The 288,358-nt window shown below is 42.4% G+C and overlaps 3 protein-coding genes across 11 annotated transcripts; all 3 read left to right on the forward strand.

The window, feature by feature from the left end:
• The first annotated feature begins 6,817 nt into the window (after positions 1–6,817).
• Positions 6,818–115,169, forward strand: rusc2 (RUN and SH3 domain containing 2). 9 transcript variants are annotated; one of them, XM_080185399.1, is made up of 13 exons: positions 6,818–6,860; positions 21,895–21,995; positions 59,800–61,819; positions 71,801–72,595; positions 75,959–76,150; positions 78,306–78,449; positions 78,994–79,070; positions 82,329–82,503; positions 85,009–85,114; positions 96,127–96,173; positions 101,707–102,661; positions 110,420–110,584; positions 114,279–115,169. In XM_080185399.1, exons 3-13 carry the CDS (start codon positions 59,887–59,889, stop codon positions 114,457–114,459), a joined length of 4,770 nt encoding a protein of 1,589 aa, XP_080041525.1. In that variant the 5' UTR covers positions 6,818–6,860; positions 21,895–21,995; positions 59,800–59,886; the 3' UTR covers positions 114,460–115,169. The 9 variants fall into 9 exon arrangements, with proteins under 9 accessions (XP_080041525.1, XP_080041554.1, XP_080041570.1 ...); XM_080185428.1 differs by having other exon boundaries at positions 110,420–110,541; positions 114,281–115,169; XM_080185444.1 differs by having other exon boundaries at positions 110,420–110,541; positions 114,250–114,428.
• Positions 115,170–126,033: 10,864 nt separating this feature from the next.
• Positions 126,034–156,371, forward strand: LOC145340915 (threonine--tRNA ligase 1, cytoplasmic). The gene is made up of 19 exons (XM_080185484.1): positions 126,034–126,156; positions 127,639–127,719; positions 131,110–131,300; positions 131,944–132,067; positions 133,265–133,386; positions 133,462–133,579; positions 133,937–134,001; positions 135,547–135,625; positions 136,744–136,890; positions 138,518–138,616; positions 139,515–139,681; positions 141,271–141,433; positions 143,430–143,567; positions 143,662–143,739; positions 144,662–144,762; positions 146,554–146,658; positions 148,599–148,671; positions 153,244–153,358; positions 154,192–156,371. The coding sequence occupies exons 1-19, from the start codon at positions 126,103–126,105 to the stop codon at positions 154,338–154,340; spliced, it is 2,169 nt and encodes a 722-aa protein (XP_080041610.1). The 5' UTR covers positions 126,034–126,102; the 3' UTR covers positions 154,341–156,371.
• A 7,626-nt stretch (positions 156,372–163,997) lies between these two features.
• Positions 163,998–273,325, forward strand: LOC145349379 (NAD(P) transhydrogenase, mitochondrial-like). Its single transcript, XM_080197901.1, has 21 exons — positions 163,998–164,130; positions 167,120–167,349; positions 168,467–168,684; positions 171,225–171,312; positions 176,314–176,402; positions 183,415–183,602; positions 190,684–190,817; positions 196,073–196,264; positions 197,236–197,389; positions 207,770–207,931; positions 211,601–211,711; positions 214,865–215,010; positions 225,518–225,713; positions 229,040–229,273; positions 231,995–232,155; positions 233,382–233,561; positions 238,362–238,521; positions 249,764–249,845; positions 259,833–259,951; positions 266,366–266,481; positions 272,935–273,325. The coding sequence occupies exons 1-21, from the start codon at positions 163,998–164,000 to the stop codon at positions 273,085–273,087; spliced, it is 3,246 nt and encodes a 1,081-aa protein (XP_080054027.1). The 3' UTR covers positions 273,088–273,325.
• The last annotated feature ends 15,033 nt before the right edge of the window (positions 273,326–288,358 follow it).

Genomic DNA, 288,358 nt, shown 5'->3' on the forward strand with positions numbered 1-288,358 from the left:
TCTGCCCAAGTCTGCAATCTATCAATGTCCTACTTTATCATTTGACAATCCTTGTCACTATCTGCAATGCAGCCAATTTTTGTGTCATCTGCAAACTTACTTATCAGACCACCTACATTTTTCTTCAGATCATTTGTATATATTACAATCAACAAAGGTACCAGCACTGATCCCTGTGGAACATCACTTGTTACTGATCTCCATTCTGAAAAACACCATTCTATTGCTACTCTCTGTCTTCTATGACCAAGATGTGGAGATGCCAGCGTTGGACTGGGGTAAGCACAGTAAGAAGTCTCACAACACCAGTTTAAGTCCAACAGGTTTATTTGGTAGCACAAGCCACAAACTTCCAGAGCATTGCTCCTTCATCAAGTGATTGGGAGCTCTGTTCACAAACAGGGCTGATAAAGACTCAATTTACAAAATAATGGTTGGAATGCGAGTCTTTACAGGTAATCAAGTCGCAAAGGTACTGACAATATGAATGGAGAAACGTTTAAGCACAGGTTAAAGAGATGTGTATTGTCTCCAGCCAGGACACGACAGCGCAGTTTTTCGCTGTGGTGCATCAGAACTGTCGATTGATGAGTGGAGTGCCATATCCCATTCTTATGAGGGCACGATTCAGCATCTGGAGGTGTCTGTTGCAATCCTTCTCATCTGAGCAAATCCTGTGTATACAGCGGGCTTGTCCACAGGGGATGGCTACTTTAACGTGTTTAGGGTGGAAGCTGAAGAAGTGGAGCATTGTGAAGTTATCCGTGGGCTTGCGGTACAGTGAAGTGCCGAGGTGATCGTCCTTGATGGAGATGCGTGTGTCCAAGAATGTAACCGATTCCGGAGAGTAGTTCATGGTGAGTCTGATAGTGGGATGGAACTTGTTGATGGCATTATATAGTTGTTTCAGTGATTGCTCATCTTGAGTCCAAAGGAAGAAAATGTTATTGATGTACCTAGTGTATAGTATTGGTTGAATGTCCTGTGTGGTGAAGAGATGTGGTTTGAACCTGTGCATGAAGAGGTTGGCATATTGAGGTGCAAATTTGGTCCCCATGGCTGTTCCGTGTGTCTGGATGAAGAACTGGTTGTTGAAGGTGAAGACATTGTGGCATAGGATGGAGCGGATGACTTGTAAAATTGCATCTGGAGATTGGCAGTTGTCGGCATTGAGTATGAGGAAGTTGCAGCAATGCCATCATCACGAGGGATGCTGATTAGAGTGCCGAGACATCCAGTGTGACAAGGAGTGCTCCATGTTCAACTGTTCCACATGTGTTGAGTTTTTGTAGGAGATCCGTAGTGTCGTGACAAAAGCTGGGGGTTCTTTGTACAATGGGTTTCAGGATGCCCTTGACATAGCTGGAGGGGTTCTCGCACAGGGTCTCATTGCTCGATATGATGGAATGGCCATGTGTGTTGGCCTTGTGTATCTTCGGGAGGCAGTAGAGATCACCAATGCAGGGAATACGTGGGATGAGAGCACGGAGGGTGCTCTGAAAGTCCAGATCAAAGGTCTTGATCAGTCTGTTGAATTGATGGGTGTGTTCTTTGGTCAGATCTGTGGGTAACTGTAGTGTTCCTTGTTCAGTTGTTGGTACACTTCTTTGCAGTAATCTATTCAGTATGACAGTGGATCCTCTTTTGCTGGTTTGATGGCAATATTGCAGTTGGTATTGAGAGCGCAGGTGGCGTTGCATTGTGCTTGCGTAATGTTCGTAGTTGTCTTCTGAGTTTGGCTGATGAATCTGCCATTGACGCACCTCCTGACGGCTTGAGTATATATGTCGAGTTGAGGGCAGTGGCCTTTTGGAGGAGTCCAACTCGACTCTTTCCTCTTTGGTTGTTGCACCACGGATCTCTCTGTTGGCTGTTCCAGTTCATTGGCTGTCTCATTGTGTTCGCTGTTGGCCCCTTGGGGTTTGTGGAAGAATTCCCGCAGCCTCATTCGCCCGATGAATTCCTCTGTGTCCGCTGCGAGACTGATGGGGTCTGTTTTGGTGGTGGGGCAGAAATTGAGCCCTCGGGTGAGAACTTCGATTTCACCTGGTTGAGGTGTGTAGTCCAACAAGTTGACGATGAACTTCTCTGCAGTGATACTGTTTTCTACTGTGGTACCGGGGGAGGCTTGGTTGCTGCTGGTGGTGATGCCGAGTTTCTTAAGTTTCCTGTTCTTGATGTGAATGTAGATGGCATAGTTCCTTTGTCTCATCTGCTTGGCAGAGTTTCACAGCTGGTCTGCGTCTTGAGCGCAAGTTGAGAATATGGACTCTATCTCGGTTTCCAGGATGCAGCATTTGCTGGAAAGCTGGTGTATGAGGTGGTTGAGGAGTGTGAGAGAGGTATGATGACAAAGTCTTTCAGCATAGTCTGTGTTATAAGTTGACCTGAGTGGGTTCGTGATCTGTAGTCCTTTCGGTATCTTGTCTGCTTTCTTGCATCTTTGTAGAAACATGATCTGTGTTGATATGCGCAATCTTCTTGCAGATGCTGTCCACTAGGAGCCAGCAGTTTGTAGTGTCGATGGTAACCATGATGTGGAGATGCTGGCGTTGACCTCCTCAGAAGACAAACATGGGACCCAGTGGACAGAGTACCCTTCATTGTCCAGTACTTCCCTGGAGCGGAGAAGCTATGACATCTTCTCTGAAGCCTTCAACATGTCATCGATGAAGATGAACATTTCACCAAGGCCACCCCCACACCCCCCCTTCTTGCCTTCAAACAACCACACAACCTCTGCAAGGCATGGCAGATCATTGACAAAGATGCCATCATCTGTCGTGAGAACACTATCTACCAGGTACACGGTATATACCGGCCAACGTTGTCTACCTGATACACTGCAGGAAAGGATGCCTGAGGCATGGTACATTGGGAAGACCGTGCAGATGCTACGACAACAGATGAATGAGCACCGCTTGACAATCACCAGGTGGGAGTGTTCCCTTCTTGTTGGGGAACACTCCAGCAGTCACGAGCATTCAGCCTCTGATCTTCGGGTAATCTTTCTCTAAGGGGGCCTTCGCAACACACAATGCAGAATTGCTGAGCAGAAACTGATAGCCAACTTCCTCACACATGATAACGGCTTCAACCAGGATCTTAAATTCATGCCACACTACCTGTAATCCCTGTGACTTGCCTGGGCTTGCAAAATCTCACTAACTGTCCTGGCTGGAGACAATACACATCTCTTTAACCTGCGCTTAACCCTCACTCCATTCACATTGTCTGTACCTTTAAGACTTGATTTCCTGTAAAGACTGCATTCCAACCATTATTTTGTAAATTGAATTTGTGTCTTTATATGCCCTGTTTGTGAACAGAACTTCCACTCACCTGATGAAGGAGAAGCGCTCTGAAAGCTTGTGGCCTGTGCTACCAAATAAACCTGCTGGACTTTAACTTGGTGCTGTGAGACTTTTTACTGTTCTATGACCAAGCCAGTCCTGTATTCATCTAGCCAGCACACCCCAGATTCTATGAGACTTTACCTTTTGTACGAGCCTGTCATGAGGGACTTTGTCAAATGCCTTACTAAAGTCCATGTAGACAACACCCAGTACCTTCCTGTCATCAATCATTCTTGTCACCTCTCCAAAAAACTTAATCAAGTTGGTGAGACATGACCTTCCCTACACAAAAATATGCTGTCTGTCACTAACAAATCCAAATCCTAACTCTCAGAATCTCCTCCAAAATCTTCCCCACCACTGACATCAGGCTCACCGGTCTATAATTACCTGGTTTTGATTTTGATTTGATTTGATTTATTATTGTCACATGTATTAGGATACAGTATTGTTTCTTGCATGCTATACAGATAAAGCAGACCGTACTTAGAGAAGAAAAGGAGTGCACAATGTAGTGTTACACTAATAGGTAGGATGTAGAGAAAGATCAACTTACTATAAGATAGGTCCATTCAAAAGTCTGATGGCAACAGGGAAGAAGCTGTTCTTGAGTTGATTGGTACATGTCCTCAGACTATTGTATCTTTTTCCCGAAGGAACAAGGCGGAATAGGATATGTCTGGGATGCGTGGGGTCCTTTATTGTGCTGGCTATTTTTCCGAGGCAAAGGGAAGAGTAGGCAGAGTCAATGGATGGGAGGCTGGTTTGCATGATGGATTGAGTTGCATTCACAAACTGTTGTAGTTTCTTGGGGTCTTAAATGGAGCAGGAGCCATACCAAGCTGTCATACAACCAGAAAGAATGCTCTCTATGGTGCATCTGTAAGAGTTGTTGAAATTCGTAGTGGCCAACTTTCCTTAGCCTCCTGAGAAAGTAGAGGTATTGGTGGGCTTTCCTAACTGTAGCATTGGAATGGAGGGACCATGGCAGGTTGTTAGTGATTTGGACACTTAGAAACTTGAAGGTCTCGACCATTTCCACTTCGTTCCCATTGATGAATATAGGGGCATGTCTCCCACAATGCTTCCTATCTCTTTTTGTTTACATTGAGATTATTGTTGTTGCACCAGCTCACCAGATTCTCTATCTCTTTCCTGTTCTCCTTAACTCTGTTTCCCTTCTTAAACAAAGGAACAACATTGGCCATTCTCCAATCCTTTGAAGCCTCCTCTGCATCTGAAGAGGATTCAAAGATATCTGTTAATGCCACAGTATTTTGCTTACATAATAACTTAAAAGCTAGGAGCAGGAGTGGGCCATCTGGTCCCTCGAGCCTGCTCCGCCATTCAATAAGATCCTGGCTCATCTTTTCGTGGACTCAGCTCCACTCACCCACCCACCATAACCCTTAATTCCTTTACTGTTCAAAAATCTATCTATCTTTGCTTTAGAAACATTCAATGAGGTAACCTCAACTGCTTCACTGGGCAGGGAAGTCCACAGATTCACAACCCTTTGTGTGAAGAAGTTCCTCCTCAACTCAGTCCTAAATCTGCTCCCCTTTATTTTGAGGGTATGCCCCTGAGTTTTAGTTTCACCAGCCAGTGGAAACAATCTCCCTGCTTCTATTATATCTACTCTCTTCATAATTTTATGTTTCTATAAGATTCCCCCTCATTCTTCTAAATTCCACTGAGTATAGTCCCAGTCTACTCAGTCTCTCCTCATAAGCCAAACCTCTCAACTCTGGAATCAACCTAATGAATCACCTCCGCAGCCCCTCCAGGGCCAGTATATCCTTTCTCAATTAAAGAGACCAAAACAGTACAGGGCACTCCAGGCATGACCTCATAAGCACCTTATAGAGCTGCAACATAACTTCCCTACTTTTAAATACCATCCCTCTAGCAGTGAAGGACAAAATTTCATTTGCATTCTTAATTACCTGCTACACCCACAAACTATCTCTTTGCGATTCATGCATAAGGGCACCCAGGCCCCTCTGCACAGCAGAATGCTGCAATATTTCAGCATTTAAGTAATAGTCCATTTTCCTGGTATTCCTGCCAAAATGGATGACCTCACATTTACCAACGTTGTACTCCATCTGCCAGACCATTGCCCACTCACTTAAACTATCTCTTTCCCTCTGCAGACTTTCAGTGTTCTCTGCACACTCTGCAGTACCACTCAAATTAGTATTATCTGTGAACTTTGACACTGTACATTTGGACATCCAACTCCAAATCGTTGATGTAAAATTGTAAACAACCGCAGGCCCAACACTAATCCCTAAGGCACACCACTAGACACTGACAGCCAATCCGAAAAACATCCATTTACCCCCCCATTCTTTGCTTTCTCTTTGTTCATCAATGATCTATCCATGCTAATACATTATCCGTAACATTATGCACCTTTATCTTATGCAGCAGCCTTATGTCGACTTTGTCGAATGTTTTCTGGAAATCCAGGCTCACCGCATCCACCGTTCCCCATTGTCCACCATGTATGTAATGTACATTTGCATCTCTGTTCTGAGGTTTAGACTTGAAATGTTAGAACTGTGTCTCTGTCCACAGATGTTGGCAGACCTGCTGTGTATTTCCAGCACTTGCTATTTTTCCAGTACTATAGCTTTCTTTTATAAATTCACATTTAACTCCAAAATGAACAGCACTTGATAGTGTTGGTAAATACACTTTATTTGCTACATCAAAGGAAAGCAAGTGAGGATGGGGACTGGTTTTGGTTTGTTTGACTGGGTTTAGGAGTGGTGCTGAAGCAATGGTATGGGGATGGATTTGGAATGTGGGGTTGTGGGATGGGAGTTGCTCTGATCTGGGGATGGCCCTGCAATGTGAGGATGGCTCCTGCTATCTGCTGTTGGCTCAGTATGGGAGTGGTTCTGGGTGGGCATGTGGTTTTGGGAAGGCTTACTTTGCTGTTGGGTTGGGACCATCCTGATGTTGAGGTTTAGGGATGAGGTTGGCATGACGAAGACTCACTGTGGGAGCAGCTCTGGATATGGCTTTTGGGTTTAGGGATGGAGTTGGCTCAGTTTGGGGAAAGCTCACTATGGCGTTTGGAGATGGCTTACTGTGAGATTTGGGATTTGGGGGCACTTCAGTGTGGGGTTTAAATGATATGGAGGCAGCTCACTGTGGGATTTGGGATTGGCTCATGGGGTTTGGGATTGGCTCACTGTGGTGTTTGGGATTGGCTCACTGTGGGGTTTGGGATTGGCTCATGGGGTTTGGGATTGGCTCACTGTGGGGTTTGGGATTGGCTCATGGGGTTTGGGATTGGCTCACTGTGGGGTTTGGGATTGGCTGGCTCTGGGCATTGTGATTGGCTGGTTCTGGGCACTGTGATTGGCTCTTTGGGGTTGGGGGCGGGGCTGCAGCCCCAGCCGTTTTGATTGACACTTGGGGCGGGGTTGTTTTGACGTTTTTGCCGGGCTCGATCAGTCGGGGATCCGGAGCGGCTGCGGTGGGAGGCTGGTGAGTGGGAGTTGATAGAGCAGGCCGGGGGAGGTTGTCGCTGCTACTCTTCCCCACCTGTGACAACCTCCGGCCTCGGGTAGTGTCAGGCTTGTTTATTCGGATTGAGTGCAGTTCCTCCCGGGAGCGATGTATTTTTACTGTTAACCTGCGACGGGGCGACTTGGATCTTGTCGGGTCTCGGCTATCCGCACAGTTTGGGGAGTTTATGGTGACATTGAGTAGGAAGGGTTCAGCTGGCGTATTTCACCAATAGTTTGTGTGCCAATTCCATAATTTATCTTGGTTGACATATGGATCAAAGGGATTCGATCACATTTACAGGAGTGATTGATTACGGGTGAAAATGTGTTTAATTCCCCTTATGCTGATCTTGCTGTGACTTCCATCAACTGTTCGTGCGTTTTTGTTGTGTTCCATTTGTCAGTCTGCTGCTGCCCCTAGCAACGCACAGCTGTAATTTAATAAATTCCAGCAACAAGATCTGCTCTCATACCAAACAGGTCATCAATTTGCAGTAAAGCAATTTTTCGAAGTTTTTAAATGGTTTAACAAGTGGGGAACAACGTTTTTTAAAAAAACTTCCAAGGGACTAAAAGCAGAGCCAAAGCCTGGCGTTTGGTGGACAAGATCAGAAGGCACGAAGTGGGCCAGGTTTCTGCAGGGTCATTTTAACGGGGTGCTGAGTTCATCAGACCCCACACTGGCTATTGCCAGGGCTTTAACCTACAGCATAAGCCACAAATTGATGGAGTAGAGGTAAAAGACAAAGAAGGGCAGATAATGTTTGTTTCAGCTTCATGATTGGAAAATGTTTAAATCCTCTGCTTTTTAAAAGTTGAAAATGACAGGCTGAAGCTGTCAGTGAGAATTTAAAAAAAAACTGCTGGATTGCTGTGATTGACATCATCTGGTAGATCTTCAAAAAAAGGTCTATTCCAATAGAGTTATTTGTTGCTATTTCGTTAAGATATGTTATCATGGATGCTTGCCTGACTTGCCTGGAATGGTATAGTGGTAAAATGGTCACAGTGCCAGGGACCTGGGTTCAATTCTGGCCTTGGATCACTGTCTGTGTGGAGGTTGTATGTTCTCGCCATGTCTGCATGGGTTTCCTTCGGCTGCTCTGGTTTCCTCCTTCAGTTGAAAGATATGCAGGTTAGGTTGATGGGCTATAGTAAATAACCCATTAGCGTCAGAGGGATTAGCAGAGAAAAGAGGTGGGATTATGAGGATAGGCCCTGGGTGGGACTGTTGTCATTGCAGGCTCGATGGGCCAAATGGCCTCTTTCTGCAGTGTAGGGATTCTATGATACATGATTGAGTTTTAAAAGCTACAATTATCTCAGATATTCAGGGCTTGTGATCTGATTGATAATTAGAGAGGTAATTGAATGATTAGCTGCTTGATCTGGGTCTAGATTGAGCTTTGTTTATATAGGAGATTAACCACATGAAATGTAAAAAGCTTTAAATAAGTTCCTTTATATTAGAGATTTTTTCACTGTCAAGTGTGTAGGTGTGAGAGCTGTATTTGTTACGATGCTTTTTCATCTCCATATGGCTGCTGAGGTCAATCCATTGTGGATATTGAGGAAAGTAGGTTTGGAGGTGGCATTGCGATGTGAAGGGCTCGGGTGGATGGGGGGGTCATGAGTGGCCGTGGGAGTGGGTGGTTGGCGTGGAAGTGGCATGAGAGTATGTAGAATCATGGGGATGGGTTGGAGCATAAGTTTCGAGATGATGTGAGTATAAGATGCAAGGCTAGAGAACCTAACAGTTTCTAAAATTGTAGGGACCAAATCACTGAGAATCAAAGTAGAGCTTATAACTAGCTCACCTCAGCACTCAATCACTCCTGTGGTGCTAGGATCTTCTCCTGGGGTAAGTAGGCCTGACCCATTCCCCAGAGTGAAAATTGGATTTATAGCTGCCTTTAAATCAAGGCAGGTTTACCATGTCAGGAAATTCCCTGACTCAAGCTACCTGCCTTGGCTGTGGAAAATCTGGCCTGAAGAGTTTGATTAGCAGGCCGCTTCAGGATTCTGTGCTGGGGCATCATTGTTCATGTTGTATTTAAACAAGATGGAAATAGGGACAGAGTTTTTTTTTTGTTGAATGGGAGCAATGGAGCTGTAAATAATATAAAACAAGCAGACACGGGTGGCACAGTGGTTAGCACTGCTGCCTCACAGCACAAGGGACCCGCATTCAATTCTGGCCTCAGATCACTGTCTGTATGTGGAGTTTGCGTGTTGTTCCCATACCTGTGTGGGTTTCCTTCAGGTGCTTTGAATTCTTCCCACAATCCAAAAAATGTGCGGGTTAGGTGGATTGACCACGCTAAATTGTCCTTTAGTGTCAGGGGGATTAGTCAGGTAATATCTGGGGTATGGGAATAGGGCCTGGATGGGATTGTGGTTGGTTCAGACTTGCTGGGCCAAATGGCCTCCTTCTGCACTGTAGGGATTCTATGATTCTATTATACAAAAACATTGGATTTGAATAAATTGTCCTGGGGTGGTAATAAATACTGAGTGCCAGGAGTTATTTTATTGTAGATAAATACAAGATGATAATATCAGAAAAAGGAGAGATCAGTGGGACTATAGAGAGACAAATGTTGCTTATCAGAGTGCTCAACACTTAACAATCTCCTTGAGTCCTAAATTCTTTTGAGATATGTGCTCATCTAGCTCTTGAGCATTCCTGATTTTAATCATAGCACCATTGTGCCACACTGTCAACTGCCAAGGCCCTAACCTTGGGAATTCCCTCCCTACATCTCTGCTGCTTTACCATGCTTGCTTCCTGTAAGTCCCATCTTAAGACCCACTTTTTTGATTAAGCTTTTGGTCATCTGACCTAAGATCCCCTTGTGTGCCTTGGTGTCACTTTTTTTCTAATGCTTCTGTGAAGCATTAATCAGGTGTTTCATTGTGTTAAACAGGCTATAAGAATGGAACTTGTTGAATGATCTTGAAGGTGTAGTCAATGTTGCCTAAGAAGAGGTTAACAATGGTAGACACGGACACAATTCAGAGGAATAATGTCCATATCCATGTTGGAAAACTCTGCATCCCATACCTCACCTTCAAACTCTACTCATCCATTTCATTTTGCTTTATCTGACCTGTCATCGAAATCTCAACTTTAAAATTCCCATCCTTGCTTTTGTCTCCTCTCTTTATAACCACTTTCAGTTCTACACCTTTTGGAAAATCTGTATTGCACCAATTCTGGCCGTTTAACATTCCCTACTCACTTCTGTCCACAAGGTATGGCCATGTGTACAGCCATGTAGGTCATAACCTCTGATATTCTACTCCAAGTTCCTCCTTGTCTCCCTTATCTATTAAATCCTCTTTGACCAATCTTTCAATTACCCCTCCTAATGTTTTCTTCTATGGGTCAGTGTGATCTTTTGTCTAAAAATGCTCACATGAAGTACCCTGGAATTTTTTTTGATGTTAATGGTGCTGTGTTTATTATTGACAATTAAGGATTTTCCATATATTCCTAAGGGCTTATGGAAACAAAATGAGTGTATAGGGAACACGTACTGGTGATTTAGTATTAACATTTCATTACTTGATGTGTAATCAACTTGATATAAATTGTTATTTCACTGTGACAAAAATAGAAAATGCCACTATAGTTGACACGAGTTATTGTAGATAATCAGCATCTGAAGTTCCTGGAATATTAATCAGTCTTTCTGCTTCGCTGATGACAAGTGTTTGTGCATTTCCAATATTTTCTGTTATTTTGTTTGAGTTTAAGTTTTTTTTTCTGTTATCACTGAGTTTTTTTGATATTAAAGTTTGTTTATTTAAAAAATAAAGGACAGTACAGCACAGGAACAGGCCTTTCAGCCCACCAAGTCTGTGCAGATACTGTTGCCTCCCTAATCTAATATTTTCTCGCCTCTACGTGTTCAATATCCCTCTATTCCCTGCCTATTCATGGATCTATCTTGAACATCGTTAGAATCCACTTACACCACCTCTTCAGGCAGCACGTCCCAGACATTCGTCACCCTCTGTGTGAAAAACTTACACCTTGCATCTGTTTTAAACATTCCCCCTCTTACTTTCAGCAGTGCCCGAGTAATTGACCCTATGACCCTGAGAAAAAGACTTTGACTGTCGACTCTATCCAAACCCGTCATAATCTTGTAAACCTCTTCAGGTTCCCCTAACCTTCTGATGCTGCAATTAAAACAATTCAAGTTTGTTCAACCTTTCTTCATAGTCCATATTCTCCAAGCCAGGCAACATCCTGGTAAATCTCTTCTGCACCTTTCCCAAATGTATCAACATCCTACTGTTAGTGCGACAACCAGAATTGTACACAACACTCCAAAGGCAGCCTAACCAAAGTCTTATATAGCTGCAACATGATTTTCCAATGCTTATACTGAACCGAAGAAAGGCCAGCATGCCACATGCCTTCTTGACCATCTTGTCCACCTGAGTTGCCACCTTCTGGGAACTGTGAAGCTGCATATGTAGATCCCCCTGTATGCTAATATTTCTAAAGGCTCTACCATTTACTGTATACTTTCCTTCTGCAGTATACCTTCCAAATTGTATCACCTCACGTATGACTGGGTTAAATTCCATCTGCCATCTTTTAGCCCCGGTCTTCAGCTGACTTGTATCCTGCTCTATCCTCTGACAATCCACTCCCCTATCCCCTAATCCCTCAATTTTTGTATCATTTGCAAATTTGCTAATCAGACCACCTATATTTTCCTCCAAATCATTTACATATATTACAAACAGCAGAGGCCCCAGCACTGCTCCTCGTGGAACACCACTTGTCACAGACCTCCAGTTAGGAATGTACCCTTCCACTGCTACATTCTGCTTTCCATGTCCAAGACAGTTTTGTGTCCATCTTACTAGCTCACCTTGGATCCCATGTGACTTCACCTTCTGTATCAGCATGCCATGAGGAACCTTATTGAAGGCTTTACTGAAGCCCATGTATACTACATCCATTGCCCTGTCCTGGTCAATTTTTATTGTCATTTCCTTAAAGAACTTGATCAAGTTTGTGAGACATAATTTCCCCTTCACAAAGCCATGCTACCTATCGCTAATAAACTGATTCTTTTACAGATGTGAATATACCCAGTCCCTAAGAATCTTCTCCAATTATATAAAGCTCACAGGCCTGTATTTTCCCGGATTGTCCCTTCTACCCTTCTTAACAGAGGAACAATGTTAGCCACCCTCCAATCCTCTGGTATCTCACCTGTTGCTAAAGAGGATACAAAGATTTTGGCCAAGGTCTCAGCAATTTCTTCCCTCGCCTATCTGGCCCTGGGGTCTTGTCCACCAATACCTCCTCCCTTTATATCTCAACATGTCCTAGAATGTCAACACCCTCCTTTCTACACTCACGATCCACCATATTCTTCTCCTTTGCGAATATTGATGCAAAAGTACTTGTTAAGGACATTGTCCATTTCATCTGGCTCCACACACACATTCCCTCCAATGTCGACTGCACTAAACAATTCCCTCCACTAAAGAAACTTCATTTTTATAGCCTTAGTGTATTAAAATAAATTATTTACTTGCAATCTGAGATTTATCAGTAACGTGATCACAGCACTTCTTGTATAACCATCATAGTACTTCATCTATTATTTGAATACATATTGCTACAGTATTATTTTACTGCACATCTCGTGAAATGGCTGTGATGCAGAAATACCCATTCGGAGCCCTCCAGTCAATCAATCAATAATGTGGTTGAAAAAAGGATACAGTTTGATAAATTGAGAAAGGACTGCTTATGCTGTTTGTGCCAGAATTATAATCTGTTCCTAGAAACACTGCAATATTTAGTGTCAGTTGTGGCTTAGTTGCTAGTAGTCTCTCCTCTGAGTCAGAAGGTTGTCGGTTCAAATTCCACTCCAGGACCTGAAAACAAAGTACAAACACTCACACTCCATTGCAGTAATGAAGGAATGCTGTTCAGTCGAAAGTACTGTCTTAGGATTGTGAAATTAAATCAAGACGTTGTCTGTCTGCTCTGGTGGAGCTGAAAATTCCCATGACACTATTTCAAAGAAGAGCAGCGGAGTCAATCCTGATTTTCACAGAACATCCCAAAGCACTTTACAGCCAATGAAATGTAGTCAGCAATTAAAGGAAATATTTGCACACAGTGAGCTCCCACAGCAGCAATATCATAATGATCAGATAAACCCTTTTTGTATTTTTGATTTGGGGAGAAGTATTGTGTAGCACACCAAGGATAGCTAACTTGCTCTTCCAAAGTAATGCCATCAAATCTTTTATATCTATCCAAGTGGGCAGATGGGGCCTCAGCTTACCATCTCATCTGAAAGATGGCAGCTACAAATGCCCAGTACTCGTGGTACTGCACTAAAGTATCTTGATTTTTGTACTCAAGCCCTGGAGTGGGTCATGATCTCAGGACCTTGTGACTCTGAGACCTTGTTAAAATATTTGCTGAAAAGCCTCACCTCCTTATTTTGAGGAAAATGGGGGAAAAAAGTTTATAAAATTTAAGTTCAATTCATATGATTTCATAGTCAAGTTAAACTTGCAAATTTCATGAGCTATGTTGGCTGGGATCCATCGCAAAGTTTCCAATTTGGTTTCCTCTTCCCACATTCACAGATTGCATGCTGGAAAATATGCACTCATGTTTTCCCAGCTATTTCACTTCAGACGTTTCCAATGCCTGCTGTGAAATAGATAAACATGCCTTTTCTTTAACAGTGTTAGAGGGGAATTAGATGACATTCAGTTTTCCAAGATCCTCACAAACCACAAGGCCTAAGAAATAAAGAAAGGCATTTTTAAAACTTGTGCCAGTTGTTTACGTGGTATTGCACAGAAACAGGAGATTTGGTCCAATAGTTTTACTGAGGAAGCACTGGATAGCACTAATGAAATAGTTAAGGGAAAAACATGGAAATAGACCTGTGGTTGCTCTTTTTTTTGCCTTATTTGGATTTGGGTCTACACATGTATGGAGGAGGCACAGTCTGAAATTAGTTCTGATGTTTATGACTTGTGAAAATTTTAGAAGTAGTTTTATGACAATGCACAGAGGAGCCAAAAATCAGCATGGTACAATAAGAACGTAAGAACTAGGAGCAGGAGTAGGCCATCTGGCCCCTCAAGCCTGCTCTGCCATTCAATAAGATCATGGCTGATCTTTTTGTGAACTCAGCTCCACTTACCCACCCGCTTACCATAACCCTTAAATTTTTGAATGGTAAAGAAATTATCTATCCTTGCCTAAAAACATTCAATGAGGTAGCCTCAACTGTTTCACTGGGCAGGGAATTCCACAGATTCACAACCCTTTGGTTGAAGAAGTTCCTCCTCAACTCGGTCCTAAATCTGCTCCCCCTTATTTTGAGGCCATGCCCTCTAGTTCTAATTTCACCCACCAGTGGAAACAACTTCCCTGCTTCTATCTTATCTATTCCCCTCATAATTTTATATGTTTCTATAAGATCTCCCCTCATTCTTCTGAATTCCAATACATATAGCCCCAGTCTACTCAGTCTCTCCTCATAAGCCAACCCTCCCAACCTAGTGAATCTCCTCTGAACCCCCCCCCCAGTGCCAGTATATCCTTTTTTAAGTAAGGAGACCAAAACTGTACACAGTATTCCAGGTGTGGCCTCACCAGCATCTTATACAGTTGAAACATAACCTTGCTGTTTTTAAACTCCAACTCTCTAGCAATGAAGGATAAAATTCCATTTGTTGTCTTAATTACCTGCTGCAGCTGCAAATCAACTCCTTGAGATTTCTGCACAAGGACACCCAGGTCCCTCTGCACAGCAGCATGCTGCAATTTTTTACCATTTAAATAATGGTCCATTTTGCTGTTATTCCTACCAAAATGGATGACCTCACATTTACCACCTTTGTACTCCATCTGCCAGGCCCTCACCCACTCACTTAGACTATCTCTATCTCTTTGCAGACTTTCAGCATCCTCTACACTCTTTGCTCTGCCAATCATCTTAGTTTCAACTGTGAATTTTGACACGGTACATTTGGTCCACAACTCCAAATCATTTATGTAAATCGTAAACAATCATGGTCCCAACACTGATCCCTGAAGCACACCAGTAATCACTGATCGGCAACCAGAAAAACACCCATTTACCCCCACTCTTTGCTTTCTGTTAGTTAACAGTCTTTGTCCATGCTAATATATTACCTGTAACATCTTGCATCTTTATCTTATGCAGCAGTCTTTGGTGTGGCACCTTGTCAAAGGCCTTCTGGAAATCCAGGTACATCACATCCACAGTTTCTCCATTGTCCACTGCGCATGTAGTATTCTTAAAGAATTCCACCAAATTAGTCAACATGACCTGCCCTCCGTGAACCCCTGCTGCCAATGGGACAGTTTATATCCAGATGTCTTGCTATTTCTTCCTTGAGGATAGATTCAAGCATTTTCCTTAATACAGAATTTAAACTAACTAGCCTATAGTTACCTGCCTTTTGTCTACCTCCTTTTTTAAACAGTGGTGTCACATTTGCTGTTTTCCAATCTGCGGGAACCACCCTAGAGTCAAGTGAATTTTGGTAAATAATTACCACTAACGCATTTGCCATTTCCCCTGCCATCTCTTTTAGTACCCTGGGATGGATTCCATCAGGACTAGGAGACTTGTCTACCTTTAGCCCCATTAGCTTGCCCAACACTACTCTTTCTTAATAATGATAGTTCCTAGGTTCTCAACTGCATAGCCTTCCTGTCATCAATTTTTGGCATGTTATTTGTGTCTTCCACTGTGAAGACCAACACCTGTTCAATGCCTAAGCCATTTCCTCATTTCCAGTTATTACACCCCCTGACTTCTCATCCTCTAAAGGACCAATGTTTACTTTAGCCACTTTTTTGTTTTATGTATGTCGAAACGTTTGCTATCTGTTTTTATATTCTGGGCTAGTTTGCTCTCATAATCCATCTTATTTTCTTTCATAGCTTTTTTTTGTAGTTTTCTGTTGACCTTTAAAGATTTCCCAATCCTCTAGGTTTCCACTAATCTTTGCTACTTTGTATGCATTTTCTTTCAATTTGATACCTGCCTTTATTTCCTAAGATATCCATGGCAGATTATCTCTTTTTCTACAGTCCTTCCTTATCGCTGGTATATACTTTTGCTGAGCACTGTGGGGGGAAAAAAAAATCATTTTGCAAGTCCTCCACTGTTCCTCAATTGTCCAAACCTAGCATTTATTCTGGGATGGTGCCTGCTGGTGCGGGTGAGCTCAGGCAATTTCTGTTGTGCCTCCTTGTGCCAAGTCTGTGGAAACTTGGTAGCCCTCAGTGGTATTTCTCAGGCCATGTTTTCACTCCTTTAGCGTGGCTGGTTTGCACCCTGGTTGTTGGGCCTACATATGCCGTGACATACTATGAAAGGCTGTGCTCCTTTCCAGCCTCAGGAATAGTTAGCTGCTGGCTTAGGAAGCATCATAATATCCTTGTAACAGACCTTTGGTAAGTCTCATTTAAAATATTCCTAGTTTGATTCTTGATGTGGTTTAGTATTACAGAAGCCCTTGGATATATTCAGAGGATGACCAATGGTTGGTACTTGGATTATAAGTTCTTGGTTAGACATTACAGAATGGAGAATTGGATCTTTTTCTCCATAGAAAATTTTAAGGTTGGAATGTTAAAAAGGAGGTATTGGTGGTGAATGTCAGTAAGCACAGGGATGATGGGTGGTTTATAATCTGGGTAGAAGAGTTTTGGATGAGCATCAAAATTATGTAGGATGGAAAACTGGAAACCAGCTGGGAAGCATTGGAATGGACAAGTCTGTAAATAAGAGCAACACGGGTGGGAGTTAGCAGTGGATGAGCTGAAGCAGGTGCAGAGTTGGGTCATGTGATGAAGTTGCAAGTAAGTGATCTTGGGGTGATGAAGGATATCTAGGATTTGAAGCTCAATATGGGCCAAATATGAAACCAAGGTTACAAACAGTCTGAATCATAGAATCCCTACAGTACAAAAAGAGGCCATCTGGCCCATCGAGTCGGCACTGACCACAATCCCACCCAGGCCCTACCCCCATATCCCTACATATTTACCCACTAATCCCTCTAACCTATGCATCTCAGGATCTTAAGGGGCAATTTTAACATGGCCAATCAACCTAACCTGTACATCTTTGAATTGTGGGAGGAAACTGGAGCACCGGGAGGAAACCCACGCAGACATGAGGAGAATGTGCAAACTCCACATGGACAGTGACCCAAGACAGGAATCGAACCCAGGTCCCTGGAACTGTGAAGCAGCATGCTAACCACTATGCTACCTTGCCACCCAACTTTGGCTTCAGTCGGTTGCCAGCGAATGGAATGGAGTAAGTCACGAGGGAACTGACTCCGTCGAAGATTGCCACAGCTTTTGGGCCTCGCCGCACATTGCGATTGAATTTCTATCCATCCATGTAGTGTGACAAAATAAGATGGAGGCAACTCAAGAGTACCTCCATTAATATTAATTGCCTGATTATGTTATGTCACAACATAATGTTAGGCTGTAATAATTTCTCGTTTAAAATTAGTGTTATGCTGCGGGTCCACAGCAACTTCTAAATTACCTGCAGTTCATGTGGCCATGATTTTCTGGCTCACATGCGTTTCAAGTTTAGAAGCTCTGATATTGGATTAAAAATGCTGCATTTAATACACAAGTTGCTGTCAGTGCCCCATGCCAGACTAGTTATATCTAAGCAGTGGAGAGCTCTATTAGAGACTGACTGGAGCATTCAATTAACCTTCCTTTCGATTATGCACTTCGTTAATTTATCATTAATGGTGCAGCCACTCCTTTCCTATCTCTTTGTATCATCTGCAGAGAACAACTTAATTGTCACTGTACCATTCCTTCAATATGAGAAGTAGCAGTAGCGTATTGCTGAAGTCCCCCAGAAAATAAAATCATAAATTGTAATAGCACAATGATTGGCCTTGGCAAAGTGAGATGAAGGTTATGTAATTTGAAATGAGATGTATTTAAAGTGTTTTTAAAAATGTTGGGCATGAATTTCCAAGCTTTTTTCTTTGTAAGCCTTTGGGGCATTTGTAAACTTAAAGAAAGAAATAGGAGCAGGAGTAGGCCGTCTAGCCCTTCGAGCCTGCCCCGCCATTCAATAAGATCATGGCTGATCTGAAGTGGCTCAGTTCCACTTTCCCGTTTTCTCCCCATAACCCTTAATTCCCTTGCCTACCAAAAACCTATCTACCCGTGACTTAAATATATTTAGCAAGGTAGCCTCCATCACTTCAACGGGCAGAGAATTCCAGAGATTCACCACCCTTTGAGTGAAGAAGTTCCTCCTCAACTCCGTTCTAAACTGCCACCCCCCTTATCTTGAGGCTGTGTCCTCTAGTCCTGCTGTCCTTTCTGAGCAGGAAGAATCTCCCTACCTCTACCCTATCAATCCCCTTCATTATCTTATATGTCTCTGTAAGATCCCCCCTCATCCTTCTAAACTCCAATGAGTACAGACCCAGTCTATTTAGTCTCTCTTTATAGTCCAACCCCCTCATCTCCAGTATCAGCCTAGTGAACCTCCTCTGTACTCCCTCCAAGGCCAAAATATCCTTGCGCGAGTGTGGCTACCAAAACTGCACACAGTACTCCAGCTGCGGCCTCACCAGTGCCTTGTACAGTTGCAGCAAGACCTCCCTGCTTTTATATTCTATCCCCCTCGCTATAAAGGCCAGCATTCCATTCGCCTTCTTGATCACCTGCAAATTGGGTTTTTGCGACTCATGCACAAGGACCCCCAGGTCCCTCTGCACCGTAGCATGCTGCAGCTTTTCACCCTTTAAATAGTAATCCCTCCTACTATTATTTCTGCCTAAGTGGATAACCTCACACTTGCTAACATCGTACTCCATCTGCCAGGTCCTCGCCCACTCGCTCAGCCTATCTAGATCCCTCTGCAGACTTTCCACACCCTCCGCACAATTTGCTTTTCTACTCATCTTTGTGTCATCAGCAAATTCCAACACCCTACACTCAGCCCCCTCCTCCAGATCATCTGTATAAATGATAAATAGCTGAAGCCCCAGCACCGATCCCTGTGGCACTCCACTAGTTGCCAATCAGAATAGCACCCATTGATACCAACTCTCTGCCTCCTATTAGACAGCCAATCCTCTATCCACGCTAACACCTTACCCCCAACTCCATGCCCCCTAACCTTCTGAAGCAACCTTTTGTGCAGCACCTTATCAAACACCTTCTGAAAATCGAGAAACACCACATCCACCGGTTCCCCTCTGTCTACCGCACTAGTCACATCCTCATAGAATTCCAGTAAATTTGTCAAACACGACTTCCCCTTAACAAATCCGTGCTGCGTCTGGTCTATCAAACAATTCTTCTCTAGATGCCTCGCTATTTCTTCTTTGATGACGGATTCAAGCATTTTTCCAACAACAGATGTTAAACTAACCGGCCTATAATTCCCTGCCTTTTGCCTGCTACCTTTTTTAAACAGCGGCGTAACATTAGCCGTTTTCCAATCTTCCGGCACTTCCCCACACTTGCTCAATAAAATATTAAAATTAAAAAGTTGTGTTTCTCCACAACTGCTTCGTGCATTCCTCACAGATGGCCATGCCATTAACTGTATATCTGCTGTGCTCTTACATTCTTTCCCTAAATCTTTTCACCTATCTGTCTCTTTAACATGTTGCTTAAAACTTACTTCATTTATCCATCTGTCCCAATGTTCTTCCTTTGGCTCAGTCTCAATTTTTATCTGTGTATGCTCCTGTGAAATTCTTGGTGGTGTTGGGGTGGGTGTTATGTTAAGAGTTCTGTATAATTGCAAGTTCTTACGTACAAATCCACAATCCTCTCCTTGGCTGCCTACTCAAGTCAAAGCTAGTAGTGTGCAAGATTTATTTTGAAGTGAGCATTGCACACATCCAGTATATTGCTTCTTCCATCTCTGTCATTGCCTTAGAACAGCCTCACTCCACCACTTCTGAAACCACCACCTATTTGTTAATCACCTTGGACTGATTGGGTGCTATTCACTCAGCATTGTCCTTTAGCACTCTCTTTTCAGACCACCTGATAAATCTCTGTCTCTCTTCAAAGGCTTCATAAAACCCATCCCTTTGACTATCACTTTAATTTTTTCTCCCTCCCCTCATTCTAAAGTGTGTAACAGAATGTGTAAACTATAAAAGTTTAAACTCAGGTGTCTAGAGGCTAAGCGATTTTTGCAAGTGTCATAATTCTTCTAATATAATTCAGTGCCACTTTCTCCCTTACTGTATAATAATATGCAAAAATGTTTGTGGTAATGATAATGTTGTTTTACTTTTAATAGTTGACATCTTTTGAAACTTAGAGCAGGGGATGGAAGCTTGGAATATCTCTGTATTTGCGAGAGATATCTGCATGAAAGGTTTGAAAGCCAGCAATGTCAATAAGTTGCTTCTGAAAAAGGGAAGAATACTGAACTAAATTAATGTTTCAACTTTGTTAAATTTTTCCATGCAACAACTATCTGAAAACTGGCCTCTAAATTGTTTATTGCATATTTCAAACATTATCTAACATCTCACTGTTTTAATGATATAATATTGAGGAAAAATAGGATCAAAGAAACTAAAATCAAATTTCAGGTTGGCATTAGGTTTGTTTTTAAGAGTCAACCATAATTATGATGTATCACTAAGATGGTAAAATCTAACATTGCTAGAGTGAGATACTTTCCCTGCAGACCTACTTTTCATTGAATATTTCTGTCCTTTCCCTCTGCTTGTGATGTTTTGCGACCTGCAACTTTTGCAACATCATCTGAATAATTTTCAGGCTGTATAAATCATGTACTTTGCTCCCTTCACAGATAATTTGTTCCAATAGCTTTGAATGAGTTAAAGGTTAATATTAGAATTTGTTTTTAATCCTATACTTACTTTGTGGAAACATCACCTACATTTTAAAAATTATTAAGAATTATTACAAATAATTTCAATTTGAATAGAACAAAAACTTTGCTTCAACAGTTTACTGCTTTGTTTGAATATGCAATGTGGATTGGGTGCTTTTCTTAGTAACAGCAGGATAAAATTTAGCAGGATGAAGGATTTCCTAATGTCCTGCAGTCTGTTGCATATTATTCACTAAAAATTTCAGTATGTATCCTGGCTGTGCTGTAATTCATGTTGTATTGGTCAGTCCTTCCCATTCATTTGTACTTCCATGAATAATTTGTTTAATAACTGGAAATCTTGCATTTAATCATGTTGGTAATATGTTTCTTCTGAAGTAAAATTAAGGTTATGTAAAATATTTCTGTAGCTGTTGGCATCAACCACAAAAACCCTAATTAGTAAACATGATCATACACCCACTGCATTAATCCCTGTATTGAACTCCAAGCACTTCCTGAAATAAAGGCAAAGGAAAAGTAATGCTAAAAATAGTTAAGAGGAAACTGGATTTTATTTTTTGCAGCACAGGAAATCTTATTAATTATAAAGGAGAGCTAAAACATGAAACAAGCAAACCATAATGTGCAGCGTTTTTCAACCATTTAAATTTATTCTCTATTAGTTTTAAATAAAGCAAATAAATAGTGAATGAAAATATTGTGAGGGGACACAATGAACTAATGGCATTAAAAGAAGGAATGCATTTATTTGGCAACAATTTATTAGAAAATGTCATTTTGCCCAATTTTGTTGTCGCAAGTTAAGAAAATAACATTATAGTATCAGTGAAAATGACACTATCATTGTCATTGAACTCTGGATATTGCTATTACTGGAAAAGTTTGGAAGTATGATGGGTTGCCACTTGAGCACTCAAGATAAAAAGACTAATTACAGCTGCTGGAAACCTGCAATTTTAAAAGCAAACAAAATTCTAAAATGCCTAATGATTTCTTCAAAATAAATATGAAGAATGACTTAAACTAGTTCAATTCAATGCAGGCTGATATCTAAAGCTGTCTGTTTTTGCCTTTTAGATGCAACTGGCCTGCTCTATTACAACAATGTAGGGTTGGAATCCCTAGCTGGGAGATTGGAGGTTGAATCCCAGTCTAGATTTGATATCTGCATTGCAGAGGTGAGTTTACAGTGATATTTGAATCATCAGGTAGTTCCTTTTTTCATTGTTCCCACATGCCCGCCAACAGATTGCCCAAGTGATGGAAATCAAGCGATATTTACAGTTTGTATTTTTTTCAATCTCCTAAGGATAGCACAGGTGAAATCCTGAAACATTTTACATTATATACAATGAAGTAAATGTGGTGTTCACCTTGTGTCTTCAGTTTTCTTCTGGTTAAAATGCCCCCAGGTTCCAGGACAGCAATCAGCTCTCTGCAGAGGAGAACTACAGCTTCTAATATTGAATATGTCTTTTTTTTTGTCTAGCAAGTGGCATCTGAATTAAGTGAAATGAAACATAACTATCTTATTATACAGCTTATTTAGTTGAAAATAACATTGCAAGGTTTTTGGTTGAATTTAGGATGATATATTTTTTCTCATGTAGTCTGCATGAAATTGTAATCCTGGTTTTTCGTGGTCTAGCATTCTAGGAAATTGAGCTAGAATGCTAACCAGGTAATATACCAATATTACAGGCAATTGGCACAAAGAAGCAAAATGGTTTACCAAAATAAATCTAGATTGCCATTATGTTTTGTAAGAAATAATTCATTAAAAAATGAAATTAGTATTTCTTTTACTCCAAATGCTTTGGTCTAACTGTTTTAGACGTCAGCAGTAAATTAACATATGATTCACAATTCTTTTGAAAGTGGTACTTTAGATATAGGCTGGAATTTTACCACTCTGCCTGCCACAGAATCAAAGCAGTGAAAGGACGGACCATGGAAATGTCCATTGACCTCAGGCGGGATTTTACGGTTTCGGGTTGAGGGAGGCCATAAAATCCCACCTATGAAGTATTGTTATATAAAATCCATTATTGCAATATTGGCACAATGGTCCAAACAGCTTTGTAACAAAACAAGTATCACCAGTTATAAATGCATTTGTTGGTTTCTTAGTTTCGCATTGATTCTGAGTTCTATTTATTTAAATTCCAAATTCCTGTACTTGCCTTTAATGAGGAATGGAAATGCAACTATAGAATAAGTAATGTGTCTTAAGGAAGAAGACAGAGATTTAAATAGTCTGCAGGCCTCATCTGACTCCTAGCTTGACATGAAATGATAACAAAAGCCCCAGAGGACATCTAAGAAAGCAGGACATGGAGCTGAATTTTCCAGATGGTAGGAGCTCTGATATGGGCTAGGAGAATTTGCACAAAGATGTTTATGACTTATGACAAAGGAAATGTTAATGGCAGTGTTAGGGACTGTGGAAGGTAGTGATAGTGGTATAAAGGTAATGGATGGGCTTCTCCCAAAAATATTCTGCATCGAATTTGTGTTAAAGCCGGAATAAATTCCGCTGGTTTTTCAGGGGGACTTTCAAAATGAATCTCCCACACTCTGTGCGTCACAGAGTGCCCTAACATGAATCATGCTGAAAATCATTGGATGGGTCATATTCCTGCTGGAGGGGCCAGCAGCATAGTACTGAGCAGGCCACTGTGCATGCGCTGATCTGTCAGCACTGAGATTGGCACATATGCAGTAGACCCACACCGCCAGCCTACCAATTGCTGGCTGACCCCGCAATGCTATCCCTCTGATTTTCCTTTCCTCCCCCCACCTCTGAACATGTCCGGGTCGGCCCTACCCCGCCAAACCCAAGCTGACAATCCTTACCCTTGACCCTTCACTTCAGTGGGGTGGGGCCACCAGCCCCTGCTAGTGGAGAGCTGTTGTAAAACCTGCTGGAGTGAAACACGCCTGGCCAGGAGGGAGAGGCTTGCGGACCTGGAGCTAATGAGATTAAAATTATCATTTGATTAATTTATTCAGCTCCGTGCCGATTTCTGACGTGGTGCTGACGACGCCAGAAATCTGGCGGCCGGAAATGTGCGGAGGCCATGGCACCCAGCAGGAGGCTGGCTACACGGCTTCTGTGTATGGCTCCTTTTCATATCTAGAGCAGTGCAGCAGGCTGTGAGAATCGCCCCCAATATAGCAGAATAGGAGGACAAAGATCAGTACTCAATGAAAGCAAAACTTAAGGATAGGTGAGAGATGCTCCCGTGGTGTCATGATTGTCCTCTTTTCACCCTAAGGTTTGATTTATTTATTAGTGTCACAAGTAGGCTTACATTAACACTGCAATGAAGTTACTGTGAAAACACCCTATTTACCTGTTTGGGTGCACTGAGGCAGAACTTAGCATGGCCAGTGCACCTAACCAGCACATCTTTCAGATTGAGAGAGGAAATTGGAGTGCTGAGAAGAAACATAGAGAACATGCAGACTCCACACCGACGGTGACCTAAGCCGGGAATCGAATCCGGGTCCTTGGTGCTCTGAGTCAGTACTAACCACTGTGGCACTGTGCTACCTTGGATAGGGAGGAGGGAGGAAGTAAAATGGAAGGTGTTGCACCTTCTGATTGGATGGAAAGGTACCATGGGAAGATGATGAAGAGTTGGGGTGATCGGTGATGCAAGAATAGACTAGGGTTTCACAGAGGGAGTGATCTCTGTGGAATGCTGATGGGTAGAAGGGGGGATGGGGTGAGGGGAAGATGTGTTTTGTGATGGCATCATACTGGAGTTGGTAGAAATGGTGGAGGATGATCCTTTGAACGCAGAGGCAGGTGGAGTGAAAACGAAAGATGAAGGAGCTCCTATCATGGCCTTGGGAGGAAGAGATGAGGACAGAGATTGGGAGGTGAGTCAAACATGGTTGAATGCCTTGCCAACCACAACCTTGGTTGAGGGAAAAAATGCAAACATGTCAAAAGTGCTATTTTTGAAGGTGGCATCTTCAGCATAGATGTGGTGGAGGCTGAGAAACTGGGAGAATGAGATGGAGTCTTTACAAGAAGTGGGACACGAAGAGCTGTAGTTGAGGTGGCTGTGGGAATCAGTGGGTTTATAGTTAATATTGGTGGTCAGTCTATCACCAGAAATGGAGACAGAGGGGTCCAGGAAGGGAAGTGTAGGGGATAGACCATGTGAAGATGAGAGGTTTTGGATCAGAGCTTTATTAAAGGGTCAGTCTGTCCTTTAATAGAATCTAAATATATATTTCCTTTAAGAGTGGTTTGGGAGCAATCATGTTCTGTCTAAATGATTCCAGACCTGAAAAAAGAGAGGCTTTCAAAAATTTAGCTGGGAATTTGCACAATTTAAGCTTAATTTTGCAGCTAGTATTAATCCCTAGGTTAGAAAAAGACAGTTGTTAGTTGTACCCTTTGCACTTAACGCTTATCAACTAATTATGCAAACATAAACAGAAATGAGCAAAAATTGAGTTGGGAATGGCACAAATAAAACAAGGTTAAACAGTGTCTGTGATTTCCAATTTCTTGCTATCTCTGGCTCTGAGCTCCAATGATAGGTAGCTGCAGCCAAGGTGAAATGGAGATAGATAGCCTTAAGAAATAGGTGGGTAAGAGTCATCAGGACAAAAGGACTCTTGCTGCTTCTTATTCTCATTATTAAAAAAATACATTACAACTGTTGGAGCAATATATTAATTTAATGCTGGTGGTATTTGCTTTTGTAGAAACTCAAATAATTTTGATAGGCTGTAAGCTTGTCTCTCGGGATTCCTCTCTGTGAGCAGTACTGTCAACATTAGAAATGCTGGCAGGGAGTAATACTTGTAACAGCTTAGATTTCCAAAAGGAGGCCACTGCTCTGAGCTAACAATTGGGCTCCTGTTAATTTTGAACCCTGTGTAGGCTTCTCTGTAGAAAAGTAGTGAGGGTATTTTTGTGCAGCAGCTGTTCTCTGAAAGACACATATGGAAGATTTGAAAACCAAAGTGTGTTGCAGAGCCAGAATATTTGGCACGTATCTTTGCAGGAATTCAAGATCCTCACGCCCATCCTGTTTGTTGCTGACTCACTACTCATGTTTGAATGCACATAATTGTAAGCTTGCTGTAACCTAGAGGTTTCTATCCTCGCGAAGTACCAATTGAGAACACCTGATCACAACAGCAGCTTTGTGTTTGTCTGCCTTAACAGCAATGTACACTCAAATCAGTTTTATCATTGGATGCTAATAATGGTTTGTAAATAATGTTATTGTATCAGTCACAGGGATATCAAACCTGTAATTTACATATTAGAAGATATTTTCACATTGTGAATACTGAGGAATTTGGTTTGAAACCTAGATTTCTTTTGGCGAGACCGCATCTGGAGTGCTGTTTGCCGTTTTGGCCTCCACATTTAAAAAAGGATGTATTTGCATTGGCGGTGGCACAGTGAGGGTTCACTGCATTTGTCTTGGGGTTCAGGGGATTGTCCTATGATAAACTGATAAATTAGATGGAGTTTAGAAGTATGAGATCTCACTGATCTCATTACAACCTAAAGATGCTGAAAAATTATTTCTTTTGGTTGGGGTATCTAAACACAGGAACACAGTCTCAGGACAAGGAGCTGATCGTTTAAGGCTGAGATGGAGGGAAATTTCTTCACTGAAAGGATTGTGAATCTTTGAATTCTCTACCCTGGAGGGTTGTGGATGCTATATTATTTAATACATTTAAGACTGGGAATCAAAGAACGTGGGGAAAAGGTGGGAAACCCAAAATCAACCATGATCATACGTGGTATACTCCTGCTCCTATTTTTTAATGTTCTTATTTAATTAATATTTTACAGTGCAGCATTCCAGGCAGAGTCGTGAGCAGCTATTCTCATAGGCAGACACTTGGTAGCTACTCAGTGCAAAGGGAGATATACTGGAATAAAACAATTTGCATGATGGGATTTTAACTCCTGATACCTCAGGCATTAGTCCACTACCATAACCGTGGGGGTGTTGCATTTTTAATTGTTCCTGACATCACTTTGGATTTGAAAAGCCAACTTATGTTATCACTTCCTAAACTTGGCTGTACTGTGTTTCTGTTAATACCAGGGGAGTCCTGTTTCATCACACACCAGCCATACCTGCAACTTTTTTCCCTTAATTCTGTCCTCTGAGCTCTTCCTTTCTATGTGACTCAATACTTACTCCCATCCTTATATGCACTGTCCTCTGATGATATTACCCTTGAGGCCAGTTTCCATATATATGCTGATGACGTTTAGCCCTGACCTGCCCAGTAACAAATTACAAACGAGCCGCAATCTGTTCCAACTAGATACCATGCAAATTGAAGCCGTTGTATTCAACCTGCTTGTCCTTACCATTGACTGCATTCCCATTCTTAATTGTAACTCAGAATGATGATTGAATTGCTGAGGCTCCACTGCTGAAATATTACCTGACTTCAGTCCCTCCATTACATACTTTTTAAAGTGGTGTCCCATTTCCCCTTTGTAAGCTACAGGTTGTCAAAGTTGCTACCCATACCCGGTCTTCCTCAAATCCTTCTTTCCTGTTTTCAGCCACCTGCACTAGTCTCTAGTCCTCAATGTTTTATATGTTGAGTTTTTTTTCTGTCTTTATTGTTTTTTCTGTCTGTCTCTCCTCACCCTGGCTCTGTCACCACCTCCTACCTTGGATTCTCATTATATCCTTCAGTCTACTGACTCTGGTTTTTGTGCATCCCCGACTGTAACGCCCCACCTCTGATGAACCACATGATCATCTGGGTCCTATTCTTTGGTCCTTTCTCTGTAAATTTGTCTCTGATTGCTATCTCCCACCTTTAAAAAATTCTGAAATTTTAGCATTTCAATTGAAATTCCACTTCTCCTGGTGGTTCAGTGCAGATTTTTCTATGTATTCCTATTTTTCTTCTCTCTTCCCTCCCTCCCGTCCCCCACCCCGCTAATGGTCAAAGACATACATAAATTCAAGTATGCCTTTTGCTAAATTTTAAGTTGGTTTGTAACAATTTGACATTCAGACATAATGACACTTGAGATTGGAGATTCATATAAAGACGAGGCCTATTACTTAAAGTAAAAAGCAAAATAAAACAAAATGCTGGAAAATCTCAGCAGGTTTGACAGAGTCTGTGGGGAGAGAATTGAGCCAATGTTTCAATTCTAGATGACACTTTGTCACAAATTTTAATGAAGGATTATCTAGACTCGAAACATTGGCACCATTTTCCCCCTGCAGATGCTGTCAGACCTGCTGAGATTTTTCTATTAATTAAAGCATTTCTGTAAAGTTGCTTTTTGTAGAATCATGCCCTGGATATTTGTGGGGAGTTGGCAGGGGAAGCTATGAGCTGCCAGATAGCCCTGAAATCCTAGAATGGCAGTTGTCATACAAAACAAAATAACAATTTCTCAGTAAAACATTTGTACTCAGTTTACTGCCCAGCAGCCATATAGTTTGAGAAACTATCCATGCCCTGATGAGAAATAAATGGAAGGGAGGAGGAGAAGAAATGGTGGCATAGTGGTAATGTCATTGCACTAGTAATCCAGCAGTTCAAGCTAATGTTCTGGAGATGGGTTCAAATCTCTCCATGCCAGCTGTTGGGATTTAAATTCAATTTCTGAAATCTGGACTATAAAACAAAGTTAGTCTCAGTAATGGCAACCATGAAACTATCGCTATAAAAACCCATGTGGTTCACTAATATCCTTTAGGGAAGGAAATCTACTGTCCTCACTTTGTCTGGCCTACATGTGAAGTAATGATGATGAATGTTGACAGTTTCCAGAGCCACAGCAATGTGGTTGACTCATAACTCACCTTGCAAACTTAATTCAAGGGCAGTTATGGATGGGCAACAAAAGCTGGGTGCCAGTGACACCCACATGAAAGAATTTTAAAAAATAATGGGCAATGACAATGAGGGATGGCAAAGGAGATCACAGGCCTAGTGTCTGCAGAATGGATTGTGGGTTGATTGATCATTGGGACTGGAGGTAGGTGAGGGTAATGAAAATTTCTAACTATCATGGAGAAGTACCGTGGCACAGTGGTTAGCACTGCTGCCTCACGGCGCCAGAGACCCAGGTTCGACCCTTGGTTTGGGTCACTGTGCGTGGAGTTTGCACATTTTCGCTGTGTCTTTGTGGGTTTCCTCTGGGTGCTCTGGTTCTGCAGTCCAAGGTTGTGCAGGTTAGGTGAATTGGCCATGCTAAATTCTCCTCGGTGTACCCGAACAGGCACAGGAATGTGGTGACTAGAGGATTTTCACAGTAACTTCATCGCAGTGTGAATGTAAGCCTACTTGTGACAAATAAATAAAAGCTTAGAATTTAAACTTAACTGTGCTGCATTATTTAAACCACCATGTGGAAAGGGGAAAGCAATACCAGGGAGATTGCTAGATCTTGTGGGCAGCACAGTGATATAACTTTGCTGTGGACTGGAACATCCAGCCCATTACTCTTGTGTTAGAAGCAGAGTGGGGGCCAAGGCTGTCCCCGCATTCCTAGCCATAGCTGCAGCTAGAGGGCGGAGGAGAGATTAGCTGTAAATTGTTGCAATCCAGTCAGTAATTTTATTGTTTTTGAAAGGCTACAAAGAGCCTTTGTTTGTTTCTGTTTGATTCATTGTTGTCAAAATGACAGCATTTTACACATATACTCAGTTTTAAATTTTGCACTTGCCAAAAAGTAGAACACCAGTGCTGGATAATGAAAGACAATCTCACTTTTGCCAATCAGTTTTAGCTAGAAATCCCAACATTATTTATAACAGAAGCAGAGCAAAATATTGTACTTAGCCCTGCATGCTACTTAATCCCAGCTTCAAAGGCTTTATATTGTATTTTCCATATCCTAAGCTATCTACTCACGTGACTAATTTGGGTGAGACTAGTAAATTATGGATCACTTTGAACTGGAGACCATCACCCACAAGAGCACAACACAAGACTTTAGAGCAGGAGTAGGCCATTCTGCTCCACGAGCTTATTCTACTGTTCTATAAGATTGTCTGCTGCTCTATAACCTTTTGACAATTAAGAAATATATCTAACTTGGCCTTGGATATATTCAAAGACCCTGCTTTAATTGCTGTCTGGTGAAGAAATTTTCACAGTTTATTGATCCTCTGGAAGAAACAAAATCTCAGCTCAGTCTTAAATGGGAGACCCCTATTTTTAAAATGTGTCCCCTACTTCTAGACTCCCCACAAGGATAAACATCCTCTCAGCATCCACCCTGTCAAGTCCCCTAGGGATCTTTGTATGTTTCAGTAAGATCACCTCTCATGTTTTGTTAAATTCCAAAAAGAATTGACACACATTCCTCAACCTTTCCTCCAAAAGACAACCCCTTCACCCAGGATTCATGAAGTAAACCATCTCTGAACTGTTCAAAAAAATGGATTCTATGATTTTTCCCTGTGATAGATGTTAGGCATCACCTGAAGGAAGCCACATATGATTAAAGTTCCCACTTGTTTTTTTGAGTATCGTTAATTTTGTCGATGACAATAACATCGGTGTTATTGTAAGGTGTGTGGATGGAAGCTAACATTACAAAGAGATACAGATAGATTAAATGAATGGGAACAAGCTACATCAAATTGATTTCAATATAGGCAAATGTCGTCAATTTTTGGAGCTGAAAAGAATAGAGCAATATACTTTCTAAATTGTGAAAAGCTGGAACATGAACAAAGAACAACCCAGCACGGGAAACAGGCCCTTCGGCCCAACGAGCCCGCACCGCCGCATCACCCTACACCTATTCTACCCTGCATGTCTACGAATGGAACCCTACTCAGTCAGATTCAGGGAAGAAATAGTGTCAATTTGGTAAAAACCGATTTAGCCTAAGAGCACATCTTTGGGGTGTGGGAGGAAACCGGAGCGCCCGGAGGAAACCCATGCAACCACAGGGAGAATGCGCAAACTCCCACAGACACAGGCCCAAATCCATGTGTCTGCACAGCCAGCAGTGCTAGTCACTGAGCTGTTGCGGCGCCCGTCTACCGGTCCAGGATCAAGCACACACACCGACATGAAGTACTAGGCCACTCCTGGACTTCCAAGAGCAGCCCACGCACGACCCGCCGTGTGCATGCCCCTCGCTTGACACGAGGTGGACCTCCACCTGTGGAATAAAGACAAAAAATATTAATCATACAGCCTGCCCTTCCGGTGTCTCCCGAGGTTTAACCCTATTTAATAGCCCCTACCATATCCTTCCATTCTCGTTTCACTCATGTGCCTATCTAACTGCATCTTAAACGAGTCCAACGTTCCTGCCTCCACCACCCTACTCGGTAGTGCGTTCCAGACCCCCACAACTCTCTGCGTAAAGAACCTTCTTCTCACCTCCAAATTATACCTCTCCCCCCTCACCCTTAAATGATGACCTCTCGTGTTCGTACCCAGTTTAGGGAGCAGTCTCTCACTATTAACTCTATCTATTCCGTTTTTATAAATATATAAAAAGGAAGAGGCTGGCTAGGGTGAACGTTGGTCCTTTAGAGGATGAGAAAGGGGAGCTAGTGGTAGGGGATGGGGATATGGCTAAGGTCTTGAATAACTTTTTTGTTTCTGTCTTCACGGAGGAGGACGTGAATAATTTGCCGGGTGTTAGCGATGGAAAGGTGGTAGGACTGGAGGGTCTTAATGACATTACTGTTACTAGAGAGGTGGTGCTCGACAGACTGGAGGGGCTGATTGTGGACAAGTCCCCAGGACCGGATGGAATGCATCCGAGGGTTCTGAAAGAAATGGCGGAGGTTATAGTGGATGCCTTGGTGGTTATTTTCCAGATGTCGCTGGATTCCGGGGAAGTGCCGGAAGATTGGAAAACGGCTAATGTTACGCTGTTGTTTAAGAAGGGTGCCAGGCAAAAGGCGGGGAATTATAGGCCGGTTAGTTTAACGTCTGTGGTAGGTAAAATGTTAGAATCCGTCATTAAGGAGGAAATTGCGAGGCATCTTGAAGGGAATTGCTTGATAGGGCAGACGCAACACGGTTTCATTAAAGGGAAGTCGTGTCTGACAAATTTACTGGAGTTCTATGAGGATGTGTCTAGGGCAGTGGATAGAGGAGAGCCGGTGGATGTGGTCTTTCTGGATTTTCAGAAGGCGTTTGACAAGGTACCTCACAAGAGGTTATTGCAGAAGGTCAGGGGACATGGAGTTGGGGGTAGGGTGTTAGCGTGGATAGAGGATTGGTTGTCAAATAGGAGGCAGAGAGTGGGGGTTAATGGGTGCTATTCGGATTGGCGGTTGGTGACTAGTGGGGTGCCCCAGGGGTCGGTGCTGGGGCCTCAGCTATTTACCATTTATATAGATGATCTGGAGGAGGGAACCGAGTGCAGGGTGTCGAAATTTGCTGATGACACCAAGGCTGGGGGAAAGGCAAATTGTGCGGAGGGTGTGGAGAGTCTGCAGAAGGATCTAGATAGGCTGGGCGAATGGGCCAGGAAATGGCAAATGGAATTTAATGTTGGCAAGTGTGAGGTGGTCCACTTTGGTAGGAAGAATGGTAGGAAGGACTATTACTTACGTGGTGAAAAACTGCAGCAGGCGACGGTGCAGAGGGACCTCGGGGTCCTTGTGCATGAGTCGCAAAAACCCAGCTTGCAGGTGCAGCAGGTGGTCAGGAAGGCGAATGGGATGCTGGCCTTCATAGCGAGGGGGATTGAATATAAAAGTAGGGAGGTCTTGCTGCAGCTGTATAGGGCATTGGTGAGGCCGCAGCTGGAGTACTATGTGCAGTTTTGGGCGCCGCACCTGCGCAAGGATATTTTGGCCCTGGAGGGAGTGCAGAGGAGGTTTACTAGGCTGATACCGGAGTTGAGGGGATTGAGCTATGAGGAGAGGCTGAATAAACTAGGCTTGTACTCGTTAGAGTTTAGAAGAATGAGGGGAGATCTCATTGAGACGTATAAGATGATGAATGGGATGGATAGGATAGAGGTGGAGAGACTCTTCCCGCTCAAAAAAGACAGTAGGACTAGGGGGCACAGCCTCAAGATAAAGGGGAGGCGGTTTAGAACGGAGTTGAGGAGGAACTTCTTCACTCAAAGGGTGGTGAATCTCTGGAATTCTCTGCCCGTTGAAGTGGTGGAGGCTGCCTCGCTAAATATTTTTAAGAAGCGGGTTGATGGGTTCTTGATAAGAGAGGGGATTAAGGGTTATGGGGAGAGGGCGGGAAAGTGGAACTGAGCCACGACAGATCAGCCATGATCTTATTGAATGGCGGGGCAGGCTCGAAGGGCTAGATGGCCTACTCCTGCTCCTATTTCTTATGTTAGAACATAAGAACATAAGAAATAGGAGCAGGAGTAGGCCATCCAGCCCTTCGAGCCTGCCCCGCCATTCAATAAGATCATGGCTGATCTGTCGCTGCTCAGTTCCACTTTCCCGCCCTCTCCCCATAACCCTTAATCCCCTCTCCTATCAAAAACCCATCAACCCGCGTCTTAAAAATATTTAGCGAGGCAGCCTCCACCACTTCAACGGGCAGAGAATTCCAGAGATTCACCACCCTTTGAGTGAAGAAGTTCCTCCTCAACTCTGTTCTAAACCGCCCCCCTTTTATCTTGAGGCTGTGCCCCCTAGTCCTATTGTCTTTTTTGAGCGGGAAGAGTCTTTCCACCTCTATCCTATCCATCCCATTCATCATCTTATACGTTTCAATGAGATCTCCTCTCATTCTTCAAAACTCTAATGAGTACAAGCCCAGTTTATTCAGCCTCTCCTCATAGCTCAACCCTTTCAACTCTGGTATCAGCCTAGTAAACCTCCTCTGCACTCCCTCCAAGGCCAAAATATCTTTGCGCAGGTGCGGCGCCCAAAAATGCACACAGTACTCCAGTTGCGGCCTCACCAATGCCCTATACAGCTGCAGCAAGACCTCCCTACTTTTATATTCAATCCCCTTCGCTATGAAGGCCAGCATCCCATTCGCCTTCCTGACCACCTGCTGCACCTGCAAGCTGGGTTTTTGCGACTCATGCACAAGGACCCCGAGGTCCCTCTGCACCGTCGCCTGCTGCAGTTTTTCGCCTCGTAAGTAATAGTCCTTCCTACCAAAGTGGACCACCTCACACTTGCCAACATTAAATTCCATTTGCCATTTCCTGGCCCATTCGCCCAGCCTATCTAGATCCTTCTGCAGACTCTCCACACCCTCCGCACAATTTGCCTTTCCCCCAGCCTTGGTGTCATCAGCAAATTTCGACACCCTACACTCAGTTCCCTCCTCCAGATCATCTATATAAATGGTAAAAAGCTGAGGCCCCAGCACCGACCCCTGGGGCACTCCACTAGTCACCATCCGCCAATCCGAATAGCACCCGTTGACTCCCACTCTCTGCCTTATGTTCTTATGTATTCCCTTCAGTATCTTATATACTTCTATCATGTCCCCTCTCAATCTCCGTCTTTCCAAGGAGAATAGTCCCAGTTTCTTCAATCTCTCCTCATAACCCAGTCCCCCCATGCCAGGCAACATCCTGGTAAACCTCCTCTGCTCCCTTTCCAGAGACTCCACGTCCTTCCGGTAGTAAGGTGACCAGAACTGGACGCAGTACTCCAAATGCGGTCTAACCAACGTTCTGTACAACTGAAGCATTAGACGGCAGCTTTTATACTCTATGCCCCTTCCTATAAAGGCTAACATCCCATAAGCCTTCCTAACAACCTTCTCCACTTGTGACGCAACCTTCATGGATTTGTGAACCTGCACTCCCAGGTCCCTCTGTATGTCTATACTCCTAATCGGCCTACCTTTTATCACATAGCTCCTCTCTGCATTATTCTGTCCAAAATGCATCACCTCGCATTTGTCAGGATTAAATGCCATCTGCCCACTGCACCAACCTATCTATATCCTGTTGTATCACCTGACAATCCAGTTCCGTACCCACCAACCCTGCCATCTTGGTGTCATCAGCAAACTTGCTGGTCACACCACCTACGCCCTCTTCCAAGTCATTTATGTAGACTACAAAGAGGAGAGGTCCCAGTACTGAGCCCTGCGGCACACCACTGGTCACTGGCCTCCAGCCCGACAAGGTCCCCTCCACAACTACCCTCTGTCTCCTATTTCCCAGCCAGTTCTCAATCCACCTAGCTACCTGGCCTCGTATCCCATGTGCCTTAACCTTTTCTACCAGCCTACCGTGAGGGACTTTGTCAAACGCCTTACTGAAATCCATATAGATGACATCAACGGCTCTCCCATCGTCAACCGTTTTTGTCACCTCCTCAAAGAATTCCACCAGATTCGTAAGGCAAGACCTCCCTCTAACAAAGCCATGTTGCGTATCCCTAATCAGATCGCAACGCTCCAAATACTCATACATCCTACCCCTAAGTATTTTTTCCATTAACTTCCCTACCACCGACGTCAAACTCACCGGTCTGTAATTCCCAGGGTTATCCCTACTACCTTTTTTGAACAACGGGACCACATTTGCTACCCTCCAGTCTTCTGGGACCTCACCTGTGTCCAAAGAAGAGACAAAGATGTGCGCCAGAATTTCATCTTTCGCTATAAAGCTATTTCATCTTTCGCTATAAAGCTATAAAGACTGCTGATGCTACAATCAGTTTCATCTTCCAATTTGTGTAAAATCGAAGGTGGTTAATATCATCATAATGAAGGTAAAATACCAAATTACATCCAGAAATATTGAACATTAAATAAGAACTGTGAGTCTTTAAAAATGAACGTAAAAGCCAAAAGTGGCTGAATTGGTGGTGAGTGATACTCTGAGAGACAATGGAATCCCACTCTATTTCTAGACAAATATACTTCTAAAGCATATATAAACTAATAATCATCTCTAGTGGAGACAGTAGGAGATCACCAGAGGATGAGTATCATTTATCAAGGGATATACTGTACATAATGTCCAGTCGGATTTGTAGCTTTTGCCTTACAGGAATATACAAAAACTGGGATAAAAGCTAGTTGAAAAGTTGCCCCATGAATAGTGTTTGTGAGAGTGATCAAGGAAGAAGAACAGCAGCATCTCTGAAAAGGCTTCTTTCAGGCATATCTGTATCTCCCCTCTTTGTTATAATAAGCCAAGTCAGCAAAAATTGTAGCTGAAACAGAAACAGGGAAACTTCTCCGCCAATGTATAGAACACTGGAATCTTAAAACTGATTATTCATCTGCTGCTGGAGTCTCTAATTATAATAGCTGCAATGGCCAATCATCTACTCCTCACAAGTCGAGGACTGTTTCTTATACTTTTTTTAACTTGCTTACTTTGGACTCCATTCTTCCTTCTACTCTGTGTGAATGTATGTGTTTTATCATTTTCTTGCCTTCATTAGTTAATAATCTCACTCTATCTGTAATTCAAGAAAACCCAATTAATTTGGATCCTTTTAAAACATAAATATTGGGACAGGGAAAATGAAAAGGGATACTTTTTAAGTTAGTCCTGTTGTGACCAGTAGAGGGGGTTAAATAAAGAAAGGGAGCTAGTTCATCCCTCTTTATCTGGGAGGATACCATTTGGGGGTATCCCAGCTGGACAATAACAAATTGAAGAATCTTGTGCAGGTTAATAAATATGGGAAATCTCACCTGGGGACAGGTCGTAACATTAGTAAGTTTTATATCCCACCTTACTCTTAACATATAGATCCAATACTATTTATTCTTACGTTGGAAAAAGTAAGTCATTTAACTCAAGCCTGTCCTGTTATTCAGTGAGATTATTACCAATTTGCAACCTAACTCTCAACCAATCTTGGCCACCTATCCCTTAATGTCTTTTGGATAGCAAAAATCTCTGACTTAAATTTTCTAATTGATCTAGCATCAAGTGTCATTTGTGAAAGAGTGCTAAACTTATACCAGTCTTTGTAGGTGTATTTCCTGAGTTCAATATTCAAAGTTATGACTCTCTTTTTAGGTTATACCCACTAATCCTTGGTTCCCCAATCTGTGAAAATAGCTTCTTTCTATCATCTGATTCTTTTAATATTTTGAAAACTTGAATGAAACCATCACTTAACCTTCTAAATTCCAGGGAATACACCCCAGTTTATGCAATCTTTCCTCGTAATTTTATCATTGGAGTTTATGCATCATTCTGTACTCCGTACGAGGATAGTGTATCCTTATTGAGATGTCTTACCGGAATTGCCCACAGTTCTTCATGTGATCTAAACAAGGCTTTGTATTGCTGAAGCAATTCCTCCAGATATAAAGGCCACAATTCTATTAGCCTTTATGATTATTTTCTGTATCTGTCCATGACATTTCAAGGATCCATATACCTGAATCAAGTCTCTTTGTACCGCCACATTTTCTAGCTTTCACAATTTAGAAAGTACCCTATTCTTTTCAGCTCAAAAACTTTTCAAAGTGGACATTTGCCTATATTGAAATCCATTTGCCACCATTTCATTTAATCTATCTTTGTAATGTTATCTTCCATTCACACCCTTACAATGATACCTATCTTTTTGGCATCAACAAATTTAAGATGTGACTTGTTATTCTCTGTTTAATATCTTTTTCCGTGTCCTATTGACCAGTACTTTTTCTGCGAACATGATTACGCACATATCAGATGGGAAACTTCTCAACCTCATTAAAACTGAAAGCCAAGACAAAATTGTAGCATGTCCTAATAATTCTTGGCATTACACAGCAAAGCAAATGAAGCTGACTGTTCTTGGGAAAATATGCCAAGCATGTTTGTGCTAATCAAGCAAAAAAAGGCTTTGTTGGCTTGGGCATGTGCACAGTATGGAAGTGACCACATGCTCACTTCCCCAAGGATATGTTATCTGGGGAAGTAGCCAGTACCAAGAGTCCAGCAGGGTATCCAAAGTTCAATTCAACAATGCTGTCAAGAAGTGTGAAAGCCCCTAAGATCAATAGTGGATGAGAGAAATTCCAAATAATGATTGATACAAATAGCGACATCCGCTGTGGATTACCACAATGACATGTATTTTCAGAAGTGTCCAAGCAGATGCCAGCCCTGCAAATAAGATATCACAGAAATGATACTGCACCACTGGCAAAGGGCACCTTTGTGTGTGGCACTTGTGGCAGACTTTGCCTTTCCAGAATCGTCCAGCAGATGATTTCATCTGACCTCGCCAATGATTCTGAGGCTACATTCCCAGCATCTCTCACAGGTGGAAGGATGTCAACCAACCATCCTATCATTAGTCTTTGATAAATACATTGAATAGTTGAAACCTAATCACGATCCACGCAAGACACCTCTAGTCATAGGCAGATAATCTGATTATCAAGATATCATCCTTATTCTCTGTCACCTGCTGTTCAGCCAATTTTCTAACCAAGTCAATAAATTGTCTTCAAATACATGGATTTCAGCTTAAGCTAACATTTTCTTAGAAGGGTCTCCTCCACTATAGGTCTACAAAGTATTAAAAATTGACATTTCCAAAACTCTCATCACTGGGTTCAAGATTTTTTTGCCAGCAAGTGTTGGAATTCAAAAGATGTATTCAAAGTATTGTAAAATCTGTATGATTATCAGTAATACTGCTGTTTCAGGGCTCTGAACTGAAATTGCACTTGGTAAGCTAATCAATTTAATGATAAATCCGATTACTATAGTTTGATTATATGCATTTAGCTACTTGTACCAAGACGAGCATCAGCTGGATCATGTTGTGACCTAAGATTTCCAGATGTGCATTTAGATTATCGTGACCCTAATGTTGCAATTTTATGCCAATCTATTGGGAAGCACATAAATGTCTAGCCTTTAGCATTAATGTACTCTCTCTCTGCTTTAAATCATATCGAACCTACTGTTATTATTGAAATGAAATGCCCTGTGATGGTATTAATGGGTAACAACGTTTTTTTGATGATGCAGTAGATTTGGACTTTAACCTGTGGCATCGGGATTCAAATCAATTCCATACTGACTAGATAAGAGTATCCTTTTCCAAGTGAAAGGATGCTACTATATGGTTGATTAAAGATGTTTGGGATTTCTCGAGGCAATGCCATCAGCTCAACCATCTGCAGCTACTTCTTCAATGACCTTGCCTCTGTCATAAGTAACAGACATAACAACATCCTTAAGCCTAACCAGGCTGCGATGGGATATGCCGACTATGCATACAAATTGTCCTAATTACATTTACTTATGTTATTTTCATATATCTTCATCTCCTTTTGCTTATTCACAATTTAGTCTTGATTGTTGACAACTTTTGCTTCTGCCATTACTCCTGGAAATTGATTCAACAGCTCTTTCTTTCAGTGATGGGGTTTTCTTCTTAAAAGGTCCTGGTTGATGGCCCAATCTCATAAATTCAGAATTGGGATTATTCATTAGCATTCCTAGTGTTCATATTGATTCACACTCCTAAGAATTAAGTGCCACCTTAAAGACTGCCTGCCCTGGGACAGATCAGTCTGCGTCTGAGGACTTCAGCAAGCATTTGGCCCTTATTTGCATATGCACAGATTTTAGAACATAGAACATAGAACACTACAGCACAAACAGGCCCTTCGGCCCACGAGTTGCGCCGATCACATCATCACCCACCAACCTACAGACCTATCTATAACCCTCAATCTCATTAAACCCCATATACTCATCCAGAAGTCTTTTAAAAGACCCCAGCGAGTTCGCCTCCACCACCACTGACGGCAGCCGATTCCATTCACTCACCACCCTCTGAGTGAAAAACTTACCCCTAACATCACTTCTGAACCTCCCTCCCCGCACCTTAAATCTGTGTCCTCTCGTAGCGACCATTTCAAACCGGGGAAATAGCCTCTGAGAGTCCACCCTATCTATTTCTCTCAACATTTTGTAAACTTCTATCAGGTCGCCTCTCAACCTTCGTCTCTCCAGGGAAAAGAGTCCCAGCTCCCTCAACCTAACTTCATAAGGCATGCCTCCCAGTCCAGGCAACATCCTTGTAAATCTCCTCTGCACCCTTTCAATAGCTTCTACATCTTTCCTATAGTGAGGCGACCAGAACTGCGCACAATACTCCAAATGAGGCCTGACAAGGGTCTTATAAAGTTCCAGCATTACCTCCCGACTCCTAAACTCAATCCCTCGATTAATGAAGGCCAGTACACCATACGCCTTCTTGACCACCTCCTCCACCTGCGAGGCCGATTTAAGAGTCCTGTGGACCCGGACCCCAAGATCCTTCTGCTCCTCAACACTACTCAGACTTCTGCCCTTGATAGTGTACTTGTTCATCCCGTTGGTTCTGCCAAAATGGACGACTACGCATTTATCCGCGTTGAAGTCCATCTGCCACTTCTCCGCCCAGTCCTGCATCCTATCTATGTCCTGCTGCAGCTTTTGCCAACCTTCCAGATCATCCACAACACCACCGACCTTCGTGTCATCAGCGAACTTACTTACCCATCCCTCCACTTCCTCATCCAGGTCATTTATGAAAATGACAAACAACAAGGGTCCCAGAACAGATCCTTGAGGCACTCCGCTGGTGACTGACCTCCATTCAGAAAAAGCCCCATCCACAACCACTCTCTGCCTTCTGCAGGCAAGCCAGTTCTGGATCCACAAGGCCAAAGGCCCTTGGATCCCATGCCCTCTCACCTTCTCAAGAAGTCTTGCATGGGGGACCTTATCAAACGCCTTGCTGAAGTCCATGTACACTACGTCCACGGCACTTCCTTCGTCAATGTGTTCAGTCACATTATCGAAGAACTCAACTAGGCTTGTAAGGCACGACCTGCCCTTGACAAATCCATGCTGACTATTCCTGATCATGTCAAACCTCTCCAAATGTTCGTAAATCTTGTCCCTCAGAAGCCTCTCCATCAGCTTACCAACCACTGAGGTCAGACTCACCGGTCGGTAATTTCCCGGGCTATCTCTGTTCCCTTTCTTAAAAATAGGAACTACATCCGCAATCCTCCAATCCTCTGGAACCTCTCCCGTCTCCATTGACGACGCAAAGATCATCGCTAGGGGCTCTGCAATCTCTTCCCTCGCCTCCCACAGTATCCTGGGGTACATCCCATCTGGTCCCGGCGACTTATCTACCTTGATGGAATTCAAAAGTTCCAACACATCCTCCTCCTTAATATTCACGTACTCAATCCTTTCCATCTGCTGCACATCCATAACAAAATCTCCCAGATCGGCTTCCACCGTGAATACTGAGGCGAAGTACTCATTAAGCACCTCCACCATTTCTTCTGGTTCCACACAAACCTTTTCCCCCTCACCTTTTATAGGTCCTATCCCTTCTCTTCTTATCCTTTTACCTTTCACATATTTATAGAAGGCCTTGGGATTCTCCTTAATCTTACCCGCCAAGGTCTTCTCATGACCCCTTCTGGCTCTCCTAATTTCCCTTTTAAGTTCCCTCCTACAGTCCTTATACTCCTCAAGATCTTTAACATCTCCTAATTCCCTGAACCTCTTGTACACCTTCCTTTTCTTCCTGACTAGGTTCAACACATCCTTTGTGCACCACGGTTCCCTCGACCCACCAAAACCCCCTCGTCTCATCGGAACGTTGTCATTCAGAGCTCCAGACACACATTCCTTGAATATCTGCCACCTTCCTTCGGTACTTTTCCCTAAGAACGCCTCCTTCCAGTTTATTTGTCCAAGTAACTTCCTGACTTCTTCGTATCTCCCCTTACCCCAGACAAACACCTTCCTAGCCTGCCTGATCCTATCTCGTTCCAACGCAATTGTGAAGGAGATAGAATTATGGTCACCATATCCAAGATGCTCTCCTACCGAAAGATTCATCACCTGCCCTGGTTCATTTGCCAGTACCAGGTCAAGTACAGCCTCTCCCCTCATAGGCTTGTCCACATACTGCGTCAGGAAACCTTCCTGAACACACCTAACAAACTCCTCCCCATCTATACCCCCTACCCTAGGGATATTCCAGTCGATGTTTGGGAAATTGAAGTCTCCCATCACGACAACTCTGTTATTAAAACATCTCTCCAGAATCTGTTTCCCTATTTGCACTTCAACTTCCCTGTCACTATTGGGCGGCCTATAGATTACACCCAGCAAAGTTTTTGACCCTTTGCTGTTCCTAACTTCCACCCACAGAGATTCTGTAGACAATCCCTCCACGACATCCTCTTTCTCTGTAGCCATGACACTATCCCTGATCAACAGTGCCACGCCACCACCCCTTCTGCCACCCTCCCTGTCCTTCCTGAAGCACCTGAAGCCTGGCACCTGAAGTACCCAGTCCTGTCCCTGAGACATCCAAGTCTCCGTAATGGGCACCACATCACAATCCCAAACAGCTATCCACGCCCTAAGCTCATCTACCTTATTCACTATACTCCTTGCATTAAAATATATACACTTCAGCCCCTCAGTCTGGGCATTTTAATGCTTGTTTCTGAATTTGTTCACCGTTTCTCAACTTGGCTGGTACTACTTTCGGTTCATAATAGGAGCATGATTCCTGCCCATAATTTAAGGCTTAGGCAGATCCTTAGGAGGATCTTTACTGAGCAGTGGGAATTAAACAGTTAAATTACATGCATGAGGACTCCCAGATCTTTCTGTACCAAAACAGTCCAAAAAATCTCTCCATTTAAAAAGTAATTTGTCTTTGCATTTTTTTTCTACTAAATGGATAACCTTACAGTTATCCAAATAAAACTCCAAGTTTTGCCACAGGTACTTAGTTTACAAATGAATATGGATAGTTTTCTTATTTCATCTTCAGAACTTTCTGTCCCACCTATTTTAGTGTCATCTGCAAATTTGGCAATGGTGCCTACTATCCTTGCATCCAAGTCATTAACATAGAATGTAAATAATTCGGGCCTGTGACACCCCAGTAGTTACATATTGCCAACATGAAAAAGACCCATTTATCCCGACTCTCTGCTTTCTGTTGGTTAGCTAATCCTCTGTCCAAGTTAATAAATTACCCTTTAATTCCATGTGAACTAACCTTGCGTATTAACCTTTTGTATGGCTTCTTATTAGATGCCTTCTGGAATTCCAGATGTACCATATCTACAAGGTCACCATTATCCACCTTGCTTGTCACATCTTTGAAGAACTTCAGCAAATCAATTCAACTTGATTTGTCCTTCATCAAGCCATGCTGACTTTAATGCATTACAGTCTGACTTCCTAAATGTCCTGTTATTACTTTTGTAATGGATTCTAACAATTTCCTAACAATAGATGTTAAACAAAATGGCCTATAGTTTCCTACATTTTTGTGTGTCTCCCTTTTTGAATAAGAACGTCATATTAGCATATTCCAATCCATCAGAAACATTTCCATATCCATAGTATTTTGGAATATTGTTCAAACAATGCAATGAAGTTGAGGACCACAGGGATCAGTTTGAAGGAACAGCAAGGAAGAAAGGTAGAACTGTTTAGGAAAATATAAAACATATGATCAGTACTAAACAAGATGCTCCTTGTTTTGCCAGTGGCAAGTTTCAGAACTTCTAGACCATCTACAACCTGATTTCAGACATGCAGGTGGACAATACTATGTTGATTGTGAAATTGAGAATGGAAGAGAACATAAGAACATAAGAAATAGGAGCAGGAGTAGGCCATCCAGCCCCTCGAGCCTGCCCCGCCATTCAATAAGATCATGGCTGATCTGTCGTGGCTCAGTTCCACTTTCCCGCCCTCTCCCCATAACCCTTAATCCCCTCTCTTATCAAGAACCCATCAACCTGCTTCTTAAAAATGTTTAGCGAGGCAGCCTCCACCACTTCAACGGGCAGAGAATTCCAGAGATTCACCACCCTTTGAGTGAAGAAGTTCCTCCTCAACTCCGTTCTAAACTGCCTCCCCTTTATCTTGAGGCTGTGCCCCCTAGTCCTACTGTCTTTTTTGAGCGGGAAGAGTCTCTCCACCTCTATCCTATCCATCCCATTCATCATCTTATACGTCTCAATGAGATCTCCCCTCATTCTTCTAAACTCTAACGAGTACAAGCCTAGTTTATTCAGCCTCTCCTCATAGCTCAATCCCCTCAACTCCGGTATCAGCCTAGTAAACCTCCTCTGCACTCCCTCCAGGGCCAAAATATCCTTGCGCAGGTGCGGCGCCCAAAACTGCACACAGTACTCCAGCTGCGGCCTCACCAATGCCCTATACAGCTGCAGCAAGACCTCCCTACTTTTATATTCAATCCCCCTCAAAACTAAGGCATACCATATTGCAAAGGCCAGTGGCACACTGGAATATTGGGAAGCTTTTAAAGAGCAATGAAGGGTCACTAAAGAAGAAATAAGAGAAAAAGTAAGCTACAAAAGAAAACTAGCACATATCAGGCAAGATCAATATTCTAAGTGCCAAGTGAGCGTAAAAATAGGAAAAATTTGCACTTTTTTGAGCAAAAATCAAATCTTACCTCACTCTGGCAAAAACACAGGCAAAATTTGAAATCCACTAGTAGGGGAGTGGATGGGGCCTAAATCACCCGAAAGCCAGCTGATAGCAGCAGAGGGCACAATTGCGCATGCTCAGATCTAGAGCACAGAGACCTATCACTGCTTCTGCTGCTACAGCAGGCAGGTCTACATAGTTGAAACCTGACCCCCCCCCACCCCACTTACAGTGGGGCACCATGGCCAATCACCAGACCACCCCATCCCTCCTGGGAGTGAGATTGATCTTGCCAGATATGTGCTGGTTTTCTTTTGTAACTTACTTTTTCTCTTATTTCTTCTTCAGTGACCCTTCATTGCTTTTTAAAAGCTTCCCAATATTCCAGTGTGCCACTGGCCTTTGCAATATGGTATGCCTTAGTTTTTATCTTTTCTCTTCCAGCGCTACCATTCTTAATTTCACAATCAATATAGCATTGTCCACCTGCACGTCTGAAATCAGGTTGTAGATGATCTAGAAGTTCTGAAACTTGCCACTGGCAAGGCCAGGAGTATCTTGTTTAGTACTGATCATATGTTTTATATTTTCCTAAACAGTTCTAGCTTTCTTACTTGCTGTTCCTTCAAACTGATCCCCGTAGTCTGCAACTCTGAGGTCATGTGCCAACTGACTCAAACAGCTTCTTCCCTGCTGCCATCAGACTTTTGAATGGACCAACCTTGCATTAAGTTGATCTTTCTCTATGCCCTAGCTATGACTGTAAACCATGTTCTGCACTCTCTTGTTTCCCTCTCTGTGAACGGTATGCTTTGTCTGTATAGTGCGCAAGAAACAATACTTTTCACTTAATACTAATACATGTGACAATAGTAAATCAAATCAAAATTGAAAGCTAGTCTGTGTAATGGTAATCATGAAACCATTGTTGTTTTTTAAAAAAACCCATCCAGTTCACTAATGTCCTTTTTAGAAAAGGAAATCTGTCATCCTTACCTGCTCTGGCCTCCATGCGACTCCAGATCCACAGAAATATGGTTGACTCTTAACTGCCCTATGAAGTAAATGAAGGGGTGGCATAGTGATTAGCATTGCTGCCTCACAGCACCAGGGACCTGGGTTCGATTCTGGCTTGGGTCGCTATCTGTGGGATTTACACATTCTCCCTGTAGCTGTGTGGGTTTCTTCTGGGTCCTCCAGTTTCTTCCCACAGTTCCAAAAGTGTGCAGGTTAGGTGGATTGGCGTGCTAAATTGCCCCTTCAGTGTCAGGGGAACTAGCTAAGGTAAATGCATGGGGGTTATTGGGATAAGGGCCTGGGCAGAATTGTCATTGGTGCAGGCTCGATGGACCGAATGGCCTCCTCTGCACTGTAGGATTCTATGATTCTAAGTGACTTGGCAAGTCACACAATTCAAGGCCCATTCGGGATGATTCTTACCAGCAACACTCTCGTTCCATGAAAAAATAAAATACCAAATTTAGCTCATCACCAATTATTTTGTCTGTAAAAATACCACCCATAGGTGTCCCTAATGCACCCCTGATGTCTCCCCAAACATGAAGTGTCCCCCATAATTGCTTTCCCAACTCTTCCACAAACCTGGGATATGTACTTGGTGGTCACCCAGCATTTTTCTATAATAGAATTGTTGAGAATAATTTGCTTTGTAAAAATGTAAAGATGTAGCCATCAATTTATAAATTGTATTATAAAATGAAAACACACAATTTTGTTTTTTTTTTGGTTTAAAACTAATCTCAGTTATGCTGGTGAAAGGTCATGTGGCATCTCAGTGGCTTGTAATTGCCCCCCTCATATGATCTGAAGTTCTTGCTGCCATTGTATAAATGCAAAAAAATGATTTTCCGCTATTTAAATGAAGATTGTAAGCCACGTTAATGACTTGGTTAAATTGACAGATGGAGAAAATCATCCGAGGAAGTTACTTATATGCTAATATCATCAACAGTCATTTCCAGACTATATTCTCAATGATCCCTGAAGGAAATCAGCTTTTCATTTCTGCCTTTATTCTGTTAATGAGTTCCAATGTGGAAAATTTATTACTTTGCAAGTAGTAAATACACAAGGTGTGGAATGGTGCTCTAACTTTTAATAAGTGATTGGACAACATTTACTAAATAATCCTCCATGTGCTAAGAATTGTGCTGGCAACCAATTTTAAATTATCAGTTGGGGTCACAATATGGTGCATTTGAATGTACTGGGAGCTACATATATTAATACACAGGACCCTGTTCTTTGCAGACAGAAAGAACATGTAAGCACTCTTTATCTGTTACAGCTGAATAAAATAAGTAACAGCCATTTGCGGACTCGTTCCTCAAGACAGTGCCTTGAACAATCAGGGTCAAACTGCTTGGTTTAAATTTCAAACAGTGCTTGGCAGTTAACTGTCATTTACCTGTGCATTCTCCATGGCAAAGCCTTTGCGAATCAGAGTCCACTTGCCAACTGATCAGCACTTCCTTCTCCTGTAGTATAAATTGTTGCTTTCCTTTTATGTTGGTATTGCAAGATGAAAAGTTCCAACATGTCTCTGTTTTCAGCAATGTTAGAGTTCTGTACAACCAAATGACTCATACTGTAGTCTGCTAAAATACTTTTAAATTTTGTGTCTGACCCACAAAACATGCTTCTATAGTGGGTGGCACAGTGGTTAGCACAGCTGCCTCAGTGCCAGTGATCCAGGTTTGATTCCTGTATTGGGTTACTGTCTGTGCGGAGTCTGCACGTTCTCCCCATATCAGGGTCATTTTCCTCTAGACACTTCAGTTTCCCCTCACAATCTGAAAGACATGTTGGTTAGGTGCATTGACTATGTTAAATTCTCCCTCAGTACCCGAACAGGCGTCAGTGTGGCGACTAGGGGATTTTCAATGTAACTTTGTTGCAGTGTTAATGTAAGCCTACTTGTGACACTAATAAATAATCTTTAAACATATTTAATGTGTTTTTAACCTCTGCAAAATGGTGCACAACAGTCAGGCATGAGGCTGTTTGACTACAGGGTGCAAATTTATGACCTCAAATGTTGGATGCTGCTGGCTAATAAGAACATAAGAAATAGGAGCAGGAGTAGGCCATCCAGCCCTTCGAGCCTGCCCCGCCATTCAATAAGATCATGGCTGATCTGTCGTGTCTCAGTTCCACATTCCCGCCCTCTCCCCATAACCCTTAATCCCCTCGCTTATCAAAAACCCATCAACCCGCGTCTTAAAAATATTTAGCGAGGCAGCCTCCACCACTTCAATGGGCAGAGAATTCCAGAGATTCACCACCCTTTGAGTGAAGAAGTTCCTCCTCAACTCCATTCTAAACCATCCCCCCTTTATCTTGAGGCTGTGCCCTCTAGTCCTACTGTCCTTTCTGAGCGGGAAGAGCCTCTCCACCTCTATCCTATCCATCCCATTCATCATCTTATGAGATCAATTATCAATGAGATCTCCCCTCATTCTTCTAAACTCTAACGAGTACAAGCCTAGTTTATTCAGCCGCTCCTCATAGCTCAACCCCCTCAACTCCGGAATCAGCCTAGTAAACCTCCTCTGCACTCCCTCCAAGGCCAAAATATCCTTGCGTAAGTGCGGCGACCAAAACTGCGCACAGTACTCCAGCTGTGGCCTCACCAATGCCCTATACAGCTGCAGCAAGACCTCCCTACTTTTATATTCAATCCCCCTCGCTATGAAGGCCAGCATCCCATTAGCCTTCCTGACCACCTGCTGCATCTGCAAGCTGGGTTTTTGCGACTCATGCACAAAGACCCCGAGGTCCCTCTGCACCGTCGCCTGCTGCAGTTTTTCGCCCCGCAAGTAATAGTCCTTCCTACCATTATTCCTACCAAAGTGGACCACCTCGCACTTGCCAACATTAAATTCCATTTGCCATTTCCTGGCCCATTCTACAGCCTATCTAGATCCTTCTGCAGACTCTCCACACCCTCCGCACAATTTGCTAATATGGAAGAGGTAATGGGTATAACTTCCATGCACTCCCTAACAATCAACTGAGCCCCTGTCTTGACAAATATAAATATGTCACCTGTCTGACTGCTTGGTTAATGTACTGATGCAGAAAGGGGCAGAAAAAAAGTTACAAAATAAGGAACATACCACTTGATTAATTTGAGAGCGAAATGATTGACATATTTAAACAGCACAGAAAAAGATTTTCTGCTGAATGGCATTGTATCGTATGGAGCAACTTATTTTCTTGATAACCGATCCACAACTTTGAATTTATTTAAGCACTCATCAAATTTGCAACATTTTGACAGTAGTTGACCTGTTTATTGAAATTGTAATCAAACCGAAGCACAATTGTAAAGGTACATGAAAGGCATGGTTCGATTTATTATTTACCTGAAAAGACCCTTTTATATTAGATTGGAATGTTTTTGATGGTGATTCATTTTATTATGTTTTGGTACAGTGGTATACAGTCAGAGTAAAATATGCACTTGTTTTAGCTCGCCTTTCCCACGTTTGTCTGATTTCAGCTCTAAACTCAATTGGATTGCAGGGTCTCAGGCATTGATTGCAGTTGCAGAGCCTGAGTGGCTGTGATCATGCTAGTCTCAGTGATGACGTTAGATCTTTCTAGCAAGCAGCAGCACCAGCAGTGTGTTTGCGCAGTCCACTGCATTGCTATAGCTGCTGCTGAACAAATAACTGCTCTGCCATAAAATGGATATGTAAAAAAATTGATGTAAAATTTATAATACTGGAGGTCATAAAGCCAACAAGATTATTTTGTGTGAAAAATAAATGATGAAAGAGGAGGTAGCCTAGACAAAAGGTAAGGTAGGGTGGAGACCAAGCTCACATCTCCATAATGCATTTTTTTAATCCCTGAATTTTTTTTAACCTGGTAATGCTATTAAGATAACCTGTAATGCTATTGCTCTAATGTTATAATCACTGGGTTAAAATTAATGATATTACTGAAATGCCACAGAATATTCAACTGTATGGCTGCTTGGTTAGTAATGCAGAAGGTTTTTGTAAGGGAGCTGCTGTGCTGTATTTTTGGATGTCAGTGCTGTTCAACATAATACTGTCATGGCTGCTGTTTTCATTGCTAACAGAAGATATCGAGGAGATTTTAGTGCACCACAAGTCATCCTGGATATAATGTAGTCAGTGACTAATTCAGATGTGCTGTTTAAAGCTCAGTTTTAATGGCAGACGACCAACATTATATCATTCTTTTTTTCTGTCACTGCCTCAGAAAGAGGGAAAAAAACTGGAGGAAAGTATTGTGCTTTGATTTACAATGAGGAAACCAGAATGATTTGCCATTATCCTCTGGCCTGATGTTAGATAGCAGACAGTGATTTAAGGCAGTATGTGCCTTTAATGACGTGGGTGTTTTTGTGTTGAAGCTGCCACGCTGTATCTCTGGGTGGAGTGTATTTAAAATGGCAATTCATGCAAACATTTGTAATGGTGTAATAGACTGAGCAAGTCTCGATCGTTTTCTAATCTCAAGAAAGATCAAGAGATTATTGTTTTAGTATGAGTGGCATCAAATTTTTGCCACCTATCTTTATAATGTAGTTTCTATTGACATTAAAAAGAATGTAATGGTTATACTCTGCAGCAAAGCCAAGACAATGGAGATTCAAAGTTAAAGGCAATGTACAGACATAAACAGTATTTGTCATTGCTTATAGGATTGTAGGATGCTTGATTCGCAGTGGTTGCTGGCAATCTATACACCACGGATAATTGCAGACTGCTTTCATTATTACAATTTATGTGGTTTCAAATTAAATCTTTAGTTTTGAATGTTGAAAGTAGTAATGGGTAATTGCAGGGTTTAGTTAATTAAATCTTAAGTATTTCGTCTTATATAGTAGTGATATGAATGACCTATATTCAAGAATGCTGGCTTTATGTTGAGATTTTTGATCTGCCTTTTAATTAGCTTTTAATATTTGCTTAAATCATTCTATTAAATATCTAGGCATAAAATGTTGTGACTGAGAATGCATCTTGTTTACTGTTCCATTCATTTGTGAGATTTTATATCCATGGTACTGTTCTTGCATGGCTCCTTTTGTCCTGAAACAAAAATATACTTGCACTTTGCTAATTAGTTCACGCAGGCTGTTTACAAGGCTCATGGGAGGTGACTGGCAAGCACCAAACAGGAGAGGGAGACACGGGGAATGCACAACAAAGCATTTTTCCCCAATCTGGCAGCTGTGATGAGGCATAGAGAAAATGGAGCAGCTGAAACCCATTTGTGGAGGGTGGGGGTGGAGACATGAATTTGAACTGATCTCCCTGCTGAAGTAAGGAGTCTTATGGTTGTTGTTTCAATAAAATTCATCTTTTAAAATTGCAAACTGAAATGGGAGGGATGGAGAATTAATCAATTTTTTCCCATGAGATTTTGAAATGAATGTGGTGGGCATGCATATATGCTTACAAGCTATTAATGTAGACCACAAAACACATTCAGCAAATGTAAATTTTATACATGACTTACCATTACTCCCTCAGTTTTTGCAACTTTTGACTCATTCCCGTTTAGTCAATCTAGTATTTGGGGATTTAACAATGAATTAATTACTGTATTTGCAGCACATGAAATGTTACTGGCTGCAGATCTGCTATGCTTGGTATAGTGATTTCATAGATGTGTGCCATACACCACCATTTTAACTGGGCAGACAGTTGATGCCCTGTGGTATCGTTGAGGTTCAAAATACAATCACTGTCCCTCTATCTGTATCTTCAATTCTTTCACAGTCTACTTCCCAGGCCCTGTGTCTTTTTTTTTACACTTTCTATCGCTCTCTCTCTCTCTCTCTCTCTCTCTCTCCCTCTCCCTCTCCCTCCCTCTCCCTCTATGGATTTTGCAACCCAATTTTTGCCATCATAATTCTTTTATCATTGTAATAATAAATGAAAACACTGGACAATACTTAGCAGGTCAGGTAACATCTGTAGGGAGAGAAACAAAGTTGATGTTTCAGGTCAATGACCATCAGAATCAGCTGTTTCTTGGTGTCTATTTTTCTTTTTATCATCGTTGATGTGCCTGTTTCCCAATTTCCCTGTATGTTTCTTGGACATTTTTCTTTGCTGATGCAATTAACTGCTTAGTTTGTTAAATGGAAAGCTATGCTGCAAAATGGAAGTCAAATTGTCCACACTGGTTGGGGGCAGAGTGCTCGAAATGAGATTACATGGATGTGTGTGAGATAAGAGGGAGTTTGGGGCTCAAGGTAAGAGTGGAAAGATTTGTGGTTGACATTTAGGAGCTAGTGACACTAAGAGTGAATGGTTGACTCCTGGGAGGCCGCACTTATGTAATGATCAGAAAAGTCAATGGAAACAAGTTCAGTTTGGACGGGTTTCCAAAAACCAGGCCTGAGTTCACTATTTTAACCACTGCAGTGATTTGGGTTTCTTGATGTTGTAAGGTGTATCTTTGGCTTTATTTAGAATGATTTAATTCAGGAAATATGACGACCATTGTAAGAAATTGGAAAATAACTTTGATTTATTGTAATTGTAGGTTCTGGATTTTTTCCAAAATTGCCAGTTGAGTGATTTGGCTGGTTTTATTTTGGTTATGGTTTGTACCTATTAGCTATTGAATTTTCTATCTGTTTATATTTGAGCACACCAATAAAGTTAATTGAAGAGATGGTCAGTTGAAACATAAAGGTGCAATAGACAAGATGATAAACACAATAGCATGGTATTCTTATGACTTTTTATAGATCCTATAAATGTTCAATAAATTGATTATTCTCTATTTAATCTAATTAAAATTATTACATGTTATAAAGCTGTGAATAACTGGCACAGCTTTGGGTTGGTGATGCATCATTTAGGAAGTAACAGAAACCATCTTCTTATTTTGGCAAAACTGAAGAGGGGGATATACTTCCAACCAGCATTGTACCAGGGCTTTCAGGTGAGATATGACAATCCTATGAAGAGGATATGTCTCAACATACCAATATTGTATTTCATTTCTTTGACCAATTTTCAATCTGTATTAAACAGATGAAATGAAAACGATCTTTCCTTGTTAGCTGCAGGTGCCTTGTATAAATGATCTTCCACGTTCCCAATCAGTTTTATTGTGTTCCTGTACAATAGCACACTGTCCTGGAAACTGGGATGTGAGAGGATGAAAAGATCCACTTGGTAGTCCTCCACAGAGATTGTGATAAGGATGAGTATACAAAAGATCAGTTAGTAATAGAGAGCTGTAGGGCTGAAGGAGGCAATAACATTAGAAGTAAGGACACAAAGTTGAAAAAACAAGGAATGTATTGGGAGGATGGCTCCCTTTGCAGGATATTTTTTCTGCCAGGATTCTGAGGCGATTTCCCAGGGCTGAAACGGTCGCTACAAGAGGACGCAGGTTTAAGGTGCTGGGGAGTAGGTACAGAGGAAATGTCAAGGATAAGTTTTTCACTTAGAGAGTGGCAAATGAGTGGAATCGGCTGCCATCGGTGTGGTTGAGGTGAACTCGTTGGGGTCTTTTAAGAGACTTCTGGATGAGTACATAGGATTTAATGGGATTGAGAATTATAGATAGGCCTGGTAGGTAGGGATATGATCGGTGCAACTTGTGGGCCGAAGGGCCTGTTGGTGCTGTAGTGTTTTATGTTGTATGTTCTAACATACGTTATCAATCACCTGAATGCGATTACTGTCACTAGAGAGGTATTGCTTGATAGACTAACGGGACTGATGGTGGACAAGTCCCCAGGACCGGATGGAATGCATCCCAGGGTTCTGAAGGAAATGGCAGCGGTGATAGTGGATGCCTTAGTGATTATTTACCAAAATTCGCTGGATTCCGGGGAGGTGCCAGAAGATTGGAAAACGACTAATGTCACGCCGCTGTTTAAAAAAGATAGCAAACAAAAGGCAGGGAATTATAGGCTGGTTAGTTTAACGTCTGTTGTTGAAAAAAATGCTTGAATCCGTCATCAAAGAAGAAATAACGAGGCACTTGGAAAGGAATGGTTTGACAGAGCAGACACAGCACGGATTTGTTAAGGGGAAGTCGTGTTTGACGAATCTATTGGATTTCTATGAGGATGTGACTAGTGCGGTAGACAGAGGGGAACCGGTGGATGTGGTGTTTCTAAATCTTCAAAAGGCGTTTGATAAGGTGCCTCACAAAAGGTTGCTTCAGAAGGTTAGGGTACATGGAGTTGGGGGTAAAATGTTAGCGTGGATAGAGGATTGGTTGACTAATAGGCAGAGAGTTGTTATCAATGGGTGCTATTCTGATTGGCGGTTGGTGGCTAGTGGAGTGCTGCAGGGATCGGTGCTGGGGTCTCAGCTATTCGTCATTTATATAGATGATCTGGAGGAGGGGCTGAGTGTAGGGTGTTGAAATTTGCTGATGACACAAAGGTGAGTGGAAAAGCAAATTGTGCGGAGGGTGTGGAAAGTCTGCAGAGGGATCTGGATAGGCTGAGCGAGTGGGCGAGGACCTGGCAGCTGGAGTACAATGTTAGCAAGTGTGAGGTTATCCACTTTGGCAGAAATAATAGTAGGAGGGATTACTATTTAAAAGGCGAAAAGCTGCAGCATGCTACGGTGCAGAGGGACCTGGGGGTCCTTGTGCATGAGTCGCAAAAACCCAGTCTGCAGGTGCAGCAGGTGATCAAGAAGGTGAATGGAATGCTGGCCTTTATAGCGAGGGGGATAGAATATAAAAGCAGGGAGGTCTTGCTGCAACTGTACAGGGCACTGGTGAGGCCGCGGCTGGAGTACTGTGTGCAGTTTTGGTGGCCACGCTTGCGCAAGGATATTTTGGCCTTGGAGGGAGTGCAGAGGATGTTCACTAGGCTGATACCGGAGATGAGGGGGTTGGACTATGAAGAGAGACTAAATAGACTGGGTCTGTACTCGTTGGAGTTTAGAAGGATGAGGGGGGATCTTATAGAGACGTATAAGATAATGAAAGGGATGGATAGGGTAGAGATAGAGAGATTCTTCCTGCTTAGAAAGGATAGCAGGGCTAGAGGGCACAGCCTCAAGATAAGGGGGGAGCAGTTTAGATCAGAGTTGAGGAGGAACTTCTTCACTCAAAGGGTGGTGAATCTCTGGAATTCTCTGCCCGTTGAAGTGGTGGAGGCTACCTCGCTAAATATATTTAAGTCACGGGTAGATAGGTTTTTGACAGACAAGGGAATTAAGGGTTATGGGGAGAGAGCAGGAAAGTGGAACTGATCCACTTTCAGCCATGATCTTATTGAATGGTGGGGCAGGCTTGAAGGGCTAGATGGCCTACTCCTGCTCCTATTTCTTATGTTCTTATGTTCTAACAACTGAGTACCTTAAAATTGAGACACTCGGTGCCATTATTAATAATAATAAAATTAGGGTATTCATAATTATTGTAGAAATTGTATCTTAATTCAGCATTGCTTAGGTATTAGTGTATAATGCTGTATTCAGATGTTTAACTGCATAGTATTTTAGTTTTGGCAATGCGACAGCGCGGCATCAGTGGGGTTCAATTTGGCAAGACAAAACGCAGTACAGCATTACAGTAGTATAACCTTGGCTGTGTTCAAGTTAATAAAAGATCTCTCCTTCAGCCGTTGGTTTAAAGAAATACATTAGAGAATTAATTCAAAGCAGAATGCTTCTGTACACAAGGGAGCAAGTGGGCAGCTGGTGCAGAGGAAGCACTGCATTAGGAGAGCAGGTACTGCACCAATTTCTTTGTGGCCGGAAGATCTGTTTAGTGAGCTGATTTACTTGTACCCACTTCTTCCACATTCACTTTTGAAGCTTTAGATTTAATGCAAAATATTCATCTGTGCAATGAGCACAATTATGTATCAGATCTGCTTTTTTAAACATTTTGAATCTGCTTGTGCAAGAAAAGGTCTGTGTACTGTACACTGCCTCCTTTTAAGTGGTCTTTGATCAGCTATTTTTGCAAAGTTTGAGTATCTTTATAGATTTTCTATTTTTCTGAAATCTGTAATTAAATTTTCAAGTTCTTCTGCATTTTCAAGATGAAGTTTTTTTTAAAGCACCTCAAGTGTGATATTTGATGGTGGTTTTGAAACACAATGAATCACAGAATCCCTACAGTGCAGAAGGAGGCTGTTTGGCCCATCGAGTCTGCAACGACCACAATCTCATTAAGGCCCTATTCCCATAACTCCACATATTTACCCTGCTAATCCCTTGACACAAGGGTCAATTTAGCATGGCCAATCAACCTAACCCGCACACCTTTAGACTGAGGGAGGAGACCAGAGCACCCGGAGGAAACCACATAGACAGAGGAGAATTGTGCAAACTCCACTCAGTGACACGAGGCCGGAATTGAACCCTGGTCCCTGGCGCTGTGAGACAGCAGTGCTAACCACTGTGGCACCATGCTGCCTGTGAAATAAGAAATGTTGGGATATTAGCAAGTTAACACTTACAGATCTATGAATGCAGTTCTAACTGCCAGTGACCCATGCACAAGCTCAATGTGAGGAGGCTTCATCTGTTTTATGCATCCCAAAGATGGCAGGACACCATGCATGCCAGCTGTAAGCAGACCCTAGAGAAGAGAACAATTTTCAAGAATCTACAAGCTAAAATAAACCATTGCCAGCACATTGCCATATGTGCATGTGCTATAAAATGTAGTCTTTCCTCAGCGGCAAAAAAAAGCATAGGTATTTCTAGCAAGGCAATCTTAGAACATAGAGATGACGCCACCAAGATCACCTCTGGCCTTCATTGTTGTGCCTGTGACGGATTCTATACAAGACTTGATATGCAGTGTCACCAGTTACACGATTGCTATCAGGTACTGCAGTGATCAAAAGGTAGCTAATTAATTTGTCATTTTTTTTAAAGCTTATCCTTCTGTCTTTCATGGAATACCATTGACACACATGCCAATATCAAGTTTAATTAGAAATTGTTGTTGTACTTGTACTCGGTGTAATGTGAGTGTTAAAAACGTCAGCGGTGCCCATGGTGAAATAGCCTCGAAATTGATACTGCAAAGTATTTCCAAAGTGCAGAGGAATTACCATTGACTGCCATATGTCCAACCTGAAGGACTTGAAGATGTGAATGTGGTTAGATCGTTTGTATGGGTAGATTTTATGGGAGGACGGATTATCTATGGGTGTACAATCCCAGCTAAAAATTAATAGGCACCTTGCCAAAATGAAATCTGGCTGCCTTGATGTGATCATACGCTGGAGACAGCCATAATTGGATTAGATTGGGACAAATCCCACCCCTGAAAACTAACAGTTGATCTAATTAGCTGGTAGGCCTGTAGTCTGAGCAAGATCAAAAGAGAATCGTGCCCACTTGGAACTACATTCAGTCCTGAGGAAGAAATGAAGATGTCTTCTGAACTTAGATAAATCATTTTGGGTAGGTACTGTTGGGATACCCCAGTGAGCAGGGGACAGGACAATGGAGTTTGGTGCCCTCATGGGCACAGGGGACACACCCCCCTCCAAAAGAACCAAAAGTAGTAACAGATGCAGCAAGCAATTAACATTAATGGTATGTTGTCCTACATCGCAAGGACATTTGAGTAAAAGTGCCTTGCTGCAATTATAGAGTGTTAGTGACACCACACCTGGAGTATTGTGTCCAATTTTGGTCCCCTTATCTGAGGAAGGATATACTTGCCATAGAGGGCATTTAACCGAGGTTCACCATGAGATAGTGGAATTGTCTGGACTTTTGAAGAATGACAAGTCATCTCATTGAAGCTTATAAAGTTTTTACAGGATGTGACACGAAAAACATAGATGATATATTTTCTCTAACAGGTGAATCTAGAACTTTACACTCTCAGAATAAGGGGCCTAAACATGAAATAGGTCAACAACGTACATAGGTCAACAGGCCTTCTGCATTCAATGTGTTATGATTAATTTATCTTGCCTTGCAGATTCCTTGAACTTAGCTATCATCTCCAGAGTAAGTATCTAATGGATAGCATTACTACTCACTGTCAGACATCGTGCACTGTCAAGTCCTGGGGTGTATGGAACAGATTAAGCTTTCTCATGCTCATCTTTTAAAGTAGATTGCCATTTCATCAGCAATTGAACATGACATTGTGACTGCCAGTCGCCCAGGGACACACTCAGCTTGCCATGATGCGTTCTCTTTTGTTTCAACTTCACTTGTCAGTTCCCCATCCACCTCTCACATACAGACTTTATTTAGACTGAAAATTATTGTGACCATTTTAGCGCTGTGAGAAGAAAGATAAAGAGCGCCCTCCCATCCATTCTCTTTCAGGCCATCTACCCTCAAATGGACAAATAGTGTCAACTTTTGAGTGGCAAGACTTGAGGGCTGTTTGCTCCAGATTCACCAGAGTGTCCTTGCTCATTGTGCAAAGTTCAGGCTGTGCCAGAAGCACATGTAAGTTATTGAAGTTGGTTGGCCACACTGAATCTGGCTAGGTGACTACCCACTCTAGTTGCACAAGTCGTTATGGGAACGTTGTCACTGGGATTGCCAACTTTGACCTTTTTGTAGCTTGTGTATTTTGACCATCTTACTCATGGTGTTATTGAAAAGACTTGTATCTCGGTATTCAGTTATTTACAAATGAGGTCAAAGTTGCATTTACTTCTGTATTGATCTAGTTCCTCTTTTCTGTGATAGCTCTCTGACTTTTTTTTAGATTATCAGGTGTATTCTGTTTATTTTTGATTATCCTACACACTTACTATAGGACTGGTTACACAGCTACACAAAATATAGGACTGATTTCCTCAATCTCATAGTCCCAAATTGATCCACATTTGGAGGTTTGGAGTGAAGAAAGGTCTACAGCAGTAATTCTACAACTTGTGCTCCTCATGAACATGCCTTCCTTTTAGGAACGTAGGGTCCAAGAATCACTTCATTGTATTTCTTAACCTATTGAGAATTTGCATTGCTAAATTAAATGGTCACAATAAATGTTTACCCATCCTTGCCTGACTTGGTCTACAAGTGAATCCAGACCTACATAAATTAGTTGACTCTTAACTGCCTTCTGAATTGATCTAATAAGGGTAATTTAAAGATGGGCAACATATGTTTACCAGCGATGCCCACGTCTCATGAAAGAATTTTTTAAAAAGTACAAGGTTGATAAATGTAACTTGTGTTTTTACAGCACAGTAGAATTACAAAGATATGAAACTGGCAGGAAAAGATCAATTGGTCCATCAAGCATGCTCCACATTATGACCTGAGATTTCCGATCACCCTCAGAATGGCAGCCATTCTATTTTTGGACTTTGAAAGATGTTATTTTTCATTATGAAACAAAAATGTGTCATTTATGCGGGTTGTGAGTGCTGTGGGGAAGAGCAGTGTTGCCCTTCTGCAATAAAATCAGTTTTTTTGCTTTTTGAGCTATGTAAGTTCTCTAGATGGTCACAGACATCAAAATATATTTTGTGATGACACATTGTAGAAATATTTTGGAATCTAAACATGAGGATGCAGATATGATGAATACTTCTGACAGCTTTTAGTTTGTAGATGCCTAGTCTGAGTTCTTGCACCTAATAATTTAATAACCTAATAATAACCACTAGTGTCCAAGAAAGAAACTGTTTTGAATTTGATCAATGTAGTTCAGCTGTGTATATAGGAATTGCTGGACAAGGAACGACTAAGGTCCATTTAATTTGCTTCCTCCAAAATGGCACATGACCAATGAGCAATAGCCTCTGAGTCAAGCAGCAGTTTCGGGCTCCCCAACACCTGTGCATGGCCAGTAACGAAAGTGAAGCTTTGTTATTGTCAATCAATAACTTGAGGCTGGAAAATAAAACTCTGTGCCTTTGATATTGTGAACTTTGGAGATCGGCAGTGATTTTTTAAAAAATCACCGCATGTTGGAGAGAGTAAGTTAGCGTTGGACTCCAGGGGGAATGAGAATTCCCAGTTAAGAATCCCCACTGTAACGTCATTAGGGAACCATAACGATTTTTTTTAATGACTAACTGATAGCTTCATGGTCATCATTAATGAGCCAGCTTTGCTTATTTAATTAAATACAAATTTCCCAGCTGCCATGGTGAGATTTGAACTCTCTTCTCTAATTCAATAGTCTAGGCCTCTGGAATACACATTCAGTAACATAACCACTTTGCTACCATACCCCTAAATGTCATCAAAAATAACCTCCTGTGATTGAAGCTGTAGTACTCAAAGCTTTCTAATTGACCTGTTCCTCCCATAAATGCTACACTTGCCATATGCTGTGTTTTAAATTAGTCATATACTGCATCCTGCAATTTTCTGAAGTAAATATTTTGAATGAATTAGTACTAATTATTTCTACCTTCTTTTCTGGCATTTGTTCCAAAGCTTGATTGTGCACTTGTTGAAATATTAATTTTACTGATTAGCTTTCAAGCCGCCTCTTCAAGTGCAGGTCATGTCTCCTGCTTCTACCATTTTGGACAAGGTGAAATAGTTTGTCATGGTCTACAGGAAAGAAACTTTATTGTTGACTTGAGAATTAACATGCCTAATGTAACAAGTATTGTAAAGTTCTGTATTTCTTTCCCTCCTCCCTGTGTTTTCCAGGTTTCTGAGCCACATATTGCAGGCTACCAATGTGGCCACAGGAGATATTCAATGTTTTGTGCAGCTCGACTGATTACCTGAGACATCATGGATAGCCCACCCAAACTGACAGGGGAAACGTTGATTGTACATCACATTCCCCTCGTTCACTGCCAGGTTCCAGACAGAAAGTGTTGTAGCATGGGCAAAAGACCAAACCCTTTCTACCATACTGATCTGGGAATCACGAGGACTACGTCGCTGCCAGAAAAGGACCTGCTTCAAAAGGAAACATTACTTTACAGCAGCTTAATTCAGGCTTCCTGTTTACCTCCTGGGGCACCACATGAAACTGAAGGCAGAATAGCAAACTCAAAAGAAACCAACACTAGTGAACAGCACAATTCATTAATTTTGAATGAGAATAATGATCAGGAAAGCTCCAATAACAGTTCTTTTCATCCTCAGAATAGCAACATCAACAACCCACCATTTGTTCTGCATGAACAACCATTTCACCTTCATGGTGCTGAAAACAACACAAAGCAATGGAGCCCCACCATTAGACAAGGGATTATTGAAGGTCAAGAAGAACAACCACATCAATGTGATGGGAAGAAGTCACATAGGACCATCGCATCAAGACCGTCATCAACTGACTTAATAGAACTACCTATATGCAACTGTGCTCATGATAGCACATCAACCTTATTCTTTGATTGCAATCAAGGATTGGAGAGTGGCCAAGATGGATTATTCAGAAAGCAAAATTTGCTAGAGAGCAGAAGATGCAGCTGCTCCAGCCTGGATATACAACAAAGCAGAAGTTGTGTCTTTTCAGATCAGTCTGAGATAGATAATCAGCAAATGACTTGTAACAGTGACTCATCATGTAACAGTTCGGATGGTGTGCTCGTCAACTTCACAGCAATCTACAATAAAATGAAAAGCCAGTCAAAGTCCAACCTAAGTTCAGCTAACATGTCCCATGATTCTTCCTACTGCAGCCACTCAGATATAGGTGCATTCTACTTGGACCTACACTCATCACCTAATGAACCAAAGAATTCATGTGAGATTCACAATGGTGATAGTGCCATGCACACTTGTCTGTGTCATCAACAGTGTTCACCAGCTGTTGATGACAACTGCAATTCTTACCACCTACCATGTGAAAACATGCCCTGTTCTTCTGAAAATTCAGATTTTACTGCATGTTTTCAAAGTCAAGCAAGACTAGTTGTTGCCACACAAAATTATTACAAATTAGTGACTTGTGACCTATCTTCTCAGTCTACACCAAGCCCAGCAGGATCTTCAATAACAAGCTGCTCAGAAGATCACACAAAGAGTACAAGCCCTAGTCAACCTACAGAGTATTACCTCTTCCGTCAACCAGAAGATAAGAAGATTAACACTGATCAATGTCTTCAGGAGAAGCCAGCAGTGGACACTACTGAAGATCTTATTGAAGGTCAAGTGTATGTGAATGTTGCTTCAAATACTTCTGGCAGGCAAAGATCAAGGAGCTATGATCGCAACTTGGATAAGAGCCCATCTCCTAGGTTGGGCTCATTAGAACGTATGTATAGTTGCCCAGGCAAGCTAAGTGATGGTCATGCAGGGACATCTCAGCGATCGCCGCCAAGACGAGTAACCTCGTTTGCTGAAATTGCTCGAACTAGAAAACGAAGTGGAAACTCTCCACCGCTAAAAACCAGTGGGGATTCTTCCATAGAGTTCTCTCCAATTCTGGAAAATCAGAAAGAAAATAATGTATTTGTTTACTTGGATGAGGAGCAGCACCATAATTTACTTGGCAAGTCCTCTACGAGAATGGATTTAACAACATCATGTGATGCACCTTTTATTCATCGTTTCAGCAACAAAAACAGTAATGCAAGTGTGTATGATAGAGCTCACCTGGAAGTGTATGGACCATGTTACAGTGGAGGAGATGACAGAAAACTAGAACCAGTGAATGCACTCCATCAACAAATTCAAAAGGATGCATCTTTTGACAGCAGAACTAAAATGGAAGGTAAGTCAATGTCTTACTCTTAAAATAGTCTAAAATAACCATTGTGTAATTCTTTTAAATCCTAGCTACTTCTGTAGTAAAGCCTTTTTTTTGGATTTGTTTTTGTTTTTAAATAATCGTTTTGAATTCATGTGCTATGTATTTGAGTGCTTTTCCATTTTGCAACAGGGTTAATATCAGATACTTGCAGATAAAACAGAACAGATTAAAATCTCTACCAGCCCAACATATAGATACGGCTTAACACTAGTGTAAGAGTGATATTTCAACCCTTGTTATTTTTGTTTCATCCTTGTGGCCCATTTGTGCGAGGCTTAATGCTTTTAATCAGAAACTAAGCAGAAAAGATCTAATCCTTATTTAACTGAGAGCTGTCGCAATATTTCCTAAACATGAAAGAGTATTAATAATAGTGGTAATATTCTGTGCAAACTTGTCTGTTCTGCAAACATTCGATGATATTCATACCATGAATCTGAGCCTACTGTTCCTCTATCACCAAGTAAACAGATGGTAGTGTAATGCTTATGTTACTAATAATCCAGAGAAAATGAGTTCAAATCCCATCAGTTCAAAAATTTTGAATTCATCAAAAAGACAATCTAGAAATTAAAAGCTGTTATCAGAAAAGCAACTAAGGAAACTAGCTAAAAATACCAAAATGCAAGAAACAAAACTTTTCACTGTATGTTAATACATGTGGCAATAATAAATCAAATCAGAAATCTGATTTAGAATTGACACCAGTCTTGCATCAACTGTTTTCCTCTGAATTGTCTTCTCAAATGGCCTAGGAAACCAACCCATTGTTTCAAATCACAACAGCACTTCAAGAAAGACCTTTTCAGAGGAGCTAGAGCCTGGTAATGAGTGCAGACTGGTAACAAAATCAGCATCTGCATCTCATGAATGAATAAAATTAGCTTCAAAAATTTACCCCATGTAATCTATTGCGACTTCATTGTCACAAAGGTCCTGAGGTACTTTAGAGGAGGACGGGGTGGTAAGAGAAAATAGTTAAAGAAATGGAAATCAAGCCATGGTCATAAGAGTACAGACAAGCAATTGGAAGATTGGTTGAAAGGATAGGATAGATCTTGATAATGTGTTTTGAAGGGAGAGAGAGCTGTTAAGCAGTTTCAGAAAGTGGTGCTGATGTGGCTGACAGCTCTGCTACCTATGTAAGACCTAGAAAAAAGGAATGGCAGGTTGGAGCAGATTTTAGGATAAATGAGATGGTGGAGGGATTTGAAAAATTAGGGGCTTTGTATTGATAGTAAACCGCTGTAGGTCAGCTAGGGAATTGAGGAGAGAATTCAATTTGGACAACTGAATCCAGACCACAGTGAGGGCAAGTGAGCTTTATGTTGGTGAAGGATGGGAAGCCAGTAAAGAGAATATTGAGGAAATTTAATACAGATGTGAAAAACATGGATAAATGTGGCTGTGGCAGTGAGGCTGAAAGAGGGATGATGGACAAAGTGTTAAGCTCAGCTATGGGTCGAATAGGATGTCAAAATTTGTATTGTCTGAACAAATGGCTGGGGAGACAGTGTCAATGACAAGAAGATGAAGTTTATGGCAGGAACAGAAACCATGGGTGCTTCTGTCTTCCTGGAATTCAGTTAAAGGAAATCCAAGTAATAATTTGATGTTGGCATGCAATCTGATGACAAGGTGATGGTGGGGCTGAGGGAAGGGTGGAAGGTATTGCTGGATATTGGGGTCAACCAGAAGAGAACCAGGAATGATAAGTCATCTTTGTCACAGACAATCATTTGTGATTTTTGGCCATTTGTGAGACTTGTTGCTTTGAATAGGACAGACACCAGATCAGAGAGCCTGGTGGAAGAGTTGAGTTTTGAGAATATGTGGGAATGAGAGAGAGACTTCAAAGACCACAGCTGGAGTGGGTTAAATTCTAGGAAGAGAAATAGCCTATATAATGTCAACTGCATGTTATCTCACTTCCCTTATTAGTTCAGCCTTTAATTAAAATCTGACATGGGCTTCCGTTCCACTAATCTTTCTGGTATTCAGTTCTATTGACTTGTATCTTCTTATTTAAAAAAATGTTGCTTAAATTTCCTGTTTTCATGTTTGATCCTCATAATGTGACATGTTTTCCATCCTGACTGCTGTGTCTTCCCATAGGGAGCAGAGAGAGATCACTTGCCTCTTGGCTGATAATTCAAAACAGGGGGAATCTGGAAGCAAGAGGAGGAGAGAGAACAGAATCTAAAGCTTATTTTGGTTAATGCCAGTGAACCCGGAGAATAATAAGTTTATTGGAATAAGATATTCCTCCTCCTCCTCACTCTGCCCCAACTGTATACATAAAAATTATAATATCTAAATTTATAATGACATTCAGGAAAGCTGTTGCGTTTTCATGATATCAGTGCATGTTAATTAGAAAGTAATTTGCATTACATTATAGTGGCTACGTTGGGTGGAATTGTCCCAAAAAAATTCACATGCCAAATTCACGTAAAAACTGGAGTAAGCAGTGGGACATTCAGAATGAATCTTCCCCCACTCTTGTGCATCAGAGTGCGCTAGCATGAATCACGTTAAAAATCCAGGGGCGAGGCCTATTCCTGCTTGAAACACCAGCAATATAGCGTTGAGTGGGCCACTGATCTGAGCAAGATCGGGCATACGCAGTAGCCCCTCACTGGCTTCCCAATTGCTGGCCAGCACTGCAACTCCACAATCTGCGCCTCGGACTCCCTCCTGGACGTGTCCGGGCCAGTCCACACCTCCACCACCACCACCACCACCACCACCAGCAGTCCCAATCTCCTCAATTCTCCACTCAGAGCCCTGACACCCCAGCCCCAATCATTGGTCTCCCTCTGTCACTCTTCCAAAGTGCAGAGAGGCAATGAGATCTCCTGCCCCCTTCTGGCCCTATCCTCTTATCACTGCCCAAGCTGGTGAGCAGTGACAAGGTGCCTGCTTGTCAGTGCCAGGTGTCCCAGACTGGTACCGCCAGCTGAAAATGCCTCGTGCCAGCCCTCCACTTTACCCCAACCCTCTGGGGGTACCTGCAAGGCCCCCCCTTCACTCCAGCGGGGTCGGGCCACCAGCTCCCTGTTAGTGGGGAGCTGTTGTAAAACACTCCTGGCATGGGTTGGGGGGAAAGGAAGAGGCTAGTGGGTCCAGAGATTTCAGTCCCTAGCCTACTAATGACACTAAAATGAACATTTAAAAAGATTATTCAGCTCCACATCAATTTCTGGGGCGGAGTGACACCACTGGAAATTTAGCTGCTGGAGACCATGGCGCCCAGGGGGAAACCTGCTACATGGCCTCCACTTATGTCTCCCAGCCCACTGCACTGCTAGAGCAATACAGGCTGGAAGAATCGCCCCTGGTGTGTGAGAATTTAGAACTGAACAATGGACCCTCAAATTCTGAGCAATTTCCCATTCTGACTCCCATTGCAGACGTCTGAAACCGTCAAAATATGCAACAAATGACATTTTCACCTGTTTGTCAGTGTATTTCACTGACTTCCTGTCACGGTGGTAGAACTTCCAGGTCATAAATTTTCCCTCTAACTGCATTTGGGGAATCTATAGGTGGAAAAATTAAGTTGAACCTTCTTCAGAACTGCTTTTACAAAGAAGTGGTAATGGAGATTGCAAACTCTGCATTACATCAAGAGTAGAACTGTGATGTGGCAATGCAGCACTCACATTCAGAAAATTATTATATTTGTGCCTAAAGGTGAATAATGTATCTTGGAACATTTATAAAAACTGGTCAACATTTGAACTGAAAGGTGGTCGGATATAATGCTGGTAGGATGCAATCAGCATTATATCCTACCAGCTTTCGTGATATTTTTGCTGTTGTGATATTTCCTATTATCATACCTTTCCCATTTTGAGAGGTTAAAATACTGACCAATTGTACTTCAGCAGGGATGAACTGCAAAGTGGCTATGTAAAACAGATTTTGTTCTATTAAATTGAAAAAGGTGCTGAGGGGAAAATAAAAGGAGTAAGTCCCAGAAGCGACATTACCAATGGAGATTGAAATCATGTACATGTGTTAATAACTGCAAAGATCAGTACTGTCATCAGTTAAAATTTATCGCTGAATAAAATTATAACATTTGCCTGATGTATGAAACATTGTGATTGAGTGCTCCCAAAAAAAATTCTGAGTGTTGAATTTGCAGGAAAACTGGAGTAATTCACGCTGTTTTTGTTTTCAGTGGGAGTTCATCCCAGAATCTCCCACACTCTTTGCACTGCAGTGGTCACCAGCACAAATATGATTAAATTTCAGGGAGCGGGGCCTATTCACATTGGAGAGGCTGTAACCAGCAGGCTTCTGCTCATGCGCAGTGTCCTGAACTGTCAGCCTCCCATTTGTGGCCTGCTCGATCACTGGCCAGCACCACCACCACCATCACCAACCCCCACCCCCCATGAGTCCACAATGTTTCATGATCATTCCCAGGCTGACCCCAACCCCTTCCCCCTCCTGGCTTGCCCTGGTCTCCAGCTCGCGCTGGCCTCCCTCCTGCCCTGACCGGGTTGCGATGCAGAGTAGCAGCGGGGGCACCACCCCTACCCTGGCACTCCACTATGCTCAGTGGACAGTGCCAAGGTGCCCCTTGGGCTTGGGCACTTTGCCCCTCGGGCAGTGCTGGAGGCCCAGGTTGGCATTGTCAGGATGCCCATGCCTGGGGGTACCTCCTTATCGCCTGATTCCGGGGAGCCCCTACACTCCAGTCACTCCCCTTCACTCCAGCATTGTCATCCCGATAGTTTCCCAAAAATGTACACCCTGCTAGAGTGAAACACACTGGGCTTGGAGAGGCTAGCAGGCCTGGAGAATTCAGTCCCAGGCTCACTAATCATACTTAAATGATATTAAAAACAGATTAAAATTACTAACCTGGTCTTCCTGCTGGTTTACAGCACAGATCTGATGGTGCCAGAAATCCAGCACTGGAAGATGTGTTTGCAGCGGGAACGAATGTGCAAATTCCGTGTATGCCCGGTCACAAAATTCTCCCATCCTGCTCTGCTAGAAAATTAGCACGGTGGAGAGGGAGAATCATTCCCTGTATTACTGAATGCCATATTGTATCTGATGAACTTTGGCACTGATGGTAATAGATTAAAATATCCCCTTCATGTTGGTGGGTCAAATGTCTGGTTTTCCATGTTATGTGAACCCCCTCTTCTAAAAGTTTTTTGATCAAAGAATAAAGTCTTATTTCTACTTTCCTAACATAATCATAGAATCCCTACAGTACAGAAGGTGGCCATTTGGCCCATTGAGTCTCTACTGACTGCAATCCCACCCAGGCCCTTTTCCTGTAATCCATAAATTAGCATTTACCCTGCTAATCCACCTGACACTAGGGTCAATTTAGCACGGTTAAACAACCTAAACCGGACATCTTTGAATGTTTTATTCTGACCATTAATGTTTTATTAAAAGCTTTTTTGTAACATTTAGAATTGTGCAGTTGGCATGATGCTTGACGAAATAAAGAAGCCATTTGTGCAATTCAATGGCTGTATCAAATTAATAGTTCATTAAAAATAATTGCCTTATTTAGCAAACAAATTTGAGGAATGCCATCATATCTAATAAATATTGCAGATTGAATTCTGCAAATAGTATGTTCCGAGATCATAGACAGATGTCAAATATTTTTATCTCTAATGTAGTTACACAATTTTCAGAGTTGTTAAAGTAAAAGAATGATTACCACTGTGTTGGTGGACTAAAAGTTGATGGAGGAAATAAAGGGAACATCCACATCTAAAAGCATTTATTCAGAATGACATTTTTAGTGTGATTTTGCAATTCCTTTTTTCTGAATACAAGTATATCTACCACATAAGAAGTGTGATTCTATTAGTGTGTGAAATGTACTTTGACGATGCAAAGGAAGGCAGGAAGAATAAAAAATCAGAATATTACTTCTGCAGTCGTTGGACTGCAGAATTCTGAGGTGCAGAGGGATCAAGGTGTATGCTAGTCCATGAGTCGCAAAAAAATTAATATGCAGGTACAGCAAGTAATTAAGAAGGTGAATGGAATGCCATCCTTTATTATGAGAGGGAGTTTACATAAATGGTTGGATGTTATGCTTCAGTTCTACAGGACATTAGTGAGACCATGTCTTGAATACTGTGTGCAGTTTTGGTTTCATTTAAGGAAGGACGTAAATGCATTGAAAGTGGTTCAGAAGACGTTTACTTCATTGATACCTGGGGCTGATCTTTCCTGTCCCACCTGCCACAGGAATCATGCAAAGGTCTGTTGACATTGGATGGGATTTTCTGGCTTTGGGGCAAGCACAGCTGGAAAACCCTGTCTTGGGTGAATGGGTGGTCTTATGAGGAAAGGCTAGATAGACTAGGCTTGTATCCACTGGAGTTTAAAAGAGTGAAGGGTGACTTGATTGAAGTATATATGACTTCAAACAGTCTTGACCAAGTGGATGTGGAAAGGACGTTTCCTTTTGTGGGTGAGTCCAGAGCTAGGGGCCCTGTTTTAAAAGTAGGTGCACCCTTTTAGGACAGAGATGAGGGGAATATTTTTGAGCGAGAGCTTTAGAAATTTATGCCTCAGAAGGCAGTGGAGGCGGGAACCTAAACAGAATATTTTTAGGACAGAAGCGGATAGATTCCTGAGGCAAGAGAGTTATTGTAGATGGGCAAACAGATCATCAATGATCTTGTTGAATGGTGGAGCAAGCTGGAAGGGCTGAATGGCATACTGCTGCTCCTATTTTGTGTGTTTGTAAAGATGAGTGGAAAGCATTATTGTAGCTGCAGGAAATATTATAAGGAACTAAAAATCTACCTTGTACATTAAAATAGTCCTCCTGCTTTAGCCAATCTCAACATTTCAAAATACATTGTTTTTTCCTTGCATAGTTGAAAGAAATTGATTCGTTGGTACTTGATGCTAACTTTAGAATCCTTTTAGATGAGTTTCTTTATGGCCCAAATCTTTTAAGTCACTGGCTGAACCCCTGATTCCAACAGTCTTTGACTTAAACTCTGAGTTGAAGACCTTTTTTTTGGAGAGTCCCCAGGAGCGGGGGGGGTTGTTGAAGTTAAACTTCTTAGACAATTCCTACAGAGTCAATGCATCAGGGCTTCCAAGGGGTCATGATGATCCAGAGAACAGAAGATCTGGGTTGAAAGATTATAAATCTAAAATACAAAGAAACTCAATTATCTTAACTTATACAGATGTGGTCAGTCATGATGTGGAGATGCTGGCGTTGGACTGAAGTAGGCACAGTAAGAAGTCTTTCAACACCAGATTAAAGTCCAGCATGTTTATTTGGTATCAGGAGCTTGTGGAGTGCTGCTTCTTCATCAGGTGAGTCCATTCACCTGATGAAAGAGCAGCGCTCCAAAAGCCCATGATATCAGATAAACCTGTTGGACTTTGTGGTCAGTAGTAGAGTAGAAATTCCTATTATCCAAAAAGCAGGTTAAATAAGCTTAGAGGTGGCAAACACCAATGATTTTCTTATCAAAATTTTATACAACTCCATTGCATTGCTTAACTCATCAGAGGAAACCCATGTGGACATGATGAGAACGTGCAAACTCCACAGTCACCCAAGGCTGGACTTGAACCTGGGTCTCTGGTGCTGTAAAGCAGCAGTGCTAACCACTGTGCCATCATACCACCCAAAACAGGCCTAGTCAACCCAATCTCTCCTCGTACAACATTCCTGCCATCCCAGGAATCAGTCTGGTAGATCGGTACTATATTCCCTCTCTAGTGAGTTTATATTTTCTTAGGTCAGGAGGCCAAAACTGCACACAATAGTCCAGTGTAGTCTTATGTATATCTAGTACAGCTGCAATAAAGACAGCCTTGCTCCTGTATTCAAATCCTCTTGCAATGAAGACTAACCATTTGCCTTCCTAACTGCTTGATGCATCCGCATGCTTGCTTTCAATGACTGGTATACGAGGACATCCAGATCCCTTGTACATTACTCAATCTATCACGATTTAAGTCATACTCTGCCATTCTAATTTTCTTACCAAAATTAATAACTTCAAATTTATCAGCATTATGCTGCATGCGCCATATATTTGCTCACTCAACTTGTCTAATTCATCTCAAAGTCTCTTTGATTCCTCCTGACCACTCAATTCCACCTAGTTTTATGTCATCAGCAAACTTGTAAATATTACATTTGGTTCCCTCATGCAAGCCATTGATATATATTGTATGAATAGCCAAGGCCCAAGCAATGATCCCTATGGTACCCCAGTTGTCATTGCCTTACATTCTGAAAAAGACCCTTTTATCCATTCTCTGGTTCCTGACTGCTAACCAGTTATCAGTCATGTCAATATATTACCCCCAACCCATGTACACTTTAAATTTGCACACTAACTTCATATGTGGGGCTTTATCGAAAATTTTCTGAAAATCCAAATACACCAAATCCACTGGCTCGCCCTATCTGTTCTGCCAGTTGCGTCTTCAAAAAAAAATTCCAATAGGTTTGGCAGGACATATGAAATGGGAGTTGGCTATATGGCTCCTCACACCTCAACTACCATTCAGTAAGATCATGGCTCAAACTTCTACATTAACTCTAATTTTCCTGCCTTTGCCTCATATCCCTTGATTTCCTTAATTCCCAACTGCCTTTAGATCTCGGTCATGAATACGCTTAATGATGGAGTATCCACAATCCTCTGAACTAGATAATTCTGAAGGTTCACAAGCATCTCTGTGAGGATGCTTCTCATTTTGTCAGAAATGGACAACCCCTATCCTTAGCCTGTAACCTCTAATCTTGTACTCTTTTTTAGCCAGGAAAGATAGCTGTTTGGCCTTTAGAATTCTTTTTGTTTCAATGAGATCCTCTCTCTTGTCAATCCCTGACAACATAGGCCCATTCTACTTAATCTTTGCTCAGAAGGCTGTCTAGTGAACATTCATTGTACCCCATCAAAAGGAGACTAAAACTGTAAACTACTCCAGGCATGGTCTCACCAAAACCCAATATAATTTCAGCAAGCTTTCTTCCTACCCTCTTGCTATAAAGCTAATTTACGATTTGCCTTCCTAATTGCTTGTTATACTTCCTTTTTAGCTTTGTGATTCATGTACAAGGACAATAGCGACATTTACCTTTTTAAAAAATATTTTGTTTTTCCATTCTTCCCACTAAAGCAGATAATTTTACATTTCCACACATGTGATATTCAACCTATACACCAACCTGCCTTCTGGCCCAGTCGCTTAACAGACCTATTTTTCTTTGCATCCTTCACGCACTGTACTTTCCCTGTGGCATAGATGAGTTTAACTAAATCCCTGCTGTAAATTCAGTGTAATATTGGAACATTAGATTGAAAATGCTACAAGCAGAACTATTTAGGAAAGAGATATTTACTTATGCCATTTATTATCACGTTCCTGCTTAATTCTTCCATGCCCATTTCATCAATTTCCAGCTAACACTGGATGTAACCACTTGCCAAAATCTATCGATGTCTTTTCATTGTCAACCATTAAAGATACATTAGATGGGCCAAGGATACAATTGGTAATTATTGCTTTTATTGTAGTCCATGAGGTATTACCACTGTTGTATTCTTCTTCCATTTTAGATTGGGAAATGTCTTTTGGATATCAACTGTAAACAATGTTGTATTTTTAGAAGTTGACCGAGCTCATGTTGAGAAGATAACACATATAAAGATGTGTAGTAAAATTGTCATTTCTAGCATTGTTTGAAAATTCCTGCTGAGAACCAGTTTTCCCATGCAGTTTATCTGCCCCTGCTTTTCATTGCTGTTTCTTTCATAATTCTTGTTAAATAATGTGTTTCTAACATAATTTGTATGTTCCAAACAGATAGGAGAAGTAATCTACCTGTCTTGCCTTATCTAATGTTTTTGGTCTTATTCATCTCTTTCCTCTGTCCTTTGCCTGCTTGTGGCGATGTAGGTGGTGGATCAGAAGCTAATGCAGTTATCCGTTATAGTAAGGAACAGCGCCCAACTACATTGCCTATTCAACCTTTTATTCTTCACCATCCATTGAGCAAACAACTTCCCAGGGTTCGCCCACTGCAGAACCATAGTGCATCTTCTGTCTCATATATGTACAGTATTCCAAATAGTCAGCTAACAACAAATGAACATTCGGGTGGTACATCCAGTTCTTCTGGTGGTATGGTATCATTGGAAAACATAGTGACAGAAGGCCAGTCACAGAATGGATTCAATACAGATGGGAATAAGAAAGAGGGAAATTCTTCCCCCATAAATGAGTACAGTTTAAGGAGACCTATACCAGATGCAATTAGGCCATCACCACTGGGCAGTTACTCACCAGTGAAAAACGATGCACCCATCTTGCAGAGTGGAGACTCGTCATCTTCTGCTGTCTCACCAGAAAGAAATTATGGAAGCCACCCTCCAAGAAGTAGATCTTGTCCTTTATCTGCCAATCTCCTTCCAATACGATCATCCCCAGCGAAAGGTGCCGCTTCACCTAGCAAAAGCCATGTTCAACAGATCAGAGATGAAAGAAAGAGTCCCAAGGAAGCTCAGAAGAAAGAGCAAGGATACTTTCAAACTGCACAGAATTCCAGCCATTGTTCCCATCAAATTATGTTGCCAAAATCAGCTAACGTAACAACAAATGGTGTTAGCAGTCATCTGGATCATCAGAAGGATAACAAGGGCAGAAGTGGAAAAGCCACATTACTTAACCATGTGGCATCGGGCTTCACCGCTGGTAAACACTAACTTTTCTTCTTAAAATGTCACAAAATAGAACAGAGATATAACTGCCATAATCTGCAACACTTCACTGATTACTGCTTTGCTCCTGGTCAGAGGAGTTATTGGCTTAGATTACACTTCCATCCATCCTCAAATTATTTGTTGAAAAAAGCAAGGTTTTCATATGCGGAAAGTAGAAAATGGAGAATTTAGTATTATTAAATACACCTGATAGGCATTATTTTGTTTCTGTTATCCTAATTTTCCATTCCTATATTTACATTAGCACATCATTACCATTTCCATGGATTCATTCATGTGTAAAGTAGAGCAGGAAATTGGTGTTCAAGCCTATCTACTATAAAGGAATTAGCTTTCGCCAGATCCTGATTGAGATTTTGCAAGGTGTTGATTCCTTACCTGCAGGATTTTTATGAAGTTTCATTCACATCTGAATTTGGAAGGAGCCTCCAAACAGAATGAGAGTAATATTAAGAGATTTTAACCCCCTCCATATTAATTGAGATAGCTTTAGTGTGAAAGTAATGAATGGAACAGAATTAAAATGTATTCAGTGGAATTCAGAGAGGGTGAGGTTCTGGACTTCGTTTTAAGAAATGAAACTGGTCATGTGGAAGGAATAACAGTGACGCTAGTGAGTATACTTAAATTAGTTTTAACATTTTTATGGAAAAGGGGGAAAAAAAACAGAATTAAATTGGAGAAATGCCAAATTTACTTAGCTGTTGAGTAATTTAGCAAAAGTGGACCAGAAATAACAACTTGAAAATCAATCAGTGCCAGAGCAGCAGGAGGATTTATAGGGGAGGTTCAAGGAGTTTGGGGTAAACATGTCCCCACAAATAAAAGGAGTGGGATAGCCAAATCTAGAATCTCCTGGATGTCAAGGAGCTTGCAAGGTAAGAAAGGGAAAACTTGTGTCAGACATTGAGAACTCAAAATTACAAAAAGCCAAGTATAGAAAGTAGTGGGATGAAATAGAAATTAGAAAAACAAAAAGGGTGTGAAAGAATAATGGCAAGCAAAATCAAGGACAACCCAAAGATGTTTTATCAGTACATTTGGTATAAGGGGATAATGAAGGAAACCAAAATGGTAACTTAGGTGTGGAGGCAGAGGATGTGGATGTGCTTCTTAATGAGAACTTTGCATCTGCCCTCACGAGGGAGGGGGAGAATGCAGACATTGTAGTTAAGGAGTGGGAGTGAAAGGAATTAGATGTAATAAACAAAGGGAGAAAGGAAGTAGTAAGGGGATTAGCATCTTTGCAAGTGAAAAATCACCAGGGCTGGATAAAATGTACCCTAGGCTGTAAAAGAAGCCAGAGAGAAAATTGCAAATAATCTAACCATCATTTTCTACCCTCACTGGATACAGGTGAGGTGCCATAGGATTCAAGGTCTGCTAATCTTGTAACTTTGTTTAAAATGGGAGTGAGGAGAGGCTGAATAATTACAGGACAGTCAGTCTGACCTTGATAGTGGGCAAATTATTGAAATCCATTCTGAGGGACAGGATAAACTCAGAAAGGCATAGACTAATCAAGGAAAATCAGTGTAGATTTGTTAAGGGAATGTTGTGAATGACTAATTGGATGGAATTTTTTTTCTTTGAGGAAGCAACAAGGAGGATTTATGAGGGTTGGGTAGTTCATGTGGTTGTCTTGGATCTTAACAAGGCTGGTGACAAGTTCCCAAATGGCACAGTGGTTAAAATGAAAGGTTAATTGTTGGATGTTTTTGTAACTGGATAACTGTTTCCAGTGGGATTCTGCAGGGCTCAATGCTAGGTTGCTTGCATTTTTGTATTATACGTTAATGATTTGGATATGAATGTAGGGAAAATGATCGAGAAGTTCACAGATGATACAAAAATTGTTCATGTGGCTGTTGGTGAGGAGAATTGTTGTAGACTGCAGGAAGATATCAATGAACTGGTCAGATGGGCAGAAAAGTGGCAATTGGAATCTAATCCAAAGAAATGTGAGGTGATTCATTTGGAAAGTCAAACAAGGCAAAGGAATACACATTAAATAGGAGGATAGTGAGTTGTAGAGGAAATGAGGGACCTTGGAATGAATGTCCACCGTTCCCTACGAGTGGCAGCACAGGTGATAAGATGGTTAAAAAAGCATATGGCATCATTTAATTTAGCCAAGACGCAGAATAAAAGAGCAGGGAAATTATGATGAAATTACGTAAATCATAGTATTCCTACAGTATAGAAGGCGGCCTTTCGGCTCATTGAACCTGCACCGACAGCAATCATATCCAGTATCCTATCCCTGTAAGGCCATGTGTTTACCCTGCTAATTCCTCTGAAATTAAGGGGAAATTTAGCATGGCCAATCAACCTAACCTGCACATTTTTGGAGCGTGGGAGGAAATTGGAGCACCTGGAGGAAACCCACGCAAGCATGGGGAGAATACTGACAGTCACCCAAGGGTGGAATCGAACCTGGGTCCCTGATGCTGTGGGGCAGCAGTGCTAACCACTGTGCCACCATGCTGCTAATAAAATACTAGTTATCTGTAGTTCCAGTCACTTCATTACTGAGAGGATTAGAGAAGATATGAGAGGTGAATTACGAGGATGTCGCAAGGACTGGAAAATTGCTGCTACGAGTAAAGATTGGATAGGCTGTGTTGTTCTTCTTGGAACAGAAGAAGCTGAGGGGAGATTTGATTGAGGATATATAAAATTGTAAGGGGCTGGGATAGAGTGGATGAAAAGAGCCTCTTTAGCAGAGAAGTCCCTGACTTGGATTTAAGTTGATAGGTAGAAGGATTAGGGAGGAGATGAGAAAGAAAATTAACCCAGAGGCTTGTGTGTGTCCAGAACGGACTGCCTGAAATGTAGAAGAGGTAGAAACTCTGATTCATTAATGCACCTCAAACACCATAACCTGTAACTTCATGGATCAAATGCTAGAAAGTGGGATTAGGCTGGGCAGCCAGCGCAAACATGATGGGCCAAGATGCCTCTTTCTGTGCTGTCAACTTTGTGATTTTATGCTTTCTCATGGAAGAAAAGCAATCCAAAAATGAAAATGTGTATTAAACACACATTCTTATGTTGCATGGCAAATGCGCTTTTCCTGTCGTTGATGGAGGATCCTTCCAAATGAAGGTACCAGAAAAGGAGAGCAGGAACTTTAATCAAGATAGTTAAATGCTGATGCAATATATCTACAAATCTTAACTTGGCTAGCTATGTTCTCTGATGTAATTGAATGACTATGCTAGTTTGACACAAAATTCTTGCTATAGAATATTACTAAAGCATTCTAGAATGTGAATTTACATCACTAAATCTCTCTGGCTCTTCTATGTTTTTCATCTGCTGTGCATTCTAGCTAATCACATTACACCTCTGACATTGAAATGGAGGGAATATCGTAGAAGAAATCCCCTTGGTCATGACCGTATAACAGGATTTGGCTGTAATTTGGAGCCTAAACAGTCAGGTCCTGGAATGATCAAGAAGAATACGTATCTGGAATTCTCCGGCACAAGTGGTGTCAGCCATATCCGTTCAAGGCTATATGGTGCAGTTCTGTTTTGTGCTTTCAGAATATATAACCATATAGTTTGTAGCATTTCTTTAATGTTATTTATTTGCTTGTAGCTTCTGTCCCTGTACCTTTTGTTTAATACTTTTCTATACTACTTTTTCTGTCTGCTACTGTCATCTGTTACTGTTTATCAGTTCATACAATAGTTTTAAAAATTATTTTCATTCAATATGTATATATTAATATTGCTTCTTAATGATCTTGATTTTAAAATCAGAGATTTTATTTTTTAAATGTTTCAGAGAATGTTACTGCTGGTTGGTTTGTTGATGTGAATGGGATTTTTGTAAGAGTTATCAAGTTCTCTTAAGATATGACCTAGTGGTAGTAATAACTAATTGAACAATCATAACAGTATCAGCCTAGGGGCAGACCAGAGTAAGCAGACGTACCAGTGTGTAACTTGGGACATAGATTCATTTGTCATGAAATGGAGGCAAAAAGAACAGAGTTCAACAAAGCAGTAATGATAATTATGAAGCAAGTCACTCTTAGCATCTTCCATATTGCTTCCAGTGCTCAGTTACAAACTGACAATGACAAATACCCTAGAAAAAACATGCAAGTTCTGTCTTAGCCAACAACAAAGTTGGAATGAGAGGATATACATGACTGATGCTATAGTCCAACAGGATGCAGAATATCCTTTTGACACCAAATACTGTTGCACAATGCCGTCCTTATCGCTTATACCACACTCATTGAGGGCAGCCAGCTATATCAGGCGACTGACACTAACCATTTGCTTTGACCATTGAATTCAACTACAAAGGCACTGCGCAAATGACACATTACATGGTGGCAATTTGAAGCAGTTGTCAATGTAATAGTGGTTATTTTTGTTGAGTTGTTGGACTATCTAGCCAGAGACGAGATGTGAGAGGCAGAAGATTCATCATGAAATCTTAATAATATACACTGGAACACATTCTATTTTACATTGTACATTTACACTTAACAGGGTTACATGTTGATATCACATTACAAAAGTACAAGAAAGCATCGATAAAGACTAACTGCTGTATTGAGACTGGCATAACATAACGTGTATACTCTAATGTATTTCCCCAACTTCTGATACTAACACTCCCATGCCCATTGCTCTCTCATGTTGCCTCAATTCCCACAGAAGTGTTCAAAGAGCTTGGCCTGATTCAGGAAAAAAATCTCAAATTCCTCCTTGATGCTTGAAGCAATCAGACAAGCTCCAGGAATCACTATGACAACTCTCAAAGATCACGGATACTTCCAAAATGCTCAACACTATCCTTTCAAGGGCCCCTTGCATTAGGAAATTGCCTTTTGCCAGTAACTACACATCCCATGAATGAATACAAAAAAGAAAATATTTGCCAATCTTGCTTTTGAATGCTTGCAACATATCCGCATTCACTGTATATGTGAAGAAACCATTCCAGAGGTCTGCAAGAAAAGCAGCACGGCCCAACATATAACTGAGTTCTACATTCTCATAACATGTATTTATGCCCCTGACCTCACTAAACTATCCAGTTCAAGTATTTAACCTCTTTGATTGAGGCGAATGTTTCCATTATTTTAAAGACTTCAATTAAAATCTCCTTGCATTCTATTATTTTCTACGTAAGGCCACAGCTATCTTTATCCTGATACTTGAGAGCTGTTAACCTAGTGGTCCTAATTTTAATATTTTTCAGGGACTGTATTTCCCATTTTGTGTGCAAACAAAACTGAATATTGATGCTAACAGGATAAAATTTCTAGTATTTGTAATTAATTAGGTTGACAATACAACTGATATGCTATTAACTCCAGATCCTCCTTCAATTCAGCAACCTTAAGCAGACAGCTTAAGGATCAGCATGGTTGGACTTGCCCCTACCCAAGTGCATCTCATTGCTTTTATCTATGTTAAAAGACAACTGCCATATATGACCCTGGTAACAACATTAAGGATTTAAACACCTCCCCTTGATACTCAACAATGACATTTGATATTTTATAGTCACTAAAATATGGTACGCAGGATATCAGTGAATTCTGGAATTAGTGGGGGTGGATGCAGGGATACATTGAATATGGTTGGAGAATATTTGACAAGTATGTTATCTGCCTGTGGATTACATAATATGGACTCCCTTTTTTATAGGCCAATCTGTGAAGCAACTTCAGAACTATTACAGTGATTTCTTTCCGGATTATTTTTCGTTGGCTGAGAAACCCCCTGCTGAGTTCTGTTTATCACCTGATGGAGCCACAGAAAGTATCTCCATAGATTTGCTGCAGAAAAAGGGTAAAAATCAGCTTCTGATATTTTAAATTTAATATCTAAAAATATAGGACATGTTGAATATATACGTCAAGTGTATCTCTCATTTGACCAGATACCAAAAACTATGTTAAATATTTTCTGCGATGACTGAGTTGTGTTGATATTTAGAATACAATTTCTATACAATTATGACAATGGGCATTTTTAATAATGTTGAATTTTCAATAATTCAGTAACAAAGTATAGGCTAAACATTGCAAATGTGGATCTGGCAAGAAATTCAGCTTGTATTTTTTTTGGACCAATAAGCTGATGCCTTTATAATTGCAGTTTGTGTGAATGGCATCATTGGCAGCCCAAGTTAAATTGTATTGATTGGAAAATTCTAACATTGGAAGTTAATGTGACCTGTAGCATTTAAAACATGTATGGCATTTGTCTGACATTTTCTGTTGCAATGATTATATGAATTATTCAATAGAATTGTATTGGAAATAATTTTTTTTTGAAAAGCAAGAGTTGTCCATATGAAATCCACTCTATTACTCATATATCCTTTTATTAGGTCTTGTTAAGGCTGTGAATATTGCTGTGGACCTAATTGTTGCACACTTTGGAACAAGTAGAGATCCTGGTGTCAAGGTAAAATGACTAATGTGTCTCTGATTTGATTTAATTTCATTTGAGTATTAATATGTTCTTGTGCTATTTTGTAATGTTTTTGAACAAACATTGGGGGGAATAAAAAGCTAATAGCAATATTAACCGTTCAACTTTTTCTGGTATTGTACTGTCATGTGATTGTTTGCTGCAGTGAATCATCCAAAATTCATTGTTTCTAAAGTGAGTCATGACACTGTTTGCGCCTCCAATCGCCGATGTTTATAATTAGCAAAAGATTTTCATAGCTCCATATGATGTGGGGAGCATCTCCGGCAGTGTGTGGGTCAGAATATTAGATTTTTGGTCTTGTGTTCATTCTCTCTTGTTCGATATTTTCTGATTTTGATAGTAACACTTGACTTCCTTGTTGTGGGCCTGTGGAATTCTTAGAAAATCATATAAATTAGATCCCAAATTTGATTTGTAATTGACTGGCTAGACCCTGATGTGAAAATTAGGCTGGTTAGTGATGACATGAAGGATTGTGACAAAGGAGGATATTTATTAAGGGTGCCATCTTAATGACAAATGTCCCTGCTGTAGTACTTTACCCAACTTTTGGAGTACATGGAGCAAGTATTTATTTCTTTGTATCTGCCAAAGAAAGACTGACCTTGCCCTGTTCTCATTTACTGCCAATGACGATGGCCATACTTGACCAGGCAATAACTTTTAGTCAACAAATGAATGATAGACCCCTTCTGTATTATGTATTTCTTTGTTCGTCCAGACCACCCCCTTCAATAATTTGCTCATTGCTCTTCCTGCCAATTCTCTTAGTTGAATGATTTTTGAAGAACTTTATCAACCTGCAACGTTGCTTCCAAAGAGTGAATTGGTGCAGTGCTGCACAATTTGGAAACTTGGCACCTATTCACACAGACATCCAGTTACTATGTTAAGTTATGCCATGCCTTATTAAGAATAGAAGTATTTTGTTACAGAAATGAAGTTGAAACGATTACACCTTATTGTCAGTAATCATTGTGGTTTTGAAGAGGAAGATACGTATGATTTTTGGCCTCTAGAGTGTATGGTTAATTTAGGAATAACAACAGCAAGCTACTTTTTTTGGTTTAAACAAAGCAGATCATTTTTTCACACACTCACCTTGAAAATGTAAATATTTTGGATTCACACACCACACCCTTGAGAAAGGCACAATTAAAGAATATAGTGGACTTATACAAGAGTTGCTAACAGAATAGTTAACAGTCCACAAGTTTGATTTGTTTTAGAAGGGCTGTTGCTTCAGACTCTATAAAGAAAGGGATCTTTTTCAACATTGAATTATAGTTTAGATGTTTTTAAATAGCTGTAGTTGAATATTGGGATTGTTGCAGGAGTCCGACAAAGAGATGGATTTCCAGCAGATCATAACGCTGGTTGCTTGTGGTTTCTGTACCAGGAAAGCCCATTTCAATACAGATGAACTTTTGAGAGAAGGGAATCAAACAGTGGGGGCTCTTTTTATCACGTATAAGACCATAACACATAGGAGCAGAAGTAGACCATTCAGCCCATCAAGTCTGCTCTGCCATTCAATCATGGCTGATTTTTTTTCTCATCCCCATTCCCCTACGTTTTCCTCATAAGCCTTGATCTCCTTATCCAGGTTCTTAAAAGCCAAAGATGATGCAGCTCTTTGCTGCAGCTGCTCCCATCTTGGTATTTTCTGCAGACTTACCAGGGGTCAGTATTGGGACCCTGGCTTTTAGAGATCTATATTAATGATCTAGATCTTGGTGTGTAGGAGGACACAGAACTTGGAAGCATCATAAACTGTGAAATGGACAGGGTAGAACTTCAAAAGGACATAGACAGGTTGCTGGAGTGGGCAGATAGGTGGCAGATGAAGTTCAATTTAGAGATGCATTTTGGTAGGAAGAAAATGGAGAGACAGTACAAACTAAAGGGTAAAATTCTTGGAGTTACAGAAGCAGAGGGATCCGAGTGCATGTGTGCAAAGATCGTTGAAGGTGGCAGGACAGTTGGAGAGAGTAAAGCATACACTGTTCAGGGCTTTATTATTAGGGGCTTAGAGCCTAAGAGGAACGTGTTTTTCTGAACTTATGCAAGATACTAGTTAGTCCTCAGCTGGTGCATTATCTGCAGTTCTGGGCATTATAGGAAGTATGTAAATGCACTGGAGAGAATGCAGAAAGGCTTTCAAGAATGGTTCCAGGGATGAGAAACTTCAGTTATAAGATTAGATTGGTGAGATTTGGATTATTCTTGAAGAGAAGACAGTTAGGAGGAGATTTAATAGAGATGTTCAAAACTGCAAGGGGCTGGACAGAGTAGATAGGGAGCAACTGTTCTCACATGTGAAAAGGATCAAGATTGAGAGGGCACAGGTTTAAAGTGATTTGCAAAAGGAGCAGATATGATGTGAGAAAAAGCTTTTTCACACAACAAGTGTTTCAGGTCTGGAAAGCACTGCATGGAACTGTGGTGGAGACGAGTTCAATCGAGGTATTCGAAAGGGCAATAGATAATTATTTGAATAGAAACACAGTGTGCAGCGATACAGGGGAATGGCATGAAGTCATGATGCATATTTGGAGACATGATGGGCCAAAAGGATGCCTCCTGTGCTGTGACACTTAGTGTTTCTGGGTCTTCAAATAAAACGTGATATTTCCAACCGATTTCAGTCACATGAGCAATACTGGTATTGTCCACTTGTAATGACTTGGCTGAAGGTCATTGCTATGCAGTGGAAATTTCTGCTCACTTCAAGTCATGCTAAATTGTTCTCTGTCCAGTCCTCTTTGTAGGGTTCCAACTTGGCACGTGATATCTGGATGTGTTTTGGGTACATTTCTAAATAATAGCAAGTGTGAATTCCACAGATGGTATTTGTCTTGATTCCAGAGGGAGGCCCCCACCCATGGAGATGCAATTAGGTACTTTCCAGAAGCCTGTGTTGAAGTGCAAAGATTGCATGGCCCTTAGTGACCATCTCAAAAGTGTCTATTCCAGTTCTAGAACAAAGAACAGTACAGGATCAGGTCCTTCAGTGCACCAAGTCTGTGCTGATCATGTTGTCCTATCTAGATCAAACGCTTGTATCCATCTATTCCCCACCTGTTCCTGTGCTTATCCAGATAAGTCTTAAATGTCACTAATATGTTTTTCTCAACCACCTCACTTGGCAGTGCATCAAAAAATATTGCCTGGACCATAGCAAATGTGAAGTGTGATAAGTAGTATTTTTTGTTTTTTTTTAAACAGGCCAAGCTTGGGAACAGTTCAGTAAGTCCCAATGTGGGCCATCTTGTACTTAAGTACCTGTGCCCAGCAATGAAAAATATACTTCAAGATGGTTTGAAGGCATACATTCTGGATATGATCATAGGCCAAAGGAAAAATTTGCCATGGACTGTGATTGAGGCTTCCACTCAACTTGGTATGACGTATCATTTTTAGCAATGGCTATATAATGTCTCAATTTATTTAGTGCTCAGATTACAAGTTATGATTTTGGTTGGACTTCCAACAATACTAAATTTAATTGACATTAAGACTGACTGTTTAGGCTATGAGTAACCTTATATTCATTTTGAGAAATAAATAAAATTGGTAGAATAGAATAATAACTATTACTCAACTTTACACTTGGGATTTAGTAACACCTTGGAAGGTCTCAACTTTTTAGTTATAACAGTAACCAAAAAGTGCTCAAACCTTTGGACGTGGCTCCTAACAAAGTTATATTTTCTCATATTGGTTAATTATATTGGTTATATTGGTTAATAATGGAGTTCTGATAATTATCTTTTAAAAGCAACAAGCAAAGCATGCTGTCACTCAATTCCTTGACATTCCCTTTCCCCACCCCCATTTCATTCATTCTTTTCACAACACCTTTATCCTTTCCCTTTTGTCTCCTTCCTCTCTCCATTTCCCTACTTCATTCCCTTGCCTTTTAAATTTTTATCATCCTTCCAAAATATCAGAGGGACCAAACACAGGCCTCTCCAGATGGCCTAATGTGACTGTAGAGTTGGCATGTTCCCCCAGCAGTCTACTCTGAGAGTAATGGAGCCTCCAGCTCCGAGCTGATGGTTCCCCAAGCTGTTATAGGGATGCTGTCTCTATGAGGCATGCACCTTCCTTATGTGGCCAGACTCAAAACCTAGCGGCCCAGGAATATTAATCGTATCTTTAATAACTCTTTTTTTTTTATAGAATCATAAGAGGTTTACAGCATGGAAACAGGCCCTTCAGCCCAACTTGTCCATGCTACCCAGTTTTTAAGCCCTAAGCTAGTCCCAATTGCCCATGTTTGGCCCATATCCCTCTATATCCAACTTACCCATGTAACTGTCTAAATGCTTTTTCAAAGACATAATTGTACCTGCCTCTACTACAACCTCTGGCAGCTTGTTGCAGACCACCCTCTGTGTGGAAAAACAGTGACCCTGTGAGACCCTTTTGTACTCTCCCCTCTCACCTTAAACCTATGCCCTTTAGTTTTAGACTCTCCTACCTATGGGAAAAGACGTTGATTATCTACCTTATCTATGCCCTACTTTACTTTATAGACCTCAATGAGATCACCCCAAGCCTCCTATGCTCCAGGGAAAAAAGTCCCAATTTATCCAGCCTCTCCTTATAACTCAAACCATCAAGTCCAGGTAGCATCCTAGTAAATCTTTTCTGCACTTTTTCTAGTTCAATAATATCTTTTCTATAATAGGATGACCAGAATTGTACACAGTATTCCAAGTATAACTTCAACAAATCATCCCAATTCCTGTATTCAGTGTTCTGACCAATGAAACCAAGCATGCTGAATGCTTTCTTCACCATTCTGCCCACCTGTGACTCCACTTTCAAGGAGCTATGAACCTGTAGTCTGAGATCTCTTTGTTCTATAACTCTCCCCAGTCCCCTACCATTAACTGAGTAAGTCCTGCCCTGGTTCAGTCTACTGAAATGCATCACCTCGCATTTATCCAAATTAAAATCCATCTGCCATTGATTGGCTCACTGGTCCAATTGATCAAGATCCCGTTGCAATCCTAGATAACTTTCTTCACTGTCCACTAAGCCACGAATCTTGGTGTCATCTGTAAACTTACTAACTATGTCCCATAAATTCTCATCTTCATTATTCATGCTTTCGTAACCACGGCCTTTTTCTTTGGCAGACTTGTCAAGGCACAGTATCAATTACAACTTAATGATACAACCACCATATCTTGCATAATAATTTATTTTACATGCTAAGCTAACTTTTAAACTTACAGCTATCTTACTTTTAGGGTAATTTTCTAACTTCCCAGTTGTTTCTTTGCTTCTTCATTTACCCCATGTAGCAGCACCAGAATACATCTGGTATGCCTGATAGATGAACTTTTTTCAGAAAGTAGCATTTATATATTTATTGTGACCCTCCAATTAAATATATATACATACATGTTTGTATAAATAATGCCAACTGTGTCATTTTAATACTTAACCATATCCCTCGAAAATGGATAGTGCAAACTGTTTGCACTATGTGAAACATAATATAAATACAGTTATGCAATTTGGCTTGATGTGTCAAAACATAAATTAGGAGATGTATAGCCTGTCTGACCAACACAACAACATAGTCTTGAGCAGTGAACAGGTCAAATTGAAACTAAATTCTGGAAAGCTTTTTGCTTTTATTCTATCATTTAAATGTGGAATAAGACTGCCAGTGAAATTAATTTCAGAGAGAACCTTTTACAGATGTTTTGGAAGAGACATAAGCCCAATTTTGCCACAATTTTGTTAAACTCAAAGTTCCAGAACTGATGGGGCAGTATTCTAACCCAATTGACCTCCATTCAGAAATTGCTAACAGCGCATCCTCCAAATAAAATGTTGTGCTGTCCTATCATTGCTGCTTTGACGATTCGTCTTATTTTCTTTTCAGGTCCTTCTACCAAGGCACTTAACAGTCTTTTTTGTAAGATAAGTCAGTACTCAGAGTTAACGAGCCACAGCACAAGATTTAATGCATTCATCTTTGGCCTCCTGAAGTAAGTAATAACAAATCGTCAGAACTTAAAAACAAAGTTATTATTGCATTAACAGTGTTCAGAATGACAATTTTCTGGAGTGCACTTTACAAAATTTGCAAATTTATAGAAATGAACATTGCTATAAAATTTTGCTGAATGCATCATTTAAAATGTCCTTCTAAATTGATATTTAAATTATTAATAGTCCAATACCCACCTGAGGCCTAGTATCATCACAACATCCCAGACCGCAGGTGAGTGATTTGAGGGGGGTTGGAGGTTTAAAGGCTGGGAGTTGTGGAAAAGGAGGTGAAGAGCTGCTGTGATGGTGGAGTTGGACACTTTAGGAACTTTCAGGCGGTTATTGGATAGGCACATGGAGCACTCCAGAATTGTAGGGAGGGGATAGCTTGATCTTGGGATTGGACATAGCTCGGCACAGCATTGAGGGCCGAAGGGCCTGTAGTGTGCTGTTATGCTCTATGTTCTAAGAGCAAGGACTGAGAGTGGGTTAATACTGGCAGCAGCAAGATGAGGCCCTTAACTAGACCTCAATTACTACAAAAGGGCCTCAACTGGCAGCAGGGCAGGAAGGCCATCCACAAGCCTTCTAGTCAAGGAGTTAATTGGGGAGGAGGTAGGAAGATAACAAGTCACTCTTCCATTCTTCCATTCTTTCACTGGAAAGAAGGCGGCTAAGAGGGGATCTTATTGAAACATATAAGATGATTAGAGGTTTAGATAGGGTGGATAGTGATAGCCTTTTTCCTCTGATGGAGAAATCTAGCACGAGGGGGCATGGCTTTAAATTAAGGGGGGGTAGTTATAGGACGGGTGTCAGGGGTAGGTTCTTTACCCAGAGGGTGGTGAGGGATTGGAATGCCCTGCCTGCTGCAGTTGTAAATGCGCCTAGTTTGGGGGCGTTTAAGAGATCCGTGGATAGGTTTATGGACGAAAAGGGATTGGTTTAGGTTAGTGGGTCATTGTTTTGTAACTGGTCGGCGCAACATCATGGGCCAAAGGGCCTGTTCTGCGCTGTAATGTTCTATGTTCTATTTGATTTAATGCCCCATCACCAAACTAGCCACAGGGTGGACATTAAATTGGCTTTGATTTTTACATGTTCTCATATGATCTAATTTATGCCGTCTTAACTTTAACGATTCTGTTTTATGTGACATCCAGGTCTAATGACAACTATTATCATTCATGTTACTTTGTGATAACTCTTGTGTACAGGAAAATCCAGATTGGAAGGGGAAACCATAAAATAACTTCAAGTACTGCAAATAATGCATAAGATTTTCAGTCTCTGTTACACAAAGTATGGGAAAACAAATAACAATACAAACTGTTTGCATTTTCTTTCTGACATGGACTGTACCATATCCCTCCAATCTCTGATGGAAGGTGACTGACCACAGTGAAAGGCCTCGATTTTCGCAAACAGAGCCATTTAAAATTGGCGGCCAGGACCTGATTCTGGGACTCCCATTGCATTCCTGGCAACCCCCAATTTTTGCTGGTGCAGGATAAACTCCACTCCATGCACTCCTCAGCTAGCCAGCTTCATTGCAGTGCAGGTGTTTCCTAGCCCTTCACAATTTTCATAGTCAGGCCAGTTTCTCTCCCAATCCTCAGCAGCATTGTGAAGGGTCAATCATTGAAGTACCAATAGCAAAGTTAACAATTCAGTTCACTTGTCAAAACAGAAGCCCTGCTGAGCTCATGCTCTTATTGGTCTGGACCCTTAGCCAACCTTCAAAATGAGGACATGTGGAAGTCAGTTGTTGACTGCTTGATTGACATCTTTAAGTAGTATAATAATTTTTTTGTGATATCTGCTCAATGTCTGCTTGGACAAGACTAAGAGATGTGAAGTGTTTTAAGCCTCTCATTGATGTTTTAATGTTCCGATTTATCAACATTTTGGAAGAGCTTTTGGAACAGTAGATTCTTTTTTTCAAAACAAGATGAGCAAATGAGCGTTTGTTTTTCTCTCAGCTGTTTGAAACTTGTGATTCTTATTTTTTGGCTCATTTGTGCATACATAGTGCATACTGGTTGAATGGGCATGGAATGTTCATGAGTTGGCATGAGTAGATGAGGGATCATAAAGTGGCTGAAGGGCAGAAGTTGGCATGGAACATATAATGGACCTTGAGGGTATAATAAAAGTTGAAATAAAGTTGAATAAAATTTTTCCTTGAAGGTAGTTGGTGGATGAGGGAAAACTTAGAGTTGAACGTGGAATGGTTGACAGAGAGGAAATAGTGTACACCTGTTGGGATCAATATTAAGCTGGAGACTATTCCACTAACTGAATTATGAAAATTATTGTGAATGCAATAACCTGAAACTAGGTGAATGAGAGGGGATTTATGAACATGTTATGTGGAATAAGGAAAGTTTACTTGGAGCACTATTTCTACTTAATCAAAGATTGTAAGATAAAAGACATGGATTCAAACTGGGAAGTGTTAAATAGAGGATTTGTATCAATAAATCATTCATGTACTAAAAGATTAACGTATAGAATGGTAGGTTAACAAAAACAAAGAACAACCCAGCACGGGAAACAGGCCCTTTGGCCCAACAAGCCCGCGCCGCCGCATCACCCTACACCTATTCTACCCTGCGCGTCTACGAATGGAACCCGTAACTTAGCCAGATTCAGGGGAGAATAGTGTCAATTTGGTAAAACCAATCAGCCTAAGAGCACATCTTTGGGGTGTGGGAGGAAACCGGAGTGCCCGGAGGAAACCCACGCATCCACAGGGAGAATGCACAAACTCCCACAGACACAGGCCCAAATCCATGTATCTGCACAGCCAGCAGTGCTAGTCACCGAGCTGTCGCGGCGCCCGTCTACCGGTCCACGATCAAGCACACACACCGACACGAAGTACTAGGCCACTCCCGGAACCTCCAAGAGCAGCCCACGCACGACCCACCGTGTGCATGCCCCTCGTTTGACAACGAGGTGGACCTCCACCTGCGGAATAAAAAGACAAAAACGTTAACTTACAAGTCTGCATTTCCGGTGTCTCCCGAGGTTCTGACCTTATTTAATAGCCCCTACTATAACCCTCCATCCCCGTTTCACTCGTGTCTGTCTAACTGAACCTTAAACGAGTCCAACGTTCCTGCCTCCACCACCCTCCTCGGTAGCGCGTTCCATACCCCCACAACTCTCTGCGTAAAGAACCTTCCTCTCACATCCAAATTATACCTCTCCCCCCTCACCCTTAAATCATGACCTCTCGTATTTGTACCCAGTCTAGGGAGCAGTCTCTCACTTTTGACTCTATTCCCTTCAGTATCTTATATACCTCTATCATGTCCCCCCTCAACCTCTGTCTTTCCAAGGAGAAAAGTCCCAGTTTCTCCAACCTTTCCTCGTACCCCAGCCCCTGCATGCCAGGCAACATCCTGGTAAACCTCCTCTGAACCCTCTCCAGAGCCTCCACATCCTTCCGGTAGTAAGGTGACCAGAACTGGACGCAGTACTCCAAATGCGGTCTAACCAACGTTCTATACAACTGAAGCATTAGACGGCAGCTTTTATACTCTATACCCCTACCTATAAAGGCTAGCATTCCATAAGCCTTCCTAACAACCTCCTCCACTTGTGTCGCAACCTTCATGGATTTGTGAACCTGCACTCCCAGGTCCCTCTGTATGTCTATACTCCTAATCGGTCTACCTTTTATCACATAGCTCCTCTCTGCATTATTCCTTCCAAAATGCATCACCTCGCATTTGTCAGGATTAAATTCCATCTGCAACTATCTGCCCAATGCACCAACCTATCTATATCCTGTTGTATCACCTGACATTCCACTTCAGTACCCGCCAACCCTGCCATCTTGGTGTCATCTGCAAACTTGCTGATCACACCACCTACGCTCTCTTCCAAGTCATTTATATATACTACAAAGAGGAGAGGTCCCAGTACTGAGCCCTGCGGCACACCACTGGTCACTGGCCTCCAGCCCGAAAAGGTCCCCTCCACAACTACCCTCTGTCTTCTATTACCCAGCCAGTTCTCAATCCACCTAGCTACCTGACCTCGTATCCCATGCGCCTTAACCTTTTCTACCAGCCAACCATGAGGGACTTTGTCAAACGCCTTACTGAAATCCATATAGATGACATCAACGGCTCTCCCATCATCAACCGTTTTTGTCACCTCCTCAAAGAATTCCACCAGATTCGTAAGGCAAGACCTCCCTCTAACAAAGCCATGTTGCGTATCCCTAATCAGATCGCAACGCTCCAAACGCTCATACATCCTACCCCTAAGTATTTTTTCCATTAATTTCCCTACCACCGATGTCAAACTCACTGGTCTATAATTTCCAGGGTTATCCCTACTACCTTTTTTAAACAGCGGTACCACATTTGCTACCCTCCAGTCTTCTGGGACCTCACCTGTGTCCAAAGAAGAGACAAAGATTTGCGCCAGAGGCCCAGCAATTTCATCTTTCACCTCCCTAAGCAGCCTGGGATAAATACCATCAGGCCCCGGAGCTTTATCTGTCCTTACGCTACCTAAAAGCCCTAGCACTTCCTCCCTCGTGATAGATATTTCCTGCAACTGATCCTCAGCTCCCTCCAAGAGACCGCACGATTCCGAACCCCCCTCCTTCGCGAATACCGACGCAAAGTATTCATTCAGGAGGTTGGTGCAGGAAAAAAATTTAAATGTTTGTTTGGCAAAATGGAGAGTGTGAGGCTGTTGCAAAAGGCATTGGAATAATCAAATTGTTACAGCAACATTGAGCTCAGGCAGGAGTGGAAGTGGTATTATATTTTACAGTGCAGAAGCTATAAAGTTGGAAGTTCAGCTTTGGGTTGAACAGAACATTGAGGTGGCAAAAAGGGAAGGTTCAGCCTGAAACCGTAGACATGCTGTGCTGGGAGCCACTGACATTAGGAGTATCAGTGTCCAGCTGATTGTTCCTCCCATATGTGGTTGGAAAGTGAGACAGAACCAGGCCACACGACCTCTGAATCCTGTTTGACCAGGAGGTGGAGGGAGTTGCACAGCCACTGCAGGAGCAGCCAGTGATAGATCCTGTAGAAGGAGGGCAGGAGGCTGCCAGAGAGGCTCAGGAAGTGTGAATGCAGTCTGCCACAGTGGGGGGGGGCTGGGAAAAGGAGGATGCAGAGACAGAAGCTCTACTGGGAATGGAGGTCCTTTGAGGGCCTATCTGAGGCCATGTGCCAGTGCTGGCTCTGTCTGGACAAGGAGATGGTGCAGCACCTGCGTCAGGTCCTGGCAGACCTGGCATCTCCAGGGAGGGGAGGGCACCCACTCTCAGTAGTATTCAAGGTGATGGCGGCCTCATCTTTTATGTCAGGATCATTCCAGGCACGCAGTGGGGACATCTGTGGCATTTCTTAAGCCTCTGTCCATAGGTGTGTGCCACAGGTCACAAATGCTTTGTACACCCAGGCAGGCCAGTACATATATTTTGTTATTGGCCAGGCACAACAAGAGGCCCAGGCTGCAGGCTTTGCCGTCATAGCTGGAATGCCTCATCTGCAGGGAGCTGTGGATGGTTTGCACATCACCCTGCTACCCTGCGAGGTAAGGGGCAACATTTTATAAACAGGACGGGCTTTCACTCAGTGTCCAATGTTTGTGACCACCAGCTTATCGTCTTGCAGGTCTGTGCACAGCACCATGGGAGTATCCATGACAGTCACATCCTGAGGCATTCGGACATCCCTGGGCTCTTTGAAGACCAGCCCAGGCTGCCGGGATGGCTCATGGGGGATAAGGGCTACCCGCTGAGGTCACGGCTGATGATGCCAGTGTTGAGGCCCGAGACTGAGGCGGAGACTCGTTATAATGAGGCCCATGCTGCCACCCGTCCATTGTTGAGCAGTGCTTAGGCCTGCTGAAAATTCAGTTCCATGCCTGGACTGCTCTGGAGGTGTCCTGCAGTGCAGCACTTGCAGGTCTCCTGCATTGTAACCGTTTTCTTCATACCACACAATATCGTGCAGCAGCTGGGAGACTATCTGGAGGAGGAGGATCCACACTTGCAGGATGTGGAGGAGGTACCATAAGAGGAGCTGGAGGATAGAGGACAGGTGGCAATGGTGAGGGTCCAACAGGACGAGGCTGCAAGAGATGCTTTAATAGCTTCACCTGGTTGGTGCCATGTGCAGTGTGGCGGCTGCTACCACCATTATCCCACGAGGCACTGCAGTCACAGCCCTCCAACCCAAAGCTGTCCCCTCTACCCTACTGACCCTTCCTCTCCCCACCCCCTTTCACCCCACCCCCCATGCTTCCCTTCACCCCTCCCTCACCCTCTCTCTCACCTTCATGCATGCCCTCTTAGTGACCCTACAACTTTCTGATCTTATGTGACCTACTGCTTCGTCTAAGTGCTCCCCCAAGATGCACTTCAGAGGTGAAGGTGCCCAGCTGCCTGTGATGTCTTGGTGGGTGTCCCTCGGGAAACTGAGACCTGCAGGGCTCCGGCCAGCTTGCGGGTGACACAGATGTTTCGGTGCCATCCTGTTTATCCAGCTAATCCTAAGATTCCCCGGTGTGAGGAAGGAGAAATTTGGAAGGTCTGGGAATGTCTGGAGTCTCCTGAGTATAAGGCCCCGAAATTGGGGCCTTCCCTCGGGGTGCCCTTAGGTCTCAAGGACGTTCCATGGGATGCCGGGTCAGCTGGGCTGATCTCCAGAAGCTCCGGCGTCACCTGGCTCTACCAGTTCTGGAGGCCCAGATACATTTGCCCCATGGTCTGTGATTCCTTGGCCCTCAGACTGGGCCAAGTTCTGGAGCCTCTCCACTATAGCATTCTGTGGGGCGGAACAGTGGTTAGCACTGCTGCCTCAGTGCCAGGGACCCAGGTTCAATTCCCAGCTCGGTCACAATCCATGTCTGCATGGGTTTCCTCCATGGGGATTTTCACAGTAACATCATTGCACTGTTAATGCAAGCCTACTTGTGACACTAATAAATAAACTTAAACTGAGCCAAACTCTGGAGCTCCTCAGCATTAGTCCTTTGAAACAAGGCAAGGTTGCTGAGGCCCACAGCCAGGGCCTGCTGTGTCTCCAGAAACCCTGTGAGAGCCCCAGCCATGGCCAGCTGTATCTCCAACATACCCCTGACACTCGTGAACATGGCCTGATGTGCCTCCAGACTGCCAGCAACATCCTCAACTATGGCCCACTGTGTCTCCAGGATGGCGTGGATCCTGTCACCCATGATACCAAATGCTCCACTGCGGATGCCACACTTGCAGTGTTGGCCTGGTTACCATGCTGTGCCAGCACCTCCTGCAACAGCACTCTGACTCATCTACACAGTCCATTCACAACTCCCCAGGTTTGCTGATGTATCTCCACCAGCTTCAGGGTGAACGAAACCTGAGGCCTGGCACCTGGCTTGGGCAGTAAGAAGCCTCACAACACCAGGTTTAAGTCCAACCAGTTTATTTGATAGTAATCCCACAAGCTTTCAGAAACGGTGTTCCTTCGTCAGGTGTATGGAAGGTTCTCACCTGAAGGTTCACATCTGACGAAGGAGCACCGCTTCCGAAAGCTTGTGGGATTACTATCAGATAAACTGGTGGGACTTAAACCTGGTGTTGTGAGACTTCTTACTGTGTTTACCCCAGTCCAATGCCAGCATCTCCACATCTGGCTTGGGGCCAGCTGATTCCTCATTTCCGGCAGACTCCTGTGTACCCGAGCTCCACCCGATATGCATCAGCAGTTGTGATATGCTCAACAGTAAGTGACCCAGAAGCCTCACCACTAACATGCCCCACTGATGTGATAGTCTCTGTGTTGGTGGGTTGTGTTATTGTTGCCTGTGCTGATTCACGTGCTGTCCTCTGAGGATTCCTCGGGGCCTCCCCATGAGGTGTTGTCCAAGGTGCCCTAGGGGGTGTCAGCATGAGCAGCAGGAGGGTTGATGATACTAGAAAGGTCTGGAGTATCAGGGTCCACCCCTGTAAGAAAGGATACAAGTTAGTGGAAGGGAGGGAGAACAACCCATATAGTGTGGAACAAAGAAAACCTTAGGAATAGGTTCAGCTGATGCTTACTTGCATGTCGGATGCCAACCTGGCTGCCAGAGACCATTCTATGCTCCACCTCCTCTGCCAGATCCAGAGCACACTGCTCAAACTCCACGCGTAGATGCAGCTCAGGTACTCCACCATGAGTTTTCTCCCTGTCTTGGCAGTTATGTGCAGTTCCCATCTGTGGGAACATCAGGGAGATTGAAAACATGATGTATGGAAGGGCACGGGGTGTAATGTGTCGGGGGTGGGGCACTCGTGTGAGCCTTTCCGGGGCAATGCCACCCCCTGTGAGGTGTTGATGGTGGGGGTGGGGGTGGTGGGTTCCACAGGGGCTGGAGTCAGTGCTGGGAGAGGTGGGGATTGGTTGGTGACTGTCCTTAAGGTTTCTGGGGATGGTTTCACATTGTAAGCACAGCACATGTACTGGTTTCAGAACGGGATGCTCACTCACCCTTGGTAGCTGAAGAAGGCACTGGTCTCCAGAACAGTGTGCCAGTGCCCGGGTGCTTACAGCTGCAGGCACTGCCTCCCAGATGCTGTGCAGCCCCTTGCACAACAGCTCTCAATAGGATAGCGCAGCTCATGCTTCTCCATCGCATCCAGCAGGCGGACCTGCTCACCTTCTGAAAATCTGGAAGCATTTCTCCTGTTTGCCATCTTCCTGGCGTGACTGCCTGTGTGTCCATATTTGCAGCTTACATACAGCTCGGCCTTGCTAAAAGAGTCTGGGTACAGTCAGTTTGGGCCACTCATGCTCCTGTTAGTTAAATTTCATTGTGAATAATGTATGGGCAGCCTGGTTTGTACAGAGGGTGAGCCATCTCCAAAGGTGCTGATTGGGTTAACGCAACAAGGTACTGTGTCTGGGGGGAGGAAGAAGGGGTGCTCAAGGATCTGACTCAACAAGAGGGAATGCTCATAGGTAGTGGGTTTGCATGGTACTCTGTGTGAAAGGCAACAGAGAGTGAATGGGGGGGGGGGATGTGGTGTGGGGATGGCAGGCCGGCACTGTCTGGGTGTGGGAGATAGGGAGGCAGGCACTGTCCGGGTCAGTGGGGATAGGGAGGCTGGCAATGTCAGGGCCAGTGGGGGATAGGGAGGCCGGCGTTGTGCGTGGGGGGCAGGTGTGAGACCAGCGATATCAGTGCTGAGACAATTTGTTTAGCAATCTCCCAGAAGTTGGCATATGCACGTGGCCCACTCACCGCGTTGATTTCAGCCTCTTCAGCAGGAATAGGCTGTCCACTACTTTTCAATGTGATTCACGCTAGTGCACTCTGCAGTTCAGAGTGTTGCAGATTCATTTTGAAAATCCTGCTGAGATGTCCTCTAGTTTTTACACAAATTTGACATTTAGAATTTTTTTTGGGAGAATCCCAGCCACGGTTTGTTTGTAAGCTGACCTCTCGCCCACCCCCACGCACATCGCCGGCCTCCCATGGCCCACTAACCTGAACATCGCCAGCTTCCCCTTCCCTCTCCATTCATTCATTGTTACCTTTCGCATAGTGCTGGGCTGCCATGCACACCCACTGCCTAGAACACAGAACATAGAACACTACAGCACAAACAGGCCCTTCGGCCCACGAGTTGCGCCGATCACATCAACACCTACCTATCTATAACCCCCAATCCCATAAAACCCCATATACTCATCCAGAAGTCTTTTAAAAGACCCCAGCGAGTTCGCCTCCACCACCACTGATGGCAGCCGATTCCATTCGCTCACCACCCTCTGAGTGAAAAACTTACCCCTAACATCACTTCTGTACTTTCCTCCCCGCACCTTAAATCTGTGTCCTCTCGTAGTGACCATTTCAACCCGGGGAAATAGCCTCTGAGAATCCACCCTATCTATTCCTCTCAACATTTTATAAACTTCTATCAGGTCGCCTCTCAACCTTCGTCTCTCCAGGGAAAAGAGACCCAGCTCCCTCAACCTAACTTCATAAGGCATGCCTCCCAGTCCAGGCAACATCCTTGTAAATCTCCTCTGTACCCTTTCAATAGCTTCTACGTCTTTCCTATAGTGAGGCGACCAGAACTGCGCACAGTACTCCAAATGAGGCCTGACAAGGGTCTTATAAAGTTGCAGCATTACCTCCCGACTCCTAAACTCAATCCCTCGATTAATGAAGGCCAGTACACCATACGCCTTCTTGACCACCTCTTCCACCTGCGAGGCCGATTTAAGAGTCCTGTGGACCCGGACCCCAAGATCCTTCTGCTCTTCAACACTACTAAGACTCCTGCCCTTGATAGTGTACTCGTTCATCCCGTTGGTTCTGCCAAAATGGACGACTACACATTTATCCACGTTGAAGTCCATCTGCCACTTCTCCGCCCAGTCCTGCATCCTATTTATGTCCTGCTGCAACTTTTGACATCCTTCCAGACCATCCACAACACCACCGACCTTCGTGTCATCAGCGAACTTACTTACCCATCCCTCCACTTCCTCATCCAGGTCATTTATGAAATGACAAACAGCAAGGGTCCTAGAACAGATCCCTTGGGCACTCCACTGGTGACTGACCTCCATTCAGAAAAAGACCCATCCACAACCACTCTCTGCCTTCTGCAGGCAAGCCAGTTCTGGATCCACAAGGCCAAAGGCCCTTGGATCCCATGCCCTCTCACCTTCTCAAGAAGTCTTGCATGGGGGACCTTATCAAACGCTTTGCTGAAGTCCATGTACACCACGTCCACGGCACTTCCTTCGTCAATGTGTTCAGTCACATTATCGAAGAACTCAACTAGGCTCGTAAGGCACGACCTGCCCTTGACAAATCCTATGAGCATTCCCTCTTATTAACTGAGTCATCGAATCTGTGACAGTACAGTATGACATCCCTGTTAGTTGTGGTACTTATAAATTGTATTCCTGGATTAAACATTTATGAAGTAACTGCCACCAGAGGGCACCATTTTATTATACTTATATAATTTCTTTGTTCTTTGCAGTATCAGATCCTTGGAGTTTTGGTTTAATCACTTGTATAATCATGAAGGTAAGGTCATATTACAATTGCTGTTGCTAGATATATTTTTCATGTTGTGAAAGTAAATTTATACATTAATGATTCTGGACTGGAAATCCCTTGACTACCAGAACAGGATGGGTCTTTAACTACAAGTCACACCTTATGTTGACTCCATGTCAGATTCTGCAGTTGGAGTCATTAGCATTAAAGAGGAGGCACACCTGTCCATTGTGGTTTGAAGATTTGGAGCAGGGCCTTGTTGCTGTGTTGGGCATGAAGAAAAACTTTGTCAGCTTAACCGGAAAATATTTTCATCTCATCCTCATCCAAGTTCTTCGTAATGGAGTTGATGTCTCAAGAAATCAATTTGATACCGGAAAGTAGTACTGTGGATCCACTAAAATCTGTTCTGTGACAACTATATTTACATCATAAACAAAATAAAGTTATGGAAAATGCAGCTTCCAAATTCCCACCATTTTTGGAAATCCTCTAATCTGGGTTTGAAGGTGGCATATGGAGAACCTCTCTTATGATGCAAGACAAGGTACCTCATGGTAAGTTGTTGCTTAAGGTTAAATCTTACAGGATCCAGAGTGAGGTAGCCAATTGGATACAAAATTGGCTTGGCAACAGAAGCCAGAGGGTGGTTGTAGAGAGTTATTTTTCAAACTGGAGGACTGTGACCAGCGGTGTGCCTCGGGGATCAGTGCTGGGTCCACTGTTATTTGTGATTTATGTTAATGATTTGGATGAGAATTTAGGAGGCATGGTTAGTAAGTTTGCAGATGACTCCAAGATTGGTGCATAGTGGACAATGAAGAAGGTTATCCAGAATTGCAATGGGATCAGCTTGCAGGTGCAGCAGGTGGTCAGGAAGGCGAATGGGATGCTGGCCTTCATAGCGAGGGGGATTGAATATAAAAGTAGGGAGGTCTTGCTGCGGCTATATAGGGCATTGGTGAGGCCGCAGCTGGAGTACTGTGTGCAGTTTTGGGCGCCGTACTTACGCAAGGATATTTTGGCCTTGGAGGGAGTGCAGAGGAGGTTTACTAGGCTGATGCCGGAGTTGAGGGGGTTGAGCTATGAGGAGAGGCTGAATAAACTAGGCTTGTACTCGTTAGAGTTTAGAAGAATGAGGGGAGATCTCATTGAGACGTATAAGATGATGAATGGGATGGATAGGATAGAGGTAGAGAGACTCTTCCCGCTCAGAAAGGACAGTAGGACTAGGGGGCACAGCCTCAAGATAAAGGGGGGGTGGTTTAGAACAGAGTTGAGGAGGAACTTCTTCACTCAAAGGGTGGTGAATCTCTGGAATTCTCTGCCTGTTGAAGTGGTGGAGGCTACCTCGCTAAATGTTTTTAAGACGCGGGTTGATGGGTTTTTGATAAGAGAGGGGATTAAGGGTTATGGGGAGAGGACGGGAATGTGGAACTGAGCCACAACAGATCAGCCATGATCTTATTGAATGGTGGGGCAGGCTCGAGGGGCAAGATGGCCTACTCCTGCTCCTATTTCTTATGTTCTTATATGTTCTAATTGGGCCAGTGGGCTGATGAATGGCAGATGGAGTTTAATTTAGATAAATGTGAGGTGATGCATTTTGGTAGGATCTATTCTGTTAATGGTAGGGCATTGGAGAGAGTTATAGAACAAAGAGATCTAGGAGTATCAGTTCAAAGCTCCTTGAAAGTGGAGTCACGGGTGGACAGTGGTGAAGAAGGCCTTTGTCATGCTTGGTTCCGTTGGTCAGCACATTGAATACAGGATGGACTACAGGAGTTGGAACATCTTGTTGAAGTTATACAAGACATTAGTAAGGCCACACTTGGAATACTGTGTACGGTTCTGGTCCCCCATTATAGAAAGGATATTATTAAACTAGAAAGAGTGCAGAAAGGAGTTACTAGAATGCTACTGGAACTTGATGGTTTGAGTTATAAGGAGTGTCTGGATAGGCTGGGATGTTTTCCCTGGAGCACAGGAGGCTTAGCTGTGATCTTATAGAGGTCTGTAAAATAATGAAGGGCATAGACAAGGGAGATAGTCAACATTTTTTCCCAAAAGTAGGGGAGTCTAAAACCAGAGGGCATAGGTTTAAGGTAAAAGGAGCAAAATGCAAAAGAGGCAATTTTTTCACGAGGGTGGTGAGTGTCTGTAACGAGCTGCCAGAAACAGTAATAGAGGAGGGTACAATTTTGTCTTTTGAAAAGCAGTTAGACAGTTACGTGGGTAAGATGAGTATAGAGTGATATGGGTCAAATACAGGCAATTGGGACAATCTTAGTGGTTAAAAACTGGGCGCCATGGAAAAATTGGGCTGAAGGGCCTGTTTCCATGCTGTAAACCTCTGATCATTTCTCTATGATCGTGCAGGTATACTGTACATTGACCATGCAATACATGGTAGAATTCTTATTTGGAGGTAGCACCAATCTGTTTCAAAGCTGTTCACACTCTGCATCATAAGAGAGATTCTCCACATGCTATCTTCAAACCCAGATTAGAGGATTTCCAAAACTGGTGGGGATTTAAAAGCTCCATTTTTCATAACTTCTATTTTATTATCTGCAAGTATTGTAACAGCGCAACTAGATATTAAGACAAATAATTTTTTACAAGCTCCCAACAAGAAAAGAATAGTTGAGTGAATATAGGTTCTTGCAATTGCAAGTTAGAAAGTGTGGCACTGAGATGCTTATTTGCATCTCTGTTCCAGAGGAAGGTAAAATTTAGACTGTAAAAGTATGTGGAAGAAAATGTTGAGTCACTTCTAGAAACGAATAGTCAAAACAAAAGGGTATTTTAAAATGTGCTAAAGGAGGACATGATTTAATAAAAAGACTAACCATAATAACCCTTTGAAAATAGAATTGGAGGATGGTAAATATTACATCCCTATTAAAGAAAGGGGAAAGATTTGCTATGAAATTATGGGGCAGTTAGTTTACCTTCATTGTAGATGAACTTGTAAGAGATGAATTTACAAATTCACATCAGCAGTGTGGAGTTTTGCAGCTTAATTTCTTTTCATATGGCAATCAGAATGATATCTGATGCGTTCAAGGGCACAAGGTTACTGAAAATTGCACCAGATATCACCATAGTAAAGGACAAAAAAGAGAGTCTAGATCTGAAGCAGGCATTAATCCATTTGTATATGCAAATAGCTACCCACCTCCACTGACAGTATTCCTAACACTACCCTTCAAGGTTTCTTCTTGCTCACCACTCCCAACAGTACTCCTGAGGCCTGCAATCTTCCCATCTCTCATCAAATCCCAATCATAGACTGTGATGCCAACCTGCCACTTCTCCAGACTCCAAAATAAACCAATCACAGACTTGTATATTTGAACACTATCCCATGTGTGCCCCTAACAGAGCAACGAGGCTCAAAATTCAGGGCTTCTCGGAATTACCCATGTGAGCATAGGCTGTGCCACTTTTCTCATTCTTAATGTAAAGTGCAGTTGTCAGATTTATTATCAAAATTGTTGATTGGGGAGGAAATCTCTTTTTAAACTAGTGGTTCTTGTTAGTTTGTAATGAATAAATCTGTTTTGCATGCATTTATGTATGATTTGAAGCCTACAAAGACACTAATGGTATTGTTGAATTTTAACTTATAAGGTGTATGTGTGAATACTTGCATAGCAATAGTGCTCCAATCCTGTGCAGTGTTACGATCCCAGTAGAGACCAATAACTTCTAAATGACTTAACTTGAAATCTTGTAATACAATTTCTTTAAGACTTTTGCTATTCTAGACAAACTAAAAGCATTAAACATTACCTACCGAGCAACTAATACTCTAAACTACAGGAAAAAGCATCCCATATTAGCATTGTAACATGACCAATAACCCCATGCTGCGTATATACCTTGCAACATGCTCTCTTCAGAATTATAATCTTTAAAGGACCCAAAGGGAGATTGGTATGGTGATTGGAGCTGGTTCATCTGGCTCCTAGGATATCACTGCAGAAGATCCTTTGGCCCATCCATTTTCAGTTGCTTTATCGATGACTTTCCCTCTGCCGTAAGGTCAGAATTGGGGATGTTTGCTGATGATCAGCACCATTCATGGTTTCTCAGATAACTGGACCAGTCTGTGCCCATATGCAACAAGACCTAGACAACATTGAGACTTGGACTGATAAGTGACAAGTAACACTTGCCATCGCTTGTGCCACAAAAATGCCAAGCACTAACCATCTCCAACAAGAGACAACCCAGTTATATCCCCATGACATTCCATCCCCATTACCATCGCTGAAATTCCCATCAACATCCTGCGGGTTATCGTTGACCAGAAATTGAACTCAACTAATTATCAGTAGACTGTAGCTACAACAGCAGGTCAGACATGAGGAATTCTGCAATGACTAACTCACTTCTTAACTCACCAAGTCTGCCCAACATCTACAAGGCATAAGTCAGGAATGTGACAGAATACTCTCCACTTGCCTGGATGTGTGCAATTCCAACAACACCCAAGAGGCTCAGCACCATCCAGGACAAAGCAGCCCACTGGGTACCCCACCCACCACCTTCAGCATCCACTTGCTCCACCACTAACACAGGGTAGCAGTAGTGTGTTGCTTTACAAGATGCACTGCAGCAACTCATTAAGGGTTCTTTTGCCAAACCTCAGTTCTACCCCATAGAAGGACAAAAGCTGCAGATGTATAGGAACACTACCACCTGCAAGTTCCCTTCCAAGCCATACACCATCCTGATTTGGAATTACATTGCCGTTCCTTCACTGTCACTGGATCAAAATCCTGGAACTTGCTGTGCGTACCTATAGCGCATGGACTTCATGATTCAAGAAGTCAGTTCACCAATACCTTTTCAAGGGCAATTGGGAATGGGCAAGAAATACTGGGCTAGCCAATAACATTCACATCCCATGGAAGAATAAAAATAAACCCCAGTCTAACGTTACTTTCAGCTTCCAATGGGCTCACTTCTTCTGTTTCACTGAGTTGTAATGCCCAATGGTCATCAAAAACCCTTTCACAGTTTTTTGAGAAATGCCTAATTTAGCTAACCCCGATGATTATTTCCTCTGGCCGTGCCAGGAAAATCTTTCAAAATTCTTAATTGCTTGCTGATTTCCTATCTTTGATTAGAAGACCAGATACCATTCCATATGGTATCTAACACAAAACTGCTGTTTCCCTTCTGCTGTCAGCTGCTGATGTCCTGCTCTCTTTCCCAGACTCTCCCTCTCTGACTCTGTCTGAAGTCTGAGAGAGCAATAATAACAAGAAAATCTAATTCTGCCCTTGTTTTTATGTGTTTAACATGGCACATGCATTTCAGTAGCACCTGGGACATCTTGTTCCAATGGGAGCCAGGTCACACAACCCTGTGAGCAGACAGAATGTGTAGCAGATCATAGGCAATCTTTTTTACTTCATTTGCCTTCAATTAAAGAGACTGTTTAAAATATAACCATTTTCAAAACTTCAAATTTATTGAATTTATAGGAGTGTTTCATATTTTTCAATACAAAATATAACACTAATTCTTTCTTCTCTTTGATCAGATATAATTGGACTTCACTATCTTTCCACTGGTTTCTTAGCACTGTCGCACAGTGTTTGCCAGCCACTGTTCGAGGAGGTCCTTCTTTTATTGCAGCCTCTTTCGTTACTGCCCTTTGATTTAGATTTGATGTTTGAACACCATGTTATCCAAATGAATAAGGAGCAACAAAAGAAGAAGGAACAGCTCAAAGTCAAGCAGGATCTCTTGCAGTCTGTTCACTCCACCTTCCAGCTCATGAGAACCAATGGCAGAAATATGAGTTTGGCACCTGATCAAAACAGGGAGGACAAACGAGAAAGGATTACACAAAAGGGTGCAACAACCAGAGATGCATCAGATAAACACAATGAAGATGTAGAGAGTATGGAAAGAATTAGAAAGGAGAAAGTAAGTGAGATCAAAAAGGACAAGCAAGCAGGATGGTGGTATCAGCTCATGCAGAGCTCACAGATATATATCGAAGGTTCTTCAGAACAGTCAAAGTTTGTAAACTGGGAGAAGAGAAAGAAGCAGAGTACAGTTGTTGTACCTCAACAATTAAGTATCAGCATGGAGAAAGGGTCACTTCGAGATGGTTTTCCAGAAGGAGCAGAAAGTCAACCTGTATTTGAATTACAAAATTCAGACATTTGCAATGTAGTGTCCAGTCAAACTGAGTCAAATGAAGAGGCAGCAGCCACTAAGGAACTCTTAAAGATTCAGTCTGAGTATTCTAAAAACGAAGCTAAGCCTTCTTGGATGGGGAGTCCTCCAGAATCTGTGCTACATGAACTTAAGCATAACAAGGTGAACGAAAGCATTGTTTCAAATGATCATGATGCACAACCAGAAAGAAAGCCAAATGCGGAGCATACCGAAGGCAAACAAGGAATGTGGCTGGGTCGGTTGTTTGGTGCAAGTATAAATCAGGCTAGAAAAGAAGAATCACAACTGGTAAAATCACAGAAAAGCAGGTGAGACTTTTTTAACTTGTTCGCAAGATGGTTGGATAAATGCTGCCCAGACTATTTATTCGGAATTCTTGATAAACCTGAGAAGATGGCCCTTCTCCTTAAACCACTACAGTCCCTGTGATCGTGCTCCAAGAATGTTGCTGGGCAGGGAATTCCAAGATACAAATACAGAAAATAGGAGCAGGAGTAGGCCATTTGGCCATTTGAGCCTGCTCCACCATTCATTATGATCATGGCTGATTGTCCAATTTAATAGCCTGATCCTGCCTTTCTCCTATATCCTTTGATGCCCTTTGTCCCAAGAGTTATAAGAACATAAGAAATAGGAGCAGGAGTAGGCCATCTAGCCCTTCGAGCCTGCCCCGCCATTCAATAAGATCATGGCTGATCTGTTGTGGCTCAGTTCCACTTTCCCGCCCTCTCCCCATAACCCTTAATCTCCTCTCTTATCAAGAACCCATCAACCCGCTTCTTAAAAATATTTAGCGAGGCAGCCTCCACCACTTCAACGAGCAGAGAATTCCAGAGATTCACCACCCTTTGAGTGAAGAAGTTCTTCCTCAACTCCGTTCTAAACCGCCTCCCCTTTATCTTGAGGCTGTGCCCCCTAGTCCTACTGTCTTTTTTGAGCGGGAAGAGTCTCTCCACCTCTATCCTATCCATCCCATTCATCATCTTATACGTCTCAATGAGATCTCCCCTCATTCTTCTAAACTCTAACGAGTACAAGCCTAGTTTATTCAGCCTCTCCTCATAGCTCAATCCCCTCAACTCCGGTATCAGCCTAGTAAACCTCCTCTGCACTCCCTCCAGGGCCAAAATATCCTTGCGCAGGTGCGGCGCCCAAAACTGCACACAGTACTCCAGCTGCGGCCTCACCAATGCCCTATACAGCTGCAGCAAGACCTCCCTACTTTTATATTCAATCCCCCTCGCTATGAAGGCCAGCATCCCATTCACCTTCCTGACCACCTGCTGCACCTGCAAGCTGGGTTTTTGCGACTCATGCACAAGGACCCCGAGGTCCCTCTGCACCGTCGCCTGCTGCAGTTTTTCGCCACGTAAGTAATAGTCCTTCCTACCATTCTTCCTACCAAAGTGGACCACCTCACACTTGCCAACATTAAATTCCATTTGCCATTTCCTGGCCCATTCGCCCAGCCTATCTAGATCCTTCTGCAGACTCTCCACACCCTCCGCACAATTTGCCTTTCCCCCAATCTTGGTGTCATCAGCAGATTTCGACACCCTGCACTCGGTTCCCTCCTCCAGATCATCTATATAAATGGTAAATAGCTGAGGCCCCAGCACCGACCCCTGGGGCACCCCACTAGTCACCAACCGCCAATCCGAATAGCACCCATTGACCCCCACTCTCTGCCTCCTATTTGACAACCAATCCTCTATCCACGCTAACACCCTACCCCCAACTCCATGTCCCCTGACCTTCTGCAATAACCTCTTGTGAGGTACCTTGTCAAACGCCTTCTGAAAATCCAGAAAGACCACATCCACCGGCTCTCCTCTATCCACTGCCCTAGACACATCCTCATAGAACTCCAGTAAATTTGTCAGACACGACTTCCCTTTAATGAAACCGTGTTGCATCCGCCCTATCAAGCAATTCCCTTCAAGATGCCTCGCAATTTCCTCCTTAATGACGGATTCTAACATTTTACCTACCACAGACGTTAAACCAACCGGCCTATAATTCCCCGCCTTTTGCCTGGCACCCTTCTTAAACAACGGCGTAACATTAGCCGTTTTCCAATCTTCCGGCACTTCCCCGGTTATATCAAATCCATCATGAAAACATACCATGTTTTGACCTCAACTGCTTTTTGTGGATGTCAGTTCTACAGGCTTACCACTCTTTGGGTGAATAAATTTCTCATTACCATCATAAAATGTTTACCCCTTATTTTTAGAGCATGACTCCTTTTTTTTGGACACCCTCGTCAATGGGAACATTCTTCTGCAAGCAACTTGTCAAATTGTGCTATAGTTTTATAGATTTCTAAGAGAACCTCCCCTCCCCCACACACATTTTTCTGAACTCCGGCAAATACAATCCCAACCAATTCAATCTCTCCTCTGTTGATCCACCAGAAGAAACTCTTCAGTTGTATGCAATAAAATAAAACAAGACTTGCTTCAATTTATAAATGAAAGAAAAAGGTTTAATGAAGAAACTTTATTAATCCAATACTCGAGGCCTCACCCTGAGCCATTCCAAGCTCCCAGAAACCGCAGCAGCTTCTCATTTATACTAAGTCACCCGACTACCACATCATTTTGTCATTGGTTTACTGGGTCAACTGACCATTACAGCATGTTACCAATGGTCATACTACAACAGATCCAATGTTATCATTGATTACATTCTAACATCCTCAGACATCAGTATTGCCATCCCAGGAATCAGCTTAGTAAATCAGCCTGCACTCCTTCTATGGAACAAACATCCTTCCTTAGATAAGGAGACAAAAACTGCTCACAGTATTTCATTTGTGGTCTCATCAAGGCTCTCTAACTACAGCAGGACATCCTTGCTCCTGTACTCAATTCCTCTTGCCATGAAGGTCAATATGCCATTTGCTGCCTTTGCTGCCTGCTGTGCCTGCATGCTTATCTTCAGTGATTGGTGTATGAGAACACTCAGATCTCATTACACATTCCATTCTCTCAATCTCATCATCTGTGTCCAATTCTTGCTATCAAACTGGATAACCTCAAATTTGTCATTATACAACATCTGCCATGCATTTGCCCACTGGATCAGCTTTATGAAATCATACTGAAGCACTTCTTCTTCCCCCTCACAGCTCACCCTCCCTCTCAGCTTTGTATCATCTAAAGATTTGGAAATATTGCATTTACTTCCCTCATCTAGATCATTAATATACATTGATAATAGCTGGGAACTTCAGCACTGATCCTTATGGTACCCTATTAGTTATTTCCTGCCATTTGAAAAAAGACCCATTTATTCCTACTCTTTGTTTCCTGTTTGCCAACCAGCTTTCTATCCATCTCAGTACATTGCCTCCAATCCCAAGTGCTTTAATTTTACATGCTAATCTCTTTTTGAATGCCAAATAAACTACATCCACTGGCTCCCCCTCATCAATTCTGCTAGTTACATCCTCGAAGAATTCCAGGAGATTGGTCAAGCATGATTTCCTTTTTATAAATTCATGCTGACTCTGTCCACCACTACCATTGTTATCCATGTGCTTTACTATAAATCTTTGATAATGGACTCTAGAACTTTCAGCTGCTCTTGATTTTTCCCTATAAGCTTCATTGGCCTCTTAAACACATGGCTGCCTCTATCACTCAACCAAATCAAACTCCTATTCTGAAACCCCAGGGAAAATAAACCAAAATAAATAGAAATGCATTTTCTGAGATTAAAACAAATACCCCATCAACTAAGATCAACTATTAGCCTGTATTTTCAGCATGTGAGCTGCCTGGTTTGCAGACATATTGGCACCCTATAAACAGAACTGATGTTTAAACATACCCCTTACAAGAAATATGATTTAAATACATTCCTTAAAGACACAGTATCATCACATGAATCTCTTATAATTATTGGATTAACATACTTGTTACTCCACCCCTATGTAGCAGTGCTAACCATGGTATAACAAATTGGGCTGTTGCTGCTTTCTCTAAGAAGCCGCTCCCCTCAACAGTATCCAAAGTGGTATATCTATTTTGCAGGAGAATAGCCACAGGAGATTACTGCGCTCTGTGCTTAGTCCTCTTGCTCTGTCTGGTGGTCACCCATTCCCTTCCTGTCAATGGAGTCTGAGTCTGTGGTGTGACTACTTCCCTATAAAATGTTATTAAAGCAATGACAAGAAAGGAACAAAGGTATGTAGGCCCAATTTGGGTTAGTTTGTCACTTGGAGGGGAACTTGTAGGTTAATCAAATTGGCAAAAGTAGCCTAAGTGATATGAGTTCATGGAGTATATTCCAAACAATTTGTTAGAACAATTCAATCTGGAACCTACCAGGGACCAAGCTATTTTGGACCGAGTTATGTGTTAAAAGACAGACTGGCAAGAGTGATTATAGTATAATAGAATTTCACATCCAGGTTGAAGAGGAGAAATGTAGGTCTGAAACTAGGGTCTCAAATGTAAATATAGGAACATACAACGGCATGAAGATAGTGTTGGCTAAAGTGAAATCGAAAAGTAGGTTAAAAAGTAAGATGATGAGGGAATGACAGATATTTAAGGAGATAATTCATAACTCTTAATAAAGGTATTTTCCATTGAAAAATAAATACTATGTATAAAAAAAATGCACAATCCATGGCTAATTAAAAAAGTTAAGGAGGTTTCAAACTGAAAGAAATGATATGCAATGCTGCAAAGAAGTGTGGTAGCCCAGAAGATTGGAAAAATTATAGAAGCCAGCAAATTAGAATCAATGGGTATCAGGGGGCAAACTCTCTGCTAGTTGGAGTCATACCTGGTACATAGGAAGATGGTTGTGGTTGTGGAGGGTCAGTCATCTCAGCTCCAGGACATCTCTACAGGAGTCCCTCAGGGTATTGTCCTAGATCCAACCATCTTCAACTGCTTCATCAATGACCTTCACTCTATTATAAGGTCAGATGTGGGGATGTTTGCTGAAGATTGCACAACGCTCAGCACCATTTGCAGCTCCTCAGATACTGAAGCAATCCATGTTCAAATGCAACAAGATCTGGACAATATCCAGGCTTGGGCTGACAAATAACATTCACGCCACACAAATGCCAGGCAATGACCATCTCCAATAAGAGACACTCTAACCACTGTCCCTTGACAGTCGATAGTGAAACCATCACTGAGTCTCCCACTGTCACCATCCTTGGGGTTACCATTGACTAGAAACTCAACAGGACTCGCCACATAAACACAGTGGCTACAACAGCAGGTCAGAGGCTAGGAATACTGCGGCGAGTAGCTCACCTCCTGACTCCCCAAAGCCTATCCACCATCTACAAGGCACAAGTCAGGACTGAGATGGAATACTCCCCACTTGCCTGGACGAACGCAGCTCCAGCTCCAACAATGCTCAAAAAACTTGACACCCTACAGGACAAAGCAGCCTGCTTGATTGGCATCACATCTAGAAACATTCAATCCCTCCACGACCGATGATCAGTAGCAGCAGTGTGTGCTATTGGCAAGATGCACTCCGGCAATTCACCAAATATCCTTAGACAGCACCTTCCAAATCCACCATCACTTCCATCTAGAAGGACAAGGGCAGCAGCTACATGGGAACACCATCACTTGCAAGTTTCCCTCCAAGCCACTCACCGTCCTGACTCGGAAATATGTTGCTGTTCCGTCACAGTTGCTGGGTCAAAATCCTGGAATTCCCTTCCTAATAGCATTGCGATTCAACCCACAGCACATGAACTGCAGTGATTCAAGAAGGCAGCTCACCACCACCGTCTCAAGAGCAACTAGGGATGAGCAATAAATGCTGGCCAACCGATGATGCCCATGACCCAAAAATGGAAAAGAAAAGGAGTACACTTTCAAAATAAACAATCTTCCATTTAAGATGGAGATAGGGAGGGAATTTCTTCTGAGGATTGTTAATCTTAGGAATTAAGCACGCCAAAGAGCAGTGGAACATAAGAACTAGGAGCAGGAGTAGGCATCTGGCCTCTCGAGCCTGCTCCGCCATTCAATAAGATCATGACTGATCTTTTCATAGACTCAGTTTCACTTACCTGCCCACTCACCATAGCCCTTAATTCCTTTACTGTTCAAAAATTTATCTATCCTTGTCTTAAAAACATTCAATGAGGTCGCCTCAACTGCTTCACTGGGCAGAGAATTCCACAGATTCACAACCCTTTGGGTGAAGAAGTTCCACCTTAACTCAGTTCTAAATCTGCTCCCTTTGAGGCCATGCTCCCTAGTTCTAGTTTCACCTGCCGGTGGAAACAACTTCCCTGCTTCTATCTTATCTGTTTCCTTCATAATCTTATGTTTCTATCAGATCTCCCCTAATTTTTCTGAATTCCATTGAGTATAGCCCCAGTCTACTCAGTCTCTCCTCAGAAGCCAACCCTCTCAACTCTGGAATCAACAGAGTGAATCTTCTCTGCACCCCCTCCAGTGCCAGTATATCCTTTCTCGAGTAAGGAGACCAAAACTGTACACAGTATCCCAGGTGTGGCCTCACCAGCACCTGGAGTACTGGAAGAGGGTCATTTAATTTATTTAAGGCTGATTTAAACAGATTTTTGATTTATGAGCAAGTCAAGGCTTATGGTCAGGCACGAAAGTGGAGTTAAGGCCATAATCAGATTATCCATGATTTTACTGAATACCAGAGGAGGCTCAATGGGCCTAATGACCTAATCCTCCCCTTTCTTATGATCTTATGACAGTGTTCACACAGCGTTACTCCTGTTCAATGGTAGAATAGTTGCAATCCAAATAACCTTGCTGAGTTGCTGCAGTGCCTTCTCTGCACTGGGGGTGGATATTGAATCCAGTGGAGGGGCCCCAATACCCTGCCTGGAGTTGAGCTTCCTGAGTGTTGTTGCAGCTCCGACTATGCAAGAGTGTGGCAAGTGTTCTATCACACTCCTGAATTGATACTTGTGAATGATGGCAGTGCTTTGAGGAGTGCTACAAAATATTGAAAATCCCACCTTAAGGCAGTTTTCCATATAAGGTCATAAGCTGAATGACCTGCACTGTTCCCCTACAACTGCTGAATTGTGAACCAGTTGGGTTAATCTTCTCTGAATTATAGAGATTATATCCTTATCCTATTATTTTAGGTTGAATTGAAACCCGTGCGCCTGAAGTACATGCTACCTTTAATCTGCTGTGCCTCCTTCCTCAATGTCAAATCAGATGTAACACATGATTCAGAGTGACTAGCTTTACAGAGTTACACAATTTTCACATTCTTCCTGGTGGAGGAAGCACTTGGCTTCTGTCAGCATGGTTGAGATTCTCAATCTAACATGTGAGGGAACAGAAATAAATGAACTTCCCACTGCGGTGTGGCTCAGCAGAGTGCTGTGTCCCTGCAGCAAACCCATCACAAAATATCTGACTGGTTTACATATACTGTTTTCAATGATATTTTATGTTTGGTGCTGTGTTTTTTTTTCAATGAAGGTTGTATACAAATCTTTGTTCAAAAATGCACATATCTCTGTCACATTGGTTCATGTGATTCTGTAAATTTCTAATGCTAAAATAGAAGTTGTGAAATCATGAAATGTTTCATTGAACTCTAGAACCATTGCAGCACCAATATTTTAAATGATACTTCCTGGCCTCAGTTACAGGATTAATACCGTGGTTACAAACAAGTACAACAATAATTCATCAAATTTTGTTTTAATCATTTTCATAAGGACTGGCTCCCTGTAGGTGAAATTCTTACAACACCAGGTTAAAGTCCAGCAGATTTATTTGGAATCATGAGTTTTCAGAGCGTTGCTCCTTCATTAGGTGAGGGAGTGCTCACCTGAGGAAGGAACAGCGCTCCGAAAACTCATGATTCCAAATGAACCTGGTGTCATGAGACTTCTTACTGTGCTCACCCCAGTCCAACACCGGCATCTCCACATTATGAAACTCTTAGTTATGAAAATAGTTCATTGGTGGGATATGGGTGGAAATTTTGGCATTTAGTAAAAGAATGCTTTTAAAAGCACGGAAATACTTGTTTATTTTAATTAGTATTTTCCATCCCTCTTTCTCCAGATTACCTTCTGGCTGGCTCGGACTTGATAGATCAGTATATGATCTAATGGTGCAGACCATGGGAACGGGAAAATGGAGAGGTCCTCAGCATATTGTGGAACAAATCAACCCACAGTCTGGAGGTAGTCGGCCAGAATCTCGAGAAAGAAAAGCTGAGCATGAGCGGTAGTAGTATTTACGCTGTTTTCCTGAACCTAGGCAGTTACTTATTCTGTGTATTAAGTTATTTCAGTGGTTTGATTTGTTACTTCAAGTAACTAGACTAGCTGTTCTGATGGCCTAGTGGGCGAACGCAATGCTCAGTAAGGTATATAAATCTGAGGGTTTGATGCTCAGTCTGTGTTGACTTGGTGAATTTCAATGAGACCAATTGTCTGATTTTTCATTATTATTCAATCCCCTAATACCAAGCATCAAACCTGTGATCTTTGGAAAAGAACAGGTGGGAACAATAAGAGAGAACATTATAGTAATGAAAAGTAGCCAGTTTAGCTGCTTAGCTTATTAGAATTATTGTAGGTAAAGGAGATTCTGATACGACAAAAAGATGTACTTGAAGTACCTGTAAACATTTAAATTTAATTTTTTTAACTAAAACACTGACTATAGGAATTTATTCTGCGCCATTTTCCTAACGTATTTTCAAACTTGTTTCCTCAGTTTATACATTATTCTTCAGACAAGATAGGACAGAAATTGGGTTGTTTTAAGACCTCTGGCAATGTACTCTTTAAGCAAGTCAGAAGCAAGTTGACAGAAGAATATCAAATTGTCTCCTCTGTCTTTTCCAATGAGGAAGCTTACTGGTCCATTCTACTGATAACACAGCTGAGGTCAAAAACATGCCATGTATTAAGAAATATAGGCATAGCATGTCTGCTGCACCTGAAACATTGTCCTTAAGATTTTAAAGTGAAAACTTTTACAGGTGGGTTTGAGGAGGGATTATTAATCCTATTATAAAAAATAATTGCTTGGATACATAACTCCATAGTCATTTAATTTAAAATGTAAATTTATGGGCGGGATTTTATGGCCTCGCTCGTCCAAAACCGTAAAATTCTGCCCAAGGTCAAGAGACCTTTCCACGGTCTGCCCCTTGCCTGTTCCAATTCCTGTGGCAGGCAGGGCAGTAAAATTCCAGCCTATGTCTTTTGAAGGGATCAACCATTTGGTTGATAATCCTAGATCACCAGTTATTCTATATACTTTATGTAAAGTTTTGACTGGCTTATTGAATTACAATAATTTGTCAATTTTTTTGCATTCACATTTATGGAAGTTATTTAGTGTACTCAATTACATCGTAATCTTAAATTTTACGGTAGTTGATATCTGCACACTTCATGGTCTGCCTTAATCATCCTTTCTTGCTCTATTAGAATTACTAACCAGTTGTAATTTAGGGGCAAACATTTTGTGCAGAATTCTTCCAGCTGTGACACCGTGAAAGTTTAATATGAGTGAATCATGACGATGTGCAAGTTGCAGATGCTAGGAAAATCTCAACTGAGATTAGTTATTACAGATATAATAGACTTTGGGTGGAATTTTCCTGTCCCACCCGCTACAGGAATTGTAGTTGACCTCGGGTGGGCTTTTTCTGACCTTGGGATGAATGTGGTGTCGCACAAGTCATTTTTGTTGAATCAGTGTACAAGAGATTTCTTTGTTGAATACGAGTGCCTTTGCTGTGTATGATATTTTGTAACTAGTATAGTGTTTAATTATTGTAAATCTAATATTTATTTATCAGTTTATTAACTGTTTTAACTGATATATTTATTCAATGTGAAATTTATTTTTGTAAGTATTGTGGACGCTGGGAATCTGAAAACATCAGAAAATGCTGGAAATACTCAGCAGATCTGTCAACATCCATGGATCCACAGTTCTTATGTATTTGTTGTAAAAGGCACCTTTAACAATCTCTTTAACTTAATTATTATTCTGTTAATTTTTTATGCCTTTTCACAGAAAGCTTTCCACAGTGCAGTGTTACAGGCTGACTTTATGAATGAATATTCTTTTCCAATGACTGAATTTGCGTATAAATGCTCATAAATAGGCTAATGCAGTGAGTTCAAATGTCAAACCGAGAACCCTGCTTCAACATACCTAAAGTATCATGTATTGTCACATGGTTTCTTTAACTTAAAGTAGAAGATAAATGGTAATAGTTTGTGATTTGATTAAAAAATTAACAGTCAATAAACTGATAAATGAATAGTATTAGTTGTAATAGTAGATTTACAATATTTGAACACAACTATTTACAAAATACCAAACACAGCAAAGACATTTGTCGAATTCAATAAAGATACTTCTTGTGCACTAATTCAATATAAAAGTCACCTTTGAGATTCAGTTCCTTACATTTCCCAAGATGTCTCTGCCTTGCCTATAAGCGTGATGGTTTCAGAATAATTAACTGCAAATAAGTCAGTCTTAGAGGGATCATTCAAGAGCCTTTGAAGGTATTTCCAAATGATGCCAAGAATGTTTGTCTCATTAGGTAGTCAGCCATTTGGAGGATTCGAAGTAGGGTTGCCCATTGAAATGTACCTGTCAATTAAACAAAGACTTAAGGTTCAGAATTTTCCAGCTGGACATGGCCCTTCGCCACTGCAAGTGAGGACAGAGAATTTGGCACTCAGCCAAATCTCCACTCACTGCAGCAGGATCACAGAATCCCACCAAATTCTGGTCAAGATCTTTTCAATCTTAAACATAAGAACATAAGAAATAGGAGCAGGAGTAGGCCATCTAGCCCCTCGAGCCTGTCCCCCCATTCAATAAGATCATGGCTGATCTGAAAGTGGTTCAGTTCCACTACTCACCTGCTCCCCATAACCCTTAATTCCCTTATTGATCAGAAATCTATCTACCTGTGACTTAAACATATTCAACGAGGTAGCCTCCACTGCTTCAATGGGCAGAGAATTCACTACCGTCTGAGAGAAGTTCCTCCTCAACTCTGTTCTAAACTGACTGCCCCTTATTTTGAGGCTGTGTCATCTAGTTCTTGTTTCTTTTCTAAGTGGAAAGAATCTCTCTGCGTCTACCCTATCTAGCCCTTTCATTATCTTATATGTCTCTATAAGATCACCCCTCAGCCTTCTAAACTCCAATGAGCACAGGCCCAAAATACTCAATCTCTCCTCAGAAGATGACCCCCTCATCTCCAGTATCAACCTTCTCTGTATTCCCTCCAAGGCCAATTTGTCCTTTTGCAAATAAGGGGACCAAATTTGCACACAGTCTGTGAACTGTGAACGGCTTGGCATGAGGCTAACCTATCCTGTTCCTCCTGATTGTTGCTGCAACAATTTATTTATTTGCAACAAAATAGTGAAACATCTATGGACCCACCAATAACTAATTATATATGTGTCACACATTCATACCTCATATATAGACCCTGCTGTTGTTATCCAAAGTGTGTATTTTTTTTTTCTGTAAGTGAACCTAGCTTTTTCATGCTTTATATCTGTCATAAAAATATAAAAAGGAACAAAATGCTTCATTTTTGTCAGGTTTTGCTGTAATCCATTGCTTCTGCTGCCATATCATTTCTATGAACTGTAACCATAATGGAATTTCATAACTGAGTCGGTAAAATTACAATTCCTTAAGGCTTCACTTGAGAAAGATACAAACTATGCATAAGTACATATGATCTGTACAAATATTTAAGAACCAGATTTTTTTCACATGACTTTTGTTGATTTACTGAAAAGTTTTAACAGTGTAGAATGGCGTGGGATAGTAGAAGGCTAACAAAAAATACCATTAATATTGAGCTTTGTTTTGTGCATTCAACTTTTCAGACACATTTTTACTTTCTTTTTCCTTCAAGAGAAGTGAAAGCGCTTTGTCACCACATAGCGACTGAAAAAGGACAACTCAGCTTTAAAAAAGGTGACATTCTGAGAGTGATGTCAAAAGTGGACGCTGACTGGCTGCTGTGTGGCCTTGGTGGTGAATATGGATTAGTACCCTTTACATATGTGACTCATCCTGAAGATGAAGATTATTAATCTGAATACTTGATAGACTGTGCAATTTTAATTGAGGTGGGTGGGAAAGGGCGAGAAAAAAGTAAAAATTGTTGACTTCGATTAATTGAGCAGAAGCACTAAATTGCCAATATTTCTTTGCTTGTTACTTTATTTTTCATTAAGTGCATTCAGTATACAAATTAGAACCCCCAACTGAATAGAATATATTGCTCATCAACTAATTCTCATCATAGCATTGGTGACTATAAAGCATGCATGGCACACAAACATTTGTTCTAATTTCCACATGCCTTTAGGAATAAGTGGCGTTATATTAACAGACTTCCAAGTAAATGGTACAGACTAGGACATATATGTTACAATTTATATTATTTAATGTATATCAAATTTTCATTTTAAATGGTATAAATTGCATGAATTTATGAAGTACAAATAACAGGCAGTATTTCTGTTTGTGGAAGACAGTATTGGTGCCTTGATTGGATCCTGTAGGATGACTTAGCTGCCTACCTTTGCACAGCCATTCTACAAGAGCATTAAATGTTTGAGGTAGTGTAGAAATCAATAAAATATAACAATTTGTAGTAATATATACCTCTGGCTTGTACATATGCAGTCGAAGAAGGTGCGCCACACTTAATTTTATTTACAGACATTCTTTCGATGTGTATTGTATTATTTATTTATTTTGCAATTAATAAAAGTGCTGAAAGATGACTTGCAATATAGTGGATGTATTGTAATCTTTTGCATAAAACTGTACTCAATTCATGGCAAGTGAACAACTTACTTTAAACATCATCCTCCCACCAAAATTTAACACTTATATTTTAAAAAGCTGTCTGCAAATCTGAAAATTAGTGTACCCAGGCTTTATATTTTCCACTTAAAACAAAACACACTTGCAGTTTTAAAATATGCCTAATTTATGCAATAAGATCTCCAAGAAGTGAGTCTATGCTGACATTTAGCATCATTCTATCTGGCTGTGTGTATGGAAGTCTTGCATTTATAGTACAGTACAACTCAGAAGTTGCTGTCACATCTTAACATTTCATATGCGGAAAATGTTGGCCAGCAAAACATTTTCAATTGATTAAAATAACCAATATGTACTAATTGCATAGTGGCTGCAATACGTCACCAGGTACCTATTTAGAATTTGGCTGTGGAGATAAATGCAACCCACCTTTTGGTCATTACTTTTATTAGATGAAAGATCTTGTGGGATATGCTGGCCTCTGTCTGAATTCATGCTATGTTCTTCTGCTACCTGAAACGCAGTGCCAAAAGCATTAATTCATAAAGTAGGAAAAAGGATAACATAAGTATTAAAAAAAAGAGTGACCTGGATTTATTATACTTGCATTTCTAATACATTTTGTCAAATTGTTTAAAATCGTTTCACATAATAAAGGACGTAACTGTTGTAATGTTGGTAAGTGTGGTTGCCATGACTAAGAAATAGAAACATTTTGAGTAACTGTTTATTGATCATCTGAACACATGGAGTGAATAGATGGACCTATGTTTAATGTTTTTAAAGGTTGCCACATGCAGAGATGTAGCAGTTTCTCAAGACTATGTTAAATAGATTGAGATCAAATATACACCACAGGAACTAGTCATTCCAACCTGTCTATGTATATGTTTATGCTCCACACAAATCTCCTCCCACTTCTCTATCTCCCATTATTAGCATGTTGTTATATTCCTTCCTTCCTCTTAGTTATCTTATTTAGCTTTCTCTTCCCACCTGAACTTTTTCTTCTTGCTTCACTTTTTCTTCTCATGTGGCAGCTTAGGTGGAGCTTAAACCCTCATCTGTGAGTAAATGTATAACCTTTCTGCTGTAGACTTAAATTGTGTTTTGCAAAATAAATTGGGATTTCAAAAAGTATGTTTCAGGAATGCAAAGCGGAAAGCAAATGTTTTAAAACAAAGTCGAAAACCCTGATGAATTCTCATGGGAAATTCAGGTTGACCACTATTATAGTGTTTGAGTATCTGATGGGATCAATTTGTATTTATATAGCGCCTTTAATGTAATAAAACGTCCCAAGGAACTTCAGGGGAGCATTCTAAATCAAAGTGTGGCACCAAGTTGCATCAAGAGATATTTGATCCAATGAAAAAAGTTTGGCTAAAGATGTAGTTTTAAGGGGTGTCTAAAGGAGGAAAACAACATAGAGAGACATAAAGAGCTACTTCAGAGCTTGGGATCTAGGCAACTGAAGACACAACCACCTGTAGTGGAGCAATTAAAATAGGGATGAACAAGAGGCAGAGTGCAGAGACCTTAGAGGGTTGTGGGGTTAGAGAAGATTAGAAATGGGTAGCAATGAAGGCCATACAGGGATTTGAAAATCAAGATGTTGCTTAACCGGGAGCCAATGTAGCAGTGAGCACAGGGGAATGAGCCTTGCTATGAATTAAGACATGGGCAACAAAGTTTTTTGTATGAATTCAAGTTTATGGGAGGTAGAATATGGCAGATCAGCCAGGTTTTTGTTGGAATAGATCTTGATATCATGAAAGAATGAATGAGATGAGCTGAGACAGATGAAGTTGGAGGTGGAAATGGGCCATCTTAGTATTGTCATGAATAAGTCAGAAGCTCAGTTCTGGGTCAATTTCAATACTGAGGTTGAGTCTTAATTTCACGATGTTGACAGAGGGATGGAGTTGGTAGCTAGGGAACGGAATTTGGAGTAGGGACCAAAAACAAGACTTGAGTCTTCTCAATATTTAATTGGAGAACTTTCTGGATGCCTGATACACAGTCTGATAATCTAGCAACAGTGGAGGAGCTAAGTAGTGATGAGGTGACTTGGGTGACACCAGTGTGTCTGTGAAAACCATGGTTATGCTTTTAAATTATGTTGCTAAGGGACATTATAGATGAGAAATAGGACGGTACCAAGGAAAGATTTTTGGGGGATACCTGAGGTAATCAGTGCAAGAGTGGGAAGAGAAACCATTAATAGTGAGACTCTGACTACGAATAGATGATAATTTAACCAGGTGAATGCAGTCCCACCCAGCTGGACAATAGTGAAGATGTGTTGGAGGAAGATAGTTCAGCCAACCCAGTCAAAGACAACAGGTTGAGAAGGACAAGGAAGAAAAGTTTACCTTTGTTATAGGCACATAAGATGTAATTTATGACTTTGAGAGCTTTTACAATGCTGTGGCAAAGCAGAAACCTGATTAGAAGGATTCAAACATGGAGTTTTGGGAAAGATTTGAGGTGACAAAATGTACAAGGACTTTGGAGAGTAAAGACAGTTTGAAGGTGGGGTAGAAGTTTACAAGGACAAGGGGTGAAATCTTCTTTGCACAGAGGGTGACGATGGTAAATTTAAAGGAAAGGAACACGAGCTAAAGAAAGAGAATGATTAACGGTATCAGCTAACATAGGACCGGAAGGGAAATTGGGGGTCATCAGCTCATTGGATATAGGGTCATGAAAACAGGCCTTGCGTGTGATGGGCAAGAGGAGTTCATCGAAGGTACGAGGGGAGGACACCAAGACTAGAGAAAGACACAAATACAGGGCTAGGGCAGGAGAGAATTTTACAGGAGGTTTAGCTTGGTGGGCTAATGGACCAGAGGAAACTGGCAAAGGCAGCTAATCAGATGGTCTTGATTTTGGTGATAAAGAAGTTCACGGGTTTTTAAATTTATTTGTTAGTGTCACAAGTAGGCTTACATTAACACTGCAGTGAAGTTACTGTGACGTATTTGGAGATGAGGTTGAAAGAGATGAGGAGAGGGATTTAAGAAGACTACCTGCAATACAGTTGGGCATTATCTTTGCATTCCAGGATGATCCTGAAATACTGAACTGTTTTTGCAGATGAGAGTAGGACCTGATAGTGTTTTATGTAGCTTAACCAAATCTGGCAGTGAATAACAAAATTAGTTGTCCTTCATATCCTTTCAAGGTTGAATCTCTTGGACTGATGGAAACAGATATGAAGGTCTTTTGATGGGGAGGGCCAGGTTGAGAGAGAGTTATGATTTTCTTGGGGACTTGGGCATCAAGGGTGGAGGTGAGGTTGTTCAAATCAGTAGCTCAGAAATATGTCACCAAAGGCCCATTTTGAAAGTGCAGTTGTAAGTGAATTAGAGGACAGACTTCTTTTCCCAGGGCAGATGCAGAGGTCAGTGGTGTTGGGCATAGAAGAGGCATGTGGGTGGCAACTTGTGTAAGGAAATGATCAGAGATGGCTTCATTTATAATTGACACAATGGAACTAGCCAGGGAGATCTGAGGTGGCAGGGTCAAAGGGATAGCTGTGAATATTTGGGGCATTTTCTTGAAGGGACCATGGGAGGTCATCATCGCAGACAGAGTAGCCTTCTTGAAAGTCAATCCACAGAAAACAACTGACCTGGATGGGGTACTCAGTCAACCACTCAGATCCTGCATGGAACAGATGGTGGGGGTATTTGCACATCTTTCTTTGTACCAATCGAAGGTCCCTATCTGCTTCAAGAAGACGACCAACATTCCAGTACCAAAGAAAAGCCAGGCAACATGCTTTAATGACTATTGTCCGGTGGTTCTGACATCCATCATTATGAAGTGCTTTGAAAGGTTAGACATGGCACAAATCAATTCTGGCCTCCTAGATTGCTTAGTTCTACTACAGTTCACCTACCGCTCCTACAGGCCCACAGCAGACACCATCTCCCTGCCCCTATACCATCTCCCTGGCCTTGGAGCACCTAGACAACACAGACACCTCTGTCAAACTCCTATTTATTGACTACAGCTCAATTTCAACACCATTATTCCTACAAAACTCATCTTCAAACTCCATAGGGCTCTGCTCCTCCCTCTGCGACTGGATCCTAGATTTCCCAACCCACAGACTGCAATCAGTAAAGATAGGAAACACCTCTTCCACGATTATCCTCAACGATAATGCCCTACGAGGCTGTGTCCTCAGCCCCTTGCTACACTCCTTATACACCCATGACTGTGACCAAATTCTCCTGTAACTCAATTTTGAGGTTTGCTGATAATACCACTGTAACAGATCTCCAAAAAAATGGAGATACACTACAGGAAAGAGGTAGTGAATCTGGTGCGACAATAATTTCTCCCTCAATGTTATCAAAACAAAGGAATTGGTCACCAATTTCAGGAAGCATGGTGGTGGACAAGCCCCTGTCTTCATCAACTGGGGCAAAGTGGAGATGGTCAAGAGCTTCAAGTTTCTAGGTGTCCAGATTACCAACAACCTGTCCTGGCCCCTTCATTCCAACGCTATAAGAAAGCCCACCAACACTTCTACTTTCTCGGGAGGCTAAGAAAATTTGGCATGTCCGCTATGACTCTCTCCAACTTTTACAGATGCACCATGAAGTGTTCTTATTGTATCACAGCTTATGGCTCCTGTTCTGTGCAAGACCACAAAAAAAATAAAAAGGGTCATGAATGAAGGCCAGTCCAAACTAACCTCCCATTCATTGACTCTGTCTACAATTCCAATTGCCTCGGAAAAGCAACCAGCTTTTCCTCATGTACCCCGGACATTCTCTCTTCCATCTTCTGTCAGGAAAAAGATACGAAAGTCTGAGGATATGTATCAACTGACTCAAGAACAGCTTCTTTCCTGCTGCCATCAGACTTTTGAATGGACCTACCACATATTAAGTTAATCTTTATCCACACCCTAGCTATGACTGTAACAATGCATTCTGCGCGCTATATAAGATACGTTTTGTCTGGATAGTGTGCAAGAAACAATACTTTTCACTGTATACGAATACATGACAATATTAAATCAAATTGGGATAAGATGGTGGTGTGCTCAGAGAAGAGAGAATAAGTTTGGAAGCCTGACTTAGAGGTTTTTCTGTAGTGTGTTCTGAGGTGATCAGGAAAACCTGTGGAGTTGTTGGGTCAGTGATTTATTAATACAAACAAACAATAATTGTGGCTTTAACTGAAGAGTCTGGCTTTCACAGTTTTGATGTGGAGATGCTGGCGTTGGACTGGGGTAAACACAGTAAGAAGTCTCACAACTTTCCCAAACTATGTGAAACTCCAAGGTCAACAAGGTACGAGCACAGTGGAGTCATTGATCGATAAAGCTGAAAGGCATGAAAGCATTAAGACGTCATGTTTGCTACCTGCCTATGCCAGTAGCTTGTGCTTCCAGTACTAGTTATGAGAACGTGATTTCACTGCTTAGATTATTTCCAACTTTTTGGAAATAATTTCACCGACCTTGACTTTACTCATGTTGAGATGTGCTTACCAGCTGTCAGCATTCACTGCAACATGGCAGCAACATGTGCAACTCTACCTTAGACCTCTGATGGAGAACAAGAGGAGCAACAACACCAATAGTAGCAACAGTAGCTTTCTCTATAGTCATGTGCCCCTCTGCATGATAGAGGGGATCAAGCCCTAGCTCGAAGAATGCCCCCAGCACAGGGTATACAGACAGAGTATCAGCTTCCTTAGCATTATATAGCAACCATGCCTTGGGGGTGCAGGCTTTTGCAGCAGGCTATTGCTGACATCTGCAGCCTCCTGAAACAAGATTTCCTTCCAGTGACTGTCAGAGTCACCACAGTTCTGACTTTCTTCATCTCTGGCTCCTGACTGGGATCTGATGACATCTGCAGGCTTTCACAATCTGCTGTCCATGAATACATCTCCTTGGTGACTGATGGTATGCTGTTTATGCTGCCACTTATATTGCCTCTAATACTAATAAGGCCATCAAGTGGTTCCACTGCGATGCTGGATTCCCAAAGATCCAGGGAGTCATAGACTGCACACATATAGCAATCTAGATGTCCTCAGATCAACGAGCAATATTTGCCAATCAGAAGGAATTCCATTCCCTCAATACTCAGTTGGTATATGGGCAACATGAAGTTTCCATGCATGTCCAGGCATGGTATCCTGGAAGCTGGCATGATTCTTTCATTCTGCAACAGGTTTTTACTCCATCACATGAGCGGGTGTCTCTGAGAATAGGACTACCCTGGTGGGCTGAGGACCTGGCTAATGACATCAGTGAGAAACCCCACATGTAATGTAGAGGAGAGGTACAACAAAAGCCATGTGGCTACCAGGGGATCATTGAGCAAGTGGTTGGGTTTTTGAAGATGTGATTCAGGAGCCTGGACGTATCTGGGCACACTTCAGAATGTGGATGTAGGGGTTGACAGTGCCTTGCATAACGAGGCACTGCAAAGGCAAATGAAGCTGCAGGAGAAGGAAGATGCTGAGCATCTTCTGAAAAGGAAGAACAGGAGGAGGGGACTCAGGTGGAATTTTACTTCCTCTTTATGCCTGTTTTGCAATGGGAAAATGTCGTAAAATTGGACATAAAGTGGCTAGCACAAATGACGCTTGTTTTCACGCCTATCATGATTTTACAACACCTGGATTTCAGGTGCGGTCAGCCTCTCACCAGAAATGAGCGTGGTGTTCCCCAAAGATCGCCGGATTTGGGTGCCAAGAACTGCACACTATCTAAATGTGGCCAAACCCCACTATCTCAATTTTTACTCCATTGAAAATCATGTTCATTAGCATATGTTTAGGGGTAGATAGGGTGAAGTACTGAGACCATCAGATCTGGGTCTCAAGCAGAATGGAAGAGATTCTGTAACATCTTCTGGCTGAAGAACCATCTTCTACGCATCAAGCGTTGAAATAAACAACTAACTGTAGTCTCCAACCATAAGAGACAACAGTGAGGTCAGCGTGCTCTGCACATACACTTGGTGCCAAGCACCCAGTACATACGTACATGTTTTTGGTGCAAATTCTCTTGGAAGTGAGCTTCTTCCACTTGCCACCTAGACAAGAGGACTACTGACATAGATCATTTTGTGACAAGAAAAAGATTGTCAGAGACACTAATAGGCAGTGTACCTACTGGCCAGGATCTCACATTGGAATCTGCTGGAGAGCTGCTCAGGAGAGTCCATGACGAGGCAGAGCAGTGCTACTGTTATCTCTGCCAGGATCTCCAAAGAACAGCCTACAATGAAGAAAATAAAATTAGGAACAAAGCAGTATATAGATGATTTCTTGAAATATGGTTCTGACATTTGTACCAACGCAAGTGAAGATGCAAAGCCTGTATGTGTTGTATGCAGGGAAATATTGGCGAACAAGAGTTCAAAACCCTGAAAACTGCAACAATATCTGAAGACTAAATATGTCGATCTCAAGAACAAATCTTTGGATTTTTTCAAAGCATGCAGCAAGAACTGAAATCATCAGCTCAAGATCTTAGCAGATATTTAACATTGAATGACAAAGCATAATTAGCCTCTTATGTGGGTGCTTACTGCGTAGCTAAAGAGAAAATGCCCCACACGTTTGCAGAGAGTTTAATTCTCCCTGCAGTATTAGACATGGCTCGCACGATCCTATATGAGAGATCAGCTGAAAAACTGAAATGCAGTCTGCAGATAACATGGTGGCTTACCAAATCAGTGTTATTGCTGAGAATTTGGAAATATAGCTTATTTCTCGTTTAAAGTTAGCAAAGGACTTAACACAACTGGACGTAAGTGCAGCCATTACAGATTATGCAACCTTGCTGGTTTATGTTAGAAATATTTAGCACAATAAGTTTTGAGAGGATATGCTATGCTGTTTGACATTATCAACCAACAATAGTTGAGTTATAATAAGAATTAAAGAAGCAACTGGTCAAGACATTGTCTAGAATCATTGCTTCATTTACTGTGAAGCATTGGTACTGAAAGGAATTCCTTCCGATCTTGAAATGGTGGTGGAAGTCGTGAATTTCATATCAATATCAGACTTTTCAAGTTTCTATATTCCAAAACAAGGGCTAAGTGCACACATTTCTTGTTCAACACAGAGATATGTTGGCTGCCAAGGGGTTGGATGCTTGGCAGAGTTTACTAACTGAGGTATGAAATCCACGCTTTCCTCCTTGAGGAATTATCTCCTCAGGCTGCTTTGTTTGGTGATGAAAGTTGAATGCTAATTCTCTCTTATCTTGCAGACATCAATTCTAAATGAGCTGAACCTAAAATTGCAAAGAAAGGATGATGATTGCTTTCAGCACTGGGAACTAATAGATTCTTTCCAGAAGTCATTGAAAATTTGGCAAGTGTATGTAAAAAGCCCCAACTACTACACGTTCCCCATAGTACTACAGCATATTGAAAAAAATTTTAGTAAGGGAACTGTTAACAGACTGACAAGCCTTATTCAGTCCTTTTCAATTATGCTGATTGACAGTTCCAGAGAAGCATCTCCAAGAAGTATCCAGTGCTGAGTAAAACAAGCATCTTGTTGCTACTGCCCTTATATGTTACGAGGTGGGATTTTCTGTTCTCACAAAGGTGAAGACTGTACAAAAGAACTGATAGAACTCTACATCTGATATTCGTATTGCCCTCTCATCCTGGAAATCTGATTTGAATGAGTTTGTGAGGACCAAGCAAGTTCTTCTATCACATTAAAAATAGGTGAACGAGGTATGGGCCCATAGGTAAGCCAGTTGGCAAAACTGGGTTCTGGGAAAAATAGTTTGAAAAACACTGTCCTTTTTTTATTAGTTTCAAAGTTTATTTATTTGTGTCATGAATAGGCTTACAATAACACTGCAATGAAATTACTGTGAAAATCCTGTAGTCGCCACACTCCGGCCCTGTTTGGATACACTGAAGGAGAATATAGCTTAGCCAATGCGCCTAACCAGCACGTCTTTCAGATTGTGAGATGAAACTGGAACACCCGGAGGAAACCCATGCAGACATGGGGAGAACATGCAAACTCTGCACAGACAGTAACCCAAGCTGGGAATCAAACCTGAGTCCCTGGTGCTGTGAGGCAGCAATGCTAACCACTGTGCCACCATGATGCTCTAAGTGTAGACCGTGCAGTCCTGAGAGTGCTTGCTATTCACTGAGCCACAGCTGACACACAAAATGTATCTCGTGAGGATTATGGCATCAAAGGTGGAGGTGAGAATATGGTTGAACAGCTCACTCACTGCAGAAATGTAAAGGTGGGTAGTCAAATGCTGGGGAGTTGGAATTTTGAAAATGCAGTTTGAATCAAAGTTACAGCATAGGAGGGCAGTTGGCCTGTCATGTTCATGCTGGCTCTCTTCAAGAATACATCAGCTAGTTCATTTATCCATCTTTTCCTTGAGGTGCTGCAAATGGATTCATTTTGGACAATTATCGAGTTCTCATTGGAAAGCCTAATTAAACTTGTTTCCAGCATACTCTCAGGCAATACAGTCCAGATCCTATCGCTTTTGACTCTTTTGCCATTCATCATATATTGGTTTTGCTTCTCAACCTTTCCACCAATGTGGAGTTACTCTTGATTCAGTAATCTACTTTGTACAGATATCTCACAGCTTTGAATATCGGCATCAAATCTCCTCTCAACCCTCTTTTTCTAAGGAGAACAGTCCCAGATTCTTCATTCTATCCATGCAACTGAAGTCCCTGGAATCATAGAATAGAATCAGAATCTCTATGGTGTAGAAAGACGCCATTCAGCATATCGAGCCTGCACCGACAACAATCCTCCCCCCTGCCCCCATCCCCATAACTCCACATATTTATCCTACTAATCCTCCTGACAGTAAGGGGCAATCAACCTAACTCGCAAATTTTTGGATTGTGGGAGGAAACCTACACAAACATGGAGAGAATGTACAAAGTCCACTCAGTGACCCAATGCTGGAATTGAACCCTGGTTACTAGTGCTGTGAGGCACCAGTGCTAACCAATATGCCGCCCTCATTTTTGTAAATCTTTTTTGCAGTCTCTAATGCCTCATCATCATTCCTAAAACATTGTGCCATGAACTGGAATCCTCTAATTGAGCCAAACCAATCTTTGATAAAGGTTCATCATAACTTCCTTGCTTTTATACGGATGAGAGATGGACCTGACAGAAAGAGACCAACTTATTAACTAGTTTTGAAATGTGGGTTTGGAGGAGGAGAGTGCAAAGGATTAGCTGGACAGCTAAAAGTAACACATGATCAAGTGCTGAGGAGAGTAAAGGAACCAATACATTTGGGCACAGGCAGAGAGACTGGACTGGGCACAATAAGAGATTACAGAGGGAAGATTAAAATGGAAGGAAAACCCAAACAGAAAATCGTGGAAAATCTCAGCAGGTCTGACAGCATCTGTAGAGAGTGAATAGAGCCAACATTTCGCATCTGGGTGACCCTTCCTCAGACGTGATCTATATTAAAAGTGAAGGAGATTGTTGGAAAACGAAAAGACTGACACATGACCGCGAGCCCAGGGCCTGGTTCAGGCAGAGGACACTCTGATAGCCCTCCCCCTGGTTGGTGGTTTACACTGTGACCCCCACTGGCAGGCAGCGCACAGCTGCTGGCGATCAATCTGCACCGGGACACCTTCCAGCAGCAGCCATCCCAGCCCGAGCGCGCATGCCCAGACACACCCCCACCACCTCATTGGTCACTGTCCTGTGTCGTCACTGCAGCTCCGGCCAATCACCTTCAGCCACCGCTGGAAGTGCTGCTCCCTGATTGGTCGAGCGTGTGGTACGTGCTGGCGTTGACGCAGGCGGATTTCCGGCGGGTTCCGCTCAGCTGTCAGCGAGGCAGCGCCGGCGTTGTTGCATCAGCCAAGAGCTTGATGGAGGCGGTGACCGAGCAGCTGGAGGCCATGGATGTGCAGGGCCAGGGACCGGTGAGTGTGGGCACCGGCACCTTCCCCTTCCCCGGCCTGGTTCTCGAAGTCAGTGAGGGACTGAGGCCAGGCTGGGGATCGTTGTCGGACTGCCTGTTCAGACCAGGATGGTTTGGTCAGCAGCGGGACCGGCTGTGGTGCTGACAGGAACTGAACAGCTTGGGGGTAGCGGTCTGGAGACAGTAGTTATTCTGCCTTCTGATCTGATTTATTATTGCCTCAAGTATTGGTATACTGAGAAAAGTACTGTTTCTGTACAAAGTGTACCGTTCATAGAGAAGGAGAGGGTGCAGAGTGTAGTGTCACAGTCATAGCTAGGGTGTAGAGAAAGATCAATCTGTGACCTCTGTTGTAGTTGTTGTTCATTGTGGAAAATTTGACAGGAGAGTGGTGACTGTCTATCCAGTGAGACGAATCACACCTGAACTCAACAAAAGCTTCTTGGTCTTTCAACAAGGTCCTCTGAATATTTGTAAGGAGGTTTTCCTTTTCCAGGTATATTGATGAATTGTGCTGCCTTGGTTGCTATATGAGCTGAGATTAGTAAGGAAAATTTTTATTGCATTCATCTTGTGGATATTGGGCCCCTGTAGTTGTGTTAGTGGCTATAGCAAAAGAAAATCTGACAGCCAAGAGACTACCATGACCAGGTAAAGGTGAAATCTGAGGTGGGTGTGGAACCATAGGTAGAAGATTCTTTGACCCCCCCCCTCTAATAATTAATATTAACTCACTGAGAGTACAAATAATGAAAGTATCATGGACTTTAATTTCCATGATAATTGACAGTAAGGCATGAACTCTCGGATGGGTAATAGTAGTAATCGGTGTAATACTTTGATATCATAGATATAGCTAATAGTAATTTTATAACTCTGATAGTCCCTCCTACTATCTAGTGAAACCACAGCCAAGGGAATGGGCTTGACAGAATCAGCAGGGAAAGAAGACCCTGTTGAGCTTGACTCTACTCTGGCACTGTGAGAAGACATGAGAGCTGTAGAATAAGTGGGAGGCCTTGGCTGCAGATGAAATACCACTACTCTTATTTTTTTTTACTTACTTGGGGAGACGAGCCCTGAGGCGCTCTTACTTCTGGTCAGAAGCGCCCAGGTACTTTGTTTTATTTTGGGACAGCAGGGTGGCACAGTGGTTAGCACTGCTGCCTCACAGTGCCAGGGACCCAGGTTCAGTTCTGGCCTTGGGGGAATTAGCAGGGTAAATGTGTGGGGTTGCGCGGATAGGGCCCAGGTGGGGTTGTGGTTGATTCAGACTCGATGGGCCGAATGGCTGCCTCCTGTACTTTATGTCTATAATTCTATGAATTCTCTGATAGATAATAGGTGTAATACTTTTATATCATACATGCAGCAAAAAGGAATCCATAACTTTGATGTATACCCTGATACTATAAGCATCTATATCACCACCTTTTGCAAAACATATTCTTCAGATATTAATTTTTTTTTCCTGGTCTTTCAGCTCAAAGTTACATCTGAAAAGCATAAAGAAGGAGGTAAGAAGAAAAGCAGTAAAGAAGGTGGCGATACAATGAGAACAGAGGTGAGAACTATTTGTATTTACGTTTTTGTACAGAACTATAACTGTGATAAATGCAGCTGTTGTTATTAGGCCACTGACAATTTTTATCTCCTGATTCATTATAATTGGAACTGGTCTGAAATTCTTTGGTAGTTAATTATTTTGTTTAAACTATGTTGGGTGTGCCTACCCTCAGCATTACACAATGTAAATTGGCCATCCTCCCTTCAGTGCCTCAGTCTATTTCATACTTTAAATGAAAGATCTAGCTTAAAAATAATTTTAAAATAAAGAAACCTTTGCATTTATGTGGTACATTTCTGTACTCTTTCCATTGTTTATTGAAACACTTCAAATAGGACTGACTACTTTAAAATGCAATTTTTTTTTGCATGAATGTAGTACTGGCAACCCTTTCTAGTTCCCCTAATGCAGCACAGAGAATTATTCCTGGTGTCCTGCCAACGTTTATCCCTCGATTAACATCAGTAAAACAGATTATTATCACATTACAATTTGTGGAAGATTGATGTGTGCAAATCAGCTGTCAGTCTTCTACATTAAAAGGGGGCACAGTGGTTAGCACTGCTGCCTCACGGTGCCAGGCACCCAGGTTCGATTCCTGGCTTGGGTCACTGTCCGTGTGAAGTTTGCACGTTCTCCCTGTGTCTGTGTGGATTTCCTCCAGGTGGTCCGGTTTCCTCCACAGTCCAAAGATGTGCGGGCTAGGTTGATTAATCATGCTACGTTAAACCTAGTTTCAGGGGGGTTAGCAGGATAAATATGTAGGGTTATGGGAATGGCCGGGGTGGGATTGTGGTCAGTGTATCCTTGATGGGCCTCATGGCCTCCTTCTGCACCGTAGGAATTCTATGAAAAGTGGCTTCACAAAAATACAGCTTTGTCTGTGTAACACTTTTGAATATCTTATGTTGTGAAAGGCACTATATAAATGCAAATACATATATAAGCAGCAGCTTAGTTTTAAAATTTTCATCCTTATTTTCAAATCTTGCATTGGCCTCATCCCTGCCTTTCTTCTGAGGTATTTGTCACTTCTAATTCTGACCTCTAATATGTTTTTGATTTTAATTGTATTGACATTTTGTGACTGTCTTCTTCAGCCACCTAAGCCCTAAGTTCTCAAATTACTTCAAAATCCTTCCGTCTTGTTACTGTTGTTCGCCTTTTAAGATGTCATTTGCCCAAGCCTTTGCACATCTGTTCCAATATCTCCTTGAGTGGTTTGATGAGCCTTGTGAAGTGCCTTAGCATGTTTTATCATGTAAATGCACTATATAAATCATAGAATCATAGAGGTTTACAGCATGAAAACAGGCCCTTTGGCCCAACTTGTCCATACCACCCTTTTTTTTGAAACCCCTAAGCTAATCCCAGTTGCCTGCATTTGGTCCATATCCCTCCAAACCAACCTTGCCCATGTAACTGTCTAAATGCTTTTTAAAAGACAAAATTGCACCTGCCTCTACTACTACCTCTGGTACTTTGTTCCAGATACTCGCCACCCTGTGTGAAAAAATTGCCCCCCTTGACCCTTTTGTATCTCGGCCCTCTAGTTTTAGATTCCTCTACTTTGGGGAAAAGATATTGATGATCTAGCTGATCTGTGCCCCTCATTAAATGTGTTTTTTTTTATTTTCCTGTGCAGCATTTCATAAACACCAATGAAATAATTAAGTTAATCTTTTAAAGCAAGGAGGGATGTTGACTAGAGAGCGCTTCCTGTTTTGATACTGCCAAAGAATGCATAATGTCTGCCTGAACTGTCAAGTAGACATGTGGAACCTAAGTTAGCCTAATTGTTGCAATGTTTGTTCTTCAATGAGTACACATTGTTGTAATCAACCTAGATTATATGCTGAATAACATCCTAATTTTTTTTCATGTTACTTTTACCCACTGTCTCAAATTGGAATTTGAGATTAAGAGGGGGAAACATGGAAAAAAAAATTGATCAACTTTATCCACTCTGTTAATACTTATCTAAAAATGGATTTTAAAGATATTTCTATATAGTACTATTCACATCCACAATGATTCAAGCATTATTTTCTGAAGTATAGCAACAGTTGTTTTATAAAGAAGCATAGCAGCAGCCAATTTGTGCACGGCAATGATGTGCATGAGTAGTTAAACATTTGAGTGATATTATTTGAGGGATGAATGTTAGGGGAGCTTGCTGCTCATTTTCAGAGGAGTGCCACACGATATCTTTCATCTTGTGGTTAGCACTGCTGCCTCACAGCGCCAGGGACCAGGGTTCAGTTCAGGTCTCGGGTCACTGTCTGTATGGCATTTGCACATTCTCCCTCGTGTCTGCATGGGGTTTCCTCCCACGGTCCAAAGAGGTGCAGGTTAGGTTGATTGGCCAGGCTAAATTGACCCTAGTGTCGGGGGATTAGCAGGGTAAATATGTGTGGTTATGGGAATAGGGCCCAGGTGGGATTGTGGTCATTGCAGACTCGATGGGCTGAATGGACTGCTATACTTTGGGGATTCTTTCCATTTAAACGGGTGGATCGGCCTCTGTTTAACATCTCAGCTGAAAGATGCATCCCCTGCCATGCAGTATTCCCTCAGTATTTCAGTTGAAATATTCACACTCAATCCTGGAATGGAACTTGAACCTGAAAGCTGTGTCAATCGGGCTGATGTTTTATCATTAAAGTTTGTATATTTAGTAATGCACCTGGCTTTCAATCTTACTAAAGGAAGTGACACAGTGATGCTGCAAGAATAGGCTGAGGCTACAATCCGTGTTTATATACTACAAAAAACTGAGGGTTCCAAATGTAGGAGTTGAAGCTTCTAGGCTTAATAAGAGTTAAATGGCCATACTCAGGCAATAACCAATGTGCTACTTTGCTGCAGCAGAGCACAAATGTGATTATTGAACACAACTATTCTAGATCTCTCTCTCTCTCTTCCCACTTTCTATCTTTTTCACTTTCAGTTTCTTTCTAACTGCGATACTTCGTTACTGGCCTTTATCAGAAAATCATCGCTGTTAAACAATTACCTGTCATTATACAAATGCCTAGTTTTTAACTTAAGCAGAATGTGGAATGTACCTATTGGGACTAAATTGTGGAGATGAGTCTGACCAAGTGTGTATGAATTTTTGTAAAAGTTCGAAAATAAATGGGATTTGACTATCGTTTAATCTGGATTTGTGGGCTCTGGCATTTTGGTCCAGGCTCTACAGAACCATAGCCTTGAGGCCAATACAATATAGATTCCTTACTTGATCTCATTTGCTTAACAGTACTTCATATCACAACCAGTGACTTGTACCAATAAGAAAAGTGCTTGTATCTGATTGAAGTGCTATTGGAAGGCAATTGACATAATGTAGTCATTTTACTTTTTTTTAATCCTCCCTCCCTTTAGTTGGATCCATGGCCTGCTTATATTAATGAACGCCTTGATCTGTACAACAAACTCAAAGCAGAAAGTGATTCAATTCTAGCACAGCGTGCTATGAAAGAGAGCAAGCAAATAACAATCACATTGCCAGATGGTAAACAAGTACAAGGAGATTCCTGGAAAAGCACTCCTTACCAGATTGCCTGTGGAATTAGGTAAAGTACTCATATCCATCCTAAATGTCTCGTTTTACTACTGTACTACAGTAGAACCAGTAAAGGATCCCCTTTCTAAAAATAATATTGGAACTGTTTATAGAATAGAGATTACTCTCTAAGTTGAGGATAGATGTACAAAATTCCCTCTGCAATAGTGAGGATTTATAGGATCAAAGTGCTAAAATCCATAGAATGCATTACCAGAAATGTATATTGAAATAAAGACTAACAGCACATTGAAAAACAAATTGAATACTTGAAAAGAGAATAAAAAATGATGCAGTGAAAGAGCAGGTTAATGGCCTGAATGGAGTCCTGTATTGCACATTCTGATTTGAAATGTACGTTTATTGAGGATGGAATTCCTTTTGAATTTTTTCACCTGCTTTGATGTACAAGTTCATTAACTGAGATTCTGATTTGGCCATGTGCTTATTTTCTGAAAAGCAGGAGATAAACTAATCAGATTGAAATTTCCAAAGATAATTCGTTATGTGACCACCTTTTTAATATTGAATATTTATATTATTTAATATTAATATTTAATATTGATGCAAGCATCATTACATAATTTAATGAGAATACTTCCTCTTGTACACCACACTTTGTTGTATATTTGTTCTGTGTGTGTTTAATCCAGTCAGGGTTTGGCTGACAATGTGATTGTTGCAAAAGTAAATGGAGTGGTTTGGGACTTGGATCGACCACTGGAAGAAGACTGCAGTCTCGCATTGCTTAAGTTTGAGGAAGAGGAGGCTCAAGCTGTAAGTAGTCTGAGTTGCGTGTGATGCAACATGAATAATCAGCCTTAAAAATTCAAATAATTAAGTAATAATTGACACTTTGCTATGTCACTGCTACCTCACAGATCAAGGGATTTGGGTTCAATTCCTGGCTTGGGTCACTGTCTGTGCAGAGTTTGCATGTTCTCCTCATGTCAGCGTGGGTTTGCTCTGAGTGTTCCAGTTTCCTCCCACAATCCAAAGATGTGTGGGTTAGTTGATTGGCCATGCTAAATTGTTCTTAGTGTTCCAGGATGTGTAGGTTAGTGGGGTAAATATGTGGGGATAGGGTTTGGGTGGGATTGTTTTGGTGCAGACTCAATGGTCTGAATGACCTTCTGCACTGTAGGGTTTCTATAATTTCTAATAGTTTACTGCCATGATAAGCTAAAGTCCTGATCCTTGGCCTAACCTGAAGTAACACTGCAAACTTAAAGAAAGCCAACAAAAGGCACATCTCAGCCAGGCTTTTGTCACAGTAAACTGGACAAACCTAAGGACGGTTCTGTGCAAATCACATACTCCAAGACCGCTCACCCATGCTCTCCACATTTGTCAGATCAAAGAGCACGGGAACCCGCATTATAGGACGTCCCAAACTTTTATATAAAGATAATATTCACAATGAGTTATGCAAATGGAGACTTGGTCTAATGTCACACAGGAAATGACATCCGCCTGGGCTGTAGATTGGTCACTTTTTCTTTTGCTGAACTCAAAATATTCTGAGGCATTTTGTGCAGCAAGCTTTAATTTGTACGCTTTTACAAAATTTGTTGGTCAGCAATGGCTAACCCCATTTTAGCCCTGCTCGGATGCTGTATAAAATACTTATTGAATTGTAGTCCAACAATTGAAAGACCTGATGGACTGGATTTTGCAGTCATTGGTGAACAAATAACATCAGTTGTTTGTTACATGTCGCTTAACCATGTACTTCCTATGGGGATTTTGCACTAGAAGTTATTATCTCTGAGAGCCAAAATGGTGTGGTGTCTTTAACAGGGGACCTGCGATGTGTGAGCAAGGCAAGCATGTGTGTATCTATTCAACCGATGAGATTGAAGAATCATTGGTGAGCAGTACAGAGCCTGAACTGGGGAATATCAGTTAGCAGTAGATGGATAGATTTCTCTGGATACTGTTAGTTAATTCCTGATGAATCTTTCTGTGTGCTAGGTATACTGGCATTCCAGTGCTCACATATTGGGAGAGGCCATGGAACGAGTCTTTGGAGGATGTCTCTGTTATGGACCACCAATTGAAAATGGTTTTTATTATGACATGTTCTTGGAAGAAGGGTATGTTTTAGTTATCTGAATATCTGTTAAATATATTTTTGACTTCTGTATTTTTAACAAAAATCTTTTCAATAGGGGTGTTTCTAGCAATGATTTTCCAGCTCTAGAAAGTCTATGTAAGCGGATTATGAAGGATAAGCAACCATTTGAGAGACTGGAAATAAAAAAAGAGACTCTTCTGGCAATGTTCAAGGTAAGCTTACTTTTAACCATCCTGGGTATTTCTATCATAATAGATGCTTAACAGAGACAACATGCATCTATTTGCTATGTTTAGCTGGTTAAATGTGCACGAGCATGATGTGAATGTGAAGCAAGGTGTCCAATTGAGAGGAAGCTTTAAGGAATGTGTTTAACTGGAGCGGTGTATTGCACAAGTTCCCACCTGCAAACTGCGTGGTCAACAACAGAGATTGGAATACTGATTTTTTTTTGTTTTAAATTGCACGGTGGTTAACTACTAAGCCCAAATTGTCTTACTGTAATTTTTATCTGCACTTGACAATATTATAGTCAATGTTCTTAATTCAGCATTTATTTTCATTTCTAGTACAACAAATTCAAGTGTAGAATTCTAAATGAGAAGGTGAAAACTCCTACTACAACCGTGTATAGGTAAGGAACAAGGCTATTGTAGTTTGGAAGGGTTTGATTCATAAAATTAAGAGTTCCTTGGGGATATTGGAAATGAAATGCTTTGGCAATACAAGGAATGCAACTTTTTTTCAGAACAAAGTATGTTAGAGTGAATACCAGTATTAAGACATGACCATTTGATAGCCCATTTGGTGAAAACATCTTAAAAAAAAAAATTAATCATTCAAGGGATGTGGGCATTGCTGACTAGGTCAGCATTTATTGTCCATCCCCAGTTGCCCTTGAGAAGGTGGGCATGAGCTGTCTTCTTGAACCACTGCAGTCCATGTGGAGCAGGCACACCCAAAGTGCTGTTAGGAAGATTGTTCTAGGATTTTGATCCAGCGACAATGAAGGAACAGCAATATAGTTCCACATTGGGGTGGCGTGTTGCTAGGAAGGAAACTTGCAGGTGGTGATGTTCCCATGCATCAGCTGTACTCGCCCTTCTACATGAGAAAGGTCGAAGGTTTAGATGGTGCCGTCAGAGGAGCCTTGGTGAATTGCTACAGTGCACCTTTTAATATGGTAGACATGATTGTCACTGTATGTTGGTAGTGGAGGGTTAAATGTTTAAGGTGTTGGGGTAAAGTCATTCAAGCAGGTTGCCTTGAGCTGGATGGTGTTAAGCTGGAGTGTTGGAGCTGCACTCATCCAAGCAAGTGGGGTGTATTCCATTACACTGCTAAATTGTGCCTTGTCGATGGTGGACAGGCTTTGGGGAGTCAGGAACTGAGTTATTCACCACAGAAAGCTGTCGTTTTCCCCCATCCCCATCCACCACTACATTCCTTTTTGCTCCCCCTACTTGAATGGCCTTCTATACCATGATGAAATGGTTAGTCAGCCCACCCAGCAGGCTCCATTCTTACCCAAACGAGCTTCAAACCTGTTAGGACAATTGCAGAAGTGGACATTCTTATCCTCCGCATCCCCTTAACCTGCTTAAGCTGCTGACATGTTCTGACCACTTTCTACGTCAGAAGACCAGGGCTGGAATTCTCCCAAAAAATTCTAATTCTAATGTCGAATTAGCATGAAAGCTGGAGTAATTCACATTGTTTTTTCAGTGGGAGTTCAAAAAAGAATCTGCCCCACCCTGTGCACTGCAGATGTCACTAGTGTTTATATCATTAAAAATTAGTGGGCAGGGCCAATTCCTGCTGGAGAGGCCGGCAGCATAGTGCTGAGCGGGCCACTGTGCGAGCGGCGATCTGTCAGCGCCAGATTGTAGCAACGACCGCAGTCTATCTTTTGCATTGATGGGGCTCCCCATCATTGGGGATGTGTATATCTATAGAGCTCACAACTGGATAGTGGCAGGACTGCAGAGTTGGATCTAATCCATCATTGTGGGATCACATTGAAGTTCCCACTGAGAGTATATTCATCTTGCCACCCTCTGAGCTTCTTCCAAGTGTTGTTCAATTTGGAGGCATACCAATTTATCAGTTGAGGGATGTGGGATAGTGGCATATGTATTTTGGATAATGGATTATGTTTTATTTTGTACCTTGGTTTCAGGTGTGGACCCCTGATTGACTTGTGTAGAGGACCTCATGTCAGACACACTGGAAAAATTAAGGCCATGAAAATTCACAAGGTAACTGAGAATACTTTTGTTTTTCCCAAAATAATAACTTCATTCTGCCTGTTTGTAGAAAACTTCCACAAACTTCAATGGGGGGAAAAAAAATCCACTAAAATGGAAAGTATTTAAAATTAGCTGTACCATTTGAATTTGATCGATTTTGGAATTGCAGGTTTTTTGTCTTTGTTTTGGCATAATTTAAGGTAAAATGGAGTGGTTATGGGGGGGTGGGGGTCATGTAACCAACTCTTGACAGCAAGTCTGAGTTGTTTAGTTGCTATGAGGATAGTGAGGCTCAGATTTGCTATTAAGAAGAAGCAACCTCTGTATGACTAGGTAGACTGTTAACCTCCAAATCACAGCGAGGTGTTAGGAATATCAGGTTTTATATACTGTTATACCTAAACTGCCTATTTAATTCCAAGATACAATCGAGTTGTCCAATTGCGAGCTCTATAGATATCCACATCCTCAATGATGGGGAGCCCCAACAATGCAAAAGATAAGACTGAGGTCATTGCTACAATCTTTCTAGAGGATGGCTAATTAGCATTTTCACACTGCTGTGGAGGTGAACTCTGAAAGGCAAAGACTTCAGGACAAGCCATTGTACAATCAGATTACACATTTTTTCTTAAAATATCCCTGACAGATCAGTACAAGAATCCAGAGACAGCAACAGAGATCGAGGCAGCCAGTCCCTATTGTTCACCATGCAGGAAACAATAGGAACTTGCACTTGAATTGAAGAAACCAAGCTTGTGAGGATTTAAGAGGCTGAAAGATTTGGCTAGAGGGAGAAATCTCCAGGGTAACCTTCACTGTGAAAGCCAGTTCTGGTAAAGGAAAAAGGAAGCAAGTAATTGGGAGCCAAGAACAGCCTTGGACTGCTTCCCGGAAAATTAAGTGTTCGCTTAAGTTAAATGGGATGTGGGGGAGCTCATTTCTGTAGTTTAGAGTATAATTGCCGACTGAAGAGTGTTTAGACAATATTTCATTTGTCTGCTTATGACAATAAAAGTCTTTAAAACTTTGTTCTTTTCAGTTATTCATTGTAATCAAATATCTTAAAACTGTCAGTCTCCAGAAGGATCATAATGTGAGCATTTGATTTTTTTATTTGTTCACAGAATTCCTCCACTTACTGGGAAGGAAAGGCTGATATGGAAACACTACAAAGAATTTATGGAATATCTTTTCCAGATACAAAAATGTTGAAAGAATGGGAGAAGTTCCAGGAAGAAGCCAAAAACAGGGACCACAGAAAACTGGGGAGGGTTAGTCTTAAATAATTGTAATAAATCTTCTTGATTATATGTGCTGAGAAATGATTTTTAGTTAAATATAGTGATAATGACAATGACTGAGATTCCTTCTGTGAAGGATTGTGTGCTTAATTCACATGTTCTGCTTCAACAAATCGCATCAAAAGTGTGCACAGTGGTTTATAATGTGACTTTTATAAATGCCTAAGGTGTCATTGCCTTACTCTTGGTATGTTTTTCTTGATTGAAAGAAAATTTAAAACTGGTTTCTTCAGATTTTGAGGCAGACAGTACAGGAAATTCTGCTTACTGTACATTGATGTCCTCAATGTTTCTAAGGGATAACTCTGTTTTGGTATTGTTTCTAAATTTCAAATGGCTCTTGTAAACCAATAGCTTGCTATTGGAATGCATAATACCCTGCCCTTTAGAAATGATTCTTTAATGGTTGTTGAACAAAAAGACATTTCAAAGCTTTAAATCTTGCATGCATCAGAATGTTTTGCAAGCATGCCAGTATAAGAAAAAGCAACAAGTTTATATTGTATGAATAGAGACTACTGATTGGTTGCCAAGTGAACTCTGATTGGTAGAGGCATTGCCATGGAACATGCACCAATTGATGATGACTGACAGTTAACTGCCAGGCATTGTTTGAAATTTAAACCAGGCAGCTTGACCCTGATGAGCCAGTAACAATATGCTGCTATCAAGCCAAGAAGACATTCTGCCTATCACACAAATGAGTAATGTGACAAATGAATTTCAGTGCCATTATGATGCTAGGTATGTAGACCATACATTCCAAAAATTGGCTTCGCAGATCGTATCGAACAGCATGTTCTAAACATAGTTTACAATTGGTACAGACCATATATAACCAACCTGTGCTTGCAGAACTTGAAACATTGTCCAACATGAGATGTGATTCGCAATTGGACTACATTTGCTAAATGATTCTCGTGTCAGGAATTACACTGTCAATTTGTTTAATATTGTCAGTAGGGCTCGCAGTGGTGAATTTGCATGTACAGGAAGCTATATGTACTAATACATTAGGTCCTGTTCTTTGCAGATAGAAAGAACAGATACACACATTGCAACTGTTTCAGCTAAACAAAATAAGTGACAGCAGGCCACTGACTCTTTCCTTAGGGCAATGCATTGACCAATTAGGGTCAGGCAGCCTGGTTTACAAATTTCAAACGATGCTTGACAGTTAATAGGGAGTCACCATCAGTTGGTGCATTCTCCATGGTGATGCCTGTACCAATCAGAGTCCACTTGCCAACAAACCAGCATTCTTCTCTTAGTATAAATTTATGTTTTCCCCTTATGTTAGTATTCTTGTGAAGTTCCTGAGCAGTGCAAGGTGAAAAGCTTTGATTTTTTTTTGGCAATGCTCACGTTCTGGACTACCAAACGTCTCAATTGAGGTTAAAATGAGGCTGTAATTGGAATGGCAACCTCGCTATCATGGCATTCTGTTTCAAACCACAATATAAACCTGCCATTACCCTTTAATATGGAATGTTTTACATCAATAACACTAAATAGGGCAGGGTTATTCAAATCTATTTTAGCTTCGCAATGCTGATGGTTTTCTTAAAGTAATATTTCTGAATTTTTGCATATTCAGGAGCAAGAGTTGTTTTTCTTCCATGAACTCAGCCCAGGAAGCTGTTTCTTCCTACCTAAGGGGGCTTATATCTACAATGAACTCATCGAATTCATTAGGGTAGGACTTATTCATTTTTTAATTTCAACTTGTGTCTATACTAATTAACTGTGTTTCCTATGAAAAATTGGATTTGAAGGGGAAAATGCATGGAGGAAAAATGTGTTTCTTCCTGTTTGGACTCGAGAATATAGCGAAGTATAATGAGGCAGTAGTGGGAGTAGAACGAGGGGATGTTAGAGCAACTTAATTCCAATTACCATCTTCTACCATGTGGATGCTTCAAATCACATCAAGATGGAAAATTGATGGCAATCCACAGCCATCTTTAAACAGTTCATTGGGAAAGGCTGAAGGTGTTTATTATATTTTGCCTCTTCCCACCAGTTGAGATTTGCAGTAAAGTACACCAGTGGCGAGTTTTACAGGAAATTACACTCATGTTTTACACATTCAGTAAAAGGTGTCCTCTTTATGTAGTAAACTTTGATCTTTACTTTTACATTTCGCTTTGGTTTCAGAGAGATTATGTAGATATGATCGGTACATTTTCTGGAATGAGTATTTTTATCTCCTCTGTCTTTATACTGAATTAAAGACCCTTGATAAAATGCTTCTGTTGGCAATTTTATTTTTAAACTTTATATGATTAATCAGTATCAGCATGTTTACTGGGAAAGCATTGTTCTCCTCTCTGATTTTATTTGTGCTATTTTCTTGGCTGCAAAATGACACTTCTCTTCCATGTTGCTCTAGTAATCATAGATACTCAACTAATAAGAGGCATGCTAAAATTATTCCGCGTGACAGCTTCCCTGTTTTCACTGATACCTTAAGTTGTACGTCTTCTGATAACAACCTGCTTTGCAAAGTGAGGTTTAGGTGCAGATACATGTTTTCAGTCAATGTATATTTATAATTTTGGTCACATATATTTATGAATTTGTGTTTTTTTTAGAGCGAGTACAAGACAAGAGGCTTTACAGAGGTAGTGTCTCCCAACATTTACAACCATAAACTGTGGCAAACATCAGGACACTGGCAGCACTACAGTGAGAATATGTTCTCCTTTGAGGTGGAAAAGGAAATCTTTGCCCTAAAACCAATGAATTGCCCAGGTCATTGGTACGTGTTTGAATTCCTGAAACCTCAAATCTTTTAAGCTTTCTTTAGGGCAGGCAGGAGTGTTGTGGTATTGTCACTGGACTAGTAATCAAGAGACCCAAGGGACTTGGGTTCAAATTCCACCACAGCAGATAGTGGAACTTAAAGTCTAATGTAAACCATGAAACCATTGTTGATTGTTGTAAAAAGCCATCTGGTTTACTTATGTCCTTGAAGGAAAGCTGCCGTTCTTACCTGGCCTGACCTACATGTGACTCCAGATCCACAACAATATGGTTGACTCTTAACTGCTCTCTGAAATGGTCAAGCAAACCACTCAGTTCAAGGGCAATTAAGGATGGGCAGCAAATGCTGGCCTAGCCAGCGATGCCCATATCCCATGAATTAGTGAAAAAACTTACGAGAATCTCAGGATGTCACTTAAAATGTAAGTCTATAATTTTGTATTTAGTAATTATAGGATCTGATAATCTGGTGACTATGCTACTGGACTAGCAACCCAAAAATCAAATGCTGTCGTGATAGCTAATAATTTGGGGGTGAACACAGGAAAATGATACTGAAAATGGTTGAATTACCTTAACCCAACTTGTTTGTTATTGGCCTTCATAAGTTGAAAAGTGTCGCCTTATTTAGTCTGATCTGCATATGATTTGAATCTGTCCTTACCTGTTGACACTTAATGCTCCCAGGGTATCTAGAGATGAACTGTAAACGTTGTCTTTCCAGTGTTACCACAATCCGACAAAGCTTTTTCATTACAGCCTCTTGTACCAGAATTATAAGGTTAAAGGGCAAGCCAGTTTCCTCCAATTCTCCCCCTGTTAAAATGTGTTTCTTCACTATGGTGTAGTTCCCCTGGTGTCCTGACTCCACAATACAACCTGGAGAAGAAGACACATTTAATGTGGTGTCCCAGCACTTTGAAATCTCTTCAGCATACATTTGCTTAATTTTCCACCCTCAAGATCATTTTAAAAATTTCTTCGCCCAGCTTTTGTTGGAGGGGAAAGAAGAAACATCTAAGGAATATTTAGACACCATTTTTAAAAAGCATTTGGATGTCATGTCTGTACATGTTTCATCTACAAAATGTAGAATATTTCCTCCTCTCTGACCAAGAGCTGATATCATTCTCAGCTGTTCCAAGTTTGCCAGATTAAGAGCACAAGAAATATTTTTTGCTATTTTGTTTTTTTATTATTAATATGCAAATTAAGTTCCTGTGCACTAACTTTTCCTGTTAGTAATTACAGAGAGGAAAAGCCTATGAACCAGTAATGTTACTTAGTAGTCTAATTCTTGCCACCTTTCTGTCCATTTTCTAAATAATTTTCTTCTGAGTCTGTGTATTTTGATTAGTTCTGGTGTTTGAGGCTGCTTCACTTGGTTAGAATTCAGTTAGGTTTTATGAAAATACTATGTCGAGCATGATTTTTAAATACAGGATGTTTTTATTTTTTTAAATCAAAGAAAGGGTTTAATAAAGAAAATTCATTACTTCAAACTTGGGGCCTCGCCCTGGTCTTCTCCAAGCTCTCCACAATTCTACATAGTTACTTTTTTATAATTATTTGTCCACATTTCAGCCTCATGTTTGATCATCGCCCACGGTCCTGGCGGGAGTTGCCGTTGCGGTATGCTGACTTTGGAGTGCTTCATCGTAATGAGCTGTCTGGTGCACTAACAGGCCTGACCCGAGTCCGCCGGTTCCAGCAGGACGATGCCCATATTTTCTGTACAATGGGGCAGGTATAATTGTGATTCATTCATCTTGTTCAGGCTTCACACATGTTTTATTACCTGGAATTTTTGAAATGATTGGTGTGTGATTCCAGTCACTTTTGACAAGTTTTGTTTTGCTTTTTAAAAATCTGGGTCAAAGTCAACTAGACACCAACAAGGTTAAAGAAAAATAAGATGAGATAAATCAAGAATATGCAGTTGGATTTCACCAAGCTTGGATTTTGAATTGTTGGAGAAAGGAAGGAATGAGATGAAGATTCAGTATTTGACTAACTTGCTTGAAATCTAAAGCAATTTGATGCAAAGTTTGTCTAAGAGAAAAAAGGTCAAGATGGAGGAGAAAGGTCAAAGTCTAAAGTTGTTGAGTTCCGTGGGCAGAACATACCTGTTGGAAAATGAGGTGCTGCTCCTCCAGTTTATATTGGCCCTCACTGGAGCACTGCAGCAGGCCAAGAATGGACATGTGAACATGAGAGCAAGATGCTGAAACGACAAAAATTGGGGGCTGAACAAAGGAGTTTCACAAAGCGTCACTCAGCCCACATTTAGTCTCCCCAGTGTAGAGGAAACTGCATAAGGAGCAGTGAATACAGTAATGCAACTTGAAGGAAATGGAAGTAAAATGTTGCTTCCTCTGAAAGTCTTGGGAGTCTTGAAGCGTGAAGACATGGGAGGTAAAGGGGCAGATGTTGCACCTTCTGTGATTGCAAGGACAGATGCTGTAAGAAGAGGATGAAGAGTTGGGAGTGATGGAGTAATGGACCAGGCTATCATAGAGGTTGCCGTCTCTGAGTAATGCTGATGGCTGGGAGTGGGAGGGTGGGAGTAGATGATGTGATTTGTGGTGGCATCATACTGGAGTTGGCAGCAATGGAGGAAGATGATTCTTTGTGGTTCTCCTCCCCAGTGCATTTCTCTTGCTTTAACATTGGAGGAGTGTCACAAGGACTCAATAACTATATTTTCCCTCCACAGATGCTGCCAGGTCTGCTATGTTTTTCTAGCATTTTCTGTTTTTTGTTTCAGATTCCAGCATCCACCGTATTTTGCTTTTCTTTTAGTGCAGTGAGCAATTTTGATAGTTTTCCTCAGTTTTAACTATCTGAAGCACAATGAATTTGGAGCATCAAAAGACAGGAAGAGGAAAACAGTTTTGATAAGTGAAAAGGGAACCAGTTAGCAAATGACAAGCTACTACAGTGCTTGTATTCTTTCTAAATATGTGAGGCCACTGAAAATCCTCCCAAGGGTGGCACAGTGGTTAGCACTGCTGCCTCACAGCGCCAGGGACCCGGGTCACTGTCTGTGTGGAGTTTGCACATTCTCCCCATGTCTGCATGGGTTTCCTCCAGGTGCTCCGGTTTCCTGCCACAGTCCAAAGATGTGCGTGAGTAGATAGATTGGCCATGCTAAACTGCCCCTTAGTGTCGGGGGGACGAGCTAGGGTGAATGCATGGCATATGGGAATAGGGTCTGGATGGGAAATGTTGGTTGAAGCAGTCTTGGTGGGCTGAATGGCCTCCTGTGCTGCAGGATTCTATGATGGGGGGTGGGGGCAGCTGCTTGATCTCTGGTCACAAAGACTGTGACGGTGTCGTAAAACAAATTGGAACTGGTTTGGCTTGAAAAACATTTGCTCAAATCAAGTTTTGTTATTGGCGGAGATGATATCTGTTTAGCAAAAAGTAAATCAGACAGTAGCAGTGGGTGTGATCAGTCCTGGTATGCCTGAGGATCTTCCTGCTTCCACAACCGGGAATTGTTGAGCACACATTAAAAAAACAAACTGAAACTCTGAATGTACTAACAGTCTGAATACTTTAACTGAATCAATTGTCCAGTATTTTCTCTCACTCTGCCTTGCCATGTAGTTCTAACAATGGCAGCAGTGGTGTTTTGCTCTGATCTGCTTTATATTTATAAACTGTTTTACATCTAAGAATTCTTAAGAAAACAGGAGGTTGATCTCTTTTTTTTTTAAGAAACCTATTTTGTTTTCAAGATTGAAGCAGAAATTAAAGGTTGCCTGGACTTCCTCCGTGCTGTCTATGATGTTTTTGGTTTTACTTTTAAACTTGAACTTTCCACTCGTCCAGAGAACTTCCTTGGTGATGTTGAAGTTTGGAACACAGCTGAGAAGGTCAGTAATCCTGAGTTACACATTGAGGTGATTTTTTAATACTGTTGTTGTGCGTTTTAATCAGACCAGTAATTGTATAACTTTTCCTCCCCAGCAACTTGAAAATAGCCTCAATGAGTTTGGTGAGAAGTGGACCTTGAATCCAGGTGACGGTGCTTTTTATGGCCCAAAGGTAATGTGAAATAGTGAAGTAACTGAAGCACTTAATATAACACAAACACAAAGGGGATTGATTCTCCAACCTGGCCATGTAGTTAGTATTTTGCACTGACCCCAGAGAATAGCATGCAGGCTTAAAAAGCCGTCTCACACCCAGTGCCAAACAGTTTGAAAGTCTCCTGGCCCCTTCCTAATGACGCGAACTGGATCGAGTGAGTCCAATTAACATATAGAATCGTAAAATCCCTACAGTGCAGAAGGAAACAATTCATCCCAACGAATTTGCTCTGACAGAACATCCCACCCAGGCCCTATCCCCATAACCCCACATGTTTACCAAGCTAATCCACCTAACCTACACATCTTTGGATGTTAAGGGACAATTTACCATGGCAAATTGACTTTCTCTGCGCACCTTTGGACTGCGGGAGGAAACCTATGCAGGCACCCAAAGTTGGAATTGAACCTCGGTCCCTGGTGCTGTGAGGCAGCAATGCTAACCACTGTGCCACCACACCGCATGTGTAAGAATGCAAAGCCCATTTAAATCCCAGCGCATGGAATTCACTGGTCATCGAGTGCGGCTTGGTAACAGCCAGAATCATCGCTGGTTTCCACCAACAGAAACCTGGTACGATGGTCACACCAGGAGGCTCAGAGGTCTCTGGGAGTGGGAGGGTCGCCAGTTGTACTGAGATAGGAGCAGCTTTGCGAAATGGCACCTGAGTGCTCAGAAGCCGGGCTCACCGGTGTCCCCCCGCCCCGCCCCCACCAACTGTCCAAAACAATGACTGAATGGCAGAATTATAATGTGGATGAGCCTGAGAGACCAGTGCAGATCACTCCGTTATTTTTGCTGTTCTGACACTTAGAAATGTTTTGAGAGAATTCGGACTATGGTTTCTAACATTTTTTGTTTAAAAACATTCTTCCAGATTGACATAAAAATCAAAGATGCTATTGGTAGATATCATCAGTGTGCTACAATTCAGTTGGATTTCCAGTTGCCAATCAGATTTAACTTGACTTATGTGAGGTAAGCCTCCTGAAATGAAGAGCACTACAAGCAGGAAATATGTTAATTTTTGAGCCATCTTATTAATAATTTAGAACCAATTTAGAATTCTTATCCTCTGAGTACATATTTGTGCTCTAGGCCAATATAGAAGAAAAAAATATATATTATGGTATGTTGAGTGATTTCAGGAATCACAAAATTAAGCCACAGGATTTGATTATTACTATTGTAACTTCAATGTTAACATGCTTGGGAAGTTTGCCATCCCTGGTTGCCTGTGAAGGTGACTTGCCGGTAATACTCTGGATCCATGAACCAATTAAAAGAATTGCAGTCAAAAAGCTTTGGTTTTACATGTAACGCTTTTGGAAGGATCAAAACAGTATTTGAACTGTAAATACATTGAACTGTGTTCATAAAATAAGATGCTGAAAGAGGTTGATGATCATCAGTACCTGAATCCTTAACATCTGCCCTTGCCCCTCTTTTCATTTTCCCCCAGTTTCATTCAACTGAATGTATATGATGCAGATGAATGAATGTTCATATTATGTTGATGTTACATGATGGAACACATACATACTCTGCCAAACAGAAACAAGAGTTGTGTATGTTGCATCTGATTTGCACTACACTGACATTGACATTTCTGGGATGTATCTGGTTAATTCCAATTCTGGAGTTAATTTCTTGGGGGTAATTTTGGTGATAGTTAAATTCAACACCAGAGGGTTTATTTATAATTTTCTTTTTTTCCCAAAATTAACTTTTTGATTTTCATAGCTTATTATGCTGTACTTGTGGTCAATTTGCACTGCTCTGTAATGGTATTTAGGTAGGTTAAAATACTATGGGCTGCATTCTCTTGTATTGCCCATGCCGACAGAAAAACAGGAGTGTTTCCTGCTGGCTCTGGGAGAGTCTGTCAGGTGGGGTACACCTGCCTGATGCGTGCTAATGAGGCCATCTTGGGGAACCCACCAGCCAGCCTGGCTGTTCGGAGATGAGGGTGCTATTTTTAAATGCCAGGCCAGGGTGTCAGTGCCAGGGGCAGTGCACCATTGGCACTGCAAAGGCATGTGGCCTGAATGGGGGCTTGAGTGATTTGGGGGGAAGGGAACTGAGGAGCGAGTGGGTGGGGGGGTAGGTGGAGTCGTCTGAGAGAGAAGGGGAGAGTTATTAGGTCATCCTGATGCACGTTTGGGTGGGTCCCATGATTTTAGTGGTGGGAGGAGGACGCTCCTCTTTCTGAGGGGTTGGTGGTGCTCCCCTGGACCCACAGAGTCCAGCACACCACGTTCCCACTTGTGATTAGCAACACCAAAGCCCGCCTGGTGCAGTTCCCATGGGGGGCTGGTGAATGGTCCATCAAACCAGAATTATTGGGTTGCCACCTACTGTGGGTGGGAACCTAATCAGGGCCAGCAGTGCAGGCCCAGTGAATCCTGATTGCCATGGTGCCCTTTTTTGGCTGATGCCCCATTCTGCAGGGTATTGGGATTCCTGTGGGCCATCTCACGAGGTTGAAGAATCCAGCCCTATGCTTTTCTTGCATCCTCAAAGCACTAGGGCATCATGGCTTGCTCCGTCTAGAAACCTGTATAAGAACCTGAAACCTGTCCTTGGAGGCCATTGCATAGACATCAAAAAATAATTTCTGTCATAAAATGTACTATAAAATTATAATGAGTTAATTGTTTGTCTTGGTTGACAGCTTACATAACATATTTAATTATTGCTGCTTCTCTTAGCAAATAAAACTTCATGTTAAATACAGGAAGTATTGAAATGGTTCTATTTATTTCACAGTCATGATGGTGGTGACCAGAATAGGCCTGTTATCATTCACCGTGCTATTTTGGGTTCTGTGGAACGAATGATTGCAATTTTGACTGAGAACTATGGAGGCAAATGGTAATCAAAAATTCTTTTTTTCTGCGTTCAGTTAGGCCTTATTAAGACTGATGGACAATGTAAGTATTGCTTATGCATAACTTTCTAAACAAATGTTAATATATTATTGATACACATGCATATTGGCTGCTTTTTAATATTTCTGTAACTACCAATTTGAGAACCATTTGATGTCCTGAACTGATCTGCCAATAGGGAATAAAAATAAACATCAGATATTGCAGCTGACGTGCAGAGAGACGGAGCGGACTCTTTTCCGTTGGGACCTGTGTTTGGTGTTCCATGTACTGCAGATCTCTCAGCAGGGTGAGATCAATGTCATTGGAAGTGCTTCCATACAGGAAATTGACAGCACTTTTTGCTGTTCCTGTTGCTGGGTTACATGAGATAAACCTTAGGTAAGTGTTCAACTCCTTAGCTCTAGCTCCTTAATGGGAGCAGGAGGATGAGTTGTCTAGGCTCAGTCATACAACCTTGGAACAACTCAAAACTGTAATTGAAGAGAGTTGCATAGAGGCTGTTCCTGAAGCATGTTAATAAGAACATAAGAAATAGGAGCAGGAGTAGGCCATCCAGCCCTTCGAGCCTGCCCCGCCATTCAATAAGATCATGGCTGATCTGTCGCTGCTCAGTTCCATATTCCCACCCTCTCCCCATAACCCTTAATCCCCTCTCCTATCAAAAACCCATCAACCCGCGTCTTAAAAATATTTAGCGAGGCAGCCTCCACCACTTCAACGGGCAGAGAATTCCAGAGATTCACCACCCTTTGAGTGAAGAAGTTCCTCCTCAACTCCGTTCTAAACCGCCCCCCTTTTATCTTGAGGCTGTGCCCCCTAGTCCTACTGTCTTTTTTGAGCGGGAAGAGTCTTTCCACCTCTATCCTATCCATCCCATTCATCATCTTATACGTCTCAATGAGATCTCCCCTCATTCTTCTAAACTCTAACGAGTACAAGCCCAGTTTATTCAGCCTCTCCTCATAGCTCAACCCCCTCAATTCCGGTATCAGCCTAGTAAACCTCCTCTGCACTCCCTCCAATGCCAAAATATCTTTGCGCAGGTGCGGCGCCCAAAACTGCACACAGTACTCCAGCTGCGGCCTAACCAATGCCCTATACAGCTGCAGCAAGACCTCCCTACTTTTATATTCAATCCCCCTCGCTATGAAGGCCAGCATCCCATTCGCCTTCCTGACCACCTGCTGCACCTGCAAGCTGGGTTTTTGCGACTCATGCACAAGGACCCCGAGGTCCCTCTGTTAATACCACTGTCCATCCAGTAGACTATCCTGACTCCAATATCCTGCTTGTAATTAACTGTCTCAATCTCTAATTGCTGCTGCATAGAAGGGTCAGAAGGCTTAGTTTAATTTTTAAAAGCAAGAAAAAGAAATGGTATGATCTAGTTGCTGCAAAATCAGAAAGTTGATCAGGAGTTAATTATTGTTTGTTCATAAAAGCCAGTGTTGAGCACTATTTGTGAAGAAAAAATAAAATGCAAAATGACGTCTTAAATGTCAGGTCTCAAATTATTCCTGCATTCTACCTAAATAAAAATAAAGGAATATGATCCATAAATACCAATAAATATTCTGGAAACTCATGTCATTAAAATCAAATTTAACTTTTGGTTTACTGAATATGTTGTGGTTATAAATGTTCGTGATTCAGGTTATCTGGCAAATAGATCTAGCCCACTGTCTCAAAAGATTGCACACCCCTGATTTAGTGATGAACAGAATTACAGGGTGGGGAATTTCTTTGATATATAGAGTACCTGATTTGTATTTGAGATACCTGGAAGAATTTTGAGATTTTCCTTCTCCAGGATGGGAGAATTGACCTACACCGATTGACCTGCTCCTGATAGATGTGCACTCGAGCAATAGTGTACAGAGCAACAATTATCTGAAATATGTTGCAATTTCTACTTTGCAGGCCTCTCTGGCTATCTCCATGTCAAGTTATGGTTGTGCCTGTGGGACCTACATGTGAGGAATACGCACAAAAGGTAAAGTCTGTTAAACTAGAAATGTTTTATAGTTTCTCAGATTGTGTAAATGTACTAGAGATAACTAGAGGTGGCACAGTGATTAATCTGCTGCTTCACACCGTCTGGGACCTGAGTTTGATTCCTGGCTTAGGTCACTGTTTGTGTGGAGTCTGCACATTCTGCATGTTCTCCCCATGTCTGCATGGATTTCCTCAGGGTGCTCCAGTTTCCTCCCACAAATCAAAAGACGTGCTGGTTAGGTGCATTGGCCATACTAAATTCTCCCTCAGTGTTCCTGAACAGGCACTGGAGTGTGGCAATTAGGGGACTTTTTATAGTAACTTCATTGCTATGTTGATGTATGTCTACTTGTGACTGTAAATAAATGTAAACTAGGAGCTAAAGCAGTAGTGCTCTTTGTAGGATTTGGGTTCATATTTGTAATTATTTACATGTGCAGTTTCTATTTTTGACATGTTCTTGAAGCAAGTAAATAGAATCCTGAGAACCTCTTGCAACTCTTCCCACTTCTCTGGGGAGAAATCCGGAGTTGTTGAACCCAAGTTTAACTTATGAACCTTCATGTGGCGAGGTCAAGGGGATAAGCAACAGAGCAAGGAACTGGTCAGCAGATTTCAATTTTGCCTGTGAGTTAGTGTGAAGTTTGACTGAAAAATTATATCCCATTTGTAAATAAATGGGATAAAATACTTGACTTCCAAATATTCCTTGAAATGATTAATGGATTTTATTTTTGTCCCCCACATGTTTAACTGGGCATCCTTAAATGTACCACTCTCAAGTAATTTTTGAAATAGAATTGCAGCTCAGATATATTGTGTGAATATTGAAAATAAAATGAACTCTTGGGTCTGGTATTTCAATTCTGTAGAAAGTGAGCCTGAGAAAATATTAATGGGAAATAAAGAGATGGCAGGTGAATTGAATTGGTATTTGGAAAATGGCTAATGTTACGCCGCTGTTTAAAAAGGGTAGCAGGCAAAACGCAGGGAATTATAGGCCGGTTAGTTTAACGTCCGTTGTGGGAAAAATGCTTGAATCCGTCATCTAAGAAGAAATAGCAAGGCACCTTGAGAAAAATTGTTTGATAGAGCAGACGCAGCATGGATTCGTTAAGGGGCAGTCGTGTCTGACGAATTTATTGGAATTCTATGAGGATGTGACTAGTGTGGTAGATGGAGGGGAACCGGTGGATGTGGTGTTTCTCAATTTTTCAGAAGGCGTTTGATAAGGTGCTGCATAAAGGGTTGCTTCAGAAGGTCAGGGGGCATGGAGTTGGGGGTAAGGTGTTAGCGTGGATAGAGGATTGGCTGTCAAATAGGAGGCAGAGAGTTGGTATCAATGGATGCTATTCTGATTGGCGGTTGGTGACTAGTGGAGTGCCCCAGGGATCGGTGCTGGGGCCTCAACTATTTACCATTTATATAGATGATTTGGAGGAGGGAGCTGAGTGTAGGGTGTCGATTTGCTGATGACACAAAGATAAGTGGAAAAGCAAATTGTGCGGAGGGTGTGGAAAGTCTGCAGAGGGACCTAGATAGGCTAAGAGAGTGGGCGAGGACCTGGCAGATGGAGTACAATGTTAGCAAGTGTGAGGTTATCCACTTTGGCAGAAATAATAGTAGGAGGGATTACTATTTAAAGGGCGAAAAGCTGCAGCATGCTATGGTGCAGAGGGACCTGGGGGTCTTTGTGCCTGAGTCGCAAAAACCCAGTCTGCAGGTGCAGCAGGTGATCAGGAAGGCAAATGAGATGCTGGCCTTTATAGCGAGGGGGATAGAATATAAAAGCAGGGAGGTCTTGCTGCAACTGTACAGGGCACTGGTGAGGTCGCAGCTGGAGTACTGTGTGCAGTTTTGGTCGCCGCACTTGCGCAAGGATATTTTGGCCTTGGAGGGAGTGCAGAGGAAGTTCACTGGGCTGATACCGGAGATGAGGGGGTTGAACTATGAAGAGAGGCTGAACAGACTGGGTTTGTACTCGTTGGAATATAGAAGGATGAGGGGGGATCTTATAGAGACATATAAGATAATGAAGGGGATGGATAGGGTAGAGGTAGAGAGATTCTTCCCACTCAAAGGACAGTAGGACTAGAGGGCACAGCCTCAAGATAGGGGGGGGCAGTTTAGAACGGACTTGAGGAGGAACTTCTTCACTCAAAGGGTGGTGAATCTCTGGAATTCTCTGCCCGTTGATGTGGTAGAGGCTACCTCGCTAAATAATTTAAGACATGGGTAGATAGGTTTTTGGTAGGCAAGGGAATTAAGGGTTATGAGGAGAAAGCGGGTAAGTGGAACTGAGCCACTTCAGATCAGCCATGATCTTATTGAATGGCGGGGCAGGCTCGAAGGGCTAGATGGCCTACTCCTGCTCCTATTTCTTATGTTCTTATCAAAATATAGAGTACTATAGAAGGTACAAGTAACATCCCAAAAATAGATAAATCAGGAAATGGAAGGGAGGAACTCAAGACAATTGCAATCACTAAGCTAATTAGCTTAACATCTACCATAGAGAAAATATTAGAAGTTATTATTAAAAATGTTGTATCGGGCATGTGGATAAATTTAATGTAACCTGGCAGAGTCAACATGGTTTTATGAGAAGAAAATCATTTTTAACCAATTTATTTGAGTTCTTTGAATATGCAACATGTGCTATGGATGGCACTGTAATTAGATATTCATAAGGTGCTTCGTCAAAGGTTATTGCAGAAAATAAAAGCCTATGGTATAGGGGGTAACACATTGGCATGGAAAGCAGGTTAGCTAACAGGAAACAGTAAGTTCAAATGGGTCATTTTTTTGTTGGCAAAATGATCAATATGGGGAGCTCCACAATTGGAAGTTTCCCTCCAAGTAACTCAGCATGCTAACTTGGAAATATAGCACCCTTCCTTTGCTGTGATTGGGTCAAAATCCTGGAGCTCCCTCCCTAACAGCACTAAGGGTGTACCTACCATATGGGCCGCAGTGGTTCAAGAAGGCAGCTCACCACTGACTTAATGCAATTAGAGATGTGTAATAAATGCAGTCTGAGCCAACAACGTCCATATTCCTTGAATGAAAACAAAACCTCCCTTTTAAAACCTGTAAGATATTTTTGGTGCTTCAATAATATTAGGTCTCATTCTTTACTTCATTATATCGGCTCATTCTGCTCGATCTCACCCCATAGAATAGCCCTTTTATCCCAGGAATCAATGTAGTGAATCTTGGTTAAGCTCTCAGTAGGGCAAGTATACCTACCCTTATGTAAGACTAAAATTTACACAGTATTGCAGGTGTGGTCTCGCCAAAGCCTTATACAATTGTAGCAAGACTCTTGATGTACTGTATTCTGTGAATAGTCAGATATTAAATGGAAATTTGTGTTGGAAAATAGACATCCTGTCATTTCAAAGTTGAAGCATATTTAGAGCTATTATAATTGGCGGCAGCAATTATCATCCAATATAAACATGTGCTAGCTACTTCAAAGTGCTCATGGCAATTTGGCCAAACAGGAACCCTGCAATGTGAAAGCTATTTTATCGCGTATGTATCTGAAATGATAATAGACTTGTGATTGAAATTCCTTAGCGCTCGTTTATGGCTGATGTAACTGTGTCTTTGCTGCAGTCAGATTTACTCTGCAGTACAGTGCTGTGACCTTCAAGTAAACCTTCAATGCTGCCATTTGTTTTAAGTGCATTTCTGGTTGCATTTCTAAAAATTGCCACGTTAAGTGATCATTGATTTGTATTCCAGGCTCCATCTAGTGGCAGATGTGGCTCAGTGCCATTAGCAGCCGAAGCGCTGACTACCACAGTACCAATAGCTTCTGTCACTAGATGGAGCCCACCATTTAGTGAGAGTTCAGGAGCAGGAGCCACTGAAGAACACATCTCGAGGACTTGGGTCAGAAGAGGTCTGGAAACAAGGCGGAAAGAAAAGTCAGAAAGGCTGGGAGGAAAGAGGGGCTGAGGGTAAAGGTTGGAGTATTATGGAAAATGTCATGTGAGCATGTACAGGCCACAGTAGAGGAAGTCTGTGGCAAACAGCATTGAAGTGAAACTGACATTGCTATACATATACACTGACAATTTCTTAACATTAAATAAGTTGACATGATGTGAGGACGTCACTCCTGTAGTCTCTGATGGAAAGCTCAACCAACAATATATATTTAAATTTTATTCAGATTTTTATACTTGAAAGAGATGATGAAAAGAGGATTGAACATTTAATGATGTTCAATATCACAACTGAATTTTGTTTTTCTGAGGGCTTTGAGGAGGAGAACTAATATTAACAGATGGTGTGATTCTCTTATACATGAGTGTAGGGCCAGGAACAGAATGGTCTTTTCATTCTGGATTTTCTCATGTAGAAGAGACATTTATCATTAGCAATTCCTACAAGGTCATCAGTTTTCAAATTAATCTCTGGTGTGGTAGTGAATGATTACATTGATTTTATTCAGTTGGGAGCAAAGTCATGGCTACTGTGGCTTTTTGGTTATTAAAAAAAATAATTTCACAAGCATTTTCTGTAAGGGTGTTTCTTTTTTATAAATTCACATGACCAGGTTCAGCGACAGTTTCATGATGCTGGGTTAATGAGTGATGTTGATCTTGATCAAGGATGCACACTGAACAAGAAGATCCGAAATGCACAACTTGCCCAATATAACTTTATCCTTGGTAAGCTTTGGAAATCTTTTTCACAATGTTTTGTTGAGATGGGTTGAAAGAAATGTAAATTCTTTCCTTTAGACAGTGTCTGTCTTATTCTGTTTGTTACAGATTTAATTTTTTTAACTAGAGCAATAATCATTGCTACAACAGTCTTGATGTTTAATCACTATCTTTTGGATGTGGGGAGAAAAGCTAATAGCAATAAATGGATTCTGTTAACTCAGATGGTTCACTGATGACTTTTTAAGGAAGGAAAGAAGCTGGTTGTCTTTGCCGGATTTGGGCAATAAGACTCCAGTGCTACATCAATGTGGTTGGCTCTTAACTCCCCTCTGAAGAAGTGGAGATGGAAGCTAAATGCCTTATTAGTGAATAAAATTAAATACCAATTATGATCACTAATGAGCCTATTTAAATTGAGGCATTTGTGCAGCGCTGAAAGAGTGAATCCATATCTTGAAACAAGTTAAAGTACTTAAGGCAATTACAATTATGGGGGAATTTTTTTTCTTTAGCCATGATTAAAGTTACAAATTTAACTTTCATAAGTAAATACTCTGTTGTGGCACAGTGCAAATTAACACTGACTTCAGTCATGCCAAGAGGTGTTCAGATACTGCCATGCTGGGAGAAGGAGGAAGGGCAGCGAATCATTCTCCTGCATCAGCTAATTGTATCTGGTAGCAGTCATCTACTTCATTAACAATTCTGACAGTAATTCCAAAGCATTTTCACAGTGCATATATAATTTAATTTTTGTTGGAATCTTTTTAACTGATTTGTGTTTTACCTGGAATTATCTACTAGAATGTAGTGAAACTATGTTGTTACATTCACAGTGGTTGGTGAGAAAGAGAAGAGCAGTGAAACAGTCAATGTGCGTACACGAGACAACAAGGTACATGGAGAACGCACAATAACCGAAACTATCCAGAGGCTTTTACAACACAAGAAGTCCAGAAGTAAGCATGCTGAAGAGGAGTTCTGAAAATCTAATAGTGGCATTTCCAAGAACCAATCTCAATTTCTGTCTGCACAAAATGGTCAATAATGAGTTATAGGTTAAGAACTGAAGTTATTTTAATTATGTACAATGGCAATTTCCTGCATGAAAATAATTTTGAAAGGACATCTTAAACTTTATTTGTAGGTTTCATGCTACTGTCTTACCTGTATTTTTAACAAATATTGTGATTCACGTCTAAAGTGCGTGAACAAAGATACTTAATAAAATAAGTTGCCCTGAATATTGATCTTTACATTTGTTGTGAAATGTATTCTGCAAAAATGGGACCAGTTTGTATTACATAGTAAATTACTGAATTCTCCTCTTTACGAATATGAAGAGATTTTTTTCAAGGTCATCTCGAGTCCATGTTCTTACCTTCAAGTGAAGTTCAAAGAAAATGTCAGCCTGATGCCGTTGAACTGCCATGAGATTTCATTTTGAAGCCTGTTTTAAACAAACAAAAGGCTACTTTTTATTTCATTTCAAACAGCAAATAATATTGCTTTTCTCAGCAGGCGTGTTCTCAGGTTTTGCCTGGCAATTCATAATGTCAGCCTCTACAGTACTCCAGATCAATAAGTACCAGTTATACTGGCCTCAAACCCAGGACATGTGTAACCTCTCCATCTGATATGAAATGCCTAAATATAAGGGGAGAGGGTCTCTACGGCACTGACTATTTATATCCTATAGTGGGGTTAATCCGTATTGTCTCTTCTAATGATTTGGAGAACCCTGGCTGCCAGACAAAATTCCTTGCCCTTGTAATACCCAAATGACCTTTCTGTAACTTCTGAACTTTATCAAGTCAGGCCTTTTGTTATAACCAATCTGTCTTCATAAATCAGCAACATTTGATTCACGTGCAGAAGTCACAAGTTTAATTCCAGAAATAGACAACGTCGAAGTTAAAAAAAGAAATTAATATTAGCAGAGAAAAGATATTGGAGACTAAAATCCAACAAACCCTGGAACCTGATGGCCTATGCCCTAGGGTTCTAAAAGAAGAAGCTGCAGAGGTAGTGGCTGTGCTGGCTATGATTTTCCAGAATTCCTTAGATTTGGGAATGGTCCCACCAGGTTGTACTGTTTTTTCAAGAAAGGAGGGAGAGGGAAAACGAGGAGCTACTGGTCAGTTAGCCTGACATCAGTCATTGGGAAATTACAGGAAGTTATTATCAAGGACATATAAATGCAGTTCAGGGAAACTAAGCTAAACTAATTACTAGATTGGGCAAGTTGTCTTCTGTGGAGAGGTTGGACAGGTTGTGTGCATTGGAGTTGATTGAAAGAAATCCTGACAGGTCTTAACAGGGTTGATGTGGAATGAGTGTTTTTCATTGCATGCAAGAAGTGAGAACTAGGGGCCACTGTTTACTTACAAAATGTTTTTAGGAGTTTACATACATTTAGGAGTTGGATGAGGAAATTTATTTCTCTCCAAGGGCCTTTGGAACTCTTCAAAACATGGTGGAAGCAGCCTTTAAGATAGTGGTAAATAGATTCTTGATAAGCAAGGAGTGAAAAATTATCCAGGATAGGTGGGAATGTGGACGTGAGCTTACAATCCGATCAACCATGATCTCGTTGAATGGCAGAGCAGAATCAAGTGATCTACTCCTAATTTGTATGTTTGTTTTCATGTATAAGCAAGTCATCCATGATTATTGAGGTGTCAACTTTGGTCAAACTATTACTCAGAATAGGATTTGTGGTGCATGTTCTGGCCATTCTGTGCTGTAGTACTCACAGATTTGAGCATACTCTTTCTGATATTTATGCATTTCTGATCTTATTTGAGTGCAGTGTTGTAGCTGGGAAATATTTGGTCATTAATGAAGTAAAGGTCTCCACTTAAAATTTATATCTCTGTTTCAGCTTTGCTGCAGGAACATGCAACATTGCGTTTACTTCACCATCTGCCATGGTGGGTCCTGAAGGGTTGTGACAGTTTCCTTGCAATTTTCTGCCAGTTGTACAGATCATTAATAAAATGAATCTTTTTCTCTGCTTGTTAGGTGCACTTATTAAACTTTGCCTCCTCAAAAATGGTATTTTTCCTGAAAGGAAAGTAAGCAGCAAAGGCTTTCATTAGAACAGTAGGACTAGGGGGCACAGCCTCAAGATAAAGGGGGGAGCGGTTTAAAACAGCATTGAGGAGGAACTTCTTCACTCAAGGGGTGGTGAATCTCTGGAATTCTCTGCCCGTTGAGGTGGTGGAGGCTGCCTTGCTAAATATTTTTAAGACGCGGGTTGATGGGTTTTTGATAAGCGAGGGGATTAAGGGTTATGGGGAGAGGGTGGGAATGTGGAACTGAGCCACGACAGATCAGCCATGATCTTATTGAATGGCGGGGCAGGCTCGAAGTGCTAGATGGCCTACTCCTGCTCCTATTTCTTATGTTCTTATTATACACCATGGTTTCTTCCTCAATTGGCACAGTGATTAGCACTGTTGCCTCACAGTGCCAAGGACCTGAGTTCAATTCTAACCTCAGGTCACTGTCTGTGTGGAGTTTGCACATTCTCCCTGAGTCTGTGTGGGTTTCCCCTAGGTGCTCTGGTTTCCTCCCACGCTCCAAACATGTATGGGTTAGGTTGATTAGCTGTGCTAAATTGTCCCTTTAGTGTCAGGGGAATTAGCAAGGTAAATAAACGGGGTTACTGGGAAGGGACCTGGGTGAGATTGTTGATGGTGTAGGCTTGCTAGGTTGATTGGCCTCCTGCACAGGAGAAATTCTATGATGCAATCCCTTGTCTCACTAGGATATCCTCTGCACAACCCAATGCATACAGAGGTATATTGACCTGCTCCTTGGTTGGCTTTGTAGCAAGTCCCAATGCAAGGCACTGCCTTGCAAATCTTTGGCACCAGTTCTGCCATGCTTCCGCTTGATTTGGACTTGCAACTTCTTCAAAACAATCTGGTAATAGGTATGAATTCTGTCTTTAAAAACCTGCTGTGTCTCCTCATGCTATTCAGTCAGTTGGCTGCATATTTGCATGCTGTCCATCTAATGTTCTTGGGTTCAAGATATTGTTAATAACTATTGTTGGAGTCGTCTGAGGTAGGATTTAGTATCATTATTATATTTTGAATAAATACTTGTAGAATGAGACTTCATTATTGCCACTAGGCTGCTAGAGAGAACCTGATGATGATTGTCTTGTAATCCTCATACCATTCCCCAAGATGCTGAGGAATGTCTCATTTACGTAATCACATTAACACTTCACACTACAAAATCCAGCTAAAGAATCCAGCATTTTATCCATTACTTTTGTAGGGGAGACGGGTAATGTCACCAAACTAGTAATTCAGAGGTCCAAGCTAATATATGTGTTTGAAACCCAGTCTGGCCTCCAGTCCCACAGCAGTGTCGTTGACTGTTGAATGCCTTCTGAAATGACCTAACAAGCCACGCAGTTGTATCAAACTGCTACAAAGTCTACGAAAAGGAATGAAATCAGACAAATAACATGGCATCAACTGAGGCACTGGAAACGACAATCCCCCAAAGTCTTTCTTGCTAACAACTGGGGGCTTGTGCCAAAATTGGGAGAGCTGCCCACAGATTAGTCATGCAAGAGCTTGAGATAGTCATACTCTCAGAATTATCCCTTACGGATAAAGTCCCAGAGATGACCAGCCCTCGGTATGTCGTCCTACCGAAAGGACAGACACACCAGAGGTGGCAATACAGTGAAATACAGTTGGGAGGGTGTTGCCCTGAGTGTCCTCAACATTGACTTGAGACCCCATGAAGTTTCATGGCACCAGATGAAACTTGGGCAAGGAAACCTGCTGATTAACACTTGATGCGCTCCCTCAGACAATGAATCTATACTCATCCATGTTGAATACCAACTGAAAGAAGCACTGAGGGGTGGCAAGGGTAGAGAAAGAACTCTGGGTGGAGTACTGCAGTGTGCAGCACCAAGAGTGGCACCTGTACTTACCAAGCTGGCCAAGTCCTAAAGGATATAACTGTCACACTGGGTCTGTGGCAGATGGTAAGGGAGTCAACAAGAGGAAAAAACTTAACTGACCTCACCCTTTCCAATCTACCTGTTGCAGATACATCTGTCCATGACAATATTGGTAGGAGTGATCACCATACTGTCCTTGTGGAGACAATGTCCCCTTTTCACATTGAGGATCTCCCCCCCGCCCCCCCATCATATTTGTCACTACCACTATGCTAAACTGGATTGATTTCAAACAGATCTAGCAACTCAAAACAGGACATCTGTGAGATGCTGTGGGTCATCAGCGGCAGCAGAACCGTTTACAACCACAATCTGTAGCCTCGTGACCTATCACATGCCTCACTCCACTATTACCATCAAGCCAAAGGATCAATCCTGCTTCAATGAAGACTGGGGGAGGACATGCCAGAAGCAACACCAGGCAAAGGTAAAAAAAGTGAGGTATCTATGCAATGAAGCTGCAGCCATTTTGCAGTGCAACCACTTTATAGCCCTCAACACAAAACTCTTTCTTGTACTCATATCCTTTTGGATTCACAAAATCCAAGCCAATTAAGGAATATGCAATAACCTAGCATTTGTTATGATCCTGCAGATGTCAATTGCCATGCATACCAAATCCCAATGGGAAAGAGCCCATGGATTCTGACAGCGAGAAGAAAAGCTCAGTGAATTCAAAAGCCACAAATTCCAGTAACACTTTTAAGATCTGAAATATTACAACATTTATTAACAAAAGAAAATAAAACTTAAGGACAAGATTACATTTACAGGGTTAAAGTTAGTCTTATGAAACATTCCCTCAAAAAGACTTGATCAAATTCACAAGCAACCACCTTCCAGGCAACAATCCCTTACAGATGTTGGACCAGAAATATACAGTAATGTTAGCATAAGGCAACCTTGCTACAGGAAGAGTATATCACAGGGCTTTTCACTCACTTCCTCTCTGCTGTTGACGTTCAAAAAACTTACAAAAAAATCATGCTTTCTAAAAAATTATATCTTCTGGCTGGTGGGGCTGTTTCTAACAGCTCTTGTTTTTCAAAATAGAGCTGTGCTCCAAGAGGTCTCACATAGCCAACCCCCACAAAGCTCTCTACATCACTTCTTAAATATTCCTTTTGCCTTACATCTTTGATTTCATGAGCACTTCTTTGAGCTTAACCTTCCCAAAATATAAAAACCTTTCATGTTCTCCCTATTGCTGCTATTTTTGGGCCAAACAAAATTTAATAACTTTGCCTTGTTTATTTATGACCTTTTTCCAATTGTAAATCATTTTGTGCCGTTTTGAAATTTGTCATTTAAAATTCCAAACCCTTATCTCCTAATGCAAATATATAGACTGCTTATTTACCTATAGAAAATGTGCTTCTCCATACCTACTTCAAATGCATGTCTTTAACATGTACATTTAATTATCTCTGCTGCCACTTTCTTTAATATCCCAGGAAGTAGGCCATCAGGCCCTGAAGACTTGCTTGTTTTCAATTCCAATAGTTTATTGAGTATTATTTCCCTACTGATAATGATTGTTCTAAGTTCCTTCCTTTCTATTACTTCTGTACCTGTTAATACTGGGATGTTATTGATGTCCTCCACTGAGGCAAAATATTGAGTCAGCATCTCTGCCATTTCTGTATTCCCTATGATTAACTCTCCGGTCTCATCCTCCAAGGGATTGACATTCACTTCAGCTACTCTCTCCTCTTTTATGTATTTATAGATGTGTTTGCTATCTATTTTTATAGTTTACTTTCATGATTTACCTTTGCTCTATTTATTTCTTTAATAACCCTTTGTTGATTTTTAAATGTTTCCCAATCTTCCAGCCTGCCACTGGCCTTGTTAATATGGTATGCCTTAGTTTTAGCCTTTATGCTGTTTTTAATCTCCTTGTTTAGCATTTTCCCCGTCTTACAATCTTCCTTGCGCTCTGGAATATGTTTTGTATCTCCAAAATATCTCCTAAACAACTGCCACTGCTCATCAACTGCCCGACTTTTAGTCTTCCTGCCCAGTCTACTTGGGCCAAGTCTGTCCTCCTGCCTACGCAATTACTTTTGTTTGGCTCCGGAATGTGAGTGTGCGGGAATTCCAGTTTCTCATCCTCAAACTGAATTTTGAATTCTAACATGCTGTGATCACTCTTCCCTAGAGGATCCTTCACTACCAGATCATAAATTAATCCTTGCTCACTACACAATACTACATCCAGAATAGCCTGCTCCCTGGTTGGTACAACATATTGCTCCAAGAACCAATTTGATGACAAGTTCACAGTGAAATGTCCCTGCAGACAGAAAACCAGGAAGTAAAATGCACTGAACTTTTCATTTAATTACAATTTTGGAGTCAAATAAATGATTGAGATTTATAGCTGGGATTAAAATAGCTGCTAAAAATAAACTAAAAATTAATTTCGCAATGGAGAAATTTGGATTTCCACAAATATTGTTTTTTTAAGGGACATTGCGGCTGTTCAGCAGTAATTCTTAATTTAGCACATTGCTTTAAACGTAGTGGCATAAACTGTGACTTTTACAAGGTTTCTTTTAAGTAAAAGAGCTGTTTTGCGCCCTGTGGGGCAAGTGTAGAATGGCTGGCAGCACTACCCTATCTTCCTTTGCTGAGCAGGAGAGAAGTGGCAGAAGTTGTTGCCGGAGGAGGAATGTGTTGACAATTTCGCTGTCATTCCTGCCGCAATATCTAAACCAGCGTGTCACTGAGAACAATCTGTCCCCAGATTGAAGTGTGCCGGATATAATCCGACCCCTCCCGGGTGAATCGATCCCGCCTAATTCTCCCGGAATGTTTGCAATTCAGCAACACATGCACACTCCAACTCAATCTCTTTTAAAAAAAGACCCGTGCATTTAAAATAAATGTTGATATGTGTATTAAAAATTATTAATTGCAGAAACATCTCCGCGTGCTAACGATTTTCCTGGAAAAGTAAGTGAAACGTTGAAATTTGGAGTGTTTAGACACGGGGCGGGATGGCACTCTGGATTTAGCTACCACATGGCAAATTGATCTGCTTCCCGTGAGTCGCTCCCTTTCCTGCAGGTTTGAGTGACAATCTGAGAAGGTGAGCCATCTACCCGGCTCCCAAAGGTCAGTGTAACCTGGCAGCAGTGGCCAGGGTCCCTTTTAGAAGCAGCTTTAGGATTTACTGGAGTCTGTTATGCCATTTGTTGTAATACAACCTGGAAAGCTGGTGATCAAATCACCCAGAGATACAGTTCCTAGCCCACACCCAGACTCAACATCACGAACCTACCGATTTAAATCTAATTTAGCTTCCAGTCAGCTTGAGTTGGTGCTTTTTTATTGCACTGGATTTATAAATTGGGCGTCCAGCTTGTAGAATGAGTTACAAACTGCCCCAACTAAACTCACAATGAGAACACGGAACAAGATTCCAGGTCCTCTCTTTGCATTTACTCTGCAATTATTACCAATAACTGTGAGGAGTGGCATTCCTCAGGGGTCAGTGCTGGGCCCGTTGGTGGTTGTTATATTTATAAGAGGTATGGATGAAAATGTAGCTAGTTTGATTTGCAAGTTTGCAAATAACACAAAGGTTGGTGGATTTGCAGTTAGTGATGAGGAACATCAGAGGAAACCCACGCAGGCACTGGGAGAATGGACAAACTCCACACAAAAAGTGACCAAACCAGGAATTGAACTCAGGCCCTCGGTGCTGTGAGGCAGCAGTGCTAGCCCCTGTGCCACCACTGTGCCACCCACTTGCTGATGGACTTGCTCCTTCACATTGAGCTCAGGTTTTCTGGGTAGGCCTGCCAATGTCAAGTATTTCAATGTGCACACCCATTTTTTCAGCACTATGCCCCATTGATGTGTTCAGAGTCTGCAATAGAACCTGTGAGTGACCATGGTTACCCAGAAGTTGCCAGCCCTGCTCATGCTCTGGCTGCAGCGCACTCGTGCTGATGTCGCTGCCTCTGCGAATCCCGTCTCTAATCTACCTTCAGATATGCACAGGGTCAGTACCTAAACTGGTGGCATGTGAGTGTGAAATCAAGTGATGGTGCTGTGTCTTCATCATCTCTGTCTTGCTGTTCTTTCACTGCATGTCGAGGTCAGACCTCTTGGGAATCTGAAAGAAGAAAAGAACAAGTGTAAGGTTATGGTGCAGGAAGGCGATGAAAGTAAGACATGTGTGTTTACACCATCTGCAGCTTGTAAATCAGAAGAGATTGTGTGCTGAGGTAGAAGTGGGATGTGCCATCCCCTCCATGAGTATTAGGACTTACAGGTGTGGCTGTCCCCCTACGGTTAGTTCCTGCTGCTTCTATTTACACATCACCTTCCTCTGCAAAAGAGAGGGAAGTGTTTCAGTTTCATGTAATCAGTTTGGCTGATGACTGAATAGCTAGCACTTTACAATGGGAGGCTTGCAGCAGTAAGTATGAGGATGCAGTCTAGTATATGACGGTGTTTAGTTTTTGGTTGTGAAGAGATTGCTACTAGGTGAACTGAGGGGATCTGACAATTGAACTATGGCTGAGGTTATTGTGTAGTTGGCGAATATGTCATTTCAAAATGTGTTAATTGAATTGATTTACTATTATTGGGATACGATGAAAAGTATTGTTTCTTGCAAACTTACAGACAAAACATACCATTCATAGAGTACATAAGGGAGAAGGAAAGGAGAGGGCGCAGAATATAGTGTTGCAGTTACCAATAGGGTGAAGAGGAAGATCAGTTTAATGTGTGATAGGACCATTCAATAGTCTGATGGCACAGGGAAGAAGCTGTTGCCCTGGAGCAGGTTCGAAAGACCGAATTGCCTCCTTCTGTTCCTAATTCCTATGTTGAGTCGGTTAGGATCTGATCTCAGACTGTTGAATCTTTTTCCCAATGGAAGAAGGTGGAAGAGAGAATGTCCAGGATATGTGGGGTCCTTAATTATGCTGGCTGTTTTTCCAAGGCAGCGGGAAGTGTAGACAGAGACAATGGATGGAAGGCTCGTTGGCGTGGTGGCTTGGGCTTCGTTCATGACGCTTTGTAGTTCCTTGCAGTCTTGGACAGAGTAGGAGCCATACCAAGCTGTGATACAACCAGAGAGAATGCTTTCCATGGTGCATTTGTAAAAGTTGGTGAGAGTTGTGATGGGCATGAGCTTGACCACTCATTAAACCTCTTGTGGTACTGCAGTCAGTTCCTAGGGCTTTACTCCTTGCATTGATTGTCACAGCTATCTGCTCCTGTTGTCTTTTGACCACTAAAAGGGCCTCCTTCCTCCCATTGCAAATACAAAACACCTCTCTTCATTTCCATCGTCTCCACCGAGACCTCCTATGCCACTTATTCTCTTTTCTATTGAGCCATTCTCTGCTTTTTCCCATGGGAGATTCTGTTCATTGTCTGGTTTCATTGTAAATAATGGGTATTGTTAAGGCGTGCTTTGTGGCTTCTGCATTTTTTTTGACAGCTATCAATTTAGTGCCTGAAGATTTTAATCTATCTCACCTTGTAGAGTTTCTCATAGTTTGTTGTTACTAGCAGAGCGCTTGCTGAAGGCCTGAAATATGACTGTTTTGTGATTTTCTCTGCATTGCAGGAGTACAGTGAGGATTGAAGAGCTGGTGGTGGAACTTGTTTGCTGCCAGGATGGCAAACCTCCTGCGCACAGTGGTCACCAGCTATTCCAGTCCTCTTTCCAGTACAGTAAAACGGAAGATGGTGAAGATCCAATGTTTCCAACAATTTAGAACTCATCAGGCCCTCTGGTGCCAGAAGCCAGGTACGGGAAAGACAACTTGCAAAGGCAGTGACTTGAATTATTTTGTATTTAGAAGTAATGCATAATGGTGGTCTACCATGGTGCATCCAGCTGTGACTCAGAGGATGCACTGACATTTGTGTGATGTCTTATTGGGGTTGACAATTTTGTTGTCTTGTCTGATCCAAATCTGGTCTTACCTGGTACGATGCTGTCTGTTGCCTCATAATCTTAAATGCTATTCATACTATAGGCAAGAACTAACCAAAAAAGGGTGGCTCAGTGGTTAGCACTGCTGCCTCACAACGCCAGGGACCCAGATTCAATTCTGGCTTTGGATGACTGTCTGTGTGGAGTTTGCACATTCTCCCCATGTCTGCGTGGGTTTCCTCTAGGTGCTCTGGTTTCCTCCCAATAGATGTGGAGATGCCAGAGTTGGACTGGGCTAAACAAAGCAAGAAGTCGCACAACACCAGGTCAAAGAACAACTGGTTTATTTGGTAGCACAACCACTAGCTTTTGGAGTGCTGCTCCTTCATTAGGCAAGTGGAGTTCTGTTCACAAACAGGGCATATAAAGACACAAACTCAATTTACAAAATAATTTGTTGGAATGCGAGTCTTTACAAATAAACGGGTCTTAAAGGTACAGACAATGTGAGTAGAGAGAGGGTTAAGCGCAGGATAAAGAGATGTGTATTGTCTCCAGCAGGATAGTTAGAACCACAGAACCATGGAACATTACAGCACAGAAACAGGCCCTTTGGCCCTTCTTGTCTGTGCCAAACCATTTTTCTGCCTAGTCCCACTGACCTGCACCTGGACCATATCCCCCCACACCCCTCTCATCCATATACCTGTCCAAGTTTTTCTTAAATTTAAAAGTGAGCCTGCATTCACCACTTCATCTGTCAGCTCATTCCACACTCCCATCACTCTATGTGTGAAGAAACCCTCCCCTAATATTCCCTTTAAACTTTTCCCCCATCACCCTTAACCTATGTAGTTTTTTTCTCCCCTAGCCTCAGTGGAAAAAGCCTCTATCTATAACCGTTATAATTTTAAACACCTCTATCAAATCTCCCCTCATTCTTCTATGCTCCAGGGAATAAAGTCCTAACCTATTCAACCTTTCTCTGTAACTCAGTTTCTCAAGTCCCAGCAACATCCTTGTAAACCTTCTCTGCACTCTTTCAACCTTATTAATATCCTTCCTGTAATTAGGGGGACTAAAATTGCACACAATACTCTAAATTCGGCCTCATCAATGTCTTATACAACCTCACCATAACATTCCAACTCTTATACTCAAAACTTTGATTTATAAAGGCCAATGTTCCAAAAACACTCTTTACGACCCTGTCTACCTGTGATGCCACTTTTAGGGAATTATGTATCTGTATTCCCAGATCCCTCTGTTCTACTACACTCGTCAGCGTCTACCATTTACCTTGTATGTTCTATCTTGGTTTGTCCTTCCAAAGTGCAATACCTCACACTTGTCTGCAATACCTCACACGTGTCTGCGTTAAACTCCATCTGCCATTTTTCAGCCCGTTTTTCTAGTTGGTCCAGATCCCTCTGCAAGCTTTGAAAACCTTCCTCACTGTCCACTACACCTCCAATCTTTGTATCATTTGCTGATCCAATTTACCACATTATCATCCAAATCATTGATATAGATGACAAACAACAATGGACCCGGCACTGACCCCTGCAGCACACCACTAGTCACAGGCCTCCACTCAGAGAAGCAATCCTCCACTACCGTTCTCTGGCTTCTTCCATTGAGCCAATGTCTAATCCAGTTTACTACCTCTCTATGTACACCTAGCGACTGAACCTTCCTAACTAACCTCCCATATGGCTGTCCTCATGTGTGCGGAACTCTGCTATCAGTTTCTGATAGCCATGACTAATAGCCAACTTCCGCACACATGAGGATGGCCTCAACTGGGATCTTGGGTTCATGTCACACTATCTGTCACCCCCACTACTTGCCTGGGCTTGCAAAATCTCACTAACTATCCTGGCTGGAGACAATACACATCTCTTTAACCTGTGCTTAACCCTCCCTCCACTGACATTGTCTGTACCTTTAAGACTTGATTACCTGTAAAGACTCGCATTCCAACCATTGTTTTATAAACTGAGTTTGTGTCTTTATATGCCCTGCTTGTGAACACAACTCCCACTTATGTGATGAAGGAGCAGCGCTCTGAAAGCTAGTGGCTTGTGTTACCAAATAAACCTGTTGGATTTTAACCTAGTGTTGTGAGATGTCTTACTGTGTTTCTCCCGCAGTTCAGGGTTGTGCAGGTTTCGTGGATTGGCCATGCTAAATTGCCCCTTAGTGTCCAAAGGTGTATAGATTGGTTGGATTAACCATGGTAAATGTGTGGAGTCATGATGTGGAGATGCCGGCATTGGACTGGGGTAAATCTGTGGTGTTACAGGGATAGGGTGGGGAGAGGGCCTGGGTAAGATATTCTGCCAGAGAGTCGGTGTAAACTCAATGGGCTGAATGGCCTCCTGCACTGTAGGAATTCTATGAAGATAATGGAAATAATGAAATATGTGACTTTGAATAAGAAAATAAAATTCAAGTGACGATTAATATGCTTTTGAGTAAAACTATTGCAATAATTGTACTGCCGTTAGTTTGTACACAGTCATCTTTTTCTCTTATTGATCCTAAAATCGGAGGCAGCCAATAGCTGGATCACCCCATTGGGAGCACTGTTTTATCTTTGAAATTAGTCTTGTCCTTGTTTCCAGCAATGACATGAAATGCCAAAATGTTCAACATTTTCCAACCGTTTTATGTGAAACAACATCGATAAACCTAGGCCAGTATTGCTGTAGGTAGGATGTGTGGGGAAAACAGGCAGATGGCAAGAATAATTATGTAAAATGGCTGAAAGAAGCAAAAGTATTTCTTTCTTTATTTGTTCCATGATTCACGTTATCGGAGTTTTTTTAATGGCTGGAATGTTGATTTGTGATGGTAGGAATTCCCTATAAACAATTGACAGTGGGAGTCCCTAAAGAGATCTTCCAGAATGAGAAGCGAGTGGCTTTGACTCCAGTTGGTGTTCAGGCCCTGGTGAAACAAGGGTTTAACGTGGTGGTAGAAGCTGGTGCTGGCGTGGCGTCTAAATTCTCCGATGACCAATATGTAGAAGTTGGTGCCAAAATTACCGGAACCAAGGAAGCACTGGGTTCAGACCTCGTTGTCAAGGTAAGATTTGTTCTTGTATCTGAATTATACCCTGCTGCATTTGACCGTACTGTACTAGTCACTAAGCTAGTTCTTTGGTGTTGTTTAGCAATAACCATTATGTTTCTTGATCCTTCTTGCAGGATCTAATACGTTCTCTGATTATTAGATGGATACTTAACACTGGAGAGTTCAGATTTTACCCTCTACTAACTTTAATGGAAAAGTACATTGTAGGAGGGGAGAACTAGCTTATTTGCATTGCCTGCCACTAGAACTAGTGAAGAATTTTATCCCTGGACTGTTCAATTTGTTTATTAAATTTTACTTGGAATTGCTAAATTGCTCTCTAAACTTCAGTAAAAATGTGATGTTATTCGGAGCTGACTTGAGAAATATGCCTCTGGTGCAAGTTGGCTCCAACACTCCCAAGAAAATGGCTGATATAAAAATTGTTGTTTCTTTTCCCTTTCTACTTTTGAGGAAGAAAGCACAGCTTTTTAACGCAATAGCCCACTGCTGGAAAAGCAATGCCCATCAGTGATGAATTGCTTCCCTGAAGTTTGTGGTGCACTCAGCTGATGTTGGTAATTGTTTTGATAAGAATATGAATCTGCATCCTTCTCAACCTGGGATGCTAATCCCAGAGCTCTGATATGGTTTAAATATACTTTGCCGGCTTGAAAGTGGTGGCTTGTTGTATTGTTTTAGAATTAATGTTGGGTGGCAAGGTGGCACAGTGGTTAGCACTGCTACCTCACAGTCTCAAGGACCCAGGTTCAATTCTGGCCTTGGGTGACTGTGCAAACTCCACACAAACACTTGCTCCATATCTGCATCTGTCTCCTCCTGTCCTTCCTTTTGCCCCTATCTCCCCCTCAAACTCAAAGTCAGATAGCTTCCTACTAACTGTATCTAGACCTATGCATTAAGTTGAATCATTTATTCAAGGTATTCAAAATCTTTGGTTGACAAAGGAGAAGCTGAGCTGGTGATGGGATATTTCTTAAAATAATGACCCTTTGGATAGAACAGGAAATAAAGATTTTAAAGACGGATTTCTTGTAAGTTGTTAAAATATGTAACTTGTTCACAGAACAAAATGTGTTGCAATTCCATTGTAAAATCTTTCTTTAAGGTTCGGGCTCCAGGCTTCAGCTCTGCACTGAAAGCTCATGAGGTTGACCTCCTAAAAGGTAAAGCAATTCTGGTCAGCTTCATTTATCCAGCTCAGAACCAGGAGCTGCTTGACAAACTCTCTCAGCGTAAGACTACGGTGCTAGCAATGGAGCAAGTTCCCCGAGTTACAATTGCCCAGGGCTTCGATGCTCTTAGTTCCATGGCCAATATTGCAGGGTAAGAACCATTAGTGTTGTCTGGTTTTTGCATTGAAAATATTGCTTATGACTTGTGACAATTCAAGTGTGCGGAGGTGACTGCAAACCATTCTAACTTAAATTTCCTCTACCCCCAATATGTTTGTGATGATCTCTTATGTTAAAAAGACTCCCCCCTGCAACTTCCTCATACTTTTTGACAACTAAGAAGATCAGGTTGTATCCTGTATATGATTCTTGATCTGGTTTATGATGTTTACAAGTGCCACCTTATTTAATATGGCCTTCATTTCCTTACTTCTTCACTCCTTTTGTCATCCTGCTCTCCAGTAGATTTGATTCTTTAACTAATTGCTTTCTCTCTCATTGTGAATATCTCAAATATAGGCAAGATATAATTTCTGAAATCCTGTTGTTTAGCATTGCACTTGCAAAGATACATAACAGAATGTGGTATGTCCTAGCTGTGTTACTGGGTGTACCATACAGAAGCCTGGACTAATAACCCAGAGAATGGGAGGTCAAACCTCATCACAACACTTTTACAGTTTGTATTCAGTGCAAAGTCATTGTGGAAACAAGAAAACTGAACAAAAAGTTGTCTAATAACCCCAGAAGCCTAACTGGTGTTGTTTCCTGCCTTTGCCTGGTCTGGCCCCTATCTGACCCCAGACCCACAACAACATGGTTGATCTTTAATGTCCTCTGAAGTAGCTCAATGAGACATTCAGTTGTATTGAACTACTACAATGGATAATAAGAAAGGAACCAATAGGAATTCCCAATCAAAAGCATTGTGGTAATGCCTGTAATGATATCCAGGAAGATATCCCATGATTACCTTGGAGCAAATAGGGATAGACCATAAGTGCGAGTGACACCCACCACCCAAGAGTAAATATTACAAAAAATACTATTACTCACTCTATTTCTTTTCTAAAAAATAAATAAATTTGTTCTGGGGATGTTCTGTATTAATGTAATAATAACATGAAACATGCCTGGGAGTAGGAGATGGGTTTGTGTCTAGTAATTCCATTTACTAGAACTTCTTCGCTTCTCTCTGGTGAATGAGATGAGGCAGCTCTTAGGATATTAATACAACTCAGTTTCCAAATTCATTAAACCGTACATTCCCCCCTTTCTTGAGAGAAAGGACCACTTTTTTCATTTGTTGGGAGCTCTCTACTGTGTGGTCAGGAGTTGGGGGCCATTAATTCTTATGTTAAGCTCAGGATTTGCACAGTGCATTAAAATCTGGGGAGTTTCTTGCCCTGAAAATCTCCAGTAATGTCGTTTGTCTCTGTGCCCTCTGCTCCCATCTGGATGAAATGAAAAAGCTTAATTTATAACCTGAGTATAAAATAATGAGGGGCATAGATCAGCTAGATAGTCAACATCTTTTCCCAAAGGTCAGGGAGTCTAAAATTAAAGGGCATAGGTTTAAGATGAAAGGGGAGAGATACAGAAGGGCCCAGAGGGGCAATTGTTTCACACAGAGGGTGGTGAATGTCTGGAATGAGCTGCCAGAGGTAGTAGTAGAGACGGGTACAGTTTTGTTTTTTAAAAAGCATTTAGGCAATTACAGGGGTAAGATGTGTATTGAGGGATATGGGCCAAATGTGGGCAATTGGGACAAGCTTATTGGTTAAAAAAGAGGCGGCATGGACAAGTTGTTTCCATGCTGCAAACCTCTATGACTCCATGATAATTTGATTGTTGTCTGTTGTGATGGGCTTTCTTTTCATCAGACCAAACTAACACAGTCCCCATGTGATGCATTACTTTAAAGTGAAGGAAGCAGAATAACAAAAACAGCTTTGTAGACCTTTGATAAATATAAGATTTGGGAGGATTAGCTGCATTTCTTTTGAAGTTGAAGTAGACCTAATTTAAAGGGGGCTGCGCAGCATCGAAGCAGAGCAATGTAGCTGAGTGTTAGGATCTGTGGTCAGCGACAGGTAATGTAGTGTTCTGTGTGAAAAAGCATGCTTATTACTATATTACAATATAAGTATTAAAATAATACTGATTGATGGTGATTTGAAACACATTACTTCTCTTTGTGGCATATGGAATATTCAAGGGTGAAATTCAGGTCTCTGTTTGTCCAAGAGGGTTGAGAAACATCTAATCACAAATGGGAATGGATGGCTTTTAGGTATTCCTGGTAGTCACTTAAATCATACCTATCTAAATGAGGGTCCTATATGTGTTTGAGGCCAGGTCTTATCCTAAATTGGATAGCACCGAGCAGAGCTGGTGCCCAATGCACTGCACTTGGGATTCTGCACTGGCCGCTGTGCCTAAGCAAAGTTTGATGTGGAGTGTAATGATTCCTCTTATAATGGGCCAGCTGTGAGGCAAGATAAGGTAATGGCAACTCGCCCACATTATTGTAATGAGGCCTGGGACCTAATTTGGATCAAGTGGTGGGCCTCACAAATGGAGTGTGCACAATCCGCGTGCCATTGGTAATGCGCGTGAGGAACGTGTTATGACTAATTTATACATCTTGTGTCAAATTGGAAACTGATTTACTGTCTCTGTTTCTGGTAGGTATAAAGCTGTGGTGTTGGCTGCAAATCACTTTGGCCGTTTCTTCACAGGCCAGATCACAGCTGCTGGCAAGGTTCCCCCAGCAAAGGTAAGATTGGCAGAAGCTGAGAGATAGAGTTCAGGATGCATAATTGTACAAGATTGCAGGCGTTTGGTGAAGATGCAGTACCTTCATTAAAGTTCTTCTATTATCAGGATACTCACCTCAGTCACTCACTTTGTTATAACACAGATCAAACAAGAAGAGCAGCTTATTAGTTACTTTTTTCTAAAAAAAGGGCCAAATAGCTTGGTTGCAGGCAAGCTTAAAAAGGAGTTTCACATTGAACTATTTTGTATTGTAAAACAGGTAAAAAGCAACTCAATACCTGCTTTTTTAAAAATTCATAGAAAGTGGACATCTCTGGCTAGGCCAGCATTGCCCATCCCTAATTGCCCTGGAGAAGATGATGATGAATTGCCTTCTTGGACAGCTGCAGAAGATGTAATTTAGATACACCTACTGTGCTGTTAGGGAGGGATTCTGAAGCAATGACACTGAAGGAATGGCGATATATTTTGCATTCGGGATTGTGAGTGGCTCGGAGCGGAACTTCCTGGTCGTGGTGTTCTAAGGTGTGCATTGCTTGAATATTTTTAAGGCAGAAATGGATACATTTTGTCTGACGTCTGAGGTCATGTATCAGCCGACTTAACAGCGTCTTCCCTGCTGCTATCAGACCCTTGAATGGACCTACCTTGCATTAAGTTGATCTGATTGGCGGATGGTGACTAGTGGAGTGCCCCAGGGGTCGGTGCTGGGGCCTCAGCTTTTTACCATTTATATAGATGATCTGGAGGAGGGAACCGAGTGTAGGGTGTCGAAATTTGCTGATGACACCAAGATTGGGGGAACGGCAAATTGTGCGGCGGGTGTGGAGAGTCTGCAGAAGGATCTAGATAGGCTGGGTGAATGGGCCAGGAAATGGCAAATGGAATTTAATGTTGGCAAGTGTGAGGTGGTCCACTTTGGTAGGAAGAATGGTAGGAAGGACTATTACTTACGGGGCGAAAAACTGCAGCAGGCGACGGTGCAGAGGGACCTTGGGGTCCTTGTGCATGAGTCGCAAAAACCCAGCTTGCAGGTGCAGCAGGTGGTCAGGAAGGCAAATGGGATGCTGGCCTTCATAGCGAGGGGGATTGAATATAAAAGTAGGGAGGTCTTGCTGCAGCTGTATAGGGCATTGGTGAGGCCGCAGCTGGAGTACTGTGTGCAGTTTTGGGCGCCGCACCTGCGCAAAGATATTTTGGCCTTGGAGGGAGTGCAGAGGAGGTTTACTAGGCTGATACCGGAGTTGAGGGGGTTGAGCTATGAGGAGAGGCTGAATAAACTGGGCTTGTACTCATTAGAGTTTAGAAGAATGAGGGGAGATCTCATTGAGACGTATAAGATGATGAATGGGATGGATAGGATAGAGGTGGAGAGACTCTTCCTGCTCAAAAAAGACAGTAGGACTAGGGGGCACAGCCTCAAGATAAAAGGGGGGCGGTTTAGAACGGAGTTGAGGAGGAACTTCTTCATTCAAAGGGTGGTGAATCTCTGGAATTCTCTGCCCGTTGAGGTGGTGGAGGCTGCCTCGCTAAATATTTTTAAGACGCGGGTTGATGGGTTTTTGATAAGAGAGGGGATTAAGGGTTATGGGGAGAAAGCGGGAAAGTGGAACTGAGCAGCGACAGATCAGCCATGATCTTATTGAATGGCGGGGCAGGCTCGAAGGGCTAGATGGCCTACTCCTGCTCCTATTTCTTATGTTCTTATGTTCTCTTCACCCTATCTATGACTGCAACACTACATTCTGGACCTCCTCTTTTCCTTCTCTGTGAATGGTATGCTTTGTCTGTGTAGTGCACAAGAAACAATACTTCTCACTGTATGCTGATACACGTGACAATAATAAATTAAATCAAATCAGATCACATTTTTGGTGAGCAAGAGAGTGAAAGGTTCGAACCTGCATCCCACCTACCCCCCCCATAACCTTTCTCCTCCTTACCAAAGATATCCATTCCTGCCTCAAAAATATTCAAATACTTCACTCCTACCTCATTTTCAGGAAGAGAATTCCAAAAATTCATGACCCTCTGAGTGCAAAACACTTTGCCTCATCTCCGTTTAAATGGGCAGCCCCTCACTTTTAAACAGCAACCCTAGTTCTAGATTCTCAAGAAATAATCTCTTCACATCCACCCTTCCAAAACCCCCCAGGATCTTGTATGCTTCTGTCAAGTTGCCTCTTTACTCTTCAATCTCCAGTTGATATAAGCCTAGCCTGTCCAATCTTCCCTCACAAGACAGTCCACCCATTCCTGGTATGAGTCTTGTAAAACTTTCGAACTGCTTTTAAATCCTTAATTAAATAAGGTGACCACTGTACAAAACAGTCCAAATGTGTCTCACTGGTGTCCTGTAGAACTGAAGTGTAAGCTCCCTATTTTTGTATTCTATTCCCCTCACAATAAATGATAATGTTCCTCTCCCCCTCTCTTCCCTCTTCTCGCCTCCCTCCTTGTCCTTCCCTCTCTTTCTCTGTCTCTCTCTCTCTCCCTGCCACACTCACACAGTGTGATTGCACCTCCAGGTCCCTGAAACCTGCTGGCTTCAGTCCCTCCATCTTCCAGTACATCTCCAGGTTTTTCTGCATTTCCTGATGATCCGGAATCACCTCGAAGAAGTTCAATTTGCTGGAGATGCTGTCAAAGGAGCCTTGATGTTACTGGATCGGGATAGAATCATAAAAGAAAAATTATAGAATTCCGAATTATTTGCTGTAGCTGCATTTTGTGATTCTTGCACTAGGACACCCAGATCCTTCTGCACCTTTGAGCTCTGTAATCTCTCACCATTTAGATAGTGTGCTTTTTTATTCATCTTGCCGAAATGGCCAACCTTACATTTTCCTACATTATACTCCATTTGCGAGATCGTTTTCCAGCTCACCTAACCTCTTTATGTTCTTTAGTAGCCTCCTATCTCATAGGAGCTTCTGCAACAGGAGCAGGAGTAGGCCATTCAGCCTTTTAATCCTGCTCCGCTATTTATTATGACCATGGCTAATCATCTAACTCAGTAACTTATTCCTGTTTTCCCCCTACATTCTTTGATTCCTTCATGCCCAAGAGCTATATCTAACTTCTTCTTGAAATGATGTGGAGATGCCAGCGTTGGACTGGGGTGGGCGCAGTAAAAAGTCCCAGAACATCAGGTTAAAGTCCAACAGGTTTATTTGCTAGCACAAGCTTTTGGAGCACTGCCCCTTCATCAGGTAAATCTACTCATCTGATGAAGGGACAATGCTCCAAAAGCTCACTAGCAAATAAACCTATTGGACTTTAATCTGGTATTGTGAGACTCCTTCTTGAAAATATGCAATGTTTTGGCCTCAACTGTCTTCTGTGGTAGAGAATGCTGCAGATTTATCACTCTCTGGATGAAGAACTTTCTCATCATCTCAATCAGAAATGGTTTACCCTGTAACCTCAGAATTGTGACCCCTGGTTCTGGACTCCCTGCCAATGGGAACATCCTTTCTGCATTTACCTTATCTAGTCATGTTAGAATTTTATAATTCTACGTGATCCCCCTCTTACTTATAAATTCCAGTGAATATAATCTTAACTGACTTAATCTCTCCTTGTACGTCAGTCCTGTCACCCCAGGACTCAGTCTGGTAAACATTTGCTGCACTCCCTCCATAGCAAGAACATTCTTCCTCAGATAAGGAGACAAAAACTACTCACCATATTCCAGATATGGACCCAACAGGGGCCTGTATAACTGCAGCAAGATGTCTCTGCTCCTGTACTCAAATCCTCTCGCTATGAAGGCCAATGTAACATTTGCTTTCTTCACTAAATGCTGTACCTGCACACTTACTTTCATTTACATTTAGTGACTGGTGTAAAAGGACACCCAGGTCTTGTTGCACATTCCCCTCCCTGGGCCTGATAATCGACATCGCAGAGTACTTAAGGGTGTGGTACAGATAATCTGTCTTCCTGTTTTTGCTACCAAAGTGGATAACCTCACGTTTATCCACATTATACTGCATTTGCCATGCATTTTCCCCCACTCTGTCAACTTGTCAAAATCACACTAAAACATCTCTGCATCCTCCTCACAGCTCAACTTCCACTCAGCTTTGTGTTATTGCACGTTTGGAGATATTACATTTAATTCCCTCATCTAAATCATTAATATATAGTGTCAATTGCTGTGGGCCTAGCACTGATCCCAAAAACAGTACCCAACTTGGAAAAAGACCCGTTTGTTCTTATTTTTTGTTTCCTGCCTGCCAACCAGTTTTCTATCCGTCTCAATACACTACCCCCAATCCAATGTGCTTTAATTATACACGCTAATTTCTTATGTGAGACCATGACGAAAGCCTTCAAAAAGTCCAAGTAAATCACATCCACTGGTTCCTCATCATCAACTCTATTGGTTACATCGTCAAAGAATTCAGCAGATTTATCAAGCATGATTTTCCTTTTATAAATCCAAGCTGACTCTGTCCAATCCTGCTGTTGTTTTCCAAGTGCTCTGCTATTAAATCTTTTATCATGGACTCTAGCATTTTCGCCACTCCCAGTGTCAGATAGACTGGTCTATAATTCCCTGTTTTCATCTACTTCTCTTTTTATAGTGGAGTTACATTAGTTATGCTCCAATCTGTAGAAACTGTTCCAGAGTATGAAGAATCTTTAAAGATCACCTTCAATGCATCCACTATTTCCACAATCACATTCTTAAGTACTCTGCGACATCGATTATCAGGCCCTGGAAATTTTATCAGCCTTCAATCCCATCAATTTCCCCAACACCATTTCTCTACTAATCCTGACTTTCTTCAGTTCCTGCCTCTTATTAAACCCTGTGCTCCCCAACATTTCTGGTACATTATTTCTGCCCTCCTTTCTGAAGAGAGAACTGAAGTATGTACTTAGTTGGTCTGACATATTTTTGTTCCCCATTGGAAATTCTGCAGATTTCTTTTTGTCAGTCTTTTGAAACGACAATATGTAGCAATGATTCTTGTGTTTGTCATTGTAGGTCCTTATTATTGGTGGTGGTGTCGCTGGACTCTCTGCAGCAGGTTGTGCAAAATCAATGGGAGCCATTGTCAGAGGATTTGACACAAGGTACTTTTAATTTCCCTTGGGGTTGTCGAGATGCTTTACTTCCAACTAAGCTACTCTTATATCCTTTCCATCAGAGATGCAAATGTATCTACATAAAATACTCCAACTGTAGCCTAATCCACATCTTGTTCCAATACAACATCAATTACATGTTTTTACCTCTATTTAAAAACTGAGGACTCGTTTACTGTTTCTGTATTCACCCTTACTTTTAAATGGTTGTAAGTGAGGCTTGGCAAAGCTTGCTATAGTCCAGCCTTATCTGGTGATGGCTCGGTTGTTCAGCATTGATGTTCAGGTCAACATCTTTGCACTTTGGAGAGGTAAGTTGTGGGTTGTACTGGGGACCTCTGAATGTTTTGTGGAGGACATTGTGGAATGTATTGGGAGTAGAAATGGTCATGCAAGCTAATGGGAACAAAGGTATATAGCGGGATTTTCTGGCCGCGCTCTCCCCAGAATCCTGCCTGAGGTCAACGGACCTTTCCATGGTCTGCCCCTTGCCATCTGCGATTCCCGTGGTGGATGGAACGGGAAAGTTCGTCCCATTGTGAGTGGATGGCTGAAGGAAAGTAATGAAAAGTGCGGTATTAAGCAATTCGGGCAAGATTTTTCTTCTAGGGATGAATGCAAGAGGAACTAGGTTGGAAAAAGGTAAAGGAATCTGGGTGGTAAAAGGTGCAAGGAAATTGTGACTAAGACTTCTGACAAAGAGCCATCCTGATTCGAAACGTTGGCTCTGTTCTCCCTCCGCAGATGCTGTCAGACGTGCTGAGATTCTCCCGAATTTTCTGTTTTGGTTTCAGATTCCAGCATCTGTAGTAATTTGCTTTTATGCAAGGAAGTAATCGAAGATGATTTTGTTGTTGGAAGGCTAGTCCAGAAAACATTGAAGTGCAAGGTCTAGAACCAGCAAAGACATGGATGAGGGCTCCAGCTGCAGATCAGCTGTGCCAAGATGGACAGAAACGAAGGATGGCAATTCTGGTGATGGAGCAGATATGTGCTTGGAAACGCATCCTCAGTCAAGTAGATTGTCACAGGATGGTTCAGGTCGAGTGATCAGGCAGAGGGATGAAATTGCTAGCCTTATGTTTAATTGGAGGAAATTTCTGATCATCCCATTCTGTGTGTGTGTCAGACAAGCAGCCTGACTGGAGGGGTCAAGAGAGCCGGGTGACAAAATACAGATGGTGAAATAGAGCCGGATGCTGTCTGGCCAAACAACTTGGCCTGAGGTATGACAGGAAATATGTGGAGTCGAAGCCGGAACCATGCAGTTGCTGGCAACAGAGATAGTCGATGGCTTCATCTTTACTGACATTAAGCTGGAATAAACTTGAACTCATTCAGATATTTGTTTCAGACAGGCAGTTAGAACATGTAGCAACAGCCATGGAAACTAAAAAGCAAAGAGCAAAGAGCCGAGTATCATGTGGATACTGATCACGAGGGTCATTTTCACCTTCACCAGCCAATCATCCATTTACTTTTCATTTGAAGATGAAAGTTCACCCCCTTTTATTTACAGAAAGAGTCGGGCTTAAATAATAGAAGAAGGGGCAACAGTCACATCTGGTGATGATTATCATCCCAAAGGGAAATCACTGGAGAAGGTGTACCTGACAGTAATATCATGAAGGTGTAGTCAACAGTGTCAACGGCAGCAGAATAGTTGAGAATAATGAGGAAAGGCAGCATGTCATGGTTATTATTTTTGACTTTGATATGTGGAATCTTTATGCTGTGGATTGAGGAGTAACTGAATTGCAGGATTTTGAACAGAGAGAAGGGAGTTCAGTAACGGGCAGCAATGTTTCACAGGATCTTTGAGAGAAAGGATGATCAACCCATTTCAGTAAATACATTTCTATTGGCAAGAGGTTTGTGGATGACAACGTACAGAAAAATATTGTGATTGAAATGTGTTACCCAGTGACTTAATTTGAACAATATTAGATTTTATTTCACTGCATCTTGCAGAGGAATAGCATCTTTGTAAATATTGCATTTCAGTTGCTGCTTATTTCTTATTCCTGTTCTAATCGCCATGTAACGAATGGTGGGAAAATGCAGGACATGGAAGGATTCCTAGCTTTGGAATCTAAAGATGCCATTTTATGATGTTATTTTCAAAATGCATGTCTACCTGATAGTATGATGGATTGATGTTTACTTAACAAACTTAAAGTGAAAGTTCATCTCCAAGAAATATTTTGTAATTTTATGATGGAGAAATGTTCATACCCACTGTTCTGTTTCCTCCACGTTTCACATGTCAGTTGACAACATCCAGCTTGATCATATGACTCCCTGTCTCAAATTCTTCACTGCATCTCTCAACCCATTCATTACCCCTGACCTCCCACACTGCCTCGATGAGCAGAAATTTACTTCAATTAAACATTGGAAGAACAAAACCATTGGGGGGGATCTTACCAAAATATTCTAAGTGTCGAATGAGCGTGAAAATGGGAGAGAATCTCACCCAAACTTTGAGAAACTCTCAGATGCAATTATATGGCATAGTGTATAAAAAGAGGCAAAATGTGATTCACATCAGTATGGGGAATTGATGGAATCTATTCTCGCTGGGAAACTGGCTGCTGACTGTGAGGGGCACTATTGCACATGTGCCTAGATCGCTCAGTGTTCTGTGTACATAGAGCTCCACAGTGAAGCTGTTAATGCAAGTGAGCCCAGATGATTCCGTCCTGCACTCACTAATAATATTTAAGTTGAGATTTAAGTATTATAATTAGCCCTTCCTGGGAGCGAGGCTGATCATGCCGGTTTCACAATGCCAGGAGTTTAATGTAGACTAGGAACACGGAGCGAAGCGAGTCTTTTGCTTCTTTCGTGATTTTATCAGCTCACCATGCCTATCGACTGGCAGGACGCGCTGATAAGATCACCCCCATTATCTTTGTTCCCTGTCAAAAACCGTGTTCTCTAGTTCTTGACTCCAGTCCTCTCCCTGGCCACTGTCTGAGAGTGAATCAGACCAGTCACATTCTTGCTGTCATACTTGATCGCACGTTCCTCAGACTGCCTCCTTCCATCTTTTATAACATGGTCAGTCCCTGCTCATGATTTAGCTTACCTTCTGCTGAAATTTTCTTTCATGCTTTTGTTACCTCCAGACTTGACTCTGCTGCTCATATCCTACTCACACCAAGTCCAATTTATCCATCTCCTCCTGTGACCTACATTGGCCTCCAGGTTGGCAATTCTTAACCTTAAAATTGCATCCTTGTTTTCAAATCCCTCCCTGGCTTTGTCCAATCCTATTGCTATAATCTCCAGCAACTGACCGCCCTGCTAGGGACTGTGAATTCAATTCTAGCCTCTTATACAGTTTTATTCGCCTCACCATTGGCTGCCATGCCTTCAGTTGCCAATGCCCTAAACTCTGGAATTCCCGGATTAAATCTCTGCCTCTCCCAATCCCGTTTTGCCCTGTCTCTTTGACCAAGCATTTACTCATCTGTCCTAATATCTTCTGATGTGATTTTGAGTCAAACTTTGTTTGATAATATTCCCGTGAAGCATCTTGGAATATTTTACTGTGGTAAAGATGCTATGTAAATTCACATTGTCATTGCCTCTCTCTGTCCCATAATAGTTCACAATTAAATGGTATATTGTGTCTTAGCAGCCAGCAGGTGGCATTCATTGTCAAGTGAACCAGTATAACATTATCTGTTGTTAATTCTTTTGCTTCAATTATTATTGCTTCAATTATTATTTTACTTCTATTTGCCTTTATAGTTCAGCACTTTGCTGTTGAGGGAAATGCTTTGAGGGAGCAAGAAATGTAACTTGGAGTTTTGCTAACTTACCCTACATTTTGTTAAATTTCGCAGTCACACAGTGCTCTGGTTATTCATAGAAAATATATAGAAGTTATAAAATAGATAAAGAACATTTGGCTGAACTAACCAAATCAATATATATCAGGTCAATATCCATCCTCCGCACAAGAAAATTGTTCTAATCATATTTGCCTCATCCAAATATCCTGTTTGAATGGTGGTTTAGAGGTATTTGAGAATGGCAATGTTAGTTGTTCCCCCCATTGCCCCTCTTACTTGTCAAATCTCCTGTTTGAATTTAGGAATGTAATGTGTTTAGGAATGGAACCTAACTTTTCTTTGATAGATCACATGAAATTGAAGCTGAGATTTTGACACACAAGAGTGTGAAGTGATTTATTTTAGTCGGAAGAGCATGGCGAGGCAGTATAAAATAAAGGGAGAGCTCTAAAGGGAATACACGGATTATTTGCTCCAAGATGCTGCAGATGACCTCAGCATTTCTATATGAGGGAAGTAAAACATTGCTGAGAATTCCTGCTCTTGATTGCTCTCTAGTGCTCCTGCTTGGAGCTTTAGATAGGAAGGACCAGGCTTGGTTGGGATGACCCATGGTTTGTTTGTGTCTGAATAGTGGTGACTGAGGTGTGATGCTGGCAAACTCTGTGCAAAGGAGCGGCACGGTGGCACAGAGGTTAACACTGCTGCCTCACAACGCTGGGGACACAGGTTTAATTCTGGCTTTGGGTCACTGTCTGTGTGGTGTTTGTATGTTCATAGAATCTAAAGTGCAGAAGGAGGCCATTTGACCCAATCAAGTCCACACCATCCACAATTCACCCCATATCCCCATAACCCATGCATTTACCCTATCTAATCCCCCTGACACTAAGGGGCAATTTAGCACAGTCAATCCACCTTACCTGCATGACTTTGCACTGAGGGAGGAAACCGGAGCACCCAGAGGAAACCTACGCAGACACGGGGAGAATGTGCAAACTCAGCACAGACAGTGATCCAAGCTGGGAATCAAAACGGGTCCCTGGTGCTGTGAAGCTAACTACTGTGCCACATTATTGCCCCAATCAGAGTGGAGAATGTTCTCCCCGCGTCTGCGTAGGTTTCCTCCAGACGCTCCGGTTTCCATTCATGCTCCAAAGATGTGCAGGTTAGGTGGATTGGCCATGCTAAATTGCCCCTTAGTGTCAGAGGGATTAACAGGATAAATATTACGGGGATGGGTGGGATTGTGATCAGTGCAGATTCGATAGGCCAAATGGCCTCCTTCTGCATTGTCGGGATTCTATGATTTTAACTGTAGCCATCATCGAGTTAACAGCTCTGAAATTATTGGGGCCAAAGAGGAAAGCAAAGCAAATTCATACCTGGAGTTGCGGAAGCTTTAGCGCAGCTTTTCTTTGCCAGGATTTTATCATGTTTTCCCCGATGGTTTAACATCTGGAGGAGATCCTGTGGGCAAACCTTCAGCCTTTTGAAAGGCCTGGCCCTTTACTATACAGCGGTGTTGGTCCTGGAGGGAATAGTCTGCTACCTAATCAGCTTGACTTGGAGCTGGACCTGCAGCCCCGTCGGGGTGGAAGGAGCTGGGTGCTGCTGGAGTCTGACATCTAAGCTAACGTATCACTCCCCTGGAACTTGGAATAGGATCTGCTGCCTAGGGTTAGGGTGGATGGGAAATCCATGGAAGAAGAGGGAGAGGTTTCATAGGAAAAGGAGAAAAAAACATAATCAGTGTTATTTGCTTTAACTGTAAATAAATGAAGAATCAACTTGATGCTTTATTTGTTTAGTTTGAATAAAATGTTCATGTGGACTATGTTGTCCTGTATCTGTCCTTTGTTCCCAGCTAGCATGACCTTTGTTTCATATTAAATTTACATGACTCCTAATTTGGCACTGCTCTCGCTGCCTTAGTTATTAAACAGATTTTGGGATCATTTGTCCCCTATAGTGCTGTTTTGTATTGCGGATCTTCCTTTCATGTGGCTTTGCTTGGATTGAATAACTTCACAAATGCACAACTTTAGATTATTAACCATAAATTAATATAATTAAAAATAAATTAATTTCAATAGTACGTACCGAGACATATGTTACTGATGCAGCATTATGCAGTAATATAATTGTACAGATTAGAATTTATGTTCCAAAGTAATAAGACTCAGCAGTGAATGCAAGGTTTATTGTTAAAAATAATTGTAATGGCAAAAGTTCCACCATTTTTTTGAGATGTAATATTTTACATATTGTAGGACAGAAGGTTTTAAGCCTGATCTGACCAGGCCTAACTTATAATTTTGGGAAAAGACTTCAGCTCCCTGTGCCGTACCTTAAGTGGAAAGCTTCATTTTCATGTTCTGAGATTATGATTGACTAGTGGAAGAATATTCCAAAGATGCTGGTGGAGACTTATTGCTTACAACTCCTCATGAAACCCCAGGATGAATTTCTGGAAAGCAAGGTACTTACCAGGTGGCTATGCACCAGGAAAGGACTTTGAACCCTTTTCAAAAAAGAGACTAGAGCTTCCCTGGTGTTGGGCCCAATTGTTATTTAAAAGATTCCAGATATTTTGCCTCTGATACTCTTTATGAGGATGTGCAGTGGTTGCATGATGAAGAATTTCCTGGCATAAGCCCTCACTCTTTTACTGCCTAAATCTATGTGCTCTCATTTTACTTCAACACTTTAATCCACTGATGCAGCAGAACAGTGCTTATGTCATTCAAGTAGTCATCCAGAGAGTGTGAGTGAAAATCTTACTGTGAGAATATGAATTTGCTTCTCTCTCCCTGCAGTAAGTTTTGCCTCTCTCCACCCTCCTTTTTATTCTTTTCACCCTCCTCTCCTCTCTTCATTTTCCATTTTTCTCTACCACTCTTTACATCCTTCCCGCCGGTTTCAGGTATCAATTAGACCAGGAATATGGTAATGAGACCCAGGATTTTCAATGGTCTGGACCTCGTGTTGGCGAATCAGAGCGAATCTGTTATTTGCCTTGCCAGTGCCGCACTGACATCCAACCCTGAGTTAATATGAGGGCTAGAATAGCTGTCTTGAAAATACTGGGGATTGCATTACATCCTTACGAGAGAAGTCTCTATCCCACCAAGTCAAAATCTATTCCAGGATGTATACAATAAGTATTAAGTTTAAATTCTGATTTGCTTCCACAGAGCTGCAGCTCTTGAACAGTTTAAGTCTTTAGGTGCAGAACCACTGGAAGTAAACATTGAAGAGTCTGGCGAAGGTACAGGAGGTTATGCCAAAGAGATGTCCAAGGAGTTCATTGAAGCAGAGATGGCGCTATTTGCTAAGCAGTGCCAAGAAGTAGATATAATCATCACTACCGCCCTTATTCCAGGTAAGATATTTATAAATAAGACAGAATCATGCAGTGTGGACAAGGCCCTTCTGCCCATCTGCCGTGTCTGCGAACTCACACGAGAAACACCTGACCTCCCTCCAAATCCCATTTTCCTGAACTTGGCTCACACTCACTGACACTTGAGTTAGTTTGGACTCTTTGGAAATTGCTACAATAAATTTATGATTGTTCACTTGCAATTTTGCCTGTTTAGCACAAGATTAGATTCATGGCAAACTCATGCCACGCTCTGGGGTTTTGAAGTAAATAGTGTCTGCATGGAGTTGAGGGACAGTCGCCAAAGCATGTATGTGTCAATGCAGAAAGTTAGAGGAGTTAGCTTGTTCAGAAGGAGCATCCTGTTTTGGTATTCAACCAAGTGAAATTGAGCATGTGAATGGAGGTGGTCTGCAAACAAAAAATAAAGGTGCAGAAAGTATTAATATTGCCTTTGTTTTTTTTTAAAGGTGTTGAACATAACAGGCTTACTTGCCTTGAATAGCCTTCTTCATTCTTGGAATAATGGAATTTCTTACACCATTAAACCTTGTCTAATCTTGGATGGTTCTTAACATTGCATGACTTTGTTTTATGATCGTATAGAGCATAAGAACATAAGAAATTGGAGCAGGGGTAGGCCATCTAGCCCCTCGAGCCTGCCCTGCCATTCAATAAGATCATGGCTGATCTGAAAGTGGTTCAGTTCCACTTATCTGCGTGCTCCCCATAACCCTTAGTTCCCTTATCGATCAGACATCTATCTACCTGTGACTTAAACATATTCAACGAGGTAGCCTCCACTGCTTCAGTGGGCAGAGAATTCCAGAGATTCGCCACCCTCTGAGAGAAGAAGTTCCTCCTCAACTCTGTTCAAGTTCCTCCTCAACTCTGTTCACGACCTCCCACTATTTTACTTGAAGTCTCAGGATTCACTCACCTACATCTTCCTGATGTGCATTTATCTAAAACCACCTTTAGCAGAAACATTCAGAGCATTCCACTGTCACAATTGATTACAGATTCAAAGTCATGAGTGGCTTCTTGAGCATGTGTAACGTTTGAGGGGAATAAGGTTACATCTGGTGGGAACAGCACCTCAACCTGCACTAATGGAAGTATTAAATGTCTCCATAAACCTAGAACCGCTTTTGCATGATAAGAGTCATAAGGGATAATGTGGGCCTGAGTATAGTACCGCTATGTAAGAAGGCACAAGATCCCGTGGTATTGAACAGGATTGTGTTAGGACCTAGACATAGTGATAGTTTCTCCCCTGAACCTTTACTGTACATGGATATATCGTTGCTAATAAAGATTTGCTGACAACATATAGAAGACTATGAAGACTTTTTTCACCAAAACATTCTGTAACCAACATCATCGCAACATGGTGGCACCATAGGATCAAACCCTCAATCTCACAAAAATGTGAAAGACTTAAGAAAAATAGAAGCTTCAATGAAATTTCTGACTTGGAAGAGTCTCCAAACTGAAGCTGAAAATGCTGAGAAATTTTGCTAGGAACAGCTCCAGAGATAACAGACAGAGATAAGAACTTGGCAGCTGAAGGCAGAGATTTGATTACAGCAGAAGATCCCATGGAATCTCCCTTGGAATCCAGTTTCAGCACACAGCCCAGAGATTAGGAATTCTAAATGTCCTAAGTTCCAGCCTGCAGCGAACCCCGAGAACTCCTTTCTGTTAATCCAGAGTCAGAAGCGCCACTTAAACAAAACACCTCATTAACTATGAATTAAACTACTCAACCTCTGGGAACATCACGGTCACCAATTCATAAAACACCAAGTCTGCATTGAACTTCAGTGCCATTTCCTCAAAACAATAAATCACTGAATGAAGTAAGTTAGCAGACAGCTGACCCACACAGCCATTATTAAAAAATGTTTTCTTCAAGAAATGCACCTCTGCTATTTTGTCGAATCCACCAAAACTAGTAAGCGCCGGAAATCCTTTGCACTGCAGTGAACGGCGATGCCATCTTGGAAGCTATAAACTCTTAAGGCTGTACTCACACTTTAAACATCTTTACCATGGATCACAGTTCCACACTTCAAACTCTATATAGACTTGAGGCCCAGACCAGTTACAAAATCAGGGTCTTTGGAGGAAGATATTTTTAATATATCTATTTTGAATATATGATAGTCTCAAATTTTAAATTAGATTCAGGTGCCAGCGTGACAGTCCAGTCAGACAAGACGCCGCGGTTCATAAAACTCGAACCATGGACTCTTCATCTCACGTCGCAGGAGAAATCTATTTTCCAGTCAAGGGCAGCCTTCTAGTGACTCTTCTGAGGTATAAGGACACAACTATCCAAACGACCCTCTTTATTTTTACAATATGAACCATTCTAAGCCACAACAACTGTATTGAACACATCCTCCTGCACTGGATTGGTGAGGTTAACTTGTAAGAGTTTGACTCCAAATATAGACACAAATTCCAGAAGCTCTACACAGGGCTCGGATGCTTGAAAAGCGTGGACAGGATTATGTTCAGGGATGACATTGAACCATTGTTGGTTTTCACTCCACGGAAAGTACCCAACTCACTCGTGAAGAACAGCCCCTGGATGAAATAGTGAACATGGGAGCAATCTTCCCAGTCTTCCCTCTGCATCTGTGTTGACCTGACAGAGCTTAAAAAGACCATTGCCAGGGAAGTCCAGCCCATGTCCTCAGTGGACAAGAGCCTGTCCAGGTTCTCCAGGAGCAGAGATTTACAAACTTGGTGTTTCTGGTAGCTTCTCCTCGGTCAGTTACCGTGGCTCCTAATCATATTTATTAACCTATTTGACAGATTTTGCTTCAACTGCCTGCTCTTTGGGGTCATGTCATGGCCAGAGTAATGTGTAACATCTTCCAAAGCTTTCAAGGTGCCATTTGCCACAAGGACAATATTGTAGTTCATGGGATTGCAGTGGAATAGCGGAGCAAACTTTTGCAGTTTGAGAGCATCTGCAGGAGTCTGGGCTAATACCAAATGACAAATATGAATTTACCAAGATCCCCATTTGGTTCCTGACCCATATCCTCAGCTGCAAAGGCATCACAGCGAACCCACAAAAAAAAGCAGTGTTCACTGTCAAGCATGGTAGTGAACTCCCAACAAGAGCATTCAGCACAATGCTGCACTCCATTGACATTCTGGCCCACTGCAACCTGGCCTAGCTCACCACCATAGCATCTGATACTTGGTCCATAGGCCTCAGGCAGTTCTCTTTCAGGAGCATTTGGATGATGGTTGCTGACCTGTCACCTATGCTTCCAAGGGGCTGTCGGACGCAGAGACAAGATATATCATTAGTGCTGCAGTTTTTCTATGTTTCTATAGCCTAGTAGGTAGGGACATGTTCGGTGCAACTTGTGGGCCGAAGGGCCTGTTTTGTGTTGTAGTTTTTCTACGTTCTATTTTTCTATCGTCATCGAGAAGGAAGTTCTGGTGGTCACATGGGCTTGTGAGAAGTTTACGTCATCAATCTCAAGGTCATGATTAAGATGGGCCATAAGGCATTGGCATCTTTATTGAATGAGAAAGAGTTTGCAAAGGATCCAGAGTTTTGCCCTCATCTTGTAAGATTCACTATGTGGCTAACTACATGCCTGTCTCACTTCAGAGCCATAGCTTGCTGTTCTTAAAAATCCATTTGCACGTGGTATGGTGAAAGCTGTCGTGAAAAAAAAAGGACTTCATCATTGCTCTGCTCACATAACTCACAGAGCAACTTGTCCCCATCCGTGCTCCTAATGGGCAGGATATCTCGGACACAACTTCCAAGCCTGCCGAAAACATTAATTTCAATGTTGGTTGCCAGGACATCAAGTAGAAGCAGTCGTACAGACAAAGCAACCTTCTGCCTGCAACAGAGGACACCACACCAGACATGTGCCATAGCTGCAACAGGGTGGCCATCTTTGGATCTGGATCTTGGCTTAAGGAACGGTCCTCTGATGGAACAAAGACCAATCCCAATCCTATAAGATTGGCATGGTATATTACACAGTCAGATGCAACAGGAAGCATCTCTGCCCTCTCCCTAAACATGCCCCTCCCAGTGGAGGACTTTTGATAACAATACCCAAATGCCAATCCAATTTTCAAGACAATAGCAAGGGCCTACTGCTTCTCCATAGAGATGTGGAAGGATTATGAAGCCTCCAGATTATCTGAACTTTCAACTTCAAGGACTTGAAGAGGAGAGATAGCGTAATGAGAATGTTGTAACAATGCTGATACAGTAATAACAATAAAATTGGACTAGTGTTAAGATACTAACAACAAGGTAAATGCATAAGACTAATAACGATGTAAAGCACAAAATAAGCTAGTGAAACTTTGTGTTCACGGGGTGAAGCCTTGGAGAAGGTGTAGCATAATGCTTATGATAACTGTAGGACTGAGAACAGTACCGCCCACACAGTGCAGGCACATGGCCCAGACCTAGGGTCATCCTGGCACAGGGATGTTCTGAGTTCCGGATATGGCGATAACTCCTTGTTGGTGACCTTTACCGTACATATGTATATGGTTAGAAGTAGATTATAAAGACTTGCTGTTAACATACAAAAGTCTACAAAGACTTCTTCAATAGAAATGTTCTCTAACCAATACCATCCCAACTATTATGCACTTGGCCATCATTTCCTCATTAGCTTTCTCTTTATCCTGATCCAGATTGCTTTAGCCTTAAACAAGGTTACTGAAATTTCAGGTGTGTATGGATTTCCTCCAACAGAACTGTCAGGTGCTAAGTCCAAATTCAATAGAAATTGGGGTTCTGTGACCTTAATGTGACTCTGATTAAAAGATCTGGATGGACTAACTGAAGCTTGCACCCACCACCCCCTGGCTGGTCCTCAAGGTCTCAATGGGCATGTTTCTCTTAATTTTTAATAACCAAATTTGGACCTCTGCTGTTCCATCTCCCCCTTCCTCATGGCTCCTGATGTTTCCAAAGCAGAGACCAACAAGTCACCTCATATTATGGTGAACTGGAGGAAGTGCCCATCTTTCCGCATCACCTGAACATTTAAACAAGGCTGGAACCTGAAGGTAGTTCAGTCCTTTTGGTGTCGGCTTTATGTGGGTAGCACAAGTTCTCTACAAACTTGTCATACATTTCAGGCTTCAGTAGTAACATTGAATTAGCTGAGTACCAAGTTCTGTCTTGCAGAGCTTGTTAACTATTGGGCACATTTAGAGAGCAGTAACAATAACTGACATTACATAGCACTCTTGACATAGTGAAGTATCCCAAGATTCTTCACAGGAGCATTGAGACAAAATCTGACATTGAGCCACATAGAGTTATTGGGCAGGCGACCAAAGGCTTGAACAAGAGGTACTTTTAAGGAATGTCTGAAAGGAGGAGAGCGAGGTAGAGAGATTGGCCACCAGTGGTAGAGTGATGAATATCAGGAATATTCAAGGTCAGAAGTGGAGGAGCACAGAGATCTCAACCGGTTGTAAGACTGAATATTTGTGGATTTATATTGTTGGTGCAACCAAAATCTTCCAGGTGGTTTGCCAGCGAGTGTGGTGTTTACCACGGTATTTCATTGACCTAAGTCTGCTGTACACATGAATATTTTAAAGAACAGTAGATTCTATGCCCAAAATGGGCAATTATCTAGATTAGCTAAAAGGACTGGTATCCTGCAGTTTCCCAGCTGCATCTGCACATGGGGAATCAATTAGAAGAAAATCAGATAAGATCGAAAATGACTTAGCACTTAAAAAGGTTAAAAGCTATAAATTACTTATCTCTTCTAAGCCTTGCGCTAAAGCTGCAGGCCTGAGGAAGTCAAATAGAAGTGACATTGGCAATTTAGAGAAGTTTTCTCACAATGACAGATTTAAGAAGAATTGGGCTGTTGCACAGGTCTGAATAGGAATAGAGGGTGACATAGAGGCCGATTCTGTGTTGTATTAAGGAGATGGGAAGGAGGGGGGATTTGATCCCCTGATCTCACCATGTGGATAGGTTACCATAGTATGTGAGGAATGCCTGAATGACTGTAAGGACATTTTAAGACTTAGTGGTCACTGTGAAGCCTGAATCCTAAAATATATATGGAATAGCAATATTTGTCTCCCGAAGTAGCAGTTGGCAAAAATTCATAGAATCTTTACAGTATAGTAGGAGGCCATCAAGTATGTATGACCACTGTCCCTCCCAGGCCTTATTCCCACAACCCCTCATATTTAACCTGATAATCCCCCTGACACTAGGGTCAATTTAATATGGCCAATCAACCTAACCCACACACCTTTGGACTGTGGGAGGAATCCGGAGCACTGGAGGAAACGCAGACACGGGGAGAATGTGCAAACTCCACACAGACAGTAACCTGAGGCCAGAATTGAACCTGGGACCCAGAGCTGTGAGACAACAGTGCTAATCACTGTGCCTCCGTGCTGCCCAGCTTAAATCTCCCAATTGCAAGAGAGACTTCTGATTCATTCAGGAAACAGACTTCAGTTGTTATTCAGTGTCAGTAAAACATTATTTTTATTGACCAAGATGAAGCTTAACAGAAAATTCTAAAAATTGAACTTATAAGTGTAAAATTAACATTGGCATTAATTTTAAGAAGAAAAAAGCTGTAAAAAGGGGTGGAGATTAACTTGGGTGGATTTTCGCCACTAAGTAGGGTAGCTTGAGTTGGATACAAAAAAAACCTAACAATCTAATGGAACTGTCTCTCAAACATACTTCGTACTGAAAAAAGAAACACTTTCTAGATCCAATGAAAAAAAGTTAAACTAATCCTTTAAAAGTTAAACTAAACCTTGAATGGCCTCTTCACTCTGTTTTTCGCTTTTTGATTACTTGGATTGTTGAATGCAGTGTTTTAACTTTGTATAATAAAGCACAAGCATGTGGCAACATTCAGTAATGTAGACACTTGCAGTCAAAACCCAACTTTAGGACATTTGTTTTACGGTAAGTCTTCTTACTTGCAAACTATAGAATTTGCATAGAAATTGTGACCAGGAACCGCTCAGTGAAAACTTTCATCCAGTTTAAAAATCTAGTTTGATACTTCTGCAGGCAAGAAAGCTCCTGTATTGATTACCAAGAAGATGGTGGAGTCGATGAAAGACGGATCAGTTGTTGTGGACTTGGCTTCTGAAACAGGAGGGAACATTGAAACCACTAAACCCGGGGAGCTCTATATACACAAGGTATGAAAGTTGAAGCTGATGTCCCTGACGCATAGATTTTGACATAAGCCTATTTCATAGAGGTTACATTTCAGTTAGCATTTATAGTGATGTTTATAAACATTTAAATAATAGCCCGTCTTGATAGGAATAACAGCAAAATGGACTATTATTTAAGTGGTAAAAAATTGCAGCATGCTGCTGTGCAGAGGGACCTGGGTGCCCTTGTACATGAATCACAAGGAGTTGGTTCGCAGGTACAGCAGGAAATTACGAAGGCAAATGGAATTTTATTCCTCATTGCTAGAGAGTTGGAGTTTAAAAACAGCGAGATTATGTTGCAGCTGTATAAGGTGCTGGTGAGGCCACACCTGGAATACTGTGTACAGTTTTGGTCTCCTTACTTGAGAAAGGATATACTGGCACTGGAGGGGGTGCAGAGGAGATTCACTAGGTTGATTCCAGAGTTGGGAGGGTTGGCTTATGAGGAGAGACTGAGTAGACTGGGGATATACTCATTGTAATTGAGAAGAATGAGGGGAGATCTTATAGAAACATATAAGGTTATGAAGGAAATAGATAAGATAGAAGCAGGGAAGTTGTTCCCACTGGCAGATGAAACTAGAACCAGGGGCATGGCCTCAAAATAACAGGAGGCAGATTTAGGACTGAGTTGAGGAGGAACTTCTTCACACAAAATCTGTGGAATTCCCTGCCCAGTGAAGCAGTTGAGGCTACCTCATTGAATGTTTTTAAGGCAAGGATAGATACATTTTTGAAAAGTAAAGGAATTAAGGGCTATGGTGAGTAGGTGGGTAAGTGGAGCTGAGTTCATTTTCAAGATCCAGTGAAAAAAAGTTAAATCTCCTGATGTAATTAATCTGTGATTTAAAAAAATGATCTTGTTGATTGGTGGAGCAGGCTTGAGGAGGTCAGATGGCCTACTCCTGCTCCTAGTTCTTATGCTCTTATGGTTTGCAAAAATCATGTTCTTGCATAAGCGATTACTATTGTATTTTTTTCCCCTAGGAATTATCCTTTTGTCTTCATGATTTTCATTTTATAAATATACTTTAAAAATGAGATTGAGTCTATTTTGCATGAAGTTTACTGGGTGCAAACGGCCACACACACACACACACACACACACACACACACAGACACACACACCCCTTGATTTTATGAAATACTTTAATGGCAGTTCAGGGTGGAATTTTACATGGAGCTGTTAACTCCTGGCTGGAAAGTTGAGGATGAGCCCATCTCTATAGGCCCAGGAAGCCATGCAGGAATTCTGCATGGCTCAGGCAAATAGTTGCCTTTTTTGTGACACTTTGTCAAAGGCTTTCTTCAGATTTATATATATATAGCTTTGTCTTGATCAACAATTTCTGGTACATTATTATAGGTCATCTAATATAGAAAAGATATTACTCAACTAGAAAGAGTGAAGAAACGATTTACTAGGATGCTACTAGGACTTGATGGTTTGAGTTATAAGGAGAGGTTGGATAGACTGGGACTTTTTTCTCTGGAGTGTAGGAGGCTGAGAGGTGACCTTATAGAGGTCTGTAAAATAATGAGGGGCATAGACAAGGTAGATAGTCAATATCTTTTCCCAAAGGTAGGGGAACCTAAAACTACCGGGCTTAGGTTTAAGGTGAGAGGGAAGAGATACAAAAGTGTCCGGAGGGACAATTTTTTCTCACAGAGGGCAGAACAAGCTGCCAGAGGTAGTAGTAGAGGCAGGTACAATTTTACCTTTGAAAATGCATGTAGATAGTTTCATGGTTACAATGGGTATGGAGGGATATGGGCCAAATGCGGGCAATTGGGATTAGCTTAGGGGTATAAAAAAAAGGGTGGCATGGATAAATTGGGCCAAAGGGCCTGTTTCCATGCCATAACCCTCTATGTCTCTATGACTTCCTTGAGCAACCTGGGATGCAAGCCATCTGGTGAATTACCCACACTAAGCATAGCCAACCTTTCCAGTGCATTCTTTGCATCAATTTTCACCCCATCCATTACCTCTGTAATCTCTGCTTCTCCTGATATTTTGTCAGTATCACTTCTTTGTAAAAGTCTATGCAGAGTACTCATTAAGTCTTCTAGCCTTTCCATGTGCCTCTGTCCCTAATAGGTCTGAAATTTCTTATTATTTACATGCTGATGAAAGTTTTTTGGGTTCATCTCTATGATAATCACTGCTAGTCTCATTTATTCTTTTCAGGAGTTGTTCTTTTCACCTTAATTTATTGTATTTAGCCTGGTTCCCATTTGAAGAATTCACCAGATGCGTACAATACATTCTCAATATTGTTTCATTAGTTTCTCTATCTGCCTCATCATTAAACAAGTCTTGGCCTTGGTTTCTTTATCTTTCACCCTGGCTGGAATGGCTCAGGCCTATACATGAAGCATCTCTTCCTTCCAGAACACACCCAGCTTGCAGGTGCAGCAGGTGGTCAGGAAGGCGAATGGGATGCTGGCCTTCATCGCGAGGGGGATTGAATATAAAAGTAGGGAGGTCTTGCTGCGGCTGTATAGGGCATTGGTGAGGCCGCAGCTGGAGTACTGTGTGCAGTTTTGGGCGCCGTACTTACGCAAGGATATTTTGGCCTTGGAGGGAGTGCAGAGGAGGTTTACTAGGCTGATGCCGGAGTTGAGGGGGTTGAGCTATGAGGAGAGGCTGAATAGATTAGGCTTGTACTCGTTAGAGTTTAGAAGAATGAGGAGAGATCTCATTGAGACGTATAAGATGATGAATGGGATGGATAGGATAGAGGTGGAGAGACTCTTCCCGCTCAGAAAGGATAGTAGGACTAGGGGGCACAGCCTCAAGATAAAGGGGGGGCGGTTTAGAACGGAGTTGAGGAGGAACTTCTTCACTCAAAGGGTGGTGAATCTCTGGAATTCTCTGCCCGTTGAAGTGGTGGAGGCTACCTCGCTAAATATTTTTAAGACGCGGGTTGATGGGTTTTTGATTAGCGAGGGGATTAAGGGTTATGGGGAGAGGGCGGGAATGTGGAACTGAGCCACGACAGATCAGCCATGATCTTATTGAATGGCGGGGCAGGCTCGAGGGGCTAGTTGGCCTACTCCTGCTCCTATTTTTTCTTATGTTCTTATCATTCCATTCCAGTTTTTCCTGTCAATGTTTGGCTGGTTCCGTGTTACCTGCCTTCTCTATATGCCGTTGTGACTGATGTGTACCACAATTTCTGGCACTACCTTCCCCGCACAGAATATTCTGTACCATCTCTGTGCTGTCCTTCACCCTGGCCCCAGGGAGGCAACACACCGTGGGGGACTAATAATGACAATTCCCCAAGCTATGGAATCTCCTATAATGACATTTCTGATCTTTGCTGCTTCCCTTTGCGCAGCTCTTTGCCCATTTGTGTAATGGTCTGAACTGCACTCCTTTCGGGTGTCACCACATCCAGTAATCTCCAGCGCTGAGTATCAGTTTGAGAGTGGAACACATTCCCAAGACTCCTGCACTTTCTGCCTCATTCTGCTCTTTTGGATGATCACCATCTACTCTCTTGAACTTTCTCCACGTATGGGGTGACTGCCTCCTGGAAAGTACAGTCCTGGAAGCACTTATCTGCCCTGATGCTCAGCTATGACTCCTCTGGCTGCTCCTCAAGATCAGAAATCCTCAACTCGAGCCACTTTCTTCACCCGGGGACATGGAATGCCCTGACGTCCCTGAATGGTGCAGGAATTGCAAGCAAGCTGTCCATCCAAGATCTGAGATATAAAATTTATAATTCCATCCTTTATTATGTATTTTGCACCTTGTATAAACCATTACATTTAATTAATGCCTCTAGATCTGCTTTGTGTTAATACTCTTGTTAACTTACTTAATCTTATACACACCCCAGTTGAAATTTTATTGATTCAGCTAAACTGTAAATTTAACACAGTGCTCTATAGTTTCCCAGTGATAGTTTTAACCATTGTCTTGGTTTGAGAGCAAAGAAAGCATAAAAATTTACCAACCTAATGTCCTCTTAACATCCTTGTTTTTCTGTGGAAACATTGTGGACAGTCTGCTTTGATTTGTCAACCACTGTCGTTGCTGCCATTCCTCATTATTTATTGCTGTCTCACTCGGTCCACACCTAAACGGCAGAAAGGCGCGTCATTGCACCAAATTCCTCCACTAAACAAATTCCCCGAATTAAGTACTCTTGTTGAAGCAGTAATCTATTGTTGGCTATAATGTTGTCACAATCTTAAAAACCATTAGTTATATCACACCAAATTTGAGTTACTATGTAACATGGTGGCACAATGATTAGCACTGTGACCTTAAAATGTCAGGAACCTGGGTTCCATACTGGCCTTGGGTGACTGTGTGAAGTTTGCACGTTCTCTCTGTGTCAGTATGGATTTTCTATGGGTGCTCTGGTTTCTTCCCACAGTCCAAAGACGTGCCGGTTAGGTGGATTGGCCATAGAAAATTGCCCCTTAGTGTCCCAAAGTGTGTAGGTTAGGTGGCTAAGCTATGGTAAATGTGTGGGGTTAGGGCAATAGGGTGGAGGGGAGGGCCTCTGTCAGAGATACAGTACAAACTCAGTGGGCCAAATGGCCTCTTTATGCACTGTAGGAGTTCTCTGGAAATCATAAAATAGATACAGTGGGGCAAGGCTATTCGACCCAAATTAAATGAGCCATTTACAATATTGAAAGATCTGGCTTTCCCCCATTATGCCAGGTGTCTGTATGTTAAATGAACTTAGCTTTGCATCTCATTTAACCTTCTCAGAAAACAACAAAAGATTTTTAATCCTAATGTCTGTAACCTCTCGACAGTAGCCAATTTTAACCCATACGTGCTTGTTTAGTACCTTGCTTTACATTGAAGTAATGCTTTAGATTGACTATTGCTGATATTCACTACATTAACTGCTTATATCAAATCCATTCTGTTGACACCTTTCAGGGTTAATCCTAAATGTCTTCAATTTTCCCAGTACTTTGATCTGGGACAGCAGACAGTTTTTGTGTGATCTCTTCTGATATCATACTCAACTGATGTACTCATCGTTTTGGTTGGTGCTTTTCTTCAGTAATTTCACTTGCTAATTGCGTTCCTGTTCCAAGTGTTAAGCTTCAGTTTGCCTAATAAAAATGAACTGTGTCTAGTTTGCAAACTCATCAGTTTGATGCTGAAAGGAAATTATTTTGCTCTGTATATTTGTTAAAAGGTGTGGCAAGTAGCTTCTATAGAAAGATTCATTTTCTCTTTCTTTTTTCAGGGGGTAACTCACATCGGCTACATGGATCTTCCCAGCCGTCTAGCTACCCAGTCCAGCACGTTGTACTCCAACAACATCGTTAAGCTGTTGAGAGCTGTGAGCCCCGACCCAGAAAACTTTTACTTGGATTTGAAGGATGAGTTTAATTACGGCACAATGAACCATGTGGTTCGAGGAACTGTGGTGATGAAGGTGAGTGCTGAACACAGACAGAATCCATCTGCACAGTCACATTAATATCACATCGTGGGCTTGTGCAGTGCTTTCCATCAGCGTGAATCCAAACAGTTTTATGAAGATGTCAAGGGTATTAAAACCAGGACAAAATTTTACTAGGGTATTTATTATTGACTTTGTGTTTTCCTTCATCTATGAAGGCACAATAGTTTAATCTAAGAGGCATTACGTTGATGGCATTAATGTTGCTTATTAATTCTTTCTCCCCACCTCCCACCTGCTGAGAAGGAAAGTGCCTTTTTTTAACCGGCTTTAAGCGTATGCCCCTACCACAAAGGAGCAAAGCGATAAGATTGAATTGCAATTAAAACAAAAATCAGGGGAACTTCTAACAGCGCATCCAATCCATATTACACCCCTGCCAAAATTCAGTCTTACCTCCAGTGTTTTGGCAAGCCCACTAAGTACAAAGTTAACTTTTCACCTCTCTTCCTCTGCCCTCAAGGAGTGAGTTTGAATTGTTTGCTGTGGAAGAGCTGGAATGTACTAACCACCTATCTTCCTGTACCTTTCAAAACTGGCCTCTGTTCCTGTCTGAATTTGTACAAGTGAGCTTCAGCCCTAATCCCACCGACCCCAACACACACACACCCCACTTTCTTCGTGAGAAGTCTCACAACACCAGGTTAAAGTCCAAACAGGTTTGTGTGGCACTTTAACCTGGTGTTGTGAGACTTCTTACTGTGCTTATGCCAGTCCAACGCCAGCATCTCCACATCATGCCCACTTTCTTAGCCAGGGCACTTGAGGTGAATTGCAGAGCCTCCGCTGTCACTCAAAGAACAACTGGGTTAGAATGTGGATGTGTTTTGCATTGCATGGGCCACCTGTACAATGGATAACGTAGCTTTGCACCAAGCAGCTTGGATTTACAATCCTAATTGAATGGGTTTATTTTAATTCTTCCAGTCCTCTTTCTTTAACAGGATGGGAAACTGATTTTCCCTGCACCTCCTCCACAGAATATTCCAGCAAGTACTCCAGTGCAGCCCAAGAAGGTGTCTGAGCTGGAGGAGGAGAAGAAAGAAGTAACTTCTCTGTTTGGTAAAACAATGAACACATCTGTTCTCTACACAGGAGGTGAGTGTAGATCAGCACAGTGCCGGTAACCTTCAATCTCCATTCAAACTGCAGATTAACCAGCCTTTACCTCCAGCATTGACAATCTCCATCCAACTGTTACTTCAGCACCTCTTAATTACCATTTGATTTGATTTTAATTTATGTAATTTATCTTCATTTGATGTGGAATTGAGAATGGTATAGTTTCAAGTTAACTATTTTATTTCCTTAATTTACTAACAGATGAGTATATGTCACTATCTATGTGGTTTCAGGGAGAATTTTGAAAGACAAATACCATGTACATTCGTCTGATTGATCTTTCTGAAATGTGATTCAATAGCAAAACCTTGGTTACACGTGCAGCGTTGTTGCAATCAGTAAGAGATTTACCCTGTTCAGGATGCGCTCATCTTAGTTGTAGTTTTAATTGGTATTGGTGTTAATGTGGCCAGTACTAAAACAAAATGTCTCACCCTAAATCTTTTTGATTTGATTTATTATTATCACGTGTTAGTATACAGTGAAAAGTATTGTTTCTTGTGCACTATACAGACAAAACATACCATTCATAGAGAAGGAAACGAGAAAGTGCAGAATGCCGTGTTACAGTCAAAGAAAAAGAAAATTACAGAACAGGAACAGGCCCTACGGCTCTCCAAGCCTGCACCGAGCATGCTGCCCGACTGAACTAAAATCCCCTACCCTTCCGGGGACCATATCCCTCTATTCCCATCGTATTCATGTATTTGTCAAGACGCCCTTAAAAGTCGCTACCAAAGAACAAAGAACAAAAGAACAGCCCGGGAAACAGGCCCTTCGGCCCAACGAGCCTGCACCGCCATTTTAACACTACCAGTCCCCCCCCGTCCACCCATGACCCTTATCTATTGTTTTATGGCCATCCACATTGAGGGAAACTAATTTAGGGACAATTTATTACTGCCAATCAGCCTAATAGCACATCTTTGGGGTGTGGGAGGAAACCAGAGCACCTCGGAGAAAACCACGCAAGCACGGGGAGAATGCGCAAACTCCCACAGACACTGGCCCAAATCCATGTGTCTGCACAGCAAACTGTGATAGTCACTGAGCTGTCGTCTTGCCCAGTATCTGTTCCAGTTTAAGCACACACTAACGACATGAAGCACTAGGCCAATCTTGAACAATCAAGAGCAGCCCAAGTACGACCCATCGCGTATATGCCCCTCATTGGACAGCAAGGTGGACCGACTTAAAACCTGTGAATGAAAAGAGAAAAAACATTATTATCATACCATATCCATTTACCTTACCAGGGACGCCCCAATGCTAATGAACCTTATTTAAAACAATCTCCTATATCCACCCATTTCCAACCCACTCATGTGCCTGTCTAAGTTACTCTTAAACAACTCTAGCGTGCTTGCCTCCACCACCTTACTTGGCAGGGCATTCCATACCCCCACTACCCTCTGTGTGAAAAACCTCCCTCTAATATCTGTGTTATACCTCTCCCCCCTCACCTTAAGCCCATGGCCCCTCGTACTGTGTGTCTCTATCGTAGGAAGTAGCTTACCTCTGTTTATTCTATCTATACCCTTCATAATCTTATATACCTCTATTAGATCCCCCCCTCAGTCGCCGTCTTTCAAGGGAAAACAGTCCCAGTTTGCTCAATCTTTCCTCATAACCCAGTCCTTCCATACCAGGCAACATCCTGGTAAACCTCCTCTGCACTCTCTCCAGAGTCTCCATGTCCTTCCGGTAGTAAGGCGACCAGAACTGGACACAGTACTCTAAATGTGGCCTAACTAACATTCTATACAACTGCAACATTAGACTCTAGCTCTTATATTCTATACCCCTTCCTATAAAGGCTAACATACCATAGGCTTTCTTCACAACCTTCTCCACTGGTACTGCCACCTTCAAAGACTTGTGCACTTGCATCCCCAGGTCTCGCTGTGATTCTATACTCCTTATGGGCTTACCCTTTATCATATAACTCACCCCTACATTATTCCGGCCAAAATGCATCACCTCACATTTATCCGGATTAAACTCCATTTGCCATGCATCTGCCCAATATACCAGCCTATCAATATCCTGTTGTATTGCCAGACACTGCTCCTCACTGCCTGCCAATCCAGCCATCTTGGTGTCATCAGCAAATTTGCTGATCACACCACTTACTCCCTCTTCCAAGTTATTTATATACACTACAAAGAGAAGAGGTCCTAGTACTGAGCCCTGCGGCACACCACTAGTGACAGACCTCCAGCTAGAAAAGGACCCCTCCACTACTACTCTCTGTCTCCTCTTTGCAAGCCAGTTCTCAATCCATCTAGATACCTGGCCACATATCCCATGAGCCTTAATCTTTTCTATCAACCTACCATGAGGGACTTTGTCAAACGGCTTACAGAATGCGCAAACTCCCACAGACACTGGCCCAAATCCATCCATATAGCCGATATCGACGGCTCGTCCTTCGTCGACCGTTTTTGTCACCTCCTCAAAAAATTCTACCAGATTCGTAAGGCAAGACTTCCCCTTTACAAGGCCATGCTGCGTATCCTTAATCAGATCGCAATGCTCTAAGTGCTCATACATCCTATCCCTAAGAATCCTCTCCATCAACTTGCCTACCACTGATGTCAAACTCACTGGCCTGTAGTTACCCAGGTTATCCCTCCTACCGTATCCACTTCCACTACTTCTCCTGGCAGCGAGTTCCAAGCACCCACCATCCTCTCTGTAAAAAATCTGCCTTGTACATCTCCTTTAAACGTTAAATCTGTGTCCCTAGTAATTGACTAATTGTCTGTTCCATCCTGGGAAAACTCTAGGGTATAGAGAAAGATCAACTTAATGCAACGTATGTCCATTCAAAAGTAGCAGGGAAGAAGCTGTTCTTGAGTCAGTTGATACGTGACTTCAGATTTTTGTATCTTTTTCCTGATGGAAGAAAGTGGAAGAGAGAATGCCTGGGGTGTGTACGGTCTTTCAATTATGCTGGTTGCTTTGCTGAAGCAGTGGGAAGTGTCGACAGAATCAGTGGATGAGAGGCTGCTTTGCGTGATGGATTGGGCTACATTCACAACCTTTTGTAGTTTCTTGTGGTCTTGGACAGAGCAGGAGCCATACCAAGCTGTGATACAACCAGAGAGAATGCTTTCTATGTTGCATCTGTAAAAGTTGGTGAGAATCGTAGCTGACATGCAAATTTCTTTAGTCTTCTGGGAAAGTAGAGGTGTTGGTGAGTTTTCTTAACTATAGTGTTGGCATGGGGATACCAGGACAGATTGCTGGTGATCTGGACACCTAAAAACTTGAAGCACTCGACCCTTTCTACTTCGTTCCATTGATGTAGACACCATTTCTGCCACCATTTTGTCATAAAATTTAAGGTAATACAACCTCTGAATGCTGTATTATTTTGCATTCTTATAGCAACAATCTGTAATGTCTTTAAGAGGTAAAACAGTAAAATGGGCACGGGCAGTGTGATGCATGATTAACCCACGATTATTCATCGAGATGAAGTTTCATGCAGTGGGCTAATTTAGTCAAGTGCGGCACAGCACTAAATGTGTTACTGAGCGGCTGCAGGAAACCCAAGAGTATGCAAGGCTAAAACTAATCCTCCAAATTTAAATAAAAACAGAATTGTAGTAACCCTACAGTGCAGAAGAAGGCCATTCGGCCCATCGAGCCTGCACTGACAACAGTCCTACCCAGGCCGTATCCTGTGAGGCAGCAGTGCTAACCTCCCTGCCACTACGCTGCTTTTGATATGCTGGAAGAACTCAGTAGATCTGGCAGTGTCTACGGAGAGAGTAACGCCATTAACATTTTGAGTCCAATATGAATTTTTCATAACTGGGGAGTTGAGCCTTTGCAATTTGAAGCCAGCCTGCACCTCTTCAAGTGGCTGAAGAAGATTGTCTGATCAGCAAGAGGGATGAATATGGCATTACACGGCAGAGAGGAAGACAAAGTTGTACCGGAAGTTTTGGTACAGGAATTGGGGTGGGGGAGAGCTGTCTTCCATCCACAAGGGACCAGATGGCCTTCCAGAAGGACACAGAGAAGTCTGTGGGTCCAGGTAGCCAATATGCAGTCAATGCCAGCAGTCTCACATAGAGAACCTGGATGCAGCGCTACAAGAGGTTCAATGACCTTACGTCGTGGCCAAGGTCACTAAATGTTTCTTAAGGTGCCATATCCTTACACCTGAATCACTAACCTCACACACTGCTCTATTCAGCACCCACACTTCACTAACCTCCCAACACTCCATAACTCATGACTAAACCTCATATTCATAGCTTCACACACTCAGTACTGTTGAAAGTCTCACAGCCACATCTCACAGCTATTCAACCATGACAGAGAAATAAACTGAACATGTTGCACCACACTCACTGACACACCCCCTCTCTCTTACTTGACAAGATTACGACGGGCATGAATAGGGCAGATAAGGAGCAACTGTTCCCCTTAGTTGAAGGGTCAGTTACAAAGGGACACTAGTTAACAGTGAGGGTTGGGAAGTTTAGGAGGGTTTTGAGGAAACATGTTTTTACCCAGAAGGTGGTGACAGTCTGGAATGTACTGCCCGGAAGGGTGGTGGAGGTGGGATGCCTCACATCCTTTAAAAAATACCTGGATGAGTACTTGGCACACCGTAACATTCAAAGCTACGGGCTAAATGCTGACAAGTGGGATTAGGTGGGCAGGTCAGGACCTTTCATGTGTCAGTGCAGACTTGATGGGCCGAAGGGCCTTTCTGCACTGTGGTATTCTGTGATCTGTGATAACCTGATGGCAGAAGAATGGATGAGGCAGAGGGCAGGTATATTAGTGTGCCCTCAACCTTCATGGAGAAGATAATGCCAGCAGCAATTGGAGTGGCCAGTCTTAGGATTGTGGCCAGTGAATGGGGCTGAAACCATTGTAGATCGCTTCACATTTTGACTGAATTCACCTTCTCACTTCCTACTTTGCCTTCATCCCACATTCTGTTCTGATTTACAAGGTGTAAGCATGCACCTTCTGCTTTTCCCTCACTTCCCTCACCCTAACCCTGTGCCTTTCTCCTCTCATATACCCATAAACTGCGACCTACTTCCTTAAGCATGAGATGGCGCCAGAGAACTAGAGAATTGCTCTGCCCTTGATTAAGGAAGGGTGTCGGGATAAACCTTGCAAGCTTCGTGGTGGGAAGGCCTTTAGGGATGATAATCCATGACAAAATTAACAGTCACCTGGACTGTGGATGAATCAGGAAAAGCCAGCAGAGCTTTGTTTAAGGCCAATCATGTTACTTACGAGCAAGGAACAGGAGGAGGCAAATGACAGAGGAGAGAACCTCCTCTGTCATTTAGCAAGATCATGGCTGATGTTATAGTAACCTCAAATGTGCATCTCACCTATCTCTGATAACCCATCACCCTCTTGCTTACTAAGAATCTATCTGCCTCTGTGTTAAAAATATTCAAACACTGCTTCCCACCTCCTTCCCAGGAAGAGAGTTCCAAGGACTCTCAACTCTCTGACAGAAAAAAATTGCCTTGCCTCCATTTTAAATGAGCAATGAATTTAAATGAGTGCAAAGATGTGCGGGTTAGGTTGATTGGCCATGCTAAAAATTGCCCCTTAGTGTCCTGAGATGCATAGGTTAGAGGGATTAGCGGGTAAATGTGTAGGTATATGGGGGTAGGGCCTGGTGGGATTGTGGTTGGTGCAGACTTGATGGGCCAAATGGCCTCTTTCTGCACTGTAGGGTTTCTATGATTCTATGAGCAACCTCTTATTTTTGAACAGCAACCCTGGATTCTAGATTCTCCAACACGAGGAAACATCCTCTCTATATCCACCCTGTCAAGTCTCTTCTGGACTTGTACATTTCAATCAAGTTGCTTCTTATTTTCTAAACTCCGTGGATACAAGCCTAACCTAGCCAACCTTTCCCCACCAAACAACCCATCCAGTCCAGGTATTAGTCTGGTAAACCTTCTCTGAACTGTTTCTACACATTTACATTCTTAATTAAATAATGTGACCGATATTATACACAGTACTCCACATGTGGTCTTACTAGTGCCATGTATAATAAGTGAAGCGTAACCTCCCTACATTTTTATTCAATTGCCCTCGCTATAACTAACTTAACTTGATTGAGGTTTTTGATGAAGTACAGAGATAGCTGATGAGATTAATGTGTTGATATAGTGCATAGGGACTTCCAAAAGACACTTGATAAAGTGCCCACATAATTGACATTAGCAAAGTTGAAGCTCACCGAATAAAAAGGGGAGCGGCAGCATGGAGCAAAGTTGGCTAAATGACAAAAGAGGGAGAGAGTAGTGATGAACAGTTATTTTTCAGACTGAAGGACGTTACACAGTGGGATTCCCCAGGGGTCAGTATTATGTCCACTGAATTTCTGTAATGACCTAGGCTTGTGTGTGCAGGAAACACTTTCAAAATTTGCAGATGACACCAAATTTGAAATGGGAGACATCATTTAATGCAGGGAAGTGTGAAATGATCCATTTTGGTGGGAAGAATGAGGGAGGTCAAAATAAGATAAAGCGGGTACAGGAAGAGGGACCTGGAGATGCTTGTGCACACAACGGTGAAGGTGGCAGAGCACTTTGAGAAACTGGTGAAGGATACTGAGTTTTATAAATAGAGGCATAGGCCGGAAATCCGCCAACTTGCCTGTCACGGAATCGGAGCAGGCAAGGGTCTGACAATGGAAATCTCACTTGAACAAGGCTGTAAAATCCCATCCATAGTGTATAAAAGCAAGAACTTTTCTAAAACTCTGGTTCAGCCTGAAGTATTGTGTTCAATGCCATAGTTTACAAAGGATGTGGAGGCACTGGAGAGGGTGAGGATAAGATTCACGAGTATTGATGGATTTCAGTTATGTAGCTGAATTGGAGAAGCTGGGGCTGTTCTCCTTGGAGAGTAGAAGGTTCAGAATAGAATTGATAGATGTGTTCAAACTGATGAGGGGTCTAGACAGAATGGATAGGGGGAACTTGTCTCCATTGGTAGGAGGATCGAGAACCAGAGGTTTCCAATTTAAAGTGACTGAAAGAAGAGCTATCGGTGATTTGAGGAAAAACCTTTTTGCAGATAGTGATTAGGATCTGGAATGCACTCCTAAGAACATGAGAACTAGGAGCAGGAATAAGCCATCTGGCTCCTCAAGCCTGCTCTGCCATTCAATAAGATCATGGCTGATCTTTTCATACACTCTGTTCCACTTCATCAGAACCCTTAATTCCTTTACTGTTCAAAAATGATTCTATCCTGCCTTAAAAACATTCAATAAGGTAGCCTCAGCTGCTTCACTGGGCAGGGAATTCCACAGATTACAACCATTTGGGTGAAGAAGTTCCTCCTCAACTCAGTCACAATAAGTGCCTGAGAGTGGTGGTGACAGATTCACTCAGGACTTAAAAAGAAAATTGGAAAAGCACCTGAAGAGAAGAATTTGCAGCAGTATGGGGTAAGGACAGTGGGGTAGAGCTAGCTGAGTTGCTTTCTCAAAGACTGTTGGCATGGATTTAATGGGCCGAGTGGCCTCTCCCTGTGTCGTAACCATTCCATCATTCTAAGTCTAAGAGGAACAGACGAGTGACAACAATGAAACATCTTCATCAATACTCTACTTGCAGCCACTAACTTAGATAGACGCACTGTGTGCTGTTTTAAGAGGGTAGCACAGTGGCAGCACCACTGGTGAGCAACCTGGCGTGAGTGGGCAGCTGCCAAGGCTGGGTGAAAGGATTGCTCAGGTGCCAGGTCCCTATAGGGAAGGGCTGCACACAAGTTCAGCTGTAGAGGACTCGGATGAGCATTTCAATGGCATCGTACATGATGGCAAAGTTGTCCAGCTGACCACAACAAACTGTGGTGCATGCTCTTCTGAAAACTGCAGACAGAGATGTCCAGGCAGCCAAAGCATTGCTAGAGCACCCTAATGGTCTGCTCAAGTATGTTTCATGTAATAACATGGTTCTCATTATATAGATTTGGCCATATGTTTGGGCTTTGCACTGGAGTCACGGACAGTCCCCCTGGTTTGACAATACTGATGGAACAGTTGAGTGGTGCAGAATGAAGACATCACACCGCTTCCAGGATACCAGGCATTCACTGGCACAATGTGCTCTGCTTGCACACTAACTGCAAATTCAATCTTTCGCGGTTGTGGCACATTCTGCATTTATATGTGGTGCCTGCTTGCTAGCCCACCCTCCACCTTTCATTTTTTTAAATGGAAGTTTTGTATCCTGCCAGTTTTATAGTAAAATTGTATTTTTTAACAATTTAGTGCAGTGATCAAAACCCAGTGGTCGGTTTTCAGCTATTCTTGGGATGTCCATGTGTTGCCCATCTCCTGTCCTGCTGGTGGTGAAGTGATGATGATTATTTTTACCACTGATTGACTTGCTAGGCCACTTCAGAGCAACATTGAAGTCAACAACATAGAGTGGGGCAGGAGTCATGATGGGCAGACAGGCATGTTAGGAATGGCAGGTCCTTTTCCCTGAAGGATATTGTGCAACCAGTTGGGGTTTATCCAACCATCTGACATTTTTTGTGGCCATTTTTGTATTGATATATAGGTTTATAGACATAGTGAAATCAGAATTAGCTTGGTGGGATTTAAGTAACTATGTTACTGGAGTTGTAATCCAGAGGTCCACACTAATAATTGAGAAAATGCAAATTCAAATCCATCCCATCATAGCTCCTTTGTTTCACTCTTTATTGTCTAATATTATGAGCTATCAAATTTGCTACCAATATTTTACAGGTTTGAATGATTAGTAAGTAGAATGCACTGTTATGATTTATTGAATAATCTGCAAGATCATTAAAATTACTACCCATTTTGGCTGGAGGAGTTTTATGTTAATAGGGATAAGGATGTTTGTGAGAAACTAGTTCAACTTGCTCACTTGCGTAATTTGAAAAAAGATCAAAATCTGGAAGTTATACATTGGAGGATAGGAGGGGCACAGGGCAGGCAGGACAGGAACTCTGTACAAATGGACCACTTAATAGCCATGGTCTTCATAAAGGTCCCTAGTTAGAAAAAAAATCATTGTGTATCTTTAATTGCAATGGTCTATTTTACCTTCAGTTTTTAAATTTTGAACAATAAACCTCCAAATAAAAATGTAATTGTTTCAAACACCAATGAAACCAAAAAAAAATCAGGAAACAGCTAAAGACGTAAACTATCTATACCAGGTTTCTCAAGTCCTTAAAAATTCCCCAAAGATACTGCTTGATCCTGGCAGCAAGTCTATGCAAACGTAAATGCGTGGGTATTTTGCCTGGGGTCAAAGCAGGAGGAAGCATGAGGCAATCAATTTATTAGAGACCGCTTCTTTAATTTATAACATTTAATAGTGCAATAGTTTGAAAACAAAACATGTATATGGAGAGTTAGTACAAATTAAATCTCGATAATCCTCTTTCCCTTCCCTTGTAGAGGAAAAAAATAAATGGGTTAAAATAAATATTCTTTATTATTCCCAAACTGCTTGTGCATGCACATGTAACAGCTGCTAACAATTAGGTTTTACTTTCAGCATTCCTAAGCAAGTGAATTTTGCAAACTTTGCTGTGCTTTCAGAGGTGTAAATTCCTAGCAGCACACAGGTTAGTTCAATATTTTACACTTTGCTGAAACCTAGGGCTGCAACCAGTACCACTGGATACACTTCAGATTTGCAGGCATCAGCTGCCTGTAGTTGCCAGCGAATGACTCGTGCACCGAGTGGGACAGTTTATGTTGGCCTTTCACTGTTCTTGTGACAAATGCTCATTGACACAACAATGTACATAAGTCTTTTTAATGGAAATTGATGGTATCAGCTCACAAACCAGAAACCTGGTCAGTCTCCAGATGCCTTCAATTTTCCATTGGGGTCTAATAAGAAATTGAAAACCCTACATAGTCATATTTATTAAAAGGAAAGAGCCTTCTCCACATGCTATGTATTACTGATTTTCTTTGCTATTAAACCTATTGTGATTAAGTTCAACATTCACTCTGTTTTATTTCTTTATTGTGTTTCTTCCGGTTTCAAGTTGTTGACTTCTCCAATAAAACCTTCTACCATTTAACATTTTTTTAAAATGTCAACGTTTTTGAACAAAAGTGTATTCAAATGGCAAAAATACATTTGAAAGACCTGTGGAATTGGTGACGACTGCTTTATGTAAAGGGGTTCAATTACTATCTAAGCTTTTTTTGAATAGTAAACCATCTATTTATTGCTCTTCTGCTTCCTTTTCCCATCCCACCTCATCTGCCCCCACTTGCATGCCCCATTTGTTGCTGCTTTAATAACTTTCAATATTCATGTTTACTCGTAGGTCTAATGACTGTGGTGGGACTTGGAATCTCTGCCCCTGATGTTGGGTTCACACAGACGGTGACTATTTTTGGACTGGCTGGAATTGTTGGATATCATACTGTTTGGGGAGTCACTCCAGCCCTTCACTCTCCTCTTATGTCCGTTACTAATGCCATCTCAGGTAGGTGCTTCTGTAATTAATGAAAGAACCCAGTCACTTAATTTCCCAAAAAGTGAGGAGAGTGTCTGCAGATCCTTTTAGTAAATTTGTTGGTTACAGAATTTGACAACTGATTACAATAACTATAGTCTAAGTTACATTGTCTTTAGTCTTATTCTAATGTTTCATCCATCACAGTAAAATTATTCCAATTTGGCAATTAATAGCAATAAAATTCGGGGGAAATTTTGACCATGACCGGAATTTTACCAATCACCTGCCACAGGAATCGGAGCGGGTGAGGTACGGACATGGAAAGTTACGGTGACCTCAGGCAGATTTTACGGTTTCTGGATGAGCCATAAAATCTCGCCCCATATGTCGATATTAAAGCTACCTACGAACTGTTATTGTGAGAACCTGTACTCATGTAGCATTGTTCCACTTCATGACTTGAGAATATGGTCCAGAATTTCATGGAGATAGAGCAAATCCGGAAACATTTAATAATCACAGGCCAGATCTGATTCTGGAATTTCTGTCTCGGTTTTCAGCACCTCCGATTTTAGCTAGCTCAGGGGCCTGAATAAAATGCTCCCCTGGAGGGCTGGTGCAGACTTGATGAGCTGAATGGCTTCCTCCTGCCATGTAGGTATTCTGTGGGATATTTCTGGACCCCTTTATTTCAAACGTACACTTGGGTGGACACCACTGGCAGCTTACAATTTACTAATTGGCATTGAAATTGGGAACATATTTTATGTGTGGATTCACATATAGTAATTAGGACTGTTTTGTGTGATTCCATTTCTTATTGTTCGTTTTCTCTTGTAGAACCAGATAGCCAATCTGCACCATATAAAGGATCAGCTGAGAGCACTATCATGCACATTTAAATTTGTGTACAACAACATTGTTCTTAACTCAAATATTTCTTAAGGAAAATAAGAATATTTGGGCACTGCTGCTTCACAGCTCCAGGGTCCTGGGTTCAATTCCCAGCTCAGGTCACTGTCTGTGTGGAGTTTGCACTTTCTCCTCGTGTCTGCGTGGGTTTCCTCCGGGTACTCCGGTTTCCTCCCACAGTCCAAAGATGTGCGGGTTAGGTTGATTGGCCATGCTAAGAAATTGCCCCTTAGTGTCCAGGGATGCGTAGGTTAGAGGGATTAGTGGGTATAATATGTAGGGATATGGGGTTAGGGCCTGGGTGGGATTGTGATTGGTACAAACTCGATAGGCCAAAAGGCCTCTTTCTGCACTGTATGAATCTATGAATGTTTGGAATGTAAAAGGGGATAAACGTAGGAATAGAAATAATATTGGATAGCTCGCAAGTGATTCCTGTTGAGTTGTTCTACTATGATTGTTGGGTAGCGTGTGGCACAGTGATTAGCACTGCTGTCTCACAGCACCAGGGACCTGGGTTCAATTCCAGCCTTGGGTGACTGGCTGTGTGAAGTTTGCATGTTCTCCCCGTGTCTGTGCGGGTTTCCTCCAGGTGCTGGGTTTCTTCTGGGTGGTCCGGTTTTCTCCAAAGATGTGAAGTTAGGTGGATTGGCCATGCTAAATTGCCCCTTAGTGTCCCAAGATGTGGAGATTAGGGGGAATTAGCCAGGTAAATGTGTGGGGTTACGGGGATAGAGTCAGGGTAAGATGCTCTATTGGAGAGTTGGTGCAGACTCGATGGGCTGAATGGCCTCCTTCTGTACTGTTGGGATTCTATGATCCTATAGACAGGGGATTTAGAATAAAGGCCATAGATGCCGGGGAAGGTGTTTGATTGACACCTGAAAGAAGAGAATAGGTAAACAAACTGTCCTTCCTTTGAGTTTGAGGTTTGATAAAGAGTTACATTCTCTACTTATATTTGGGTAGTGCAATCAGAAAAATCCTACAGTACAGAAAGAGGCCATTTGGCCTATTGAGTCTGCACCGACCACAATCCCACCCAGGCCCTATCCCCATATCCCTACATATTTATTGCAGGTCTTATGAGGATAGGTTGAGGAAGCTCGGTCTTTTCTACCTGGAGAGACGAAGGATGAGAGGTGACCTGATAGAGGTTAATAAGATGTTGAGAGGTATAGATCGGGTGGATTCTCAGAGGCTATTTCCCAGGGCTGAAATAGTCGCTACGACAGGACACAGGCTTAAGGTGCTGGGGAGTAAGTACAGAGGAGATGTAGGGGGAAGTTTTTCACTCAGAGGATGGTGGGTGAGTGGAATCGGCTGCCGTCAGTGGTGGTGGAGGCAAACTCGTTGGGGTCTTTTAAGAGACTTCTGGATGAGTACATGGGATTTAATGGGATTGAGAGTTATAGGTAGGCCTAGTAGGTAGGAATGTGATCAGCGCAACTTGTGGGCTGAAGGGCCTGCCTGTGCTGTAGTGTTCTACATTCTATGTTCTATATTTACCCACTAATCCCTCCAACCTATGGATCTCAGGACACCAAGGGCAACTTTTAGCATGGCCAATCAACCTAACCCGCACATCTTTGGACTGTGGGAGGAAGCCAGAGCACACGGAACAAACCCATGCAGACACGAGGAAAATGTGCAAACTCCACACAGACAGTGATCCAAGCCGGGAATCGAACCCAGGTCCCTGGAGCTGTGTGGCAGCAATGCTAACCACGGTGCTATCGTGCTGTCCACGAGTCAGAGGGTTACCTCAGACGGTCTGAGGTGATATTGTAAACTAGGCATTTGATAAAGAAATAATAAGAAGATAACTGGCAGGTTATGTACTGGACTAACCATTGATATCTTTTTGCCGAGGGGCTGATTTACTTCTGACATCGCACTACCTCCAGGAAATCAAGGTTAAGAACTGGGATGAGATGCTGTTTTGCCATTTTAGGAATTTTCCATTTGCAGTGATGTCAGATGTTCAAACTACCCACCTAGCTAAGATCAGGATATTGTAATGTCGGCGCAATCAACAGGAAGATATCACTTAGAACATAGAAAAACTACAGCACAAACAGGCCCTTTGGCCCACAAGTTGCACCGATCATATCGCTGCCTACTAGGCTTACCTATAACCCTCAATCCCAATCCACTTGTGCAATAACTTTTATGTTCCAACATACAGTTTTTCTGGAATTTTGAGTTGCTGTGACATGCTAAACACTTTGAGGCCAGGATAATAATTCATTACACCGGAACCCTGTGGCAAGTTTGAACCTGGGATGAAAGTTTTTTTTTAACTATTTATTAGTGTCACAATTAGGCTTATGTTAATACTGCAAGGAAGTTACTGTGAAAATCCTCTAGTTACCACATCTTGCGCCTGTTCAGGTACACTGAGGGAGAATTTAGCCTGGCCAATCCACCTAACAAGCACTGGACTGTGGGAGGAAACTAAAGCACCTGAAGAAAACCCATGCAGACACGAGGAGAACGTGTACACTCCACATAGACAGTGACCCAAACAGGCAGTTGAAACTGGTGCTCTGAGTGCTAACCAGTGTGCCATTGTGACACCCCTAGGGTTAGAGATGCAGGGGTGGATGGCAGCTATTCTACTGATGTGGTATTAAAATAGAGGCCAGGGATTAAAATCAAGCCCTAGTTATGGTTGATAGGATTCATAGGAAAACTTCTCTAAATGCTGACAAATTTTGAAAAAATATTTTCATTTTTGTTTGAGTACAGTGATAACACTTCTTCCTCCTCGACATCTGACAGGTTTAACTGCAGTTGGTGGGTTGTCATTGATGGGAGGAGGTTATATACCAGGAAGTATTCCAGAATGTTTTGCTTTGATGGCAGCTTTCATTTCCTCAATTAATATTGCTGGTAAGATTCATTTTCGGAGCATCATGTATCTAATTTAAACAAAGTAAAACTATTCCTTGGCAATGGTTCCCAAAGTAATTTGGTATGATTGGAAGTTCTCTTGCTGATAGTAAGGCAGGGAAAAACATTTTCTCCTACTTACTGGGTTGTTGGTAAGACAAAATTATTCTGTTCAGCTTGTGTTAAACAAAAATGTCACATCCACACCCCAATTGCATCATGTTTCTGAGTTGATTGTCAATTCAGGTTGAACTCAGCTATCTGCCACATCACGATCCAGTTTGATCAAAATGAATGTCAAATCCACCTTCCAGCATCATTAATTTTTGGAGTAGTCGCTATGCCCTTGTCACCCCTGGACTGAATTTCTCAAACCATTTCCTTGCCTTTCTTCAAGCTTCACCCTACATAACGTGAACTCATGCGAGACTTTCCTCCTCTCCTGTCAACCAATGCCCCCCCTCAACCTTGAATGGCCCTTCATCTCTTTTCCTCCTTCCAATGTCTCTAACAAGCCCCCCAACCTCTTCAGCCTCTACCTGTCTTTCATATCAGGCCGCGCTTTCCTTGAATCTACTACTTCTCATTCACATCCTCAACTTGCACATGCAGGGCTGTTGGCCACCTTAGAATCAGAAAGATATACAGTGTGGAAATAGGCCCAACTTGTCCATGCCCTTTTTTACTATAAGCTAGTCCCAATTGCCCGTATTTGGCCCATATCCCTCTATACCCATTTTACCCATGTAACTGTCTAAATCTTTTTAAAAGACAAAACTGTACCCACTTCAACTTTTATCTCTGACAACTTGTTCCAGACACTCATCACCTTTTGTGTGAAAAAATTGTCCCTCTGGACCCATTTGTATCTCTCCCCTCTCAAACCTATGCCCTCTAGTTTTAGACACCCCTACCTTTGGGAAAAGATATTGACTATCTAACTGATCTATGCCCCTCATTATTTTATAGACCTCGATATGATCACCCCTAAGCCTCCTACACTCTAGGGGAAAAAGTCCCAATCTATACTACCTCTTCTTATAATTCAAACCATCAAGTCCCAGTAGCATCATAGTAAATCTTTTCTGCACTCTTTCTAGTTTAATAATATCCTTTCTTTGACCAGAATTGTACACAGTATTCCAAGTGTGGCCTTACCAATGTCTTGTACAACTTCAACATGGCATCTCAACTCCTCCATTCAATGTTCTGATCAATGAAACCAAGCATGCCGAATGCCTTCTTCACCACTCTGTCCACATGTGACTCCACTTTAAAGGATCTGTGAACCTGTATCCCTAGATCTCTTCGTTCTATAACTCTTCCCAGCCTTATGTATATAGTGCAACACTCCCGTAATCTTTACACTTGCTACCTCTCTGTTCGCCTTTATGAGTTTCCTCAAAACTCAATTCTTTGCATAAGCTTCCGGTTTCCTCCTAATTCTAATTTTACTGCACAGTACCCATTTTCACCTCTGAAATTCCTCGATTAACCAACATTTCCAGTGAAGCAGGTTATTTGGTCATTATCATATTGCTGTTCGTGGGAACTTGCTGTAGGCAAATTGGCTGCTACATTTCCTACATTATAACAGTGCCAGTTCATCTTAAACACTTCATTGATTAGGAAATGCTTTGGAGCTGCCTGGGGCTGTGAAAGGTGCTATATAAATGCAATTTTTGTATTTTGATATTTGCTATGTTGTTAATGCTTCATCAATGCAAGGTTTTGTTAATGAAAAATAAAATGCTTAACTAATGTTGAATTCTTTTCCTGTTTAATCTCTGTCAGACATTATGTGCCCACTCCTATTTGATCATCATATGTGCTGACTCTATTTTCTTGTAAATGCGTATGCATGGATGGTGTGTAAAGATAATGCCCCAGTTTGAAATACTCTTAATCATTCTCCTAAAAGAAAACAGATGCCTGTTAAGCAGGTTTATAGAAATTAACTTTGACATCTTAAAGATTTTGCTGATAATTAATACCAGAATATGCTATACTAATGATTCCTCTTTTTATGTTCTCCTTTATTAATGCAGTTTGTATTCCTGAGTGTCTGTTTGCTGCTAACCTGCCAGGACACTTGGAAGTTTTATGTATTGTAAATAACAGGCCTAAATCTGATTTTCAGCCCTTTAGCAATTGTTGGTCGGTATCAAGAAAAAATTGATCGAGTGGCTTTCATGATCTCAGCCACATAGATGTATGCAACTTGCCTTTTCTTCATCTGGGGAACAGCCAGAAGTTGCTGGCAATCACATTCTCTGCAAACCAGCTCAAAAGCATCCTGCAACCTTGAGTGGCAGCATTCCCACCGTACTTCACCGTGGGCAGAATCTTAACTGATCGTACCTGTAAGGAGCAAAGAGGCCTGTTGTGGTTCAGGAATCCACTTGTCGAGGAGTCCATTGGGGGTTGCAGGTGAAGGGGTTGGCGGTTTAGTACCAAAGTTACCCAAGAGTTGGAAATGGTTTTAATTCTTCTAACTTTCCTGAAACACAAATCCTGTAAGACAGTCAGAACTATCTGAAGTCTGCGATTTAACCCAGCCTATCAGATAGTTCACAGTGCAGAACAATTGTTCAAAGGGAGTTTGTATTTGCCTCTTACATGTCTCCAGTGCATCATTGAGGTACTGAATCCCTGTTCTCAGGTACCATACCACACAGATTGGAAATTATTTTCACACATATTTTAAATTCCTTATCTAAGGCTGCACATTCCATTGTAGTTCATTACCTGATGTATGTTATATTTTAATTACCTAAAATACCTGTTACTTCTGTTGGTGATTTCATGATGGACTTTTTCAGTGTCGCACTATGTTTTATACAATAGACACAATTTTATGCTGTGCATAAATTGCAATGAGATTGTGCCACCTGAATTCTAAACAACACTGAAAAGACTTTGCCAATTTTATCAATTGTTTCTTTCCTCCTCTGTAACTGAAGTTTCTAATCTCAAAATTAAGCATTCGAGAACAACTTTATCTTGAAGAGACTTTAAGCATTACATTGTGTAATTCATTCCCAGAACTTCCACTTGTGCTTCTAACCTACAGGCCTGTTGAAAAGCTATTGCGTACTGAAAGTCCTGATGATTTCAGTTCTTTAATACTTCTTCTGGTGCTGCTCACTTTAGGTGGTTTCTTAGTCACTAAGAAGATGCTGGATATGTTTAAACGGCCCACTGATCCCCCAGAGTATAATTATCTCTATCTGCTGCCTGGTGGGGCCTTTATTGGAGGTTATGCTGTTGCACTGAGCAATGATTATTCTATTGAAGAGGTGAGACACTTCTGTGAACTGAATTTGTAAACCTAATTTTGATTTGATTTGATTTATTATTGTCATGTGTATTGGGATACAGTGAGAAGTACTGTTTCTTGCGTGCTGTACAGATAAAATATACTGTTCACAGAGTACGTAGGGGAGAAGAAAAGGAGAGGACACAGAATGTAGTGCTGCAGTTACAGGTAGGGTGAAGAGAAAGATCAGCTTAATATATGATTAAGGGCCATTTAAAAGTCTGATGGCAGAGGGAAGAAGCTGTTCTTGAACTACTCAAAGCTACATTTATTTCCCTTGTCTTTTTTGTTTGTGTGCTATTTTTGTTAATTTTTATTCAAACTGCATTTTGTACTCTTGAGGGTGAATGATGTTAGCACCAGACAATAGAACACTTAATGAGAGGTCACATGACACTAGGGCGGCACGGTAGCACAGTGCTTAGCTGGGTTCGATTCCCAGCTTGGGTCACTGTCTGTGTGGAGTTTGCACATTCTCCTTGTGTCTACGTAAGTTTCATAGAACACAGAACACTACAGCACAAACAGGCCCTTCGGCCCACAAGTTGTGCTGATCACATCAATACCTACCAACCCATAGACCTATCTATAACCCCCAATCCCATTAAACCCCATATACTCATCCAGAAGTCTTTTAAAAGACCCCAGCGAGTTCGCCTCTACCACCACCGACGGCAGCCGATTCCATTCACTCACCACCCTCTGAGTGAAAAACTTACCCCTAACATCACTTCTGTACTTGCTTCCCTGCACCTTAAGCCTGTGTCCTCTCGTAGCGACCATTTCAACCCGGGGAAATAGCCTCTGAGAATCCACCCTATCTATTCCTCTCAACATTTTATAAACCTGTATCAGGTCGCCTCTCAACCTACGCCTCTCCAGGGAGAAGAGTCCCAGCTCCCTCAACCTATCTTCATAAGGCATGCCTCCCAATCCAGGCGACATCCTTGTAAATCTCCTCTGCACCCTTTCAATAGCTTCTACGTCCTTCCTATAGTGAGGCGACCAGAACTGCGCACAGTACTCCAAGTGGGGCCTGACAAGGGTCTTATAAAGTTGCAGCATACCTCCCGACTCCTAAACTCAATCCCTCGATTAATGAAGGCCAGTACACCATATGCCTTCTTGACCACATCCTCCACCTGCGAGGCCGATTTAAGAGTCCTGTGGACCTGGACCCCAAGATCCTTCTGCTCTTCAACACTGCTAAGACTCCTGCCCTTGATAGTGTACTTGTTCATCCCATTGGTCCTGCAAAAATGGACCACTACACATTTATCCATGTTGAAGTCCATCTGCCACTTCTCCGTCCAGTCTTGCATCCTATTTATGTCCTGCTGCAACTTCTGACATCCTTCCAGACCATCCACAACACCACCGACCTTTGTGTCATCGGCGAACTTACTAACCCATCCCTGCACTTCCTCATCTAGGTCATTTATGAAAATGACAAATAGCAAGGGTCCTGGAACAGATCCCTGGGGCACTCCAATGGTGACCGACCTCCATGCAGAAAAAGACCCATCCACAACCACTCTTGCCTTCTGCAGGCAAGCCAGTTCTGGATCCACAAGGCCAAAGCCCCTTGGATCCCATGCCCTCTCACCTTCTCAAGAAGTCTTGCATGGGGGACCTTATCAAACGCCTTGCTGAAATCCACGTACACCACGTCCACTGCTCTTCCTTCGTCAATGTGTTCAGTCACATTTTTGAAGAACTCAACTAGGTTCGTAAGGCACGACCTGCCCTTGACAAAACCGTGCTGACTATTTCTGATCATGCTAAACCTCTCCAAATGCTCATAAATCTTGTCCCTCAGAAGCCTGTCCATCAGCTTACCAACCACTGAGGTCAGACTCATCGGTCAGTAATTTCCCGGGCTATCCCTGTTCCCTTTCTTGAAAATAGGAACCACATCCGCAATCCTCCAATCCTCCGGAACCTCTCCCGTCTCCATCGACGACGCAAAGATCATCGCCAGGGGCTCTGCAATCACCTCCCTCACCTCCCACAGTAACCTGGGGTACATCCCATCTGGTCCCGGCGACTTGTCTAAATTGATAGAATTCAAAAGTTCTAACACATCCTCTTCCTTAATATCCACATACTCAATCTTTTCCATCTGCTGCAAACCTGTAGCAAAGTCTCCCAGATCAGTTTCCACTGTGAATACTGAGGCAAAGTACTCATTAAGCACCTCTGCCATTTCTTCTGGTTCCACACAGACCTTTCCCCCTTCACCTTTTATAGGTCCTATCCCTTCTCTTCTCATCCTTTTACTTTTCACATATTTGTAGAAGGCCTTGGGATTCTCCTTAATCTTACCCGCCAAGGCCTTCTCATGACCCCTTCTGGCTCTCCTAATTTCCCTTTTAAGCTCCTTTCTACAATCCTTATACTCCTCTAGATCCTTAACATCTCCTAGCTCCCTGAACCTTTTGTACACCTTCCTTTTCTTCCTGACTAGGTTCACCACAGCCTTCGTGCACCACGGTTCCCGTGACCTACCAAAACCTCCTTGTCTCATCGGAACGTTGTCGTGCAGAGCTCCAGACAAACATTCCTTGAATATCCGCCACCTTCCTTCTGTACTTTTCCCCAAGAATGCCTCCTTCCAGTTTCCTCCAGGTGCTCCGGTTTCCTCCCACAGTCCAAAGATACGCAGGTTAGGTTGATTAGCCATGCTAAAATTGTCCTTAGTGTCCTGAGATTGTAGGTTAGAGGGATTAGTGGGTGAAGTGAGGTGAAGTTCATCGTGTGAAGTGGAGCGATGAGCACAGGCACAGAATATATGGACGAGTGACGGTAGCCCGACACCTATACATTCTATGCCTGCGCACCTTGCTCCACTTCACCTGATAAAGAAGCAATGCTCCGAAAGCTTGTGATTTCAAACAAACCTGTTGGATATAACCTGGTGTCATGTGGCCTCTCATTTTGTCCATTTTAGCCCAACACCGGCATCTCCACTTAAGATCAACAATGACAAAAGGTTGCATTTATATGAACCAGAGTAAACCATCCAGCCTATGAGCCTGTTCCACTATTCAGTGAGTTCACAGCTGATCTGTTACCTAACTCACACCTTCTCGATTTGTTTCTCGATTTTCAGAAGGCGTTTGATAAGGTGCCGCACAAAAGGTTGTTACAGAAGGTTAGGGGACGTGGAGTTGGGGGTAAGGTGTTAGCGTGGACGGAGGATTGTAAGGTGTTAGCGTGGACAGAGGATTAGCTGTCTAACAGGAGGCAGAGAGTAGGTATCAATGGGTGCTATTCGGATTGGCGGTTGGTAACTAGTGGAGTGCCCCAGGGATCGGTGCTGGGGCCTCAGCTATTTACCATTTATATAGATGATTTGGAGGAGGGGGCTGAGTGTAGGGTGTCGAAATTTGCTGATGACACAAAGATAAGTGGAAAAGCAAATTGTGCGGAGGGTGTAGAAAGTCTGCAGAGGGATCTAGATAGGCTAAGCGAGTGGGCGAGGACCTGGCATATGGAATACAATGTTAGCAAGTGTGAGGTTATCCACTTTGGCAGAAATAATAGTAGGAGGGACTACTATTTAAAGGGCTAAAAGCTGCAGCATGCTACAGTGCAGAGGGACCTGGGTGTCCTTGTGCACGAGTCGCAAAAACCCAGCCTACAGGTGCAGCAGGTGATCAGGAAGGCAAATGGGATGCTGGCCTTCATAACGAGGGGGATTGAATATAAAAGTAGGGAGGTCTTGCTGCAGCTGTATAGGGCATTGGTGAGGCTGCAGCTGGAGTACTGTGCAGTTTTGGTCGCTGCACTTGCGCAAGGATATTTTGGCCTTGGAGGGAGTGCAGAGGAGGTTCACTAGGCTGATACCGGAGTTGAGCTATGAGGAGAGGCTGGATAGACTGGGCTTGTACTTGTTGGAGTTTAGAAGGATGAGGGGGGATCTTATAGAGACGTGTAAGATGATGAAGGGGATGGATAGGGTAGAGGTAGAGAGATTCTTCCTGCTCAGAAAGGACAGCAGGACTAGAGGGCACAGCCTCAAGATAAGGGGGGTGCAGTTTAGAACGGAGTTGAGGAGGAACTTCTTTACTCAAAGGGTGGTGAATCTCTGGAATTCTCTGCCCGTTGATGTGGTGGAGGCTACCTCGCTAAGTATATTTAAGACATGAGTAGATAGGTTTTTGGTAGGCAAGGGGAATTAAGGGTTATGGGGAGAAAGTGGGAAAGTGGAACTGATCCACTTCAGATCAGCCATGATCTTATTGAATGGCGGGGCAGGCTCGAAGGGCTAGATGGCCTACTCCTGCTCCTATTTCTTATGTTCTTATGTTCTCTCCATCACTTTAATCCCTTGATCAATAGAAATCCATCAGTCTCAACTTTGAAATTAACCCAACATCTTCTGCTATCTGAGGAAGAGAGTTTCAAACTTCTACTGCCCTTAGGATGTGGAAATGTTTCCTGATTTCACTCTGAAAGGCCGATGTCTAATTTTGGACTGTATTTGCCAGTCATCAATTCCCCAGTCATTGGACATAGTTTCTCTGTATCTATCCGAACAGTTCCTTAATCTCATAAACATCAATCAAATCAAACAACAAGGAATAAAATCCTAGTTTGTGTAATCTCTCCTTGTAATTTAAGCCTAGGACTCTGGGTATCATTTTGGTCAATCCAAGGCCATTACGCCCTCCCTAAGTTGTGGGCTCCTGAACTGCTCACGTTATTCCAAACGTGTTCTAGCCCTCCACATAAAAGGCCAGAATTCAATCAGCCCCTTTGTTTATTTTCTATTCTGCCGTTGATACTTTAATGATCAGTGTATGTCAATCCCTAAGTTTCTTTGGACCTCCACAGTTTCTTGTTTTTCATCATGCACTGAAATTAATTTTTCACATCCTTGCCCATTCACTCAACCCATTTGTATTTCTTTGCATTTCTATCCACCTTTTATCAGCAAATTGAATACAGGAACATAAGAGCAGGAGTAGACTATTCAGCCCTTGGAGTCTACTCCATCATTCAACAATATCATGGCTGATTGCCTGCCTCAACACCATTTTCCCACACTGTTCCCATTTCCCATTTTCGACTCTGGATTGAATATACTCAATGAATGAGCTTCCACAGCCCACTGGAGTAGAGAATTCCAAAGAGTCACCACCCCCTGAATGAAGAAATTCCTCCTTATCTCTGTCCTAAATGGCTTATCCCCTTTTCTGAAACTGTGTTCCTTGGTTCTGAAGCCCTACCCAGGGGAAGCATCCATTCTGCATCTACCCTTTCAAGTCCTGTAAGAACTTTTATAATTCCATGAGATCATCGCTCATTTTTCTTAGTTTAGGCCCAGTCTCCTCAAACTCTCCTCACAGGACTATCCTGCCATCACAGGGAGTTATCTTATCAATTTCCGCTGCACTCCCTCTATGGCAAGCGTATCCCTCCTTAGATAAGGGACTCACAACTGTACACTATGCTCCAGGTGTGGCCTCACAAAGGCTTTATACAATTGCAGCAAGATTCCTTTATTACTATACTCAAATCCTTGTGTGATTTTCAACATTCAAACCTTTCTTTAATTGTAGGCTCTAATAATTTCCTGACAATAGATATTAGGGTTACTGGTCTGTAATTCTCTCACATTTCACACTTGGTGAACTGGGATGTGCAATTGTCCAGTCTAAAGGAATGGTTTCTGAACGAAGAGAACTTTCAAAGATCATAATTAGGAGGCATGTAATATTCTCAGCTACTTTCTTTAACTCCTGAGATAGGAATTTTTGACAGTTTTGTCCAACTGTCGCTCTTTAGTTTCATTATTTTCTTTGTCACCGTTAATTTATTTATGTCAATTTTGATTAGCCCATTTCTGATTTTAGTATTCTAGTTTCTTTGTTATGTCTGGCATGCTGAATTCTTCCTCTTCTGTAATTACTGGTGCAAAGTAGCTTTTTAAAATGACTCTCATTTCCTTATTTTCACATGTATCACCATTATGAGTTTTCAAGTAGCCCACACTGCTGTTAATCATCTTCTTTTAATTGAATTGTAAAAGTGTTTTGGGTTGAATTTGATATCACTTGCAAATTTTCTTTTTCATATGATCATAAGAAATAGGAGCAGGCGCAGGCAATTAACCCCTTGATCCTGCTCCACCACTCAACGTGATCATGCTTCACCCTCAACTCCACTTTCCTGCCCGTCCTCCATAACCTTTCAACTCATTACGAATTAAAACTCTACCTCCTCCTCAAATTTACTCAATGTCCCGGAATCCATTGCACTCTGGGGTAGTGAATTCTACAGATCACAACCCTTTGAGAGAAGTAGGGGGGTGATTCTCCCCCAAAAAATTCTAAGTTTCGAATTTGTGTAGAAACTGGAGTAAATCCCACTGGTTTTTTTCAGCGGGAGTTTCAAAATGAATCTCCCACATTCTGTGCACTGCAGAGTGCACTGGCATGAATCACGCTGAAATTCAGTGTGTGGAGCCTATTCCTGCTGGAGAGGTTGGCAGCATAGTGCTGAGTGGGCCACTGTGCATGCGCCGATTTGTCAGTTCCGAGATTGGCACTTGCAGAGTGATCCCACACTGATGACCTCCCAATTGCGAGCCAGCTCAATCATTGACCAGCCCTGTGACCCCACATTGCTGACACATGGACCCCCCTGCCCATGGCCCGATCGCTGCCTGCCCATCCCCCACCCCCACCTCCACCTGGACATGTCTGGGCCAAACTCAATCGCTCTTCACGCAGCCCCAATCTCCCAATTTCATCCCCCCCAACCCCCAGTAGGCTGGCCCTCCTACCCTAATGGCCAGCTCCGATCGCTGGCCTCCCTCCCCTTGTCAGTCAGCCCAAGTGCACAGTGGCAGCGAACCCCCCCCCAGTTCCACCAATTCCCCTCAGAGGCCCTGCCTCCTTGACACTGCCTGCTGGGCAGTACCAAGGTGCCCCCTGGACATTGCTACTTGGGCTGAACAAGGGAGCCAGGCTGGCGCTGCCAGGTGGTAATGCCCAGGGGACACCCCGGCAACGATCCTCGGGGCGGTGGGGGGGGGGCTTCAATTGTCCCCCCTTCACTCCAGCAGGGTTGGGTTGCCAGCTCCCCACAAGAGAGGAGTTATAGTAAACTCCATGGAATGAACCACTCCTGGCAAAGGGGAGACATCAGCGGGCCCGGAGATTTCAGTCCTGGGCCTGTAAATTGCATTTAAATTGTATGCCCATGCTGATTTAAATAAATTATACAGCTCTGTGCCGAGTTCTGGCATGGAGTTGGCAATGCTGGAAATCCAGCTGCCGGAGATGCGCACAGGCCGTGGCGCCCAGCGGGAAGCGAAACGGCCTCCGCTCGAGTCTCCCGGCCTGCTACACTACAAAAGCAGCACAGTGGGCTGGGAAAAGCACCCCTCTAGTTTCTCCTCATCTCTGCTTTAAATTGGCTACCCCTTATCCTAAAACTATTACCTCTTGTTTTAGATTTCCCCACAAGATAGACATCCGCTGTATGTCAACTTTCTCAACTTTCTGGATACCTTTCATCATCTTTTCCTCGATCAGATCTCCCCTCATTCTTCTAAACTCTAAACTCTAGACTGTATAGGTCACAGAACGTAGAACAGTACAGCACAGTACAGGCGCTTCAGCCCTCAATGTTGTGCCAAGCTATGTCCATAAGAACATAAGAACATAAGAAATAGGAGCAGGAGTAGGCCATCTGGCCCTTCGAGCCTGCCCCGCCATTCAATAAGATCATGGCTGATCTGTCGTGTCTCAGTTCCACATTCCCGCCCTCTCCCCATAACCCTTAATCCCCTTGCCTATCAAAAACCCATCAACCCGCTTCTTAAAAATATTGGGCGAGGCAGCCTCCACCACTTCAACGGGCAGAGAATTCCAGAGATTCACCACCCTTTGAGTGAAGAAGTTCTTCCTCAACTCTGTTCTAAACCGCCCCCCCTTTATCTTGAGGCTGTGCCCCCTAGTCCTACTGTCCTTTCTGAGCGGGAAGAGTCTCTCCACCTCTATCCTATCCATCCCATTCATCATCTTATACGTCTCAATGAGATCCGAACCCAAGATCAAGCTATTCCACTCCCCATCATTCTGGGGTGTTCCATGTGCCTATCCAATAACCGCTTGAAAGTTCTTAAAGTGTCCGACTCCACTATCACAGCAGGTCCATACTGCTCAGTCTCTGACCATGAGACAAACCCCTCCTTCATCTCTCAAGACAATCTAGTGAACCTGCTCTGAACTGCCTCGTATGCCACATCCTTCCTCAGATAAGGGGACCAAAATTGTACACAATACTCCAGGTGCAGTCTCTGCATTAGGGTTAGTAACCCTAACCCTAACCCTAATGCATTATACAGTTATAGCAACACTTCCTTACTTTTATACTCTATTCCTTTCGCTATAAATGCCAAAATTCCTTCTGCTTTCTTTATTACCTGCTGAACCTGCATACCAGTTTTCTGCGACTCATGCATAAAGTCATCCCAATCCCTCTACACAAAACGCTCCAATGTCTGGAATAGGAATCTCTGGGAGGCAAGAGAAGTGATTGCAGAGCCTCTGGCTCTGATCTTCAGGTCGTCGTTGGCCTCTGGTATAGTACTGGAAGATTGGAGGTTAGCGAATGTTGTCCCATTGTTTAAGAAGGGGAACAGAGACTTCCCGGGGAATTATAGACCGGTGAGTCTCACTTCTGTTGTGGGCAAGGTTTTAGAAAAAATTATTAGGGATAGGATTTATAGTTATTTGGAGAGTAATGAATTGATTGGAGATAGTCAGCATGGTTTTGTAGCGGGTAGGTCGTGCCTTACTAACCTTATTGAGTTTTTTGAAAAAGTGACCAAAGAGGTGGATGGGGGTAAGGCAGTTGACGTGGTATATATGGATTTTAGTAAGGCGTTTGATAAGGTTCACCATGGTAGGCTTCTGCAGAAAATGCAGATGTATGGGATTGAGGGTAATCTAGGAAATTGGATCAGGAATTGGCTAGCAGATAGGAGACAGAGGGTGGTGGTTGATGGTAAATATTCGTCATGGAGTTCGGTTATGAGTGGTGTGCCTCAGGGACCTGTTTTGGGGCCACTGCTGTTTGTAATTTTTATTAATGATCTGGATGAGGGTATAGTTGGGTGGATTAGTAAATTTGCTGATGACACCAAAGTCGGAGGTGTGGTAGATTGTGAGGAAGGGTGTCATAGTTTGCAGGAAGACTTGGACAGGTTGCAGAGCTGGGCCGAGAGGTGGCGGATGGAGTTTAATGCGGAGAAGTGTGAAGTAATTCACTTTGGTAGGAATAACAGATGTGTCGAGTATAGGGCTAATGGGAGGACTTTGAATAGTGTGGATGAACAGAGGAATCTAGGTGTATGTGTACATAGATCCCTGAAAGTTGGGAATCAAGTAGATAGGGTTGTTAAGAAGGCATACGGTGTCTTGGCGTTTATTGGTAGGGGGATTGAATTTAGGAGTCGCAGCGTCATGTTGCAACTGTACACAACTGGTGCGGCCGCACTTGGAGTATTGTGTGCAGTTCTGGTCCCCACATTACAGGAAGGATGTGGAGGCTTTGGAGAGGGTGCAGAGGAGGTTTACCAGGATGTTGCCTGGTATGGAGGGGAGGTCCTATGAGGAGAGACTGAGGGATTTGGGGTTGTTTTCGCTGGAAAGAAGGCGGCTAAGAGGGGATCTTATTGAAACATATAAGATGATTAGAGGTTTAGATAGGGTGGACAGTGATAGCCTTTTTCCTCGGATGGAGAAAGCTAGCACGAGGGGGCATGGCTTTAAATTAAGGGCGGGTAGTTATAGGACGGATGTCAGGGGTAGGTTCTTTACCCAGAGGGTGGTGAGGGATTGGAATGCCCTGCCTGCTGCGGTTGTAAATGCGCCTAGTTTGGGGGCATTTAAGAGATCCATGGATAGGTTTATGGACGAAAAGGGATTGGTTTAGGTTAGTGGGTCATTGTTTTTGTAACTGGTCGGCGCAACATCGTGGGCCGAAGGGCCTGTTCTGCGCTGTAATGTTCTATGTTCTATGTTCTATGTCTCTCTCTAGTCGTAATTTCTGTGAACTTCTTCAGTGCTATGCTTTGAGGGAGCTTCTCCTGTTGGGAGAACGTACAATGTGAGCAACACTGCCTTTGTAAATCATTGCTGGCAGTCTCACCATGTAGTAGGAAACTGTACTTGTATCTGTGAAACATGGTGACATTCTGTCTGAATGTGATGTACTTCATACCGTGAAGTACTGTCATTTAGGTATATCTAGTGTTCTTGTTGATGTTTGTGGGACCCTGCATGTATTGGTTCAGTGTTTATCCATAAAATAATGGAAACACTTCAAGAGTACTTCTCTGGTAGAGAAATGCTCAGTGCCATTCTGAGGATATGCACAGCATTATATAAATGCAAGCCTTTCTCTACATTACATTATAAATTGCATTGATGCTACATATTATTATTATTGTTATTGTTATTCATCAGATGATGTACCTTGGATCAGGCTTGTGCTGTGTTGGAGCTTTGGCTGGACTGTCCACTCAAAATACTGCTCGCCTTGGCAACGCTTTGGGAATGATTGGTGTAACTGCAGGTCTTGCTGCTACACTCGGAGGTCTTACACCTTCCCCTGAACTATTGGCTCAGATGTCTGCTGCGATGACAGTTGGTGGCACAATTGGTAAGTATTTACTTGAACGCGTAGGAGAAATGAGAGAGAATTTTTCCTTTTCCTGATTAAAATTATTTAAGTAAGTGGGAAAAAGCTGGAAGCTTTTCCACATATATGATGTACAACAGAGAAATAGTATGCAATGACAAATATATTCAGTCATAATCACTTGGTCATTGTTTTGCTGAGTCTAACCAGGTATGATGTGCACAGTTAGAAGTCTCACAATATCAGGTTAAAGTCCAACAGGTTTATTTGGAATTACAAGCTTTCGGAGTGCTGCTCCTTCATCTCTGAGTGCTCTGAAAGCCCATAATTCCAAATAAACCTGTTTCAATCTGCCATGGTTTTGTCCAACATAATGTATTCCACCTGTCTTAGACATTACTGTTGTCCTGAACTATCTCCCACAAGGGCGTGGGGTCATCACTATTAAAACCAACTTTCCTGGCCCATTTATAATGACATCTATCACCTGGGCTTGCCTGACATTTGATGCACACCGATCTTCCCTCTTCCTGATCTAGCTGATACTGAGTGGTTCTTAATACAGTGCTAGAGATACAACCCACATTTGCTCCTGTATAGAACATAAGAACATAAGAAATAGGAGCAGGAGTAGGCCATCTAGCCCCTCGAGCCTGCCCCGACATTCAGTAAGATCATGGCTGATCTGAAGTGGATCAGTTCCACATTCCTGCCCTCTCCCCATAACCCTTAATTCCCTTATCAATCAGAAATCTATCTACCTGTGACTTAAACATATCCAAGAGGTGATTTTAACTCCATTTTCTTGGCTTTGCTTACTAGAATTACTTCTTAACCACCCCATCCATCTTTTGGAATATGCACCATGATGTCCTATTTGTTATGTCTATTATATTGCCTGATTGATCGTCTTGTGTAGTCACATACCCACTGCATAGACATATGAGGAATTGTTCCGAATGCCGTCTTGCACACTAAGTTTAATCACTGCACCTTTGCAAACTCAGTGGGTTTGATTTTACCATCGCGCTGCATCCGCTTTCGGGTGTGAAAACTTGTTAAAGGTGAACATGAGGTGAGTAGTGTGATCTGCACCCACCTCTGCGCTGGTTTCCCTTTCACCAAGACCTGAAAATGGCCACGATTGGGCTTGTGCGTGATGGCCACTTAAGTGCATTCGCACGCGTTTAAATTGACTTAATGGGCTACACGTCCACCTTACCGGCACTTTCCCCTTTACCCCCGCTTTCGTCCAACCAGAATCAGCACGAAACAGACATGCTCCACACAAGTCCAGTTTGGGTGCTCCAGCTAGTGGGGAGGTAAGTGCCTATCATCCGATGGTTCTGCTTGAGATTGGAGGGAGGGGTGGGTCTGATGGCTCTCTGGTTGAGATTGTTGGAGGGGGGAGGGAGGGTCCGCTGCCACTCTGCCTGTGATGAGGAGGGAGGGGGAAGATGCCCACGATCAGTCTGTGTAGTGGGGGGATAAGGGGGTCAGTAATGTTGTAGGGCTGGAGCAATGCCTGGGAGGACCAGGGGCAGGCATTATCCCATCTGGGAGGGTTGTGGCAGGGGAGCTGCATTCTATTAATTTTTTTTAGCGCATGCGCAGTTGGAGATGCTGATCAGAGCTGCAGGATTTTAGGTGTGATAAGCCCAGCCCAAAGGTTTCTGCAGCGCAGTTCAGAATCGCTGATATTTTTTCAGGCACAATGCTTATGGGGGTGCCTGAGAACAGGTCTAAAAGACGGATCTGAAACACTCAGTTCAAGTCCGCTCAGAACTTAGAATCAAAATGGTTAAATAGGGCCTAGTATCTTGTCCTTTGCAGAAGATCCTTTCTAACAGCACTTTTCAATCATTTGCAATGCACAGATAAATATCTATCCATATTCTGTTTCTTCTCCTATTACTTGGCACTCCGAGTGGAGTCCGCTGGCACAAGTGGTCTGCGGGTCTCTGGCCTATCCTGGGTTCACATACACAGTATTGTATCCTTTGCCCTAACTTCCTTAATGCTCTTTTTAGACTTGTACAGCTTGCATTGGACTTCATGGTCTCTCCCCCTATCGGAGACAGCCAGCAGCACCTGTTTCTACAACAACCAAGTTGGGCTGATTCCTATTTGTTCCCCCATTTGTATTAATACTCTGCAGTGAAACTAGAATGTCCTCTTCAAGGCGCAAGGCTGGATAAAATTTATGGACTTTCCAAACATCAAAATCCTCCTGTGACTTCCCCACCTGAGCCCATAAGAATGCAAACCAGCAAGTTTAGCACCGACTTGGTTTCTGGAAAGGTGACATAAGGTCCATCTTTTCGCTCCATATCAGATTTGTTGATAGGATTTACTCCTTTCAACTTTTCTAAAGTACCCACAGGGCAATGGAGTATTTGCCTACAGCTGGGAGTTTGGATCAGGAATGCCAGGCTGTGTCCATATTGGCCTACACACTGAATGGGGGCCAAACCTCCTCCAACTTGTTCTAAAGCTTTAGCCTCGGGCCATGTGGGGCTCAGTTTCCATGTGTCAATATGAGGAGACACAGCTGAGGACTTGCCAATGGAGAGGCTGTATACTGACAGGGAGAGACAATGGAGAGGCTGTATACTGACAGGGAGAGACAATGGAGAGGCTGTATACTGACAGGGAGAGACAATGGAGAGGCTGTATACTGACAGGGAGAGACAATGGAGAGGCTGTATACTGACAGGGAGAGACAATGGAGAGGCTGTATACTGACAGGGAGAGACAATGGAGAGGCTGTATACTGACAGGGAGAGACTTACACATTTGGCTCTTTTTTTTTGCAAGCTGACTCTCTTCACCCATATGCTATCCACATCACATCAATCTGTTGGATACTCAACCGTTGCTGCTCTTACTATCACTGCAGCATCTTCTGTACTTAACTGAAATTAAAAGTAAAACTTAAAATGTACACAGTGCACAAGCATGAGTCAGCTCCCCTAAATCTCCATTCGCTCAGTCTATCTCTCTCCTTTGTTAAATACCTGGGATGTTGAAGGTGCCAAGGAAATATTTGTACTGATGATGTCATTGCTAAATACTATTCAAGTCCTTGAGGACATAAGTTACTGATTGTATTATAGATGTTATGATGCATGAACTGACAAGTTCAGTTTAACACTGAATCCTTTATAGTTAAGAAGAATGATCTTTTTCAGTGAAATAGTTTATTACTCACAGTAGTGTAAGGCACAAAGAATTAATGCAATGGAGAGATTATTGATGTGGTTCATAAACAGAGCTTGTTCTTACTCAAACTCTTTCTTTGGTAAACTGTAGTTGTAAATGTAACTTATTTCTGAAACATTCTACAGGATTGGGAATTGCCTCCCGTATCGAGCTCACTGAGCTCCCTCAGCTGGTCGCAGCTTTCCACAGCCTGGTGGGTTTCGCTGCCATGATTACCTGTGTGGCTGAGTACATGGTGGAATATCCTCACTTCAGTGCAGACTCTGCAGCCTTTTTGACCAAGATCATAGCCTACCTCGGCACCTATATAGGTGGAGTGACACTAAGTGGCTCTCTTGTCGCTTACGGGAAATTGCAGGGTGAGTCTGCCTTTCGTATCAAATCACGAGGCTGTGCTTTTAGAAAGAAAATTAAACCAATTACTATAGGAAGAAACTAATTAGTGGAGTCAGGTTTTCAGAGTAAAGGTTCATTATTGTAAGTCACTATACTTTGACCAAGGAGTATAAGCAAGCCAAGCAGAAGGAATGAGTGATCAAGTTCCCCTGTTGATTTTTATCATCTGTTAACTCAATGACTTGGATTTTCACCAAGTCGGGTTGACTTGGGAGCCCTTCAAAAATGATGGGTGGATCCCAACTCCAGAATTCTGAATCCCGTTCCTGGGCTGTGTAATTTTTGGGACTGCCTTTAAAGGGTATGGACTGCTCCCTGCCGGAAGCCCACTTTTAGCACTCTTGACCCGACCAACTTCATTATAGGAATAGATATCTCCTACTACTCTGCAATTTTAATGAAGTTGGGTGAGGTTTTCAAAGAATTGTTGAGTACATTTCTCAAAAGGGGAATGGGCTGGTACTTCTCCACCAAACCCTGGTGTGTTTTATTAGGCTAGAGAAAACTAAAATGGAAATGTTTTTAATATCCTTGGAACCTATTTGCTGCCCCACCTGAACATATCTCTGACAGAGGCTTAGGGGGTGATTTTATAAAGGTCGATAAAATAATGAGGGGCACAAATCAGCTAGATAGTCAGTATCTTTTCCCAAAGGTAGGGGAGTCTAAAACTAGAGGATGCAGGTTTAAGACGAGAGGAGAGAGATACAAGAAGGTCCAGAGGGGCAATTTTTTCACATAGAGGGTGGTGAGTAGCTGGAACAACTTGCCAGAGGTAGTAGTAGAGGTGGGTACAATTTTGTCTCTTAAAAAGCATTTAGACAGTTACATGTGTAAGATGGGTATAGAGAGATATGGGCCAAATGCGGGCTGTTGAGACTGGCTTAGGGATTTAAAAGAAAAAAGGGGCAGCATCGACAAATTGGGTTGAGTGGCCTGCTTCCATGCTGTAAACCTCTATGACTCTATGAGAGCTGTGGGAGTACCTACACCACATGGACTGCAGTGGTTCAAGAAGGCATGATGGCACAGTGGTTAGCACTGCTGCCTCACAGTGCCAGGGATCTGGGTTCAATTCCGGCCTCAGATCACTGTTTGTGTGGAGTTTGAACATTCTGCGTGTGTTTCCTCTGTGTGCTCTGGTTTTCCCCCACAGTCCAAAGGTGTGCAGATTTGGTGGATTGGCCATGGTAAATTGCCCCTTAGTGTCCCAAAATGTATAGATTGGGAGGATGAATACATGTGGGTATAGGTGAGATGCTCTGTCAGAGAGTCGGTGCAGATTGGATGGGCCAAATGTCCTCTTTCTGCACTATATGGATCTTATAAACATTTACGAAGTAGACGGCTCACTACCACCTTCTCAAGGGTAATTAGGGATGGGCACTGAGAATGCCAGCTTAACCAACTGCACCCATAACCCATGAAAGAATAAAAACGGGTATTATCTTGCTTTGTTTCTCCCTTCTTTGCCTCCTGTCATGCTTTTTCCACCCCCCACTCCTCAATCCATTTATTTACTGACGTTTTGATTCAAGGTATGAAAGGATCACATCTAAAACTGGTATGTTATGTGTCCAATCCAACATATGTTTGTTACCCACTTGTAAAAAAAAGAATATTCAGTCTGAGAGACCTCCGAGTTTTGACAATATTTAGTTTAAAAGTAGTCCTTTATCACATTTCATCGGGGTATCGATATAAATTTTGGCAAGTGTAAGTTTTATCTTCGGTCAGAGCAGCTGTCTCATCTGGTCCTCTGGTCTCTCTGAAGAAGAATCTTCCTGTGCCATAAACTGTTAATTATTTATGAAATGCACACCTAAGTAGAAGATTTATTAAAGTAACATGTTATTGTGCAAACAGTGGGAATGCTTGTGTTAAATTAGAACTTTAATATCAAAAAGAATAGTGGTTTATTTTGAATGCAGCTTTGTGCAATGCTCAGAGAGTGATCTACGCAAAGCTTTCAGCAACAGAGATGAAAAGGAAATATTTTGAAACTAAACTAAAAGCTCTCTAATAAAGACGAAAATGGCAATATACCAGTTTATAGGGGCATGTTGTCTGTCAATAAAAGTCTGTCAAGACTTTTTCATGTTTGTTTTGAAATAAATTACAATTTTGAAAGCTATTTTTTAACTCCTTCCCTCCCAAGCCCTCATCCCTGCTCCCTATATTACCGAAAATAAAAATAAAGTAATGCTTAAAACTTAATTAAGAAAAAGAAAACACACAGCAGGCTGATTGGCATTTGAAAGTGAAAGATAGGTTGCAGGGAAATGGGTAGGCCTATCGTACAGGTGCCATCGCCCTCCCCCCACCCCCCAACCAACCCTGACCCCCATCCCATTTCCAGCATTTAGTTAGCCTGAAGCTGATTTGTAGCTCTGCTCCAATTACCTATCTTTGATCCATACCCCCTCTCCCTTAATTAAAAAAAACTGTCTAAAAACTCCAGTGGACCAAAAGTCTGCACCCTGTTCGGAGAGAGAATTCTTCAGCTACACCATAAAACATGAGCACCGGATCAAAGGTTATGGGGCAAAAGCAGGAATAGGCTATTGAATTGGACAATCAGCCATGATCTTCATGAATGGCAGAGCAGGCTTGAAGGGTCAAATGGCCTCCTTTTGCTCCTAGCTTTTTTGTTTCTATAAACAATTGCTAACTTTTTTTTGCAGGTTTGCTGAATTCAGCTCCACTCCTTCTACCTGGGCGCCACTTTCTGAATTTATGCCTAATGGCAGCTAGCGTTGGAGCAATAATTCCCTACCTAATTGATCCAAGCTATGCAACTGGTATTGCCTGCTTGGGTTCTGTATCTGTTCTGTCTGTGATTATGGTAAGCAACAGGAAACAGTTAGCAAGTGACACTTGTAAGAATCTGAAAATAATGACTTGCAGACTTGGCTATAAATTGGAGAGTTAGAGTTTTCCTCTGTTCGGCCTATAATAGAAACATTTTGGGTAATAGGTGTTTATTGTTATTAAGGCTGAGACTTATGGTGTATTTGGGGGAGGGGGGGTGGTGGGGAGAAATGATGGCATAGTAGTAATGTCACTGGACTAGTATTACAGAAGCCTTGACTAATTCCCTGGGGAAACGGGTTCAAATCCCACCTTAGCAACTGATGGAATTTATATTTAATAAATGAACTTAGAACTGAAAGTTGGTCTCAGCAATGGTGACCATGAAACTATCATTGACTATCATTAGAAAAACATGTATGCTGGAATTTTATCATCCGCCTGCTTAAAGAATCAGAGTGGGTGAGGGACATTGACGTCGGAAAGGTCCATTGACTTTGGGCGGGATCTTACAGTTTCAGGGTGAGCAAGGCCGTAAAGTCCCGCCCATAGTTTGCGAATGTCCTTACCTGGTACGACCCACATGTGACTCCAGACCCACAGCAATGCAGTTGACTCTTAAATGCTCTCTGAAATTGCCAAACCATACTGTTCAAAAGCAACAAATGACACCCATGGAAGTGTTCAGTATGGCCATAAAGTGGACACTTAAGGGCCTTAATGGCAGCAAGGACGGGTTTCCTGTCTGAGGCCCTGCCCACCCAGTGTGAAATTACAGCCAGGCTGGGGTGAGGGGGAACCTGAGGGAATCCTTGTTCACACACACACACACACACACACACACACAGACACACACACACACACACACACACACAGACACACACACACACACACACACACAGACACACACACACACACACACACACACACACACAGACACACACACACACACACACACAGACACACACACACACACACACACACACACACACACACACACAGGACCATAGATTTCTGGCCCATGATTGTGTTTCTTTTTGTTTTCGCTTGGCTGTGAAATAATTGTAATTCCAAGATTTGAGAGACTTGAGTTTCAAAAAGGCAGTTTTCTCTAACCCAAGAGTTAAATAGATTTTGTCATCCTCTTCTAAGATTATGTTACTTTCCGGAATTACTCTAAGCCCCCAACATTGTGTTGTTCGGGGTAGTTTTTTTGTGCGCTTTGTAAGTTATTTTGTACTTGCTTTGTTTCGCCTTTAGGGTGTCACGTTAACAGCTGCTGTTGGTGGCGCTGATATGCCTGTGATCATCACTGTGCTTAACAGTTACTCAGGCTGGGCTCTGTGTGCGGAAGGGTTCCTGCTGAACAATAACCTGCTAACTATTGTTGGTGCCCTGATTGGTTCCTCTGGTGCCATCCTCTCCTACATCATGTGTGTGGTAAGCAAAGCATTTCTACATTTTGTTTCATACATTGGGAAAGTATTTGCTGAGTACATTAAATTTCAGTTTGTGCTGTTAATATCACATCAATGTTCTTTAGATTTTTAATAAGAACGTAAGGAACAGGAGCAGGTGTAGGCTACACGTTCCTGGCAAAGCATCTTTGACATTCAGTCCAGTCATGGCTGAACTCTCACTTCCTGCCCTAAACCCATATTCTTTGATTTCCTCCCGGTGCCCAATAATTTATCCCCCTCAGCCTTAAATATATTTAACCACTGATCATGCATGGTTTAAGAATTCCAAAGATTTGCAATTCTCTTGAGTGAAGTAACTTTTCCTCAGTGATTGACCCCTTATCCTGAGACTATGATCCCCAGTTCCAGGCTCTCCAGTCAGATAAAACAACTTCTCAGCATGTGCCCTGATCAGTCCTGTAACTTGCGTGTGATCACCTTTCATCCTTCTGAACCCTGCCTGTTTCATGGCTGGTCTACATTTTAACTCCATCTACCTGCCTTATATCCATAACAGCTAATTTGATTTCCTAACAAAAATCTGTCCGTTACACTCTTGGAATTTTCAATGGACCAAACCTCAGCAGCTTCCTGGGGACAGAGTGTTCCTGAATTCCACTACCCTTTGTGTAAAGAAGTGCTTCCTGACAACATGTCCATATGGCCTAGCTCTGATTTTAAGATTATGCCCTATCATCTGGGCTCTGCCACAAGAGGAAAGATGTGTCCTACTGTTTAAATCATTTAATGATCTTGAACACCAAAGCTATCTCCCCAGCCCCTATAGATTTCCTTCTCATAGCAGTCATTTTGGAATGTTATTTGTGGAAATTCAATAGCAGTATTTATTAATTGTAATGGAAGTTAAGCTGAGAGGGATGGTGATCTCAATCAGACAACCATCAAAGATAATTAGTGTAAGATTCAGAGGGTTCACAATGAACTCCTTTTGAGTTTCAGGTTAAAGCGTAGAGGGATCTTTGAGTCACAGCAGAGCTGCCTTGGAAGTCCTCAAGTCCAACACTGAATACAAAACTTAGGAAAAACTGTTCTGATCCCTAGCTCTGAGATTCCTTCCTTGGGTAGTGAAAACCCTTCTCACTTCTCCCAGATAAAGGATTTGGACAGATGCCGAGTATCTGTGGCAGGTTATCTGTTTGCACCTGCATCCACGAGTCTCCATTACAAACTCTTGTTTCAAGTTGTTCTGTCAGAAAGACGTGCACATTGAGACCGTGGGGTATTTCTGTGCAGATGGAAAGGGAGTTCAAGTTGCTGGTTAGCTGCTAAAATGAACCAGTGACCTTAATGAAAGGAGGGAATTGTGAATGTCACTGGGCATCTGAGAAAGATAATTGCTAAGATAAATATGGAGAAAATAGCATTTTTTAATTTGTATCCTGAGAATAGATATTTATATATATTTGAATTCCAACACCCTTGAAATGACCTTTTGGATTATGTACGCTGGCCTTTAGTGATTTATTTAAGAAGAATTGATAAATTATGACCCAGAGCCTGTGCTTTCTCCTCTTGGCTGCCCTTGTTTCAACAGCCTTCAGATGCTGATGAATTATCCACTGAGTTCTGACCATTTTTGTTTTCCAAATTCCTTTCTTGCAGTTAAATCTATCAGCTATACCATTTATATAGTGCATAAAAATTCACATCCTCAGGATTTGCGTTCATAGTCAATTGATTACCTTTTTGAAATTTAATAATTGTTGATAAGGAGTTATGTTCACATCTCGATCATTATTGTTTTGAAAGAGCTTATTTAACACCTACACTATATCATCTTAATTCATACCTTAACTCATTTTCTCACCCCGAAATGGCCTAAATTATTCTCTAATTTATCAAGAAATTTTACTGTTTCACTTTGTATTTTCTAATTGTTATTATTCTTCCTATTTAGCCATTATAACTTCCACTTTCCCTCACTATTACACGGTCTTGTTAGGCTTATTTTTATTGTACGCTTCCAGTTACACTCTCAGTTTAGTTTAAATCTCTCTTAACCCATGGAATTCCATTTTGATTCATCCTTCTTTTTAATCTAATAATGGGTAGGGGTTGTGCAATCTTGTGAAAAGAATTCGAAGTGCAGAACAAGCATGAAAATGGAAGGGCTTCTGATCCATTTTTTGAGCAGTCCAAATCTGCAATCTTTTGCATTTAGACAAAAAATCTCAGCAAAAACTGTTTCTTGCCTACAGAGGAGGAGGCAGAGCTTAGTTTGCCTGAAAATTGGCTGAGAGCAGCAGAGGGCACTATTGCGCATGTGCAATAAGAGCAAACAGACCTGTCACGCAGCCTCTCTCTGCCAGCCTTTATGGCCTAAAGCAGGCTCCCCCGCCCCCCTACCCCAGCTACTGCAGGGGTCTGAAGCCAACCATGACCATCCCTAACCAGACTGATCTACACCCATGGCCTCCCACCCCTACTGCCCAGACTGATCTACCCCCATGACGTACCCCACCTTCAACCATCCCCCTCCCGCCTCCCAAGGCCTGGTTCAGTCCGCCCCTCTCTCATCCTCATGATCTCTAATGCGGAATATGCGACAGGCCTTGCTCCTTGGCATTGCCTGGTGCTTGGTGGGTAGTGTCAGGCTGACACTGGTACCCCGTCTTGCCCTTGACCACCCAGGAAGGGCTTCAGTAGTTGTACCGGCGAGGCCATCATGTCTGCTCAACCATTGCTGGGGACCAGCGTGATCCTCACCAGAGAGAACCTCTCGCGGCAATGCCACAGAGGCAAGTAAGCCCAGATGATTGAGTTGCAGGCTGGCTAATAACATTGAAATAAGATGTAAGTTTAATTTAAATGATTTATATGTGGTGCCGGTAAGATTGCGCGAGATGAGAAATTGGACCTGAACTTGCCCCACCTATCGATCGGCCGGGCGGGCTGGTAAGATTGCCCCAATGTTGGCTTTAGTTTTCTATTCATCATTTATCTGAAGATTTCCAGTTGCTTACCTTTGACCCCTTTGCTAACTTCCCTACCCAATAATTTTGGGTCAGGTCCTGTTTAATCTTATTGATCTCTGCCTGTTTCCCGCCCAGCACTTCCTCATCATTGACTCTTTATCAATCTTTTCTATTCTTACACTGAACTTAGCCACTTGTCTCCCAACTGTTCATGGCTTGTCACAGCATTTATTTGCCCCGCTTCATTCTCCAGAACAAAGTCAAGCATCTTTTTCTCTCTTTGGCTCATAAATGGACTGATCCTGCTGTTAGTTTTGGCTGTGGTCTAACAAGCATCTCCATACCCTGACTGCATTTGTTATCTTTATTCCAATTTGTCTTCACAGAGATAAGGTTACCCAGAGTTGTTGTCCTGTTGTACTTGCATATTTCTGAACTGTCTGCAGATCTCCCCCACTCTCTCAGCTCCACAATTTCATGGTCAAGATACAACTTCCTATCTTTGCCTTAGAACTCCTCATCATTACTGCTGGTCCACTCCCTTTTCCTTCCTAATCCAGTCCCTCCCCATTATAGCCATCCTATCTAATGCCGATAACTTCTGAGTTGTGTTTGAATGCTTGAAACATTCACAAAGCTACTACTCAATCCTGATTATTCTTTTTCATCGCTTTCTCCTTAAATTTCTTTGATGTCCATTGACATTTCTACGTTAGTATTTTTATTTCTTACTATTACCTGCTTTTGGTCTTTTATCCTTCGGTAGTATTTTACTTGATATTTATTAGTTAAGTGTTCTGCGTATATTCCAATAATTTTATAGTGACTGGTTCTTCCTCCTTCTCAAATATTGATTTTCCTGCCTGTGATAGCTCAGGCTTGCAATCACAAATATCACACATTTGGCCTGTTTTCTGTGGCATGATTTAAGCCTGGGGCAGATGTTTCACCCCGATATAGGTGTGGGAACAGAAGCACGCAGGTGCATAATATCCCAATGGAGGTTGGTGTGCCAGTTCATTGGCATTACCCCACTTTTGGGTCATTTTCTGCCCGCAAGGCCCCGCAACATTGGGAACAGGTGCCCTGCTGGTGGCAGAACCAGTATCCCCAAGACAGTCTTTGAGGCCCTCCTCACCTATAAGGCGACAGCTGTTGCCACAGGTCACCCTGTGGGGACCCTCCCCTCCACAATAGTGGCTCAACAGCTGGGGCTATTGTTTTATTCAAAATTTTAATTTACAAGTTCCTGAGAGGTTGCCTCAAGGTGGAGGTGCTCTCTCTTACCCTCACCTGCAGTGCCAGGTTGCAGCAAGCACCTTCCGTACTAGTGCGCCTCCTGTTGGCCCTCTAGCTACAAGAGCTCACCTCCCATCCTTAATTGGATGGCGAGTGTGCCCTTCGGCCATTAATTCACCAAATCAGTAAAAGTCATTGCTGGGTGACTCCTCCTGTCACATTGCAGGGTCAGGACCTCTATGTGACCCCAACACCAACAACCTGATCACAAAGCTCAAAATCCTTTCCCTATTTGATTTTGCTTTTCGAGCATTCGAAATGTAAATGTATTTTTCTGCCCAGTTTTAAAATACAAATTATTGGTGAATGTGTACGTGACATTGCAGTTATGAAGATATACCACAGAGAGGCAGGCTGCAGTTGCTTCACATTTACCAGGACGTTTATTTACAGGCAGCTTTTCCCCTTAAAGTCTCTTGCCTGGACTATTCTGTTTCTCCCAAAATTCTTAGAAAATTATGAAGTAAATTCCTGTGCAGCAATGAAACCAAACAAAAATGAAACCAAAGTAACAAAACTTAATATATTGAAGTCTTTTAATGTAGGCGATGAACCGCTCTCTGTTCAATGTCATTCTCGGTGGTTACGGTACTTCATCTACTGGCACTGGTAAACCGATGGAAATCACTGGCACCCACACTGAAATCAGTGTGAATCAGGCGATTGAGATGATCAAAGGGGCCGATGATATCATCATCATTCCAGGTCAGTGTTTAGATGAGAAGTAAACTTATTTTTCTGAAGATGTTTAACTTGAACTTTAAAAGGAAACTTGGGATTTGATGTTGGCCTGGGAGGTTTGGAATTCCTGTGGTTGATGACCATGCTGTTGGGTGACCTTTTATGGCCGGCATTCTTGCTTTGTGTAGGAATACCATGTGAAACTGCACGAGACCTTTCCAAATGTCATTCACTTCTTACGAATAAAGTTGCACAAGATGTTAACCATGCCACATTTGGTCCGTATCCTTTGCCTTTGGTCTGAATTCCTCCAGAGACATTCATGCACAAAATAGATTTTGATATTGATTTGATTCGAGTTTGTATTTTTTTGGGAAAATTGTCATGGGGTTGGATTTAATGAGGGTGGCCCATTGGTTGGAGAACAGGCAGGGGGACCTGCATCGCCTCCGTGGATGAGAGTCAAACAAAATGTAAGTGCCTGGGCACTTGCCTGGCCAATGCCAGGCCTTAACCAGGATTTAGGACCCCCCCGGATTTTGGGGGAGGGGAGAGATGGTGGGGGGTGGGTGTGGGTTGTGGGAATTGTACTCACCCAAAAGAGCTGCCAGTAACTCTTCGTTACCAGCAGATGAGAGAGGATGGGATGGAGATCACGGGGAGGGGAGTTTCTGCATTCTTTCTCGTTTAGTAATATCCTTTGTATAATAGGATGACCAGAACTGTACACAGTATTCCAAGTGTGGTCTTACCAATGTCTTGTACGACTTCAACAAGCCGTCCTGACTCCTGTATTCAATGTTCTGACCAATGAAACCAAGCATGCCGAATGCCTTCTTCACCACTCTGTCCACTTGTGACTCCAATTTCAAGGAGTTACGAATCTGTACCCCTACATCTCTTTGTTCTGTAACTCTGCCCAATGCCCTACCATTAACTGAGTAAGTCCTGCCCTGGTTTGATCTACCAAAATGCATCTCCTCACATTTATCTAAATGAAACTCCATCTGCCATTCGTCAGCCCACTGGCCCAATTGATCAAGATACCATTGCAAAGAAAATTACAGCATAGGAACAGGCCCTTTTGCCTTCAAACCTACACCGACCATGCTGGCCGACTTTACTAAAACTCCCTACCCTTCCGGGGACTATATCCCTCTATCCCCGTCCTATTCATGTATTTGTCAAGACGCCCCTTAAAAGCCACTACCATATCTGCTTCTACTACTTCCCCCGGCAGCGAGTTCCAGACACCCACCATCCTCTGTGTAAAAATTCTGCCTCTTACATCTCCTTTAAACCTTGCCCCTCACACTTTAAATCTATGCTCCCTAGTAATTGACCCTTCCACCCTGGGAAAAAGCTTTTGACTATCCACTCTGTCCATGCCTCTCATAATCTTGTAGAGTTCTATCAGGTCACTTCCCAACCTCCGTCATTCCAGTGAGAACAAACCAAGTTTCTCCAACCTCTCTTCATAGATAATGTCCTTTGTATTAGGCAACATCCTGGTAAATCTTTTCTGTACCCTCTCTAAAGCCTCCACATCCTTCTGATAATGTGGCGATCAGAATTGAACACTATATTCCAAGTGCGGCCTAATTAATGTTCAATAACATGACTTGCCAATTTTTAAATCCATTGCCCCGGCTGATGAAGGCAAGCATGCCGTATGCCTTCTTGACTACCTTCTCTGCCTGGGTTGCCACTTTCAGTGACCTGTGTACCTGTACACCCAGATCCCTTTGCCTATCAATACCCTAAGGGGTTCTGCCATTTACTGTATATTTCCTATCTGTATTAGACCTTCTAAAATGCATTACATCACATTTGTCCAGACTAAACTCCATCTGTCATCTCTCCGCCCAAGTCTCCAACTGATCTATATCCTGCTGGTCCTCATCGCTATCTGCAAATTTACCAACCTTTGTGTCATCCGCAAACTTACCAATCAAACCAGTTACATTTTCCTCCATATCATTTATATTTATATATATTACAAACAGCAAAGATCCCAGTACTGATCCCTGAGGAACGCCACTTGTCACAGCCCTCCATTTAGAAATGCACCCTTCCACTGTTACTTTCTGTCTTCTTTGATCGAGCCAGTTCTGTATCTACCTTGCCAGCTCACCACTGATCCCATGTGACTTTACCTTCTGCACCACTCTGCCATGAGGGACCTTGTCAAAGACCTTACTGAAGTCCATGTAGACAATATCCACTGCCCTACTCTCATCCATCATCTTTGTTACTCACTTAAAAAACTCGATCAAATTAATGAGACACGACCTCCCCTTCACAAAACCATGTTGCCTCTCACTAATACGTCCACTTGATTCCAAGTGGGAACAAATCCCGTATCGAAGAATCCTCTCCAATAATTTCCCTATCAATAAGGCCCACTGGCCTGTAATTACCTGGATTATTCTTGCTACCCTTCTTAAACAAAGGAACAATATTGCCTATTCTCCAATCCTCTGGGACCTCCCCTGTAGCCAGTGAGGATACAAAGATTTCTCTCAAGGCTCTAGCAATTTCCTGTTTTGTCTCCTTCAGTATTCTGGGGTATATCCCATTAGGCCCTGGAGACTTGTCTACCTTAATGTTTCTTAAGAACATCATTACCTCCTTTTTGATCTCAACATGACTCAAACTACTTGCATACCCTTTCCCAGACTCATCATCCACCAAGTCCTTCTCTTTGGTGAATACTGACGCAAAGTATTCATTTAATACCTCACCCATTTCCTCTGGCCCCACGCATAGATTCCCTCCCTTATCCTTGAGTGGGTCAACCCTCTCCTTGGCTATCCTCTTGCTATTTATATATGTATAAAAAACCTTGGGGTTTTCCTTAATCCTGCTGGCCAATGCTTTCTCGTGACCACATTTTAGCCCTCCTTACTCCTTGCTTAAGTTTCTTTCTACTTTCCTTATATTCTACACTTGCTTTGTGTGTCCCCAGCCTCCTAGCTTTGACAAATGCTTCTTTTTTCTCTTCAACTGGGCTCACAATATCTCTCGTTATCCAAGGTTCTCAAAATTTGCCGTACTTATTCTTCATATGTGTCAGTCCTGAATCCTTATCAACTTACACTTGAAAGCCTCCCACATACCAGATGTTGATTTGCCCACAAACATCTACCCACAATCTACATTCTTCCTGTCCTAATATTGTTGTAATTAGCCTTTCCCCAGTTTAGCACCTTAACTTGAGAACTACACTTATCTTTATCCATCAATACCTTAAAGTTTACTGAATTATGGTCACTGTTCCCAAAGTACTCCCCTACTGAAACATCGACCACCTGGCCAGGCTTATTCCCTAATACCAGGTCCAGTATGGCCCCTTCCCTAGTTGGACTATCTACATACTGTTTCAAGAAGCCCTCCCGAATGCTCCTTACAAGCTCTGCCCCATCTACACCCCTAGCATTAAGTGAATCCTGTCAATTTAGGGGAAGTTAAAATCTCCCACCACAACCACCCTGTCATTTTTACACCTTGCCAAAATCTATCTACGTATCTGTTCTTCTATCTCCTGCTGGCAGTTGGGTGGTCTATAGTAAACCGCCAACATTGTGACTACACCCTTCCTATTCCTGAGCTGTACCCATATTGCCGCCTTCACAGTCTGCTATGCCACCGATCTTGGTGTTGTCTGCAAACTTACTAACCATGCCAACTAAATTCTCATCCAAATCGGTAATATAAATGACAAATAACAGTGGACCCAGCACAGATCCCTCAGGCACACCACTGGTCACAGGCCTCCAGTTTGAAAAACAACCCTCTATAACCACCCTCTGGCTTCTGTCATCAAACCAATTTTGTATCCATTTGGCGACCTCACCCTGGATCCCATGAAATTTAACCTTATGCAACAAACTACCATGTAGTATCTTGTCAAAGGCCTTGCTAAAGTCCATGCAGACAACATCAATTGCACTGTCGTCATCTACCTTCTTGGTTACCCCTTCAAAAAACTCAAATTTGTGAGACATGATTTTCCACTCACCAAGCCATGCTGACTGTCCCTAATCAGTCCTTGCGTCTCTAAATGCCTGCAGATCCTGTCTCAGAATCCCTCTGACAACTTACCTACTACAGGTGTGAGGCTCACTGGCCTGTAGTTCCCAAGCTTTTCCCTGCAGCCCTTCTTAAACAAAGGCACAACATTTGCCACCCTCCAGTCTTCAGGCACCTCACTTGTGATTATCGATGATTCGAATATTTTTGGTAGGGGACCCGCAATTTCCTCTCTAGTCTCCCTGGGATACACTTTATCAGGTCCTGGGGATTTACCGATCTTGATGTGCTTTAAGACTTCCAGCACCTCCTTCCCTGTTATATGTACACTCCTTAAGACATCACTATTTATTTCCTCAAATTCCCTAACATCCATTTCTAGCTACTCAAGGCGTGTCGATTGAATGTTGAGCTCAAATTTAAGTCAAGAAGTTTTTTTATTATCCTAAGCTTCACATGCTTAAAGGAATTTACAGCACGCTTTAGAGAAAGCCTACAGACTTAGGTTACCTCAAATAGACTCTAATGTATTTCTGTGGGTAAGGCTGCATCACCCTGTGGAGACAGGGAGAACCAAGTGGACAATGGTTCATTGTAATCAGTGCAGCCTGGAGAGAGAGACTTGAGAGTCATCTATTCCTCAGTTTTCTGATGAGAATGCAGTTGGCAACAAGCACTTTCTATTGAGCATATGTTCAGTTGCAAACTATTTATTGCTTCGTTCATTGACATTTTTCTCAGAAGCAGAAAAGCTTCTTTAATCTTATTCAAAGGTTACTGATGTTTTCTGCTCAGAAGAGTGATCTGCTACAAGGTGTATTAAAGCAATTATTGTACTTTTGATTCAGTATTTGAGTTCATCAAGTGTACTGGTTTGTTAAATGTGTTTTTCTTTTCTTTATTCCCAGTGAATTATGAACTTCCTTGTATATCTGATATATGTGGAGTGGCATGGTGGCACAGTGGTTAGCACTGCTGCCTCACAGTGTCAGGGACCTGGGTTCAATTTCGGCCTTGGGTGACTGTGTGGAGTTTGCACATTCTCCCCATGTCTGCATGGGTTTCCTGTGGGTGCTCCAGTTTCCTCCCATAATCCAAAGATGTGTGGGTTAGATGGATTGGCCATGCCAGGTTGCCTGTCAGTGCTAGGAGGATTGACAGGATAAATACATTGCGTTACAGTGATAGGGTATGGGTGGGATTGTTGTCAGTGCAGGCTTGATGGGCCGAATGGCCTCCTTCAGCAATGGATAGAATCTATATGGTTGCTGTATGGTCTACTCCCCTGGCCGAGGGAGTACAGGCAGCAGATTGCTGTTTGGCCATTGTATCCATCGTCCAGTAACCACAAATCAGTTTTTGGCTGTTTCTCTTTCTGCATGCTGCTAACAAAATTATGTTGCACAAGATTTTGCATAACCACAGCTTTATCAAATTTTGGGAATGATTGTTTAGCCTCCATAAGATTTTATTGCAGTCTTGGAAGTAGGGCATCATATTGGTTAATTGTTTCGGATATTAAGCAAATTTACTTGACCAACAATGAACAAGTGGCTGAGCTAACATGATATAGTACAATTGTGTGTTTATAGTAGAAATCTGTTACATAACTTCTGGAGTAGACAAGTGAATGAGTCACAGCACAAAACTAAGCTATGCTTTGACAGCATGCTTTTCACTGGCCTACCATAACTTTTCCTTTAAGGTTTTAGACTAGCTCAACAACCGGCTGCTAACTCAATAAATAGATCCAGCCTCTTTAATAGAGTCATACAGTTATCATGGCACAGTGGGCTGGCCATTCAGCCCGTTAAGTCCATGCCTGCTGTCTAGAGGAATCCAGTCACTCTGATAGCCTCACTCTCTCCCCATGGCTCTGCAAGTTTATTTCCCTCAAGTGCTTATCCAATTTCCTTTTGAAATCATTGATCATTTTCTTTTGCTGGTTGCCTTAACATGTTAGAATCTTTCATATCTAGCACTTGGATTTAAAATAATTGATTGTCACGCACTTAACCAAACAAATCTGTGTTTGTTCAATATTAGCTCGGTTTCACCTCCCCTCAAGCATACAGCATGAAAGTCAGTTTGCAATGATCTTACAAATAAAATGTCAAAAATAAAATTGGAACTGGATTTGAGCTAGAGCTGTGTTCTTTAAACTATTATAAAGAGAGACTGAATATAAAGAAACAGCACCTAATTGAACTAGACAAGGAGACGTCAGCCTCAAGTCTAAATCTGCGCCAGTTTTGGGTGGGTGTACAGTGCTGTGGGTTGAGAAAACATCCACTTCATCTGCGATGAGGCCCCAGGCCTCATTTAAAACCTGCAGACTGACTTCCTGCCTATCCTGGACAGCGGAAGTGTTAGGAAACTTGTCATTACGTTGTCAGATTGGGATCCCGCAATTAGGGGAGTTAAGTGATTGCAGGAGGAGAGTCTGACCTTTCATTGTGGGACCTGAAGGGGCATCCTCGCTTTTTCTGGCTCTACATGGTAAGTAAAATTCATCAATTCAAAAACATTACTTTTTGGTGACTCTTTCCTTTCCTAAACCACTTTGATGCCGGATTGAGCTGATGGGACACATTGAAAAGCTTCCCAATCAGATTGCACCATAAAATATATAGCAGTGGGATTCTCATGACATCATCAGTACTCACTATCCCCTGAAGGGATAAACAGTTCAGACCAGAATTCTTATCTCCCCATTTTCCTGTTTCTTTTCCTTCAGGGATGCATGCTAAACGTCTGATGTATTTTTCCTCCTTAATGTAGGTTAGTTAAATAAATCTGGAAAAAAGTTAGTCTTGGTAATGATGACTATGAAATTACCGGATTGCTGTAAAAACCTGTCTAATTCGGAAACATACAAACATACATACATATTAAAATACAAGTTCAGAGCAGGAGAAGGCCGCACAACCTTTGAACCTGCTCCATCAAGCAACAAAATCATGGCTGATCTGACTGTAACCTCAATTCCAAATTCCTGCCTATCCTGATAACATTTCATCTCCTTGCTTATCAAGAAACTATCTACCTCTGCCTAATAAATATTCAAAGACTCAGCCTCCAAATGTCTGAAGAAGAGATTTCCAGAGACTCATGACTCTGAGAGAAAAAATATCCTTGGATGGGATTTTCCAGCTGTACTCGCCCCAAGGTCAGAGATTCCCACCCGAGGTCAACAGACCTTTGTGTGGTCTGCTCCTTCCCACTGCCTACTACAGACGGGATGGGAAAATTCCACTCCTCATCACTGTCTTATTTTTAAATAATGGCCCCTAGTTCCAGATTCCCTGATAAGAGAAAACATCCGCTCCACATCTGTCCTGTCAGTGCCCCTTAGGACCTTCTTTGTTCAAATTAAGTCACCTCTTATTCTTCTAAACTCCAATGATACAAGCTTAGCCTGTCCAGCCTCTTCTCATAAGACAACCCACCCATCCCAGATATTAATCCAGTAAATCTTCTCCAAACAGCTTCCAATGCATTTACATCTTTCCTTAAGTAAGGGGACCCATACTGTACAAAATACTTCAGATGTGTTCTCACCAATGCCCTGAAACATAACCTCCCTATCTTTGTATTGAATTCCCCTTGCAATAAACTATAATGTTCTGTTAGCTTCATAATTAGTTGCTATACCCGTATACTAACCTTTTGTAATTCCTGCAGGGGAATACCCAGATCCCTATGCATCCCAGACCCCTGAAACCTTTCAGCATTTAGATTAAAAGCTTCTTTATTCTTTCAGCCAAAATGGACAATTTCATATTTTCCCACATTGTATTCCATTTTTGCCCACTCACTTAGCCTTTCTATACCTCTTTGTGGACTACTTATGATCTCTTCATGGCTTATTATCCTGCCTATCTTTATGCCATCAGCTAATTTAGCAACCATACTTTTAGATCTCTTCATCTAAATCATTTATATAAATTGTAAAGAGTCAAGGCCCCAGCACTGATCCCTGTGGCACACCTCTTACCAACCAGAAAATGATCCATTTATGTCAACTGTTTCCTGTTAGCTAACCATTCTTTTATCCATGCCAATTTGTTCCCTCCTAGACTGTGAGCTTTTATGTTCCACAATAACATGATGTGGAGCCTGATGAAATGCCTGAACATCCACTGGTTCCCCTTGATCCATGAAACATGTTACTTCTTCAAAGCACTCCAGTAAATTGCTTAAACATGATTTCTCTTGCATAAAACCATATCTGCCTGATTACCTTGAAATTGTCCATGTGACCTGCTGTAACACTTTTAATAATAACTTCAAACATTTTCCCTGTGTCAGATGTTAAGGTAACTGGCTTATAGTTTCCTGGGGGAGGGGGTGATCTTTCCAGAATTTGAGTGTCAGGCTCAGTCAGAAAACTGGTATGTTTTGTCTTCAGGTTTTGAGCCTCTTTAAAATAAATGAGTGAGTGTTGTTTACGCCGTCGCTGTGACGGTATGGGGACTCGTAGAATCAGCAGCAGAGATCAGAAATAAAAATAACCTTCCTGTCCTGTAACACCACCCCCCCCACCCCACCAAGACCATGGAGATATCAGGCGGGGGTTCCTCCCGTCCCCCAACAATCGTTGTTGGCATTCTTCGCACCCCTCTTGACAGTCATCACTGGCATTTCAACTCCTCAGTGACCACTCCTGCCCTGCACTATGGAACTTCCAGTTGGCCACCCTTGGTATTGTGTCTGGCAATGCCAGCCTGTGCCAGGAAACATTGCCAGGGCACTGCCTGACCGTATCCCTCTGTTCCTGGGGCTGTGCATACCTCTGCGCCCTCGGAGGTGATGTAATATTGGCGAGGTATGAATATTTAGGGAGGGGGGGATCATGGGGGGAGGCCTGCTAACATTTAAATTCATTAAAATGTACTGAAATCACGCTCACTTCCATTACGTTTCTGGCGAGGGGGTGGAGAAAATCGGAAATTGAGATCTTGCCGGTGAGATTTGTGAATTTTGATCCTGTCCGGATTTCACACCCCACCTGTGATCCCACGTATGAAGAATCTGGGCCTCAAGATCCTGCCCCTGGTTTCCATCTTCTCCCTTTTTGAATCATTCAAATGAAATCTTCAATCTGGGGAATTTTGGAAAATTAAAGCCAACTATCCAATAGCCACTTCTATTCAGACCCGAGCATGAAGACCATCAGGGCCTGAGGACTTGTCAACTCATAACTCCAACAATTTGCTTAATGCCACTTTCCTGTGATTGTGATTTTCTGAGTTCCTTCTCTCCTTCCAAATCCCAATTTACAGCTATTTCTGGGATGTTACTTGTATCATCTACACTGACGACTGATGCAAACTACCTGTTCAATTCACCTGCCATTTTCTTATTTTCCCTTATTAATTCTCCTTACTCAGTTAGTATAGGGCCAACACCCACTTTGTTAATTAATTTTAAAATATCTCTCTTGTACACTTAGTCTCCCCTCCTTATTATTCTGTTAGTTATTCTTCGCTGTTTTTTGTATTCTGCTCAATCTGTTTTTTATTCATTCATGGGAAATGGGCATCGTTGGCTGGCCAGTATTTATTGCCCATCCCCAGTTGCCCAAGAGCAGTTGAGAGTCAACCACATTGCTGTGGGTCTAAAGCCACATTTAGGCCAAATCAGGTAAAGGTGCAGGTTGCTTCCCCTGAAGGACGTTGTTTTCCAGCAATCGACAATGGTTTCATGGTCATCAGTAGATTCTTAATTCAGGATATTTTTAATGAATTCAAATTTTGCCATCTGTTGTGGCGGGATTCGAACCCCAGTTCCCAGAACATTAACTGAGTTTCTGGATTAATAGTCTAGTGATAATACCACTAGGCCATCACCACCTGTGAATCCTCTGACCTGCCATCCATCTTTACACAATTACATGTTTTTTCTCTAAGTTTGATACTGTCTTCAGCTTCTATAGTTAACCACAGATGGTGGGTCCTCCACTTGGAATTTTTCTTTCTCACTGGAATGCATCTGTTCTGTCTATTCTGAAATATCCCCAGAATGTCTGGCATTGCATCTGAATTGATCTACCCCATAATCTAATTTGCCAATTCACTTTCACTCGCTCTGATTTCATGCCCTCATAATTGCCGTTATTTATGTTTAAAATATTAGTCTTAGACATGATTTTCTCTACTTCGAACTGAATGTAAAATTCAGTCATATTATGTTCACTGCTCGGTAGCAGGAGTAATTCATTAATTAGCCCTATCTCGTTGGGCAGTACCAGATGTAGCTCTCAGGTTGATGCAAGAATGTGCGGTTCTGAGAAAGTATCCGGAAACATTCTAAGGATTCCTCTCTTCGGCTAGCTTTTCCCACTTGATTTTCCAGTCTGTAAATTAAAATCCTCCCTGATAATGACTCCCGATACCTTTCCGACAGTATCCTTGTAAGAAATCCAGTGTTCTTATGTACAGGTGATCTACTTGTAATTCCAAATCCATAGTGCTGTACTCAGCAAGCTACCCAATTGTATTCACAAAGGCAACTCACCACCACCTCCTCTAAGGCAATGATGGACCATAAATGTTGGCTCAACTAACATTGCCAAATCCTGTGAGTGAAAAGTAGACACGAGGAATTCTAAGGTAAATACATTGCTCCCATGTCTCTCCTACTATCATCTGCAAATTTGAATGACTTCCATTTGATTTCTGTGTCCAAATTGGTAATATAACTAACTGATCACTGATCTCTATCGGGCATGCACTCCATGCACCCTTTTCATTCCCATCACCTTCACCTTGACATTGCTTCTCTAATAAGCACCTACAGCAAGCCAGTTGCTTACTCACATCTAGGTTTAACCTTGAACTCGAACTGTCTTCAGTTTTGGTCACAGCTTGTTCATATACAGACATTTCTCCCTGCAAATAGACTCCATTATTTCACTGATATTAACGTGAGACTGAAGAAGGAACTGGAAGAGAAAAAATGAATGCAGATCAGATGTAATACATCTCTACATCCAAATATATACCTACTGTATAATTCTGTAACTTCATTGAGATTAAACAGTGGCTTTGTGGTAAATGTGAACCTTTTAAATAAAGTGTCCAAATTTCATTTTTTTAACTTTGTTTAACATTGTTGTTTTATGACTATAATTCTTGAAGCCCTAATTGAAAATAAAATTGTGAAATAATAATGATAGTAATAGTTGAAGAATTTCATTATCATATTTTGTAACATTTTATATCTTTTATAGGATATGGTCTTTGTGCTGCTAAGGCTCAGTACCCCATTGCTGAACTCGTGAAAATACTCATAAACGAAGGAAAGGAAGTTCGGTATGTACCCTCCAGAAAACATCTGGCTTGTGGGTTTAGATCTGTAGCCACTTTTCAGCCTCTTACTCGGTTGGCTAGCACTGTCATAGCCAGAGCGTAACCTGTAATGGCTTCTCTCCTCATTCCAGCACCATTACCGACAGCATTCAAAGACACGAGGCCCTATGTTACCATTTTGATTCTAAGAGCTGGGTGGATTTGAAATTGGGAGTGTTTCAGACCCATCCTGAGGTGCTCCCATATGCACTGTTCCTACAAAAATATCAGCAAGCTCAAATCGCGCTGCAGAAGCCTGTGGGCAGGGCTTAGTGGCCCGAAACTCTGCAGCTCTGATTGGCGCCTTCAACTGCGCATGTGCAGAAAAAAAATAATAGAATGCTGTTCCCAGCCACATCCCTCTCGGGCCGAGTAATGCCTCCCTCTGCCGCTATAGACATTGCCCCACCCCCACAACATTACTGACCCTCTTATCCCCTCACCCTCTCCGCCACCCAACTGCTTGCAGGCCTCTCTCTCCTCCGCCACTGATCTCAGGCAGAGTGGTACTGGACTCACCTCTCCCCCCACCAATCTCTGGCAGAGTGGCAGCAGACCCACTTTTCCCCCCCTGATTTCAGGCAGAGTGGCAGCGGACCCCCCCTTACCCCCACTGATCTCAGGCAGAGTGGCAGCGGACCCCCTTTTCCCCCCACCGATCTCAGGCAGAGTGGCAGTGGGTCTCCCTTCCTCCCTCCCAATTTCTGCCAGAGTGGCAGTGGGCCCCCTTTCCCCCCACTGATCTCAGGCGGAGTGATCCACTTTCCCCCTCCCCCCAACTGATCTCAAGCAGATAGCCTACGGATGTTCAGCACTTACTTCCTTACTAACTGGAGCGCCCGAGTCAGACTTATATATGCAGCATGTCTGTTTCGAACCAATCCTGGATGGGCGAACGTGGTGATAAAGGGGGAAGTGCCGGTAAGGTTGGGTGTTTAGCCCATTAAGTCAATGCATGCAAATGCATTTAAGTGGCTGTCATGCATCTTTTGGGTGCTTTCCCAATCATGGCCATTTTCAGGCCTTGGTAAAAGGGGAACCAGCACAGAAGCGGTGCAGATCATGCTACTCGCCTCACGCCTGACTTTACCAAATTTTCACGCCCAAAAACGGGTACAACGTGATGGTAAAATTGGGCCCACAGTGTCAGTTCCCATCTGGATGCTGACAACACCCAGCTCTACCACACCACCACCTCCTTCCGATGTCACTAAATTATCAGACTATCCAAAACCAACTGCTGAGGAGCAGGAATTCTTGAACTTAAATATTCAGAAGACTATGAAGTCTTTGGTCCCTATTAAAAACACAGTTTCCTCGTGATCAACTCCATCCTGTCCTTGACAACTGTTTGAGATTGAAACTTACTGTTCATAACCTTGGTTTCATATTTGATCTTGAGATAATCATAGAACCCTACAATGCAGAAAGAGGCCCTTCGGGCCATCAAGTCTGCACCGAACACAATCCCACCCAGGCCCTACCCCCATAACCCTACATATTATACCCACTAATCCCTCTACCTACGCATCCTTGGACACTAAGGGGCAATTTCTTAGCATGGCCAATCAACCTAACCCACACATCTTTGGATTGTGGGAGGAAACCGGAGTACCCAGAGGAAACCCACGCAGACACAAGGAGAATGTGCAAACTCCACACAGACAGTGACCCGAGCCAGGAATTGAACCCAGCACCCTAGAGCTGTGAAGCAGCAGTGCTAACCACTGTGCTACCATGCCACCCCAGCCATACAGTGACACATAAGCTTCCAGCCATACAGTGACACCATCACCATCTCCAGAACACCATTCAATTTTGCCTTTGCCTCAGCTCATCTGCTGTTGAAACCCGTTATTCATGATTTTGTTACCTTTAGACTTGACTATTCCTCTATCTAACACAGTCCTGGCTGGCTTTCTGTGTTCCATCCTCACAATCTCTCTTTCCTCCTCATTGTCAGCTGTCCCTTTATTCAAGGATAACATCTATTCAGAGTTGCAAGTTTTTAAAAATTCATTCATGGGATGCTATGCCAGCATTTTATTGTCCATTCCTAATTGTCCTTGAACTCAGTGGCTTTGAGGCCATTTCAGAGGGCACTTTTAAGAGTCAGCCACATTGCTGTGGGTCTGTTGTTGGATAAAGGCCAAACCAGGTAAGGACGACAAATTTCTTCCCCTGAAGAACATTAGTGAACCAGATGGATTTTTGCAGCGATCACCGATAGCTTCATTGTCACTATTGCTGAGAGCAGCTTTCATTTTCAGTTTCATCTGCAATGGGTTTTGATCCTGCATCCCCAGACCATTAGCTTGGGCCTCTGGATTACTAGTACAATGACATTACCGCTATGCCACCATCACCCTGGGCCCTTGGCTCTGGCTGTGGCCCTCAGAGCAATCAGTGAACTCACCAGTAAACAAAACTCAGAGCTGGTTGGAAAGGGTGATGCACTCAGGAGAATCTAGGACTGCCTGGCTGGTACTTGCCTGTTTGACAGTAATCCATTCCCTCTGTGCCTGCACCCTCTGTGTGACCATCTCCTGAAACATGCTCTCAGGAAAGCAACTGGCCTGGATGGGGTACCTGGACGTGCACTCAAACCTTGCACAGATCAGCTGGCGGGGATATTCACAGACATCTTCAAACTCTTACAACAATCTGAGGTCCCTATCTGCTTCAAGAATATGACCATCATCCCGGTAGCTAAGAAAAAACAAGCAGTGTGCCTTAAAAGCTGTTGGCCAGCGGCTCTGACGTCCATCATCATGAAGTGCTTGGAAAGGTTAGTCATGGCATGAATCAATTCCAGTTCCCCAGACTCCCTGGATCCACTACAGTTTGCCAATCGCCACAACAGGTCCACAGCAGATGTCATTTCCCTGCACTCAACCCTGGAACACCTAGAAAGCAAAAATACCTATGTCAGGCTCCTATTTATTGATTAAACCTCAGCCCTCAATACTACTATTCCCACAAAACTCATCTCCAAACTCTGTGGCCTGGGCCTCAGCTCCTCCCTCTGCGACTGGATCCTGAAGTTCCTAATTCACAGACCACAATCAGCATCTCCTCCATGATCATCCGCAACACCGACTGAGTTCTCAGCCCCTACAATAATCCTTATACACCTATGACAGTGCGGCCAATTTCCTCTCCAATCTGATTTTCAAGTTTGCTGATGACACCACCATAGTGAGTTGGATCTCAAACAATGACCATACAGAGTACAAGAATGAGATAGAGAATCTGGTGAATTGGTATGGCAACAATAATCTCTCCCTCAATGTCAACAAAATGAAGGAGATTGTCATCGACTTCAGGAAGCATAGAGGAGAACATGTCCCTGTCTACATCAATGGGAATGAAGTAGAAAGGGTCGAGAGCTTCAAGTTTTTAGGTGTCCAGATCACCAACAACCTGTCCTGGTATCCCCATGCTGACATTATAGTTAAGAAAGCTGACTAATACTCTCCTTCGTCAGAAGACTAAGGAAATTTGGCATGTCAGCTATGACTCTCACCAACTTTTACAGATGTACCATAAAAAGCATTCTTTCTGGTTGTACCACAGCTTGATATGGCTCTTGTTCTGCCCAAGACCGCAAGGAACTACAAAAGGTCATGAATCCAGCCTCCCATCCATTGACTCTGTCTACACTTCCCACTGCCTCGGTAAAGCAGCCAGCATAATTAAGGACCCCATGCACCCCGAACATTCTCTCTTCCACCTTCTTCCTTTGGGAAAAAGATACAAAAGCCTGAGGTCACGTACCAATTGACTCAAGAACAGCTTCTTCCCTGCTGCTGCCAGACTTTTGAATGGACCTACCCTGTGTTAAGTTGTTCTTTCTCTACATCCTAGCTATGACTGTAACACTACATTCTGCACTCTCTCGTTTCCTTCTCGATGAATGGTATGTTTTGTCTGTAGTGTCAATAATAAATCAAATCAAATCAAACTCTCAGCCTAATGAACATGCTGCAGTGGCATCGGCCAGCTGCTGCTCAAGCTCTGAAAACGAAAGCTTGAGCCTCTCCAGCTGACAATGCTTCCTTCACACTTGTTGCTCAGACATGAAGTGTCCTGGTATTCCCACGTTGCACAGGAGGAGCTTTTATGGGTCTGTGGTTCCCTGTGGGCCATGCCTCCATTTATTAGACGCCTGTCTAAACTTCCCAAAAATAAATTTGATCCTGAAGTTATGGACAGGATAGAGGGTCATTTCAACAGCACTATTTGCATCTTACCACCTGTCTATAAATAGAAGACATTTTGAATTAATTTTTATAAGAATAAGAGGTAGCACATTCTTAATCCTCTCAATTTTTGTGTGAAACAATTTTATTTACAACCCCACAGCAAACTTGAGTTATGATTTATTCATGAGGTTGGTTTATTTTATACATTCAGAAGCCCTGATAAGGAGTATTTGCAATTTCCCACTCTGCATTCACACAGTAAAGGGAGGGATACTGGAAAGGAGGTTCACAGTACAAGGTCTACAGAAGACTAAATATTGATTCACAAAGCCTCAGAGTGCGATGAGGAATTCTTTCATTGAAAAATAGTTGAAGTCGGCTGGTATTTGTGTGAGTTGGCTGGTTCCTATTTGGCAGCTTTTCCTATTTATCTCTACATTAGTACATCATTATGGCTGCAATCAGGTGGTAATCTGATGAACATTTTGCAAGCAAGAGGAGGCAGTGGCACAGTGGTATTGTCACTGGACAAATAATCCAGAGACCCAAGGTGGTGGTCTGGGGACCCGGATTTGAATCCCATTACAGCAGATTCATAGCATCATAGAATCCCAACAGTGCAGAAGAAGGCTGTTCAGCCTATCAAGTCTGCTTGGACCACAACCTCACCCAGGCCCTATCCCTATACAGATTCTATACACATTTGGAACTGAATGATCTTATTAGTGACAGACAGCATGGTTTTGTATGTGGAATGTTATGTCTCACTAATTTATTTGCATTTTTTGAGGAGGTGACAAAAACGATTGATGAGGGAAGAGCTGTGTATGTTTTCTACATGGATAATTTGACAAGGTCTCTCATGGCAGGCTGGTACAAAAGATTAAAGCTCATGAGATCAAGGGTGAATGAGTTAGATGGATTCAGAACGGGTTTGCCCATAGAAGACAATGGGTACCGGTGGAAGAGTGTTTTTCTGAATGGAGATCTGTAACTAGTGGTGTTCCACAGGGATCAGTGCTGGGACCTCTGTTGTTCGTAATATATATAAATGACTTGGAAGAAAACATAGCTGGTCTGATTAGCAAGTTTAGTGATAAGATTGTGGATAGTGATGAAGATTGTCAGAGAATACAGTAGGATATTGATAGGCTGAAATATTGGGTGGAAAAATATCAGATGGAATTTAATCTGGACGAATGTGAGGTGATGCATTTTGGTAGATCCAATTCAGACGGCTATAAAATAATGTCAGAACCATCAGGAGTATAGACAGAGAGATCTGGGAGTAAAGGTCCACAGATCCTTAAAAGTGGCAGCACAGGTGAAAAAGGTGGTGAAGAAAGCATATAGCATGTTTTTCATCAGACAGGCCATTGAGTATAAAAATTGGCAAATTATGTTACAGTTGTTACAGTATAAATTATGTTACAGCATAATTGTGTTACAGTATAAAACGTTGGTTGGGCCACATTTGGAATACTGAGTCCAATTTTGATCACTGCACTACCAGAAGGATGGAAGTTTTGGAGAGAGTGCAGAAAAAGTTTACCAGGATGTTGCCTGGTATGGAGAGTATTAGCTATGAGGAGAGGTTGCATAAACTGGGATTGTTCTCTCTGGAAAGATGGAGGCTGAGGGGTGACCTGATAGAAGTTTATAAAATTATGAGTGATATAGATGAATAGTTGGAAGCTTTTTCCCAAGGCAGAAATGACAATTACAAGGGGGCACAAGTTCAAGATAAGTGGGGAAAGGTTCAGTGGGATTTGCAAGGGAGGTGTTTTACACAGAGGGTGGTGGGGACGTGGAATGTACTGCCAAATGAGGTGGTTGAGGCAGTTACATTAGCCACATTTAAGACTTAGCTTGATAATCTTGAACAAATGGGGAATAGAGGGATATAAGCGGTTGGTAAAGATAGGTAAACATGATCGGTGTAGGCTTAGAAGATCGAAGCATCTGTTCCTGTGCTGTACTGTTCTTTGTATAACTCCATGCATTTGCCCAACTAGTTCCCCTGACGCTAAGGGACAATGTAGCATGCCCAATCCTCCTAACATAGAACATAGAACACTACAGCACAAACAGGCCCTTCGGCCCACGAGTTGCGCCGATCACATCAACACCTACCAACCTACAGACCTATCTATAACCCTCAATCTCATTAAACCCCATATACTCATCCAGAAGTCTTTTAAAAGACCCCAGCGAGTTCGCCTCCACCACCACTGACGGCAGCCGATTCCATTCACTCACCACCCTCTGAGTGAAAAACTTACCCCAACATCACTTCTGAACTTCCCTCCCTGTACCTTAAATCTGTGTCCTCTCGTAGCAACCATTTCAACCTGGGGAAATAGCCTCTGAAAGTCCACCCTATCTATTCCTCTCAACATTTTGTAAACTTCTATCAGGTCGCCTCTCAACCTTCGTCTCTCCAGGGAAAAGAGTCCCAGCTTCCTCAACCTAACTTCATAAGGCATGCTTCCCAGTCCAGGCACCATCCTTGTAAATCTCCTCTGTACCCTCTCAATAGCTTCTACATCTTTCCTATAGTGAGGCGACCAGAACTGCGCACAATACTCTAAATGAGGCCTGACAAGGGTCTTATAAAGTTGCAGCATTACCTCCCGACTCCTAAACTCAATCCCTCGATTAATGAAGGCCAGTACACCATACGCCTTCTTGACCACCTCCTCCACCTGCGAGGCCGATTTAAGAGTCCTGTGGACCCGGACCCCAAGATCCTTCTGCTCTTCAACACTACTAAGACTCTTGCCCTTGACAAATCCATGCTGACTATTCCTGATCATGTCAAACCTCTCCAAATGTTTGTAAATCTTGTCCCTCAGAAGCCTCTCCATCAGCTTACCAACCACTGAGGTCAGACTCACCGGTCGGTAATTTCCCGGGCTATCTCTGTTCCCTTTCTTGAAAATAGGGACTACATCCGCAATCCTCCAATCCTCCGGAACCTCTCCCGTCTCCATTGACGACGCAAAGATCATCGCCAGGGGCTCCGCAATCTCTTCCCTCGCCTCCCACAGTATCCTGGGGTACATCCCATCTGGTCCAGGCGACTTATCTACCTTGATAGAATTCAAAAGTTCCAACACATCCTCCTCCTTAATATTCACGTATTCAATCTTTGGACATCTTTGAACTATGGGAGGGAACTAGAGCACCTGGAGGAAACCCACGCAGACAAGGGGAGAATGTGCCATCTCCAAACAGCTGGGGCTCCATTGGGAATCGAACCCGGGTCACTGGCGCTGTGAGGCAGCAGGGCTAGCCATTGTGCCACCGTGCCATTCAAAAATTTGAAATTTGAAATTTGGAATTAAGTGTCTAATGATGACAATTGTCAATTGTTGTAAAACAATTGTCGATTGTTGTAAAAACCCACCTAGTTCACAGAGTCGTCCTCATCTGGTCTGTCCTACATGTGACTCCAGACCCACAGCAATGTGATTGACTCTTAAAAGTGCCCTCTGAAATGGCCTAGTGAGCCACTCACTTCAAGGGATGGGCAACTCAGTTAGGGATGGACAACAAATGCTGGCCCAGCCAGTGACACCCACATACCATAAATGAATAAAAAATATATCTTACTACATATTATGGATTTATGATAGATACAAGACTTCTAGTTAAGTAGAAGGTAAAGTGTTTAGTAAGATGTTTGGGCAAGGCTGAATGTAGCATTGATCTACTCAAGTTGCTATGATTATAGTGGAACACATTCGTGCTGGAATTGGGAGGGGGGGAGTTCCTCCTTGCTCTCTGTGGTCTGCTATAGTCACTTTGGTGGGAGAGTGTCACAGATCTTGGGGAAAATGGCTGTTACCGCACTTCCATTGAGGATTCCCTGGCCCCTTGCTAATCCTATAGCGCAATACGAAAGGCCTGTTTCTGCACTGTAGGGTTCTATGTTCTATTAACCCTGATGTGAAACATGCAGGCTGCAAAGTATTCGTACTGTCAGCTTGACTGTTGCAGGCAACTTTGTGGAATGTTTTCAAGCCACTCCAGTACATTAGCTGAATTCAGATGGGAGATGTAACTGTATTATTTCATGCTGTTTTTTGTTTATTAAATCTTCTAATCTGCTCAGTATTAATCATATCCCAATAAAGCCAGTGGTTCAAAGAGTTGCAGATGGTCCTTTATTGATGAAAACAGTGATTCAATTATTTCAAGTGTCCCAGTGGTATTAAGTATATTAGTCTCAGAATTATTTATCTGAGCATTAAAGCCCTCATTTTTGAGGCTTGCAGCTTGGTACATGCAAGAGGTTTTTGTGCTGGCTTCATAAATGTGGCAATAATATTAAAATTGGGTTTCAATTTCTGCTTACCCAATTAAACTTAATGCAGGGGGAGCCTGGGACCTGGTTAAAAGTAACCTTCTTGAAAACAGATGACAGTTTTCAGCTGGTCAAATAATATTTTAAATTATATTTTGATTACATTTTGCTGCATGCAAGTGTTGGCCTTGCCAGGTAGCCAGACACTACTTTGTTGTACTTATTCACAGTAAGAAGTCTCACAACACCAGGTTAAAGTCCAACAGGTTTATTTGGAATCACAAGCTTTCGGAGCGTTGCTCCTTCATCAGGTGAGACAAAGAGCAGCGCTGCCAAAGCTCGTGATTCCAAATAAACCTGTTGGGCTTTAACCCGGTGTTGTGAGACTTCTTACTGTGTCCACCCTAGTCCACCACCGGCATCTCCACATCGTGTTTATTCACTCATGGTTGTCGTTCTAAATTGTCCCGTTCAAAGGGGCATTCCTTCAGAGGCTCCAAGTATGTTGCAGGTTTGAGATTTAGGAGAAGAATTCATGAGAGTTAACAAATGTGCCTGAAATTGTTCATGAATCATTGGGTCTGCATCTGTCACTATCCCAGCCCACCAATTGTAGGCCCCTGCAAACATTCCCTGTTGATTTCTGTCTTCTGTCTCAGATGGGGCTCTGTTGGTTTCACACTTGCCTCTGATTCACAAGGTTCAGGGTTCCCGCTCCAGGGCTTCAGTGTAAAAAGTCATGGTTGAGTGCAGTACTGAGAGAGGTGCCATCTTTTGCATGAGATGCTCAAATGACGTATGATGTGCCAGCCTGTGTGCGTGGATGGCATAACTTTGAAGAAGAGCCAGGGCAATTACCCCAGTGTTCTGATAAATATTTATACCTCAATCAAACATGGCAAAAATTAGATGACCTAGTAATTAACATATTACTGTTTGTGGGAGTAACAGAATGCAAATTGTTTATTGCATTTCCTACTTTACAACATTGACTACAATTCAATAAGTACTTTGTTGGCTTTAAAGTGTTTTGAGTTGGCAGGTGGCTGTGAAATGTGCTTCATAAATTCACGTCTTCCATAGTTTCGCTGCCATTACTTCACAAGATCGTGTGGGTTGCACAAGATTTCATTGAACTTCTGCCATTGAAATAGTTGGCATGTTCCGACTCTCCCCCATATCTCTTCAAGTTGGAGCGAATGGGAAGAGAAAATAAAATTCATTACTTGGTGCTGTGTACTTAGTATCTTCCTGTTGGCTGATAATTTTAATTGTTTGAAGTGACAAGACTATTGAAATGCTTTGGTCAGGCTAAACGTTAGGGTTATAAGACCAGAAGAACTGCTCTGTTAAAAGCCTAAAGGTTGTTTAGGACTTAGAAGATTTGTGAAGGACTGCCTGGATTATTTAGTCACATATGATTGTCTCTGAACCCAGATTTGGAATCCACCCTGTTGCAGGACGGATGCCTGGACAGCTGAATGTGCTGCTTGCTGAAGCTGGAGTTCCATATGATATTGTACTGGAAATGGATGAAATCAATGCAGATTTTCCAGGTAGGAATTTAAGTAAAGGTGCTGTCCCATGGATTCTTATGTTAACAAACATGTTGTATCTTTGGGCAGGATCTTTGGGCCCTGCTGTGGTTGTGAATAGTGGGCAGCCAATTTCCCAACCTCATTCCTGGTGCAGGCCATTTTTGCCGCTGAGAGTTCAGGGCCAGGCAGGACTACACGCGTCAGCGAGGCAGGCAACTAATTCTGCTCATTGAGAGGCATGTTAAGGGCACTGAGAGGAAGGCAACTGGGATTTTCCAGTCACCTTCAATTTCCTGTCATGGCAGCGACAGGCTGAGGCCCAGGACTCCAGAAAGGCCTCCTTGGCTAATACAGAGTGAGTTCAATCACAGGCTGTCCTGTAAAGGGATTCCTCCTTGTGTGGTAGCCTGGCTGCCTTGACTGCTTTTATTTAAATGTTTTATAACATTGGGCAGAGAAGTACAGCTCAAGGTGAGTGAAATGCTAGACAGAAGTTGGTGATCAAGCAGTGAAAGCATACTCTGAGGAGTGATGAGAGTACCAGTCTCTCACTCGGCCAGGGTAGCAGCTCCCCTGTTTCACTGATCAAATACTTTCCAGCCTGTCAGTTTCACTGAAGACGCACTCGTCACAGTGCACACACCTTGGTGACTCTGGTGAGTTGCTGATAGCTTGGGAGACCCATCTGTTCAAACCAGAATCCTTCATGGAAACAAAAATTAATGACTTAGAATATTTAAATGCTTCCTTGACAGCTGCACGGGGAAACTCCTCTCACTTTCAAACCCACCTCAGTGAAATCTGGAAGAAGACTGAACGATATCAGGATCCCGATCTGGTCTCACATTTAAGGGATTTATCTTCTTGTACGCACCCTCTTTGCCTGAAACAACTCAACCCTATTTGTCTGTCATTGCCAAAAAAAAATTCTGGTAATTCCTGTGGAATTGGAGAAACATGATAAACCCATCATAGAATCCCTACAATGCAGAAGGAGGCCATTCGGCCCATCGAGTATGCACCGGCCATAATCCCACTCTGACCCTATTCCCATAACCCCACATATTTACCCTGCTAATCTCCTTGACACTCGGGTCAATTTAGCATGGCCAGTCAACCAACCTGTACATCTTTGGACGTCAATGTCGGGTGTGGAATGATTCCACAGCCCTGAAAGTTCAAAGGCTATAAGGTGCTATCCAGTTTGTGGACAGGTAACTTTAACTTCAGGCTGCAGCTGCAGCTTGTGCACTTCAGCCACGTAGTGTTCTTCACACGGCACTCAAATGTTAGTAGTTCTTTTGGGGGGAAAATAGAACTGAGTGAATTAAATCTTGTGGTCACACAGGCATTTTTATTTGCATATTTCTTGAGCTGAACTTCTTTTAAAAGAAACATTTTATTTATTCTTCTGAGTAATGGATAGGTCAGATTTTATTAACTTTGTGAAGATTTTACTAGGCTGGAGCAAGGCAAAAAAAGGCCAACATACCATGTTTAAAGGGCACTGAATAAGTACTTGGCTGTGGTTTTCACTTCTAGTTCTGAATTATATGTGCATAGTACAGCTAGTTTTTTGGACCGGCCTATACAATCATAAACTTAAAACATTGGAGATACAACCTCAATTCCTCTGTCCATCTGATCTGTTTGCTGAATACATGGCTACCTCTGAATGGAAGGAAAATCCCAGTGATAGGTAAATGCTGTGGACACTGAAGTAGACAGTCCAGATTATATGGAGTTATTCATTGTTAATGGAGCACTTTGTCCTATGTACCAGTGAGTAGGGTTCATGTGGGGATGATGGCGTTGGGCTGGGGTGGGCATAGTAAGAGGTTTCATAACACCAGGTTAAAGTTCAACAAGTTTATTTGGAATCATGAGTTTGGGATTCCAGATAAACCTGTTGGACTTTAACCTGGTGTTGTGAGACTTCTTAATGTACCAATTAATAAGGGTTGGGGGGTGTGGTGGGGCTTGGGCCGGGGGGTGGGGGGGGGAGGAATAAACTGCAAATCTGATTTAAAAAATCTTAAAAGCTGGAAATCCAACAGAGTCAACATTTGAAAGGAAAGATCTTCAAGGTTCCATTCTTCAATAGATCAAACAAAGAACAAAGAAAATTACAGCACGGGAACAGGCCCTTCAGCCCTTCAAGCCTGCACCAACCATGCTGCCCGACTTAACTAAAACTCCTGCCCTTTTGGGGACTATATCCCTCTATTCCCATCTCATTCATGTACTTTTCGAGATGCCCATTAAAGGTCACTACTGTATCCGCTTCCACTACCTCCCCCGGCAACGAGTTCCAGGCACCTATTACTCTCTATGTAAAACATCTGCCGCGTACATCTCTTTTAAACCTTGCCCCTTGCACCTGAAACCTATGCCCCCTAGTAATTGACTCTTCCACTCTGGGGAAAAGCTTCTGACTATCCACTCTGTCCATGCCTCAAACTCCGTCACTCCAGTGAGAACAAACCAAATTTCTCCAATGACTCCTCATAGCTAATGCTCTCCATACCAGGCAACATCCTGGTAAATCTTTTCTGTACCCTCTCCAAAGCCTCTACATCCTTCTGGTAATGTGGCGACTAGAATTAAACACTATATTCCAAGTGCGGTCTAATTAAGGTTCTATAAAGCTGCAATGTGACTTACCAATTTTTAAACTCAGTACCCCAGTCGGTGAAAGCAAGCATGCCACATGCCTTCTTGACTGACTTCTCCACCTGCATTGCCACTTTCAATGACCTGTGTACGTGTACACCCAGATTCCTTTGCCTGTCAATATTCTTAAGGGTTCTGCCATTTACTGTATCTTTCCCATCTGTATTAGATTTTCCAAAAAGCATTACCTCACATTTGTCCGGATTAAACTCCTTCTGCATCTGTCCGCCCAAGTCTCCAACTGATCTATATCCTGCTGTATCCTCTGATGGTTCTCATAGCTATCCGTAAATCCACCAACCTTTGTGTCGTTTGCAAACTTACTAATCAATCCAGTTACATTTTCCTCCAAATCATTTTATATGTGTTACAAACAGCAAAGATCCCAGCATGATCCCTGAGGAACACCACTTGTCACAGCCCTTCATTTAGAAATGCATCCTTCCACTACTACCCTCGGTCTTCTTTGACCAAGCCAGTTTTGTATCCACTTTGCCATCTCACCTCTGATCCCATGCCACTTCACCTTCTGCATCAGTCTGCCATGAGGGACCTTGTCAAAGGCCTTACTGAAGTCCATGTAGACAACATCCACTGCCCTAACCTCATCAATCATCTTTGTCACTTCCTCGAAAAACTCGATCAAGTTTGTGAGACACGAGCTCCCCTTCACAAAATCATGTTGCTTCTCACTAATACGTCCACTTAATTCCATGTTGGAATAAATCCTGTCTCGAAGAATCCTCTCCAATAATTTCCCTACCAGTGATGTAAGGCTCACTGGCCTGTAATTACCTGGATTATTCTTGCTACCCTTCTTAAACAAAGGAACAACATTGGCTATTCTTCAATCCTCTGGGACCTCCCCTGTAGCCAGTGGGGTTAAAAAAAATTCTCTCAAAGCCCCAGCAACTTAAAGCCCCAGCAATTACTATTTAAAGGGCGAAAAGCTGCAGTATGCTACGGTGCAGAGGGACCTGGGGGTCCTTGTGCATGAGTCACAAAAACCCAGTCTGCAGGTGCAGCAGGTGATCAAGAAGGCGAATGGGATGCTGGCCTTTATAGCGAGGGGGATAGAATATAAAAGCAGGAAGGTCTTGCTGCAACTGTACAGGGCATTGGTGAGGCCGCAGCTGGAGTACTGTGTGCAATTTTGGTCGCCGCACTTGCACAAGGATATTTTGGCCTTGGAGGGAGTGCAGAGAGCAGAGGCTGATACCGGAGATGAGGGGGTTAGACTATTAAGAGAGACTAAATAGACTGGGTCTGTACTCGTTGGAGTTTAGAAGGATGAGGGGGGATCTTATAGAGACGTATAAGATAATGAAAGGGATGGATAGGGTAGAGGTAGAGAGATTCTTTCCGCTCAGAAAGGACAGCAGGACTAGAGGGCACAGCCTTAAGATAAGTGGGGGGCATTTTAGAACGGAGTTGAGGAGGAACTTCTTCATTCAAAGGGTGGTGAATCTCTGGAATTCTCTGCCCGTTGAAGTGGCGGAGGCTACCTCGCTAAATATATTTAAGTCACGGGTAGATAGGTTTTTGGTAGGCAAGGGAATTAAGGGTTATGGGGAGAAAGTGGGAAAGTGGAACTGATCCACTTCCGATCAGCCATGATCTTATTGAATGGCGGGGCAGGCTCGAAGGGCTAGATGGCCTACTCCTGCTCCTACTTCTTATGTTCTTATGTTCAATTTCCTTCCTTGCCTCTCTCAGTATTCTGGGGTATATCCCATCCGGCCCTGGAGACTTGTCTACCTTAATGATTTTCAAGAACCCCAATACCTCCTTTTTGATCTCAACATGACTCAAACTACTTGCATACCCTTTCCCAGACTCATCATCCACAAAGTCCTTCTCTTTGGTGAATACTAACGCAAAGTACTCATTTAATACCTTGCCCATTTCCTCTGGCTCCACGCATAGATTCCCTCCCTTGTCCTTGAGTGGGCCAACCCTCTCCTTGGCTACCCTCTTGCTCTTTATATATATATAAAAAGCCTTATGATCAGGGTGATGAAGAATTAAATCAGAAATGTTAATCTACCTTTCTCATGGAGTAGCTAATTGACCAACTTTGCATGTGACAATTTGTCTCAGTGGTAGCATTTTAACCAATATCAGTAGGTTGTGACTTTGTGTACTGTACTTTACCTTACTTATACAGTGAAGGCACATCGGAAAGAAAAATGTAATGAGGATGAATTAAGTAGGCAGTTGAAAATGTGACAGAGAAGGATGGATCTTACTAATGGTTGGGTTTATGCAACATTTTTTTTCCCAGTCTGACAGTTGAGTACAGTCTTGAGAAAGCATTCTTATTACATTCAGTGCAATCTCCAAGTGAAATGTTCAGCTGAAGCTCTATAATGGAAGACATAATGCCTATAGCATGACACAGAGATGGGCTAGGTGTTCCTTGAATGCCTTGGCCAACATTTCTCCCCAAACAATAATGCAAAAAAATTGATTAATTGGCCAAACATCTAATTTGTTGTTTGTGAGATCTTTTGGCAGAACTTCAAGGAGTGATATTGCCACTCCCTTCCCACGCACTTACACACGGCGTTCTTCTTTTCATTTATTCACAGGATGTGGACTTTGCTGGCTCAGCCAGCATTTACTGCCCATTCCAAATTGCCCTTGAGAAGGTGGTGGTGAACTGCTTTCTTGAAGCACTGCAGTCCTTGAGGTATAGGTATATTCCCAGTCTGTTAGGGAGAGAATGTGTGATGTGGGGTCATGATGTGGGTATGCCGGCGTTGGACTGGCGTAAACACAGTAAAAAGTCTGACAACACCAGGTTTTAGTCCAACCTATTTATTTGATAATATTCTCACTAGCTTTCGAGGGGACAGCCTCTTCGTCAGGTGAATGGAGAGTTCTGGCCTCAGACAGAGCATATAAAGCACAGCAGGTTAGGTGTAAGGATTCGCATTTTAATCAGTAATCTCTAAACTGTCTGTGCTTTATATGCTCTGTCTGAGGCCAGAACTCTCCATTCACCTGACGAAGAGGGTAACCCCTCGAAAGCTAGTGAGAATATTATCAAATAAATAGGTTGGACTAAAACCTGGTGTTGTCAGACTTTTTACTGATGTGGGGTCTGCAGACGAGAGAATCCAGTGGAGGTGTTTTGGGGGTTTAATACTTTAGATATAGTTGCTTAGCAGTTAGGAGTGGGTTTCAATTCATCTAATATTTCCTGGATTTTTATTCCGCTAAGAAAGTTGGAATCATCCAAAGTCTCTAATTTAACTTGAATGATTCCTGGTGCAGGGTAATTGCCATTTGCAAGTTTGAAGTTCTTTGGCAATTTCCATGAAGTCCATGCATGGGGTCACCCCCGTGCATCTTCTGGGTTATTTCCTGGAATGACCTTTCAGACATCAGCAGTTCTGGGTCCTTGTGTGCAAGTTCAGCTGCTTCTTTTGCTTTTATAAAATTAATGATATTGCTCTTTCCGCAGACTATCTCATTAGTCAGGTAGTATTTTGAGAAGTCCTGACCATGCCACATAAGTATATTTATTTGTGTAACATGCTGTTAACCCCAGGCTACCACCCAGACAGTTTTGCCTTGTAACTCCTTCCCCTTTGCCATGATCACTTCAATCTGTACTCAACCACTACATAGTTGAGATGCAACTGTGCCAATCTCTGATGGTAATATCAAAATTCATCTTCAACTTCAAAAAGACAACTTAGATATTCATCTGTTTGCAGCTTCTTAGTCTTAAATAATCCCTCCTTTGTTTAGAAACTGACCTGGTGCTCGTTATTGGAGCAAATGACACAGTTAATTCTGCAGCTCAAGAAGATCCAAATTCAATCATCGCTGGAATGCCTGTGCTGGAAGTCTGGAAATCTAAACAAGTGAGTAAAGAAGGCAAGAAATGGATGAAAAAGGATCTTGCCTTATTGACGTGCTATAATTGAAATAAAAGTACCGTTTTACAGTCTGTGTCGCTGCCAAGGCTCCTGCATAATGAGCAAATGGGTAAGGTTTGGAGGGTAGCCATGCTTCAAACAAGCCTTCAGGTGCGATGGGAAAGGAGAAAATTTGCACGGGTGGAGAAATTTGAGGAGCTGCTGACAGCGATGATAAAACAGTCCCACAGATTGTGAAATGAAGCAAAATCTTTTTTGTAAGTTTGGTTTGAACCTCACCTCAAACACATCAGGGCAATTGGCTCAGTGGCAGGAGGCAGATGGTGATGGTCAGAAATTGTTTTTGTGACTGGAATTCTATGTCTGGTGGCGTACCACAGGAAATGGTGCTGGGTCCTTTGCTGTTTGTACATTAATGATCTGGATGCGAATATGGGGGGTATAATCAGTATGTTTGCAGATGACATGAAAATTAATGGCATGGTAAATAGTGAAGATGCTCAGGGGCTGGTCAGATGAACGGAAGATGTATTGGAGGACTGGTACCCATTGTTGATTGACAAATAGAGAATGTGGGAACAGCATGCAGGTAGTAAACTTAGAATGCATTGGAGCTGGTGTAGGCTGGACAATCAATGCACAGTTAATTGGAGAAATCTGGTTTAGAGATCACAAAAAGCAAAGTCAAGACCTTCAGCTGCAGTGATGGATAGGAAGTAAGGCATCCAAGGGTAGAGGTATGCAGTTCTGGTAACATCCTGGAATTGGTGTTTGAATTTCAACTGTATGTGAAACAGTCTTGCAGAGTCTATAATTCAGCTCAAATAATGTAGCAGCGAGATGAATAGAGTTAATGACAGGGGAGTGGAGATGTTGGCCAGGGATTTTAACGTGGGAGTTACATATAAAAGTTGCTGAGTGACCTGATTTATTTCACACTTACTGTGGTCCAAATGAAATGTGTTATCAACACATGTCTGAATACAGATGTATTCTAAAGGGAAACATTATACCGCATATTTTCCTCTTCCCTCACTCATCTAATCCCCACCAGCACAAAACAAAAGTGTGGCTGATGTGTTTATGCAAATATTAGATTTGACCTCAGAGAAAGTAAAAGCACACAAGTGTTCTAAATATAGTTGAAAGATCTTTGGCTGATGATTTAAAAAAATGATTAATTTTAATATCCCTGGGATTGAATTCACGTTGTGATGTGAGGTTCCAGTTACATCATCGACCACCACCCACTGTCCACAAAATCAATCTGAAAAAATCTGAAAGGAGATTGGAAGATAAAGTGCTTGAAATTGGTGCTGTTGTAATATCTTGGAAAATGTTTCTGGGGTCATTTGTAGAATTTTGGACAAATGACATAAATCAGTTTTATTTCCATATAAGTATCTTATTTGAGAGGAGTGACAGACAAACGATCCATTATATAATGTTTGTAAGAATTATTTTCTCCAAGGCTGTGGCTAACATTAGCAAGTGCACATTACTTGAGAACAAAGAAGAAGGAATAGGCCATTCAGCCCATCGAGCCTGCTCCACCATTCAGTATGACCATGGCTGATCTTCCGCCTCAATGCTTTTTTCCCCACACTATCTCCAAATCCCTTTATATCATTAGTGTTTAGAAGTCTGTCAGTCCCTGCTTTATACATGTTCAATGACAGCTTCCACAGCCCTCTGGGGCAGAGAATTCCAATGATTCACAACCTTCAGTAAAATACTTTCTTCTCATCTTGATCCTAAGAAGCTCCTCCTTTATTTTGAAATTGTGTCCCTTGGTTCCAGACTCCTTAAACAGGGCCAACATCTTATATGCACCAATCCTGTCCATCCCTTTAAGTATTTTGTAAGTTTCAATAAGATCACCTCTCATTCTTCAAAACTCTAGAGAAACCAGGCCAGGTTTCCCCAATCCCTCTTCATAAGACAGTCCTGCCATTCTGGAAACAAGTCTGGTGAACCTCTGTTGCACTCCCTCTATGAAAATGATATCTTTCCTAAGGTAAGGGCACTAAAACTGCACACAGTACTCCAGGTGTGCTCTAACCAAGCTTTTTTTTAACTGAAGCAAGACTTTGTTATTCCGATACTTAAACCCACTTTTGCCTGCTGCACCTGCATGTTAACTTTCAGTGACTTATTGATGAGACACCCAAGCCCCGTTGTACATAGAACCATAGAAAAGTTATAGCACTCAAGGAGGTCATTCAGCCCATTGTGTCCATGCCAGCCAGAGGACACCCAGGTATTCTTTCTAATCCCACCTTCCCGTACCTGGCCCATAGCCTTGTAGCTTACAGCACTTAAGGTACAGATTCAGATACTTTTTTCAAAGCGTTAAGGCTTTCTGCCTCCAACACCAATTTGGACAGCAAATTCCAGACACCAGTCACCCTCTGTGTAAAAAAAATTCTTCCTCATGTCCCCTCTACACCGTCTGCCACTTGCCTTGAACCTATGTCCCCTGATTCTAGAATCCTCCACTAAAGGAAACAATTTTATCTTGTCCACTCTATCTACACTTTCTAATCTAATTGCATTTTAGAAGTACCTGTACATCAAAGGGGATAACCTCACATATTCTACCTGTCATATTCTTGCCTACTCATTAAGTCCAAATCCCCCTGAAGTGGCTTTGCATTTTCCTCACCACATGAATTCCCACCTAGCTTTGTGTCAAACTTGGAAATATGGAATCATTGATGAAGCAGCTGAAGATGGATGATCCTGGGGCACTACTCCGAGGAGCTTGTGCAGTGATGCCCTGGAACTGAGATGATTGACCTCCAACAAGCACAAATTGTGTCCCTTGTGTTAGGGCTACAACCAATGGAGAGGTTTCCCCCTTTTTCCTATTGACTCCATGTTGCTAGGGCTCTTTAATGCCATACTCTGTCAAATGCTTCCTTGATGTCAAGGGCAATCACTTTCATCTCAGCTCTGACATTCAGCAATTTTGTCCATGTTTGAACCAAGGCTGTAGTGAGGTCAGGAGTTGAGTGACCATGGCATAACTTAAGCGTTAGTGAGTAGGTTATCGCTGAGTAAGTGGATAATACCGTTGACAAAATCTTCCATCACATTACTGATGATTGAGAATAGGCTGATTGGTAATGGGCCAGGTGGATTTGTCTTGCTTTTTGTGGACAGGATATACCTGGGCAATTTTCCATGATGTCAGTGTTGTATCTGTACTGGAACAGCTTGGCTACGGATGCGGCAAGTTCTGGGCACTCAGTACTGTCGCTGGAATATTGTCAGGGCCTATAGCCTTTACAATATCCAGTGCCTTCAGTCATTTCTTGATATCCCATGGAATGAATCAAATTGGCTGAAGGCATCTGTGATGCAGGGAAGCTCCAAAGGAGGAGGAAGTAGATCATCTAGTTGGCACTTCTGACTGAAGATGGCTGCAAATTCTTCAGCCTTTTCTTTTGAACTGATGTGATGGTCTCATGGGTGCCCAGTGTTGAGTTACTAGATCTGTTCAAAATCTGTTCCATTTAGCATAGTGGTAGTGCCACACAATATAAAGGAGGGTATTGTCACCCAGTCTAGCAGCTATGTCCTTTAGGACTCAGCCAGTTGGGTATGTGGTGGTGCTACTGAGCCATTCTTAATGATGGACACTCAGGGTGCAATCTTTGCCACTCTCAGTGTTTCCTCCAAGCGGTACTCAAAATGAAGCAGTACTGATTCATCAGCAGAGGGAGATGGTATCTAGTAATCAACAGGAGGTTTCCTTGCCCATAGTTAACCTGATGCTTTGAGATTTCATGGAGTCCAGAGTCAATGTTGACAACTGCCAGGGTAACTCCCTCCAGACAGCATGTCACTGTGCTACCAAATCTGGCGGGTCTGTCCTGTTGTTGGAGCAGGACGTACCCAGAGATGGTGACGGTGGTATCCGAAAGTATGATTCCATTAGTATGATTACATCAGGTTATTGTTTGAATAGTCAGTGGGACACATCTCCCGGTTTGGACACAAATCCCCAGATGTTAGCAAGGAGAACCTTGCCGGTGTTTTGTTGCCCTTTCCAGTGCCTAAGTTATTGCCAGATGGTCCATTCAGTTCCATTCTTTTTAGACTTGTTAGAGGGTTGATATAACAGATTGGTTTGCTAGGACGTTTCAGAGGATGATTAAGGATCAAGCACATTGCCATCTGGTGTTACATGTAGGTCAGACCAGATTCGGACAGCTGATTTCCTTCCTTAAAAGTTATTAGTGTAGCAAATAGGTTTTGACAACGTTCAAAAATGGTTTCATGGTCACCATTGCTGAGGCTAACTTTTAATTCCAGATTGATTATTTGAATTTCAATTCTACAAGTTTCCATGGTGGGATTTGAACCCAAGTCCCCAGAGCATTAGCTTGGGCTCTGGATTCCAAGTCCAGTGACATTGCCATTACACCTCTGCATACTCTTCAATTAGTAATAGCGTGAGACAAGGAATTTTTTTCTCCTTCTCTGAACCATGATATGTGATCTGAGTCCAGGCTATTTGTAGCATCTCCTTTTTCATCTTTGTTCGTGAGATGTGTGTTACTGCCGAGGAAAACATTGATTGCCCATCCCTAATTGCCCTTGGGCATGTGGTAGTGAGCTGCCTTCTTGAACCGGTGCAGTCTATGTGGTACAAGTATGCCCAGAGTGCTGGTAGGGAGAGAGTTCCAGGATTTTGACTCTGCAAAGATGATATAGTTCCAAGTCAAGATGGTGTGTGGCTTGGAGGGGAATTTGCTGGTGCTGGTGTTCCCATGCATCTGCTGCCCTTGTCCAACTAGCTGATGGTAAAGGATATCATTTTGAAAGGTGCCGTCAAAGGAGGCTTGATGAGTTGCTGGAGTGCATTTGTAGATGGTGCACTTGGTTGGCACTGTTCACCGGTGATGAAGGGAGTCAATGTTTATGGAGGGGGTTTGAGTCAAGCAGTCTGCTTTGTCCCAGATAGTATCAAGCTTTCTGACTGTTATTGGCGCTGCTCTAATCCAGGCAAATGGAGACTATTTCATCACACCTTGACTTATGTCTTAGAGATGATGGGATTGGGGGTGATCTAGGTAATTGGATCAGGAATTGGCTAGCAGATAGGAGACAGAGGGTGGTGGTTGATGGTAAATATTCGTCATGGAGTTCGGTTACGAGTGGTGTGCCTCAGGGATCTGTTTTGGGGCCACTGCTGTTTGTAATTTTTATTAATGATCTGGATGAGGGTATAGTTGGGTGGATTAGTAAGTTTGCTGATGACACCAAAGTCGGAGGTGTGGTAGATTGTGAGGAAGGGTGTCATAGTTTGCAGGGTGACTTAGAAAGGTTGCAGAGCTGGGCCGCGAGGTGGCGGATGGAGTTTAATGTGGAGAAGTGTGAGGTAATTCATTTCGGTAGGAATAACAGATGTGTTGAGTATAGGGCTAACGGGAGGACTTTGAATAGTGTGGAGGAGCAGAGGGATCTAGGTGTATGTGTACATAGATCCCTGAAAGTTGGGAATCAAGTAGATAAGGTTGTTGAGAAGGCATATGGTGTCTTGGCGTTTATTGGTAGGGGGATTGAATTTAGGAGTCGCAGCGTCATGATGCAACTGTACACAACTCTGGTGCGGCCGCACTTGGAGTATTGTGTGCAGTTCTGGTCCCCACATTACAGGAAGGATGTAGAGGCTTTGGAGAGGGTGCAGAGGAGGTTTACCAGGATGTTGCCTGGTATGGAGAGGAGATCCTATGAGGAGAGACTGAGAGATTTGGGGTTGTTTTCGCTGGAAAGAAGGCGGCTAAGAGGGGACCTTATTGAAACATATAAGATGATTAGAGGTTTAGACAGGGTGGATAGTGATAGCCTTTTTCCTAGGATGGAGAAAGCTAGCACGAGGGGGCACGGCTTTAAATTAAGGGGGGGTAGTTATAGGACTGATGTCAGGGGTAGGTTCTTTACCCAGAGGGTGGTGAGGGACTGGAATGCCCTGCCAGCTGCAGTTGTAAATGCGCCTAGTTTGGGGGCGTTTAAGAGATCTGTGGATAGGTTTATGGACGAAATGGGATTGGTTTAGATTAGTGGGTTAGTGTTGTTTTTTTTTAAAAGCTGGTCGGCGCAACATCGTGGGCCGAAGGGCCTGTTCTGCGCTGTAATGTTCTATGTTCTATGTTCTATGATGGGCAAGCTTTGGAGAGTCAGCAGCTGAGTCATTTGCCACCTAATTCCTACCCTCCGGCATGTTCTTGTAGCCACAGTATTTATACGGCTGGGCGGTTACGTTTCTGGTCAATAGTAATTCTGGTTATTTATTGTCCTGGCTGAGATCGTACAATACCACAGCATCCAACGATCAAACCAGGAACTGTCCACATATATTTATTTATCCACTAAGCTACAGGCAGAGGCCTCAGTTACCATCTAATGGCTGATGTTGATGTTTTTCAGGTCGTTGTGATGAAGAGATCTCTGGGAGTTGGCTACGCTGCTGTTGACAATCCAGTCTTTTACAAACCTAACACTTGCATGTTGTTGGGTGATGCAAAGAAGACCTGTGATGCCCTGCATGCAAAAATCAGAGAATCAGTTGAATCCGATTAAATGAGACAGAATGTTTGGCAGCTAAGGTTTGAAAGTAAGCTGCATTAATCAAAGTAAATGACTCAGAATAACTAAATCCAACATTTAAATTGTTGGATCTATAATTTTTGCAGGGAAAGATGGTGTACACAAATATTTGGATTGAGTGCTTGCCTTGTTTTTATGTGCTTGTTACCCTTTTATACTGAAGTGTCAAAATTGTTTTCACGCTGTACAGAATTATACCATTGGAAGTTAAATGTGCTGATCTTATATCAAGGAAAATAGTTGCTCACAATGTACTTTTCGTAGATTTATGATGGGGCAGGTGAATTCTTTTCTGGAAGTTGCCTTACTAAACAACAAGCTGTTTCTGGTTGCCTCTTTAATAGAGAAAGCATATGATGTGGACTACATAATATGCCCCTTGTTATAAAATCCCTCTTGTAAAGGTGCCAAAGAAGATCTACTCCATTTAATACTCCTAGGCCAGCAATTATTCAATCGGAATATTTGGAATATGCACAACTGAATAAATATTGTCAGTCAGCCAAAATGTGTTCAACAAACCACATGCTTCAAAATAGTCATCTCTTTTCATAGAAATGTCAGCCAGCGAAGTAATAGAAACATCTTTTTATATTGCATTGAAAAACTTTGTGCCAGGTATTCTACCATATATATATTGATAATATGGACTTTCTTTTTTCAATTGATTACAAACCTTACCTAAGATGTGAAATTGGTGCAGTGGAGAACAGCCAACAAGCTATAAAACTATGAGCTATGTTGTGTATTTTGTGAAAGTGAGAGACAACTGTTATGTTAGTATGGAATCTACACTGTCATTTTATAAAATAGCTTGTAGAACTTGTAAAATCACAATGAAGCAATATGTTGACATAGCCTAACTTCTATATGTTGGAACCACCTCTTTGAACAGCCTATTTTAAATATTTTTCTGGCTACCTCTTAAGTTCCTTACCAGATCAATTCACACTGTCCAACTGCTATTGATCTGCAGCAGTAGTGTTTACTTTTATGAATGCCATTTAAATTGCCACGTAAGAACAACAAGCATTTTGGCTGATTAGTCATTGTAAAAATTTCCGTTACGTTACATTTTTAATGTTGGGTTGTGAGGTCCATCAAATAATAAAACTGGCAGCAAATCTTAATTAGTGTGTTGTGCTGTTCAGTTTGTTCTGCAGTCAGATCACAGGGTAGTTTACAATGCAGGGCATTGTGTAACAAATCTATTCCATAAACAACATTGGAGAGGGGCGGGGAGGGGAGTTCTGTCGAACAAAATATTCACAAATATTTATGGAAAGGTTTGAATGCTTAGCGTTTTAGATCATTTTGGCTGTAAAATATTTGGCTATATAAAAGACCTGTAGATGTAAAGGTGCTACATGTTTTTCCAAGTTCTGTTCGCCTATAGTAGACCTATATTCTTCCATTTACAGATAAAGGAAATTGAATTTGCTGTTTTGCAGATTAAAGTCAGCATGCTCCTGAATAAGTAACTGATAGGAGCTTTTACGCTGGACTCATCAAAGAAAATAGTTTATTAAGAAACCTGACCAAAATGTCCAACTAGTGTTTATTTTTATTGAAATATGTTGAAGTTATTAACTGAAGTTAAAACATTAATAATGATCTTTATGACTGTAATTTGTTTAATAAACATTTTTATCATATCGAAGATTAAATTCAGCAATTCAAAGAAGCAGTTGGTGTCGTAAGGTTTGAAGATTGGTCTCTGGGCTTCAATCCAATACAGACAAATAGGTTCAAGGTTTGTATTTGGCTGCGGAGGGTCCCACGTGAAATTAAGAGTGCAGGAGTTTACGGCACAAGTCTGCCCACACAGTCACAATTTACACTTTATTACCAGAATGATTGGAATACTTAACGCTGAAGCTGCTTTAGAAAAATAAATCATATTTTTATTTTATGCTTGAGGCAGTGACTTTTTCCTCCATGGACATGAGGTACCTGTGAGTACCTCACTCCCAGAGCTGTTATTCACTGATCAAACTCGGCAGCTACTCTTGGCTGGCCATTTGATCACAACTGAGATCTGAGCCGAGTTTTTTCAGATCACGGTGCAATTCTCCCCCAAAAATTCTAAGTGCTGAATTGGCAGGAAAACTGGTGTAAACTACGATTGTTTTTTCAGTGGGAGTTCAGACTCGAATCTCTTGCATTCTGTGCAACGCAGAGGTCACAGTCGTGAATATCACTAAAAGCTCGGGGGGAGGGGCCTATTCACACTGGAGTCTGACAGTTCTGGAACTCTGCGCATGCGCAGTGGCCCTGATCTGTCAGTCTCCTGTTTCCTGGCTAGCTCAATCGCTGGCCAGCCTGGGACTCCCGCATTGTTGCCCTTCCAACTCACCACGGCCCGATTGTGGGCCCTACGGCCATTCCCGGACCAGCCCTGACCCCTCCCCTCTCACGTCACGAAGCACTGCAATCTCCAGCCCCTCCACCCACATCCCTCATCCTGGCAGACCACCAACACTGCTACCCCCCGCCATGGGAGCCAGACCACTTGCCGTAGCCTGCCCCAATTGCTGGCCTCCCTGCAGCACTGGCTAGTCTATATGCAGAGTGGCAGCCGGACCCTCCCGCCCATCAGTCGTGCCTAAGCCCTGCCCATGATAGGCTCCATCCCTTTGGCACTGCCCAATGCCTGGCAGACAGTGTCAAGGTGCCCCTGGGCATGTGCACTTTGTCCCTTGGACAGTGCTGGGATCACAGGCTGATACTGTCAGGGTGCCCATGCCCGGGGACACCACCCCCCTGCCATAATGATCATGACTGAGAGCTTTATTACCCCACTCATCGCCCCTGCCCATCCCCAAACCAAGAGCTATGAGGTGAATTGTGGTGTCACTATTGATGCCCCAGCTAGTCTCAGCTAATGTAGTTCAGGCTAGTAATTCTGCCGGGAACCTTCTGATCAGCTATCCACTGCAAACTCACTGATCCATTGGGGAGTCTTTGAATACTAGGTTAGATAAAATAAATTGATAGAAAGGCAAGAATCTGACTTGTGACACCTTCAGATACCAAAATTATATTCTTGCCTTGAAATTGCTCATTACCATCCATTTCAAACTACAGAATACACTCGCTAACCTTGTGACTGTGTGGGGCAGGGCGCGATGGGTTAATCCTTATATTGTCTTGCCATAGCAGAGTAGTGAGATGTTATTGCAGTCTCCCTGTTCTACATTCAGTTACCTGGAGTTGGGCCTGTTGGAAACGTAAGTCCACAACCTTAGTGTCATATTTGGCTCAAGGATCAGTTTCCAAGCATTTCTTCTTGCCGTGTCAAAAATCTGTGCTGTCTTTGTAACATTGCCAAACTCTGCCATGCTTCAACTTATCTGCTGCCAAAATCCTCATTTATGCCTTTATTACGTCTGGACTTGACTACTTTATATATAAAAAAAGTCATGGCATGAGATCATCGCTGGCTAGGCCAGCATTTATTACCCTGTCCTAATTGTTCTTGAGATGGTGATAGTGAGCTGTCTTCTTGAACTGCTGCAGTCCATGTGGTGGAGAAACACCCACAGTGCTATTAGGGAGGGAATTTCAGGATTTTGACCCAGCGATGATGATGATATATTTCCAAGTCAGGATAGTGAGTTGCTTGGAGGCGAACTTCTAGGTGGTGGTCGTGTCCCCAGGTCTCTACTGCTCTTGTTCTTCTAAATGGCAGCGAACCCAGTATTGGAAAGTGCCTTGATGAGTTGTTGCAGCGCATCTTGTGGATGGTACACACTGCCACGGTGGTGGAGGGAGTGAATATTTGTGAATGTGGTGCCAATCAAGTGGACTGTTTTGTCCTGGATGGTGTTAAGCTTCTTGAGTGTTGTTGGCACATCCAGGCAAGTGAAGCATATTCCATCACACTCCTGAACTTGTGCCTTGTCGATGGTGGACAGGATTTGGAATGTCAGGAGGTGAGTTATTCGTTGCAGTGATCTTGATTTGTGACCTGATTTTGTAGCCACTGTATTTATATGGCTAGTCCAGTTCAATTTCTGCACAATAGTAACCCCCAGGATGTTGATAGTGGAGGATTCAATGATGGTAATGCCATTAAATGTCAAAACATGATGATTAGATCCTCTCTTGTTGGAAATGGTCACTGCCAGGTATTTGTGTGGCATGGGTGTTACTTGCCACTTGTCAGCCCAAACAAGGAAATTGTCAAAGTCTTGCTGCATTTGTATATGGACTGCTTCAATATCTATGGGGACATAAATAGTTCTGAACATTGTGCAGCCATCAGCAAACATCCCAATTTCTGACCTTGTGATGGAAGGATGGTCATTGATGAAGCAGCTGAAGATGGTTGGGCCTAGGGCAGTGCCCTAAGGAACTCCTGCACTGACATTCTGGAGCTAAGGTAATTGACCTCCATCCACCACAAGCATTTTACTATCTATCAGGTATGATTCCAACCAGTCTTCCCCCGATTCACATTGACTCCTGTTTTGCTAGGGGCTCCTTAATTTCATACGTGGTCAAATAGTGCCTTGATGTCAAGAACAGTCATTCTTACCACACCTCTGGTATTCGGCTCTTTTCTCCATTTTTGAGCCAAGGTTGTAATGAAGTGAGGAGCTGAGTGACCCTGGTGGAACATCAACTGAGCATCTGCAAGCAGGTTATTGCTGACTAAGTGCTGCTTAATGGTACTGTTGACCCCTTCCATCACTTTACTGAGGATTGAGAGTAGACTGAAGGGGTGATAATTGGCCAGCTTGAATTTTTCTTGCTTTTTGTATACAGCAATTCCCTGGGCAGTTTTCCATATTGTCAGGTAGATGCCAGTGTTGGATAGGGGTGCGGCAAGTTCTGAAGAGCAAGTCTTCAGTATGATGGCTGGAATATTGTCAGGGCCCATAGCCTTTGCAATGTCCAACACCTTCAGCCGTTTCTTGATATGGCATGTCTGTTACCTCATCCTAACTTGAAGTAAGCTCCATTTGCTGATCACTCCTGTGCTCACTGACCTACATTGGTTCCGGATCAAGCCACAAAATGTTTTTAAAATTTTCGCCCTGCTTTTCAAATCCATCCATAGTGTCTCTCTTCAGGATCTTGGTCACCTCCTCCAGCTCTTTAAGATATCCTTGCTCATCAAATTCTGGCTGCTTGAGTGTTTCTGATTCCAATTGTTCCATTGTATTGCTTTGCCTTTACTTGCTCATGCTCCCAGCTTTGTAAACCTCCCTGCCTCCCCTTCCTTCTTATGACATTCTTTAAAACCTATCTCTTTGGCAAGCTGTTTGGCCAACTGCCACACTATCGTTTTACATGGCTCAGTGTCAGCTTTTGTTTTCTGAGGTTCTTGTGAAGCACCTTGGACATTTTAATACATTAAAAGTGCGATATAAATACAAGTCATTGTATTGTGTAGATTTCCACTGCTGGGTCACTGGTGAGTGAATTAATCATATTACAAAAGTTTTACCTGAGTTGCATTTAACTGTATTTCAAATTAATAATTGGAACTTCCTGGCTCACTTTCTGTGGAGATTATTGGGTTGAATATTTTGGGGTTTCTTTCTCAGTCACGGATGAGAGACCTATGATCACAAATAGGTAAGCAGAGGATCTTTTCTTAAAGTCTGTCATTATTCAGCTGCATATAACTTTCCCGTGTCAGTCTGGGTCAGCTAGTGCCATTTTTCTCTCAGACTCCAAACTTTATGGATGTAAGCACGTTATTCAGACTAATAATTTCAATACTAGGACCCCATCTGCCTGCTTTCACGCACATGAAAAATCCCATGGCACAAATAACAAAAGAGCAAGGAGCTGCACAGATGTCCGGCCAACACTCCTCCCTTATTTTCCAGCAGTTAAAAAAAAACAATTGGATCAGAAATTACAGCCATTCTGCCTGTGTGAAAGTTGTATTCAAATTTCTTATCAATCTATTAGCACAGAGCTGAACTTAAAAAGGGAATAAATGAGTATGATTGGATGATGTGGTTTGACTGTAATTGGAACTGAACCAATGGGTGACTGGAGCACTGAAAGAGGGACATTTGTTTCAGCAGCAGTTCAGGTGAAACGTCAATGACCTGCAACATTGTTCGGAGTTTTCCCTCCCCATTTACACCGGGCAAGTTTGGCAATGGGACAGGAAAATATCACGAGAAGACCTAGGTCATGTTTCATAAGAACATAACATAACAACATAAGAAATAGGAGCAGGAGTAGGCCATCTAGCCCTTTGAGCCTGCCTTGCCATTCAATAAGATCATGGCTGATCTGAAGTGGATCAGTTCCACTTTCCAGCTTTCTCCCCATGACCCTTAATTCCCTTGTCTATCAAAAACCTATCTACCCGTGACTTAAATATATTTAGCGAGGTAGCCTCCACCACTTCAACGGGCAGAGAATTCCAGAGATTCGCCACCTTTTGAGTGAAGAAGTTCCTCTTCAACTCCGTTCTAAACTGCCCCCCCCCCCCATCTTGAGGCTGTGCCCTCTAGTCCTGTTGTCCTTTCTGAGCGGGAAATTCTCTCTACCTCTACCCTATCCATCCCCTACATTATCTTATACGTCTCTATAAGATCACCCCTCATCCTTCTAAACTCCAACGAGTACAGACCCAGTCTATTTAGTCTCTCTTCATTGGCCAACCCCCTCATCTCCGGTATCAGCCTGGTGAACCTCCTCTGTACTCCCTCCAAGGCCAATATATCCTTCCGCAAGTGCGGCGACCAAAACTGCACACAGTACTCCAGCTGCGGCCTCACCAGTACCCTGTACAGTTGCAGCAAGACCTCGCTGCTTTTATATTCTATCCCCCTCGCTATAAAGGCCGACATTCCATTTGCCTTCCTGACCACCTGCTGCACCTGCAGACTGGGTTTTTGCGACTCGTGCACAAGGACCCCCAGGTCACTCTGCACCATAGCATGCTGCAGCTTTTCGCCTTTTAAATAATAATCCCTCCTACTATTATTTCTGCCAAAATGAATAACCTCACACTTGCTAACATTATACTCCATCTGCCAGGTCCTCGCCCACTCGCTCAGCCTATCCAGATGTCTCTGCAGACTTCCCACACCCTCCACGCAATTTGCTTTTCCACTCATCTTCGTGTCATCAGCAAATTTCGTCACCCTACACTCAGCCCTCTCCTCCAGATCATCTATGTAAATGGTAAACAGTTGAGGCCCCAGCACCGATCCCTGCGGCACTCCACTGGTCACCAACTGCCAACCAGAATAGCACCCATTGATACCAACTCTCTGCTTCCTATTAGACAGCCAATCCTCTATCCACGCTAACACCTTACCCCCAACTCTGTGCACCCTAACCTTCTGTAGCAACATTTTGTGAGGCACCATATCAAACGCCTTTTGGAAATCTAAAAACACCACATCCACCGGTTCCCCTCTGTCTACCACACTAGTCACATCTTCATAGAAATCCAATAAATTTGTCAAACACGACTTCCCCTTAACGAATCCGTGCTGCGTCTGCTCGATCAAACTATTCTTTTCTAGGTGCCTTGCTATTTCTTCTTTGGTGACAGATTCTAGCATTTTTCCAACTACGGACGTTAAACTAACCAGCCTATAATTCCCTGCCTTTTGTCTGCTATCTTTTTTAAACAACAGCGTAACATTAGCCGTTTTCCAATCCTCCGGCGCTTCCCCGGAGTCCAGTGAATTTTGATAAATAATCACTAAGGCATCTACTATCACCTCTGCCATTTCCTTCAGAACCCTGGGATGCATTCCATCCACCTTCAGTCCCATGATGATGTCAAACGAGGAGGAGGTGATTGTTGCCTCTCCCGTCTGTGACAGGTTGCATTCCCTGATGTTGGAACCACATTACAATGAATTATCATATAATTACCAGGCCCATAAACCAGAATTAGTAGTAGAGGTGGGTGCAATTTTGTCTTTTAAAAAGCATTTGGACAGCTACATGGGTATGATGGGTATAGAGGGATATGGGCCAAATGTGGGCTATTGGGATTAGCTTAGGGGTTTAAAAAAAAGGGCGGCATGAACAAGTTGGGCTGAAGGGCCTGTTTCCATGCTGTAAACCTCTATGATTCTATGACTTTAATTAGCCACCCACTCCACTGGCATGATGGCAGAGCGGTGTGACGCACAATTGGTCTCCAAAAGTGTGCACCTGGCAGGCAATACTCCCAGTGGAACTTGGAGATGAGCGCAGTGCTTGGATGGGTGGTGCCCATGTACAGCCTCAGTAGTACCAACTTGATGTTAGAATAATGCTGAGTGTGCCAGTTTGATGTTAGGGTAATGCTGGGGGTGCCAGCTTGATGCTAGGGTAGTGCTGGGGGTGCCAGCTTGTTGTTAGGGTAGTGCTGGGGATTGTTGGCTGAAGGTTGATTTCTGATTTGTTAGCTGTGTGCTGGCATGGCCTTTACAAACAATGTCCCAGATCATCGAGTGTCTGATTTTCCTAGTTGCTTGCAGCACGACAGAATCGGAGGGCGCCTGCCAGCAATATGTTGTGGAATCAGTAAATTCATGTTTGTTTCTAATTGCCATGCTGTATGTTTCAGAGAGCCACCATTGCTGTCACCAGTTTCAGTGCTACTTTTCTCACCCGACATTGGCCTTTCCCAATATGAGACAAAGTCCTGGCAATTAATTGTTTCTCTCCACAGGTGCTGCCTGACCTCTGCATTTTTTAAGCACTTTTTGTTCTTACTCCTTGATGGCATAGCACACTCAGTCAAATTTGTCTTGATGTCAAGGACAGTGTCTTTCACCTACTTTCCTGAGTTCAGCTGTTTTGACCATGTTTGGACCATGAGGTCAAGAGCTGAGCAGTCCTGGTGAAATGTGGTGCTGAAAATAGGACAAGGTATCCAACCTGGGCCAGAGCTCCTTGTCTTTGAGGCTGCTGTAAGATGATTAAAAAAAGACTGAGACTTTGCAGTTCAGCAAGGCAACATTCCTGGTAACACAGACTAGAGGCCCTTGTCATATGACTCCCTCCTCTTCACACTGTCTTTGACAAAGGACGTATAGCTCCTGTCTGGATCCCTGATGTTGTTAAATGTCTTAACCATTAAGAATTAAAAGGATGTTTGCAGGGCCCTCTGTCTTAGCAGATGAGCAGACTTCTGTCAGCCAGCCTTGGTAATGAAATGCAGATGACCTTTGTGTAGCTCTCTTTGAATTTGGTCTGTGCTACCCACAGGAGTCTTGTTAGTGCCTCTTCAGGAATAACAATTTGTGTGTTTCCCTGATACAGCCAGGTATTCTTTGGTTAGGGGTCAAGGACAGTCATAGATTCAGTCATTTTAGGTCTTGGTCCAGTTTGAAATTTTTGGAGATAGGAAAGAGCATCTTTATGTATATTTTAAAAAATTACCAAGTAAGATCTTAGGGCTTAACATTGGCTGTATAATTGTCCACCGCATTCACAACTGGATGTGGCAATCTGCAGAGCTTAGATTTGATCCATTAGTTACAGAATTGCTTAGCTCTGTCCATTGCATGCTGTTTTGGACTGGCATGAAAATAGTCCTGTCTTGTAGTTTCACCAGTTTGGAAACCTCAGCTAAAAGTATGCTGGATGCTGCTCCTGGCAAGTGGTTCTTCATTGACTTCCTTGATTTGAAGTGTTATTGTTGCTAAGTAAAACAATATTAATTCAAAAAGGTTAAAACTTTATTTAAATTAATGAATGTTTGCCAAAATTTTAACATTTTCTGAAGTTTACATTTAGTTTCCAACAGTTTTGAACATTGATTAATGTTCATTAAAGGTCGATTATTGTAAATAATTTCTGCAGCAAGTTTAACATTCCCTTAAAACACTGTTTGTAATTGAAATTTGTTTCTGTGACTAGCTAAGCCCTTTTGGAGTTTGTGTAACAATTTGTTGAAATCTTTTAATACACAGAAGAGTACAGCATAGGAACAAGCCCTTTGGCCACGATGTTGTGCCGAACATGATGCCAAGTTAAACTAATCCCTTTTACCTGCCCTTGATCCATATCCCGCTATTCCTTGCATATTCTTGTACTTATCTAAAACACCCCTATCATATCTGCCTGCGCCACCACCCCTGACAGCACTTTCCAGACACCTACCACTCTCTGTGTAAGAAAATACTTGCCCCTCACATCTCCTTTGAATTTTTCCCATCTTACCTTAAGTGCATGTCTTGGCATTTCAACTCTGGGAAAAAGATTCTGACTGTCATTCCTATCTATGCCTCTCATAATTTTATTGACTTCTATCACACCTCCCCTCAGCCTGCGCCGTTCCAAAGAAAACAACCCTAGTTTGTCCAGCCTCTCCTTATAGCTGATATCCTCTAATCCAGGCCAAATCATGGTAATCCTCTTCCGCACCATTTCCAACGCTGCCACATCCTTCCTGTAATGTGGTGACCTGAATTGAAAGCAGTAATGATAGATTAACATATTCAGGCTGCATTTGCAGTTATTTGTAACAATTAAACACATTGTTTATTAATGGCGTGGGGTACTTTATGTAATAAAACAGAGAAGCCATGTCCTGGCACCCTTTCTGGTTCTATGACCTTGGCGAGGACACACATTGTGTATTTACTTATTTCGTAAATGCAACTCCCTAAGCCAAGCAGTTTCTCACGACCCCGCTGTGTTGAAAGAAGATAGGCCTCCGCTGAGTCTGTGGATTTTGACACTCTATTATGACGCGGGTCATGGTTTGCTCTCTCTCGCAGAGATTTAGGGGGCTGACACTTATGCCCCATCTGTGGAGGTTGGCCAAGCAGGGGCCATGGCCAGTCCTGAACTTGTTGAGGGTGGACCATTCTTTCCTTGGAAGGTTGAAACCAGGTAGCTGTTGGGTTGGGTTTGAAATCAGGTACTCGTAGTATCCAGTGATTCCCGATCATTTGTCCAGGTGGGACTTATGTTGAAGTTCTGTGTGGAAGAGTTTTTCCAGATCAGCCTTTTTGATGGGAGTGGTAAGATCATAAGAACTAGGAGCAGGAGTAGGCCATCTGGCCCCTTGGGTCTGTTCCGCCATTCAGCTCCACTTACCTGCCCGCTCACCTTAATTCCTTTACTGTTCAAAAATTTATCTATCCTTGCCTTAAAAATATTCGATGAGATAGCCTCAACTGCTTCACTGGGCAGGGAATTCCACAGATTCACTACTCAGACCTAAATCAGCTTCCCCTTATTTTGAGGCTATGCCCCCCTGCCAGTGGAAACAACTTCTCTGCTTCTATCTTATCTATTCCCTTCATAATCTTATATGTTTCTACAAGATCTCCCCTCATTCTTCTGAATTCCAATGACTATCGCTCCAGTCTATCAGTCTCTCCTCAGAAGCCAACCCTCTCAACTCTGGAATCAACAGAGTGAATCTCCTCTGCACCCCCTCCAGTGCCAGTATATCTTTTCTCGAGTAAGGAGACCAAAACTGTACACAGTATCCCAGGTGAGTACCTTGAGTGGGCTGAATAGATCAGCATGAAGTGGCAGAGTCGGGGGGACACACCAAACTTTTTCTGTCATCTCCTTTCATGCCAGCAACAGGGCCTCCTTGTTGCATTGCTGGTCTGGGAGGGACAGACCCTGCCATTCTCACAAGGACGAGGCATGTTGTTTTTCCCTCACCCTCAGTGGTATGAACAGAGAGGGTGGAGGCTCACGCAACAATAAAACAGAAAAGGCTGGAAAACCTCAGCAGGTATGACAACAACTGTGAAGGGAGAATAGAGCCAATGTTTGGAGTCTGGATGACCTTTTGCCAGAGCCATAAGCTCTGTGGTTGAACACAGTGAAATTTAATGCCAAACATTCAATATAACATGGTAACCTATCTATAGCAGTATCCATATTCACCCACGTCCACTAAGTGCCTACGATTTCTTAATCTTTCTCATTCTCATTTAGGCATAGCCCCAGGATCCACAGTTGAGTTTGAGGCGGCCCGCTGACTTCCACACTCTCTTGCCTGAGATAACCTTGGTGGGTGTCACCTGGGGGGCTGGGACCTCAAAGGTCCAGGCCTGATGTTTGACTGCTTCCCTCCTCGGTGTCAGGGACTGAAGGTGTGTTGCTCACAGGGAGGTGGGGTGTCAGATGGGCTGGAGAAGTTCGGAGTCCACTGGTTGGAGGGCCCTTCACTGTACTCCTGCCAATCCTCTTCCCTTCAGATTTTCAGAGGCCCCTGTGCTCCTCCGTGAGATCCAGAATCCCTGCCGTTCTCTGGCACTGACAATTGAGTCAAACCATGGAGCTCACATGTTCAGACAGGGGGGTCAGGAGCTGAGTCATGGTGCGATCATCTGCCATGGACCAGACTCAGGGGCACATCAGTGGCAGAAGGCTCTGAGTCTGGTTCCCTGGGACATCCCTGCTCCATTTGCTGTGGATCTTAGTGATGAGGTATGGCAGACATGGGGCTGGGGTGGGAGCCGGAGTGTGAGGAGCTTTTTAGCTACTGGGGGAACGTAGTGATTGTGAGAGGGAGGGGGGGAACTGGTGCCTGGTGTTGGCAAAGGCAAGGTGGCTGAGAAGGGATTGGAGTGTGCGGTGGGCGAGGGGGTTCAGCAGGAGACTGGGGGTGACTCACTTACCCTAGCTGAGCAAAGAAGATCGTTCATCCTCTTCTGACACTGCTGCCCTGTCCTCTTCTGGAGTGCGCTTGCACTGACCAGGGCTGCCACTGTATCCCATGTGGGGCTGGTGATCCTTCCAGAAGGCTACTTCCTGGAGTGGGAGTAAAGTGTGACCTGCCCCAGCTTAATTCTATCCAGCATCCTGGTGAGGGTCCCCTCTGAGATGCGCGATGCTGTCTTCTTCCCTGCCATCTGCAGTTGTTGTGCAACAAGTGCTGGGAGCTGTTTATATGGAGTTCCCCACTGCCTGCAGCACTTGAGTCAAAGAACAAAGAAAAGAACAGCACAGGAACAGGCCCTTCAGCCCTACAAGGCTGTGCTGACCATGATGTCCTAACTAAACTAAAAAAAAACTTTTGCCCTTTCTCAGTCCGCACCTTCTATTCTAACCCTATTCATGTACCCATCCAGATGCCTCTTAAATATTACTAATGTGCCTCCTCTGGCAGTGCGTTCCGGGCACCCACCACTCTCTGTGTGAAAAGCTTTCCCCACACATCTCCCTTAAACTTTCCCCCCCTCACCTTGAAACTGTGCCCCCTAGTAATTGACACTTCCACCCTTGGAAAAAGCCTCTGACTATCCACCCTGTTTGTGCCTGTCACAATTTTGTAGAGCAGATGTGGAGTATGGCGTGCAGCCATTTTATATAACTTTTTTAAAATTCATTCATGGGACATTCCTAGTTGCCCTTGTTCAGAGGGCAGTTGAGAGTCAACCACATTGCTGTGGCTCTGGAGCCACATGTAGGCCAGTCTGTGTGAGGAGATTCCCTAAAGGACATTAGTGAACCAGATGGGTTTTTTGACAATGGTTTCATGGTCATCAGGAAACTCTGAATTCCAGATATTTTTATTGAATTCAAATGACACCATCTCCCGTGGCAGGATTCAAACCTGGGGCCCCAGAACATTCGCTGAATTTCTGGACTAATAGTCTAGCAATAATGCCTCTAGGCCATTGCCTCCCCCTGCAATATGATTTCCCAACTCTTGTACTCAGTGCCCCAGCTGTCATGGTATGCCATGCTAGGCTGTCATGCACTGTCCTCATGCCCCCACATCAGCTTTTCAGCAACTGCTTGGTAATGTCCAGCATCCACCTATGCCTAGATCGCAAGAACACAAAATTCAGGAGCAGAAGTAGGCCATTCATCCCCTCAATCTTGCTCCATTATTCGATAAGCTCATGGCTGATCTGATTGTAGTCTCAGCTTCCACCTTCCTGCCTAACCCCATAAGTCATGATGTGGGTATGCCGGCGTTGGACTGGCATAAACACAGTGAAAAGTCTGACAACACCAGGTTTTAGTCCAGCCTATTTATTTGATAATACACTCACAAGCTTTCGGGGTTAGCCCCTTCGTCAGATGAATGGAGAGTTCTGGCCTCAGACAGAGCATATAAAGCACAGACAGTTTAGAGATTACTGATTAGAATGCGAATCCTTACACCTAACCTGCTGTTCAAGACCTGAAGTGGCTGATAATGTGAGTGGAAGGAGCACTGATCACAGTTTAAAGAGATGTGTATTGTCTCCAGACAGTACAGTAAGTGAGGTTTTGCAAACCCAGGCAAGTCACGGGGGTTACAGATAGTGCGACATGAACCCAAGATCCCCATTGAGACCGTCCTCATGTGTGCGGAACTTGGCTATCAGTCTCTGTTCAGCGACTCTGCGCTGTCGTGTGTCGTGAAGGCCGCCTTGGAGAATGCTTACCCGAAGGTCAGAGGCTGAATGCCCATGACCACTGAAGTGTTTGCCAACAGGAAGGGAACAGTCTTGCCTGGTGACTGTCGAGCGATGTTCATTCATCCGTTGTCGTAGCGTCTGCATGGTCTCCCCAATGTACCATGCTTCGGGACATCCTTTCTTGCAACGTATCAGGTAGACAATGTTGGCCGAGTTGCAAGAGTATTTACCATGTACCTGGTGGATGGTGTTCTCACGTGTGATGATGGTATCCATGTCGATGATCCGGCATGTCTTGCAGAGGTTGCTGTGGCAGGGTTGTGTGGTATTGTGGTCACTGTTCTCCTGAAGGCTGGGTAGTTTGCTGCGAACAATGGTCTGTTTGAGGTTGTGTGGTTGTCTGAAAGCAAGAAGTGGGGGTGTGGGGATAGCCCTGGCGAGATGTTCGTCTTCATCAATGATATGTTGAAGACTCCGGAGAAGATGTCGTAGCTTCTCCGCTCCGGGGAAGTACTGGACGACGAAGGGTACTCTGTCCACTGTGTCCCGTGTTTGCCTTCTGAGGAGATTGGTGCGGTTTTTCGCTGTGGCGCATCGGAACTGCCGATCTATGAGTCGAGCACCATATCCTGTTCTTATGAGGGCATCTTTCAGGGCCTGGAGGTGTCTGTCACGATCCTCCTCATCTGAGCAAATCCTGTGTATACGGAGGGCTTGTCCATTGGGAATGGCTTCTTTAACATGTTTAGGGTGGAAACTGGAGAAGTGGAGCATTGTGAGATTGTCTGTGGGCTTGCGGTACAGTGAGGTGCTGAGGTGACCGTCCTTAATGGAGATGTGTGTGTCCAAGAATGCAACTGATTCTGGGGAATAGTCCATGGTGAGTCTGATGGTGGGGTGGAATTTGTTGATATCATCATATAGTTGTTTCA

This window comes from Carcharhinus amblyrhynchos, chromosome 1 (genome assembly GCF_965287045.1).
Source record: "Carcharhinus amblyrhynchos chromosome 1, sCarAmb.v2.hapA, whole genome shotgun sequence".
In the NCBI taxonomy this organism is placed as follows: domain Eukaryota; kingdom Metazoa; phylum Chordata; class Chondrichthyes; order Carcharhiniformes; family Carcharhinidae; genus Carcharhinus; species Carcharhinus amblyrhynchos.

What these genes read in the sequence shown, in the direction of transcription:
- LOC145340915 (XM_080185484.1), top strand. Translation starts at nt 126,103, where the DNA reads ATGGAGGCGGTGACCGAGCAGCTGGAGGCCATGGATGTGCAGGGCCAG. An exon ending in ATGAATTGCCCAGGTCATTG is followed by an intron (nt 139,682 to 141,270) that starts GTACGTGTTTGA and finishes TCCACATTTCAG; the next exon opens with CCTCATGTTTGATCATCGCC. An exon ending in TTTGGAACACAGCTGAGAAG is followed by an intron (nt 143,568 to 143,661) that starts GTCAGTAATCCT and finishes TTTCCTCCCCAG; the next exon opens with CAACTTGAAAATAGCCTCAA.
- rusc2 (XM_080185399.1), top strand. Translation starts at nt 59,887, where the DNA reads ATGGATAGCCCACCCAAACTGACAGGGGAAACGTTGATTGTACATCAC. An exon ending in GTAGAGATCCTGGTGTCAAG is followed by an intron (nt 79,071 to 82,328) that starts GTAAAATGACTA and finishes TTTTTTAAACAG; the next exon opens with GCCAAGCTTGGGAACAGTTC. An exon ending in GTAAAATCACAGAAAAGCAG is followed by an intron (nt 102,662 to 110,419) that starts GTGAGACTTTTT and finishes CTCTTTCTCCAG; the next exon opens with ATTACCTTCTGGCTGGCTCG.
- LOC145349379 (XM_080197901.1), top strand. Translation starts at nt 163,998, where the DNA reads ATGGCAAACCTCCTGCGCACAGTGGTCACCAGCTATTCCAGTCCTCTT. An exon ending in GTTCAGACCTCGTTGTCAAG is followed by an intron (nt 167,350 to 168,466) that starts GTAAGATTTGTT and finishes TCTTTCTTTAAG; the next exon opens with GTTCGGGCTCCAGGCTTCAG. An exon ending in GGGAGCTCTATATACACAAG is followed by an intron (nt 190,818 to 196,072) that starts GTATGAAAGTTG and finishes TTCTTTTTTCAG; the next exon opens with GGGGTAACTCACATCGGCTA.